A 288,358-nucleotide genomic window follows, 5' to 3' on the forward strand; every position below is an offset into this window, starting at 1 on the left:
GTGTCACCCTAAGCGCTGTCATGAATGTGGATTGCGCAGGGAAATTGAAATAAATTATTTGGAATTGGGGTGATTTCTGGAATAAAGCAGGTTTTGGTGGCGTTATGCTCCCTGAATTGTATATGGGCATAGTAGAGAGTTTACCTCTACAGACAAGGCACATTTGTGCAGAGTGTCACCCTGAGTGCTGCAGTAAATGTAAATTGCGCCGTGAGGTTAGGAATAAATGGTTTAGAATTGAGGTGATTCATAGGATAATGCTGATCAGGCTGAATGTTAATGTATGGTAATGTTCTTGTTGTTAAGGGGTTTTATGGAACGCTCCAAGTTCTTGAGTGGGAGACCTGTCATTTGTCGTTGTCCTTGTCAGGTGCATTTTGTGTTTGTGTTTAAATTCAAATACCTACAGGGACCTTGCAAGTAGTGAGGATTGACATGGCTCATCAGCTCGGTGAAATGTTTGTCTGCCTCTCACAAAAAAGAATGACGAAAATCATGCAAACGGGGCCATAATATTGTTCCGCTAATGGGTATTTTGAAAGTGGTTTAAACAAAAACATGTAACCATCCTGCCTTGAGCAGTCGCAATTACAGCAGGGGATATAAGAAAATGCAATTTAAAATAAATAACAGAAACAAAAACAGATTCAATGGTTGACATAAATTCCAATCCGCAGCCGAAAGGGCAACAATATTGGTACAAAACACCAGCGTCCAGCACAGATAGGACGGTGTAAGAACAGTTTTTCCATGGGAGAAGATGTGACATTACGCCCGAGGTGCTGACTTTGGAACAGGGTTCGAGTCTCGGCGTCAGCTCGTCATACTGTGATTCTGGCAAAACAAAGTAATCATCCCAGTGCCTAATATATATATATATATTCCTGACACCTTCGGGTAAAGTCCACGCGAGATAAAAACGCATAAATAAAAAATATGAACCGAAGCACGCATGCGCAAAGTGAGTGACACAATGCACAGCCAGACGGGGGAGCACGAATACACAGGCAGAACCTGCATGAGTCGGCACCCCTCTGACGTATGGGGTGTACAAAACGATGGGGGTGGAAATAAAGTTAGAACGCCTGTATTCAACAGAAATCTATGAAAGGGGCGGGCCTCAGAAGTCGAGTGCGTCTTCACTTCCGGGTCGCTGCTTGTGCTCTCCTCGTCAGAAACGAGGGAGTAAGAGCCGTACTTCCTCAAAAATAGAAGAGTTCGGGAAAGAGCGGTTCTATTTTTATTAACAAAAGGTGCTAAGTGGTTAAGGGGAGACAAAGCTAACAAAGTGTTTATACCTCGGTATAGTCGGCGTCGGAGGGCTGACTCCGGCAGGTTACAGCGTTGAAAAGACATCTGATGTGTAACATGTGCGTGTATTTTCTTTCATAAAATTATTCTTGCTGCGGCTAACTTTGCTTTAATTAAAAACCGGTCTCCAGCTTTTTCGCGAATAGTATTGCTAGACTTGACTATGTGCATTAAAATATGTTTAGTTGTACATTCAAATGTATCCTCTGTACTTATACTCTGTTTCCTTTCTTTGATAAAACCAAGCTACCCAGAGGATTGCTAAAATGAGTTTTGTTGAGTATGGAGATTGTATGAAAGATGGCGACACAGCTATTGTCTTCTTGGGACACGACTACATGTTTCCAGTAAAACTTCAACACGGTGGCCAAACTCAAACGAAATATGGAGTTATTAGGCATTCCACTGACCTTATTGGAAAACGATTTGGCTCAAAGGTGACTTGCAGCAAAGGAGGATGGGTCTATATACTTCATCCAACACCAGAGCTGTGGACAATGAATCTTCCGCACAGAACTCAAATTCTGTATTCCACTGACATATCGATAATCACAATGATGCTGGAACTGAAGCCGGGGTCTGTGGTCTGTGAATCAGGTAATGCTTTAAAAATAAATGTTCGATGCTTTCAAATAACTTTTGATAATGGAGTGTTTATGTATGTTCTTGATAATGACAATATAGGTCTCTTGTCAATAGATTGCCGTGTAAACGGTCAATTTCAGAGTTAAAAAGGTTAATAGAAGAAAAACTGTGAACACACCAAAATCAAAGTGTGGATTTTCACAATGGAGAATTTATGCTAATGGGTCAGTGTGCTGTGCTTGTGTTAGAAGTGATTGGAATGAATCCCTTAATCCCATGCCTGTTTGACGCTATCACCCCCGTGATGAGTCTCTTGTGGTAACTGGTAACATTCTTATGCGCACGTGATGGGTTTTATCTGGTGTAGAACGTGATGATGCGGTGTTCCATCGGAATTCCAACTGGTGTCTGGTCTAATGGAATGTGTTGTGTTAAAAGGCCACCTCAGGTTGACCATGGCAGGTGGCTGGTTTGTCTCTCCTGTAATTTGTACTTATTGAACTTTGCTCTCTCTCTTACAATGTCTACTGTTCATTTATTTATTTATTTATAAAGTCATTGAAGAGGAGTCATCTTTATAACACTGGTGATGAGTAGAACTTTGGGATTGTGCGAGGGAAAAGACATCTCAACATTGGGCCTATTGTTTGTTGTGCTGACATGTAAGCTGCTGCATTTTTAAAAATAAAAAAGTAGTCAGTCCATGTGTTGTGAGGTGCGGCGAACCGCTAACTGGACATTGTGTGGAAGTAGGAAAGAAAGGAAACTTATGGGCTTGTGCCGCTGGTGCATACTTTTGGCTGTTAGCCTGGGGTTTAATGGTGCAGGCGTCTTGTAGTGATGAACCATTTCAAGCAACCCGCGTCAAGAAAGCTCGAATGCTGAGCTTAGGCCATTAGGAGAGAGGAGTTGCGTGCATGCGATATAACCAGGAATCCGTTTTTAGGTTTCGCCTATTATCATTCGCTTGCGAATGTAATAGGCGAAAATTCAAGTGCTTGATCGACTGGTGAAACCACTGCGGTTTTCTCCCAGTGCATGTGAGTCACGTGACCACAAAAGCGGGTCACGTGACCACACAAGCACGCGCATCTCCCTAATCCGCCTGCCCACACTTATCCTCCCCTCGCTCGCATTCCTGCCCCCCCACCAGGCTCTCCCGCCCCCATCCGGCTTCCCTCCCACACTTCTCCTCCCCTCGCTCGCATTCCCAGGCTCTCCCGCCCCCATCCGGCTTCCCTCCCACACTTCTCCCCCTTACTTGCTACATTTACCTTAATGCTATCTCTTGTCATGTACATATCACAGCCTTTGCTTGACACCCATCCCTTGGCGCTCCTGCTACACCTTCAATACAGCATTAGCAGTGTTCTGACAACGTGAGCTTTCCATCCCTGTTGTTTGCTGAACTGTGCTCTTTACGCCGATTCCCGCTTTGAACAGCTGTTTGACAGCAATGCCGTTCTCGTGCGTTCTGTCTGGCGGAGTTCTTTTTTTTTTTTTGCAGAGTTCAAAGCAATTCTTAATAGCATTTCACCCCCACATTACGCCAACCCACGCCCAAGCCTGCTTCAATCCCCGAGCACGTCCCCTCTGTTTAAAAAGGAAGGAAATGCTTAACATAGCTTGGGAGGCGTTCACTGTCTCAGAAAGAGAAGGCGTGTGATAAATGGTGTTTCGCCCATAACTACAGAACATGTGACATTGTGAAAGAATCTCTAGCACGCCGAAGGATGGCATGGAACGAGGTGAACCCTGCGATCACCTGGGGGGTTTACATGCAGGACGCGGACATCCGTCTGGCTCAAGGCAGTTTCACTTCTCTGCTCAGGATGCAGCAATGCGACAAGCAAGCAAGCCCGATAAGAATGTGTTTGAGATCAGGGAAACAGGAGAAAGGGTACGAACCGTAGCTGCAAATAATTAGCTGAAACCTTCTGAAATGTGTCGAAAGTAGCAGAAAGCGCTGAGCCCGGAGTGCATGGACCTTCATGTGACTTAAGAACTCCGCACAGTATCTCCGCCACACACAGCTAGGTCATAAGGTTCGATACTAGACAGAAAATGAACAGAGATAAGTGAAAAGGGGTGGACACAATAAAGCCTACAAATACAGTTCAAGTTAACAAAATAGGTTTTGTAGTCAATCGCCCTTCCGTTAATAGAACTTTCTGGGTCGTGGCTTTAAGGCACGCCAGTTACTGTGTTAAGTATTTACAGGAGGATAGCACAGACTCGACCAGTGTTCGCTGACAGAAGAGGGATACATAAATTGGGAAGGTATGACGAGTTGCTTATTTTCAAAACCCCAACTCGTAAGCACTAGGTTGCGGTGGACAATTTCTCTGGGCATGCCACACTCAATAGCTGGACTTGCCTTTAAAAGGTTAAGCAAAGGTGACTGGAAGTATGTTGTGTGGAGTGGAAAGAGGGACCTAGCTGTAAAAGAGGTTGTCACTGCTGTAAAAGTTTAGAGAATAACCCTATTTCTGACATTATGATTCCCACGGAAAATGCAAACCTGGGATTAGCTTCATGTGATATGATAATAATAATAATAATAATAATAATAATAATAATAAACTTCATTCGGTTTTTTAGCAGTTGCAAAACCATAAAAGATGACATAGTTATACAAACATTCATTAAAAAATTACAATTAAGTATACAGTTAAAAAGTCAAATTGCCAGCAATTTACATAGGGTATGAGTTAGTACTTTGCTTTTACAGATTGTTTCTGTGTCTCATAATACACTTTAAAAAATTTAGTACATGGTACACAGTGCATTCAGAGTCCAAAGATTGGAGTGCCAACATAGCTGGACGACATTGTCTATAACCCCATTTTTTTAATAAAGGGATAAGCCATGTCTTTCGGTGAGTATGATAAAACTTGCAGAAAAGTATTGTATGGATGGTGGACTGTTGTGAGTGATCGTCACAGGGGCACAGGTCCATCTGAGTTCTCCAGTTATTTTTTTCTGGAAATGTCACTAATCTGAAAAATAGGTTAATTCTGAACCTTGTTAGGAGCATCTTTTCATACGTGGTGATTTCTAGAGTCAGATAAGGCTGAATTTTCGGAGACTGCTGTATAATGATTGCGTGCATGACAGATTTTTTTGTAATCAACGAAGATAGTCTCAGGGAATCCAAGTGGTTCAATGCAATTTGCTTTAGTTCTTTTTTGGATATTTCCTTTAGTTTTTCTGGATTGTGGTAATATTGTTCAAGACCCAGATCACAAAAGAAATGTCTTATATAGGAGAGCCAGGCTATTTTATTGACATGGTCCAACTCCATGGTATCCTGTAGGATGCTTTTTGTCAAGGTGTTTTCTTCGGACAGCCAGACTCTCCTCCAAAGCATAAGAGGTTGGATTTTGATAAGATCTTCAATATATGAGATTCCCAGTTCTACATGTGAGGCATAGGTGGAAGTACCTCGTGGGGTTGATAGAAGGAATCTCATGAAGATATTTTCCTCTTTTTGTATGGAGCCAGTATTTGTATGCCCCCAGATCCCTGCGCCATATAATGCGATGGATTGGCACTTTGCGGCATAAATCTGTAGCAGTTCCACTGGAGATCTTTTTCCGAGTTTATTTGAAAATTTCATCAGTGCCAATATTGCTCGTTTAAAAAGATGTCTCCTTGCCTCTACCGCCGCTTTCCAGTTTAGGGCATCATCTATCATGATGCCTAAGTAGGGGTATTGTGAGTTTTTTTCAATTTTTTGATCTTTCAGAAAGATGGACTTGACAGGTTTTCTTGTTCCGCCGACTACCATCACAAAAGTTTTTTTTAACATTTATATGCAAGTCCAAGGCGGCCATAAAATCTGCATATTTAGATAGTGATTTCTGCAGTTCATTCAGGGTTCGAGCTAAAATGACTGCGTCGTCCGCGTAGAGCAGTGCGGGGATCAGGCGTTCTTTTACTCTTGGGAGGTCTCTCCCCCCTCTCAACATAGACTCTTCAAGGCCGTTGGTATAGAGTGAGAAGAGAAAGGGGGCCAAGACACAGCCTTGCCTCACTCCCCGCTCTACCCTAAATGGTGCTGTTAGTTCTCCTCTTGTCCCATACCTCACTCTCGCCGTGGCTTCACTGTAAAGCTCCCTTAGGAAGTCCAAAAGAGGGGGATCTACCCCCATTACACTCAGCAGCGACCAGAGCTTGGCGTGTGAGACACAGTCAAATGCAGAGGACAAATCCACATATGTCATAAAAATGGTACCTGTTTTGGCGTGGGTGTACTTAGATGTCAATAAACTAAGATTTAATGCTTGTTCGATGGTACCAAAGCCCTCCCTGAAGCCGAACTGTAGGTCCGATAGGATGTTTTTGTCTGCTACCCACTGTTGCAGCTTTCCAAGGAGGACTCTGCCAACCACTTTGCCCAGGGAGTCAAGAAGCGAGATTGGACGGTAGCACTTGACATCTTGTCGATCCCCCTTCTTGAAAATTGGGACCATTATAGATGATGACCATGAATCTAACAGCCCGAGTTCCATTGTTGCTGTACAGACTCTCGTGATTATTGGAGCCCAAAGGTCGGGGAGAAATTTGAAAAGGTCGACTGGGACCCCATCAGGACCGGGGGCTTTCCCAGACTTACTTGAGGATAGTGCCGTTTCAAAGTCCTGTAGATCAACTTCCAGGGAAATAGGAAAGGCGACTGGATTGTTATTAGACTGGTGTGATTCGCTATTGGGTGTCAGTTGGAAAATTTTCGAAAAATGGTTCACCCATGTTGCCTCGTCAATAGCCACATCTATTTTTGGACCGCTGGAATCAGTTAACAAAGGGGATTTAACTATTTTCCAGAAAGCCTGGCTGTCTTTCAAGAGAGCGCTCTCGTGCAAGGCCTTCCACAAGGATAGTTTTAGTTCTTTTTTCCTTGTTTTCCTAGCAGTGTTGTATTCCCGTCGAAGATCTTGGATCTTTGTTTTGTCTCTGTTTGATTCACCAAGAGCCTTCCTCAAGTTAGTCTGAGCTTTAGTACAGTCTCGGTTAAACCAACCTGTGTGGTTTTTCTTATTTTGGTTAGAAGTTCTGGTTAACAGGTTTTTGACCTGTTCTATTATAACATTAAAGTTTTCCAGGATTTGGTTCGGTTCCGCATGAGGGTCAAGGCAGATCAATATGTTTTTATATGCAGAAGTGACTAACCTTTTTGTAAGGATATTGGGATCTACTTTTTCCCATTTGATTGTAAAACCGTTACTTTTACCCAGTTCGATCCTGTTCTGTGTTAGCGTGTTAGCTATGTTTGCCATCAGAGATTTTGGTTGATGTGTTTGGAGAATTAGACTTAACGCAGAGTGATCACTGAGATGATTTTCCAGGATTTTGATAGTACTGATTTGAGCTTTCAAGCCTTCTGTAACTATTACGTAGTCTACAGTAGTCTCATGGCCCCTTCCTCTGTACGTAGGTTCTAATTTATTGGTTGACTGTTGGACGGGGTTTATAATTTGCAAGTCCAGATCAGAGTATTTTATTCATAGCTGGCCCCACTCCTGAGTGGATAAAGTGGGTTAGAGGATTGTCATGCTCGTCCACCATTCCACAAGTATCGATGTTGGGGCAAGGATGTAGGTTGAAATCACCACCCCATATTACATAGGCATTAGCCGTTTTCTGTTTGGTATGAGAGTGTTCAGTTATTTTGTCTTGAATTAGAGAAAGAACACTCACAAAGTTGTCAGCATCCAGATTATTGTACATATTTATTATTGTGATAAAGAGTTTTTTTCCTATAGTGAGAGTGAGGATCTGGAAGTTCAAAAAGAGATCTACCTTGAAAATCTTTGTGTCGGCAATTGTGTTGGCCATGTAGATTACTAAACCCCCTTTAGGTCTTCCTGAGGTACTGGGGAGGGCGGGAGATATGAATGTCCTGTACCCCACAAGATGAAGGGGTGTCGTGGCCCAGGTCTCTTGTAGGCAAATGATTTGATTGTCCTTCAAGAATGCGGCTGCCGAGCCGTCCTCAATCTTGTTTCGGAGACCGGCCACGTTCCAAAAGATCACGGAGAGCTGAGTAGATGCATATTCTAATACATCATTGGTCGTTTGTGATGGAGGTGGAGTAGAAAAGGAAGGTGCCAGGGTTATTAATGAGGGCTCCGGGGATTTAATTATTGGTCAATCGACCATTTCCAGGCCGCTAAACCTGTTCATGGTCGGGATGCCTAGCCAATGTTGCCCATTATTGGTGTCTCCATAGTTAGGTCCGTAAGGTTGGTGGGATGGTCTCTCCCACTGCTCCCAGTTTCTGAATCTGTTTTGTGGGCCCATAACCTGCCATGGTGCTTCTCTCTGATGGTGATTCTGATTAGGTGGGCACCAGGAATTGGTAGGGTCGCTATATCGCATTGATAAGTTTGGGCCGGCAATATCTAACTCCCATGGCTGCGGGATTGGTTTCCTCCAGATGTTATCGGTGTTACGTGTATAGTTGTTATTATTGTACCTCTTTGGGTAGAAATAGGACAAGGGTCTTGTTACAATCCCCCCTGAGGAGTTGTTATATTCCCAGGAGCAGATATATTCAGCTATACTGGGGTCCTCAAACGTAATTACTATGCAGTCTCCCCGGATGGATTTTTTCTTATAGCCTACCCACGGGGTCCGGGCTACTGATGCTATTTTGCTTTTCCAGGGTGGCGGGACGGGCGATTTGTATTCAGCCAATACTGGACTTTGTTCTTTAATGAACAGTTGGGTTCCGACCCCTCGCCTGTGAGTTCGGGGACCCCCGTCATAACTACCACATAGGGAGAAGCCTCAGGTGGCAAATGTAAGGTAGGTGTTTGTTCAATTGTCCCTCTCGGGGCACCTTTTGTTTGTGGTGGATTTGTGTTTGTTGTGAGAGGAGTTTTAGAGGCAGGTGTTTTTACGGTTGGGGTATTTACTGTTGGTGTTGGTTGGGAACTGGCTTGTGGGGGAATGACCAGGGACGTGGGAGTTGACTTTTGTGCAACGGGAGGGTTTGTTGGGAGTGTTATTGTAGTTTGTTTTTTGGGCTGCGGGGGAGGTAGAGTTGCAGATTTCTTGGGTACAGGGAGAGTAGTTGATGGGTTTGAAGGTGGTTTGGTATGGGGTTGTGAGGATATAGATTTGAGAGAGCCAGTAATTTTTGTTAGCTGACTCTCTATGTTACTGAGTCTGGATTCTAACGGACGGATGTAGGAATTTAAGAGGGAGGCTATCTCTTTAATTAGTCTTGCTGATTCTCTTTGTCTTCCTGTGTGTTGTGGGCTTGGAGGGTCTGGGATTAAAGATTCTCGAAGGTCATGTGGTAAGTGATGCATTGTTACCACGTTATTAGTTGGGGGAGCAGTATGGTTGGGTAGCGCTGGAGGATTTGTGTTGCTTACCAAAATTGGGTGCCCGATTGCTATGGAATTTGCAATGTGATCTGGCTTTTTCTTTGGATTCCGTTTCTTTATGGCTCCCTCCCGTCTCCCTCTCATTTGCCTTGTTTCTTCGGGTGTAGGATCAGGAAAGATATCAGGGGTTTTTTCAAGGTCACTTTCTGTGAAGGTTACAGATAATTGGGATGCTGAAAGGTCGACATTATTTGGCAGGCTAAGTCTATTTGTAGTCACCGCCGTTTGAGTTGGGGCTGGGTGTACTTCAGGAGTTTTTGCAGTTGCAAGTAGTCCCATTGAGGATCGGCGTGCAATTGCAAGGTCAGTAGAAACTCTACCCTCGATTAAACTTATACTCTGATCAATAAATGTATTTGCTTTGGCCAAGAAGTCATCCATTGGACCTAGTAATTTTTCTCCTATTCCGTTCTTTTTAGATTTTTTCTGCTTGGTGGATCTCGTGTTCATTTTGCAATGAATGTTCACCTTGGAAGGATACTATATTACCTGTCCGGTTGTGAAAAAAGATCAAGGAGATGATGGATACCTGTGTTGGGTTGACCAGGGTGTAGTTCTTAGGGGGGTGGGCCGGACCGGACTCTCCCGTTCTCGAACGGCCTCAAACGGCCCGCTCTTTGCCCGGTCTTCGCCCCGGCCTTTGTCCCGCGCGCGTCCCGCGATGCGCGGTCCAGGTAGCGCTTTTATAGAGCGAGAAGTTGTAGGGGCGGGGCACTGTGAGGGGGCGCGGCTCTCACGGGAAGAGGACCAGCTGGAGATGGTGTATGCTGGTCCTCGCAGTCCCGGGGCCGGCGCCTCTCCCTCCTCTGCGGCCTCGCGGTGGTCAGCGTCTTCCAGCGGCACTAGAGCAGTATCCAGAAGCTACTCCTGTAGCAGGGACAACAGGTACTGGGCGTGAGGCAGAAAAGTTATCTCCACGAGTGGTCATGTGATATGACCAGACAAAAAAGTCATACTAAATAATGTGGAACTATTTCACAACCTTTTAAAGTCCTTCATTACTTTTTTTTTTTAAAAAACGATTTGGTAAAAATGCTCCAAAAACCGACTTTTAAAGTTAACTACAGCCAAAAAAATTCATGCAAGTTGCAAAACGGAAAATAAAAACGAGTGAACTACAGAAGTACACCAAACTGAAAATGGAGTATATATCACCTGGGTTATATCGTTCCACAGAACCGAAAGTCTGATCTTCAGAGATGTCAAGAATGTTTTGCTTATGGCTCGCCCCTTTCTGTAATGGCACAGACAAGCCAATAAACAATGGACCAGACTGACGCCCAGAACAATTACCAATGGCTGAGAGGAACTCAAACGTTCCTTCCATCGCTTTCTGGGCTATCTTCATAGCAGGCAAGGCCCTTCCATCCAGATAAGTCCATCAGCTTATAATCATTAACCATGAGGGGGAAAAATAACACCAGCATTAAAATACAAATATCCCCGAACTGGGGAAAAATTAAGGTTTTTACACAATGTTCTATATATTTAATAGTTGCCAAACAGATAATGGTTACTTCAAAGGTTGCGCTCCACAAATACAATCCAAATGCAGTACTAGCCTCAAGGGCCTGAAAGATTCCGTGCGCAATCGGTTAGCTTAGTGTCAAAATCTGAAGGGCATTTATTAGGACGGTAAAAGCATGGGAGTAAAATCTGGAAATACAGCTAACTGGTGGGCAGAGAACGGTGGCTTGGGCAGAAATACAGCCATATTAAATGTGCTCCTGGGGACATTTCCTAGTGCTGAAGACCGAAACGTGTAATTGTTTACGTATAAATGGTTAGGAAAATATAAAGTTCATATAATTTAATCACACAGATACATTATGGGATGCGAACAGTCTGTATAGAGTAAAGTATCTATGACAAAAGTCTACCTACATCTCTTTGCGAAACTTTCTCCAGCTTCAAATAGAGATTGAAGGGCAAATGTTTGTAGAAAAATAGGATTGGCTTACAAAGATATATAACTTGATGCATATATAAATAAAGCAACATTAAGTGACTACTGGTAATAAAACCACTTCGAAGCTGATATTTCAGAAACGTCAGCAAATAGCACACATATTCTTAAAAACCTAACTTTCAGAATTTTGGTGCTTCATGGTGTCTAGGATACAAACTTCGGTTTTCAGCCACAAAGTTAAACTGATGTTTATGCAACAAAAAGACAAGGAAAGAAAAGGTGATTTGTTACATCAAAAAAAGAGCATAAAACGAATCTTGTGTTTGCAGAATGCTGCACTTTACTCTAAAATAAAACCGAAGAGCAAGCACATACATGCTTGGCTGAACACCAACCAAAACACCCATTAAAAAACACGTCAAACAGAAATTATTGCTTAAAAGAAACGTGCCAGCAGTCAAACTGAACTCTGAAAACATCAACATGATTTTTCTTTGAAGCTGATACATTTCAATATAAAAAGGATACAATAAAGATATTTAATACAGCTATTTATATTCTAAAAATGTCAATCCGAGTATTTCAGATATAATACAGCCTTCACCCACCGATCCTTTAATAAAAGCCATAATGCTCTATTGCGTCAAAATTAGCACTCTGGCGATGCCAGGAACCACAGTAAAGTACTCTAAGGAGAACATCTAGGTCTTCACCATCTAAACACTGCAACCAATCGACGATTAGCCACTACTGTGGCATATTATCCAACTACAAATACTCGATGCACCATGTTTAGCTCTTGTACATCAAACATACAATAAGTCAATACCCATTATATGAAACAAGCACTGGGTTGCCAATAGGTTTCGCATTTGGAAAGTTGGAGCTATTGGTTTTGTAAATGACATTTTATATTTATATATCGTTATTGGCCAGTGCTTGTTTTTTCTATGGCAAATGTGTACGTTCAAGGAGAGAGCGAAAACAAGCTGTACTCTCGGTGGAAATGAACATAATTCAATGCAGGGTGCAGCCATTTTGAATGGTTGGGAGACCTTAGGTATTTTGTATTGAAAATTGAAATCAATTTGTTCTCAGTGACAGACGTGCTATGGAGTTCCTGTCTATTGTTTGGAAGCTGTGATTTTCCTCATTAGTCCTCTACGGCGGGCACGCTTTGTTTTCTTTGGATTGTGCGTGTGTTTCCTCGGTGATAGGCATGAACATTTTGCACATCTGCCCGTTAAACTGTATTTTGGCGATATGCACGCCTGATGCCTGTTTGATGCTTTAAGCTGTATGTTTTTGCTCAGTGAGAGGCACACTCTGTTTTGAGGCAAGTTTTTCTTTAGTTGACGCTGTATTTTGGCGATAGGCATGCCTGATGCCAGTTTGATGCTCTAAGCATTAAGTCTTCGCTCAGTGACAGGTACGCTTTGTTTTAAAGCAATTTTGTGTCCATTTGATATGTGCTTGTGCAAATTGAGCGGTAAGCACGATTCTCATTACATCTCATTTGGTAGGACTAATATTTGCTACAATAACATGCCAAATGTGCCTACGCCACCTTTCTTTTGTCTTTACCTGGGGAGCCTACGATTAAGTGGAGCAAGTGGAAAAAAAATTTTGAACCTTGCACTAGGGTTTGCAGAGCTTCTTTAAGTTTTGATTGCAAGACTGCGTTGCTATTACACTGCCTGGGTCCTGAAGGATAGGAAGACTTTGATCACCTACCCTCTGTCTCTGATTGTGATGCAGCAGAGCTAAATGACTACAAGTTGTGCATCAGAAAGTTCGACAATCACTATTTACCCAAAGGTACTACTATACTTGATCATTATCATTTTGGTAGGCGGGTACAGAAAGAAGGCGAGTCTGTAGAGAACTACGTCACAGCTTTACGGAAGCTAACACCACCATGTAAATATTTGGGTACATTGTCTGAGAGGATAAGGGCCTAATTCATGCTGGAGTGTAGCATCGAAAAGGTAAGGGATGAACTTTGACTGAAAGGCAATACAACTTTGGAAGACGTTTTAGTGATAGCTAAAAAAAATTGAGCACTCTATGAAGTGTTTAGAAGTCATAAAAAAGGACACAAAAGTTGATGTTCATGCAGTAAAAAAAAATACAGATGTGGTAAGAAGTAAACAGGGATGGTTGGTAGGCCAGACAGGCAGGAAAAAGAATGATGGCCAAGGAAAGAGTAAGGATGTAAGCAATTGTTACAGGTGTTGGAGTACTAATCACTTGGCCTTATAGAGAGTGAACAGCACTTAAAGCACTGTGTAGTGGCTCTGGCAAGAGAGGTCATTCTCAAAGCGAGTATAAGAATAAAAGTGTCAAGAGTAATGTTAAAGTAAAAGAGGTGGAGGACCGTGACAATTCGGATTTTGAGTGTGGGCAGATAGTTTTGCAAGTGGGTTGTGGAGTGCAAAAAAGTCCCATTGATGACATACTGGTGGATGGTAAACAAACAAATGTTTTGTTTGACTCTGGGACAACGATAACACTTACAGCGGATTTTAGCGCTGTTCCTTGCAGAGCACTTCACGGCCGCCATCGCCAGCGCGAGGCCACGCCCACCCGTTAGGCCACGCCCACTCTCCCAGCCTATTAAAAGCGCTGATCGCAAGCGTGTCTAGTGAAATTGATGACCTCTGAGGCGGAAGCCGGAGGTGGTGTAACTCGTGATTTTAAAACTGCTCATTTTATGTTTATTTTACATTTGTGTAAACTTTGTGCCCACTGAGAAACCCACTCTGCTTTGGTAATCTCCTGCAAGCACTTACAGCGGATTTTAGCGCTGTTCCTTGCAGAGCACTTCACGGCCGCCATCGCCAGCGCGAGGCCACGCCCACCCGTTAGGCCACGCCCACCCTTCCTCTCCTCAAATGTGCTTCCCACGCAAGCGCAGCGGACGAGTGCAGCGGGAGCGCCGTCTGCGCGCCGAAGGCGCGCCTAAGGCAAGCCCGTCTGCGCCCGTCCGCGGTCGTACGCGGTCCAGGGCCACAACCCCTGCTCCTCCAGATGGTCACATACGGTGGAGCAAGCAGGATCTACTGAACGCTTGCCACAAAATCGACGATTCCTGCAAGCATAGTCTATGCGTGGAAAACGATATGGGTTGCGAACACTGTCACTTCTCATTCGACCATGGTAAGAATACAACCAACACGAACTATACCATACAATGCGGACTGCTTAACGCTCGCTCACTGAGAAAACACAGGCTAGACCTATATGATCTAATCACTGAGAACCAATGGGATCTTGTCTTTCTAACAGAGACATGGCTAGATAATGAGTCTACACCCTACGCCCTTGAGGCAACTCCAGGAGGGTATACAATACATAGACTGGATAGACCCACAGGCAGAGGAGGCGGAATCGCAATTATAGCCCGTGAAAACCTACGATGCCAGCTAGATAGCTCTCCCATCCTGGACAGTGAAGCAGGGAGCTTCACTATCAAAGTGAATAATAACTACACGCTAAAGGGGATACTAATTTACAGACCCCCAGGCCCCATAGCCAGGTTCGAGGAGAGTTTGGTTGAAGGAATCATGGAAACCGTACTGTGCACTGACAAGTTTCTGGTACTCGGGGATCTCAATCTTCATCTTGATAACCCCTCAGACCACGTCAGTAAGAATTTTGGCCAGGCACTGAAAGCCCTCCAACTTACCCAAATTGTTAGAGGCCCTACCCACCAACAGGGTCATCTGCTGGACCCCATATTTGTCAACTGGGGGGAAGCGGAAGCTATGACCCCAATTCCCATCCCATGGTCGGACCACTATTTGGTCCCTTTTTCCATACGAATCCCTGGAAGTAGACCCCCACAGTCACCAGCTATGTACCACCTCAAACGGAAATGGGCTACATTCTCTCAGTCCAAATTCTGTGCTGAATTAATGAAAGGAGGAAGCCCAGGAGGGAAGGATGCTGACACAGCCAATGCTAACCTCTGCTCACGCATTAATCAGGCACTAGACTGCACAGCCCCTTTGCTAAAAACCAAATCTGGGGGACGCATAAACAAAACTGCCCCGTGGTTCAACGCTGAACTAAGAGTTCAGAAAACTGCACTAAAAAGAACCGAAAGAGAATGGCGCAAGACTCTCTCTGAAGAAACCAGAAAGAATTATCTAACCGAGAGACGAACCTACCATGGACTAATCAGAAAGACAAAAACAGCATACTTTACGAATAGGATCAGTGAGGCTGGTAACTCGACGAAAGAGCTGTTTTCACTCTATAAAACTCTTTCAAGCGGAAACCCAGCTATTGCCCCCGATGACTGCTCGCCAGAATTGTGTGACAAAATTGCAGATTTTTTCTCAGATAAAATAACAAAAACCTACTCAGCATTCCCTACGCAGTCCAAAACCGGGGCAGACTTCGTTGAAAGCCCTAGGGAGTGGGGGGATAAACCTAGACTTACCAACTTTACTACCCCTCCCACGGAAGATCTTCTAAAAATCTGCAGGTCGGTGCAGTCGGGCTCTCCGAGAGACCCTACCACACCCAAACGCCTGACGGATAGTCTAAGGGTACTAGAACCATACATTAGACATGTACTCGATGTATCTTTTACCACCAAGACAGTACCTAGGGATTGGAAAAAGGCGGTTGTTCTGCCCCTCAGGAAGAAACCTACCATCAGTTTTGAGAAACTTGACAATCTCCGCCCAATTTCACTCCTGCCCTACCTAGCCAAGGTGGCTGAAAAAACGGTCAATAAACAACTAATGGACTTCGTGGAAAAGGCTGCCTTATTGCACGACACCCAGTTCGGATTCCGCCCCCGCCACTCTACAGAGTCCGCACTGCTTACTGCAGTTGAGACCCTACGTCAGGGGGTAGATGAGGGACACACCATGGCCCTCATCCTACTGGACCTGAGTGCAGCGTTCGACACTGTGGCGCACGACAACTTGCTACAGTGTCTGAACAACGGAGGTATATCCGAAGCTGCACTCCAATGGTTACAATCCTTCCTGACAGGGAGAAGCTTCCAGGTTCGTCAGGGCGACCACTACTCGAGAGACATAGGTTTGGGCCAGGGAGTCCCTCAGGGTTCGTCCCTGAGCCCAACCTTGTTTAATCTCTATGTCTCGCCAGTGGCTTCAATTGCCGTGAGTCACGGATTGAGCATCGTGTCATACGCCGATGACACGCAGCTGGTTATCTCCCTATCGCGTGCACCCGGTCTTGCGATGGACAGTTTCAGGAACTGCATGCAAGAACTTGCAGCCTGGATGTCCACTAACTGCCTTAAGTTAAACGGCAACAAGACCGAGGTGCTCGTTGTGGGGGGGAACCCATCTGTTTGGTCATCAGCGTGGTGGCCTCCATGTCTGGATGAAGCTCCCATACCTCGCCAGGGAGTAAAAAACCTAGGCGTATGGCTCGACGCTGACCTATCTTTTGGACCCCAAATAGACCGAGTTGCAGGCGTCTGTTTTGGTGTCCTAAAAACCATAAGGAAGGTTCTTGACCTCCTTCCTATGTCAGCACGGAAAACACTGGTACACGCCCTTGTGACATCACGCCTAGACTACGGCAACCTACTTTACCTGGGTACCACCTGCAAAGCCATGAATCGCCTTCAGGTAATACAGAACGCGGCAGCCCGTCTCATCCTAAAAATCCCTAAACGATCAGAAACCAAAGCCGCTCTCAAAACCCTCCACTGGTTGCCAGTAAGAAGCAGAGTGGAATTCAAAGCCCTCTGTACATGCCACCGCATCCTGGCTAAGAAATCTCCTATTCCACTCCAGAACTTAGTGACAAGGTATACACCTGCACGCGAGCTGCGCTCCTCATATGAGGGCCTACTTCAGGTTCCTAGGGTAAAAAGAGCCCGTATGGGCGGACGCTCTTTCCGCTATCTGGCAGCGAAAAGCTGGAATTCCCTCCCTCTCCATCTCCGTCTGGATCCATCCGAATCCAGCTTCCGCAAGAACCTAAAAACACACCTGTTCTCCAGATAACGGATCACTGGTCTCCACCTCGCTCAGAGTTCTTCAGTTGCAGCGCGGGGACACGCTTTGGCGTAACCATGCGCTTTATAAGCTACCCTTATTATTATATAACATTGTTTTCCAATGAGTTCTTTAATCAGAATCTGGCGGGAGCATGAAGTTGATGAAACCTGACAGACCTTTGGCTTATGGTGGGGAACCTATACAATTGAGAGGGTATTACATGGAAATGATGGAATATAAGAGAAGATGAGCTGCTGGAAAGGTTTATGTGTCATTAAGAGGCAACCGCTTTTTGAGCTACTTTCACCAGAGAGATCTTGGGGTCATGCTTGAACAGTAACTGCTCCATAATTGTGAAGGATGTGGTGCAATCTGTAACACAAGATATGAATAGGAAGTTTATTGATGCTGGTAAAGACTGACATTGTGTACCCACTCATTGTTGAATGTAGATTCACCCGATTTAACGGGAGTAATGCGTGAATTCCCAACAGGTCTGAAATTGGTGTTACTAAATATATATCCTAGGTTTTTGCCTTTAAATAGTGAATCATCAATTACATCTCCTTTAAACGATTTGATTGTTCATCTCCAGCAGAATGCAAAGTGATTTGTTGCTGGTGATTTTAATTCTTCATTTGAACCCTCTCAATTTCTTAGTATGATAACAGAAAAGGAGCATGAGCAATGGGATATTCTTAGCCTCGAGGGCAAATCTTATCACTGTCTCTCAAATGTTACTCTACATATTGCATCTGTGGTGGTGTGGCGCAGCTTAAGAGCATGTACTGGGAGAATCTGCTTCAAAAAGGCAGCAGATATGTTCAAGAGAGGAGTCACTACTAGTGTGATCGATTTTGTTTTCCTGAAGGCTAGTCTCTGGCCCTTGCTTCATGACATGGTGGTTTTGCCGCGTATAGATAGCACCCACAACCCCCTGATTGTAATACTTGTGAGAAATGATCTTACAAGATCATTATCTTATCACAGCACTGTGGTTCCTGAACCTGTAGTGGCCAGCAACCACAGAAGAGTCTCCTGGCCTAAGGTTATGACTAATGAGAAAATCCTTGCCTGGATATATCAGTGGTTTATATATATTTTTAGCCAATTATGAGAATTTGCCTGAGGGTCTATACCAATCTTAGATATACATATCAGTTTTTTTTTAACAAATTACAGAGCATTTTATATGGAAAAGACATCAAGTGGTAACATACAAGCCCCTCCCAAAGACCCAAAACGGTACTCTCCCAACGGAACAGGCCAAGAAAGCCCTGAGAATTGCTATTAGGGGATGAAAAATGTATCTGATCTGGCTCACTTAAAACCATTACTATTCTGGATCCGTATCCGGACTACTCCAGTATTAGCTGAATATAAAGACTCCTTGAGTGACGTAAGGAATATGGATTGAGCCTTGGAGATACCGTGGGTCAAGGTTTGTGTGTGACTGGTGCAAAAAATTGGGTTTGATCAGAACGTGGGACTTGTCTGAATTACTTTGTAGGGCGGACAAGCCGGTTTAAAATTGACCTACTGGTCTCTAGCTTGGTATGAAATAATTTCCTGGGGCACTTTAGCCATCTTACCATGCAGTTCTTGGCATTTAAACCTACTCCTGCTTTTGAAAGCTGAATGGACAATATAACACCAACATTGGCCAAGAGCTTGTTTATTAGAAAAGGCTGTTTTCCCCTTCAAATGTTCAGCAAAAATTGGAATAAATATTCCTCGTCTGATTCATGTCCAGCTTGTGGCATGAATTCTGAGACTCTTGACCATATTATGTTTGTATGTCCTGAATACTGTGGTGAGTGTGTAGTATTTGTTTTACAGTCTAGACTTTTAAGAATGCACTTTTGTATGTATTCCTTTTCATTGTTTGAATGCAAGTGTTCTCTTTCAAGGCAGTTGTTTCCCTGACCTGCTTTGAAGAGTCTGCTCTCATCCTACTCTGTACTTGATTAAAGTATTCAAGACTTATCTGCCGTGTCCGCAGCTTTCGTTTACCACATTTTGGCGAAAATCTCTATTGGACCCTGGGCGTGTGATCTTGCTCCAGTTGACGCGCTGTTGGTGAGGCTGCAATGGTGACGCGATTTACTCGTAGCTGCTTTGGATGAGAGCGGACAGCTGTAACACAGACGGAAGGTGTGCCTCTCCATTTCCCGTGCACAAAGCTCTGTGAGGGCAAGTTGCTTTTGGAGGAGGCAAAGAGGTTCCTGCGATGACGTGTTGTCCACAGCGGTTGCCGTGAGTGACGTGAAAGTCATCGTCATTATCGATCCAGTCAAGCCAGTGTTTAAGTAGTCTCCAGGCAACAGTGACTCCGTTTCTCTAGCGGCTGTTACCTAGCAACGAAATTGGTGCGTAAACAGCGCTGCGCTGATGCACTTCATAGTTGCTTGTTTCATCAGTTTCCTGGCAACGCGAAACGTCAACACGCACTATCTACTTGAAGTGTCAACACTCAGTACGTTTACGTGCCAACGCTGTTGGCCATTTTATGCTGCCTGATGAATATCGCATAGTATAGCAACGAGTTCACGGAAGCTGTCTCTGTCTGTTGCAAGACACGCTAAAGGTTTTCAGTGATTTCCTCGGTGATATACACACCCGTCGTATGTCTTACTGTGACATTCTTCTCCCTGGACATACTTATTGTAACTTTAAGGTACTGTCAGCATTTTAATGTAATTTTTGGTTTGCAATGTGGCTATCCATGTTTATACCCATTACTGTTTGAAGGTCTTCTTAGCATTGTTAACTACTTCTAGTTTGCTTCACAGTTTTTAGGTCTCGTGGCGTTAACCGCGCAAAAGCCCGGTCTCGCCAGAGACCTATTGTCACTGGCTTCGCTTTCCACGAGACAAGACCTGGCCGCGCGCATCTGCCAGAATCTGATTGGAGCGGGTGGCGCGCACAACCACGCGCTCCGATTCCGGCAGGCCAGTCGCACACACACCCACACAGAGACGCGCACACACACACAGAGACAGACATACATGCACGCACACACACACACTTCCGCACATACAAGCACGTATACACACGAGCGCACACATACAGAGACACACACCACCACCCCCGCTTCACACACATAAGAGCACGCACACACACACGAGCGTACACAGACAACCCCCTCACCCGCCGCTCCCCCCCACTACAACTAAGCCCCACTCACATCATCGGCGCAACTCCGGACTTCAGCCGCCACCGCGGGGCTCTCCCTCGGGCATGGGAGCCCCGCGTCACCACTGCTCTTCTCCTGGCCAGCCACTCCGTGGGCGCGAGCTTCCAGCAGGAAACGGAAGTCCCGCCCCACGGTAGTTTTCGTCACACGCACCACAGCACTAGCGGTAAGCTGGCTTCGGGGGCTTCAGTTTTTTTTTTCTGGTGTATTTTCTTTGCTCTTGTCTTTCTCATTTAATACCCATAATTTCAGGCACAGGACATTAAATATGAGTTGGGAAAAGGGCAGGAGGGGTGGCGGTGCAGCATTATGTTGCCTTAAAGAAAGTAATACGGAGGTCCACGTCAAGTAAAATATTTTTATATGTATATTTTTTTATTCAGCCATGCATTTTCTGTCATTTCGCTGAACGCGTCACCACTGTTTTCGATAAAACTGTTATCAGTTCTTTGAATTTATTGCAACCTGCTGAGAAAGTCGGGTCAGTGAGAAGATGCCGCATCCCGTCAGTGAATTCAAATGGGGAGACGCTTGAGAGCCAAGTGGTAGTCTTTCGGCTTGTTTTCAAGGTTGAAAGTTAATGTTCTGCAACCTGTCTACCTGCTCATCACTTATTTATTGTTGAATCTTTTCATACGCGGATCATTCAGGCTGAAACCATGAATTGAAATCTGCTCTCTCCGGAATTTTTTAAACCATGTGAAGAGACTCGCTGCTCATTCCCTCACCTTTGCTATCTTGTAGAGATACTTGGTTCGCTTGAAAGCGGAATATCTCACCGTCTCCCCGGGGGGCGAGGGCAGGAGGTCCCGGCGGATTAGCTGCACTCCCCATCCCCGCTGCACAGCACTCTAGCTCCTCTGCTCCCCCGCCCCCCCTCCACTCCAGCCCATTCACGGCAGCAGGGAGTGAACGGATCAAAGATAGCCCCTCACCTCCCATCAGTGGCAGCGTCCCCCTCTGCTCGTCCTCCGCCGCCCCACCTCTCTCCCCATCACCTGCAACCGGTGCCAGGCTGTCCCCATGGCCGGCGATCACCTCAGACCACCTTTGGCATTGCAAAGTTCCTGCAGGGCGAGAAGATGAGGTACCTGGAGGAGGACTTTGCCAGTATCCTGATGCTGAAGGAGGAGTGAATCAAGGACCTGGAGAGCCAGCTGGCCCACAAGGATGAGGAAATACAGGAGCTCAAGCAGAAGTTGCACTAGTACCAGTCTGTGCTGCCCATGCCCACCAACAGCCCGCACATAGGGCCCAGGACCACCCGGGCGCAGGGCATCTCGGCTGATCCGCATAGCTACAGGTCCTACCACAACCTCACCAGGCAGGCGTTGCGGAAGTTCGCCAAGTCTGACAGGTAGGACTAGCTGGGCTTGCGGCATGCGTGGAGCCGCTGCACTGGCACTGTGGGCTGCATGCGTCGTGCAGCGTGTGTGACCTCTGGGGCTAGTGTCAGGTCAGAGAAGGGGCAAGAGTCTCCTTCTGTTCATCGACCATGTGCTTCCCATCCCCAGGCCTGAGGTGCCCGGGTCTTGGCAGATTGTGTACAGACCAGGCACCAATTCCCATACCCAGGCCTGAATCTCTGTCCTTAACGTAACCCAGGTCTATCCGTGAAAAACAAGGAAAGTAAACTTTTTGGGAGATCACAAAGTAGATCATTTCTGATTGGGGTGAGCGTAAGGAAGGTGGAGTGATGGCTATCTCAATTTCTGCGGGCTTTTAGCAAGTGACTGTGAGTAGTGTGGGCATGATTCTGTGGTGTTGCTCACACGCGTATTACTTGTGCACTAACAAGCAAGACTAGCACTCTATATTACTGGCAACTTTGCTTCGAATAAGCAACAGCTAACCATTCACAAACAATGTTTATATACTAATTGCAAATAAAAAAAAGTTATGCAAAGCTTTGTCATTTACAATGCCAGTAACTCAAACTTTAATGCTGCGAGACCTATTGCATTGTAAATGCTTGTTACTACTGGTTACGCTATGGCTTCTGCACAAATTTCTGTCGTTCTGCCACTGAATTTCTTAGAACAAACTGGTCCTCCAAGCATTCCGTGGGAGAATTGGATTCTCATGTTTGAGAATTACTTGGATGTTCTGGACGGTCAAGAGCTCTCTGCCAAAAGAAACAAAGCTCTTTTACTCAGCACACTAGGCAAAGAAGGCCAAAGTGTTTTTAGGTATTTACCTCAATCATTACTAGCCAACGGTCAAGTCATGCCTGATGAATATAAAGAGTCGATTTGCAGGTTGGAAGCCAGGTATGCAAAAGAGGTTAATCTCGCAATGAACACGTATAAATTCTACACACAACATCAAAAAGTAGGCGAGTCAATAGATGAATTTATTTCAAGACTTAGGGAACTGTCCATTAAATATAAATTTGGTGTTATGACCGATGAATTAATAAGAGAACAGCTTATTGTTCAATGTAATAATAAGAAAATTCAGGCGAGACTTTGGGCAGTGAAAAATCCCTCCCTCAATACAGCCATTGATTTAGCAAAAGTTGTTGGACAATCTGAAGGGTGCATGTAAGAGCTTGAAAAGAGAAGCCTCAGCCATGATATTTCTGAAGTTTCTGTTCACGATCTTCAAGACAACGACCGCAGTGCTGATGACTTAAGTGCCATAGTTGCAATCAAAAACAAAGGGAAACTTTGTAAGAATCTCTTCACTTCTAAGACTTCTGGCGTCAAAACTTGCAATAGGTGTGGGAGTGATGCACACACCTCAGACTCAAAATATTGTTTTGCTGCCAAGCTAGACTGTTTGAAATGTGGACGAGTGGGTCACTGTGCCAGGGATTGTAGAAGCAAGTTTCGCTCTACAGCAGCTTATGTGCAGGGAGTTGAAAAGGTGGATGACTCTGATGGGGACAACATTTTGGTGGTTGGTCTGGGGATGTCTCTATTTACGATGACAGAAGGAAGCATATGCCTAAGGCTATGTTTTCTATTGATGGATGTGAAGTGTGTTTAATGGTGGATACTGGATCAAAATTTACCATAATTCCAAAATGTCTGTTCAAAGAACTGTGGACTAACAAACAACTTTTCCTGGAAGATATTTGCCCAGGTGGTTTTCAAGGCGAATCAATCGATATTTTGGGGTACTTTGATGCACACATAATTTTTTCAAAGCAATACCAAAGGGGATGATGGACGGAGGGCTTGAGCAAATCAAACACTCACCCCAGTCAACTGATCTGGGTTTAATCCATCATCATTCTTTAGCTCACTCCACCACCCCAGTTCAGACCAGGCCATATGCAAATCAGTCTGATCCTGTGCCTCAAGGGAACAGTCCAGCCCGAACTGCTAAGCCATGTCTTCCCTGGACCGGAAACAAGCATCCTGTGAGAAAATGCCATCTTTCTTGCATGGTATGCCCCCACTTTTTGCTGAATTGCTGATGTACTTTGACTGAGTGTGACATGGGTTCCTGCCAATCAGGTACCCAGGGCTTGTGTTCCTTCCCCATGGCTTGGCAGTTCGGGCTGGATTTGTTCCCATGAGGCACAGGGTCAGACTGATTTGCATATCGCCATGTCTGAACTTGGGGGGCGGAGTGAGCTAAAGAATGATGATGGTTTAAACCCAGATCAGTTGACTGGGGAGGTGAGTCCTTGCATTGTTCAACACTCCATCCATCATCCACTTAGGTTATAATTTTTTCAGGCAGGAAAATTCAAGGTAAAGTTTATGCAGCGGAACATGCTACAGCCATCCTTGGGTGGATGCACCAATATGATTTGCGGATTATTGTTAATCCAAGGGCACCCATGCAAGTTATGGTTATTGATGATGAGAGTTTGGAGTGTATTCTTGAGGGAGCAGACGCAGTTTTTAAGGACGAGCGTGGTCAGTTCAAAGGAAATGGACATCACATTTTGGTAAGAAAAAGATGCAGTACCTTTACAGCATAGGGTCAGACGTGTTCCCATTGTTGGGAAGGAGGAGGTGAAGAATCTCATCAAGGAAATGCTTGATGCGGGAGTGATTGAACCAGTGGAAGCTTCTTCTTGGATTTCTCCCGTAGTGATTACCAAGAAGGCTGATGGCAGATTGAGATTCCGTGTGGATTTGAAATCGTTGCATCAGTGTGTTGTAGCCGACACATTTCCCCTTCCTAACATCACTGAATTAGTGTCTACCCTTAAGGACGCTGAAGTATTTTCCAAACTTGATCTCAAAAGTGCTTATTATCAGATTAATCTGCACAAGGACTCGAAACCCTTCACAGCATTCATTACCCCCAGAAGGTACATTTCAATTTACTCGATTGCCTTTTGGGTTAAATTCAGCAGCTAGTGTTTTCCAACGCATGGTTACTTATATTTTTGAAGGACTAGAAGACACAATTTACTTCCAAGATGATTGATATTTAAATATACAGTAAATCTGTAGAGGAACACAATGCCATTCTCAAAATTGTCCTAGAAAGATTGTCCAGGGTGGGTCTCACACTTCGCAAGGAGACATTGAAATTCCTTGTAGAACAGATTTGAATATCTTGGTTACACTATCAGTGCTTCTGGTGTCAAACCAAAGAAAAGTCTTTGTAGTGCTATAGACTTAGCCCCGCCTCCCTTGGACAAGTTTCAACCAAGATCATTTATCAGGACATTGACCAATGCTGAATAGAATTACTCTGTCATCAAGAGGGAGGCGCTTGCAGCATCATGGGATGTGGAATACTTTCGTACCTATCTATGGGGTACAAAGTTTTTACTTAGAACTGACCACAAACGTTTGATCAAGATTTTTTCTCCCGGTGGTACTGGCAAAGGGTCTGCAAGGCTCGCGAAGTTGGCATCTAAACTCCAAGAATTTTAGTAGCAGGGATAGTACATTCAAGGGTGGAGGAATGTCCAAGCTGACTGCCTGTTCAGGATGTCTGTTGATTGGAAGTTGGTTGAAGACCCTGCAATTACAGAAGGCGAGGCTGACATTACGATAACCTGGGTTGATGATTCAGTTTCTGTGGGTGAAGGTGTGTTTGATGCAGTTGATTGGAAACGTGAAATGGTGAATGACCACACCCTACGTGAGGTGGTCAATTTATTCAAGTTTGGTCCTAAGAGAGACAGTTGTGTCCTGGTTTCTGTTTGTCCTTACATCAAAATTCTGGATGAGTTGTCTTTCTGTGGTGATTGGGTGTTGATGAGCAGTGAGAAGTTTGTTCCTCCCTTTGGCATTAGGAAAAGTTATTAGCTTTATCTCATGAAGGACACCTTGGTCAAACTTTAACTCAACGTCCTTTGAAAAATCATTTTTGGAGGCCTGGTCTGGATGGACAGGTTGTGGATTGGGTGGAAAGCTGCTCTGTTGCAAGGAAGGTCAAAAAAGGTAGAAAGTAGGCAGTAAAACAGATAATGCTCATATTGAGAATCTTGCTTTGGCTTGGCACAGTATTTGTTTTAATTTTATTGGTCCCATGGGAGAGCTACATGAAAAGGACAGGTTTGGCATTATGGTTGTGGATGTTTTTCGAACTGGTTGGTTGTTAAATTTGTGAATTATATTACCATTGAGAGTACCATCAAGTTTCTTGGTGAATTATTTAGAGATGAGGGCCTTTCCTCCGTCCTCATTACAGATAATGGTACTCAATTAGTGTCGAGAAATAAATGCAAGGGTTTTTGAAAAATTGTGGAATCGCTCATCACCTGACTTCTTTATATAACCTTCAAGGGAATGGTTTGTGTGAGCGAGCTAACAAAGTTGTGAAAGGGATCATCCAGATGGCTTCTGCGATTGGTTCTGTTGTGCGCAAGATGGTGGATGAATTGCTTTGGGCCTATCGGACTACTCCTCTTGTTGATGGAGAGAAATCTCCATTTGAGTTGATGAGTGGCAGGCCTCCTGGCTCTAAACTAGTTCCCACATGGATGAAGCAGTTAGTTACTTTACGTGGCGATTCGATTGATCCTAAAATTAATTTGGATATTCCTTGTCGTTTCAATGTGGGTGATTTAGTAATACTCAAGAGTGGTAGAATTGGAAGAGGTCTCTCTAAGTTCAAAGGGCTCTGCACTGTCCAGCTTTTGTTTACCAGAGTGTGCAAGAAAATGATTGCGCTTGATCTCTTTGTCCTTGGAGGCAGTACATTTTAGAGAAGCAAAATGAATATTGATGACTGCCACATCTGGCCCGTTGTTTTATCTGTGAGTCAGTTTTTGTTCAGTGTTGGATGAAGTGGGAGAAGTTCCTGAAACCATTGTTAATGTAAATATTTTAGTTTATGGGATTATGGGATGTCCTATGGAAACCATCTTGAGTATTTGTGCATTATGTATATAATTGTGTTTATGCAGCTAATATTTATCGGCTAATTCTCTTTAACAGCACTTTTAAGAATATTGCACTCTGTAATATAGCATACATTTTATATATCTTGAAACCTGCGATTAATTTTAATTAGTAATTTAGGCACTGCAGAGATGAGATCATCAATTCCAGGGTTTATTTTGATATTCTGACAAACAACTGTAATGAAACTGCATTGCATGAGGCATGCTGGGATTAAGTTTTATGATTTTATTTTAATCTATTATATTTTATTTATGCATCAAGGATCCTTAATAAAGCAAAATCTGTTATATGTAGCATATGGATGTTTTGTACCATTGATGGTTATGAAACTGAATAAAGAATCTTTGATGGTGATGAATGGGTAACTATCAGAGGGATTTGTGCAGAGTTTGGTAGAAGAATTTCTATCTGTTTTTAGATCTAAATTAGGGTGCCTTAAGGGTATACTCAAACAATTAAACTGAGTGAAGGCACTCAACCTAAATGTGGTAAGATGCACGGTATACCATTTTCAATGAGGATTGAGATGGAGTTGGAAATGTTGATGAAAGATGGTCATTGGAGAGGTGGAGGAACGGAATGGTTTGCCCCAGCGGTTGTTGCGAAAAAGAGCAGCGGAGAGCTTAGACTCTTTGTTGACCTGCGTGCAAAGGGGAGTGGTGATAGATATGTATCCCATTCCAAATATTGCAGAGATTTTGGCATTGTTGAAGGGGGCTGAGGTGTTTTTTCGATTTCACCTAAAACTAGCGTATCACCAATTAGAAGTAGCGGAAAGTTCAAGGGACGTCACTGCATTTATACCACCTTTTTGTATAAACCGGTATAAAAGAATGCAGTTCAATTTAGTATCGGCAGCCTCTGTTTTCCAGAGAGCCATGGAGAAAGTGCTGAAGGATTTGGATGGCATCAAAATATATTAGGATGACATACTTATTTATGGTCCGGATGTTGATGTGCATGATGAGAGAGTGAAGAAACTCTAAAAAGGGACTTTTAGCCCCCTATTAATTTCCATTTGTTGGCATCCGTATCACTCTTCTTTGCTGTTTTCTACTTTGGCAGTGCATGCAATGCCGTCACTTTCTGGTCTTTGTGTGGAGCATGAAACTAATACAGATTGATTAGGCTTAATAAGTGTCTGTCTTCTGCTCATGCAATGATTGAGGTACTATTTATGCTTTATTCTCTTGCATTTTTATGCTGCACAAAGTCAACCGGGCTTATTGTATCGCTTTATATGAGCACCGTTTACATTACACAAGTTCTCTTTCGTTTTTTTTTGTTTGCACGGGGAAATTAAATGATTTGCTTTAAATCACAGGATGCTGTGCCATCATCAGTAACTTGTTGGAGTGGAGAAGTGTGGCTCAGGGGTTAGAGGCGGCAGACCCGGAAGCTGAGATCGGCCCTGGACCAGGGTTCAATTCCCCGCCTCGACGGGGCTTGGGCTCAATAATTCCACGGACTCGATAATTCTCGCTCCGGTGCCTACTTGACTCACGGGTTCACACTCTGCGACTCTGGGCAATAGCTTGCTTAATCTCCACAACGCCCCCTCGCGGCGGGATGCCTGGCTTTCACCTTGTGGATACCCTGCCGGGGTTATCTCACAGGGGAATACCAGGACGGGTTCCCTAAGCAAGCGCTTAGATGCCTGCGATGTGGGTGATTTGCGCTATATAAATACATGTACATTTACATTTTGTGAGTCCATCAGCGTCGGCAAAAGTGCTCTGTTGCACCACACAGAGAAAACATTATTTCCTTCCTTTCCAATTTGATTAAGTGCTATAGTTGGAACTCATGAATGTATCACAGCTGCTGCTTATCAGCCCTTAGATTCCCAGTCTCCGGTGGCATGCATCTCCAGCTGAACTTTGTTCTTGCATTACATATTCAGAGGACTTTTTTTTAAATTTTCTTTATTGACATTTATGAACAAACAGTGTCAATACAGTACAATTAGCCAGTTCAGTACAGATCTGCAATTCAAAGTGTTAGCCATAGCAACATTTCAGTACACAGTTGTCATGACAAATGTCCCCCCGCTCCCCACCCCCAAAACATTCGACAGGATCGAAACTTTGCATTCTCTCGCACACAGGCTACACTAATATCACTACTGAGGGCTAGAATACTACACATAAGGGACTCCGGGAAGGTCAGTAATGCAGATATTCATCTAATCACCAGTCTAGATGCAGCTATCTTGACTAACTATGGCAGAGCTTGTATTGGGTGCATATATACACAGATCCCACTAGGAACTCTGCGGTCTTCCCAGCCCCACATCTCCAGCTGCCCCCTGAATCCTGGCACTCCAAGCAATGAACGGCTCCCATATATTTTGTGGTCTAGAGGCCGGTGGCATTAGCTCCCAAAAGGTACTAAGTTGTGTGTGTCCATAGATAATGTCCCTGACCCAGTCATTAAAGGAGGGCACTCGTCGTCTACCCCAATGTACTGCAACCTGACGTTTCGCTAACAAGAGCAGGAGTGCATGCAATTTGAGCAGTTTGGGTGGGGTGTCCTTTACATATCCTAAAATACCCAGAATTGGATATGGCTCCAGCGACATCCCCAACATGCTGTTCACCGACCCAAAAACCCTCTCCCAAAAGTCCACAATCTTGGGGCAGTGCCACGCCACGTGTAGGAAGGTAGCTGAGGCAAAACCATATCTCCAACAGCTGCTGTCAGCACGAAGACCCATCCTATGCAGGCTCACTGGCGTTCTGTAGTATCTATGCAGATAGTTGAAGTGAATTAGCTGTAGCTTATAATTCGGGGAAAGCTCCGAGAGCTGCCCACAGCAGTATTCCCACTGAGCATCCGTCAGCGGCTGATCAAGCTCATCATTCCAGTGCGTGAGGGAGGGTGCAATTAGTATCGGAGCAGTGTCTTGCATACTAGTGTAAAGGCGCGTGACAAGTTTACGTGAGGACGGGAATTTTAGCACATTTTCTAGTGCGCGTAGTGTCGGTGGCGCTTTCAGGAAGTCCTCCCTGAGCGAGCGGCACGCCGTTCGTATTCTATGGTATAAGAATAGTTCGGTGAATGGCACCGCTTGTCCCTCAGGTGCCAAAGGGGGAGATCTGAACTCATTTCCAGGGTATAGGTTCTCAAACGTCAGGAGATACATTTTCTGGGCAAGAGACTTACTCATATTATCCCGTATGCAGGGCATCAAGGATTCTGAAGTAGAGGGACAGAGGGGGCGAACAACAACGAGGCTCTCGCTCGCTTACGCAACTCATCCTATGACCAGCACAGGGTCCCAGCAGAGTCTGTCACCTCGAGGTTGCACATAATAAGTGGACTTTTAAATGTACTTTCTACAGTACCAATAGGCAAAGATTTTTCTTTAGCCCACACAAGTTATGCTGCTAAATAGGTTAAAGCAGCTGAGGTAATCTACAAATAGGTTAAATCGCATTCTTCAAGGAACTCAAATAATGTAGGGATTCAGTGATGCCTAATGCAGGCTGTACCACCAACACTCCACACTCTTGCACCCTCCTACAATATTACTGGCCATACACAAGGGAATGTGTTGCTTTGCTACTGCTGGCATCAAGCTCAGAAGAACACACCAGATGCCCAAACACTACTTGATCATGCAGCCAACGGGATGGGCTTGGCTGACTGCCGAAGTTGGCAGTCGTTTTAAGTGGAGAGCTCCCGAGCCCGGACCTGGAAATCCTTACACACTGCTGATATTGGGATGCCATTGGTCTGGAAGAATGTGCACAGGAGACCGCTGATGCCGAGAGAGGGGACAGCTGGCAGTCATGGATGGTGGCCATGTTAGAAAAGCCAAGCAGAGGCCTGAGCTGTAGCCCCGATCGCTGTATGGTAGACCTGACGCTGCTGGAGGCGACTTGCAGTGCTTGGTGATCTGGCAGAGGGTGTTCCTGCTTGGACCTGTGCTGGGCTAAGCCTGCCGATCCATGTCAGATCCGTGCTTGACCTGCTCTGGCCTCAGAGTGACAGCCGACAGTGGTAGCAACACTGAGGAGACCAGGCCGGCTGCCGGTACATCGTGACACCAGCGGAGCGGACTGTCTGTGACGCTCGGCCCCTGCGGTCCACGGAGACGAGGAGCGGATCTCTGGGCAAATGGCCATGAGTAGGAGCGGTGGAGATCCAGAGGTGAGGCAGGCACGGTCCTGATGGGAAATGCTAGCGTTGCTGTGAAGCCCGCGAGGGTGCGCGCTGAGAGACTGTGAGGCTCGCCCTGCCACGCGTTGGGGACAACTGGGCTGGAGTGCCCCCCCCCCCCCCCCCCCCCCCCCACACCCACCTAAGTGGCGCCTGATTTTGGCCCAGCAAATCAATATTCCAGGGGAGCTAATATAGACCTGGCTTCCCTGCCGCCCATCTGACAAGCAGTGGGACGGCCCGCACAACCATCAAGCCTCATCCTACTGGTCCGTGCTGCCTAGTGGGCCCTTACTACTGAGCCCAGTCTCTGGCATGGCGGAGAACCTAACTCAGTATGCCGGGATGGTCGGAACCGGCATACTGAGTTAGGTTCTCCGCCAAGTGGGCGCGAGTTGCTGACACATGTTGGATGAACGTGTCCACTTGATGCCGCAATCCTGATGGGGCCAATCCTATACTTTATATAGATTGACTACTACACCTACGGACAACAGGACACCAGTGTTGCTTTCAGACTGGTAACATTTAGGATAATATACCCCATTACCAGCCACTTAGTGTAGATTACAACATTTCTCTAGGTCCTGAAGAATTGCCAGCAGATCCCCTAGGGGACAAATTTTTAGGCAAGAAACATGTTGACCATATGATATATTGAGCAACTGCCTATAACATTGCCATAGACTGTCACCAACACCCCGTTTTTAATCAAGGTGGAGAGACAGGAATATTAAATTGGTTGCCCTGATTCTCCCTTTCCTTGTTTTGCTCACGTCTTAAACACCAACCCACTACACTTCTACACTCTAGGGCCCCTTATACGCACTCACCTTTAATGCAAGGATTAAAAGATCTCCGCCAAAGAACCCCCACTGAGGGTGCCCGTCAGGTATTGCAGTGCCGACCTGACGAGGAGCATGCCCAATGATGAAGCATGACACCCGGCTGGGTGTGTGCGGGCCCTAAATCCAATAGGAGGAATTCCCCATCCTCCTTCCTGGTAGTCAGTTGATTGCACTCTTCCCCTTAGTCACTCTTAGTCTCTCAAACTGCATACTCCTTTCTTGACTTCACTACATGTTAGTCACCCTTAGACATTGTTGCATCCCCTCTAATTATATACATTGGTTTGAACTGCTATACACCCCTCCCACAGCGAGGGCATGAACAGGGGTGCAATTATTAGACGCTTACCTTTTTCTCCGAGGCACTAGACCAGGCTGCCTGCTTTCCCCAATGTTATTTGTGATTGCACTAGAAACCCTACCACAGAGGCTTGGGCAAGATGCTCATGACTGGGAAATCTCTATTGGGCCTACAGTTCACGCTCTGTCTTTCCATGTAGACTATATAATATTATACTCCAAAGATTTGCAGGAGAACGTACATACAGTAGTCAAGACATTTACACTCTTCGAGTCTGTTTCAGGGTTGACCGTAAATGCCGATAAGCCCTTGCCTTTTTCTTTGCTGACAAACCCTTTGCCCCGACTCTCCCCTATGGGGATAAACTAACCCAGGTAGTGCCCACTACATTCAGATACCTGGGGATTCAAATATACAGAGACAAACAAGATCTACTGGAAGGGAATTTCCAGAAGCAAAAACCTCCCTCCGCTATCGGGTTCCCTATTAGACCTCGCTACTGCTTTCATTTACTGCCCCCTTCGCCATCTGCAAAATGATGATGCTTTCACGCATTATCTACTTTTTCATAAATTTACCAGTAGTGATACCAGCTCGATATTTTCAAATCCTAAATACTCTCCTGATAGACTAATTCTGGGATCGTGGTAGAAGGCGCATCAGTCTTGCTATGTTGCAGCTGCCGTCAGACGGTGGAGGGATGGGAGAACCGAACTTTAAATCTTACTGCTTTGCAGGCCAGGAGCAGTGGCTCTCCTATTGGCTGGCCGGCCGCAGTCGAGAGGTCGATTGCACTCAACATGATCAAACAGGGCAAATTACACAAATTACTCGGCACCTGCTTGCAATCCATCCACCCCATCACCTCTGCACCCCACCCCAGCCCCATTACTGTTGCGAGTTGCTCTCACATACTGGAAAACAGCCAAGAGACACACTGCCCGAACTGTCCCCTATGCCCCGAATATACCTCTGCTGGGCCTTCCTTGGTACACTGACACAGCGCCGACTACATGTGTGGAAACAGGAAGGAGTGACTAAAGTGGGGGCACTGTTTGGGGATGCGGCACTGTTGATCCATGCAGAATTTATAAATGAGCTGGGTCTACCGGACTCATTGTTCCTAACACATGCAAATATCATATGATATGTCAGATAAGACTGGTCCCCGGATGGGATAGAACCACCCACATATGAATTTATACAGTCACTAGATATCAAGTGCCATGGCAGGCATTTGATGTGGTGGCTATACCGAGGACTTCGTGCACATCTAGCAACTTTTCTGGCCTGAAGGCCCTGTGGCAGCTGGGTATAGGTCGAGGGTTCCGAAATGAGGAATGGACCTTCTTCCGTGAAATTCCATAGAAAATTTCCTGCTACTCTTGATTCAAATTAATGCAGTACCCATTTGGCAGGAGAACGATTTGTGGCAGAGGTAGCCCAAACAAACTCAAAGCCGGTAGGGGAACGGCAGTTAATCTACAGCCTTCACCTCTGCCACGAAGCTGTGAGGGGAACGGCCAGCAGCAGGACTTCACTTCCCAGCGGCCCCTAGACACCGGGCGCAGGGTGACGCAGAGATGGTGTCGGCGGGGCAATAAAGCTGCGCCGGTACTCCGCAACGCGGGACGCATTTAAAAACATTGGACTCTGGTGTCAAGTAACGCTGCTACACCTACCTTTCTTTCCAGGCCGTGACGGGAACGGCAGCTAATCCACAGCCCTCACCTCTGCCACGAAACACTGAACATTTCAGATTCCTCTATGTCTGCGGAGCAAGAACCCAGACCAGTAAATCTAAATCGAGAACTAGAGGGCAGAAAGCTAAAATGAAAACTAAACGCCCAAATAACTCTCCTGTGGGAGCGAGGAAGACCCGGGGTGCCCTAAAATAAAAAAAACCTTTGACAAGCGCAACAAGGAGAACTAAGGATGTTGTCGCCTCTGCAGGTGCTAGCAGCGAGGCCGACTCTTCATTTTGCATCAGAATAAGGCAGGGTCATCATCCGAAAGCAGAATAGAGGGAGATTTCTGGGGCAAGCTGGAAACCATGATGACTACCCTAATAGATCCCATTGTCCATAAAATAAGCTCTGCTGAAAATAGGCTGTCAAATTTAGAGAAGCTGATGGTACTTGCCCCCCTAGTGAAACAACGGCAATCTCTAATAAGCTTAAAACTCCAGTAATCCTGGAAGGGGGAAGAGTTGGGTAAGATAGAGACGGAGGAGCCTCCTGTGTCAGGCAATCTCCCAAAAGTAGGGTGCCTGATAAGAACGGTTCCACTGGTCTAAAGACCATTAGTATAGACCCTGCAGTTCCTAGACAGCCTTCATCTACAACAACAGGGCCCCCTACCTTGCAGAGAGATAAGAGACAAGAAGATAAGACTCCGCAGGTGACAACTCTCCCTACCATCGACCTCTCAGTGGAATCGACCCCGTACGTAGTGATCCTGGAGAGTGTTCCTGCTCTCCCACCTGAGAAGAGCGAAGAATATGATCAGCTCCTCAATAAAATAAACCACTGGTTTACATATAGCACTACTGTAGGCCCGTGCATACTTAATAACATACTTATGGCACGTAGGGTCAACTGGATTGGGGGCTTACGTAAACAAGGGACTGGTGACTGTATTCTGACTGGTGACTGTATTCTCATAAATATTGATAATCCCCACACAGCTGGCCGGATACTTTCTAGGGACTACAGTCTGACCCCCTTAGTGGGCTCTGCCATTAAAATACTACCCTTGGGCTACTTTTATAGGCCGTTTAATAGTAGGGACAGTACAGTGGCTGGCATGGGGGAACCACTAGTTGGGGGTGGCCATTTAAGGCCATATCCCAGCCTCCACCCTACTCTCCCCGGTTCATCCACTGTTACCTATAGATAGGCCGTTTGGCACTGACCATAGATTGGCGCTAAACAACAGATTTGACACCTTGTCTAGCATGGAAGAATGTGATTGACTGCAGGGTTCTGATTTAGCAGGGCCTGAGTAGGTCGTACTAACCCAGGATCAAGAGGAAGAAGTGGTAAGATCTCCAAGGCTGTCTCCTAATAACTTCCTATCCTGGAACATAGTGGGGTTGGCAGCGAAACTACAGGATCCTAGATGGGTAGTTTATGTTAAACAATTTCTGGTAATAAGCCTACAGGAATCGTGGTTGTTAGATTGCAACCTTTTTCTGGAAGGCTATAAGGCTTTCTTTGCCCCAGCTAGACCATCTCAGAGTGGGAGACCTAAGGGCGGATTAGTTACATACATTTCTGTGGCTATTAACTGCCAATTGCAGGTAATGCCCATTTTACATCCAGGTATCCTGGCGATAACGGCCCGTAAGGGAGGTACGAGCTGGGGAATTGTTAACTTTGATAATGCATTTTTGTCTTTGTCGGAGCCCAGTAACTTATTTGCCCTGGGAGATACTATAAAACAATCCCTGAGTGATAGCCTACACCGTCTCCTGGTAACCGGTGACTTTAATATACACCCTTGTGGTGAGCCTCTTACGACTTGTATGTCTGAATTAGGTTGCCGGTGTATGTATGGTTTCCACTTTGATCATTCTGTTCAAGGAGAGCTGTTAAACACTATGACTAATGAATTAATAATAATAATAATGGTAATAATAATTCCTTTATTTAGATATATAAAAACATATCTTTAAAAGATTCTACCAACACATTAAGTACAATTTTGCAGATTAAAAGAATAAAAAAAATAAAAAAAATTGGCCTTCTTATCAGTGCTTACTGCAGCGTGTCAATTTAAAAATTAGCACTCCCAGACAATGCAGATAAATTTAAAATACATATCATTCTACACAGTTATCAGCAAGGCATTAGTCGTTTCTAATTTTTCTAAAATACTGTAAACTTGCAGAACGAATGTGGCCAATTTTATATTTAAAACAGTGTTCTCTAAACAGAGCAGCAATAATGGCGTGCCTCAAGTCCGAACTCTCAGCCTGTTCCATTTTGACCTGAGTAGGCGTCTGCGTTGGAGAATAAAGAAAGGGCGTGTACAAAGCAAGTGCAAAAAAGTTTCATTTGCTGCCCCACACCCTCTGCACATTAGATCGTCCCTTTTTTCGATGCCATACTGGGAGATTTTGAAGGAAACGCCAGTCTCCCAGTCTAAGGGCGATCAGGCATCGCTTTAGATGATAAGAAAATGTTGTCGAAAGGTAATTGGCTGGGGATAATTGTTTATAAGAGTTGGCTACTGCCCAGGCATGACTGCGTTTCGCAAGAAGAGCTTTGTCCATGATCGGGGATTTCAATCTTCTACCTTTTTTAATTGTGCTTTTGAAAACAGTCTGGCTTGGATTAAGAGCCCAGAGATCCGCAGCAGACATTTGTTGAATGTGGTCATTTAGGAGGCGGCCGAATGATCCCCCCGGATTGCTCACACTGATTTCGTTCAAGACTAGGAATTCCAGGGTACCTGCTTCTGCCTGTCTTAATTTGTGGATCAGGTTAAGATATGAGCCAACGCTGGAAGCTTCATAGTTAATTAAGCCCAACTCTAGTCTGACCTGTGCTGGCGAGGAAGAACTCGGCAGGTGAAGCAATTTCTCGTAGAGTTTAGTTGTTTAAGGTATTGTTCATTTTGCCCTTAAATATCTCTATGCCATACGAAAGTGTTGGCCCGATCTTTGGCTGCAATCACAGTGTTCTGTTTGGTGAAACTGCCCCTGGAGTCCAAACGGACCCCTAAGTATTTGTAAGATTGGCCGATTGAGAGGCTTTCTTTATCTATTGTCCAGCCTCCACCGCTGTAGCGTTTTTTGCCAAACGGAACAACCATAGTTTTTTTCATGTTGATTTCTAGTTGATTGTTGGCCGTGTATTGCATTTAGGCATCAAGGAGTCTTTGTAGCCCCACTCTGGTGAGACTGAACAGTGCCAGGTCGTCGGCATATAGGAGATTGCATAATGCCGTACCACCTACTTATGGTGAATGGCTGATTACCTTCTCTAGAGAACTTGATAGGTCAGCAATGAATAGGTTGAAGAGGAGGGGGGCCAGCACGCATCCCTGTTTGACACCACGAAAGGTCGAGATTTTCCGGGAGAGATGCGAGCCAGACCCTAACTTCACTCGAACCCATGTGTAGGAATTCAGCAGGATGATTGGATAAAGGATATTGTCTGGAATTCCCCACTGCCTCAGTTTTTGCCACAGTGCCGCCCTGGGCACCCTGTCAAATGCTGCTTTGAAGTCGACAAAGCAGCAAAAAATCAACCTGGAGTTTGAAAGAGCTTTGTCAATGATGGTGGAGATTATCAATAAGTTTGTCATTGTACCTGATTTGGCAATGAACCCTGTTTGATTCAGGGGAATCAGATTATTGTCCTTTGCCCATTGTCTAAGATCCTCCAAAATGAGGCCTGCAAAGTGCTTTGCCTCTATATCCAGCAGGGCGATTAATCTGTAATTGTCCGGGTTGCCTCGTGCTCCAGCTTTATAAATGGGATGGATAATAGCACCTCTCCAAGAATCCGGAATTGATTGAGAGCTCAGGGTGTAATTAAAGAAGTTTGATAGCACCATAGACCAGAAGGGGACGTCGGACTTAAATAGCCTTTGTGGCAGGCCATTCGGGCCCGGTGCTCCGTCTTGTCTCCCTTTCGTCAGTGCTTTAGCTACTCTTTCTTCAGACAATTCATCGGGTGAGATAAGCCCCTGCATTAAATCGGGTGGGGGATTCAGTGCTACGCCCGTGCCAGTGTCTAAAACCCATGTTAATCCGGGGCGGTCAGGGTGATCTTGTACCTGGAAATGCTCTGTTAGGTATGAGATCCAGTCTGCTTCCTGAATATTCGCTGATCCAAAGGATGTTATGTTTCGATCGGTGCAGTTGACAAGTGACCAAAATTTCTTTGAGTTCTTTTGCTTACTTTCCCATACCAGTTTGACCCAGAATTGAGATTCCTGGGCCTTTTTCTCTTGGGTAACTGCCCTCCTAAGTGCCTTTTGGGCATGACGGTATGCAACGAGGAAGCTGCTGTTCTCTGGAAATTTTGATAGCAACCTCAGTGCGTTGTTTCTCGTTCTTTTTAGTGTTTTTATAATGGGGAGGGCTGTTGCTCCTACTGGTGGGGTGTGATTTGGGCCCTGCCTTGTCACTGAGTAAGTTCTGATCAGATGTGCGCATAACTGCGACCATATTGCTGTTGGGGAAACCGCTTGGTCTGGAACACACATGATAAAATGACTAATGAATTATATCTAGTGGCCACAATCTCTTTAACTGACCCGCGCACTAACTTTTCCATGTCCACATTTAAGGGTCACGGTAAGGGGTCTTTTATAGACTTTATCTTAATTTCGTCCTCCTTACAGTCTCTTGTGAAAATTTTTTAAATCTCAGTGAGTGAATTTAGTGACCATAATCCCCTAACGCTCTATCTGTCGGGTCTACTAGCAGAAAAGGGTGGGGAGGCACTGAATCAGGGCCTACTGCGGCCAACTGACGGTAGACGTAGGTTAAAATGGTCACTAATAACTCCAGAAATAATTTACGACCAGATCAAAACAGCATGTATCGAGTAACTGTCACTCTGCCTAGAGGAGCGGTCCTCGCCAACAGAGATCTTAGATGCTTATAAGTCCATCTCACACAAGGTGTCTGTGATTTTATCTGCCCCAGCAAGAGGACATGTTAGGACTGGTCCCAGATGGTTCGATTCCCACTGTTCTAAAGCTGCGAAGAGGTTGAGGGAAGCTTTGACAAATAAACCCAGAATTCAATCTGACATTATAAACTGTCGTAGGGAATATAAAGCGGCCCTCACTATTCGAAAGGGAACACTAAAAGATGAAGCATGGAGGGAATTGCTGGAATACAGCACCCTTTTTTTTTTATAATAATAGCTTGAAGTTTTGTAGCATTGTGAATAGACCCCTGTTTACTCAGGAGGGGGGACATGAATCCCACATAACTGAGGAGGAGTGGGTACTACACGTTGAAACCATGTTTGATTGTCGGTCAAGGCATATTGATAGGGAGCCTTATGACACTCAAGAGGCAGTAATACAATTTGAGAGGGGTGAAATCCTGCAAGGTATAACCGGTCTAACGGCTAGAAAAGCACCCGGTCCGGACGGGATCCCTCCAGATCTCTTAAGTCAGATCCCTCCTTTTGGGCGCCGATACTGGAATCTGTATTTAATGTGGCAGCACAGTATGGTTGGTTGTCTTCATTCGTGGACAACATCTAGAATAGTTCCTGTTTTAAAAAAAGGTGACAGAAATAGCACTCTGTTTTATAGACCCATTTCAATATTAGACTCAGTGGTAAAGGTGGTAGGCAGGGTCCTTCTCTAGAGATTATCATCTTGGGCTGAGGACAATATGATTTTGTCGGAAGTCCAGTATGGTTTGTACGGGGACGGTCTACTGTAGCTCAATGTCTTAATTTATTTTTGATTTTGAGCAAGTATACTGTTGCACGTTCTGGGACAATTCACCTAGCCTTCATGGATTTGTCATCGGCGTTTGACTGTGTCAATAGGAATACGCTCTGGCAGTCCATGGGGGCAATGGGAGTGGAGAACAGCATTGTTAATTTTTTGGAGGACATGCACAAGTCAACTAAAGCCAATGTTAGGTTTTCACAGGATTTGCGTGTAACAAGGGATTTTAACATTAAAAAGGGAGTCCGGCAAGGCTGCATATTTACCCCTTTCTTATTTAACTTTTATATTAATGAACTGGATAATGTATTAAGGGCAACAGGTGTTGATTACCCCAGCGTAGGACGGCATAGGATTCCGGTCCTGCTATATGCGGACAATGCCGTTCTCATATCAAGGACTGAAAAGGGGCTACAAGCGCTATTATCTACTTTTGCTGGTTTCATGTCAGATAGGGAACTGTCAATTAACAACTCTAAATGATATGTCATGCAATTGGGGCAGTTGGGTAAGATAAACTACCAATTTAGAGTGGGAGATTCAAAGATCCCCTGTACCAACGTGTTTTCTTATCTAGGGGTCCTCTTTGATGACAAGCTCAATTGGGGCCCTTTACTAAAGAAAACAAAAGGGACCTGTTTACGGCGAATTCAGCAATCTTCAACTTTGCATCCAAATTAGGGAAGAAGCCTACTGGAGCCATGCTACAAGTGTACCTGGCGAAAAGCCTGGCCATAGCTTCGTATGGCAGCGAAATATGGGGATACAATGCGGGTCACACCCTCCAAGTATCGGCAAACGACTTTCTGAAACGTTTATTATGTGTTCCACGGGGTACATCCAACTTAGTTGTTATTGAGGAGCTGGTGGTCCCTTATTTAAATTCTGTGCTCTCTTTGCGGCCCCTGACCTGTTGGTTAAAATGTTGGCTGAATATAGATCTCCCTCTCACCCACCTGATTATAAGAGACTGCAGGGCCCTTGGTAACTCGGCTCGCATTCCGTGGCTGAGCTATGTGAAGAGTAGCTTTGAAAGGCTAGGTCGGGGGGTCTTATTTACTAACCCCGATTGCATTGTGAAGAAAGATGTGGAGGCAATTATGGTAGCCTTGTTGTTAGAAAGGAGCATTGAAAGGGAAGCCAAGGAGGTTGAGAAATCTAGTGTGCGTACATATATTATGCTTAAAACAACCTCTAGGGTAGAGCGATACCTTATGGGGGTCCCTGTCCACACATGAAAAATTCTGGTTAACTAGGTTTCGGCTGAACCTCTTTCACCTTTTGCTTACCAGACCCAAATGTTTTACTAAAGGCAAGGTGGCCGCTCCCTGCGGCTGCGACGAACAGTCTCCGCAGGATATGCTGCATTTTATGTTCCTATGTAATTTTTATGTTTTATGATTACCCTCGTAAACAATATCTGGTCCCAATTTTAAAAAGAACGGATTTTTGACAGGCTCGTCCCGCATTGGTGTACCTGCAATTACTGAAAGATGATTGCTTATTTTTTATATTGTGTTTTTAAAAGCTTCTGTTAATTGTAGGAATTATATGGATCAATAATGAATGTTTTCCTCAGGTTTTTTAATTATTTATTAAGTTTTACTGCTGTTGTACTGTCGCTTAAATCATGTTTATGTTGTGTAACTTTTATGGTTTGAACAAAAAAACGAATAAAGTTTTATTGAACTTGAACTAATTCAGTACTCTATTTTTCACTGTGCATACTTTACACCACATAGAATCCATACCATATTCCCTAATGTTTCCTCATCATGCCCCAGATGCCCTGAATAGAATGCTGACCTGATAATATGCTTTGGGCTTGTCTCACAATGTCTTTATATTGGGCACAGATTGGCGCCACACTGGAGGAGGTAACGGGGGCACAAACTGGCTTTCGGCTGAGAGCTGTCTTCTGGGTCTCTACCCTCGCCCCAAAGGCTATAGGGTGGAGGCTCGGTTTGCGCACCTGGCACTCCTCCTGGCAAAATGCATACTAACAAGGTGGTGGGAATAGGCAACTCCTCCAAAGTTATTGCTGTGGAGGGAGAAGATGGAGAAGTGGTATTTAGAAGGGAGCGATGCTCTTCGCCGGGAAGAATATCATGGGTTGCGGAAGCGACCGGTAGCAATGGAATTGGACATGCTGCTGGGGAATCTTTTCAGGCCTTAGAATACTTAGAAACCTGAATACTGTTACTTGCTACTGGTAGGCATGTGATACCCTAGATGTGAGACATTTTTGGCCCATCACTTGTCCCCGATTGGCAACCACGGTTGCATGTCACCCACGCTGCACAAATGTAGGGACCGACTGTGAAGCCCTTTTGTCCTGGACTGTTCTGTTAACTGCTGAACCAAAGGGTATGTTCGCTGATCGACCTACTTTCTACCTAATGCGCTGCAAGAAGACATGCTTTAATAGGTGAATATCAAGTTACAGAAGAGGGTGTAGAGGGACTTTTATATTTGAAAATTGTTTATCGCCACATACTTTTGGGGATCACAGTGTTCAAAAAGTGCCTTAGCTCACGCCTATAATGTATGCATAACTGAGAAGGTGTTGTTAGAACTGGTTAATACTAAGTACGACAAGATTAATGCAAAGTAAATCATTTTAAATGCTTTCTTTTGAAACCCAATAAAGCTTGTGATAAAAATGTTAAAAAATTATGCGGCCAACAGAACACCAAGGGTCAGAGGGATGACGGGGTCTTTCTTTTCAGCCACCCAAAGCACCTACATTTCTTCAGGATTATCCTCCTTCTTTTTTCGCTCCTTGCTACAAATTAATCAGAGTACACTAAACCCACTAACACAATACTCTTATACATCTAACAAAGCAACAAGTGATGATGTGTAGGTGTGCATAATAAATTAAGCAGTCTATACCTGATTCACCATCATCACTCTCATGTAACAAACAGCACGAACATGCAGTAGATGTCAGTGCTTCACTCTTCAGATCAATTTTAAGTTTAACTGGACATGTATGACCAACCATCACCTCTGTTGTGCAGCTAACATTGTCTTTATTGATAAAGATCATTCAGAGGAAGATATATCGCTCTTCACATCAATAATACGTTCAACACTACATACTTGACAAACCAACACTGCTCTTACTGAAACAGAACCGTGCCAAAGACCTTACTTACAACAACTCCAACAGAAATTGCATAGACCCACACACATCACTTTATCATTAATGCAACGAGGCACAAGGACCATCCAAATTGCAAGATGCAGCACCCCAAATCTGCTAAATGTTCTGAACTCGCCAGAATACACTTGACACAATACCCTTGTTGTTGTTACTGTACTCCAATGACCGCAAATAAGGATCACATAATCATAGGCTTTCTTTGTTGCGGATTACTGGGTGATAGCTTGGTTAAGTAGCCCCCTGAGTGTTCTACACTAAAATATTTTCAAACATTTGTCCCATAACATGAAACTGCTGCAATTATGTTTGCTTACAAATAAGGGGGGCAACGTTTTAAACATTTACTGTTTGGGTCAAGTTATTCTTTGTAGCTTTGTTTTGTCAGAAATGCCTAACTTGTCCTTCAACATTGTCACATTTTTTAGCATGTTCACCGCAATGTTAGAGCGGCAGATACAATGGTTGTATTTGTTGGCCTTCTACAATCAGGAGTGGGGTAGGTATCCACAGTTCGCTCTACCGTAGGCTCGTTTTTGCATTGTGCATGTAAAGCAACAATTTTGGAGCATGGTCTGCGAGCCCGGAAACACCAACTGGTTGTTTCAGATGTGTTGGAATACCAGCGTTTTCCACATTAACACATTTAATTTCTGATAATGCTGTGTAAGTTCAGACATGTGAAACTGCTGTTTTGTTATTCTTCCTACCATACTGGTGACAGAATAAAATCACATCTCCAAAGCCAGACCTCTTCACTTTCGCAGTGCATGCAATAAAAACATATGGCTTCTGAAGCAACTTCCTACCTACCACTGCATCACTACATGGCCTGGAGGTGTCTCATGAAGTTAAGCTCCTGGAGCTGCATGAGGTAGACCTTTGACTGATGGCGCACACAGGATCAAGATATGCCCTGCCTGGTGTCTAAGAAAGACACATGGTTCCCTCCCTTGCGACAGAACCTTACATCATTATGGAAGCACTCCCAGCAGCCCTCCCAAGCACACACCCCTCATTTGAACAGAGCACCATGTCTACAAACTACTGCGGTGAGGGCAGGGTGCGCAGTACAGCCCAAGTTTTTCCTTTGGGTGCCCTCCTGCCTGCTTACTGGGGCACTGACCTGACTGCTGGGCTCTGGCCAATATATATTCGCTGGCATTATTATGGAGCGGTGGGAACTGTCGGGGACATAGCTCATACTGACAGGAAAGTGTACCACCTACTAATTGTGGGGCTGACTGGCCCCTGACAACTGCTGACAGATCTTCCTCCGCTCTGTACATCAGCTGGATTTAGCAGGATGGGCTAGCATGACCTTAAACAGTACAAGTTTGATTTGGTGCCAGGCAGTCAGCGAAGACGCCTGCTGGACTGGTAATGGTGCTGGAAGTTGGGTGGGGGCTTTTTTGTCCATGTGGGTGAAGGTGAAGAAGATCTCTATGAAATACTTCCAAATATATGCTCCAGTCTGTGGGCAATTAAGGAGAAACTTGACCATCTGGCGGCATGGCTTGTCCAAATGGAGTTCAAAGATCCTGACAGGCTCAATGAGGTGGAGCAGAAAGTTTCTATCCGGGATAATGATATGGCAGGCCTTAAAAAATGATTCCCTGACTGATGTCAAAATTTCTGCCAAAAATGAAGACCTAGTCATGCTCACAACGTAATAACATGCGCCTAAGTGGCGTAACTGAAACCACCAATACAGGGCGAATGAAGACGTTTGCTGAGACACGTTTTTCAGGCTGTACTTCTCTGCTATCATTGTTGTTGAGAGACCCCACAGCTATAGCCAACGGTTGCACATCGCTTAAATTCCAGAGATGGTGATGCAGTGGTGAATCTAGCTAGAGAAAAAAAATGTGGTTGAAATACCAAGGCATCGTTCTATCAAATACTTTAGCAAGGCAGGAGGTAAGGCGCACACTCATTGAGGTAAAAAAGCTGCCGAGGACCGCAGAGGTCAGCTATGCAATGACTTACTTCACCAATCTCAAGATTCAAGCTGATGGCCGAGTTGTGCACTTCAATTTCACCCAGGAAGCCATAACATTTGTCAAAACCAAACTGGGGAAGCGCTATTGCAATTTGGCAAGGAATGAGAGTAATCTTAGAGAATAGACTGCGGAGCAGACATTCAACATAGAATTATTGGACACTTAGATGAATTCTGCTGCGGGGTGAGATTTGCTGCGGGGAGGCTGATGAGGGCAGTATATGACCTATCGCTGCTCTTTGAGGTGGTGAACCACCCTATATGTGAACACTTTATGGTCTACTGTCCTGCACCAGTTACCAATAGTGCTTGTTTTTTATTTTAGTCATGCTGCTGCAGGAATTGCTGGCCTTAGATTTGGATAAATGGTGGTTGTTTCGTACAGTGTGTGTTATGTTTCAGGTCTGTGGTTTTGAATGGCAAGTGTCTGTCTATCCCTCATTGTGTAAGATAAAGAGTTTACTGTATGGGAAGTTCGCAGGGTTAATCCACTGGGGATCTCAGTGTGTATAGGGGGTGGGGTTCAGATGAGGAGGCTATTTACCTTGGGTAATGCTCTTATTCAAACACATATCGCAGTATTTCATTACACATTTCCTGGTTACTTCCCCACATCACTGCGTCTGTTCCCATTCGGCTACATTGTAACAATGGGACGACCACTAGCCTGTTATTATTTACGTATTAACCTTGAATATCAATTTAAGCAATGCCAAGAAAAAGCGCTTAGTATATGCATATCCAGAACGCCATAACATTGAAATAGCCCCCCTCCTGCAAGAACCACATGCCGAACCAACAGGTACTCTAATTTTGCAAATAGATAGATAAACTCAAACTTCTGTGCATTTTACACCTCCTATGCATGAGTAGCACTCTTAGTTTGTAAAACACTCTTTTTTAATCCTATCGCTGGTGGTTCGTTGTGACATCAACAGGTTTGTGGGTTATATTGCCCTTAGTCAACTGTGAGCCCATCCGTACCATTTCAAAACAATCAAGGAACTTTTGGCACCGCTCCTAATTGAACTCTAATAAGAATCCTTAGACCAAGGTGTCCTCCCCAACCTACTATTAGGGTGGCACCCATTAAACCCATTGTAAAACCTGAGAAGGAACGTTGCGAGTGTTCTTATTACAGGCCACTCTCTTTATTGAACATGGGCAACAAAATCATAGTGTGTGAGATCGCGAATGGGCTGAACCTGCTGATGCGAAAACGCGACCTGGCTTTTCAATAAATAATCTGGTCTCTAGTCGTTTCTGCTTTTGTACAGCTCTGGCTCCATAGGCCTGGCGCCGGGAGACCCTTTGTGGGTATCTGTGCGCCTTACAAATGCAAAAAATAAATAAATAAATAAACGCGTCCTGCTTGACCAGGTGCGATTTATACCAGGCAGAGCAACTTCAGAAAACCTATGCACTCTGCCTGTCCTGAAATTCAAGGAATATCTTTTTTTCTGAATGCCTTTGACTCCCTTGAGTGGCCTTTTCTGTCAACCGTGATCTGCAGAATTGGCTTGTAGCATTGTTATATTACACCCCTAGTGCCAGGGTTCATGTAAATGGATATACATATTACCTCTTTTAAATATTTTGGCACACTAGACAGGCTACCCCCTTCACCCCTTTATTCCCTTTAACAATTTATCCTCTTCCATGTTTCAGCAAGAAAGGCGCTTACAAAAAGGTTTAGCCTTCCCCTCAAAACGTTTTTAATATCACTGTACGCTAACTATATTCTTCTCTTTTTCAAAAACCCAAGCATGAATCTTACTCCTATTATGCAGGATGTAATTCACTTCTGGAACTATTCCAGCATACCGATTAGTTACAACAAATCTTAAATGTACCCTCTTACTGATGGAACTGACAGACCCAATCTGGACTTCCCTCTGGCTTGGTGGGAGCACTCAGTGAGACATTAGGGTGTACTGATTAATAGGGACTGTGAACCGTTCACAAAAATAATTATAGGCCTTTTATGGGAGAAGTTTACCACTCAAGCTGTTGGTGTATGTCTCCCTCCTTCCCTGTGGGTACACTAGCTCTGGCTAAAATGATTATACCACCTAAACTTCTGTATTGGTTTACTAATATTCCCATACTGCTGGGGAAATACATGTTCACTAGGATTTCTAAGTTGGCAGGGGATGCCCAGACGTGGGTCCCTTGCTCACTCTACCACTGTATTCAAGATAGCCTGGCTGATGAGGATTATGAATTCAAAACCGGTCCCAGGATGCTTGTTTCCGGTCCAGGGAAGACATGGCTTGGCAGCTCGGGCTGGACTGTTCCCATGTGGCACATGGTCAGACTGATTTGCATATGGCCATGTCTGAACTGGGGGGATGGAGTAAGCTAAAGAATGGTGATGGATTAAACCCAGATCAGTTGACTGGGGGTGAGTGTTTGATTTGCTCAAACACTCCGTCCATCATCCCCTTTGGTAAGGATTTGAACAGCATCGGCAACACTTGCCTGATGGGATAAAAGCCTGAGACTTAGATGGGATAAACTCACTCAGCTTTATGAAGCTGGTGGCTTTACTATGCCTGAGGGGCCTGACAACACTGCACCGCATTTGCCCATTAAGACGGAGCAGGTGTAGAATGGTTTGCTACTTACTGTTATGGCATTGAAGGTACCTAGACCTTATAGAGAACCTTTTAATACATGCCCTGGGAAATTTGGTCTGGAGCTAATAGAGCGGGGAGGACAATGCTATTTTCCCCAGATATGGTTATTGCAGACACTCCTGCACTGCCTGACTCACCCACTGATTTGTATGTTAAGACTACTTGCTAAACTAAGCTTCACATACATGGACAGTTGGAACAACTGACAAGCGATTCCTGATGATTGAACAGTTTTGTGCCTGTGGCTTGACCAATGCATTGGATGTATTTACTTACCTTCGGTTGAATCAGACTGCAATGTCCTGCTGGGACTCGTTTCCTCCAAAGCCGAAGGACTTCCTGCGGCTTACCTAAATGTATCATGCCACTGCCACTTTTGGCTGGATAGCTAAAATATGCGACATGTTCACAGAGCAACTTTTACCTCTAGTTAGTGCTGCAAGGCTCCCTTGAAGGAGGACCTGAGGGAGGAAATCTCCTTAGCTACCCGACGTACTGCTGTAAACAAACTAACTCACTGAGGAGTAAACCGTCAGGAGAGGAGTGGGTTGTGCGTGAATTTGATAATATCATCAGTGATGGTGGTGTTATAACCTGGATAGTGGTAGATGATGCTGAAAATCATCTGTACATGTGTTAGTGTAAATTGTTATGATGAGGCCCACAAATGTGGTGAATGTTTGATGACATTGCAATTAATCAATCAATCAATCAATCTACTTGTAAAGCGCGCTACGTACCTGTGAGGGTCCCAAGGCGCTGAGGGGAGGGGGGGGGGTGCTGCTACTGCTTGAAGAGCCAGGTCTTGAGGAGCCTTCTGAAGGTGAGAATGTCTTAGATCTGCCGTATGTAGGTAGGGAGAGTGTTTAGGGTCTCGGCGGCGAGGTAGGAGAAGGATCTGCCGCCGGAGGTCGTTCGTTGGATGCGGGGGACAGCTGCGAGGCTGGCGGAGCGGAGCTGCCGGGTGGGGGTGTGGAAGCTGAGTCTGCTGTTCAGGTAGGCTGGTCGGCGTTGTGGAGTGCTTTGTGTGCGTGGGTGAGGAGCTTGAAGGTGATCCTCTTGTCGACAGGGAGGCCAGTGTAGGTCTCTCAGGTGGGGGGTGATGTGGCTGCGGCGGGGGACGTTGACGATCAGTCGGGCGGAGGCGACATAGGTGTTTGGCTGGGATTCCTGCGTAGAGTGCGTTGCCATAGTCCAGTCTGCTGCTGACGAGGGCCTGTGTCACCGTTCTTGTTTTGGTGGGGATCCACTTGTAGATCCTGCGGAGCATGCGGAGGGTGTTGTAGCAGGAGGAGGAGACGGCGTTGAACTGCTTCGACATGGAGAGGGAGTAGTCGAGGATGAATCCTAGGTTGCGTGCATGGTCGGTGGGTGTTGGTCCTGCTCCCAGTGTGGTCGGCCACCAGGAGTTGTCCCAGGCTGAGGGGGTTGTCCGAGGATGAGGACCTTCGTCTTGTCCAAGTTTAGCTTCAGACGTCTGCTCCTCATCCAGTCGGCGACAGCCTTCATTTCCTCGTGGAGGTTGGTTTTGGCGGTGTGTTTTTCCTTGGTGAGGGAGAGGATGAGCTGGGTGTCGTCAGCGTAGGAGATGATGTTGAGGTCGTGATGGCGGGCCACTTGTGCGAGAGGGGGCACGTAGACGTTGAACAGCGTCAGGCTGAGGGATGAGCCCTGGGGGACGCCGCAGATGATGTTGGTGGGTTCGGATCGGAAGGGTGGGAGGCGGACGCTCTGGGTTCTGCCGGAGAGGAAGGACGTGGTCCACTCAAGAGCCTTCTCTTAGATTCCGGGTTCTGGGAGACGTGTCTTTACAGTGCGATGGCAGACCTTGTCGAAGGCGGCTGACAGGTCCAGGAGGATGAGAGCTGAAGTTTCGCCGTTGTCTAGTTGTCGCCTGATGTCATCTGTGGGGGGGGGGGATGAGGGCTGTCTCTGTGCTGTGGTTTCGTCTGAATCTGGACTGGGACGGGTCCAAGATGTTGTTGTCTTCCAGGTGGCGGGCCAGTTGCATGTTGACGATTTTCTCGATGACCTTTGCCAGGAACGTGAGCAGGGAGATGGGCCGGAAGTTCTTGAGGTCCTTTGGGTCCGCTTTGGGCTTCTTGGAGAGGGCGTTGTTTTCGGCGTGCTTCCAGCTTTCTGGGAATGTCGCTGTTTCGAAGGAGATGTTGATGACTTTCCGTAGTTTGGGTACGATGGCTGTGTCTGCTTTGTTGACTACGTGGTGTGGGCATGGGTCAGACGGAGATCCAGAGTGGATAGAGTTCATGACCTTGCGTGTTTTGTTGACGTTGGACCAGGAGGTCAGGCGGTTAGCACTGGTGGTGTTCACAGGGTGGGTGGAGTCTGTCGTAGTCGGGGCGGTCGTGGTGTTGAAGCTGTTGTGGATGTCCACGATCTTGCGGTGGAAGAGGATGGCTAGTGAGTCGCACAGTTCTTGTGAGGGCGGGATGTCATTGGCGCTGGGGTTGGAGAGTTCCTTTACGATGCTGAAGAGCTCTTTGCTGTTGTGTGCGTTGTTATCCAAGCGGTCTTTGAAGGAGGATCTCTTAGCTAGTCTGATGGGGAGGTGGTGTCTGCGGGTGGCGTCTTTGTGGGCTGCGTGGTTGTCCGGTGTGCCTTCGGGAGCCATGTCTTCTCCAGTTTCCGGCATGCGTGTTTGGAGGCCTGGAGCTTGTTGGTGTACCAGGTGAATCTCTTGTTGGCGTGGCTATTGGAGGGTTTCTTGAGTGGGACGAGGGTGTTGGCGCAGTCGTCGATCCACTGTCTGAGGTTGCGGGCTGCGGCGTCTGCGTTGGTGGGGTCGGTGGGTGGGTTTTTGGCGAGGGAGGTGATCAGCTGGTCTTCGGTGACTTTGCGCCAGCAGCTGCGAGGCAGCTGTTGGGTGCGGTGGTGCATGGTTGGTTTCTTGAAGGTGAAATGAATGCAGCGGTGGTCGGTCCAGTGGAGTTCGGTGGTGTGGTCGAATGCGACGTGGGAGCCTGTGGAGAAGATGGGGTCAAGCGTGTGGCCTGCGGCATGGGTGGGTGCGGTGACGAGTTGTCTGAGGCCGAGGTTGTCGATCAGGGTGGCGGAGTTGGCGTTGTTGTTGTTCTCGAGGTGGAATTTCAGGTCCCCGAGGAGGATGTAGTCTGTGGAGGCGAGTGCGTGGGTGCTGGCGAGGTCGGCAATTGAGTCGCTGAACTGTGGTCTGGGTCCAGGGGGTCTGTAGATGAGGGTTTCTCTGAGGGTGGTGTTGGGGTCGGTGTGGATCTGGAAGTGCAGGTGTTCGGCGGTAATGAGGGTTGTCTGTGTTGGTCGAGACTCTGAGGGTGGACTTAATTCTGCCATTTCACAGTGTGTCCGGTCTGTCCGGATGTAGATTGTCCATTATGGTTTTGGGCACTGAAAAGAACTAGGTATCAGGGAAAGCTAGAAGGTCAATGATTCTCTTGAGCAGGGTTCTCCAATTTCGGTCCTGGAGGGTCGGATCCATTTCAGATTTTTAAGATGACTACATTTATCTAAATGTGGATATGATACAAATCTGGCATGGATCCGGCCCTCCAGGACTGACATTGGAGAACCCTCTTTCTTGAGTAAAGCTTAAAGTGTGGCCTTTATTGTGACTGCAGCTCTACATTTAATTAGAGTCCAATTTAACTGTGTAGTTATGGGAGTTTAGGCAGATCTTTAGTGTGGTTGTTGACCCTGAGGTTGCTTGGAAGATTGATACCAGTCTTAATTGTGTTTTCTGGAACTTTGTAATGCCTCAATCTATAGCTGCCCTTCACAGAGAGTTATACTGTTGTGTGAGTCAATTAATCAGTTAATATTCTTTTTATTCGATCACTTAAAAGTTGTTCATAAAAGGTTGACAAATACACTTAAACTAACAAGCATATATAATTCGTTTTCGCCTAAATATACAAGAACGAATACACACAAAGTTGCAATAATTGAGCATTAAAGTCAATAAAGCCAAAAAATAAAACATGAAGTGAGAGAATGCATTTAGTTTAAACCATACATCCAGAGCCAAAATGCAGAAGACATGTCAAAAAAAATATAATGAACTAAAAATCGGACGGCAGATAAAAAAAAAAAGACTAAACCCAGATATACTTCAGGACAATCTATTAATTGCAAATAAATCAAAGCTGGTCTACAGCTGGTAAATTTGAGCCTCCTTGTCATTGGCTCTAAATATCTTCTTGCAATAGGCTGAGAAGATTTACAAAAGAAAAAAAAGTGATTCATTCAAGTTGGAGAGAGATAATATCTTGTTGATGTGAAAAGTGGTGTCAGGGCAGAGTGATTTGATGGTGGTCGGGAATCATTCTACATGAGGTATGTATAGGACGGAAAGGTATCTTGCCCTGAAGCACTGCTTACGACTGCAGGGTGTCGCTCCTTGTGATGTCTTCAGTGGAGTTGCATATGGATGCATCTCAGTTTTTTTGTGTGGGTCCGTTTCAGATAAATACATGTGGTTGTTAATTGTGTTTTCCCGGCCGATGTAAATAGGTAATTTTGGATAGCCAAGAGTTAGCATCGTATTAATGATGTTGCCGTGAGTTGTAGTGCTTGCATTAGAGAGAGAAATGTGAGTTTTGGGGAGTTCGTAGCCAACTTTTTCCTGTTGACCAGGACCTTAATTGCATTTGAGGGTTGTGGGGAGGAGGTAATGAGAGGGACTGCAGCGGTAGGATAGCATGGAGTATCTTCTTGGTGTGAGGCATGTGAACTTTCTGTGTTATTCTGCAATTGATGGCGTTAGTGTCCTTGTGGCATTGTAGCTGAAAAAGTCGATTTTACTGTTATAATGATTTTTTTTTAACATTCTGTTTATTTCACTGCACCGTATTCCTATGTTGTAATAGAACACAGAGGACAGTTGCATTATATAGAGGGGATTGTGAGTTGTACTCTTCTCAACAGGGAATACATTAACGAGAATCCTAAAGTCATGTGAAAAGTAAATGGAGAGTGATAAAACTGCAATATAGTAAGATCAGTAGAAATAGAGCATCTAAAATGAATCCCCACGAACAACATAATGTAAAACAAGAATATAAACTGGTACACTCAACATACAGACTCGCAGACACTATGAACATTCTGGCAGTATGTGAAAATTCAGAAACCATCAAAAATAAATATCATAATGATGGAACCTAAATGAAAAAAAATAAAAAAAACTATGAAGGTAACAATGAAGAAAAAGGTAAATGTAAGGGCTAGGGTTGATGCTATATTTTCTTGACTATGACATCTGTTATAATGGGTTGATCTTTGTCAACCTAATGTACAATTAAAAAAAGTTATGAAGTCGTCTTTTTGTATTATTGCATGGTTATATTTCTTCATTGCAGCATTGTTCTATTTCACATAGTTCCAATACTCCCAGGGTGGGTACTCTGTCCCTTCGATTTTTTAAGTACAGAATACCCAGACTTTTAAAGCATTCTGTACTCTAGAGTTTTTTAGCATCCTTAGTTGTTAATTACTTTGTTTGCCCTTGCCTTGCGACTAGCAGTTGTACTTTAGTTGTACTTTAGGAATTTGCCTTTTTGAAATGGGTTACCCCCCTCCTTTAAATACCCTGGATTGGTGTATGCTTCATGTTTTAGAACATACTATTTTGAGAGTTATCAAGACATTATTCAGCACATCATGGATAATTTTTTTAATTCCCTCTGTATTTCAAGAAGGAGCGATTGTCAGACGAGTGTTCAATGATGCATCCTCTTATTTTTATCTCTGCAGGAGTAGGCATCATGCCGCCTCTGTACTCGAAGTAGTAATGGAATGAAGGATCTCTTAGGGCTTCATAGTGCTCCTGCTACTCTTTTGTAGGTGTCCAGGCCCTGTACTTTGAATACCTCTGTCTCCTTTCCTAGAACATAATTAGGGCTCCTGTTTTTATGGTATTTATGTTTTTGAAATTTTAGAATGTATTTATCTGTATTTATTTTGTGTTGATTTTATCTGTATTTATCCATATTTATTTTGGGTTTTGTGAAAAAATTAAGCTGGAATAAGTATATTTCTACTTTTATTTAACCAAAGAAAGGTGCGCTTATGCCTGAACCACTGACATGTTTCAGTGATATAAACACACTCAGTTGATTAAAATATGCACTTATAAAACAGCATTCGAATTTTAGTATCAAGGTTGTGCATAACTACTGCTGTTTAAGGCTCTAAAATTTTAGTATCAAGGTTGTGCATAACTACTGCTGTTTAAGGCTCTAAAATTCCTTTATTTTTTTAACCCCCTTTTTAACCCCCTTACCTGTCAATCTGCACAGTTATTGGCCTGCCAATCATGACTGACGGCATTTAGAATCACTCAAATAACCAAAATTCCGTTTTTTATCCACATTTAAAATTAAATACAGACAGGAAAATAAAGGATTTTCTGTCTGTATTTATCTGTGAAAATCAGTAAACAGGGAGCCTAATCATCATTTACCAGGCATCTCTTCAAATTACTTATCTAAGATGGCCCCCCGCCCACTGTTTAAAAGGTTCGCACACTCTAGTAGTTTATGTGGCACTTTCGAATGTAGCACTTGTAGCTCCTAGAGATAATAGGCACAATGTTGCCACAGTGTCCCTGGCAGGACCATCTCACAGAGTATGGCTGGCTCTACTGGTTCTACTTCTATCTGAGGATAGTGATCGCTGAACCTCTTGTGCCTATTTAGTGCACAAACGGCAATACATTGATTTCTCTGGAGTTGTAAACCTCAAGCAGGCTTATATTTAACTTCATTTTGGATTGTACAATCACTTTGGCTGGTTGGGATTGTACCTGACGTAAGATTAAAATAATAAGATGGATAGGGTTCCTGCCAAGAATTAGGACGTCTCTTCATTGTCTCAAACTGGAATTTCATTAACTTTGTACAAATTAAAGGTCGTGCTGGATCATAATTTGTTGGCATTTCTCATGGTTTATTGATCATTGGATGATAATCAAGTTAAACTAGGGAATGATTATTCTTTTTCTTTCAGATTTCTTTCTATTTTCCACTGCCATATCAATATTCTTACTTTTAATGTTGTTCCTATATAGTATCGTATTTGCCCAATGGGTTCTTGACCTACATTTATTTAGAAAAAAAGTTGTTGTAGAACCAATCATCCCAATTCTGAGTGGTAGATGAGAGGTGTTTTTTCCTCGTGGTCTTTCTCTTTCAATCCATCGAATAGCTGACACTAGACCAAGTGGGCATAAACCCTCTGCATTTAAAGCTTCAGAGGGTTTTTTTATTTTATTTTTTACTTTGGGCTGTGGTGTGGTTGGCCAGGGAGGGTTTCACATAACACCTCCCTACTCTCTGCACCTGAAGATGAAAGAGGGCAGGGCAGACATTTTTGTATGAAATGAGACCAAGGCAAAGTATCCTGGTCTATGTGCCACCGAATTGACCTTGTTTAAAAGAACGACCACCATGATAGTGATTTTTTTGGGATTTTGGATGCTCTTAGGTATGAGTAAATATGAGGCTTTAAGCTGGATGCATATTTGCAAGCATCAGTTAATCACCAGCTAAGGTTTCTAGTCAGTTTCTAGTGATCATTTTTCCCCTTCAACTCTTCCCCAGGCGCTCTGTCTATATTTACAGGGTTCTGAGTGACATGGTAGACAACTCAAACTTAGCTCTTGTTGTCTACTTTGTCACTCAGTGAAAGTGAAAGACATCCCCGTTATTCGCTGTAACTTATCTATAATTTTATATATTATTATAATGGTGTTCACACCACATTGATTAATTGATAAACATATCATTTTTATGGCTTCCTTTCTGAGACTCCTCTTATTACGCTGTGCATAACTGAAGCTTGAAGTACTGTCCATACTTTCTGTGAACATTAATATCCCAGTACTGATTTCAGAGCTGATGCCAATTTTAGTCTGGAAGTGTTACTGAACCTGTTACCTGGCGCACGGGGTGTTGAAACTTTTACCTCTCCATTTGATTTGTGCTTGGTTAGTTACCAGACACTTTTCCATGCATTGTATTTGACTGCTCATTCCCCTACTCGAGAATTTTCAATTTCATTTTTTTCTTGCCCAATGCTATTACATTACAACGATAGCCCTATTTGCAGAGCTGGCCTTCGCTAGGATTGGGCCCTGGCAGAAATACACTTGGTGCCCTTCCTGATGTGTCCATTGGCTTTGTATTGTTCATAGTAGGCGCGTCCACTGTTAACTCACTGTGAATACAGTTGTATCACGCTCATCTGCGGCCTACAAAAATCTTGCAAATCCATATCTTCTTGAACAGGCTTTTGAAGGAATAACATGGATCATTATTGTGCACTTGCTGCAAAAAAAGTGCAATACACACACAAATAGATGGGTCCTAGGACATCAGATTAAAATGTTTCCTATTTTATTTAATTATCTTTTTTTGTTGAATGCCTGGGCTTTTTGATGCAATAGTAAACCGCAAATCCTGGCAAAGAGCACTAGTCTGACAAGCATTGCCGCCTTTGCTCGGATAGTTCCCTAGGCACAAGGAAAGTTGCCTCCTTGCTGCTGCTGTTGAATAAAATGAAGCAGGAGAAAGCCCCTTTTGTAAGCACATTTCGGCTCCAAACTGATAGTATTACTGCAGTCACTGGCCTCTGAAACATGCCTGCACATCCTCCAACTCACCTAAATAAATCACAGCTCAGGTCGTTCATACTGGTACCAATGTATTTGTTTGAGGGGTGGTGTTAGTGGCCAAGGGGTGAGAGGGAATGACCGGGAAAAGGGTTGATAGGGTGTTAATAAAAATAAAAAAAAGTGCCAAGGCCACATTAACAAGTGACTAACAGCACTACAAATTGAATCAATGAAGCCGAAGGACGCAGCTGTTTGAATGATTTTAATAGAAACAGCTCTGTGCACCTTTCTGACAGTTGGCACCTTGGGCCTGTGCCCAGCTCGCCCATGGCAAAAGCTATCCCAGCCTCATTGCCCCATCCTGCTGAATTCCGTCCGCGTGTCCGGCTCAAAAGTAACAGCACGTTAATTACAGATCTGTCTTGCTGTTTGTGTTTGTTTTGGCTGAAACAGTCTGATACCCAGTTGTGGCGGCACCAAACAGCCAGTCCTGCCCTATCCACTGGGCAAGGGTGTATTCTTAAACCATTGCACCCATGTTACCCAGTGACGAACTTTGTTATATTAATTGTCTGATAAAAAATACAAGTACAGCCTTTGGAACCCATTCTTTCGCATACTCAGAACTCATGGGCTTCCGCCTGCAATAAAACACAAGATAGATTTAATATTAATGTTTTCTGATTAACTACGTTTGCTTAATACATTTCCAGGTACAGGGATTTGCATAATAGTTCGGTGCGTTTTGTTGTGTGCCACGGTCAGACTTCATTCCATCAGGGCAGAAGGATTAATTCGAGATTAGCCTCTGCGTGCCCTCCTCAGAGAAGCTTGCACGATAATGATGGCTCTTAGCAGAAGCTAGTGGAGGTGGAGGCTATTAATGGCTGCTCAGAATATGCTGCACATGTTTTATCCGCACTTCAAAATTTCTCCTAGTCCTTTTTATGGAATTCCACCTGTCAAGACTCAAAGTTGTGTCTTTGATGTTAAAGTTGACTGTTTTGCTGATTTATTTCTGTTTTCATCATGCCTGGTTATGTAGGCAACACATACCGGTTTGTCAGTAATGAAGACAAGACGTGTACAGACAAATGATGAGAAATAAAATAAAATTATGGGAACATCCAAATGTAGATGCTGGTATCACCTTGCCTTGCTAACTAGCCACATTGTTCCGGTCGTACATAACAAATAAATGCCCTCGATCCTTGCTGTTTTACAGCTCAGGTTGCATTATTTTAATTGCTATTGTAAGATTTTTCGTTTTCACTCCTTGGTTACTGAAGTGTTTGTTGCACAACTATTCTAGTTGTGGTATACACTTAGTGTCACATAGCAACATCCTGTAGAGAGGTTTGTGGAACCTACTAGTTGCAGGTTTGAATCTCAGTCGTGCCAGTTCAGCTTTTTATCATGCTCGGGTTGATTAAATTGGTACTTTCAAGTTTTTTAATTATAGCATCTGATAGAGACTACTAGCCGCTGAGTCCTTAATTTATAATTATCCCCAGGCGTGAGACTGGATCCGGAAAACTTTTTGATACAGCATCCCTGCGCGCCGGGGGGACCGCACCACGTGACTCCGCTCTGACTTCAGCCGTGTCCGTGACGTCAGCGAGGATACATAAGTCCCACCCCGACGCCTACGTCAGTTATTTCTCTTTTCCGCGTGCAACTCGGATCCGGATTGTGTCCTGGCCTGTTTTCGGACCTTCTATCCTTTTACACACTTTGCCGTTAAGTGGAACGGTGTGCAAATGCCCTCTGGCTTCAAAACTTGTACCCCATGTGCGCATCCCATGTCTGCGACGGACCCTCACCCAATTTGCATGTGGTGCCAGGGTGAGCACCATGACTCGGAGAGCTGTGACGTCTGTCAGCAGCCGTATGAAGTTGCTGTTGGTGCGCTTGTCCAGGTCAGTGTCATCCCAGTGTCCGTCCCCTACCTCAGAAGCAAGGAACCGCCAGTTTTGTCTGCGACATAGTCTTTCGCCGCGGCTCTTTGGGCGTGGCTCACCGGCTGGTAGGTCCTTCAGTTTGTCTCCGAGGCCCTGTCCTCTTTCCGCTGTGGGCGCCTGCTCCCCCCGGGACAGGCGCCCTTGCCTGTCGCCTCCCTACCCGCCGTTTCCCGGCACGGAGGCGACTAGGGCCCAAATAACAATCTACGCTGCGGCGCTGCAGGGTTCTTTGGCCCTTCCTCCACCTCCTGAGACGTACGCGGCACCCTTGCCTCGCTCAGGGCCTTCTGCGGCGGCTCCAGCACCAGACTTTCCGGCTCCGAAGTCACCGGCGGCTCCGGCACCGGACTTTCAGGCTCCAGGTCGTAGGAGGGTGGTGCAGTCGAGGTGCGGTACTTCGGGGCTCCCCTCTTCGGCGCCTGGCGTCCCTGCCTCGCTGGCTCCATGTGGCATCGCAGGAGACGATCATGACTCCGGGCTTGTCCACGAGTCCTGCTCGATCCTTTGAGCAGACAGCTGCCTCACCAGAGGTCGAGCCGGTGCCGCTTTGGTGTCAGGAACCTTCCTCCCCGGCTCCGGTGGAGTCACGGGTGGAGGCAGGGAGCTGGGGTGCTTTCCCAAGCCCCCCTCAGTCCTCGGCACGGGCAGCTGCCCCGTCTGAGGCTGAGCTGGCGCCTTTTCGGCGCCACTCCATTGCCCTTCTGCCGTCGACCCCGCCCCCCAGACCACGTGGTGGCAGGAGTCGGCCGCCGGCGCCAAAAGTGCCTACTCCAGCGCCGATTGAAGTCGATTAGGCGCCGGTGGCGGACTCCATGGAGCCGTGCCGGTGCCTGAATTCGTCCCCTGAGGTCCCTTCTTCTCCGGAGGTCGGCCATCTGTTGGTGTGTTCCTCCCCAGAGACAGGGTGCCGGGTTGTTGCTTTTTCACCGGCATCTTCCAGGGACAGTTCCTCGCCATCCCCAAGGCCTAAATTCTCGAACCCTTCTTTTCGTGGCTCGCGGATGGTTTTTCCACCGGCCTCTCCGCCTTCCACTGGGGCCTCTAAAGTTCCTTGTTCCTCCGTGGATCTCCCATTATTCCAGGGCTGGCCGCTTCCCCCTGGACATGGGGACGGGCGGTTCAGTTTGCAGCCGTTGGCCCACGGAGGAATTACTTTCTCCTCTGCGGCGCCCTACGGAGGCTAGTGTTGCCTTTGTTCGGGCTATTTCCACAGCCGCTGGTATTCTGCGGATGGGTGAACCTGTCAACTGGTTTCCTACAGACAACCTTTTGGAAGTTTTCCATCAGGGCTCTGGTGGACGGGAGTTGTTCCTTCCCTTTGAAGCGTCAATCCACAATTCTCTTACGGGGGCGCCCTACCACGGGTGATCCGGTGCTTTAGGCATCATCACCGCCCAGCTCCGCAAGACCCTGTCTGTCTTTCTTTCCCCCCTTCTACTGAAGGCTCTCTTCTGCAGAATGCCTTTCCGTGTTTGCCTGTGGTTGTGTTTCCTCTGTTTCAGGAGGCCCGGTGGTTGGATTCATGGGGGCGTAATGTCTTCGCCTCGTCCAGCGCTGCTTTGCGGGCGCTAAACACTTTGTGTGTGTTGACCAGGGCTACTTCCAGTCTGTGGGACTCTGTGGAGTCCCTTCTTTCTCATGTCTCTCATGAGGGTGCCCATGCTGATCTGCGGAGCCATGTGTTGGATTGCAGGGAGTTGGCCGCATCTATTCTTAGTGCAGCCTTGGATGTTACTGATGCTCTCGGCCGTGCTATGGCCACTTCTGTGGCTTTCCGTCGCCATGCCTGGCTACGTGATGCTGTTTTTCCTGAAAATATCAGGGAACATTTAGTTGATCTACCCTTTGACGTGGTCCTTCTGTTTAACACTCATGCGTGCTCTGCCATTTAGCGTCTTCTTGCGGGGCTCCGTCCTCCTCCTCAGTAGGTGGTTTTGTTGATCCTCCGGATCTTAGTGGGAGGTGTTATCCCACTGGTCCTGTAATCTGGTGCTGGGGTGAACAGTACACTTTCTGTGAGAGATACTGTGCCCTCGGGGTCCTAGGTTGACTGCTGGTTCAGCCCTTCTTTTTTGGCATGGAGTGTTCCTTTTGGCTGCTTACTAAGCCTTCTGTGGTTTCTGCTGCAGGTTTTCTAATTTGTTCTCTGATGCAGGATTTTCTTCCCTAAGAGGGGTTCCCATACGTCTTGGGCCGTGTCCTACCCTACGTGGGGTGTTGTAGCTATTGGATAGCCCTGTCTTACATGGGGAGGGTGTGGACTTCCCCGTGCGGGTTCCTTGCCCTTCCTGATGTTGTTATGTTCGTTTTCTTGGGCAGCTGCGGCGTTGTGCTGCGGTGTCTTTTTTTTTTTTGCCTTTTGTCTGCCGTTTGGCCTGGTCCTCTGTCCAGGGTCCAGAAGGGGTATCTTCCTGAGTTGACAACTTGGTTCGTCCTACTTGTATCTACTCTTGTTTTCCGTCTGGTTGATTGTTGGCACCCAGCGGTGCCCACCTGGACGTTGTGGTCTGGAAGTTTGGTTTAATGGCGCTTGTCTGTTCCATGGCTGGGGGCCTTGGAGTGAGGCCTGGCATCCCTGCTTCTGTTTTTTCATGAGCCTTATGAGCCTATGTTTTTCTCCTCCACCTGCCTTTTTTCTGAGACGCTGTTCTGTCTGGTCTGGTCTATTGACGTCCAGCTGTGATGCGTTCGGCCGCCCTCTTCACTGGGGGTGTTCCTGGTGGAGGGCTCTTGCCCTCGTTTCTGCTCTTCTCCTTGGAGTCTCTCGGTTACTCTTCTTCCTTGGTACTCCCCTGCGTTGCCTGTACCGGGGGTTTCGGTGGAGGTCCCCGGTATATTGGCTGCTGACCTCCTTCCTGTTGCCTGTACCTGAGGCTTCCGATGGAGGTCCCTGGTACATTGGCGGCTGGTGGCCTCTTGTATTGCCTGTACCTGGGGCTTCCGATGGAGTTCCCTGGTACATTGGCTGCTGGTCTCCACTTGTATTGCCTGTACCTGGGGCCTCCGATGGAGGTCCCTGGTACATTGGCTGCTGGTCGCCTTTTGTACTGCCTGAACCAGGGGCTTCCGGTGGAGATCTCTGGTACATTGGCTGATGGTCTCCTTTCGTATTGCCCTTCCTTCTCCTGCTTTGTGAAGGTGGGGCTGCGGATTGCCGCTGTGACACATCCCCTGTGGGGCGGTGTTCTCCGCGACATTGGGGTTTTGGTCTGCTTGGGAACGGGACAGGTCTCTTTTCCCTGTTCCTGCAGCTCACCCCCTGTTGGAGAGGACTGGATTGTTCTCTGTCCCAGCGACTTGTCCCCTGTCGGGGTCCTGGGTTGGTCTGAGCTGGGGAGGTCCTCTCGTAGACCCTCCTTCCCCTTGGTTATGGCTAGGGTATCTATTCTACGTTAAGGAATCTGCGGCTAGTAGTCTCTATCAGATGTACAAGTTTACTTACCTTCGGTAATGATGTATCTGGTAGAGACAACTCTAGCTGCAGATTCCTTCACGACCTGCCCTTCCTCCCCGTTCTGCGAGGGCCCTCTTGGTCTTCTGCTCTTGCCTGCCTCCGGGTGGTTGTCTTTTGCGAGTGCCTTTTCTTACTCCCGCCTTCGGGAATGTTCGTCTTCTTGTTATTGCTCCTTTCTTTACTTTTATAGGCACCTCTGCGTCCCGGTATCCTGGTCTCCAGTGAGAGGTTCGCTCGTGCTTCTTTTTCCCTTTGTTACTTGTACTTCTGTCTTTGGCAGTTCTTTGGGTTGCCGTGCCTTGGCTGGTCTCGGCCTTGGCTTTCGGGAGACTTTCTTCCTGCCAGTATTGTCTGAGGTTGAATGGTCATTGCTCTCCATTCTGACCTTGGCTGCAGACTTCTTTGTCTGCTGTGTATTATTTATGTGCTTCTGCCCCGGGGAGGCTGTTGTATTTGTTTGCAGGATTGCTTTCCAGTAGCAGTGCCCTGTTCTTTCATTCCAGATCTTGGTGCCTCAGTACCTGGCTCTATTTTGGATGATGCTGTTCCTCACCATTGTTTCTTCCCTTCTGTTTAGCAGGGTTCTTCGCACACTGTTTCAGTATTCTCACAGATTTTGTTTGTGATGGCGCCGCGTTGTGGCGCGGAAAAGTTCTCCGAATAAAACTGACGTAGGCGTGCCGGGGTGGGACTTGTGTATCCTCGCTGACGTTACGGACGCGGACGAGGTCAGGGCGGAGTCACATGGTGCCGACCCCCCGGCGCACAGGGATGCTGTGGCAAAAAGTTTTCCGGATCCAGTCTCACGCCTGGGGATAATTCTACGTTAAGGAATCTGCGGCTAGAATAGTCTCTACCAGATACATCGATACCGAAGGTAAGTAACTCGTACATTAATTATTAGGTGATAAGAGACTCAAAAGGTGTATCAACCAGAGAAATTCCAGTATTCAGTTGGCAGCAATGGGGCCTGTCCTAGGTTTGAAATATATGCTTCCTGAAGTCTGCTTTCTGTGCCATTGGAAGTTCTCTGTGTGCATATATTGCACTATAAGTTTCCATTGTTGTAATGGTTTTATATGTATATACCTATAATTTGTGTAGAATGAACCTAGCGCAAGAGAGCACTGAACAGGAAACATGCCCCGCAGAAAATACATCATAGACGAAAGGTCAGGGATAGACTATATGGTCATAATAGTGCCCCTTGAAAAGTTCAGTTTTCAGCTTTTTTATGGGTAAGAGCTGGTACTTATTTTGTGGGTGTAAGGCTGTTCTAGATTCTAGAAGCAGGATCATAGAAGACTTGCCTTTTGTTTTTAACTTCTTACAAAATTTTGTCTCCAGTCTGGCATCACCCAGGCTTCTTATCTGGCGTTTTCCCCCAGCACGTTTACGTGATGCAGCTCGTTTAAAAGATGACCTGGGTTGGAAGGGAGATCCAGAGAAGGTTTTTTTAAGGTGGGGGTGATGAGGTTGAATTTCTTTGTGGCCTTAATGAGCCTTGCTGATACCTGTGGGGCATCTTTCTGCAGTGCTAGGATGGTATTGAGGGCTCCGCTGAGCAGCCCGTCCAAATGGGATAGGACTAAAACTTGTATGGTTGTTCTGATGTTATATTCATGGAGAAACTGCTTCACTTTTGTCCTGAGAGAGATTTGAAACTAAGCTGTCTTGGTCTTCTTTGCAGTGTGTTGCTTGAATAAGAGGTCTTCGCCGAGTGTAAATCCTAGAGATTTTTCATTGTCTATCTGCAGGGATGTGAAGCCTAGTGGTTTTGAAATGAATAACCTGACTTGAATCTTGGGTTGTGGTTTACTATTTGCAAACAGGAAGAATTTAATCTTTGTCGAGTTTAGCTTCAGAAAGTTAGTGGACATCCAAGATTGGAAGAGTTTGAAGCAGAATTTGAGATTCTGTACGCCATTATGTGAGGACATTTTTATGTTGAATTGGATATCATCCTCCTATGATAGATCTTGATGCTTCTAACTGGAACAATGGATCTGAGAGATTCCATGTAGGGATTAAAGATGGTAGGAGAAAGGATGGACCACAAGGTACTCCACTGGAGTCTGTGATTTTGCAGAACCCATTTGTAATAGCTGGTGCCCGACGGTAAAGTATTATGTGAACCATTTCAAGACAGTGCCTGAAAATCCCATGCATGTTTTCAGGTTGTTGATCAGAGCTGAATGTTCAGCTGTGCATGAAAGCTGCAGCAGGGTCAAGCAGGACCAGGAAGCAGAGGTTATTCCTGTTGGAGGATGGGGTTGTTGCCTACTTGAAGTGTGGCTCTGTTAGTGCTGCAGGGTATCTGAAACCTGAGTGGGTTTTATTGCAGATCCTTCTTTTCTTACCCCATGACAAATTACAGCCATGCCCTATTTTTGAAACCTGCAATTACACTTTCTTTTGAATAAGGGAGGTGATTGAGAAATATTGTTCTAAATGTTTGAATGGGTTGTGCTTTCAGCCAAACATTTTTGCTGATGTATATGACGGTTTAATGCAGCCATGCAAAAGTGTATTTTGCCTAAACGTAAAGTAGTCTGATGTCCAGAGGCATTCTGAGATCTACTACCAGAGCTGACTCAACCAGCGGTCACAGATAACATTTGTATGCATAACTGATTTTTGATTCCTTTTAGAAAAACAAGTACAGTGCATATTCCAACTACATTTCAGTGCTTTTTGACAATATTCCACAGTGAATACATGATAGTTGGTGATTTAGATGCCCTTAGAATCTTAATTTAAGTTCTGTATTTTGCGCAGCTGAATTTTTAAAGAAAGAAAGTTGAGTGCCTTTCTTCTTTGCATTTTACCACTGCGAATGAATTGATATACATGTTTGGAAAATGTATTTTTAGATCCCTGCTGCCAGTGCACAATGTGGATTCATATTTTCCATAACTAGTCAACAAATTTGACAAGCAGGTGATCATTAAGAACTCAGTTGAAATGATGATTGCCTATTGGGATCAATTATATTTTGGTTTTGAATACTAAAACACCTTTCTGTAAGCCTAATACATTAACTTAGCTGATTTGGCATGGGGTATGTTTAATTCTTTGCCCCGCTGGAGTCAGGCATCAGAGTTTTTGAAACATTTCTTAAGAGTTTTGCCTTCGTCCTGCTGCAGTCACAAAGACAGGGCAAGGTAAAGTCTCATTCCCAGCAGTTTCTTGGTGTTGCCGGTACCACTAACCTGTTGATAGACTCAAGGCTCAATCCAAGGGAGCGTAGAGAATTCCCCACTCTCCTGTGAACAGTCCAAGTATAAGTACCAGTAAGCTCACACCTTTACACTGTTCCGGGGAGATGTTGGGATTAGAAGTCAGAAAAATGGAGAGTCTTCTTATCCCCCAGCAGGCTTCCCTCAAAATGGACCAGAACCCAGGAGGGGTTAACCTATAGGGAGACACAAGAAGGACAATAGATAAGAATCCTTCTCCCTCCTCCCTCAGTAACATAGATTCCCTAGAGATAGTCAGTGCAGGCTCTGCAGAAACCCACTTTACTCTTACCAGCTGGACATCTCGTGATGTCTCATAAGAAGTCCCAGCGAAGGCCAAGTTGTAGGCAAATACGTCTTTGCCTGATAGTAGTTTACAACCCCTTTTAGTAATGAGGTAAACAAATTTTTATGAAGGGAAACAAATAATTGGCCAACAATAGACAGTAACAGAAATGCGGGACTAGGACTGGATCTCACAAACAAATGTAAGGGTATACATATACCCAGCGTATTTTCCACAGGATATGACCTTGTGATCGTATTTAAAATAAATGTTTATATTGGCACTTAGCAAGAATATCAGGATGTACAGCGGGGACCAATAGACGCTGTATCAGATAAATCACGAAATCAGTTTCACGACACAAGGAGGGGTGTATGTGCCACAGGAAAGAAAATACATGTAGGGAAACTCCTCACCTTTGGCGGTGGAAAATATCACCGGGAAACAGATGCCAGCCTCCACAGCTGCCACTGCGGGAGAAACGCGGGTTGCCGAAATATGAGGGAATTGTCGAGGTAGCTTGCAGCAGTAATTCAGCGTCTTATTTTGAGGCAACCGCAGCAGGGATGAGGAAGCAGCCGGCTGCGACTTAACAGCGTAAATAACACAACAGCTGTCGGCGGCGAGGCTCAAAGGGAATAGGAGGTGGGGCAGGGGGGACGGACTCGGTAATGGGGGAGAGGGAAGAGAAATGATGCGGGGACCAAGAGCGGGGCAAATGGGTAGTACAGGAATAGAGCTAACTAGATGGTTAGCAGGACGCTAACTACAAGGAAGGGGCGTGGTGCAGGACCGGATCCGAAGCCAAGCAACAACGTCTCTGTTGCTTGCGCTTTTAAAGTAAGGGAGTGTTTACAAACTCCGCCTCAGTTAGCGCGGTGAGGGACCATCAATAAAGAGTAATGCACTACAGAGCCAGCACTGACACCTCTCCCGGCTTCAGAAAGATCGTGCAGGACGCTGCACACCCCCCCAGCATAACGTATGACGCCGCCACCCTCCTAGCCCTTAACCCAGGACGTTCACCTCTATGCTGCGTAGCTGCCCCAGGACTCGCCCATGGACCCTTCGCCTGCCACTCCTGAAAATTTACCAGCATCAAGACCCATACCACATCCACTAACACCAAACACAGCTCCGACTCTAACCACCTGAAGTGCATCCTGCTGAACACCCGCTCTGTCCACAGACACGCCACCGAACTCTGGGATCTACTCGACACTACATCACCGGACGTCGCCTTCCTAACTGAAACATGGATGAATGCATCATCAACACACGATATCGCCATAGCCATCCCGGACAACTACAAGATCATCCGAAAAGACCGCACCAACCAAACAGGGGGAGGCATCGCCATCGTCGATAAGAACACCATCAAAATCACGACCAGCTCCGGCGATAATCTTACAACCGCCGAACACCTCCACTTCCAGGTCCACACCGATCCTAGAACCACACTCAGAGGCACCCTCATCTACAGGCCTCCAGGAACCCGTAAACAATTCATCGAAGACATCACTGACTTTATCAGTCCACATGCCCTCGCCTCGGAGAACTACATTCTATTAGGAGACCTCAACTTCCACCTGGACAAGAAAAACGACAACAACACCACCACCCTTCTTGACAAACTGGCCAACAACTTGTTGACACCCCCACCCATGTAGCCGGACATACGTTCGACCCAATCTCCACCTCTAGCAAACACATCTCCTTCGATCGCACCACAGCTCTCCACTGGACGGACCACAGTTGTGTTTACTTCAGCTACAAAACCACCTCGACCCACAACCCTCCACAACCTATCCCCCGAAGAAAATGGAACGAAATCACCACCGACCAACTCCTCACATCGCTCAACCAAAACCCACCCGCCCTCTCGTTGGACCCAAACCAAGCTGCCATCAAATTCAAACAATGGATCACTCACAGCGCTGACGAATTAGCACCCTTGAAAAACCATCACACCAAACAAGACAACAAAAAGGCCCCCTGGTTCAACGATGACCTTAAGAAATCCAAAAAGCTATGCCGCACTCTCGAGAAAACATGGAGAAAAAAACCCAACCACCGACAACATGACCACCTTCAAGACAGCCACCCGCAAACACCACCAGCTGATCAGAGCCACCAAGAAATCAGCACTCAAGAATCGACTCGACAACAACGCCCATAACAGCAAGGAACTATTCAACATCGTCAAAAAATTCACCAACCCCACCGCAGCCTCAAACGACATCACTCCCTCCCAAGACCTCTGCAACTCGTTATCCTCCTTCTTCTACAACAAAATTGCCGACATACACAACAGCTTCGAAAACAGCTCCAACAAACGATCCTCTCCACCCCCCTCAGAACCTAAACCGCCCTCTAACAACCTCAGCGCCTGGAACCCAATCACCACTGAAGACACCATCCGCCTCATGAATTCCATCCACTCTGGCTCACCAACCGACCCATGTCCCCACCACATCTTCAACAAAGCAGACTCCCATCATCGCACCCCATCTCCGCGATGTCATCAACTGCTCCTTCATCTCTGCCACCTTCCCAGAAAGCTGGAAACATGCCGAAGTCAGCGCCCTCCTGAAGAAACCCACAGCAGACCCCTCTGAACGTAAAAACTACCGCCCCATATCCCTCCTCCCATTCCCGGCCCAAGTCATTGAGAAAGCCGTCAATAGCCATCTCGCCGCCTTCCTTGAATGCAATAACTCCCTCGACCCCTCACAGTCCGGCTTTCGAGCCAAACACAGCACTGAAACCGCCCTCATAGCAGCAACAGACAACATCCGAACACTACTGGACAACGGAGAAACAGTGGCCCTCATTCTACCCGACCTCTCTGCCGCCTTCGACACTGTTTGTCAGAGCACACTCATACAACGCCTCAGCAACATCGGCATACAAGGAAAAGCCTTGGACTGGATCATCTCGTTCCTAGCTGGGAGAACTCAGAGAGTCCGACTTCCCCCCTTCAAATCAGAGGCCACCGAAGTCATCTGCGGTGTACCACAAGGATCCTCACTCAGTCCCACCCTCTTCAACGTTTACATGAGTCCACTCGCTTCCATCGCACGTCAACACAACCTAAACATCATCTCCTACGCTGACGACACCCAGTTGATCCTTTCCCTCACCAAAAACCCCAACACCGCCAAAACCAATCTTCACGAAGGCATGAAAGAAGTAGCCGTATGGATGAAAGGCAGCCGCCTTGAACTTAACTCAGACAAAACGGAAGTGCTCATCCTAGGATCAACCCCCTCTACCTGGGACGACTCATGGTGGCCTTCGGATCTGGGCCCAGCACCCATACCCACGGACCACGCACGTAACCTTGGCTTCATACTAGACTCATCACTCACGATGACCAATCAAGTCAACGCCGTCTCATCCTCCTGCTGCAACGTACTTCGTATACTCAAAAAAATCTTCCGCTGGATCCCCGCCGAGACAAGAAAGACTGTCACCCACGCACTGGTTACGAGTCGACTAGACTACGGAAACACCCTCTACGCCGGAATTCCAGCCAAATTACAGAAAAAACTCCAACGCATCCAAAACGCATCAGCGAGACTCATCTTGGACATCCCTCGCCAAGATCACATCACCGGCCACCTGAAAAACCTCCACTGGCTCCCCGTCAACAAGAGAATTACGTTCCGTCTCCTCACCCACGCACACAAGGCCCTCTACAAACTAGGACCCGAATGCCTCAACACTCGACTATCCTTCTACACACCCACCCGCCAACTAAGATCATCCAATCAAGGCCTCGCCGCAGTTCCGCGCATCCAAAGATCCACCATGGGAGGTAGATCCTTCTCCTACTTGGCGGCCAAGACATGGAACTCACTCCCCACGCACCTCCGCCTTACACAGAACCACATCTCCTTCAGAAAAGAACTTAAAACCTGGTTATTCGATAAATAATGTTCCCCCTCCCCAAGCGCCTTGAGACCCTCTGGGTGAGTAGTGCGCTATATAAATTCCTGAACTTGAACTTAACACTTGGGCCCTGGCTGTCTGTTACACCTTATGTACTGAGCATTGAGATAAGGGATTAGGGAAGGGTATGTGTGGAGTCAAGGCATGAGTATGTGAACTTGATATTCCTGAACTGTTTAAATCCACATATCGTACCTGTGGTCAGAGTTTCTTGTCTTGAGGTACTTACAGCACTATTCTGTTCATCATCAATTAGCTTCATATTGCACATTGATATATATCGACCTCTGAATCCAGATTCCAGGCCCTATTTAATGAATCTCTTGCTTTCGCTGCCCTGTGATAGATAGCTTTTCAATCCATGGTGAGATCATTCTTTGGTATGTGGTTCCCATAGACAAAATGGCATCCAGCATTACTGATTATCTAAGTAGTTTAGAATTTTGACAAAATGTAAATAATTAAAACATATCAAAACCAGTGGTTTTTGACCTGTGGTCCAAGGACCCTTATGGCCCCCAAAGCCTCTTTGGGGATACACAACAGTTTTTACAAAATTGAATAATATAAAAATGAATACATTAAAATGAATAAAGTATATACAAAGAAAGAAGCAAAGTTGAAAATTTGAGGATGTTTCAATAATAAATTGTGAATTAAACTAAATAGTCTAATATTTGGGTATTTCTTTGGTGTATACAATGTTTTTGTATTTTTATGTATTGACTTGAGGTTTAAATCATAGAAATTGTTTAAGCTGGGGTCCACAGCTACCAATAATGACTCAATCGGGGTCTCTGGATTCCAGTAATTAGCCATTGGGGGTCCACAGCAGTTAAAAGGTTTAGAATCGCTGGACTACATTGTAGGTTTGCAACATACATACAACCTACTGGTTTCCAACGTTACTGTAATGCCTGTGAATTGTTGACCATTCTGCTTAGGTGTTTAGCATATGGGTCTATTATTACTTGAGGTTTGGCAGACAAGAGGCCCAGTAGGTATTTGGATACCGGCTCTTGATGAATCTGTGCCTGCACCTAGGCCTTTGTTCTCTGTTCTAGAAACAGTTTTCACACCCCTTCAAATGCTAATTCTTTGTTGGGAGAAATGGGAGAGCAAATGCACATTAGCCTTCAGAAACTTTAAGTAGGGAAGAGGTAACTTTCTAGAAGTTACTTTTCCTTCATATTTAGTCAAAATCTGAATTTGCCACAGAATTCTAATTTTAATATCAATTAAAATGTGTGTAATTATTTTTCTAGGTGTTCCGTAACAGAAATTAGCGTTATTAAATGCAATAATATAACCCAGTGCTTTCCTATGTAACAGCCAGGCTTGCTACACTGAAAATAGCTTTGGAGGATTTTAGATACCATGCACCCTGCCTTAGGGGTAACAAGGCCAAACATTTGGGTGCTGTATAAATATTTAAAATGAAGGGTTTGACCTGTCAAAAGAGTTTAGTTTGATAGGTTGAATGGTATTTTTATTACACTGATCAAGCCAGGCAAGAAATGATAGGCTTGCATTCGTGTTTAAACTGTCACCCAGTGGCGTAACACAGGCCACGTCCCAGGGGGTTCCCTCAGCACAGTACCTTGGCCTGAGGGCTTCTGGTTGAGTCTGGACCTTGCAGGGTGGCCCCCTCAAGTTTCGTTACACCACTGCTGTCACCGTAGCGGTTTCCACAATAACTGCTGCAGTCCATTAGAGACATCTAACTTACAGGCCCCTGGCACCCTTTGTACCATATAGTAAGAACAGAAATGTTAAATATGCCAAACTGTTCTATATGGATTTCATTATGTTGAAGGGAAGAGCACAGGCACTTTACCACTGGTTAGCAGTGATAACGTGCACAGAGTTCTACGGCCAGCAAACATACTCGAAGGCCGAAATCTGGGGGTACAACAAGCAAATGACAGTCAGTTCATACAGAGTTTATATGTGATTCTCTGACCCCTTTTGTGTATAAATAGGTGATGTTACGGAGGATGAACCATTGTTTAACTATCTTCCCCTTCCCTTGTGTTGGGATTAATTATCATAGCCTGAACGATATTAAGACATAATTTAATGTATATGCACCGTTTAACAAAGTGGCATGAGTACAGTCTATCCCTTTTTACATATTGGAAACCTTGCTATCCCAAAAGTGCAGTCCCTGAGGGTATGCCTGGGCTCGTCCAAATCCATACCTTCTCAAATAGACTTGTCAGTGCTTGAAATTACTAAAAATAAATAAGAAATCAGGGATCACCTGGCTACAGTGTCTCGGGGATTAGTAGAAACCAGACGTGACTGTTTCAATGATTTTCTCTCATAATTCCCCTTTGAGTTACTACTTAGACTTCAGGCTATTCAAAATCAAGCAACACATATTGTCTCCGAGACCTAACGGAGATTTCTTATGTCACTAGTTCTTTGGTCAGTTACACTGGCTTCGTTTGAAATTATATGATCTGTTTTAGAGATTTCTGTCACACACAAGGTGGTGAATGATAACTCTCCAGACTGTTTAAACAAGGACATCAAATTCTGTCAGCTGCTTTGAAAGCTTCGTTGGGAAGATAAGACCCTTTTGGTGTGCCGAAGATTCGAGTGTGTTTGAGCAAGTTGTAAAAACTCTTTCTTCCACTCAATCAAGTATTGGAATAATGTAGCTGAGTCTGTTAGGAAGAAGGGCGAATATGTGGGGTTTCATATATGAACCAAAAGAACTTTTTAGGTCTCGGCCTGTTTTCATTCCGCAGGAATGGAATAGAACGAGTCTATAGCAGTGAAACCAAGAGTTTCACCATGAGCCCAAAAAAGAGGTTTTTCACGAGTGCATGTGCTCTCGTGCATGAGCTTGCCCGAGCCTTCTGCCTGCCTCCTGCCTTGAAGGCAATCTGCTTCTCCGCCCCCTGCTGTTCCCTCCCACTCGCTCGCACATCAAAGGCTGCTCACTCAAACACCATATGCCTGCTCCCCACCCCCGCCCCCACCAGACTTCATTGGAATGTGCTACGTGCATTCTCCCCTCCCTTTCAGCCCTTTTAGCCTCTTTCCCAGCTCCCAGACATTTCTCCTTCCTTCGTGCCCAGCCCCCCTCCCAGCGCTGCCTTGTTTTTCTCAGGCTCTTATCAATTCTCTTCTCTCATTTCTTTTTTTTTTGCTCACTAGGCTTTAGGCCAAATACGAGAGGTCAGTGCGGCAGAAGTGCGATTCCAGGCAAGTTGGCGATAGCTTTAAAGTGGGTCATTTTAAACTAAATCTATCCCTCCCTCTCGGGAACCTGGCACCCCTCTCCCAGCTGTTGGGATTGAAAAATCCAATGCATCACCACGTTTTGGGATTCTTATCAGTCAGAGGCACGAACGAAACATATGCATACCATCCCCATGGTAACCAGGTTTCCGGACAAACTGGGACAGTGGGTCTGTTCATTAAAAGAGTGAAGGGGAAAAAAAGATTGCAACCGTGAAGCTTTTTGGCTTGAGCTTCTGTAGCAGCTTCGGTTTTGGTCCACCATAATAAAATTATATGGGCCATAAATTGCAGCTTTTCCTCGAGCAACTTGTATTCTACCTAGCGTCACTCCCCAACTCCTCCTCTTTCCTGGATTCCCCCCCCCCCCGTTTAGCCCACCACTGCACCATTTATTTCGCAGCCTGAGGTCACAGCTGGATTCGCACAGTCGTACACAATTGGAACACCAGAAGGACGCAATCTCGCATCCTGCCAGGGCAGACGGCGTCGGAAGACCCAGTGCCGCCAATTAAGCCCTCTTTCACCCCCAAGTCCAAATTTCCGTTCTAAGAGCGATGCGCAAGGACCACAGGCTGGAGGTTCTGCTTCGCCACAGCCATCTGCCTTATGGCTATGAAAAAAACATTTATGGTTTTCCGAGCTAGGGAAGCAAGGGGGAGGGGCCCCCAGGGACCGCAGTAGTCACAACCGATTTAATTTATTACTATGCACTTGAAAAAAAATAAATTATGACGAGTTGAGCCATCGTCTGACATTTTGTCCCTCTGGTGTGTCTGTGAGGGACCTGCTTTAATTAAAGCAGACGATCTTTCCTGACTGTGCTACTGTACAAAACTGCTCAACTTAAATACCCTCGGCGCATAGGTGGAAGAGACATTCTACTGGGTCCGTGCGCCCTCCACTGCAGTTTTAACTAATGCGCAGACCAGCTAATAATAGCTAATAGCGTGGAACTTTCATGTAAGGCTTACGCACAGATTGTCAGCGCAATTTTAATAATGAAAAGCTGGCACAAATGTGATATGCATGTTGGATAAACAGAGATGCCAATGCCTGGACAGGGTCCCAGCTTAGTAAGGTGGGGGGCACACAGTGGGAATTTCACTCCAGCTCGCCTCACTAGTTTTCACACACACTGGCAGAGTTCAGCAAAACAAGCTCTTTGAAGCCATTTCTCTAAGGAGGACTTGTGGTATCTCCCACTCTAATTGCCCCCCGGCGGCTCCGCTTGTAATAAGCTGCTCGCGGTGACATCACTTGGAATGTCACCGCGACCAGCGTTCTAAGGCGAGCGCCGGGAGCTGTGTGTGAAAAGCTGCAAAGCGGAGGCTGTGGCTGTCGTCGCAGTGTAAGATCTGATCTTTAATAAACCTGCTTGGTTTACCACTGTGAAGTCTTTTGAACTCATTTTGGCCGTCACTACACTGGCGACGAGGGAAACTCTCCAGCGACCTCAACACGCCCAAGGAATAAAGAAATAAACAGCTGACGGGTAGAAGCAAGGTGCTTGTCAGTGCGGAAGAAGCGGACAGCATCGGGATAATTTCTTCGCGTAGGGAAAGACAATAGGAAGTGGAGCAGAGAGCAACTGCTGCTCGGATGTTGCCGCATCAGTCTTAATTGAAGACAGAAGTAAGGCACTCTGTTAGTGATCTAAGGCGCGGAGTGAGAAGAAGGGGGGTTGCGCGCATCTGAACAGCTGAAGGCTAAGCGCAGTTGCCTCACGATTTGTGTATGGGGTTTGTCAGCCGAGCCAGGTGAAACGTGGCGCTAGGGAGAGGCTGACTAAGACTTAATGTTCGCTCCCAGCGGTTACCCTGTGTGTGGAGGCAGCGTGTGGGACATTGTGCGAATCATCCACCTTTTCTTGTGACTTTGCCTTTGCTCATTGCTGTGTAAACGTAGAATGAGTATAAACAGACAGCTGTTTTCCAGTAAAGCTGTGAGGCGCGTTTGACTAAGGCAGCCCTTCTTTCTCCTCGGAGAGTAACTGCACAATAAACATTGCCAGTGACCCACGGTCGAAGTAACCGGATCCACACGCATTTCCTGTCACACGTGGAGAGTGCCAGTATTTGAAGAACTAATTGAGCAGTATTCGTCTAAAAGTGTGTGCTAACGATTGACTTTGGCAGGGGTGTGTTAAGAAGGAGGTGTTTTTCCTCTGTCTCCACGGAAGCGCTTCTAGACGAACTGGGCGGACTGAAAGGAGAATTGAACGCGCTGTTGAGCACACAATTTGCGAAGCATGACTGTGTGAAGGGGGGAGGCCTCACGCTGTGGTGTCAGCTTCCTCCTGCATTCAGCTTAAAGGATAGTGCAGTCTGCTGCATGAAGTGTGGGCCGCGCAGGAAAAAACTAGAAACTGTCTGAAGGGCTTTCCTTTGCTGGCTGCTTAATCGACTGCGCAATTTATTGGTTTTGAACATTCACCTGGACACTCTCCAACTGTCATTTTCGAACCTATGTTAGAGGTAGAAGTTACACAAGAGAGTAGTTTATGCATGCTTACTCCATTGGGTGCAGGAAAATTGTGCTCTCCCCTAATTTTACGTTGTGTTTAGTAGAACCCGTGCATCCTCAGCTGGGGTGTAGATCTGAAATATCGCTCTGTGATACAGAACCATGCAGAGTGTGACCCCTCCACCTTTTTTCTTGACCAACCCAGGTGATCCCACTATCCAATGGAAAAAATGGAAGAAGGTGTTCTTGAATTACGCTACTGTATGTGGGCCCAACCTTGGTTTAGAAAGGAAGGTAGCATTGTTAGCCTATTATCTAGGGGCAGAAGGAGAGGAGGTTTTAGATCACCTCCCAGACTTAGGGACACAGGAAGCAAGGGGTCTCAGTGAATTTGAAGTAAGCCTCAAGAAATTAGATTTGCATTACCTCCCCAAGACCAGCACAATTATGGAGAGGTACCACTTTGGGAAGAGAGCACAGAAGGAGGGAGAATCTATAGAAGATTTTGTTTCTGATTTGAGGAAACTAGCAGCTACCTGCAAGTTTGGTGGGGCAAGTGAAGAAAGAATTAGGGATCAATTTGTTTTGGCTTGCAGGATGGAGCGTGTGCGAGAAGAGTTATGGCTTAAGGATGACCCGCCGTTGAGGGAGGTTCTTATCATAGCCAAACAGGTGGAGCACATGTTACAGTGTGTCAGAGAGAAAAAGCAAGACACTGGGGAAAAGAGGTGCGATGACAAGACCAATGTCAGTGAAGTGGTGACTGAATGTGAGGCAGTATCTGTGGTCAAAGGGCAGAAGGTAGCGAGCAGAGAGCAGAAGGAGAACAAAATGGGGTTGTCATTCAAGGGCACCTGCTATAGGTGTGGCAAGCAGGGACATCTAGCCAACGACAAAGAGTGCCCTGCCCTCAGATTTACATGTAACAAGTGTGGCAAGAAAGGTCACTTCAAGCAATACTGCAAGAGTGGGCAAGGAGTCAGCAGGCAGAGTAGAGGCAGGACAAATGTAGTGTGCGACGAATTTGTGGTGCAGGTCAAAGAGTTGCAGGTTCCAAGCCTCAATGACACCACGTGCGAAGAAATAGTGGTGCAGGTTGATGAAGGTCAGGTCAACAGCCCTAAAGACACCATAAAAGTAGGGGGGATTGCCCTGGAGGCATTGTTCGATTCCTGTTCTAGGATAACCATTATCAATGCTAAGGAATTCTCTCGGGTGTCCATGGGAAAGATAATTTTGAGAAGAATGGATTTGAGGCCTGGGGGGTATGCTTGTCGCCCCATCTCCATGAAAGGCTATTTCCTAAGTAAGATTGAATACAGTAACAGGACAACTGTGTCCAAGATTTATGTGCCCACTGTAGGGGACAACATCTTGGGGTGGCAAGCACAGAAGGAGTTAGGGGTTTATCTCAATCCCAACAGTAATCCCCAGATCCTGATACAGGAAATACAAGAGCACCAGACGGACATAGTGACAGAGTTCAAAGGAGTGTTCAGAGAGTAACTAGGATGCCTAAAAAACTACTGCCACAAGATAAAATTGAAAGAGAACGCAAGACCAGTTGTGGCTAAAGTCAGAAAGCTCCCCATTGCCATCCAAGAAGAGGTGAAATGTGAACTGGAGAAATTGTGCAAGGCTGGAGTCATCGAGCCTGTGGAAGCGACGGAATGGTTGGCGCCCATTGTGGCCGCAAAGAAGAAGGATGGGTCGGTCCGGCTCTGCATCGACCTGAGGGCATTGAACAAGGCGGTCGTGGTCGACCGATACCCTCTACCGAACATCACCCAAATGATGAGCATGCTAGAGGGGGCAAAGGTGTTTTCCACTCTCGATCTCGCCTCGGCCTACTTCCAGTTTAAACTACACGAAGAGTCACAGGAACTCACAGCTTTCGTGACGCCGATGGGTGCGTACAAATTCAAAAAGATGCCTTTCGGGCTAGTCTCAGCGGCCGCTGTATTTCAGAGACTCATGGGCAGCATCTTGAAAGGCATCCCAGGCGTCTTGTGTTACCAAGATGACGTGCTCATTTTCGCAAAGGACCATGAAGAGCATGATGAGAGACTGAGACGCGTGCTAGGAAAGTTCCAGTCACAAGGTCTTACAGTGAAAAAAGACAAGTGCGTGTTCGGCTGTGCAGAGTTGGATTTCTTGGGGCACAAAGTAACGTCGGAAGGAATATGCCCCAAGGCCGAACTACAAAACACCATCATGAATTTGGCACCTCCCACAAGCAAAGATGAAATCAAGTCATTCATGGGAATGGTGGAGTTCTATGGGAAATTCATAAGGAACCTGGCAGGAAGGACTTACGCCATCAGACTGCTGTTGAAGAAAGAGGCTGAATTCAACTGGAGTCAGGAGTGCCAGAGGGAGTTTGAAGACGTAAGGAGGGCACTTGCAGAAGCACCCAGTTTGAAGTCATACATACCCAACCGGGCGACCGTAGTCACCACCGATGCTAGTGCCAAGGGGCTGGGAGCAGTTCTCACCCAAGTAGGAAAGGACGGAGAAGAAACCATAGCGTTTGCCTCAAGGTCACTCCAGAAGTCCGAGAACAACTACTCGGTAATAGAAAAAGAAGCCCTAGCAGTATCCTGGGCGTTGGGGAAATTCAGAGACTTCCTGTGGGGAACTCAGTTCACTCTCTGTACTGACCACAAGCCGTTGGTGTTCAGCAGGAAAGGGCTGGATGCCATCTCCAGCAGGATAAGACGATGGGTAGTCAGCCTCCAAGAATACACCTTCGGTGTCCAGTACGTCCCGGGGACGAGGAATGTTGCGGCAGACTGTCTGTCGAGACTCGTCACCGAAAATGAGGCGAGAGAGAAGCAAAGAGATGTGGATGATGAAGAGGATGAACTTCAGATGGAGAATGTCTGCACCATCCAAAGAGCGTTGGGTGAAGAAACGTGGAAGAAGGCCATGGAGGAAGACAAGACCCTGGAGGAGGTGTGCGAAAGAATAAAAGACAGGTGGAAGAACGAAGATAAAGGAGATGAAAACCTGCGACCATACTGGGCTGTCAAAGATGAGCTGTCCATGGTAGATGGGTGCCTGTTCAGAGGGACGAGACTTGTACCGCCTACGTCGGTGAGAGACGACCTGGTTGAGATAGCCCACGAAGGGCATCTGGGTATCACTAAAACTAAACAAAGACTCAGGGAGTACTATTGGTGGCCCAACATGGACCTTGTCACGGAAAGGAAAATTAGAGACTGTATTCCGTGTAGCAGCAGTGACAAAGTCTTGAAGCAATTGACGCCCCCAATGGTATGCAGGCCTCCACCGTCAGGACCCTGGGAAGAGCTGGCGCTAGACATCGTGGGCCCATTGTCTGGAGAACTGCGGACGCCTTACGTCCTGGTGCTCATGGATTTGTATTCTAGGTGGCCTGAAATGAAACTGGTGAATGAAGTCCCGACCAAGACAGTCATCGGGTTCCTGGAAGAGGTCTTTATCAGGGAAGGGCTACCCAGCAACATTCTCACGGATAATGGGGTACAACTGTGTTCGAAAGAGATGGAAGCGTTCCTAGCGGAGAGAGGAATCAAACACAAGCGTTGCGCTTTGTATCACCCTGAAACCAATGGCATGGACGAGCGATTTAACAAAACCCTCAAGGAAAGCATCCAGCTGGCCAAAGCCAGTGGCATAAGCTGGAAAGAAGAGGCGTGGAGACGGCTAGAAGCATACAGGTTCACACCGCACCAGACGACGGGAGTCACCCCATTCGAACTGCTCCGTGCAAGAATACCCAACACCAAGCTATCCCCAGGGTGGAAGGGGTGGCACAAAGAATGGTCAGACCCCTCCAAAGGAGCAGAATGCTCAGAGAGACAAGAGCAAGCCATGGAAAAAAGGAAAGAAAGATACGACCGGCTCAAGGCCACACGGGAGGCCAGATTCTCAGTAGGGGATAGCATCAAGATCAGAACCCCCACTGGAAGGGCAAATTGGTCAGAGTACAGTAATCCCACCAAAATCACCAAACTATTCAAGAATGCCGTCAAGACTCAAGAGGGGAAGATCTGGAACCTAGGGAGAGTAGTGAGGTTCCACCCACCAGGGCATGACTCTAGTAGTGAAAGGGGGAGAGGGGTTGATGCCAGACAGAACGAAGGTCCTGACACTAAGAAGCTGTTGTCCTTCACCCACCCAGGTGATAGGTCTAGCAGGAGAGTGACCAGACCCCCCAGATACTTGGATCAATATATTATGATGTAACCCCTGCTATTCTGTTATTCTTGTATTATCCTCCCAGCAGGACTTTGACCAGACCCTCCAGAGGGTTTTATCAGTTTGTACTGTGTTATGGGTGCCACACTGTTGTTCATGCGTTGTTCCATTGTTTTCCTTCCGCAGGGGAGGGGGATGTGTGGTATCTCCCACTCTAATTGCCCCCCCCGGCGGCTCCGCTTGTAATGAGCTGCTCGCGGTGACATCACTTGGAATGTCACCGCGACCAGCGTTCTAAGGCGAGCGCCGGGAGCTGTGTGTGAAAAGCTGCAAAGCGGAGGCTGTGGCTGAGGTCGCAGTGTACGATCTGATCTTTAATAAACCTGCTTGGTTTACCACAGTGAAGTCTTTTGAACTCATTTTGGCCGTCACTACAGGACTGAAACCGCCAATTCATGTAACTGGCTGGCCCAAAACATGGAAAGGGCATTAGAGGCGTGCTCAACATACTATCATTAGCCAGCATCAGTATGGCAGGATACAAAATGCAGATTTTCTTTAGGAATATTATTTAACACATTTACTCGTGTGCCACAAATCAAGTTCGGGGACTTTCTGTAGACCTGTCTGTGCTCATGCTAATCAGCCTTTTGTTTATACATGATTGTCCATTAGCGCACTGCTTACTGGCTAAGCGAAAGGCCTGCTTGGGGGGGGGGTTACTCTTTGTCAGTGGAAACTGTAGCAGCGGACAGAGTGTAAGGTTTCTTGAAACATGTTTGTATACTTTTTGTTTGTGGCTCTTTATTTTAAATAAATGGAAAGTTATACGCGAAAATATGACTTGATGACTAGGTGAGAGATTCAAGCCGCTGAACTGCAGTTAAAACTACATGCATCCTGACGTTGCCAATTCACAACATTTTTTGAGAGAGAAAAGGAAATAATATACTTTTATCACTGGTCCGTTTATCTCTTCACACCACCGACATTATCACACTGTTCAAAAATTGCATACTAAGGGGCAGATTTTCAAAAAATACACGCAGCACAGTCTCTACATTATGTAGTGTTGCCCCCTAAAAACAAGCATTGGCAAAGTCATCAGGACTCTGTTGCAATATTTTTATTTTTATTTTCTTGTGTATTGCAAGCATACACCCAAACAATTCAAGAGTAAAAACCTGCTGTGGCAGATATAAGCTTTCAATATAAATGTTTAAAAGGAAAAGCATTAACCATTCTTTATAATTTTTAAAAATTAGCACAGATGCTTTCTAGCAAGCAAGTGTATTTAGAATAGGTATGCACATCCTTTTTACTTTTAATGCACATCGCAGGAAAATAGGATTTATATTGAAGCAAGGAAAACGGACTACAGAGTTTAAATTACTGTATCCTGAAGGCGTTATTTAAAAACACAAGGTGGCCGAAAACAATTAGAATGATAAAGATTGGAAAGAAAGTGGCATTGGCAAAATAACGTTTTTGCCTACCAGCAGCCTTCCCACTGCAGTGCACTTATTTTTTGGTTGGTGTGCACATGCAATCAGCTAAAATGTTTTCAATGTCAGTGCAAGAGTCAGTGGCTAAGTGGGCTGATCCATTGCCTCATTTTGCATGCTGTGGTGACTGAAGTGTAAGGTAAAGTAAGATCCTAAATAGTGAATAGGTTAGGTGTGGAAAATGTAAAAAATAGAATTCAATTGATTGTGCAGGTCTATGCTTTTCGAAGAAAATAGCCACCAAAATTAAAAACTGCAACGTCAGTAGCTTCATTTGCTTCTTAAAAAAAGGAAAAAAGGTTACATATAATTAAAAAGTCCACTTTATTCAGGTATTACGTTTTCTGATGGGTTTGCTTCTTCAGAAATACTATCCTCTCTGTTAGTAGATGAGATCCAAATCCTCAAGTGTGTTTAATATGCTAAGTGTGTTTAAGGCTGCAGTACCACCTCCTGTCTACAGGGGCAGAGCGAGCAAAAAAATAAACACACTTGGTGAAACAGGTCCCCACAAGGCAATTTTTAAAAAAGTTGTAACAATTGGCACAGATGTTTCTGAAGCCATTTCCAATCCTTTAGAACATTGTACCTTGTGGGGACTTGGGTTCAGGTCCCCACAGTGCAATCAAGTCCCCACAGTGTGAGTGTGTTATCGTACTCGAGTCCCCACAAGGATAGTAACACAAACCCCCCCACACACACAACCCCACACACACACAACCCCACACACACACACAACCCCACACACACACAACCCCACACACACACAACCCCACACACACACAACCCCCCCACACACAACCCCCCACACACAACCCCCCACACACACAACCCCCCCCCACACACAACCCCCCACACACACAACCCCCCACACACACAACCCCCCACACACACAACCCCCCACACACACAACCCCCCACACACACAACCCCCCACACACACAACCCCACGCACACAACCCCACGCACACAACCCAACACACACACAACCCAACACACACACAACTACTCACACACACAACCACAACCACAGGCACACAACCACAAGCACACACACAACCACACTCAACCACACACACAACCCCAAAACCACAACACACAACCCCAAACACAACACCCACAACCACACCACCCACAACCACACCCACAACCGCAACCACACACACAACCACACACACAACCACACACACAAGCACACACAACCATCTATCTGTCTGTCTGTCTGTCTGTCTTATCTTATCTATCTTTCTATCGCCCTCACTCTATCTGTCTATCTATCTCACTCACTATATCTATCGCCATCACTCTATCTGTCTATCTATCTATCCATCTATCGCACTTACTGTATCTATCGCCATCACTCTATCTATCTATCTGTCTATAGATCGCCCTCACTCTTATCTATCGCCCTCACTCTATCTGTCTATCTATCGCCCTCACTCTATCTGTCTATCTATCGCCCTCACTCTATCTATCTATCTATCGCCCTCCCTCTATCTATCTATCGCCCTCACTCTATCTGTCGCATCACCACAGCTTCACTCACCACCACCACAACATCACTATGCTCTACCACAGCATCACTGAACGCCACAGCATCACTTGTCGCCACCACAACATCACTCAGCGTCACCACAGCATAAATCTGTGCAACCATTCAGCAACAACTGGTTCAAATATGTTCTCTCAATGTTTCAAGCTTTATTATAAATGTCACAAAAAGATGTTTATATTTCACTTCTGTTCTTGGATTTTCGTCACAATAAAATACAATGAACCTAATCTTCACAAAAGTCATTTACAAAAGTTTAAGCTATTGCCATTATAAATTACAATAAGTTTCATTTAAGTATTAATTATTTTAAAAAAATTAAAAGCCATTGTTATTTGTAATATCAATACATCTAAGTCACGTAAATACAACACATATTGCAGTACAAATGCTATAGGTGTCATATTTGTGAAAGGTAAAACTATTGGCATTGTCAATGACAAAGCTATTAATTTCGCTATTTTCAAAACCAACACATTAATAAAAAAATTGTCATTTACAATACCAAAAGCTCAAGCTGTCCTAATGCGAGACCTATTGCATTGCAAATGCTTGTATATTTATATATTGTTATTGACAATGCCAATAACGATATATAAATATAAAGTGTCATTTACAAAACCAATAGCTCCAACTTTCCTACTGCGAGACCTATTGGCAACGCCAGTGCTTGTTTATTTTTGGGCCCGCTTACTCTCTGACACTTTAGGTGCTTAGGTTCCTTTTTGGAGTTTAGAGCAATATATGTATATATACATTTTCAAATTCAGAGTTATTGCCCAATTTGGACTAATAGCATTGCCACAGATGGGTGAAACTCTTGCTTACATATGGCACAGTCTTGGAGAAAATATCCCAATACATTCTTCCCAGTTTCAAGGCTGCTTTTATCTAACCATTCCCCACATTGACCCCATTCTGAAACTTGAGTCATACATCTGCACACTCCACCAGGAAGGACCTATGTAAATGCTGTTACTAAGAGATTTAAGGGGGAGTTAACATCTGAAGGAGCAGTGGACTGTTTGGGAGGGCTCACGTTAGTGGTTTAATTATACACTGCTTTATTTGAGTGCTCTCTTGGCTCCAGCATGTAGTTATGTTTTCACTCCATGCCCTGCACCTAATGTTTCCAACCAACCATATCATACTGTAAATCCTGTCTCAGCCATTCCTGTCTCATGTGCCTTGGTGTGATGGCATTGTATTAATGTTATGATAAAGAGCCAGGAAACAATGGTGAGCACCAGTAAAATATGTAGACACAGTTATCTGAGGACTGCTTGAAAACTGGCAATGTATTAGCTGGAATGTGAGTAAAAATGTGATGACTGCAGCAAATGCTGAAAAAATGTTACATTGTGCTTCGGGTTCATTGAAAGGTTAGGTTCTTCAAAGTTTCTAAAACTTGAAAAATCTGTATTTATTAACATAACTGGAGGAAGCTTCCAGCAAGTGTTTCTTTGCATAAGTAGTCATAAGTCATACGCACTACATCTCGTACCTTTTTGTTGGCCAGTTAAGAATGTACCTTATGATTGTGTAATTTGTCCCAATGTTGATTTCTTCTTATTAGTTTGACATTGCCAATGAATCTCTTGTGGATAAAGTGTTTATTTTCTCAAGGTCTGTGTTCATCTTCTAACCTGTGTGTTTCTGTTCTTAGGCACAGGAAGTGGATCTCTCTCTCATGCTATTATACGGACCATTGCGCCCACGGGGCATCTGTACACCATCGAGTTCCACGAGCAGAGGGCAGAAAAGGCAAATGAAGAGTTCAAGGAACACAGAGTTGACCACCTGGTGACGGTCAAGAACCAGGACGTGTGCCAGAGCGGGTTTGGTGTCACAGATGTCGCAGATGCAGTGTTCCTTGACATTCCTTCTCCATGGGAAGCTATTGGTCATGCAAAGGATGCCTTGAAAATCAAAGGTAATTGTGTCAAGTAGATCACATGGTCTGCATGACGCAGTAAGAGCAGGTTGTGATCGTCCACATATTGAGCCGTTTTAATGCTCCAGTGCAGCGTATACTTATTTGCACTTAAAGACAGACAACTGACTGTAATGCAAATCAGTGTATACAGATATTTGTTAGTAAAAAACTGCTTTCCACCCACGGTGGTTACCATCTATGAATATGGAGCAGGGTTTTGAAGTGTGTTTTTGAACTGCAGAAAATGTATTCTTTCAATCCGCTGAATATGTAACTGCATGGGAACGTGTGGGCGAAAATTAGATCATTGACGAAAGCTTAGGGCTATGTACTTTTATTTTCATTCAGTGTTATTTTTCATTCCTTTAACCCCTTCTTACATCTAGCTTATTCGGGAACAATATAGTAAATGTTCTTATATTCAACCAGAAATATTCTCATGCTTTCTGTTTTCTGCTTTATCTGTATTCGATCTTATTTCTCGAGATAAAAACAAAAAAACAACTACGGGAATATTAACTGCCTTCGTGTTTCTTCTAATGGATTCAAGTTGTTTTGCACTTGTGGTCGATCTCTTTAGGGAAATTAGCAATTGGTACTATCCTAGTGATTTCTTGTTAACTCTGTTCAACTCTAGGGTCTTCAGATAGTTGTGTTGATTAGTGAGGAGGAGAAGGAAGCTCTGTTTGTGTCTGCTGATAAATATATCAGTTAGTGAAAGGGAACAAAAATGTGCCCCTGTCTCTTCAGTCCCCTAGGATGGAGTGCCAAGAACACACGAAGTCAGAGCATAAACATTCACCCGTATATAAATTGTAATTGTAAATTGATACTTGTATAGCGCACTACTCACCCGCAAGGGTCTCAAGGCGCTTGTACGAATACCGCTCTAGAACCCATCCTGGCTTTCCCTGTGAGGCGTCCACTCCTGGGCACCCCCAAGGTGGAGGCCAGGCATCCTTAGCGTTGTGGAGATTAAGCAAGCTATTGCCCAGAGTTGCAGAGTGTGACTCCATGATTGGAATAGGCACCGAGGCGAGAATTATCAGGTCCGTGGAATTTTTGAGCCCAAGACCCGCCGAGGCGGGGAATTGAACCCTGGTCCGGGGCTAGACCTCTGCATCAGGGTCTGCCGCTAGACGCTACTGACAGCAGAGCCATCCCTTACTTGGTTGGCTTTAGCCTCGCACAGTGCACACAGCATAGCACCCTCAGTTGTACCAGACAGCAGAACTACACCGCACTGGCAAGTCAGAAGAGCGATTTCTCACTTGCCAGAAACAACAGAACGATGCCTCACGTTTGGCAGAGCAGTCCCTTACCCAGCTGACTGGTCTCTTCCTCAAAGCAGACAGCAGAGCTTTCCTTAGCTTTTTACAGATAGCAGCGCTATCACTGGATTGTCATAGACAGTAGAGTTACCCTAATCTTTCACAGACTGTAGAGACATCCCCACTGATTAGACAGCAGATTTGTTTCTTGTTCTCCTCATCATCCTGGACAGCTACATACTTGACTGATTGTCCTTTTACTGCTCGTTCTACATCCATCCATTGCGTTCTCGGAGATGATCCCGTACACCACAGCATAGATACAGGGCTTAATGGGGGGTTGTAAGACCCGAACCCTCTAAAGAGCACCCGACCTTGATTATCCAGTACATAAGTGTGACTCATTCTGGTTAGCTAGTAGTGTTGTAAGGTCTGTCCCTGCCCTTCGAACTGCCATTGTAGGCATAATCCTTGCGTTACAGGCACACCACCTACACTTAGTTGGGCCAGTGGAAGGTTAAAATGCCCTTTCCCCCCAACCAAAAGAGACATGCCCCTGCATAAAGCTCCAAGAGGGAAAGTAATTCTTTGTCACGATGCTATCTAAATACTCCAAGCATGTTAGGAAATTCACATGCTCTGTGTAAGGCAGAGCAGGGATAACAATATGGGTACACAGGTACAGGGAGTAAATGGGGGTGTGAGGCGAGGTGGATTGTAAGGATATTGCTGCATTGAGCAGATCACAACTACAGAGAGACTTACCTACATTGGTAAACCTCGACAGCAAATAAAACCTCTTACTCTAGAATTGCACAGATCACAAACCCTGAAACAACATAAAATCTCACATCAGTGCCATGAGCCCAATACAACCCACACACCGACTAAAACAAACCAAGAACACCTATGAAAGTACTGCACAAGATCCCCCATGAAACACAAGATGAATTTAGATCCCCAAATGATCAACTGACGCTGCTGACATAACTTGGGAGGAGGGTCAAACGGCTGCCACCCCCACAGTGACAAACCTAAAAGTCTCACACTTTCACTAGTTTGGTCGCCAGGTCACAATGAACTCCCACATCTTCAGAATACGACTGCAGGGAAACTCCAAAATGAAAAAGATACAACACTATGTTCGTCATGACCCTCTGTGGGCAAAACCATTGCCTCAATCAAACCCATGCTAGTGCAAGTAAAAGCTCCATATGGCCAGGCAATTAGCAGACGTGTGCTATATTAAAAACCGCTAAATAGAATGTAACACAACAACAATATTTACTTTCAGTTCTTCCATCAAGGTCCTTGGCCTTAAAATTCCTTTTTTTCCGAAAGGTTGGTAACAAAACTAATATCAATGCACAGTTTGCCGAGTCTGGAGACTCGACACTTAAAGAAAATAACGCAGGCATAAGGCTTTCTCCTCAGTTGACCAAAGTCCAAGACTGTAGAGCCGAACTGTGCCTTTCACAAACATACTTTAGTGATAAACAATATTGTAGTGCTCAAAGTAGCTCTAGATGTCTGTTTAAGAAAGGCATACTAATTCAAAAAGCTCTGCTTGATGCCATTTTGCATGAAAGTAAGTGTTATAATGAGCCTTACCTAAACGGTTTGTAGTCCTGGGAGGGATGGCCCTTTAAGATTTCTGTGGTGCTATACGTACCGTAATTCACTATACTTAATTAAGAGAAAGTACTATTTTAAAGCTGTTTATAGCGTACAACAATGCTAAGAATATTGTTCTAAATTAGTAACTGTCATTGCACCTTAGAAGCTTAGAAGTGACCTTATGATGTCTGGTGGCAAGGGCGTGAAGCAGATTATCGATCAGGCATTATAGAATGCCTAATTTGAGTCAGTGGTTTCCGGTGCTCAGCACCGGCACTTATGACAGTCTGCCACATGGTGGGCTGTTTGCCTGATTTAGAGTGAGCACAATAACAGTTGTTTACTAAATCAATATTTGTTAGAAATGACTAATACCTGCCGCCCTTGCTAATCATATAGCGTTGGGAGCCGTGAATAATCTGAACTGTCACGCTTGTAGGAAGGAGTGTGATGGTTAGTAACTGATTTGGTACTCATTGGTAGCGCTAGCAGGGGCAATTGGCCTTGTAGGCTGCAGTGGCCTCTGGGTAAGGCTCTGGCACTTAATATTTTACAGATTAAGCACAAGCTTTCTATTTCCAAAGTGATTATGATTTACCTTAATCATGCTGATTGAAAATTACCTTGCTCCTGTGTCCGTAAATGCAAGAATAATGACAGTCTCTTCTTTTTCAGGAAGATCGACTTAATTTGTAACGCTTCATTTGCACCGATCAAAAATACTGTATTTGCTAGCACTTCATTGGCTAAAGTAAATTTTTCTCATTTTAGTGAATCAGTGAAATTCTCACAAAACATTAAACAATGAAGTATTTATGCATATTTGATGTACACAATATGTATGTACCGCAGCTTTGCAGTCGGATTTGTGGAAAGGATAAATGCCTCTACATATGTTTGTTTGCCTCTTGTGCATTTTGTGCCAGAAGGGTGTCTGGACTAAATGGACAAAAGCTGCAGATGAAGAAACCTCATCCATTATATAGCCCGGCTTTAATTTCCTTCATTAAGGAGCTCATTCTGACTTACACACAGCTTAGACCCAGTCTGTTCGCATTTGTTAGACATTCTTTCACTCTCCGTCTCAATACTGTGCCTCATTAATCTGCAGATAAGATTTTGAAGTGAGGGTATTTACTTAAAAGTTGATGGTAAAGTGGTTTTAACGAGTGAAACGGTAATTCAGGTTGCTGTAGCTACATGATAAGATATCTGCTAAAGGAGTTGTAACAGACGCACACGTGTGTTTCACATCATAGACTGAACTGTTTAAAGTGCTTAATTTTGCCTATGGTTGCAATGTTGCAGGTGGAACCCAACAGCACTCTTTTTTTGGTGACCAGCTCCTATTTTTCTTCAACAGACTTTGATACAGAACAAGAAAAAGAAAGAGAAAAACACAAAAGGGGGAAGAGGGGAGGACAAATAATAACAAAGGGAGAAAGCAGAGATGAAAAATAACTTGCAAGGGGGAGATAATGGGGCACTGATTGTATGGTGGTGGATTAAAGAGGCATGAGGTGAACTCTAATCTAGACAGTTTTGGGATTCGACACCCTGACCTTCAGTGGCACTGGCTACTTGCTTGTGAGCAAATCTTTGGGCTCCAACACTTACTTTTTTACAATTTTACGCACTGCCTGGCACGAAAAATCTCACCAGTTTGTCACCCAAAACTTGTGGATAATATACTTCCCTGCAGCGTCTGTTTTATTTCACCAGGCTCATCTGGCTAGTGCTGTATTTGCATACTAGTCCAATAATCCCTTTTGCGTTCAGCAACGGAATATGCAGAGTTCTCCCTAGCCAAAATAAGAATGTATGATGCATTTAGCTATTTTTTTCGAGTTAGTCTATTTTTATACCACTCCAGAGGTTTCCTCTAAAATGGGATAAATTGTAATGGACCCTGTTCTTTAAGCTTAATTTTTTAAAAAAAAATTCTCACTAGATATTTGAAAATAAGTATTACATCAAATACCAATAGACCGTGCATTTCCATTTTAAATACCACTTTTCTGTGCAAAACCGAATGAGGCAATAGAACCTGCTACTGTGCAGAACCATTTCTGATCTTCCTGCAACCTACCAGACCACCCTTCTTGGTGGAAAGATGGAGGAAGGTAGGCCGTTGTGGAATCTCTTGTTGGAGAACAGGGCTAGCACAGAAAGTTACTTGCAGTGATGACAAATGAAATAACTAAAGGAAGGTGGGGAGTGAGTAAATATGGGCAAAATATGAGTTACTAAGGAGAGTGCAGTAGGTGGCGAGAGACATTGAGAGAAGGATGAGGTCAGAAAGCAAATCTGTTAGGGAGATGGAGAGAACCCTTCATGCCGAGTTAAAATAGAAAGAACTAATGGGACATTTAAAGAGTTCAATGATTGAAAGAATGATCTAGATGAAAATGGAAATAAATTGTGAACGCCGTTTCGTGAAAGACAGAGGGATGCAAGATTTAATGGGGGGTGGGGTTGCCATTATGAAAAAGGAGCTTCATGATTGAATGGGAGAAAGTGAGACGAAACACTGGGGATGGGATAGGGAAAACAAATGGAGGCAGAGACGAAAAAAGGAGAAGAAAGTATACAAAAAACTTATTAATGCAGCCGTGAAGGTTCATGACAAGAATTCACGCGAATAGCAACAAATGTTATTGTGGGGGTGTTTTTTATTGTTCTTCTATTATTTAGTGTGTTCAGATTTACGTTGTTTATGCCTGCGCATCTTTAGGTCTCAACTTGGCAGTGCATCTGCTGTCTGTTCAAGGCATTGTGTGTGTGCACTCTATGGGCTTTCAGCATGCCCATCTTTTTTCATTCTCTCCTTAGTGTGCCTTTTAAAATTCCTTGCTTTTCTGTGTGAATCATTGACATTTGTCCCTCCTTTTGGTGTCTTGTTCCCTCCCATGAAAACTGGCCCTGTTACATGTATCATTTCTTTTCTGGTCATTTGCTAGTTTCAGCGCACTCTTCTTTTTGTTTGTCGTAGCTCGTGTTTTCGGATTGTTGTGTTTTATGGATGTTTGAACCAAACATGCCTATTCAACTTTCTTTTAACAATCTGCATTCTAGTAACATTTGTTTATTGAGTGTGCGTGTACAGGGTGCCAGGTTTCATTTTTACTGCGGTTTCTTCTTAACACCGGAGGGTTCATGGTGTACAACGCAAGCTGCAGAATGCATTTTACATCTCGCTCAAGTGAGGATCGTTTCTGGGTATAGTTCATGAGTCAGGAGTGCTGCTGAGAACCGCAGAAGAGCCATGCCACCCCGCCTCCCATTCTCTGACGGTATTGGGGCAGCAATGTAACCGCTGCTCGACTAATACGTATATGAACCAAGCTTGTTAAAAAATATATATATACGCTGTCAGCACTGCAACCAAACCTCTGGCCGCAGAGCTATTTCCTGTTGCAAGGGTAGGGCATTTGGTGTAAGCTCTCAACGGGAACAGCCGGTTGACCTTCCACCCCCCTACCCCCTGCAAGGACCACCTTCCCTTAATTGATTGTGTAAACTGAAAGTACTTTATGTTTAGGTGTGAATGTCTTAGACAATGCTCTCTTAAAATTTGTGTTAAATCTTGTTTTCGTTATTGGGGCAATAATCAAAGTTAAGGATCTTATCCTTTTCTATTTCTTTAAGTATATTGGCTGGCATTCATGTGCAGCCACATTTGCTTCTTTCCATGGAAAACTGTTCGGAACTCCTTAACAAATGAGTGTTATTGCCTCATTAATCAAACCGGTGTCCCAACCAGTCTTATCTGAAAGGAATGCAACCATTGCCCTGCTGTGTTCAGAGAAAGAAGGCAAAGAAACACTTATATAAAGGCAAGAGATTTCAAGCTATACCAGAGCAGGAACTCAGGAGCAGTTCAGCTGGTTTATGTGAAAATGATTGCGTGGCAATACTGAACAGAATTTGGGTATTTAGACAGTCACCAGTTCATCTGCCCTCCTTGGGATGTGTTGTTTTTTCTTTAATGCTGATTTTGCTCCTGTATGCCCCCAAACCTTTGTATTATCAACAGCTTTCGAAGTTTCTGAAGACAGGGTAATATATTCATAATTATATTTTTTGTTGCATTTTTTTCTCTTGGCAATTTAAGGTATTACTTCGGCATACCATGATCATTCTTTGGTTACAATATTGCAAGGAGTATGACATATATTTTCATACAACATGTTATTTATTACAAAGGATACCTCATTTTTATAAATTGGCATGGAGAGGGGGTAGTGGCGCATGCTTCGTTTTTTGTAACATTCATAAAGGAAACAGTTTTAGGATGGCCACCCACAGAATGTTGTAGTGCTGTTGACTTGCATCAAAGCGGTACAAAAGGGGGTGGTGATGGACGGAGCATCTGAACCAATCAAACACTCACACCCAGTCAACAGATCTGGGTTTTATCCATCCCTGTTCTTTAGCCCACCCCTGTTCTTTAGCCCACTCTGCCTCCACAGTTCAGACATGGAGATATGCAAATCAGTCTGACCCTGTGCCTCATGGGAACAGTCCAGCCCGAACTGCCAAGCCATGCCTTCCCTGGACCGGAAACAAGCTTCCTAGGACCGGTTTCTGGCATTGCAGCCGTCTTCAGCCAGGCTTGCTTGCATCCAGTGGCAAAGTGAGCAAGGGACTCACGTCTGAGCATACCCTGCCAACTTATGCCGAACAAAGCGGTAAAAAGGGGGTGGTGAAAAGGGGGTGGTGATGGACGGAGCACCTGAACCAATCAAACACTCACACCCAGTCAACAGATCTAGGTTTGATCCATGCTCTCCACAACACTGGAGTCAAGCTATCCTGGCTGAAGACGGCTGATTGCCAGAAACCGGTCCTAGGATGCTTTATTCCGGTCCAGGAAAGACATGGCTTGGCAGTTCGGGCTGGGCTGTTCCCATGAGGCACAGGGTCAAGGCTGATTTGCATATGGCCATGTCTGAACTGGGGTGGTGTGGAGTGCAAAAAAAGATGGATTTAGGCCCAGATCTCTGTACTGGGATGAATGTATGTCATTGTTCTGCATTCTGTCCATCAACTGTTGTTTTTGCATTTGTCACCCCGAGTGGGATGGGTATGCTCAGACGTGAGTCCCATGCTCTCCACACCACTGGAGTCAAGCTATCCTGGCTGAAGACGGCCGATAGCCAGAAACCGGTCCTAGGATGCTTGATTCTGGTCCAGGAAAGACATGGCTTGGCAGTTCGGGCTGGGCTGTTCCCATGAGGCACAGGGTCAAGGCTGATTTGCATATGGCCATGTCTGAACTGGGGTGGTGTGGAGTGCAAAAAAACGATGGATTTAGGCCCAGATCTCTTTACTGGGATGAATGTATGACATTGTTCTGCATTCTGTCCATCAACTGTTGTTTTTGCATTTGTCACCCCGAGTGGGATGGGTATGCTCAGACGTGAATCCCATGCTCTCCACACCACTGGAGTCAAGCTATCCTGGCTGAAGACGGCCGATAGCCAGAAACCAGTCCTAAGATGCTTGATTCTGGTCCAGGAAAGACATGGCTTGGCAGTTCGGGCTGGACTGTTCCCATAAGGCACAGGGTCAAGGCTGATTTGCATATAGCTATGTCTGAACTGGGGTAGTGTGGAGTGCAAGAAAACGATTGATTTAGGCCCAGATCTCTCTACTGGGATGAATGTATGACATTGTTCTGCATTCTGTCCATCAACTGTTGTTTTTTACTTGCATCAAGGCACTTGTTCCTCTTCCCTTCTACCCGCCCTCCCATCCCTGTTTCTCTTCCCCATCCCTGTTTCTTCTCCCCCCTCATCTGATTCTCCCTCCTTTTTATTGTGTTTAAAACCTCTGGCTTAAGAAACTAGAGCACTTTTGTGAGCTACTGACAGAAAGACAGGTAAAAAGAGAAAGGAAGGAAACTAGCCGGAGAGAAAAATTCAAGTTTAATAAGATAACAAGGAAGAAAAAGAAGATAAAGATAAAAAAGCTATGAAGGAAAGAAAAAGCACGTTTGAAATGGAAAACTGGATAAGCAGAATAAATATTTTGGAAGACAGATGAAAGCAGAGAAAAAGATGGAGAGAAGAAAGAAAGGGAAATAATAGGGAAAGAGATGTAGGTATGGGCTTGAGGACAAAAGATAGAATGGAAAGAGGGAGGAGTGAGACATGAATGAAAAACAAAAATTGTAGGCTTTGAGAAATGAATTTGCTGAGTGTGTGGCAGAAGACGCAGTCCAACTTCCTCTTGAGCGCCTTGGGTCTCACGGAATCTCTGGGGCACAGAGTCTGGTTACCAGTATGGGTCCATTCCCAGCAAAGCATGTCCGCCTGGGACCCATTACTAGGCGCATACCGACTCTGGTACAGACATCTACTCTGGGCCTCAGATCCATGCTGGCCCCTGCTACACTAGTGTTGATGACCAGACCACTGGTGCTGGAAGAGGACTTGGTGCTGACACCAGTGTTGGAACCCAAAACAAGACTGACTTGGGCCTAACCAATGCCATGCTACAAGATTAGAAAAGCCTGACTGGTCATCATGCAACCGGCTCTAACCCAGTAGTTCTGCCATGCCACACCTATCACCAGAGGCTCTATTATCCTTTAGTTTCGGACCAATTCTATACCCGAGCAAAGCAGAGGGCACCCCAAGATGTTTATAATGATTATAGACATTGGTATAGGTTGCCCCCCCCACGCACTAAACTGATGATACTTTTACATTGCTGTGACAGAGCTTGACTTAACCATTGGTCCACCAATGGCATTGTGTGTCTCGTTTGCAATGGTAGTCTGAAGGGCAGCTGAAGCATAATAAGTAAAACTGTCCTCCATTGAGACCAAAACGAATGTCCTAACATAGTCTTACAGCCTGCGCGGCTACTTCGGAGTCCTTGTTTCCTTTTAATGATGTCCTCACTGATGCTTTGAAGGCTACTTGATTAAAGCCTTGTTCTTGCATGCCCGTCAATGGGCAAGTGGCCAGATGGGACAGACCTGTGACTGGTGACCCGAAGTTTCTTGCCAAGCACCCCTCTGGAGAGAACCTTAATGTGTATGAATTGACCAGTAAGGTGAATCCGAATTGATTTCCCACCAATCCTCCTAACAAACGCATGCTTTCCTGTGCCTGTCTAGTATTGAAATCTGTTAACCCCTTCCACACTCATGACGAGCTGGGCTCGTCATGGCGTAGCCTCCTCGCACGCTGATGCCGAGCCCAGCTCGTCATGTAAAGTGCATTTCATAAAATCTCAGCGTGCGAGCAGAATAACGCTAGCGCGCATGAGGTTAATGCTGTTTGTTTACTGGGTTGCTACACACAATCCCTCTAGGAGTGGCCAGGGAGATCTTGCAGGTAGTCCCAGAAGATGTATTTGGCTCAGACAATTAATTTTCAGACAGGATGCAGCCAACAGAGATGTGGAATGCCCATAGCCAGACTCCTAGGGCATATTGTTTTGGGGTCCAGGGCAACAAGTTTTCATGTTTATTTTGTCCTTGGGACAAGTAGGCCCAACCCCCTTACAGCACAAACCCTTTGTCTTCCAGTTTACTGTACCACATTACGGACCTGGGAAAGGCATTGCCTGCAGTTAAGGTACTATTTGTGTCCATGTGTTAGTGCTGTTCAAACTTGTATTTATGGCTCATTAGTGCAAAAGCCTTTATTATTTGGGTGAGCGCCCCAAGTAATTGTTTTAAGCTCAGACTACACTACTGACAGTGGTTCCAGTATAAAAATGTGTACACACGTTTTCAATGTTTAGCAATATGAGGATATGTATAATGCTCCCAGATGCTCTCTGATTAGATGCAAATATTTGTGGAAGCTTGAAAGCAAGAGTGACGATTCTTTGCTTTCCAAATAAAATGTCCATTAAAAAAATGGCAAAAACATTTCGCTAAACTACTTTCAAATTTTAGGTACCATCTCTTTGAAAAATCATTTAGTAAAATGTGTTGATGTTTGATAGTATTTCCTAAAAATATTCATAATAGAAAATCAATATAACCAGTTTTAATAAGATTATGGGAAACATAAAAATAAACAAGAACTGGTAAAGCCAGTAGGTATAAAATTGTTGGTCAGCCTTTTGGTTTTGCCAGTGTGCGACTTGTTTTGGCATGGTTTTTGTAAAACCTTAGTGCCACAGTAGTTCCTGGCACTGAACAAAACGACTATTTGTCGATATGCTCCTTGTGAAAGAACAGAATGCTGTCACTCACAGTGAAGCTATCCGATAGACAGTCAGAATTTCAATAAGTACAACCGGTTATAGTTAACGCCAGACCTAATAATTGGCCCAATTATTAAATAAAGTGCACCCATTTCCTTGCATTAAGTGCAGATATACAGCTTTCATGAATTCACAAATTTTACAGAAATAAGCTGAGGAATAGTACTCTTAGAAAATATTTATGAACTGCATTTTAGCATGAGCAAATATGCAGGTGTAAATTTGCTCATGCAAAAATCTGAGTTATTGCAAGTTCACTTTTCCTCTAACCTCTTTTTTCGAAACCCTGGAAGAAGTTTTGTGTCTGCCATTGCCAGGAGTAAATTTCCAACCTTTCTCAGTATGGGAAATGATTAGAGAAGATTTGGTGAAAACCCTTTAAACATGCAAGCTTGTAGGCTTGCACGGTCACAAAAGGGCATTCCAACCCTCAAACTGTTGCTTACCATTACCTTCAGCCCCAGTCTATAGTTCTGCAGAAATGTGGCTACATAAGGGAACTGCTAGTATTCAAACCCTACTATGGAAGGAGCCCTGTCATAATCAGAGAGGCCATTTCAGCGCTCTTATATAATGAGATTGCAGCCATAATTTGTCGCCACATTACATGGCACAAAAGGGACAAGCGGATTTTGTTACAGGACCAGTAGATTTATGAAGCAACCTGCCCTATGGACAAGTCGATTTTTTATATTTTTATTAAATTCCACACTCCTGAGCCAAATATGTAATCACATGAATGGGTTTCACAGAATTTTCTGGCAAGTCCTCTCATGTATATACCCTTTGATAAGAATTTTTCTGTGAGAAGAAAGCCTCTGCGTAAGAGCACTTTGAGGACAGCAGAGCAATGGCACATTCCTTGGGACTTCTGACCCCTGCACGAATGTTCCCTCATAAATGCAGAAGTTCCAGGGCTATTCCAGAAGGCTATCGTGTAGATGCAGTAATCTTTCCCAACCAGCGCAGCAGGCATCTGAGTCCTTAGGAGCTGTGGACATGCATCAGGCAGGCAGTGTAAAGACCTGCAGGAGCATCGGTCCTCCAGTTCCCCTTCTACAATGGCCACTAAACCACTTTAATTTGCAACAACAGTTTAAGCCAACAGAGCATATTGGGACCTAACCCAAATGTATTCTGAATAACATGCATGTATTTCTACCCCAGATTATCAAAGGCCTTTTCAAGGTCCAAAGCAAGGCAAGCTAAGTGCAGCAGGACGATGCTGCAATGCCCATGTTTTGATATAATCACCTAGTGTTTAGGAAGGCACTTCTTACCTGTATAAATGCTCTGTTGTCAGTATGGGTCCATTCTGGAAGCCCTAGCAGCAACCTTGATGCTAAGGTCTGCTTAATAGTTTGTAGTATTTTTACTTAGTTTGGTAATGGTCTTTATGGAGATGCTGTAATGGGCAGGAGGGGTAATATCCCAGTTTAAGCTGCCTTACTGTATAACTCATCTAGTTTTGGTACCAGTAGGGTAGTATAAGAGTTAGAAAACTCAATGGGCAAACCTTCTAGACCTGGTGTTTTGCTGAGAGCTATTTCTTCAATTGTTTCACAGATTGTGTTTTGAAACCTGTTCTTCCATAGCTATTGTATGGGTAGGGGCAATACTTGGAAGTCTCAAGCCATCCAAGGAGCGATAGTCGTGATGGAGGCTAAAGTATGCCCCTGTCTGGTAATACAAGGGAGCAGCCTTCCTGTTTACTCAGAGTGGGCCTTGGCCACCTATGCATTATCATCAAAACACCTCATCATTTCTTTTATGGAGAAGCTGATTGTACTGGTTTCGAGATGTTAGAGAGTCCTCCTGATTACACAATTTGTGCTCTCGAGTTTTAGAAGCCCCTACAGCGGTCTGTATGCATCACCCGCTAATGATACCTTGAAATGCCTCTCATTCTGTCAATAAGGATTCATCCTTTCCCTCTTTTATCGCACAGTATGTCCGAATACCTTCCTAGACGGCACTCCTAATTGCTTGGTCCTCTAGCATGGTTGCAAGTTCCATTTTGGGACAGGAGGCTGATGCATGCTAACAAGCAGAGCATTATAATGGGGACAGTTTTGCACAGGCATTCAGGGTGGTCACAATCGTCTGCACAGTGCTGCGGAAGAGCATGCGATCCAGTCTTACATGTAGATCATGTGGTGGAAAATAAAAGGAGTATTCTTTGCAGCTGCATTCCCCGCATGCCAGACATCAGATAGAGATGAAAGTAAGATCCAGTGTGCTAATGGGTTGTAATTTTGGGTCATGGAGGGCTAAGCAGGAGGGGTGTGACCAGTCTAAATGAACATTTAAGGCACACGTAAAGCAGACACCCAGTAACCACGCCAAGTGTGCCCCTTTCACCAACATAGTAGTTAATTTGGGGAGGAAGCGTGGCTGCTTAGATTTCGGGACATTAGTGTTGCCCTATAGTACTATGGTGCCATAAATTAAGCCTTCTACCTAGACATATCGCCCTTCCTTATATGCCTCAGTTGATCTTCCTGAAAGGGACCTCCGGTCTCACACAATTAGCACTCCCTTGACATAGGCAGAAAAAAATGTTGTAACGGCATAGTTCCCTCCTTCACTTCTGTTATTTAGGCCCTTCTATTTCTATTAAGTGGGATTCCTTAATGAATGTGCTATGAGCAACCTTAAGTTTCAGAGAAGTGTAAATATATTGCGTTTTTACTCATGTTCCTCATGCCCCAGACGTTCAAGGTCTTGAGAATCGTTTTATTCAATGGGGCTATTGGGATTGAATTTTAGGTGCTTATTGGGGGGGACCCACATGGTATATAGCTGTAAGGGTAAACCGTACTGCCGAACTGCCAAACTGCCATGTAGTAGGAATCCTGTGCCGTGGTGGGCATCAGAGCCTTATTTTGTAAATATTCCAACTCCCTTCCCCGGGACTGAATGTGAGCACCCAGGCTTATGTGAAAAACTAGCAAGTATTACACATTCCTTAGTCGTTGTTAACATCTAGGGTCCGTAGTGTGGCACCCATTCAAGGTACCAAACAACACTTTGTAGCCTACCTTTTACCAATACATATACATATGTGAGTCTGTGCAGCCCATACTAATTTCTCACTGCAACATAAAGGAATCTGAGCATTGAAGGACATCGAGTTGGGGTGAGCAGTATAGCAAACTGTACAACATGCAAGGTGTTGAAGACTACAATTTCATAGCAGAGGCCCATTGCTTTAAGCAAACCAACTTCCATCATGAACGATCAAAAAGTGAACAGGTGCCATACTTAAAAAAATAAAAAATAAATCGCAGCACATCATGTCAATTATCATTCTACCTAACAAAAGGTGACGAGAGGAGAGGAATGCTTGCAATACGTCTAACAACTGGCAGTTGTTAGGAGTAGCATTCCAGGCCATCGTTCGTCTGCCCCCATCCCTCCACCCCCCATTTCTTCTCAGATTAGAGCCTGCCATTTACAAATAAGTCTTGGTCTTACTCCAATAGGAATAGTCCAGCATGAACTGGCAAACTAGGTCCTCTTTGTATTCGGGTAACCAAAGACTGGTTTTGGCCAGATTGAACTTCTTCATTCAGGTGTAGTTTGGTTGCTATGAAATAGTGAGCAAGGGACCCAGGTCTGGGCATACTCTTTACCATTTATGGTGTTACATCAAGCACACAAAACGTAATGGGAGGAATGCTAGCCATTGGTCTTAACACTGGAAATCACCTGTGGTAGCATTCCAACCCATCGTTGTTTTAACCATTGGCTAGCGACCCAACACCCTCTGTTGTAATACCCCAAAATATGCCCTACTGAACCCATTCCTCTTCCTCAAGCAAAGCCTAACTCGGACTCAAACCTAGACTTTTCCTTTCTCTGGAGTGTAAAATAGTATAAATACATGTATCTTTTCAAAGTACTTTAGATTTAAATCTAATTCTGTAATCATTCTTATTTCAAATAACAAATATCTAGAAATGTCCACTTCCAAGTCCGTTAACCAGGCCTCATTTACTTTATCAAAATTATTCTCACATTCCACTACACAATGTAGGAATAGGTGCAACATTCTGACAGTAGGTAAGAGAATATTTCTTATGATTGTTTTTTTAAATTTATTTTTTAAATTCTTTATTACTTTTCTTCAGTAAAATCCAGATTGGTTAGACAAAAACAGAAATCCACATGTTCGAGGCATATGGGCTGCAGATGGTACATTATGAATAGATCGCCATCTGGTGTTGGGCTCGGATGATTGCACTTTGTTTTTCTCTTGGAGAGTCTTTTGTATCTTGGTGACTCCTCCCTTAGTTGGTAGTGCGCATGGGCATCGGCTCCATCCTTAGATTGTTTTTTTCCGCCATCGGGTTCGGATGAAGATCGAGACGCTCCAGATCAACTTCAGAAGAAAGTGATTTTTCGGCGCGTATTCCCTTTCCAATTCGACGGTATTGTTATCGAACGCGTTCTTTTCCATTCCGACGCGTTATAAATTCAAAATAGAAGAGAAAAACTTGGATCTACGTCGAAGAACAGGAGACCTTTCTCGACGCAGTCAAGCCCGGAGTCCATGGAAAGGACTCCATTCAAAAAATGTCCATCGTGTGGTGCTAAGTTCCCACACAAGGACCTACACGAGGTGTGCAACCTCTGTCTATCGCCTGAACACGAATCCAGGGACTGCGAAGCCTGCGCAGCATTCTCCTCCAAGCTAACGATTAGAAATCGTCGAGCTCGAAGACACGAGGCTTCCAGAATGCAGGCGGAGGCAATCCCGGAGCTGTTCGGAGACGAACAAATCGAGGAAGAAGAGGACCAGTCGGGGTCGGAAGGGGACCAGTCGGAGGTTGAAGAACTCTTCGAGCAACAAACCGTGAGTGACGACGTCCCCTTACCGAAAAACCGACCCCGTGCGGTAACGACCCCGCCCTCGGGCCCGGTCGAACCGCTGAAAAAAGTTTCCGACGCCCCGCCCTCGGGCCCGGCAACGAAACCGAAACTGAAACCGAAGCACTCGGAATCCCACCATGTCGGATCCGAGAAAAGGGCGACATCGACTTCGGCACCGAGGCTACACACAAAGGAGAGCTCGGTATCGAAACATTCCATGTCGAAAAAGAAATATGATTTATCGCCCAAAAGACACTCGATACCCAAAAAGTCGGAATCGAGCAGACATTCGGTGTCGAAAACAGCAAGATCTGAAGATCAAAAACAAAAACAGCTCTCGGAACCAGGACCCTCGGTACCGATTCAAGAGCAACAAACAGATCCCAAACAAAAGATCTTGTTTATTGACCCACAAACTGGGAAAGTGGTCACGAAGAAGAGAAAGAGTGAACAGTCAGAAGATAAACCTCTTCCTTCAAAAAAGAGAACAATGGGGACGAACATAACTCCTCCTGCTTCTCCTCGTCCTAGAGACACACCCTCTTCTCCTATTCCTCACAATAGGCCACATATTCCTACACCCTCCACACCAAGACCAGCTACACCTCAGTCAGATGTAGACAGTGATATAGGGGAGGGAGAACCTCAAGGGGATGACGAATCTATCCCAGATGAGGAAGATCCATGGGAAAATTACGATGTAGGGTCAGATGAGGACAACGACCCAGAGCTATATCCCTCAAAGCCTTCACCACCTGATGATAACACAGGTTTTGTGCAGCTCATTAATAGGGCAGCAAAATATCACAAACTAGATATGCACACAGAACCTCAGATAGAGGATTTCTTGTTAGAGACTCTACCTAGTGCACAGAGAACATCAGGTACTCTTCCTATGCTGAAGGGTCTTCTCACTCACACAGAGGAAATATTCGAAAACCCAGTGAGAGCCAGGGTGTTAAACCCAAGAATCGATAAAAAATACAAAGCGGCTCCAAAGGACCCAATATTTATTAGAGGGCATGTACCTCTAGATTCGCTGGTGGTCTCAAACGCTCGTAAAAGAGCAAACTCATTATCTACAGGAGAGGCTCCTCCACCAGATAAAGAGTCGAAGTTAATAGATGCATCAGGCAAAAGAGTAGCATCACAGGCAGCGAATAGCTGGCGTATAGCCAATACACAAGCACTACTCGCACGTTATGACAGGGCACATTACGATGAGTTAGAAAAACTTCTCACACATCTTCCAAAAGAACATCAGAAGAAGGCAGACCAATTAATACAGGAAGGTAAAATTATAACCAATACTTCCATTAAGTGTGCGTTAGACGCAGCAGACACTGCAGCAAGGTCTATTAACACTAGTGTCATGCTAAGAAGGCACGCATGGCTTAGAATCTCAGGATTCAAACAAGAAGTACAAACAGCCCTACTGAACAAACCATTTGATCAGAAGACATTGTTTGGTTCAAGTACAGACGAGACATTAGAAAAGATGAAGAAAGATACGGAAACGGCTAAGTCAATGGGAGCATTGCAACAGCCAACGCACAGAGGTTCCTTTCGTAGATCCACCTATAGAGGGGGCTCAAAAAACACAGGAACAAATCAGCAATCCACATCTTTCACACCTACATCACCCAGAGGTAATTCAAGAGGTAGTTACAGAGGTAACAACAATAAGGGTAGAGGCCGCGGAAATGATAACAACCGCAACGCCTCAACACCAAAACAGTGACTTCATAGAACTCCCCCCAGACCACATAACACCGGTCGGGGGACGTCTATCACAGTTCCTACCTGTCTGGGAAAACATCACGTCAGACAAGTGGGTGAGACAAATTATCCAACATGGTTATTGCCTAGAACTCACAGCTACCCCACCAAACATCCCTCCCAAACAGCGTCCAATGAGTCAGGATCATCTGACATTGTTAAGAGAAGAAGTGCTAGCACTTCTACAAAAGCATGCAATAGAGAAGGTCCCAAAGGATCAACAAGGAACAGGAGTATACTCTCTATACTTCCTGATCCCCAAAAAGGACGGGTCCCTACGACCAATATTAGACCTCAGACCTCTCAATGCTTACATAAATTCGGAACACTTCCACATGGTCACGCTCCAACAAGTACTCCCTTTACTGAAGAAAGGGGACTTTCTTTCTACACTGGATCTAAAAGACGCTTACTTTCATATCCCAATTCACAAAGCCCACAGAAAATACCTAAGGTTTGTGTTAGAAGGACAACACTACCAGTTCAAGGTCCTTCCGTTCGGTGTCACAACAGCACCGAGAGTTTTCACAAAATGCCTAGCTGTGGTGGCAGCACACCTAAGAAGACAACAAATACATGTCTTCCCATACTTGGACGATTGGCTAATAAAGGCCAAATCAAAGGAAGAATGTCTTCACAACACACAGAAGACAATTCAATTGCTGCACCACCTAGGGTTTACGGTGAACTACAAAAAATCACACCTGCAACCAAACCAGATCCAGCAATACCTGGGGGCTACAGTAGACACAGAAAAGGCAATAGCATACCCCAACCCAATCAGAGTACAGACAATGGTAGGGTTAATACAAAGATTTCAACCACAACACTCACTACCAGCACGAGTGTTTATGCAACTATTAGGCATGATGTCCTCTTGCATACTGCTAATACCACATGCCAGACTACAAATGCGCCCACTACAAGAGTGTCTAGCGACACAGTGGAATCAGGCTCAAGGTCAGATTACAGATCTGGTGTTGGTAAACGACCGGACGTATCGCTCTCTGAAGTGGTGGAACACAGAAAACATTTCCAAGGGACGGTCGTTCCTAGAGCCAATTCCACAAGTAATAATAACAGCGGACGCATCGCTCTCCGGATGGGGAGCGCATATGGACAAATACACAGTACAGGGGAAGTGGAGTGCGCAGCAAAAGAAACTGCACATCAACTACCTAGAACTATTAGCAATATTTCTAGCACTAAAAGCTTTCCAAATGCAAATAACAAACAAGGCAGTCCTGATCAGAACAGACAACATGACTGCAATGTATTATATTCAAAAACAGGGGGGGACACACTCTCTCCAACTGTCCAAACTAGCACAGGACATATGGAGATGGGCCATTCCTCAAAAGATCTACCTGTTAGCGGAACACCTACCAGGAATTCAAAATCAAATAGCAGACATCCTAAGCAGACAGTCAGAACAAGTTCACGAATGGGAGCTGCACGACCAAATACTACAGCCATTCTTCCAAAAATGGGGGCAACCAGAGATAGATCTGTTTGCAAATCATCAGAACGCAAAATGCAAACAATTCGCATCCAGGTACCCACACCAAAGGTCCCAGGGCAATGCACTGTGGATAAATTGGTCCAACAAATTTGCTTACGCGTTCCCTCCTCTACCACTAATTCCATTACTGGTGAGGAAACTGCAGCAACACTCAATGACAATGATACTAGTGGCACCCACGTGGGCAAGACAGCCGTGGTTCACCACGCTGCTACAACTCTCACAAGTACCACATCAAAAGCTAAGGTTATTACCCATGCATCTTACACAGAACCATGGAGAAATAATGCACCCAGATCCCAAACAACTGAACCTAGCGATCTGGCTCCTGAGGTCATAGAGTTTGGGTATTTAGATTTACCATCAGAATGCATGGAAATCATTAAACAGGCAAGACGTCCTACCACCAGAGCATGCTACGCAGCAAAATGGAAGAGATTTGCTATACACTGTAACAGTAAGCACATCAACCCTCTGGACGCATCCACTAAACAAATCATTTGCTATTTATTACACTTACAGCAATGTAACCTAGCATATACCTCTATCAGGGTTCATCTAGCAGCCATAGCGGCGTACCTACAAAACAGGCAACACCTGTCACTGTTTAAAGTACCAGCAATTAAAGCTTTCATGGAAGGACTCAAAAGAGTCATTCCACCAAGAAGACCACCTTCCCCAGTCTGGAATCTCAACATAGTGCTTACCAGACTAATGGGGCCACCCTTTGAACCTATGCATAGGTGTGAAATACAATTCCTCACATGGAAGGTGGCCTTCCTCATAGCTATCACGTCACTTAGAAGAGTAAGTGAACTGCAGGCTTTTACGATTCAAGAACCATTTATGCAGCTACACCAAAATAAAGTGGTTCTTAGAACAAACCCAAAATTCTTACCAAAGGTTATTTCAGCATTCCACATCAATCAGTCAGTGGAATTACCGGTTTTCTTTCCAAAACCACAAACAGTAGCGGAAAGAGCCCTACATACACTGGATGTTAGGAGGGCCATATTGTACTATATAGAAAGAACACAAACTTTCAGAAAGACAAAACAGCTATTTGTTGCGTTTTCTCCCACACATAAAGGCAATCCCATCTCCAAAGCGGACATTGCCAGATGGATTGTAAAATGCATTCAAATATGCTACTTAAAGGTAAAGAGAACATTAACTGTTCCTCCTAGAGCTCACTCTACACGTAAACTAGGAGCATCTATGGCATTTCTGGGAAACATTCCACTAGATGACATATGCAAAGCGGCTACCTGGGTTACACCGCACACCTTCACAAAACACTATTGTGTAGATGTGCACACAACACAACAAGCTAGAGTGGGACAAGCAGTATTAAAAACATTGTTTCAGACAGTTGCAACAGACACGGGCGACCACCGCTAGGGAGAGAACTGCTGTATAGTCTATTCATAATGTACCATCTGCAGCCCATATGCCTCGAACGGAATATGCTACTTACCAGTATGCATCTGTTCTTGGCATAGAGGGCTGCAGAGTGGTACATGCCCTCCCAGCCTCCCCGGAAACCTGTGTCTGTTCCAACATTATCTTATTTAGATACACTTACATGGGCACTCTTATCTGTATTCTACTATACTACTCCATCTAACCCTACTATGGCAAAACAATCTAAGGATGGAGCCGATGCCCATGCGCACTACCAACTAAGGGAGGAGTCACCAAGATACAAAAGACTCTCCAAGAGAAAAACAAAGTGCAATCATCCGAGCCCAACACCAGATGGCGATCTATTCATAATGTACCACTCTGCAGCCCTCTATGCCAAGAACAGATGCATACTGGTAAGTAGCATATTCCTAACTCTAGGTACCCACCCCCGCCCACACACGAGAGAACACAATTGGTACGAATGTCAGAATTTAACATTGATTTAAGCAATAAAAGACAAGAAAAGAAGAGAAAGCAAAAGGGTGAAAATTAAAACAAAGCAAAATTTACATAGCAGAATAATAAGCAAACTAATATTTTATCTTCATTCATTCAAAAAAGACCAATTCAACAAAGGGGCCCAGATGGCCAGTCCTTTCGTTCTCCCTTTACAACCTGCTCTGGCATATATAGCTTTTTCAAATCTGAAAATTGACGAGCCTTCCCAACCATTGTTGTCCCATCGGAGGGATAGGGTAAAGCCAGTGAGTGGCTATACACAGCCTAAAAACTGTACAGACAACAAATAAAAAGATGTAATTTGGGTTCCGAGGGTGAGCATCTTCTATCCCCAATACAATCAATTTAGGTGTAAGATCAATTTCTGTGCCAAGAATACTTGTTAAAAAACCATTAACGCTGTTTTTCAAAGTGTCAAGTGTTGGACATGTCGCAAACATGTGAACGAGATCTGCTGCTGGTTGTTGGCAGCGAGGGCAAGTAGACCCGGCTACTCTGCCCCATTTAGCAATCTTAGAAGGTGTTATATACAGATTAAACCACGTTTTGTAATATTGAAGTTGTATATTTGGTGCCATAAATGATGCCTGCGCTATAAGTAATGAGTCCTCCGCATCCCCAGTATTGATCTCTAATGCATTTTGCCATCGGTCAACATGTTTAGTTAGATCATTGAATACTAAGTCATACAAGAGTTTGTAAAGCCCCCCAGCGAACTAGAGTCTTTAATTAGTAACTTCATGACCGGTACTTTGAAAAAGCCGGAGGTTCCTCCAAGTTTTTTAGCTAAGAAATCTTACTTGGAGATATTAAAAAAAATTGTTGATTATCCAGCCCATATTTGTCCCTGATGATATCAAACAGAAGCATATCACACCCACTTATAATATCTCCAATTGTTTGAATTCCAATATCGTACCATTGCTTCATATATCCATCATTAAAGACATAGGGCAAGAGATTATTCCTATATATAGGGGTGTATGCATTAAATCGGCCCAGTCCTAGCCTCTTCCGGACCACGGTCCAGACCTTAAATGCACAGATTAAGGTCTTAAATCTGACCCGCTTATAATAATTGAAGTTGATATGTCATAGCAGACACCCCTTCGCTTTAGTGCCCAAAATCATTTCAAAAATAGAAACAGAGGACGTATCTCTTATAGACTCATTCTTTTCATTAATCAGTATCTCCATATTCTGCAACATCGTAGCCCAATGATATAATTGAAATTTAGGTCCTGCACACCCACCCCTTTCAATGGGTAGCGTTAACAGTCTTAAGGGGGTGGCAATTAGCCCAAATGAATCTAGAAAAAAATTGGTTCATTGATCTAAGCAAAGAGTTACTAATATACAAAGGAATGGCCCTAAAAAAATATAATATCTTTGGGAAAAAAATCATTTTAATAATATTACATCTGCCCACAAGTGTGAGTTTCAAATTCTCTAGGCGAGCAAACTCCGTTTTAAATTTACCGATTAATGGGTTTGAGTTATTTTTCATAATTTTAGATACATCTGACTCAATTTCAATCCCCAAATACACCACCTTTTGGACCACGCATGTATTGTTTACCTGAGAAACATTCCCACTCAAAATCTGTGTTTTATTTTGATTTAATCGATAGCCGGCAAGTTTCCTATAGACCTCAGCTACTTTTTCGATTTCTTTTACAGCTATTTTGGGATTATAAGTGACTATGGCTAAGTCATCGGCATAAGCCAATATTTTCGTGTTGCCCCCAATGCACTGCACACCCTCAATCAAATGGTTGGCTTCTATCTTCTTAATCAAAGGGTCTATATAGACCGCGAACAGTAAGCGTGAGCAGGGGCAACCCTGGCGGGTCCCTCTACTAATAACTATAGGTTCCGTCATCTCCCCCATAATAGATATACGAGCTGTGGGGCTATGATACATTGATTTTAATGTTGAGATACATTTTTCCCCTATTCCTCTATCCTTAAGCGTTGCCCATACAAACGGCCAGGAGACCCTATCGAACGCCTTCTATGCATCTAGCAGGATAAGTCTGATAGGGTCTCCTGTGATGCCGGCTGCATCTAATAAGGTGATAACGTGCTGATTAAGGTCTATAGTACTTCGTCCTGGCACAAACACATGCTGAGTAGGTGACATTAATTGCTTGATTATAGCTGCCTAACGAGCTGCCAGTATTTTTGCATATATTTTAATGTCGCTGTTTATCAAAGTAATAGGCCAGTTGTACCCCATTTCTTCCGGTGGCTTTCCTTTTTTAGAGAATATGACTATATTGGCGGCTTCCCATGATTTCAGGACCCCCCAACCCATTCTGGGCATTCAAAAATACTTGTTTCATAATTTCTAACAGTGATGGTGCAAAAGTCTAATAAAATTCCCCCGGTATTGAATCCGGGCCAGCTGCCTTACCCCCAGACAGTGAGCTAAAGGCGTCCTGAATTTATTCTATTGATATGGGAGATTCTAGAGCTGTTTGCTCCTCTTGAGTAAGTTTCTTCCTTAAAAAGCTATCCAAGTGTATTTATTTTTATTTATTTGAAAAGTTTTATAGAGCGCGAACAAGACACAGATAGGCATCAGAGCGCTGTACAGAGCAGTCTTCAGCCATTATACAAAACAGACAAATGGAGGTAAGTAATAGTACATATTGTGGGAGAACATTCAAGAGTAACGAGTAGGGTGTATCAGAGGCACCATGTATTACTCAGAGGAAAACATTATACAAAAGAAGGAACCAAGATATGCGATCGAGTAATATTAAGAAAAGGGGATCAAGAAAAATCAACAAATGATGCAGTTAAAGGAGCTATCAAAGGACTGGGACAAAACAAATGCAAAGAAGGTAAAGACATATAGAACATCAGTGAGAGTATGTCAAGAATTTGGTTATTAACAAAAACACCCGAATATGATCAGTGCGATTAAAGTTCGTACATTAGTAGTTTTTTTGACCAGTTTTTTAAAGGAAGTAGTAGAAGGATTTGATCTGATCTCGATGGTAAGGAGTTCCAGATTCTAGGAGCAAGGCCGGTGAACTCACGGTTGTACGATCTTTTCTTTTTAAATCTTGGCGGCTTCAAGAGAAGGATGGACGTACTTCTGAGGGTCCTGCTAGAGCCCGATAGCTCAAGTTTATTTGCTGGGTAGTATGGGGTATTGTGGTGTATGGCTTTATGAGTCAGACAAGCAATCTTGAGTCTGATTCTAGCTTCAATAGATAACCAGTTTAGCTGCAACAGTTCGGGTTATCAATCACAGTCCTCACAGTTATCAAAGCCCTCTTGATAGAGTTTCTGATAATACCCATGAAAAGCAGCCCGAATTTCGCTGGGTCCGACCACCAACCCTTTCCCTGGGATTTTTATAGCTACGATATTTCCCTGGGTGGTGCGTTGTCAAGTACGCATAGCCAATACCTGGCCCACTTTTTTTTTGTCAATAATATGTTTATTGAAATAATCAGTAGCAGACAATGTGCCAGACAGCAGAAAGACAAAGACCATAGCCACAGTAGACTTTCCAACCCAAGGGAGTATGCATACATAGTCAAGACATAACTGTTGGGGCAAGCAGCAATTATGAATGACATCAAACCTCTGGGGGGGCGGGGACCCGCCGAAAGGTAGCAGATAGCATTAACTGTCAAACTTGAGATCAGCTGCGAAGGCCACCCCGTAGGAGCTCCATCTTACGTCATTCGTCCATTCACCTGATGCGAGCTGTGTAGAGCTCTCCCCTGTGGCTGCTGTAGAGGCATGGAGAAACTGGACATGTCTAGATGGCCCCTATGGGCTAGCTATGCATGTTGAAAAAGTACCCGACGAACACCCTCCCCCCTTCCTTTCCAGACTTCCCCCAACCCCCCTCCCCCCTCCCCCCATGGTGGCGGTGATAATTACGAGAATAGGAGACACACAGCGGGAAATAGAGCACGACCGGATGTGGGGGTGACCGTGGATGATGTGGTGTGTCTCACAGTTGGAACAGATGCAAAGCCCTAAGGGTGGGGGGGGCATACCGCTGATGGAAGGCCCCTTGAGAGAAAAGTAACCAGCCATTTGAAGGTGAAATTTTTCAAATCGTCCCTAAAGATGTCTGCCATGCGTTCAAGACTTAGGAGCTGCCAAAGGCGGGCATGCAAGAGGGATGTAGCCGGGCCCTCCTTTTTCTTCCAAGCGGCGGTTAGGGCGATCTGGGCTGCTCCAAGGCACAACCACATAATCGCTTTGTCCGCTCGAGTCTGATAGAGTAGGGATGGATCACGAAGCCCCAGAAGAACCCCTATCATGTCCGTGGGGATGGGATAGCCCAACATCTCCTTCATGTGTGCTAAGATTTCTTCCCAGTAGGGTCGGATAGCAGGACAGTCCCACCAAATATGACAGAAATCCCCCAGCTGCCCACAACCCCTCCAGCATCTATCAGAAGTGGCGGGGAATATCTGGCGGAGTTTGGAAGGGTGTAGGTACCAGTCCATCATTGTCTTCAGGTGGGCTACCCTGAGGGCTATGGAACAATTGAATTGGTGGTACCTGCCCATAGTTGGGCCCATTCCTCCTCAGAAATGGGGCGTTGCAGGAGATCCTCCCATATAGACATGTATCGGGGTAGTGGGGCGACGGAGGTATCGAGCAACAGTGTGTAAATAAAGGAAATTACCCCTTTCATAGATGAGGACCTTGCGAGGAAAGCCTCAAACTTGGTCAGGGGACGTGTAGCGGCTTCCCTAACTAGGGGGTGAAGAGCCCAATGCATCAGTTGAGTGTAGTGATAGGCCTCGGTTTCTGGTAAATGGAATTCGTCCCGGCAGTCCTGGAAAGAGAGGGGCTCGCCATCCCGGAACAGGTTTATCAGAGCGAGACAACCGTCCTGTTTCCAGGAGTCAAAGGGGCCTTCATGGAGGGCCGGGGGGAAGAGGGAAGTGTGGTGTATCAGGGTATAAGGGAACGGGAAAGTAGTCCTCCTATCGTCGCCCGTAAGTGTGGCCGATACCTTAAGTGTGGTGTGTGTGGGCGTGCTTAGATATGTGTTCAAAGGTCTGTCTCTGCGTGGACGCCAGGCCAGGTCCCAGACGGTCCGACCCGTCACGCTGCGATCCATATGAAGCCAGTGTTTCTCGGATTCCTTCTGGGACCATTCGACCAGAACCCGTAATTGGGCCGCTCTGTAGTAAAGCTGAATGTCCGGCAGTCCCACTTCCCCTTGAGTGCAGGGACGGCGAAGAAGTGAAAAGGAAAAGCATGCTCTTCCACCCTGCCAGATAAAGCGTAGGAGCATGGTCTTGATTTTCTGGAAGAAATCAGAGTCTAAGCCTATAAGGAGCGCCTGAAAGAGGTACAGGAGTTTTGGCAGCAGGGTCATTTTGATTGCGTGGATACGGCCCAGCCAGGAGATGAAGAGTGGCTTCCATTTCGCTAGATCAGCTTGAATTTGCGCAAGCAAGGGGGGGGGGGAAATTGGCTCGATGGAGTCCTTGAAGCGTTGGGGTTAAAGACACCCCTAAATATTGTAGGGACTTAGAGGCCCAGGCAAGCGATGTGGAAGATCGAAGCGGAGTCGCCCTTTCTGCGGGGAGGGAGAGGTTAAGAATAAAAGACTTCCCAGAATTGATCTTGAAGCCTGACAGAGATTCGAATCGTGTGAGTACCGCATGTAGTCTAGGGAGAGAGCTCTAGGGTTCCGTAAGGGACAAAAGGACGTCATCGGCGAAGAGGGAGATTTTGTGGGGGACCCCTGTGAACGGGATACCCTGGATGGACTCATTTTGTCGTATCACCAGCGCTAGGGGTTCAATGCTGAGGGCAAAAAGTAAGGGGGAGAGGCGGCAACCCTGCCTCGTCCCTCGAGAGTGCAGGAAGGAGTCTGATCGTGCTCCATTGACCATCACTCTGGAGATGGGGGCACGGTAGTTCGCCTGGACCATGGCTATGAATTTTGCCGAAAAGCCGAAGGCAGACAGCGTCCAGAAAAGAAAAGACCAGTTGACCCTGTCAAAGGCCTTCTCCGCGTCAAGGCCCACCAAGATGGCTGGGATGCGAAATTCATTGGCCTTTTCTATGAGGTGGACTATACAGCGAGTGTTGTCGTGGGTCTGCCTCCCCCTGATGAAACCGGACTGGTCCGTATGAATGAAGAGAGGCATGAGGTCATTCAGGGGTTTGGCGAGAATAGACGAGTACAGCTTGGCATCCAAATTAATTAGCGCAATCGGTCTATATGAGGCGCAGGGCTGGGGGTCCTTCCCCGGCTTAGGTATGACTGAGATCACTGCCTCTGCCATGGTACCTGTTGTCCTACTTTCCTCCGCCATGGCGTTGAAGAGGGAAACCATATAGGGAGTGAGCTCAGGGGCAAATGTCTTATAAGAGATCACTGTATAGCCATCAGGACCGGGGACCTTATTAGGCTTCAACGCGGAGATCGCCGTAGTCACCTTTTCCGGGGTAAAGGGGGCTGTAAGGAACTCGATCCATGCAGCCGAGACCTGAGGGAGTGGAAGAGAGTCGAGGAATGTCTGCTGGGCGTCGTCATCTAGGGAGTCACCCGCATATAGGTTTTGATAAAAAGTACGGAACAGAGTCGCTTTCTCCTCGTCTCTGTGAATAATTTGACCCGCCGGATTCATTATGCCCCCTATGTATTCTTTTTCTCTTTTGGCCCGTGGCTGGCGGGCCAAATGTCTGCCAATTTTGTTGCCCTGGGAATAGGAGAGCTGCCGTAATTTCAGGAGGGTGAGCTCCGTCCTATTGGAGTAGATGGCCGGAGTTTGCCTCTGAGTGCAGTAAGTTGCCGCTGTTTCTGTCGCGTGGGGTCTTTTTTATGGGCTAGTTCTACGGCCACAAGTTCTGTCTCCAGAGCCTCCCGTTCCTGGGCACGTTGTCTATTGAGCGCCAAATTGAGGGCGATGCATTCGCCCCGAAGTACCGCCTTTAGAGTGTCCCAGTTGGTGAACTCTGAGGTGTCCTCTGAGGGATTATTCTCAAAGAACCCAGCATTAGCGGCACGGAGTTTGGTGCAGGACTCCCTGTCGTGGACTAGAGAGGGCGGGAAGTACCATCTAGGGCCGGTCGGCACAGGTCCATGCCATTGAAGACACACCGAATACAGGCTGTGGTCAGAAACCGAGAGCGGGAAAATCTTGGCCTCTTGTAGAGTACCCTGCAGAGACTGGCTTATGAAATCATAATCTAGGCGGGAGTATGTCCCGTGTCTGTGGGTAGAGCGCTCACCATGTATCGAGAAGCCCCAGTTCCAGGAAGTGTTGTCGTGTCTCCTCCGTAAACGTCCCCGCATCTGACCTCTATGTGTGCGTACTATCTAGCTCCTTCTCCCAAATGAGATTGAAGTCACCCATGAGGAGAAGAGGTCCTTCAGCAAAATCTGTTATTTTCCCTATGAGTGTGAAGAGAAAGGGCGTCTGACCCGTGTTTAGGGCATAGAGCGCTACAAAAGTGCAAATCCTCCCTCTAAGGACCCCCTTCACCATGACCCAACGTCCCTCCCTGTCTCCCTGAACCCCCAAAGGCTGGAATTGAATCGATGCTCGGAAGAGCAGGGCCAACCCCCGGTGTTTAGTGGTAGCGGGGGACCGGTAAATACGTGGAAATTGTTTATGCCGAAGGCGCAGTCCATCTGTCCTAGCAAGGTGGGTTTCTTGTAAGGCTATCACATCCAGGTGGTGGTCTACAATGTACTTCCAAACCTTGAGCCTCTTCTGCGGTGAGTTGTGGTCCTTGACATTCCAGGTGGCTACAGTGATAGGTGCCATAACGTTAAAGAAGAAGCAGCATTCCTAACAAGGCAAATGGGTACCCCACTAATCCAGATCTGATCACCCTGATTAAGTGGTCGTCCTTACCCGCGTGTACTCCCGTGTAGACTGAAAAAAAAACTCAAAGACCGCCCCCATCCCACCTCCCAACCCCAAAAAACAACAACAGAAAAAGAATGAAACAACAATACGTGACTATTGTCCTAAAGGAGCAAAGTTCCAGTTCGTCCATCAGGCGGGCCCTAATACTGAGTCCAACACTCGCCGAGGACATTGAGAGAGTTGCGGCGAACTCACCTGGATCGCTCTCTCCGGCGCCATCTTTTAGGTCCAGTAGTGCCAGATCTAATGCATACCCCTCAGGAGTCCTCGGTCGCCTCCGTCACCCGTGCTACTGATGCTACCGCTGCACCCCGCTACAGGCGGCTCGTGGAAACGTCAGGTTTCGTCGTACACGCGGGTTTCCCAACTCGTTGCCAGCCCGCTAGTTGCCTACATTCCCTGTCGGGGGTTCTGTCTCGCTCGAAGGAGTGGTGGGGTCGGCCAGTCCTAGAAGGTCCAGGGCCGATGTGAGAGAGCGGGTCTGGACCAATTTCCAGTTGAACCGGAAAATCAGTCTGAAGGGGTGACCCCAGGAATAGGGAATCCCCTGTTCTTTCAGGTAGGTGGCCACGGGCTTGAATTCCCTATGTTTGATCAATGTGGAGGCCGCCAGGTCTTGGAAGAGCAGTGGGTGGTGTTTCCGGAATTGGAGCGGGGTGTGATCACACGCCTTCCGCAGGATTCGCTCTTTCAGTTGAAAATCGTGTATACACACCAGGATATCCGGCGGGGGGGCTTTTGGACCCCTCGGGAAGCCCACCCGGTGTATTCTGTCCATTTTAATGTCCGTGAGGTCGTGTTCCCCTAATACTTGTCTGAAGAGGGCTCCCACATATTCCCGCAGGTCAGATCCCTCACCTTTCCTTGGCACCGCCCTGATCCGAATATTAGTTCTGCGGGATCTGTTTTCCAAGTCTTCAGCATGAGCCTAGAGGTCCAGGTCCAGGTTCTGTTCAGTTAGCCGGAGTACATTCTGCTGGAGCCGGTGGATGTCTCCCGCAGCGTCCACATCGTGTTCCTCGAGGGTAGCCACTCTCTCCCCAATTTCACAATTTCATCAACATCACGCCTTACTTCTCGGAGGTCCGAAGCCAGCTGTGAGCGAAGCTCAGAGATATCGCCTTTGATGGCGGTAATTAATTCCATCATGAAAGCCTTAGTGGCCGGAGCGTCGTCATCTCCAGATCGCGGCGACCTCTCCGTGGTTTTCGAGGTGGTGGGGCCCCCGGGAGTCGTTGCAGTGTCCTTCGGGGGTTTGTCCTTCCTAACCCTGCCCGCCGCCATTTTGCCCCTGTCTCAAGGGGTGTCTTTTGACAGTGTGATTCTACGGGAGCTGTCGTGACACCCCCCCCCCCCCCCGGCGTCGCAAGGTTAGGTGCTTTTGGAGGGGGGGGAGAGTATCCCAGAGCCCCCCGCAATGGTCGCAAGAGCACCGCGTAGAGGCGGGGGAAGCCGCGTCGCCTGTTCGCCCGGGAGGACCCTCCCAGCTTTCAGTGTGGCCCTCGGTGCGCTGGGGATGGCTGAATACACCCCACATTTGTTCAGGGTGGAACTCCAGAGGTCCCCAATCCCGCCACTGGTCCAGGCCACACCGTCCGCCGGGCCGCGGACCGAGCTATCCCTCTCCACCCAAGTCCTCCACCGCTCTCCTCACCTTTGCGTTGTTGTGGCCTATCAGACCGTTGGCTGTCTGGCAGGGAGCCCTCCTGGAGGCACCGCTGGGTGTGGGTAGGCCCCCAGGCCTCTATATGCAGCTCGTAGCCCGCGCTTCGGTTCACGGGCCGATATCAGGCTCCCGGGAGACCTGTTCTGGTTGGCTTCTCTCTGCTGCTGGCTGTGTGGAGTGCACCCCCTTGTGTGCTGCTGGAGTGCACCGCTACCTGCCCTCCCAGGATCTCTGCACTACCAGGCCCCGACTAGGCCGCAACTCCTCGCTGTGGGGGAGGGGCAGGCCGCGAGGCCGAATCCACGATGGGAGCCACTCAATGCACTCTCACCGGCCAATTTGCAGCTCCGGGTGGTTGTTCGGGCTTTCTGCGGGCTGCAGTATTGGTGGGCAGGCCGTCCTCTCTGGCCCCCCGCGGCCGCAGCAATGGCGGGCCGGACCGCCTCTTCGTCCACCTGCTTCGCGGCTCTTCGCCGCAGCCGGGTCCGGCCCTCCCTCTCTCCGCCCGGCTGTGCTTGGGGTATCACCTGGCAGTTCTCGGCGCTGGAGGCCCCTAGTGCTGCCGTCTCTGCTCGCCGCTCGCTGCCTTCCCCACTCACGCGGCCAGGCCGTGCCAGGGCTCCCTAGTTCCCGGCCCACAGGGCGACGCGCCGCTACAGTTCCGCTTCAAGGAAAGAGCACCGCTGGAGACTGGGCTGTCCAGGGCACCCGGGAACGCCGTTAGAAGGCGTAGATGGGCACTAATCAGGCTCGTTTCAAAGCTATACAAGTGGCGGCGCCGGAGAGACGGAGATCCGCGTCCTACTCCGCCGCCATCTTGGCCACGCCCCTCCTGGCCCACTTTTTCACCGCATTCAATGAGCGCCAAGCAGTATACTTCCCTGCCACTTTAGTTGCTGAAGCTTCTGTAATAACAGATTTAGAGACAGCTACTCAATTTTAGCCTGTTCAATGTCTTGATTGCTAGAGATAGCTTGAATCAGTCGGGTTTCCGCTATATTTAATTTCTGGTATTGCTCTTGTAGAAGTTGTTTCTCTTTAGATTATGCAGCCCACCCAAACCTAGTTGTTTCCCCTCTGATCCCGGCTTTCAGTATATCCCATATAATCTCAACCGAGGCTTGTTCATATGATGCCGGTATTCGTTGTCATATATTAATGCTCTATTAAATGTCCAGCGAGGGATAGAAGATCTTTTAATCTGTACCAAAATCTCCAGCACTAATGGGTTATGATCAGACATTACCCGTGGGTATTTCTGAATGCTAGCATTGGTTAATAGTTGTTGAGATATGACGAAATAATCGAGTCTATCATGAGTCTGATGTGGGGCAGAGTAGAAAGTGTATCCCACATCATGAAAATTCAATTACGACCAGACATCAGAGAGACCGTGGGTTTTACACAGGTTGGAGACTGCCTTAAATACCTTGGGTTTGCGTCCTGTATAAAAACTGCCACCTATTACTCCAGTGTGATTACTTAAGTTTATTTTGACATCCCCACAGATGATGACTGGGAGGGGCAACCTACCAATCCCACATTCAGCCATTCAAATAAAGTTGGATCGTCTAATACAGATCCATATATAGAGCATTAAGTTAAATCTTGGCCCCCATACCACATTGAGTAATAACCCATCTACCGTTCTGGTCAGATTTGGAGCATGAGAACCTTAAGCCAAGATTCTTCTATGCCATAATAGTCACCACTTTAGTGCGAGACCCTTGAGTAGTAGCTGAGACTAAATGATATCCTTCGAGCTCGCTAACCTTAGCCCTGCCAGCCTCGATATGGGTCTCTTGGAGACAAATTATATCAGCCTTCAAATATTGCATTTCAATATTGATCCTACGTTCTTTCGTGGGATTATTCAGACCGCAGATATTAATGGATGCTATCCTTAACTTATTCAACCCCATTTTTGACAGGAGAACAAAATATCCATGACAATAATGTATCCATTCTGCCTTTCTTACAATCTTCCATTATCATCAATACAAAAATTAACAATTCTGTCATCTTGCATACCACCCAAAAATTAAGTAAGAAACACCCCCCGCTTGTGTGTCCCAACCCAACTATCCCAATTCAAAAGAGGTCCAGTGACCCTCGTGATGCCTCCTGCATGAAGGTGCAGCCCCCCCGCCGCCCGTCCAGTTGGTCCTAAGACAGCAAAGAAAAGACAAAAGTGCCCCCCACACCCTCCATATATCCCCTCACCAGTGCTGGATCCCATAGATCCCGTTATTTGATCCTGTTCAATCACAGAGATAAACATATTTCAAAAAAAGGAAAAAACAAAGAGAAGTGAGAGGAGATTATTATCTACTAAGGAAATACTCCCTTACTCCCCTACCCCTCATGTCCCACTGGGACTGTAGCCCCGGAAATATCATTCAAGTCATCTTGAGCTTGAATTTCTGAAATGAACATTCGTGTGGTGCCTTTGTAAATGATTTTAAGCCGTGCGGGACTGAGAAGGAACGCCTCTGCTCCGATCTTCTGAAAAGGAGAAATTAACTGGCGGAGTTTCCATCTTCTCTCTACAGTACTGTGACAGAAGTCTGGCCTGACGAAAAAGGAAAATCCTTCTGCCGAACGTCGAGATTCAGGCCTAGCTTTGTCAGATGCAGCCTGGCGCAGTAAGAAATTGCCGAAGAGGATTAAAATAGCTCTGGGTTTGAAGTCGGTGTTGCTGGGATCATGTTTCTTTTTAAGCATTAGAGGGAAGTGGTGGAACCGCTGAATTTCCTTCTCCCAATCCCACTGCCTGAGTTATGGGAGGCCCTCTCTCATCAGACTCATGACAAAGCCTCTGATATCATTCCCCTCAGCAAATTCCGGGATACCAAGAAGTCTTAAGTTATTGCGACGCTGACGATACTCGAAATTCTCGAGTTTCCACATGACATCGGTCATTTGTGCTTTATTTGAGAGGGTTAGCGAGTTGACGTCTCAGCACTTGTTTCTAAAGCCACCACCCGTTCCTCTAGAGCAGTTGTTCTCTCTGTGATCTCTATGCAAGATTTATTAATTTTACAGATTGCACCCTGGAGTTTATTAGTTGCAAGGTGAGCGCGCTTATGTTCTACTCTAGCCTCCCCTTGTATTTGTTTGAGGGTGGCGTAGATCAGAGCCATCGATGGGGGAGTCTCACGGTATACAACGTTTACAACTAAGTTTTTACCACGCACTACCACTACAACGCAGGCATTACCACGCATACCATTACAACGCATTGCGCTGGGGGGCGCTCTAGGATAGGGAATAAGTATAATTTTATATCCAACACCTTCCCTAGTGTCCACGGGGACTGGAGTTGGAATATAAAATTATACTTACCACTATCCAGCACCTCTAAGCGCTATGCGTTGTAACGGTATGCGTTGTAAATACCGCGTTGTAATGGTATGCGTGGTAAAAGTATGCGTTGTAACGTCATACATCCAGTCTCACTGGCATAATCTGGCTTTCCGATGGTTTTAGTATTTCCAGTCTCACAGTCAAGCTTGTTTGAACAGCCTTTTTCACCCACTAACTCCGTAGTTGAATAGTCCCACCGAAGCTGGCTATGATCAGATCCCGATTCCCCAAACCCCTCAATTGTACTGCTAATTTTAGACTTTTTTCTTTGTTAGTTAGGCAGGGTAGTCATTTTTGGATGCTGGGGTTAGAGAGAGGGCTATCAGATGCGGAGTTCTCCAGCTCAGAAATATCACTCGTATTAGACAATTCTGAGTCCTCGTTAAGGGAGAATAATTTTTCTCCATATTCTGGTGTCCATAAGCCTTCTTCAGCTGTAGCAGCTATAGCAATTGGTGGTGGGTGGGAGGGTGTAGCTGATTTATCTGCTGCAGGTACTCCCCCTACCGAAGCTGCATACCAATCTATATTTACATCCTTAACAGCGACAGCATCACTCCCCCCTAAATTTGCTGGAGTTTCAGAATCTCCCCACTCTACCTGCTCTGGGGTAGGACCAGTCCAATCCTCCCCCTTAGTGGGATTGACCTTATCATCTTTGTCCATAGTCACAGTACCCACACTCGTATTTGTTCCAGAAATTGCATCAGTTCCAGGTTGCTGTTTCCTCCCCGATCCCGGGGTTGTCGCCTTTCCAGCTTTCATCAGCTTAGTAGCTGGTTTCCCCAGCCCAGCCCCGCAAATATCCCAGGAACAGTTTGTGGCTTAGTGACCATCGCTTGCGCCGACTTGCTCCTGTGTCTTGGTTTTGGCAGTTTCCGCTACATAGAGTCTGACCGCTTGAGTGGTGTCCCTGGGTTTCCCTCCATGCAAGGTTTTCCTTGCAGCTGCCCGCTCCGCTGCCGTCTCACCTTCAGTGCTGACAGCTGTGGGTTTCTCCAGCTTGTCCCGCCTAGGCTGCCTGGGAGGCATTGTGCTCCTCTCCCCAGCCAATCCTGCCTGGACCAGTACCACCGCTGCTGCCGCTGCCGTAAGCACACCAGAAGCTGCTCTGCCCAGTTCGCCGGTAAGTGACGCAATGGGACGTGGGGGGATTCTTCTTCTCCCCCGTATCCCCTGAAAGTAGCGATTACGCACCTCTACCGTGAGGACCCAGTAGCTGCTATCCATCAAAGAGAAATGGGGGTTTATTGTGGAAGGTTCAGTGGAGGACTTTACGCCATACTAGGAGCACAGAACGAGCGGCAACCGCAGCCTTCACACAGCCGCCATCTTGCCTCCTCGATGATTATGGTTTTTAAAGCAATTTTCGCATAACCTTTGCACTGTCCTCTTCATTATGGATTACAGCCTCTAGTATTATGACCGTTTTCTGCTTTTCATCTTGTATTTGTATATAAGGAATTCAAAAGATTCCATTGACCATCCACTCCATTCGTTCTTATTGTTTATAATCACATCTGTTCATGACTTCACATGCAACAGCTTACTATTAAACCAATGGTTATACTAAAGCAAAAAATGTTTATACAAATAAAATAGTTCCCTTCAACCTCTGCAAAGATGTATTTGGAGCAATATGGCATGTTGAACTTTAAGAAGGACATTTTGGCTCTTTAAAAGTTGTTTGTACATGGCAATAAAATTAAAGAAAAAGGACCAATAAAACGTTTTCAAGAGACACCACCCAGGAACACATTCTTTACCATCCCTAAACCAATTATGGAAGGTCTTTAAAACAAAAGCTTTGTGCTCATTCAAGAAAGCCATAAATCCACAATATCCGAGATGTAACCCAGTCCTAATGAACAGACCGTCCGTCTTGTCCCTCTCCCTGAAACAAAAACAAAAAAACGCAACCTCCCTAAATCCTGAATGCTTTGGAGGAAGCGTTGTTCATTTTGCAAAGAGTCTAATATTCTGGGCAACAAATGCAACACCTGGTATTTATTTACCCCATACATTCTAATCTGTATGGTTTGTGTAGGAATCATTGAGCTAGCGAAGTAGCCTTTTTTTTGTGTTTTTTGATGTATTGAAAGGAGCTGAGTAAAGAGGGGCATGATGCTCTGGGAAGGTGATGTGGCGTGCCGTCCGGGGCGGCAGACTGTTGGATGGGGGAGCAGCAGTCGGGTTTGGCATGTTCTCACAGTGCTAGCTGGGGGAGTGTAAAAATAGCAAATCATTGCTGGTGATCTAGCAATGGAGTTCGATTGATTTTTGCAATGCTGGTGGGCTTTTTTCGTGTGTTAGTGGTATGTGACTGATGGCTTGGGAACTGTGGAGCTGTGTTGAATTTGTGGCATGCTGCCGACGTGCCAAGCCATTGCAAAAAAAACCATGAATTCGCATCTGCGGAACTGAAAGCCACCACGCAAATTTAAACATGATACAGACCACATGGCACCCTGTGCGCCGCTGCTCGCTCCCGCAAAGTGGATGCCGCAACACACACAAGTGTCAGAAAAGTGCAGACCTATTCAACAAGCATTTGCAATGCAATAGGTCTCGCCTTTGTGAGAGTTTGAGCTATTGGCATTGTAAATGAAAGTGCCTTTCATTTATGTGTTTTGGAAATTTGTAAGCGGTGCGTAAACACACACTTTGCACTTATAGTCTTTGCTTACGAGAAGCAAGGTTGGCAGTACAAGATTTGCAGTTACTGCCAGCCTTGCTTCTCGTAAGCAACGACTATAAGTACAAAGTGCGTGTTTACGCACCGCTTGCAGGTTTTCAAAAAATAAATAAAAGGCATACAATGCCAATAGCTCAAACTTTCGCAAAGGTGAGACCTATTGCATAGCAACTGCTTGTTTTCTACTTTTCTCATCACCGGCTAAGCTTATGGGGCAGACTTTAATGTGATAAATAGCATTTGTGCATGCAGCACGTCAAAAGCTTTTTAGAATGACTATGTTTATATGAGTCGGCAAATTGAATTCACAACAATTTTCTTTGCCAAGGGTTCTTGTGCTAGTAATATATGGCAGCCCTGTGTAAAGTGCTGGGACAGCTCTCAGAGCCGGTAAGGGCTGAATATTTCCATAAAAATAAAAATGCAATTGCAATTTAGTAACAGTTCGGTGCATTTATTCCACTTGCAGTACTTTTAGTAAATGCATAACGTACTGAAATATAAACAAGGGGCGGGCGCCGCCTACTTTGAAGTATTTAAATCTATGCTATACTCTGCTTCAGTGGAACGTGCTGAGATGGACAGAATTCCCTAACGCACTCTCCTGCCATGAATGACTCGGCTGCACTGGCACGTGACTGAGTTTCTCGTAGCTCCTGTGACACTCCCTGGATTTAAATGAACCTGACTGAGCTAGCGACGTCACAGTTTCACTGGCCTGCGATGTAACTGATTAATTTTAAAGAAACCTGGCAGCCTTTCAGATGCAGCAGCCTGACTTCTACCAGTTTTCCTGCATGAGTCTTCTCCTAGCTTTTCCAACCCTGTTTTATTACATTCCTTGCCTTGTGATAAGGGTGCATTTGCTTTTCCATACGTATGCATGGTTTCAAGTCGTGAATAAAAAGTGAACGAGCTGAGGACAAGTGACAACAACTGGAGGCCTGTGATTTTCTGTGAAACTCCTCAGACCTTCTGGTTTATAAAAAGTGAGCTTGACATGTGAATGGCTTTTCCAGAACCCTCGAGAGAACAAGTTTCTTGGGTGAAAAGCTCTTTTTTTTCTTACTGCCTCGGATTTGTATCACAGTTTGAACAAATATAAAACCAGAACTACAAGTCCCAGAAGTCCTGACTGCATGAGTCCTTCAGATGTGCCAGATCAGCATGCGACGGACACCCTAATCTCCATCTAGGCTTAGAGAAAAAACGTGCCAGTTATGTGACTGACTGTATACCCCGCCATACCTGAAGGCAATGGCGGGACTGACTGATCCAACTGACCCCATCCCGAGCCTTCTGGCTTTTCAATGGGACAGACTTGTGACTGACTTCTTCAAGGCCCTGCCAGCCATTCAAAGTCGAGCCTTTACATCAAGCCTGCAAGTCTTTCAGAGAAACTGGCCCAGCGTGACTGACTGGGTCCCAGCCCTGCCTGCCTCTCTGAAGTACTGACCTGCTGCATAATCGTCTTTTTCCTGTGGGCAGTTGGCGCCCTTCCACGGAAGGTCCTGGAGCCGGACTGGCAGCACCTGTCTGCGCACGAGGTCTTAGAAGGAAGGGCCTAAAATACTCGCAGCCGAAAATGCACGTGGCCCAGAGCCGCCCTATGCTGCGTTTGTATTGATTTTTTAACTTAAACTGAAGTTTCGAGAAAAATAAAATTGCACTAATGTGGACACGATTATTTAGCGAGGAAGGCCACATTTATTTATCGAGGAAAAAATAAGTGTCAGCAATATTTGGGAAAATAAAGAAAGCTTGTACTGCATGAGAAACAGTTTTTGGGAGTATTTAAATGTGCGAATGTTTATTTTAAAATCACACGAAATCTAGTAGCTTGAAAAAGAAAAAGCAGGCGCTGCCCGGGTGAGGAGCGAAGAAGCCCCTCCCGCCCGGCATCGACGAGTCTTCCGTTTCCAGGCAACGGCCCCACCGGCACCAATCCCAGCGCGGCTCCTCGTCTGACGTCAGAGGAGCTGCGCTCTGGATTTCTGAGGCTCCCGAAGTTCCCGGGCTGCGGCGGTGTTTACGGGGAGGCAACTTACAATTTCCCTACAATGCCGCTGTGGGAGGCGGCGGTGATTTTAAACAGCGCTCCTTCTTGCACAGAGCTCCACAGTGCCTCCCCATGCGTAAGGGGAGAGGAGCCCGGTGAGTGGGGTTGAGGGTGGGGGTGTACGCGTGTGTGTCTGTTTGAGTGTGTCTGTGCGTGCGTGTGTCTGCTTAAGGGGGGGTGCGTGTGTGTATGCAGCGTGTGTCTGTTTAAGGGGGGGTGCGTGTGTGTATGCAGTGTGTGTATGTGCGCATGCGTGAGAGTGGCTTTGTTTGCGAATGGGAATATAAGGCACGGCGACGTGCGTGCTCCCGAGGTCAAATCTCCGGCAGGAGAAGCTTGTGACAGTCTGCTGTCCACATTCCCCCAAAAGTGATTACATAAGTTGTCTCGTCCTAGACCGCAAAAGCTTCGCTTTTGCTTTCGTCTAGGCGAGACCTAAAAAGGTCATCTCCTAGAGCAGCGCATGCGCGCTGCACTAGGCCCAACCTGAAAATGTGGCGCCTGATTGAGTGGGTTGGTTCATTCATGGGTTGGAATTACAAGTTTCGCTGTATTTAATGCACCTGAAGCATGAAATATCTCAACTGCTGTTAAATTTTGGCAGGTCAAACCCGCTGAATTTTAACAGGGGAATTGTTATGGTATTCATCATTCCATGCAGATTTTGGTGTGTTAAACATCAAAATCCGCATATAATTCTCCACCAGCTTGTAATAGGTGTTATTTATCGCCCGCGATAAATAACGTAAACTGTGCTATTGGTATTTATCATGTGCTATAAGTAACATCTAAACTCTTAATCAGGGCTTAAGTCTCAAATTCACTGCCTAGGGGCTTAATTCATTTCATGTTAGAACACATTTATGCTGGCTACATTTTTCTGAATCAAATTGGAATAGTCACAGAAGGCTACCATATCTTGTTCCAGAACCTAAAACTACTAGAAATTAGACCATTCGACCCAATTCTGAGTCCAGACCCAAATAAAGTACTCTGAATTATTTAATAAAGTTGTGACCAGAGACAAATTTATGGAAAATGAAATACTCCAAATACTCCAAATGTTCAAATTTTACCTAATTAAAGGCTTTTTCTTATGTGTTGAAACTTTTCTTGTTGCATCCTCATTTTTAAATTTCTTTTGTCTCATAACATGCAGGCATCATCGCATCCATGCCACTCCTATACAAAACCTGTTTGATAGGGGCGTACCACATTAATTATAACTGGTGGTGGGTGATCGGAAAAGACCTTTGACGGATTCATAACACAGCGATTGATCAATTAAATAAGTCTATAATTGTCACATTGAGATGCATCTGTATTCATTTTAGGAATCGATGTAATTAAAGCTTGATTGCTAGAGTCCATACCAGAGATGTCACTAAACACATCATACAAAATAGGAATGAGATCTCTTGCTTATGACCCTTAAAAACTCAGTTGAGAACTCGTTCAACCCAGGAATCTCTCCATTTTCATCTACCCACGGGCTCGCCATTTCTTAAATAACCTTTCCATGGTTTACAACAGTTTCCTCACCAGCAGATAACGAAGAAGGTATCTCCTTGACCAATGCACAGGGACAATTGTTGCTTGATACATCTTTATTGCACCTGGAAATGTATTTTGTCAGTGTTGCAGGTTCACCTCTTCCCATTGTTATCTAATACTGATAAGATGTTTCTGCATTGCATTTTCCACAGCCTATTGTCCAAAATATTTCCTGATTTGTCTACCTTCTCAAAATACTTGTCATGTGCAAAAGCCAACAAGGGCCTACAGAAATGTGCATACACTAGCAATCATCATCCTTACAGTAATAAAATCACACATAACCAAATTACAGTTGGGAAACCATACACAACCCATCTCAAAATGACCCAACAATGAGTGCAAGGGTGCCATTTTTCTACACCTAGGGGTTGTCAAGGTTAGATGTGAGGGGGCAACGCCAAAACCCTTGCCTACTGCAGTAACCTGTGAGATTATTTGTTACAAAATACCTGTCTACGGTGTTTAATATAACACAGTGTAATAACATCCATCTTTAACCCTTTGGATGAGTCGGACGGCTCCTGGGCGTCCGACGCAACGGGTGGCGTGTGCGTCGGTAGGCCGGGAACCGTCCGAATTGCGCGCGCGTGAAATTTTCCAGCACTGTGGGAAAATTTAGTTCACATCCAAAGGGTTAAAGAACTTGTTTGTTTTAACAAATGCTTTCCACAACAGATAAGCTAGGTCTTATTAATAATGTTTAAAAATAAATAGTTTTGGACATAACACAACTTTTCCCAGTAAACCATTCTTGTGTTATCACAGGCTTCACACCATAACCAACTCAGGTCTACTTTATTGAACGTAAGCGTTCCACAAGGTACCCATCAGGGTCTTAAAAATGCAAATGTATACAAAATTATGTTTGACCAGGCAGCATGCTGTCTCTCCTGTGAAGGACTAACACGGATAACCATATTGAAGAACTTCTATCCCGCGTGCTTACCTATGTGCATAATCTGTGAGATTTCATGTAATAAAATACCTCCCTGCCAGCTTTATTACAGAGTAGTATCAATGCACCCTTAAATGCCTACTGACTTTAACATAGACTTTTTCTAGAAGTATGTCCGACCTACTGCCTTTATTTTAACTTTTATGGTAATGGCTCAGGCCTTTAGCCTTGATTATTGGCTAGACACCATAACCAACACAGTCCTATTGTACTCAAGATGAGCTTTCCCACAGGCACACAGTGCAGTAGAAGCAGACCTACTGCTCAATCGTGCTGTGCACAAGATACCCAATATGTGGGCAGAGCATAAAGCCCTCTAAGTAGAAGTTCTGAAAGCACTTTTTCTGTTGAACACATAACATTTGTCGGCAGCTACAGTCAATCAGTACTTGGGGATGCGGTGGAGGATGGGGAATACTTAAAAGCATTAAGGAGCTGAAGGTTACAAGTAAATGCACCAGGCTATTCCCCAATTGAACGGTTATGTATAATCAAAACTGGTCACATTTGAACAGGACGCAGGAATCTATGCAACTTTAATTACAAGTTGTTAAGAGAATGCATTTTGAAAACACAGCCAGTTCCTTCCGGTTCTACTCTACTATGCAGGTTTCGTGCAGCAGAAGCCCTTTCCAAGGGTACCTTTATCTGTCTCTCTCCAGTGAGCCTGCAGCAGCTCACTCACGATGAACAGGGCTGCATCTCAAAGTGCTCAGCAAGAAAGCCTGCAGTTTGAGCAATACGTCTGTTATTTCTTATTTAGTAGAGCTGGGAGTACAGTTCCCAGCTCGTTAACTTTAATCTACATCTACTGCATATTCCTCCCCCTTTACAGCATTTTGCTTTTCTCTCTGCTGCAGTGCAGTCCACCTCCTAACCCTGGATGGGCACGTCTCCTTGCAGCTTCTGCTGAGCAATGGTTTCACATGCTAATAGTTTCTCTTCTGCTAGCATGCAACCTTGGTTATTTTCAGCCGACGCCGGCAGCTCTCTTCGGGTTAACCCCCCAGTGACTGTAGGCATAGCAATAGCCTGTTCATAAATTCTCTGTTGATAAAATCCACCACAGACTGCAAAGCAAATAATCTGTAATTTGGAGAATGTGCACAGTATCCACAGAGACTGGTGCCTCCCAGCAACCGAGCATCGAATACAGGCGCATTGCATTTGCAAGGCCTTGAATGAAGTCGTACATGGTGAATATCTAACGTCAGACTCCACACATTAGAAATATCAGTCTATCTGTGAACGCCTTAATGATAAAACCGTGTTTACATATTTTAAGAATTACTCACGATTTGTACACTGTATTGTTCCATTGATTTTCTGTACATTGCTCACCTTTATTTATTTATTTTATTTTAAAATCTTTATTTCGGCAAAATAGCCATAAAAGACACATGAATTTACATACATAAAACAAAAGAATTTGAATTTCAATTAACAATTCATGGAGAACATGCATAAGCATTTTCCTTAAAAAAAAAGTCACCAATCAAAAATAGTTCATTTAACATGATTCAGTTTAGCAACAGAAATGCACTACAGAGTATACCTCTTTGGAGAATCTGACACAATTTCTCAAAACATTTGACCCAATTTTTTTCGAATAAAGAAAACTGAAGTTAAAAATCTGCTAATGCTGAACACAATGAACTGGTCAGTATTCGTTTTAACAATCCTGTATGCAGTATGACAACTTCTAGTTCCTAGGAGAGCACACATAGGTTTTAACCATTTTTTCCGTGCTTTTGTGTAAGCATTGCATACAAAAAGCATGTGAATTTCATTCTCCAAACAGGAGGCAGAGCACATAGGACATATTCTATTATTGTCAGTTGTACATTCCGCATTTTTCTTTGACCATCGTTCAAGGTTAGACATTAACATAAGAGTCCCGTATCTGAATTTCAGGTAGAGGGTCTTGGCCACAGGAGGCTCAATTTCGTCCAGAAATGTTTCAAAACAAGGTTCAACTTTAAACAATAGGAATTCTTTAGTTAAAGTGCCAGTTCTACTCTTGTGTACATCCTTGTTATACATATAGGACCAAAAAGCTCTCTTCACCATGGTTTTTGCAGATGGTGGCAGGTTCTCAGGGTGTTCCCATAAAGAATGCAACCCCAGCAATCTAAACCATTTTTGTATATGCCCAAACCATGGGATGGAATTAAAAGTGTCGAGGTTTAGTACCTCTTGAAGACAGTTCCTATAGTCCAACAATTCTGGGGTGGACCAAACTCTAATCCAGAACATCAAGGGTCTTAGAATTGTAAAATGATCAGTTCGTTTAAAATTTAGGTCAAATTGGAGGGGGCTTAGGGGGGTGCTAGTAGGAACCCTTACAATAGATCTCATAAATTTATTATCCAATCCTTGAAAGCACTCTCTGGCCCAGGGACCCCATATTTCAGCCCCGTATAGAGTGGCAGATTGGATTTTAAATTTGAAGAGTTCAAGAGCAGGTGTTGCACTCTTACTTATACTAGCATTCAATTTACTCATTATAGGTTTGACATTTTGAGCATATACCACCCTACTCTTCTCAAGTTGGGCCTTCCATGTTAACTTTGAGTCAATTACCACCCCCAAGTAAGAAAAGTTATCAACGACCCCAAGAGTTTGTCCATTTAGAGTCAAAATCCCTCTATCTGGTCTGCTAGGGTTTAATGCCATACATTTAGTTTTGTTAGTGTTTATTTCCAGGCCTTTTTTTTCACAGTAACCACTAAATGAGTTTAAGAGTATCTGGAGGCCCCTCTTAGTCTGGGAGATGAGGATGGTATCATCTGCGAAGAGCAACGCAGGTACTCTCTCTCCATTTAGCTGAGGTGAATCGTTGTTACAGGCATTTAAATGTTCAGGAATATCATTAACAAATATGGAAAATAGAGTGGGGGCCAGGACACAACCCTGACGAACGCCGCGCTCGATTGGAATATCGCGGGACAGTTCGCCATTTGGTCCCCATCTAATGTTGGCATGGTTTCTAGCATGTAACTCAATTATCTGGCTTAACAGGCACCCTGGCATCCCGGCTTTGTTTAAGGAGCTCCAGAGCAGATTTCTAGGAACAAGATCAAATGCAGCTCTAAGGTCAACAAACGCTACATACAAATGACCCTTCCTAATATGTACGTACTTCCAGTAAATACAACAGAATCTGAAGACCTGGTCTAGTGTACTGGTCTTAGACCTAAAGCCTGCCTGAAATTTTGTAAATATTTTTGACTCCTCCAGCCAGTCGTTCATTCTAAATAATAAATGCTTGGCATAGAGTTTCTGCAGGGTGTCCATTAAGCTAATGGGCCTATAATTAGAGGGATCAGATTTGCTACCCTTTTTAAAAATTAGTACAACTTCTGCTGCACGCCAGCTTTCAGGAAACGAACAATCAATAGACAAAACATTAAATAAACAATTGATATAAGGAGCCCAGACTTCGATTGCATGTTTGTAAAGGTCGCCAGGTATTTTATCCGGACCGGGGGCTTTACTGCTTTTTAGTTCGTTAATTGCCTTAGTTGTTTCTTCCAAGGTGAAATCAAGGCATTCAGGAGGTGGGGGTAACCAAGTGTCCTCAACAGCAGCACTGTCATATTGTTTGTACAGGGATGTGAAGTGGTTTACCCATGTTAGTTCATCCAAAAAAGTGTCCTTAACTGCTCTTCCTGCATGCCCCCCATTAGCAACCAACCTCCAAAAGCCAACATTGTCGTTTATTTTGGCAGCAGCCAGCATATCTGCCCAGAGAAGCTCTTCCCAGGCTTTTTTGGAATCCTTTAGGACGTGCTTGTATTCTTCCCTTGCGAGTTTGACATCCAATTTAGAGCCCTCTTTGATTGCAGTTAAAAGACTCCTTTTGGCCATCTTACACGAGCGATTAAACCAAAGCTTCCCATGGCAACCCATCCTTCTATTTTGCTGGTTCTTCTTTGGCATTTTAGACATGTGAATCTTGAGCTTGTCAAAGAAGGTTTTGTGCAATTCAACAAAATGTGCATAGTTCTCAGATAGGAGAGGAAAGCCAGCTATGGGGCCAAAGGTTGAATCAAAGAGAGAATAAACAGCTGCAAGGGTTGTGCCATCTGATAGCAGATGCGGCCATTTTAGAGCACGTCTATTATTATTAATGTGAACAGTTTCGCATGGTGCATCTGCAACTTCATTGGGCATAGAGTCACTAAACATATGTGCTTCAATATGGAGTTCCAGGGGAAAATGATCACTCTCAACCCTGTTAGATACTCTAAAGTCCATCATAAAGTGCCAAATGCTTAATGATACAAGAATAAAATCGAGCCTACTTTCAGACTTTACAAAGGTTGGTTGTTTGGATAGGTCAGCAGGAAGGCGGCCATTGCAAGCTCGTAAACCGTGTTCAACTGTTAGCCTTAGAAGTTGGACTGCTAACGTAGTGCACTTGACGTGTATGGCAGTCTCGAGCTGGGGGATGTTATAGGCATGGTCTTCATCCTCCAGGGCTTCAGTAATGCCAAGAATCGGTTCAAAATTACAATTCAAGTCACCCCCCAAAATTACTGGGACATCACCAACTACTGTTTTAAGGAAAGAATCCAAAATTTCCAGCGTGGGTGAAACTCTAAAGTGACCTATAGGTCTATTGTAAATATTAATAATATAATATTGATGCCCCATGGCAGTAGTGATCTTTAAGGCTAGAATATCCGGAGTTCCTGTATCTATGCTTTCAGCCTTTATAGTTAGTGTAATTTTAATCCAAATGATTAGACCCCCAGCTGGTCTTCCCCTCTCTGATTGAGTTGCCACTTTATCAAAAGTTTTAAAACCCATCCTATGTGGGGTTTCCATGGCCCATGTTTCCTGCAAGAGGCAGATTTCACCAGAGTCAATATAATCCGCCCAATCAGGGTCCTTCAAGTTTTTTCCAACTCCAGCAATATTCCAAGATAAAAATTTCAGTTCAGGAATTAGTGGTTTATCAGAAGGGTCACAATTAACAGTAGGCACTACTAGGGATGGTGTAGGAGCAATAGTAATTAAATGTGTATTATTTATTTTGTTCTCAATATCGGATACCACTGCCCCTATTTTACAAGTAGGAATTTCACCATGATGTTCTGTCGGCATGCTGGTACATACTGAATTGCCTTCAGAACTGATTTGGTTATGTGGAATAATTATTCCTGATCTATGGAGATCCTGCCCCACTCCCAATGTACAGTACAGATCATAAAGCATAGGAATACAGTTAGGCATAGCTTTCAGTCAGTCCACTGCGTCCAAACAGCTAAACCTATTGAATGTTGGGACCCCAGACCACGCATTAAGTTCAGCTTGTCTGGCTGTATTTGGTGCGTAGCCATGAAACAGATTAGGAGTGTTCCAACCAGGGCCATGCTTTGGAATTCTAGGAGGAGGGTAAAAAAAAGAGAGGGGTCTAGCTGTAATAGGGAGTGTGTCTCCATACGATTTCCATGCACAGATTTGTTCCGCACTATGCGGTTCCTCAAACGAGACAACTATACAGTCGCCCGGAACTGACTTAGTCATTTGTCCAACCCATGGCACCCTGCGTACCATCAGAATTTTGCTTCTCATGTGATTTGGAATCGGTTTGTTTGAATTTAACCAATAAATCACCTTGTTTTTTAATGAAGCAAAATTCTCTTCATTGTGATTTTGTAATTCGGGGACACCAGTGAGGACTATAACAAATGGGCTAGCATCTGGTGGCAAATCGATATATCCTCCCCTGAAGTTATTTTTGGGATAAGCTGTCTGGTGGTTATATGAGTCAGTTCTATGTGCTTGGGACCTATCGTGCATGGGTTTGTTAAAGCCCTGGTGGGGTCTGGTTGTCTCCACTGGCTTCTGGGAGACAGAAGATTTAGTGGCCAGAGGATTAGTTGTGGAGGCATTAGCTGGCTGTGGTTTTTTACTTTGAGCAGTCCCAGAAGGCTGAGATGCAGTTGAGTTTGCCGGTGGCCCATTCAAGACTGTGGAAGTAGGTGCTGTTTGGGTGGTAACTTTCAAGTTAGAATTTTTATTTTTGGCTACCCCTTCTTTTTGTTTTAGGACGCTAAATGGGTTAGTATTTGGGGTAACAGCCACTGGCAAAGTTTGAGCATGTATGGGCCCATCATTGCCATTAAGGCTTATGCTTCCTAATGTAATAACCCTCTTCTCTACTTCGAGTAATTGATTTTCAATACCAGCTAACCTTACTTCTAATGGCCTCAACAATGCTTTAAGCGTTTCCCACACTATTTTCAAAAATTCTTCCCTGTCCCCTTGTGTGGAATACCTAGATGTAGAGATATACTCACCCTCTTCTATTAGTGTATCCATGCTTTGTACCGGGTTGGACAGCCCTGTATTGTCCGTGCTACATTGGTTAATAGGGGGAGTAGGCTCAGTCCCTGTAGTTATGCTAATGGTTGGCTGTTCGAGACCCCCCGAAAAAGTTTGGTTTGATACTACCTTGGCCTTCTTTCTAGCATAGACGGAAAGGTTTTTGCGTTTGCGTTTGGGTGGTGGTTTAACATTGTCACAAGTAACATTTGGGCCAATTCCCCCCAGTACTTTGACCCCCTGATTGGACTCAATAGAGGGTTCAGGGGGTAAGGTGTTTTCTGGAACTATGCTATCAGATGAATCTTTGCTGCATACTTCTATGATATCAGCGGAAGCTGCCCCCTCATTAATAGAGTGTATTTCAGCCAAGGCGATTATGGGGACAGGGCCAGTAGCGCGCTCTGGCGTTTTAGAGGTTGCAATATGACCCAAGGAAGATTTCTTTTTCAGTGCCAGTTCTATTGACAATTTCCTAGCAGACTCCAGCTCTAAAGAGACTCTGTGCTGGAGCTTAGTAATCTCGTTATCAATAGACAGGCTAGTCCGTGTGATAAAGTCATCAAGTGTCCCAGTAACCTTTTTGCCGTTTTTTGTGGTTTTGCTTCGTGTGGCTCGAACAGACATACTGAAGGTTAGGAGTGTAGCCCTTAAGAAATTACAATATAGACAGGTTTTACTACGTTTTGGATGAACCACAACCAAGGGGGATGGCCCGGTCCGGTCTTAATCGGTCTGTAACGGCCTGAAACGGCCCTGTCTTTGCCCCGTCTTCGCCCACGCTGCGTCCCGCGCTGCGGGAGTTTAGTGAACTTAAATAGGGGCGCGGAGGGCGGTGGGCGGGCCAGCAGGGAGAGCGGACCGGAACGGTCTTGCAGGGACTTCTGGGTATTGAAGTCCCCGCACGCTCGCAGCCCCGCTAGTTACACACGCCCAAACCGCCTGACTGCCTTCGTGAAGCCGGGCTCCTCTCCACGTTCTTTTAAGTCCCGCCACACACAGCGAAGCGGCACCCGCGGAGCGGGTGCGGCAAGATGTTGCTTCAGACGCTGCTGTGACTCGCCTCTGTAATCCGCCGTCAGTGCGAGCAACTAGATGAAGGTAATGGTGACCACCTTTATTTATATTGCGTTTTTTATTTCCAGTAAAAACAATGACTTTTTTTTACACCAACATTTTATGAGAAACTGAGATAAGGATAGCACATGTAGGAAAATAATGTCCCTTGCTCTGAATTTAAAGTGGCCGTAATTCTCAATGTTTTGTTTCTATTAAGTGACAGTAGAAACATTTCTGCAGTTCACACTGATGTGCAATATGGTAATAAAGTAAAATGACGTTGTAGAAATTGCATTTGATTACTATAAACATTTATATTCGCCATAATAACCGTAACATAGTGATGTAAGTCTTATTTATTGGACTTTATAATGTAGCAACAATTTCACACCCGTATCTGTGCAAATCACAGAAGTAACCCACTGATGATTCTACCTCGTTTGCAACCTATGCTACTCAATGTTAGCATATGGATAAAGATGGATAGACAAGTCTGACACCAAATGTCTTATACATCTGAGTTTACCAATGTTTTTAAGAATTTGTAATGTTTCCAAAACTAAAATCTAAATAAAGGGCAATTTGTAATTAAAAAAAACCTATAGTTTCACTCGCAGAATCTTTGAGTAAGCATGCATCTTAATCATAATCAAGAGCACAACATAAACCATTATTGCGTACCAGTTTACTTTAGAATTAAAGGCATATTTGTATGAGCATAAACACTTATCTTCCACAACAAAGGATAATGAAACATTTCCTAAATAACGTAACAGAAAGTTTCAATTCTATTAAGGACTCGGAGGCGAGGATTATGCCTTCTTTCTCCACTTTATTGCATAGCAGCGAAGACAACAACAAGACTACACTTCCCATGAACCAAAGGGAAAGTGTAGTAGAAACAAGAAAAGTACATGGCAACAGCCAATCACGTGTCCCAAAACCAGTGTCCAATCAGGGCCAAGGGAGCCCAACCTAGTCCATCTTCAGTGTTCTTTCTTCCTCTTTCTGAGTGCGTAGCCATCTTCCCCTTTGCTCTTCGGGAATCTTGCTTATGCAAATCCGAGCCTGAGGGTAAGAGGAACATATTTACCAAAGGAATTGAAGAGAGAAAACCAGTAACAACTTATAACACTGCAGAATGGTGCAAACAAAAATACATAGATCCAAGACAAGATAAACTCAATTACTTACTGCCATACGGGGAGGGGTCTCCTCCAGGAGTCCAGGGCGGGATAATCCTTGCCTCCGAGTCCTTAATAGAATTAAAACTTTCCGTTACGTTAGCTAGGACATTTTTCATTCTATGTCAGGACTGGAGGCTAGGATTATGCTTGTTCAAAGCTTGCACAACCAACTGAGCCACATCCAAAATCGTTTTAAAATAAAACCGTTTAAATGTGGAGTCTGAAGACCAATCCGCTGCGTTGAGGATATCCTCTAAACGCGCTCCTAGGCTGAAGGCCTTCGAAGCCATAGCACCTTCTGCAGAGTGAGCTCCAATCTGGCTGAGGCTGATGTCTGCCTCCTGCATCACCCAGCGAACCCACCTAGCTATGATGGGTGAAGAGACTGCCTTAAATTGCTTCCGCAGTGAAATAAGAAGCTGCCTATCCCCTGGAGGCCGATATTCTACAATCATTTCCTCATAAGCCTTGAGGCAACTGACCACACAAACCTTCGGGGAATCCGGAAATTGCGGATAAGAGTTAGACCTGGAATGTCACTTAGTGCGTCTGAGAAGGGTGAAAGTCGCACCATCTGGGGTAAAAATCTTGCTCGAAATATCCAAAGCACAGACATCTGACACCGGCCTACAAGAAATGAGACCAAGGAGCATGGCCAATTTCGCCGATAATTCCTTCCTAGAAAGGTATCTATTCGGTTGCCATGACAAGAAGAGATTAAGAACTTGATTGACGCCCCAGAGAGCGGACTAGCGCGGCTCTGGCGGCTAGGAAAGGCAGCTGCCACGCAACAGCCGCTAAAATCAAGGGATGTTCACCTACAGGAGATCCGTCCACCGGGACATGACCCAAAGAAATGGCTGACCTAAAAGTGTTGATAAATCGATAAGCCAAGCCCTCCGAGGCCAGCTGGGCTTGTAAGTTCACAACGTGAACCATTTCCGCGACCAAGGGATCAAAACCCCATCGCAAACACCAACGGGTCCATCTGCTCCATGCGGACCGGTATCTTTTGACAGTACTGTCTGCCCATGCCTTAAAAATAAAGCTCTCAGCCTCTCGCGAAAGGCCCGGGGCTTCCCATCTACCCCTAGAAAATGCCACGCCATGAGTCTCAGAGAGTTCGTGAATACTAGAGGGTGCGGAGACCTGTCCGGACCCAAGAGAAGGGTCGGAAACTGGGGGAGTAGGACTGGAAATTCCAAAGAAAGTTCCAGAAGAACCGGAAACCATACTTGAGACCTCCAGAGGGGAGTGACCATGGTCAGAACTGCCAACTGTCGATGGACCTGGGCCGACGTTCTGGTGATCATTGCAAAATGCGGTAATGCGTAACCCCTCTCTGTGCTCCACTCCTGGAGGAACACGTCCGTTGCTGCCGCCAAAGGATTTGGACGCCAGCTAAAAAACCAGGGAATCTGCTAATCCAGTCTAGACGCAAAGAGGTCCACCGAGAACGGGCCCCAAAGTGCGTTGAGTCTCATGAAAACTGATTGATCCAGACGCCAGAGACTGGAGTCCCGGAAATGGCGAGAATGAAAGTCAGTTTCCTGATTATCCCGGCCCGGAAGATACTCCGCTGTTTCGGAGACGTGATGATCGAGGCAATACTGCCAAAAGCTCGTAGCCAGGTCCGATAGGGCCTTTGATCTGGTGCCCCCAGATGATTTACATAGCAGACCGCTGAGATGTTGTCCATTTTCAGGATCACACACAACTGCACTGAATCTTTTGTCCAGCAACGTACTGCGAAGGACCCCGTGAGAAGCTCCAAACAGTTTATGTGTAACTTCTGTTCTTCGGGAGACCACAACCCTCCTTTAGAATGTTCCCCGCATCTGGCGCCCCAGCTGAGCCTGTTGGCATCCGATTCTATGATCCTGTCTGGAGCGGAACCGAAGATCGCTCTTCCGTTCTAGGCCTCCATATGGTCCAACCACCACTGAATCTCGGACCTTGCCTCGAGGGACAAAGGGACCTTGTGTGAATACGGATACCCCTTCTGAAGGAAAAACCCATTTAGGCGTTCCAGGGCTCTGTAATGGAGGGGGCCCGGAAAAATGGCTTGGATGGAGGCGGACAAAAGGCCCACCACCCGAGCAAGCTGCCGGAGGGAAATTTTCAGCTTGTCGAGCACCCGCCGCAACTCGTGTCGGAACTTGGTCACCTTCCTGACCGGAAGGCTGAGCGTGGACGAGGTGGAGTCTATCATGAATCCCAAGAATGTTATGTTCTGGTAGGTTGCAACAGCGATTTTGTCTCGTTGATAACAAATCTAAGATCTTGGAGAAGTGACACAGACCAGGGACCCATAGCGACACTGGCGCGACGTTTGAAAACTCCCTGAAGACTTTCAACGTCTCGCCGTGCGCACAAAGGCTTCCGCACCCTCTAGTGGCGGGAGGACCGGGCCCGCACCAGCACATAGCCACGTAGGTACGGCTGCGACCATACCGGTGGCTTGCTCCCGTAGCTCAGCCCCCGCTGAGGGAGACAGACAACGAGACGCGCGAAACACGCGTCAATGAAAGCAAAAAAATATGGCAGGTGCGACGCCGCTCCAAAGCAGAAAAAGAACAGTAGCACTACTGTACAAAGCACCTCAACAGGTAGCGATGTCGATAGCTGACAGAAGAACCATAACCAACTGTAAAACAGAGGAAACAGGACAAACTCTAAATCAGAGCAATAGCAAAATAAAGCAGACTAGCATCAATAGCGCATAATTGAGAAACATGTCACATTTAGAAAAACCCATTTAAGAAAACAAATTAAATAAACAGCACTAGACAGTTAAGAAAACTGAAGAGTACTTATCTTGCTGCGTAGCAGCGAAGAAAGAGGGGGAGAGAACACTGTAGATGGACTATGTTGGGCTCCCTTGGCCTTGATTGGACACTGGTTTTGGGACTCGTGATTGGCTGTTGCCATGTACTTTTCTTGTTTCTACTACACTTTCCCTTTGGTTCATGGGAAGTGTAGTCTTGATGTTGTCTTTGCTGCTATGCAGTAAAGTGGAGAAAGAAGGCCTTATCCTCACCTCCAGTCCTGACATAGAATTGTATAGAGAGAGTAGAATCTGGTCATGCATGACTTGAATGAACTAAATTGCATACCAGGCAATTAATTCTCTTGCGTGCAATAGGGATGCAAGATTTAAGACTAGATTTACTTCAAGGCATGTTCTCTACCATCAAAGAAGTTTTATGTTCTCTTGAAGTCAGCCAGTTGTTGAATCTTCTGGATTCAGTATACTCTCCTAAAGAATAAACGGGCCTTTACATTGCACAAATCTTAACCATTCATTAAACCCCTCAGAACCATTTGTCTTGGTGGATAAGTTAGTCTGTTCCCATAAAACATGTTCAATAAAACTATTTTGAGAAACAACTGAATGCTAACATTTCTGCCGTTGAGGGTAAAAATAAAGACAGCCTATTAGCAGAATACCAGTCTAGTAACATCTGGAGCACTTCTAATATTTGTACCCCCTAACATGCCGGCTGTGAACATCAAACCTTGCGCCCACAAACATCTCTGTAAGATTCTTTGTTGCAAGTATACATTTGAATTCGAAGGCCAGCCGGGTAACAGTTGACAGCAGCACTTTCCAAGCTTCATTAATATGAATTTGAATATCACCTTCCTGTCCCTTCTTTTTTTTTTAATTCAGTTAAAAAACAACATACGTATCAGTAGATCTTATCTTGGAGCTCTTTGGAGACTTTAATAATTACAAAATGCTTGACATATATAATTTAAAGTAGTTACCCAGTTTTCTACTATACTATGAAGGGGCATAAAGTTGCCGTTTTCACTTTCTTGAAGACTATTTGAACTTCTGTCAAATACATCCATCTACTTATGCTGAAAAATTAGCAATATGTGTTGTTTCCCAGCGGCGGATTTCCCTTTGCAAAGTGAACATTTTCTGCCCTGTCTGCAACAGTTTTTTATTTTTCTGCCACCTTTTGTTCATTTCAACAGGCAAGAGGAAAAGTGCCTCCCGGGCATTTATTTTTCATATTAAGAGCCTAAAAACAGTTAATTCTCTTTGCCTAGTGTCTTGCTCGGAGATTCTAAGTTGCTGCCTGTCTTAATCGCCATTCAGCATCCGTTCAGAAGTACTATAATTCACAAATTCCTGCAGGACTCAATCTTGTGATTTCTATTATAATTATTTGAGCTTCAAGAAGAAATACTTTAGGTCTTACAATAAATGTATCATTTTTAAACTGAATGAAGCAAAGAAAAGGGAAAATTAGATAGCTGCAGATTATTCTGAAAATGATTGCATAAATGTTTAATTGGTGATCTTCCCCTTTTCAGGATACATTATGTTGACCATAAACCAATCTCTCGTGTTGTACCGACCCAGATTGTACTTTGTCCTGCTGACAATAACTTTGTCTCCTTGCTGGAAAGCTCCAAATTGATGTTTGGCATTGTGAAGGTCTGCAATAAGTGCTGATATTCGTTCATTGGATTGCGTAGAGTGCAGGTGCATAGAGTTAAGTGTTACAGAGTGAAGTACATTGGTGTAGAGTGCAGAGTGGCGTAGAGTAAAGTGGCGTATAGTGGAGTGGTGTAGAGTAGAACGGCAAAGAGTGCATTGACATAGAATAGAGTGGTACAGGATAGAGAAGAGAGGAATAGCATGAAGTGCCTTAGAGTGCAGTGGTGTAAAGTGGAATGGTGCAGTGGTGTAAAGTGGAGTAGTGCAGAGTAGAGTGCAGGGGTGTGGAGTGGTGCAGAGTAGAGTGGAGTGGCATAGAGTGGAGTATTCATGGTTTTGTAGCACACCCATTACAGACAACACATTTGCAATTGAAATTACCATTACATATGCACAGACATGCAGTTGTATTAGTAAAACTACAGTGCACAGACAAAAGTGTGTGGAAATTGCATCACCTAGCAAAATGATTTGTTTTAATCATAGTAAAGTATTTGTTTCCAACACACTTCAGCAATAGTAAAAAAATGTGCATCATTTGTGTTCCTAATTGTGATATATTCTGAAATACTTACACAGTTCATTTAAATGATGTTGTGTGGTAGAGGAAAACTCTCACCTACCCCAGTATCCAGCAAGATTTTCACATAATGCCTCTCACTTTGAAGTCAGAAAAAAAAGTTTAAAAATCGCTCCTCGTAAGACAGCGCCTGACATTTGACCTTGTTCTTTGAATGCACAGCAAATGTGATGAGATAAGATCAAGATTTACAGTCCTGTACGCAAAAAGGAAGCACTCTTAAGGATACTGTGAATAAGGTTTGCGCAAGGATACTGTGAATAAGGTTTGTGCAGGGTACGAACTCAAGCTGGACAGCCTAAAACAAATGAAACCAGCATATGGAAAGGAAAGCAAGAAAATGTGTGTTAAAAACCACAAAGTCAATGCCAAGCAACTGGCAGAATGCATTCCTAGGTCAGCTTTCTGAATGTCCCCAAGATGTCTAAAGCTGTGACCTAAAAAAGGGTCCCACTAAGCGAATGGCTTGAGTGCCAAGAAGTGACAATAAAGTAGTTCAGTCTACAGTAATGAAATATGCAGCAGAAGATTGGGGGGGGGGGGGGGGGGGTAAATGTACGCAAGTGAGTATATCCTGGCTCTGGGACCAACCGAGAGTCACGGTTGATGATAGTGTAAGCCTCTTGTCTAGTATTAAGCACAGTTGTGGTTGATAGTTTATCTATAGTGGAAAAAATAACCGTTTTATTCTTATCAGCACTCACCATCCATTCGGAGAAAATGTCTCACGTGGCTAGCATAGCTCATTCTGCATGGATCGTGTGCCTTTGGAAGCAGTTTGAACGCCAGCGATGCTCGGCTGCTTTGACTTAGGCTTCATTAGCTGTCAGAAACGAGTAAAACCACACGAACAGTCTTGGACGTGAAAACGAGCTTTTGGTTTCAAAGGAAGTACTCTAGTTAGCAAACAATTAATCCTGTGGAAATTAATTTCATAGGCATCAGAACAAACCATTTTGGTCATGTTTCCTTGAGATAATCCACATTAGGTAGTAGTGATTTGTGTTCAATGTTGCACAGTTTCTGATTTCAGTTCTATTTGTACTGGCCACTTGTGTGACCAGTGACCATTTGAAAAAGATCAAACAATTACAGTGGCATATGAGATCTTACATTGGGAATAATATAGGATCATTAACTAAAATGATCAAAACTCTAGTAATGATAAGGCTGAAAGACCATACCAGCTATGAAAATACCTCGCTCCTTATTGACGTGGAGTTGAGCTATACTCACACTAACTGCAAATGCCTTGCATTTACGAAACGCATACCATTTGAACATCTTATGCATAGCGAGGCATATCTTGCCTTCACAACCGACAACCCTTTTTCTCTGAACCATACTGCGGCTTTGTAAACATTCGGCCAAAAGGCTTGCGAAGCATGGGCTGGGCAATTTATCCTGCAGACAAAATAAATATGAAGGCTTGTCCTTTACCGCAAACAATATGTACTGATACTTTGACAATATGAATTCCACATCCCTTCCCATTTTGACAATTCACTGTGTGAAATCTGATTTAAATAATTTATCCATATATGACTGTTTTTGTCTACAGGCTGCTCCATGAGTTAATTAAATCCTCACCATAAAGGATATGGGATATCTGAAACGCATAGACCTTGTGTAAGATATCTATTTGTGTGATGCAGCTTGTTGAAGTAATGAATTACTGAATATTAAACACCATACATTGAAAAGAATCTTACACCAACTGCATTTTTGAAATACATATGTTGGAAATGAAAACAGTACAGCACAGCAAGCACGTACAGTTAAGTTTGTTTAAATAATTTATTTATTTGAGCCAGTCCGATAGTACAGTACAAAAAACACACTGCACCATTTACCAATTTCAAACATTGTAGCCATCTCGCCAAAAACGTATTGGAATAGGAATATTTCCACTCTCAGGGGCCAGTGATTACATAACCGTATATTAGACATTGACCACTAGTTAATCCTTCATCCCAGAAATGTGCCTCACTCCCCATCATTTCCAATACGCCCCTACTCCTCAGATACGTGCTCAGACATCTCCTCAACCTCCTCAAACCTTGTCAGGGTGCCACCAGATTTGCAAATCCTCCTATGCATGCTCGTCCCTACTACACTGCCGAAGTTGGATTTCTTCTGCTACCGCCCATTCTTTAATATCTTTGACCCTTCCCTGTTTGTTAGGACCGATTGGAATATCCACCCGCCTTTGTGCTAGCGTAGGACCAGTTGCATACATTTCCATTCCATTTTCCTACCCTTTGCTTCCTGACAGTCCCGAATGGGCATGTGGCCAGGTCCAGTTTCACCATTACACCCTCCATACTCTGCAGTCGCTGAACCACTGATTCCTAATTAGCATGTACTGGAGCACAGTACTAGACTAAGTGAAGAAAGGTTGCAGATCTGCTCTGACACCTGTGGCATCTGTCTGTTTTGGTGGGGTCTATTCGATGCAGTAACACCGGGGTGCTATATGTGCGATGTATGTAATTGAATTGTACTCATTTTGAACCGTGCATTACATGTTCCCTGCTTAACTAATGCACAGACACTTTTCCACACTGCGTCCTCTATCAGTGCACCCAGCTGTTCTTCCCAGGCTTTCCTAACCCGAAACGTAATCTTAGGTTTATCTGTAATCATGGCTTTATATAAGTGTGACACTAAGTGCCTACCTCTGCCAAAATCCAACAGCACCCTAAACACTGACATCTGTTCATCTGGGAATATAGGCCAGATGTCACACACTATGTCCACAATACTTGCATACTATAGAAACTGGCACGCCCCACACCAAAAGACTCCTGCGCCGCCTCAAACTCAATAAACATTTCACTCGGGTAGATGTCTCCCAGCGTCAAACACCCCTCTCTTTCCAGGCAGTAACATCTACTGCGGAGGTCAACAGGCCGAAATCCAGGAGGTCCCAGAATCAAACTCTCTTGCGACGTGAGAACTTCTCAGCACCACCTTTACTGCTCGTTCCCACAATATGGCTGTATGTTTGATTAGATATGGCACCTCATCCTCACCTCTCCCACCCTGTGGAGCAATTGTGGCAACGTATCTACCTGTGTGTCCTTCACCAGTAAATCTTTTTCCCAATTGTGCCCGTCTAACAAACAGTGTGCTGCATGCTGGAACTGAGATGCTAGGTAGTATATTTCCATATTTGGCAGTACTAATCCTCCATCCTCTAAAGGCAGCTGAAGAGTCTCCCGGGTCACTCTGCTCCTGCCTCTCGCCCAAACTAAAGTTGTTAATAAGGTGTAGAGACATTTAAAAACTGTACTTAGCAGCGTGTTTAAAGAGTGCTGTAGAGCATAGAGGCAGCATGGCAAGAACACCATCATCGCTACTGCCACTCGTCCCATAAGGTACAGGGAGAGCGTGTTCCAGAAGTGGGCTGATTTAGTTAGGTCCTCTGTCACTCCATTAATATGATATTGTTGCTGCTTCTGAGCCATGTGGGCAACCTAAGTTCCTAAGTATCGGAACTGATCCGTTTCCCGGCGCAAGTGCACATCCGGTAGTGTGGTGGGGTCCTGAGAAGCCAGGCAACTCAGAGGGAATAATAAGGACTTATTCATCTTAATGCACAGTCCTGATATTTCTCCAAAAGCGTCAAAGTGCCCCAGAAGCAACAACACGATTCCCTTGGAGCATTCATGTAAAAAAGCCTGTCCTTGGCATAGAGCGAGGTGAAATGCTCCATCGCCTCCATTCAGATCCTCCACCTCCCCATGTCTCTCCAGAGCCTGAGGGTCAAAGGCTCCAGTGCTATCGCACAAAACAGAGGCGACAGTGGGCACCCCTGTTGTGTGCCCATCTATACCTACAAGCCAGAATATAGCCTACCCAACCTGACCCTGGCCATGGGTTCCGTGTAGAGCAAGCTCACCCAATCCTAAATCGAGGTCCGAATCCAATCTCCTCCAAGACAGCCAAGCGGTATTGCCAAATCACGGTGGCCAACGCCTTCGCAATATTAATGGAGACCAGTGCTATTTCCAGCTCACTATTCTCCACTTTCTGCATGACATGCATTAACCGCCTGATATTCATGGTAGCGTTTCGTCCCGATATGAATCCACATTGGTCCGAATGGACCAACCGTGCAACCTCTGGACCCAATTGCAATGCTAGAACTTTACACAGGATTGTCATGTCTAGATTTATCATTGTGAATGGATGGTAGGAGAACGGATCAGATGCCACAGCCCGAAATTCATTGATCATTGGAACAGTACATTTGCGCAACGAAATTGGGAGTACTTTCTCGTCTAGTGCTTCTCCATATACCTCAAAGAAGGGGGTGGGGACAACTGTATTGTAAGCCTGCTCAAAGTCCGCTGTGAAGCCATAATATCTTAGTATCTTCCCCATTGGGAGTGATTTTTGTAGCAGCCTGAATCTCCTCTAATGTATGTGCTGTGTCCAGTTCCTGCTCTACCACCCCCTCCTCCAGCTACTGGAGCTGAAGCTCTTCCAAATATTCAGTGTGTCGTGCATGGTCCGAGTCACCTGCGATGGCATACACCTACTCAAAGTACCTACAATATATCACTCGGAGTGAATGCCTCACCCTCACAGAGATCCGTAAGGTGTAGGTCCGGGGGGGGGGGCTTGCGGCAGAGGATTCAGGCCAAGAGTCGTCTTATTTATCACCCTCCCAATTAAGTAGTTGTCAATACGATTTCAAAGTGTAGTGTTCTAACCTGTCCCTAGGTTCAATTACCTGTCTCAATAATTCTGTTTCCTGACCTTGGCGCCCCCCACCCCTACCCCCCAACGCTCCTGTAAAAGGCTGCCAATGTAAAGGAGTTCAGTCTGTAGAGTGTGACAAAAGATCCAGACATTTACCTCTCAGCAGCCCTTTGAGTGCCTCCCTTTCTGTCTCAGGGTTGTAAGCAGTCGTCTAGTTTGTCAATATAGTCAGTCTGCCTCTGCTATGGTTTCCCTACCCACATGATCCTGCAGTATCTCAGAGAGGAATCTCAGTGAATAGGGGGATGCCATTGGAATTGACATGCAACTGTTGCATGTTCCGGTAACATATTGTGTCAGATGTGTCACTGCTGCGCAAAGCTGCATAAAGTTGATGAGCAAGTACATACAAGTAGGTTGATAGTCAAATACTTCGATGTGCACAGATTATCCCAGTGTAGTGTGCTGCACCCTGGTTGTTAATGTATTACATGTTTTGTGACGCAGTATCTGGCTTCAGAGAGCTCGGTGGAAGCTCTAACATCCCCTCTTTGATAAGCTATCTTTTATAGGCAGATACGTTCAGCTTTACAGAGTGCATAGTTAAACAATGCTTTGCTGTAAGAGGGCCCTGCTCACAAAGTCACGTTGGAGTATGTCAAATATTTCTCTCTTTTAGTACTCTGGTATGCCTTTGTGGGTTGGCCCCAACACATTTAAAATAGCAATACCCCAGGAATACTCATATACAATTAGTATAAATCGAAGGGATGTGCCCTCTTTGCACTTTCACTATTAGGGAGTTGGATGTTTCGGCAGTTTAACATGTAAGAGTACATAAAAGAGTGCTCCTCGAGTGCTACTTCCATTACTCGAACATGCCCTTTGTGAATTATCCACAGAGTGTTTGGGTGTTCTGTCAATATCTGAGACTGGTAAGAAGACATGTCTGCTGTGTCTAGTGCCGGTTCTGTTTACAAATCACAAAAATAGGCTTTTAGCATTGTAGAGCACAATTCCTGTAAACCCTCTGGTCTCTGTTAACTTCTGTGGGATTGCGCAAGTTTACGCGGGTTCTACTTGGTTTATTTCGATAAGAATTGAGTCAGATGTAGCGATGTTTCTTCCTCTTTTCATATCCTTATCCGAGAAATGGAATGCTTCTGTATATGGGATTGATTGGTCACCGTCCTTCCCTTCTCTCCCCCACCGACAGATAGCCGGAGATTTAGTGATGATATCATTTGCTTCCCATTGTTGCTGTCTGGGAGGAGGGATGGGATGGGGAACCTGATTTCACTTTCGTGTATTCCTTTAAATTATGTCTCTGTCTTTCCTAAATGGCAATAAAAGTTATTTTAAACAAAAAAAAATTGAGTCCGGTTTTGTTGTCATGCATATTTTTAATTTGAAGTAATTGAAGATATTTTTCACTCAAAAATGTAATCTGAACGATTTTTTTAAGTTAAAAAAAGTTAAGTTTAAAAAACTCCACTTTTAGTTAAAGTGCAGTGGAAGGCTGTTGTCTTTCTTTTCCTACTGTCTGGATTTTGGTTTTTGTTTGGGAAGGTTACCTGGAGTTCCTTGAGCCTATTATTATAGAAAGGTCACTTTTGATCATGGTAAGAGAGCGTTTTGTGTTTGCTTTGCTTACTCATTCATGATCACAGAATTTTGCAAATCTATTTTTGTTTTGATCTCTTTACCACTCAGGATGATTGTGCTTGATCTTGGGGGTTTTGTAGCGGATTGATTGACTTAATAATTCAGCACCACCCTTTATTACCACTGCTTTGCTTTTTAAGTCTTGACTACGAGACAGTGCTAGCTGTCTGGTTACAGAAAGAGATATTGTCAGTTTACAGTAGATTTAGAGCCCGCTAATTGCCTACAATTGGTTGACTTTATTGTCATTCTCATTTGCTTGCTTTTTTATTTGCTCACTTGGGTGGGCCTCCTTCCTCTGCTTGTGTTTGTCTATCCCCCTGTAGCATAATCTCATTACTTATGTCCTTCCACTGCACTACTTTTTTTGTTTAAACTCTGTTAGAAGAGTGCATGTGTGTTCCAGTTGTTTCTATTGTGTACTTCTCTTACCCCGCTCTGACTTCCACACTCCGTATAGTTCGCTCTCTCACCTGTATGCTTCTCCACTGCCCCTCCCTGTTGTGCTTACTTCGTGTACTTCTACCCCATGTTGCTATCCCACTTGAGTTCTTCTTCCTGGAGTGCTGCTTCCCCACTGCGTGCTGCTTTCCCTCCATCTGCATGATCCCCCTCCTGATCCCCGTTGCAGTCCCCACCCACCGCCTTTTTTAGTTTCTTTTGCAGAGAACCAGCCAGTGATTTGCTGCTGGCATGTCCACCTTTAAAGTGTTTTTGCGCTACTTATGTTTATTTTCGTTTTATTAACTAGTCCATCTTCAATCAATAATTTAAAAAATGACACCCTTATCATGCATGCATGTGTAATAGAGCATCATCATTTTTTTTTTTTCGTCATGCTCCACAGCTTTTTGCCGACACTACAGCATGCATAAAAGACATTGGCAAAGCCAATAGATCCTAAAGACTCAAACTACTGGTTTTCATAGTGCTTGTTAAATTTGGTTGGTAGATGTTTTTTTTTGTCAGGATGGATTGACAACATATTTGGCTGCTTTGTGAAAACTATGATAATCTACCAAGGAAATGTGAGTCACCAGGAGCATCGTCTCGACTGCTGACAGGGACCCAATTGAATGCCCGCTGAATATATCGCTAACGGTTGCAATGTCACCGTCCAAAGAACAACGCTTATACTAGCGGCTCTTACTTTTCTTCGCCTAATCCCAGCCTCGATATCCAGAGGTCCTTGCGTTGACCTTCTATTGTAAAAACAGGCATGAATACAATGTCCTGATGATGGTCCTGTTTATCCTTGCACAGGGATCGAAACGCCGTCGACATCATATACACTATATGTCCTTGACTGTATTAATATAAAACTGTCACAATAGTGTATTCATGTTTCATCGGTCTGCATGATCAGATTGTACGCAGACCTTGCTTTTGCCTTGCCTGATACTCCCTTGTATGTCATACTTGTCTGTATGTGGTAGTTGGACACAGGCTGTGTCCCACTTGGATCTATACGGATAACTGACTACCTTCAATATGTTATATTAAATCCTGTCCGGCTGGACAAAGAATATAGATACCTTTGTGATCTATATTTATTTTTTCCTTTTATCCTGTGTTGTCTAGGACCATTCTACACAAAATACTATAATACCCAAGGTCCAAGACCAATTGCTAAAATTGGGTTCCCTTGTACTTGGAAACAAAAGGAAATTTGTGCAGCACAAATTCAGCTCGTGGAGTCACTTACAATAAATATGTAAGCAGTGGCTGGTCCACCCAATGTCAACTGATAATTTCACTGTGTGCATTGCTTTTAGTCTTTTGTGTGTATAAGCCAAGTTAACCAATCATACGTAACTGCGTGCGCTCACTCTCTAAATACATGTTACATCCACACTTTTTTTTTTAACTGTGCTGGCCTGTAAGCTACATAGTCTCGACTTGAGCTAGTGTTGGTTGGTGAAATGTTTAGCAATTCTGTACTTCTTGTACTATGCTTCCCACATTGTCAGCATGTGAAATAGCCGCTCTATTTTGCCGATACCCCAACTATGAACACACTCAAGTGGTAGAAGGGGGGCAAGGAGCCCATTTACACAGTTTCCCATTAATTTCCCCATTAACTCTCAGCAATAGTGTCTGTGGATGATCGAGAGTGTAGGAAACAGACATAGAAACATTCCCACCAGACCAGTTGGGAGGTTTCCAGTGCATCAATTCTCATAAAAGGCATGCGCCTGTAGTTGCAAACCCTCTACATTCTGCCCCCCAATTCTATACTTGTCTGGCACCTGAGTATTCCCCCTGTCCATTATGTTTCTATAGCAACCGTGATAGAGGTGTGAGAAATCCTGTATACTGTGTCTTTGTAGGAAGCATGGTAAAGCATGAGAACTAAATCACCTAAGGTTTCCATAAAATTGAGCGCTAGCGTGCTCTTATTTTTAGGTGAAGCTCACTTAAAAATTGAGAAATAAAGTGCATCATGCTTTTGGAAAGCCCCATGTGAGTTGAATGACATGGGGCTAAGCCTATGTTGGGCAAGAATTATAATAATAATCAGATATGGGACTTCTACCATCACTCAACAATGCCATCAACTCTTAGACACCATACCTTGATGGCAAATGAAACAACTGTGTTTAATCATAGATCTATCTCCTCGTTTATTTTCATTTTATCCACAACATGTCATAACTGATAAAGCAAAAGATCACCCTCAATAGCATTTTCATCGCCACAGCCCTATGTAAAACTAACAAGTTAAAAGGTTGTGCTGCCGAAAGTCTTTCATGGGTATCATTTGGGATGGAAGCGCTTAGAAATTAAACAAGCATTGAAAAGGCCAATCAATCAATAAATAGTTTATTTCAAAATTAAGTCATAAAACATGGGGGTTCTTGGTTATGCTGCTGTAGAGTAGTGTTTTTGTAACGTGTAATGATTTTAATTAATCAATATAACTAGGATTATTCATAAAACTCATATAAAACATCAACCAAATGACAACAATTAACTTAGGAGTACACACTCCTTCGAATATATAGAAGAACCAGCAATACGTGTATGCAAAACCAGTGTATCTTCTTTTTTGAACATGCAGTAGAGAAACTAATAGCTCTGACATTTTGTTAGGGTACATTTTTGGTCGTAGTTGGGAGACTTAGTGTGATTTGCCCAAGATGTCCTTGAAAAAAACACCATTAGGAATCAGCCTCTTGGGCTACACCACTGTTGAAGCTGGGTTTAGGTCCCCAGTGTTGAACAGACTGCATTAGCAGAGTTAAGCTATGCTGTTGGAGCTGGCCCTCTCCAGGGTCACCCCCAATATTGTGCCTTCCCCCTCCTATGTTTTGCTGAATTTGTTTTTGTTGGCCTTAGTACATTGTGCACTTTACCACTGCTAACCAGAAGTGCTTGTGCTCACTCCCCTAAACATGGGTTGATTGGCATTTACCCAAGTGGCATATTTAATTTACTTCTGAGTCCCCTGTAAAGTGGAAAGAATTAAATGCTACCAGTGGGCATGCAGCACTTATCATGCCACCCACTTAAGTAGCACTCTAAAACATGCCCCAGGCCTGCCATTGCAGCTTGAATGAAGTGTTACACTGCCACATCGACTTGGCATTTACATTTCCTTGCCAAGCCTCAAACTCCCCTTTTATAACATAAACGTCTCCTCTAAGGTAGGTCCTAGGTAGCCCATGTGGCATGGTGCTGTGTAATTAAATGCTTGGGTTTTTGTACTTGCAAGTATTGCCTGTCCTGGTAGAGAGAAACTCCTAAATGTGCTTTTCCACTACTGTGGGGCCTACCCCTCCTGTAGGATAACATTGGTGAATACTTTTAATTTTTAATGAGCTGTCATTCCTAATTAGAAGCAGGTAAATACGTAATGTTGACATCTAAGAAATTGTAACGAGTAACCATCTTTAGTGGTAAGGTCAGATTTCTCATTACAGTTTTAAAAATGCCACTTTTAGAAAGTTGCCATTTTCTTGCCCTTTTGTGACTGTAGCCTGTCTTGGGTCACGTGACTGGGTGTATCTGGCAGTTAGACTTTGCTAATTCCTCCCAGTCACACTTCAAGGGATTAGGTGTGCCTGAATGAGCCATCTGCTGGCAGAATGGAGGGGCAGAGCTGACCACAGCCCCACTTACAACTGATTAGCTTGCGCTTCACACAAAGGGCCTAACAAACCTGCATTGTCACTTCAGCCACCTTGGAGCCAGGGCAGGGGAGGCAGGAAATTCCATGCACTTCATAGCCACTGTCTAGAAGCTTCTTCCAGAACCAGGGTATAAAAGAATGACCTCAGACACCAACTCTTTAGTACACTTCTGGACCTGGGGATACTCTGCCAGGAAGAAGGATTGCTGTGCTGCTACAAGGACTGCCACTCTACTAGACTGCTGCTCTAAAGAAACTGCTGCCCTGATGTGCTAACTTGCTGCCCTCTTGTGTGGGCAAGAAGAACTGAACCTGCAATTCCGTCTTGAGCCCAGGAGCCCAGGAGCCCAGCAGCTACTGGACCCAGCTACAGCGAGTTCCTGACCCCCAGGTGGTGTTCTCAGGTCCTGGATATTGTAAGCAGGGACACACAGACAGGGTTGCTTGTTCAATCTTCTTCTTTATTTAGTAGTAGCAAGTAGTACAGCAACATGAGCACAGGACCTCCTCCGCCTTCCCCTCCAGCAACTGACTCCCACCTGCATTCTACAAACGACCTTCCACGCACTCCACACTCGCACGCCATACACGCTCTACACTCGCATGCCATACACGCGCCACACACACACACGCGCCACACACACGAGACACACACGCACGATACATGCACGAATACCACACACCCTCCTCCTCAAAAGGCTAAGGAACCACCATTAGGATCACCCTAACTTGAAATCCAAAAACCTAGCAGGCATCTTCCTTACTCTATCGCCACGGCGGAGACATTCACCACTAATATCAACATTAGAGCGAGATGGTACGACACCCTCAACATCTATAACATCTCTAGCACTAGAAGGACCAACGTCACCAACGTCAACAACATCCCTAGGCTCACACGTACCTGCATTGCCAGTCAGCCTCAAATCCTTAACCAAACCAAAATCATCGCCTAACAAGTAACCACTACAAGACCCACCATCGGAATGAACACCAACCACACCCCTCCTCTCATTACAAAAACTCAATTGACGAAAATTCCACCTTTTGCCATCTTCCAATTCAACAGCACTACCAAAAACCTTAATTACCTTTAAAGGTTTGGACCATACACTTTCACCTTTCAATACCTTCCTAGGGTTCTTCACCCTAACCATCTGACCTATCTTAACTAGAGGCCAGTTACATCTGTTCCCATGATACTGCTGATTGCGGTCTTGATACCTTTTAACTTCAGATCTGACTTCTTCATCAACATTCTTGGTGTTACATTGCATCTTATTATTTCTCTTTCTTAACCACCAGGGAACCAACCCCGTAAATGGCTTTCTGCCTCTTAAAATTTCGAAGGGTGTCTTCCCAGTAGCTGAGTGGGGAGTTACACGATAGGCAGTCAACCTCTCTTGCAAAGCCTTCCTCCAGGGTAACCCTGCACTCAATGCTAATTCAATCACTTCCTTGACCACCCTGTTGAAGCGCTCAACCTGGCCATTTCCCTCTGGGTGGTACAGTGACGACTTAATGTGCTTAATGCCCATTACCAATAAAAACGCTTCCATTTTTTGTGAAACAAATTGGGGACCATTATCCGAAACCAACATTTCAGGTACACCCTCTCTCGAAAATACATCCTCTAAAAACTCAATGACAACATCCGTAGTCATTCCATTCACCATTCTTACCTCGGGCCATTTCGAATAATAATCCACTAATACAATGGCATAGCAATCTGTAGAAGACAAAGCTGAAAATGGTCCCATAAAGTCTATAGCTACTTTCTGCCACGGGTATTCAGGTAGCTCCACCATGGTCAATGGTACACTCAACGGCTTAGCCACTTTATCGCTGCTGTTACATATTTTGCAATCCCTTACTAATTTGTCCACCATGGAGTCCACACCTGGCCACCAAAACCACTCCTTAACTCTTCTCTTTGAACTGGACATACCACCATGTCCAAAATGGCTTCTCTCAGCAATGTCCTTCCTTAAACCAACTGGAGGCACAATCCTGTCACCTCTTAAGATGATATCATTGACAATACATAACTCATCCTTAATCTTAGAAAAAGCAATAGATTCACCACGTAAATATGACTCTCTAGGCCATCCTTCAACTATGAATCGTTTAATTTCTTTCAGGACCACATCCTTCTCCATCTCACTCACCCAAGATGCTTCAGAAATACTGCTAACAACATTCTCAGCGTCTATAAGAAATACATCCTTAGCGGTAAATGCCACTTCACAATCAGTGTTGGTCTTTGCATCAGACAAATCTGCATTGGGTAATCTAGATAGACCATCAGCAACAACATTGTCTTTACCAGGGATGTATTCAATATCAAAACTAAACATTTGCAGCTTTGAAGCCAAACGAGCTAATCTTGGCGTTAAGTTCTTCCCGCCCTCAGGCCTCAAAATGTTCACTAATGGTTTGTGGTCAGTACAAATTTTAAACTTCCTTCCCCATATATACATTCGAAATCTTTCAGCTGCCCATGAAGCGGCTAACAGTTCCTTTTCTATAACGGAGTAGTTCCGTTCCGCTTTGGTCAAGGTACGTGAAGCATACGCTACTACCCACTTTTCAGACTTGACCCGTTGGGAGAACACAGCGCCAATGCCATACCCAGACGCATCCACAGATAGAACACATTCCGCCATTGGTAAAAAAGGTTTCAAACAAGGCGTAGTAACTATTTCCTTCTTCACTTTCTCAAAACAAGTTCTCTGTTGATCGCCCCATGAAAATGTAACACCTCTCTTTAGTAAGGATCTTAGCGGTTCAACTTTTGAAGCATAGTTCTCAATAAATCGTGAATAAAATTCTGTCAGTCCTAGAAATGACATTAATTGTTCTTTGCTTGTAGGTTCTGGAACAGCTAAAATAGCATCCACGTGGCTAATTTTGGGTCGAATACCATCCTTAGATATGACATGACCTAAGTATTCCACCTCAGATTTCCCAAATACACATTTCTCATTTTTAATAGTTAGTCCACTTTTCCTTAATGCTTCTAAAACTGCAAACAAGCCTTTATCATGACACTCTTTGTTCTTCCCAAATATTAAAATGTCATCCTGAAACACTTTAGCATTTTCGATCCCCTGTAAGACCCTGCACATTTCCCTTTGGAACACTGCAGATGCACTAGCGAGCCCAAAAGGCATACGCTTATACCTAAACATCCCTTCTGTGGTGATAAAAGCAGTGCAGTGTTTAGAATCGTCCTCTAACACAATTTGATGGTATGCACTAGTTAGGTCTATCTTGGAAAACCAAGAAGAACCACCCACAGATGATGTCAATTCTTGCAAATTTGGAAGAGGGAATGTGTCAACCCAAATAGCCTCGTTTAAACATCTTAGGTCTACACACAGGCGCAAATCGCCATTGGATTTAAGCGAAATAACCACTGGCGAAACCCAATCGGAACTTTCAACTGGTTCCACAATACCATCACTACACAGTTTTTTAAGTATCTCACCCAATTTTTCTCTATAACTAATTGGAACATTTCTAAGTTTTTGCCGAATAGGGCATGCGCCTTCCCTTAATATTATTCTGTGCTTGAATCCAACCATTTTGCCAATTCCACTTGAGAATACATCAGGAAATTTTTCTGGAAGATCTGAGTAAGCATCTTTTTCAACACACTCATCCTGAATAGAATAAACTGGGCATTCCAGTCTAGGATCAATTTTCATGCCTAAATCATAAATGTGTGGCCACCCCAAGATAGTCGCACCCTTATTGGCCACATAAATTTTTCCCTGGCAAGAGTTGCACCCAAAACTTATTTTGGCTATTATAAACCCTTCTAACGGTATTCTGTGTCCGGTGTAACTCCCAGGATGTATATCAGGACCTAATAATGGCCTGCTGGGCCACAGAGATTTGAATGAATCCATACCCATAATAGTATACCAGGCACAAGAATCTACCATGACCTTTACTTCTAACCCATCGATATTAACAAGGCAAGATGGTAACTTTTTAACCCTACTTGCCCCTTTAGCCACTTCGTCGTGAATACTGCATATGTCACCCACTACATGGAAAACATCATCTTGATTCTCATCTTGGACACAATTAATGTCATCCTGCTCGTCATCTTGCAAATAATTAACTTTAGCTTTGAAATTCCGACATACTCTGGTAAAATGTCCTTTCTTTTTACAGTTGGTACAAATTTTATCCAGGGCAGGGCACCATTTATAATTTGCTAAATGAGTAGAAGACCCACATCTAAAACACGCAAATTTTTTCGGGTCATTATTTCTTTCGAAACTCTTTTCATTTCCTTTCTTACTGGGATAAGATGAATAATTTGTTATCTTATTATCACTCTTGAATTTGGACTTGTCACCCTTATTTACAACATTAATGGAATTAGAATCAGAATCATTCTTTTCATTCCTGACCTCACGAATGCATTGGTCGGAAATTTCTACACTCCTAGCTACTTCAATAGCATTTTTTAAGGAAGTGCTTCCAGATGACCATAGTTTCTCTTGGATTTTCTTCGATTTGGTCTTCATAAGGATCTGATCACGCAAAACTTGGTCATACGTCATGCTTTCAAATTCACATGTGACAGCCAAACCTCTTAGAGCTGATACATATTGGTCAATAGATTCATCACTTTTTTGAGCCCTTGAATAAAACTTAAACCTTTCCATCACTACGTTAATTTTCCTCCCAAATCTTTCTTGCATTTGTTTAACAGCACATTGGTAAACCCCCATGTCACCAGCATTCTCAATTTTAGGAAGATTTTTAAACTCCCTTAATCCTACAGCACCTAATCTATGTTTAAGCAATGACACCTTTCTTTCTTGTGAAGACTCTTCTTCAGCTAAAACTTCCACATAGGCTTCAAACATATCTAACCATAAGTCCCATGCAATAGGAGGTTCACCAGATTCTGCTAAAAAAAATGGCGGTGGATGAATTGAAGACATTTCAATAAAAGTACAAGTTACACCATACAGAAGAAAAGAAAAAAAAATATTTAAAAGGATTCCTTTGTAAATACTTGCGCAAAAAGTTCACCAGAGTTCAAAATGATATGTTAATACCTAACTTCCTTATAATCATGTTGCTCAAACAGTTGCAAATGCTTGCGCAAATAGTTCACCAGAGTTCAAAATAGTATGGTAATACTTAACTTCTTATGGTTATGTTGCTCAACAGTTCACCAAGGTTAAATAATATTAAAAATGGTAATTCACGGTTAAAACGGCAACCGGCGTTGGAATCAGCATTCGGCAATTAGTATTTGTTGAATTCTTTTCAAGGCGCGTTATTCCCTTAACACATTGTGCACTTGACGCGTTGCTCCGTTAGCGCGTTGCTAGGATACAAAGAACAACAAAAATGGCCGCTGTGCGTGAAGAGAATATCCCTGAACGTGAGCGTGGTGACGATAAGATGAAGTCACGTGGTGACGCTCAGCGTAGTGACGACACTCTGGAGTTCCACGCTTGAGAAATAACAGCTTGCGCGTGCCGATGCTGGTTAGGAGGGCAACTTGTAAGATGCACTATGTAAAATAGTGTATTTGGAGGTAAAAAAAAAAATTTTAAACGTACCAATTTGTCGAGGAGATCGCCGCTCGTTGGGTAGTTACCGTTTTGAAGTTAGTTGAGCAAAATTGAATGAAATATGTAAAAATTTAAAAATCCAAAAAAAATTCGTGCTCAATGTTGCTGTCGCTGTAGATCCCATCCTCGTCGCCATGTATTGTAAGCAGGGACACGCAGACAGGGTTGCTTGTTCAATCTTCTTCTTTATTTAGTAGTAGCAAGTAGTACAGCAACATGAGCACAGGACCTCCTCCGCCTTCCCCTCCAGCAACTGACTCCCACCTGCATTCTACAAACGACCTTCCACGCACTCCACACTCGCACGCCATACACGCTCTACACTCGCATGCCATACACGCGCCACACACACACACGCGCCACACACACGAGACACACACGCACGATACATGCACGAATACCACACAGGACCATTGGTGTGGGTCACAAGCTCTTGAAATCAAGCTTTTGGGCTCTTTGCAACCGCAAACGGGCATGTTCTTGCTGGAACCTCACCGCTTGCACTGAAATCCAGCGTGACCCGTCATGACCCCATCTCTTCGCACAGCAGCATCGACAGCCCGCGGAGGGCTGCCAACGCAAAGTTTGAGCCCCGCCATTTGCGATGTCTGGCCTGCTGTTTTCCGATTGCCGCCCACTACGTTCTTCTCGCGACCCTCTCCAGTGTAAATGGGACTACTGCACAAAACTTGAGAAGGTAAAACTTCAGGTAAAACTTCAGCTGGACTAATCCAGGACTCTATACGACCTATCCCCCGATGCGTTTAGCCTAAATTTTGACTTTGACCTGGTCCAGCACAACCAGATAGGTGTGTTTAGCGCTTTCTGCTGTTAGGTGCTATTTTTTATTTTATTCTTCAAAAATTCATAACTCCGGTTCTATCATTTGGATTTTTGTCATTTTGCTGTCAAATAATTTATTACAATTTACTGTATCTTTCTAAATTGGTTTGTGATTTTTATGGCATTGTGTTTTCACGTTATTGCTGATTGTGTGCTCATAAGTATTTGACACATTGCCTCTAAGTTAAGCCCAAGTGCTTTTTGTGCCAAGCTACCCAGGGTCAAACACAGGTTAATTTAGTGACCTTTTGAGGATTATTCTCCAAGAGATTGTGGCTGTTGCTTGACAAGGGTTAACATCCTAGTCAACCAACAACCATATTTCTCACATATACCCTGAAGGAAGAATGTTGAAAAAAAGTAGTCAGAAGATCACGTTTGTGTTTAAAGTGGCAAACATAAAAGCCATACATGGCAAAATATTGCATAGAAGATACTTTTGTCAAATGGCCAGTATATTTGTTGCATTATTAATTTTTTTTTAAATCCTTTGTGCTCACAATCAAGCAACATGCCCACAGAAGGAAGCACCCCTTCTGCAAGCTGTTTGTCTCAGGTCATACCAGCCGCCACCGGCTCCACACAAGGGAAGACCATGGATCACATGTTGCAGGAAATCTCAGGTGTCAGTCACCGATTGGAAGGCGTGGATGCCAATATATCATCTCTGGCAGCAGAGGCCAGGTCGATTAGGGCAGAGATTGTGGGATTGCACTCTAGAGCCGAAGGACTGGATTTTCGACTAACAGCGGTGGAGGGCCGTCTTGACTCAATGCAAAGCACAGATCAAGAACTTCTATTCCTCCGCAGCAAACTAGTTGATTTAGAAGATCGCAGCAGAAGGGATAATGTTCGCTTCTTCGGATTTCTGGAGAAGATTGAAGGTCAAAATGCTAGAGCTTTTTTACGTGATACCCTTCCGAAGCTGGTTGGCAGCATCTTTGACCCACCACAAGAAATTCATGAGCTCACTGCATTGGTTTTTCATGTAAAGGTCCTGCAACACACCCAACACCCCTCATTGCTTGTTTCCTGAGGCACGAACAAGCAAGGCAGTTATTGGCTGCAGCACGTTCACAGGGATCATTCTCATATGACGATCATCTCATTCATATGGTAGCCGATTTCTCCAGGGAGACCAATGAACGGCTAAAAGCATTTTTCTCTATGAGGCCTTAACTATTACAAATGGACATCAAATATGGCTTATTTGAACCTGCCCATTTCTGCATTACCAAGAATGGTGACTCAAGGAATTTTTATGACCCTGCAGATTTGCAGCAATTTTGAGATCATATGAAACCTCAGAAGGATCAACCTCCATCAGGTCCTCATTTCTCTCAGCAGACATCAGACAACAGGCGATGAAATGTTAGCAATCCACGACACCGAGGCAGAGACCTGGAGAGATCTAATCGTACTCAAGAGTACAAGTCTTCAGCCATACAAACTGTTTGTCTGCACGCAAGAACAACATAGGGACAAATCCCGTTCCCCTCTTAAATCCACCTCAGACGCGGATTGAAAACAATACAAGCTAACATACAGTTCATAATTACAAGTTATTGTTACTGTTCTATTTAAATATAGCACCGTAATAAAAATCTGGTCTATTAACACCATAAAGAGGGTGGAGAATGAATTCCAAGATGCGAAGAGAGAAGGAGCTCAAATATGCGCAGAGGAGTGCTGTCCTCATTATATTATAATATATTATATCATATTATACTGAAGTATGTTTTATTATACCATATTATGTTATACTATTCAACATTATAACTTATAATGCATTATTTTCAACGTATCATATTTGTTACCTTCAATGCACCTGCTCTATTTAAAACTTATTCAGGTATATATACAGTACAGTATAGTATACAAGAAAACAAGGTTAGGGAGTGAAGAGGTTGTGCCTTTCAAGGGCACTGGAGTGGATGCGTCCTCCTCAGTGCGATTACTTTAGAAACAAAAGGATCCACCTCAAAGAGGTCGAAAGGGAAGTATGTCCAGAGGCTTGGTAGGGCATACACTGTGTTTGTTAAAATACCCCTCACACACCAAAAGGGTCCTTTGTGTCATGCTTCATCATGGTTTCAAACCACGGAGCCGCGGGATGGCGAGAGAGGAGGTGAGGACTTCATGACCCTGAAATACAGTGTCAATTACCTCCCCACCCGAAAAGAAGGCTCATGGAGCACTGACTCCTAAAGTTTCTAGCTTATTTTCAGAAATACTGACAGAGCTTACATGATAACAATACCAACTGGGTACTGTTTTTTAACATCAATTTCTGTATATATATATATACACCTATTTTTTCACGAATTGATAGCAACATAGTGAGCACTAAAGGGATCACCTTCAGCCCTGATGAAGAAGCCTTGATGCTTCGAAACATGTTGACATACCTAGGAGAATTAGCACATTAACACCGTGATATCTCCGAACCACCTTTTTAGGTCGAGCCTGCCGAACGCAGCGCTGCGGCCAGCTAGAAATATTGTCACTGAGTTGCCTCTCATGCGAGACAGGAGATGTGCACGTGCAGGCTGCAGGCCTGACTGGAAATGTGGATGCGGGCGTGAACACGCGCTAGCGTCCACTGTGAACTTCGCTGTTAATTAAGTTTTAGTTTCATTGTTACAGCTTGCACGTGTACGCTGGTGCTTGTGAACGCACGCACACACACACACACACACACATAGCAGCCACCCCCAGCCAGTGCACGCCTACTCAATCACAAAAAAACAAACACATGCACCGGCCCCCACGGTACAAGTAAGCCCCACTCATTGGGCTCTTTTCTTGCTGCTACAGGATTCGCCTGGTCTCATCTCCTCAGCATGACCTGGCACACGCTGGGCTTCCCTCGCGCATGGGTGCCCCGCACTTGCAACGGCCGCCACTTCTGACCCACCTTACTTCTGCAGCCACCGCGGGGCACTCCCTCAGGCATGGGAGCCCGCATCACCACTGCTCCTCTCGGCTAGCCACTCAGTGGGCGCAGGCTTCCCGCAGAAGGCGGAAGTCCCGCCCCACGACAAGCATGACACTTCCGTTTTTCGCGGCGAATCGGCCGGCGGCGGTGATACCTTCACTTCGGGCATAATATGGACGCCCCCGCCCGGACTCCCAGCAGCGGCCGCAATGAGGCGAGGAGACGCTGGTCACAAGATGCCGCGCTGCCGTTTTTTTTTTTTTTACTCGCTGTGCAATGCCAGCTGGAAGAGAGCGTCAAAGAGTTTTAACTGCGCCCCCTACACCCGTGCCACCTGGCAGTCAACCGGCCCTCAGCCCCCCCAAAACACCCATGCCACCCGAGAAACACGATTAAAAAGACAAGTCCCACCTCTCAAACCATTGTCAGCTAGGACAGACAAAAAGTCGCCGATGCCACCCACACTCTGCCGAGGATCACACAGTGCGCGCCGCTCATCTATCTCCCAGCCTTACCTGCCGCCTGCACTCTCAAGGTGCCGTTCCAGAGCACCAGGGCCAGGCTGATGAGGGGCACTCCCCTGGTCCTGGGGCCCGGGTCCTTCATGGCAGACGCAGGGGGGTGGCCAGCAGCGGTGGCGGCTGGGGCAGAGGACGCAGAAGGTGCGTGCAGGGGTGCGTGGAGAGAGCAGTGCTGAGCTCACGGCTGTCCGGGCTCGAATACTTCCTTGGAGCGGCGGCCGGGGGTGACCCACTCACCAACTCTGGATTTTTTTTTATTGGGAGGAGAGTGGGGGGAGGGGGAGGGCAGAGAGGGGGGCAGGCGGTGGTGAGGGCAGAGGGTGGCGCCTGCTGCAGGTTAGCAAGGGATGCTGGTGGTGTAAGGTATGTTATGACGTGTAGAAGGTGTGTTATGAGGGCCTGGGGGGGCGTAAGGTGTCGATTAATTTATCAGGTTTTTTGGGGGGCACTGAATAAGAGAGGTGAAAGCGCAGAGTGACTGTGGGGGTGGCCGGTCAGTGGGTGGAGGGGTCACAAGGGTGTGCGCAGGGTGCTGGTGCACAGGGCGGTGGGCGCAAAGTGAGCTGGTGTGGGTGTCTGTGGGAAGCCCCGCTGCACTCTGACCAGACTCCACTCCTGGCACAGTGAGCTGCTGTCTCTGCTCACTCTCCAGCCCTGAGACTGCGGCCTTCCCCTGGAGCAGCACTAGTGTGGACAGAGCCACGCCCCCGCCACGGACATGCACCAGGTGCCCTGTCACGGCCCCAGTCCCAGAGTGGGACGGGTCCTGCACTGGCTCAGCCCTGTGTGTGCATGACTGCGCAATCTGCCCACATCTGGAAACTCCTAACAAGCTCCATATGCTTTTGTTTGCTTAGTTTGCTGGAAACCCTTATGCTGTGCTTTCAATATAAGTCTAGACATTCGGTATTTACAAGCGTTAGCTCGCATACGCATCTAGACATTACGTCACTTAGAAAGCAGCTCCAACCCTTCTCAATCGGAGACGCTGGTCGGCATTGAAATTTTATATTTGGTATTGATGTGATTAAAACAAAAAAAGGTGGGGAGAACTCTTAAAGCCCTGGGGTTCGTGTAGCTCGTCATTGAGCCCAAACGTGTCCTTTTAGCAGCATTACAGTTGTGCCAGCTTTATGAAAATCGATGAGGGATGTTTTATGAGGGCAAACATGTAAAATAGACAAATGAGCTTTTCTCCTACATTGGGACAGCTGCTCTCTATGCTTTTAGTTTTGTTAGTAAATGTTACAAAGATTTATAAACTGCACTCCTTTTTGAGTACTTTTCTTACTGTTTTATTAAGTCAAACGCCAAAGACATTCTCAAGTTGAATGTATGATTTTAGTTCTTGGTGAATTGGTGGACAAGGTAAGCAACATCTATCTTGTTAAAAGGAGGGTTGATAGGGTAAACCTCTGCAAATCCTCCTCATGTTCTTGTGGCTGGCCTAATAGTGGGTTGCTTTGCACAGCACGGATCCAAATAAATCCAGGCTCTGTGCTTGGCACTGAACTTTGAGGTTACCCTCATGTAAGGATGTGCTTGGATACAGCCATCCAGCTAACTTCCATAAAGTGGTATTGTCTGCTGCTGTGCATGAGCAGAAGCCAAGCACAGCTAGCATTCACTTTAAGCGCCCCTTTAATTGTTTATGTATGGCGCCACTTTTATTTTCATTTCACATTGGCACAGCAATTTATTGCCCATCTGAACGCGCAGAGCAGCCTGTTCTTCCCTCCTCGCCTAATCACCCCCTCCCGCTGTTCACTGTTAAGAGATCTCGGTGTCCTGTCTGACCCTCATCTACCCACCCCTCCTCCACTCAACCATTTCCCTTGCTGCTGTGACCTGAGCGCCGCTCGCTTGTCACAGCAGACCATCTCTAAGACTTGAAATCTTTTAGAACCAGCATCTGCAATGCAAAAGGACTACCATTATTGATAGTTTGAGCTATTGGTGTAGCAGTACTATTTGCAACGCCAGTAGCTCAAACATTCAGTAATGCGAAACCTATAGCATTGCAAATGCTTTTTTAAAATTGAAAATTAGTAATGTCCGCTCTATATAACATACATTTGCAATGTAATAGGTCTCTCATTTACGCGAGTTAGAGCTATTGGCATTGTAAATGACAATGCCTTTTATTTGTTTTGGTTTTTAAAAACACAAATATAAGGCATTGTCATTGACAATGCCAATAGCTTAAACCTGTTTAACAGTACCAGCCTATGACCGAATAAAGTTTCTTTAGTCCATAAGGCCAGGTTCTTTTTAAGCCACATATCTCATCCACCCCTGACCCTTTCTCTCACTACATATACACCACACATAGCACTACAATAACAGTGCTCCAGCGTAGTCGCTAGTCTTAGCACGCCCCGTCCCGCAGCGGGGCGGGAGACCCCTATGATGAAGCATGACACCAAGGGCCCTTTTGGTGTGTGAGGGGTATTTGAACAAAAACAGTGTATGTATACACTACTCTCCGATTCAGCCCATGATTCTATTTGTTACATTTGTAAATGTCACACAACTAATTTGGAATTATTGCCACAAAATGTATTTTCTCTACAAAATATGTTTTTTCATCTTGTATTCTCAGACATCATTAATGTATTACTATAGGACTTCATTTCATGCCATATCACGTTTTATCTAATTGTTTACCTACGCCAGATATACTATCTTCTGTGGGATATATAATTATTCTGTATATCTCTTATTCTTACCTTACTCTTATTTCAACCTTCTGATGGGGCTCCTCCTTGCTGCGTTGCTCCAGTGAACCCAGACCTGCAGTTAACAGTTTAGGATTTTTTAGCGCTATTGCATAGCAATTTACATATTTTATTCCAAAGATTTCTCCCACAGTCCAACCACCTCTTCTTCTACTTGTTCCTTTTCTAATAAACCAACATACTGTACTGTCTCTAGCATACTATTAATTCAGATTTCTTACTTTAACACTTATGTCCGTGTTCACTTTTGTGGTGAGCCTGGTTCCCTCTCTCCGCTCTCATACCTTTTCTCACCCTCCTCCTCTCCTATTTCGCTCTTCCCCTGCGGCTTCGTAAAAGGCTTTACGCATCATTCCATTTGTCTCTGAGGACTTATAAACACACTTCCAAAAGTTGAATTCACTCTCTCTCTCTCCCCTCCTTGGCCTTTCCAGCATGACAAGTACTCACCCTCTATGTGCATTAACATGGAATGTCCATGGCCTCACACATTATATCAAAAGAAGAAAAAAAATCTCCTCTACAATCAAAGCATGTAGATGTAGCAATACTTCAAGAAACACACGTAGATGCACTGGAATCTGATAAGCTATACAGAGACTGGGTGTGAAAGGTTATTCATAGTAGTGTGCAAAAGGGTGAATCTCCAGATACAGGCCCAATTCGCAAATGCGCAGTACCAATTCTTATACGCAAATCCCTTCCAGTTACGGTGTCCAAAATATGGATGGGATCAGACGGATGTTATGTGTTCGCCAAACTACCTTTAGGGGATGCTCATATTTGTGTGTGATCAGTCTACGCCGGACAGGTACAAAAACATCATTCCTTCGTCAATTGAATCGTCCACTAACCGAAAAAGGCGATTCGCAGTACCTTATTGGTGACGATTGGAATCTAGTAAGAGATCCAATTTTTATAAAACAGGTCCCTTAGACAAAAGTAATGCTGCAGATAGAGCACTAATTGATGATGTATTAAGGGATCATGGGCTAGTAGATCACTGACGCCTCTGCCATTAGACTGATGCAGAATATACATTCTACTATCCCACTCTTGGCACACTTTCTCGCTTAGATTATTTCTTGGTATCTCAAAAAATGGTTCAACTGGTTGGGGACTCCCGTATTTTGGAGGCAGCATTATCTGACCATTCCCCGGTCCTTTTATCCTTGGAACTAGGACTCTCTAGATCAGGACGCAAACCTTAGCACATGAACATTCAGCGAAATGAGACCCCCTATGGGTAAATCCCAATTAAGAGCACACTTTCCAGATTACCTATCTACCAATCAGGGTTCTGTGACCTCAGGCAGGATTATTTGGGCTGCGGCTAAAGCTACCATTAGAGGCCAATTAATGCGAGATGCAGCTCTTGCCGATAAACAGAATGTTGTCGGACAAAAGGAATTAGAACAGGACATGCAATCTTATATGCGCTTATATGCAGTAACACCAACTCTACAGAACCGTAAATCGTTAGAACAAGCGCACATGGCATTGAATAACCTTTTTACATCCAAGGCAGAATTTGCTCTGCAGAGAATGAAAGGGAGACATTATGAACAAGGGGAAAAGGCAGGGAGATTATTGGCTGCACAGCTATGTCAAAGAGAAGCAGCTATGGCCATACCAGCCATTCAATCAGCGGAAGGTAATATGCTCATGTGTCCCCAAAATATTGTGAATGAGTTTGCCTCTTTTTATAAATCTCTTTATACTCCAGGGACACAGGGGAATTCGGATAAGATGTCTACCTTCCTCACAAAGGTGGACCTTCCCCATCTCTCCGATGAGGGCAGACCTCTCCTCGAGGGTGAGAATAATAAAGATGAGATTTCGCGTGCAAAAACAAACCTGCCTTATCATAAAGTTCCTGGGAAGACAGATTCCCAGCTGAATTTTATCGTTGGGTAGGCCACAATGTTATCGATACATTACATGCCGCATTCCGTGAACCGGATCTTAAATCTTCTCTAAGGCCCCTTTCTAAAGAAGCAGTAATTGCTGTTCTGCCCAAACCCAGAAAAGATCCTGATTTGTTGCAGCTACTGTTCTGTTTAAATATTGAACTGTGATATTAAAATTCTGGCCAGTATTTTAGTGTCCCATCTCCGTAAAGTCCTACCTTCTCTGATACACCAATCTCACATGGGATTTGTTCCAGGACATTCCTCTAGGAACCATCTTCGCACTCTTGCCCATACGCTGTGGTTTGCTAAATGCCTTCCACATATGCATTAGCATTATCACTGGATGCAGAAAAGGCGTTTGATCGCATCGAATGGGAATACCCTTTTAAAGCAATGAAACAATTCGGATTAGGGGACCAGTTCATAGCCAGTTACGATTATTATATGATAATCCCTCTGCTCAAGTAAATTGTGGCGGTTTCCCATCAGATCCATTCCCGATTCGAAGAGAAACTCGCCAAGGGTGCCCTTTATCCCCACTCCTCTTCCACGTAGATATGGAGCCCCTAGCAGCTACAATACGCCAATCAGATGAAGTTACAGACATTCACCTTCCATCAGGTGAATCTAAACTTTACTTATATGCAGATGACATTCTACTTACTCTTACAAATCTCTCCCATTCTTTACCGTCTTTACTCCAAATAATAAATTAATTGTCTTCCTTCTCAGGTTACAAATTGAACTGGGATAAAAGTGAGGCACTGCCCATTTCCGATGGAACCACAAAAGCAGCCATACATTGATTTCCTTTCCATTGGCAGCCTTCGCGCCTTAAATACTTGGGAGTTCTAGTGAACAAAGGTATAGAAGGAATGGTTACAGATAGCCCAAATCCTCTGATCACCCAAATGCAGAGTGACGTTGAAAAATGGAAAATATTGGGTTTTTTCATGTGTGTAGGGTCCACTCCAACCTATTAAAATGGTCACCCTCCCAGGTTTTATATACATTCTGGGTATGCTTCCTCTCCAGATTACTTTGCCTTTGCTGCCACTAATAGATTCTAAGATAACATCTCTTATATGGAGTTCGGCTAAGCCATGCTTATGGCAAAATTAAAAGCGCACCACTCCTACGGAGCAATGAGCCTCCCATCGGTAGAACACTATACGCTTGCGTTACAGTTGTCTCAAGTATCATATATGCTGCTCGAGGTTTCTGATGATCCACAATGGGTTCATATAGAGAGGAATCTTTTGTTAACAGATTCTGGCTTCTCAGCTTTGTATGGGGCATTAACTAGTCGTCATGATCACAAAAATCCGATTCTATCAGCAATGCATAAATCCTGGCAACTGGTATACAGTTTATTAGATTCAAATCCTCAAATCCATGATAAGGCTCCACTTTGGAATAATACAGGCATACGCATTAACAGGCAAATCATTTTTTGGCCTTTATGGTAGGCAGCATGTATCCTCACTTTAGACCAACTTCTTCATAACTGAGACTTTAAAACATTCGCTTAAAAGAAACTTCTGGGCCGGTCACCTTGGTTACTTCAAGAATCACCAATAGTATCATATCTAAATACATCGGGAAAACATGAAGGAGTAACGTCTGGCCTTTAAAGAGTTCTAACATTACACCTCTATTCACAGCCCCTGTCTCAGAATCTTCACACCAAATGGCAGACTAGATTGTCAACACTTTACCCAGTTGGAGAGTGGGAGACGATAGTGGAAGATTTAGATAAAGGTACCCGTGAAGCAAGGCTTAAATTCTGCTTACCGGTATTCAAAATTCTCCACGATTGGCAATGGTCACCAGCAAAATTAAATAAGGCTGGATTACTCTCACATACTCTGCTGGAGATGCTCTAACTCCGGTTGTGACATAACCCAAAAATATTTGGCTCCAGCAAAAATATGTATATTATGACACTGGAAATCACCGTTCCCTCCTCACCCCCCCAACCCCCCCATCCCCTCACAGGAAGAATGGTTGGTAGCTATGATACAAACGGCATCACACGAGCGAGTAATTTATATTCTCCATAATCAGATTGACCTATTCCTTCAGATTTGGTCGCCCTTTCTAAAAACAAAAGTTGATGTTGATACTAACAATCCCATTACAATCATTACAGTCCCTACAGAGACTATGCAATAAAGTAGCATCCCCTGGTCTAAATCAGGAGTAACAACCTCTTATTTTGATATCACTTTCCCCTTGTGTTCATCCCATTAATATTTGTCTATCTTTCTAAATACTTTATTTTCCCTAACTAAACTTTTCTTTTTTCCTCCGTACTTCTCTTAACCTTCATTTACATCCATCTCTCCCCCCCACCTCCCCTGGCTCTACTACATTCTTCTATATGTTATTCCTTTTCATTCTATTCTGTTCTACTTTTATATATGCTAATTCACCTTAATCTATCATACCACTCTCTTCTCTTGTTTTTACTCTCTAGCTATTCCCTTCCGTTTATTCACCCCTTCCCTCTCCCCCTTCTTTTCCCTTCTTTCCTGTGGTATTTAACTATTTATGCATTTATATTTAATGTATGACTATATATGCTTTTCATATTGATATGCTTCTCTTCATCAACAAATGACACGTTTTATGCAGTTCTTATTTCTTATTAATTCACTCATCTATTTTCTGTGAATCTACAGATGTTATCATTATTCTTCTTTTAATTAATTTTCTGCATAAAGTTAATAAACATTTCAAAACAAAAAAAAAGAATCTAGGACATGACATCTACTAGGCAGCTCAAACATTCAGCAGCCAGACCTAAAAACAAGACCGGTAGATATGAGACATTTGAACATTGAAGGCGACACTAGTCAACTGCTAACACAGCTTAAAATAGATGGCTCTGTTTTGGTGCATTGTTGTTGCATTCTTCGACAAAATAAATTACATAAATAAGCAAATTCCACTATAGATGGTGTCATCCGAAGCTGCACTAGAAAGATGGTGGAGTTTTTGAAGGATATGATAGAATAAAGGAAAGTTATTCTACTCAGAGAAGTGGTGGTTGAGTTATATTGATTCAAACAGTTTACACATATAAATAATGGACTATGGCATAGATCATTTGTTGTTAGGTTTTATGCACCATTTGTCATCATATTCTCTTCACTTTACCCTTTTTGATTATGCCTTTTATAGCTCCTCTATTTTTTTATTGATTACATTTAGTATTGTTAAAGACCACGTTTTGTAACTGTTCTTGATTAAGTATCTGGCATATTATAACAATTGCCTTAACTTGTATATGACTAGGACATTATATATATGTGTTCTACAAAAGTGAAAATAGCATCTGATAGAGACTTCTAGCTGTAGATTCCTTAACTTCAAATATTCCCCAGGCGTCTGACAGAATTCAGACTTTTTTTTGACCCTCCCCTTGCAGCAGGTTGCGTTGTTCGACTCCCCATGAGCGGCTTCACAACAGGCACCACCCCAGTGTGCTGACCTCCGTTTCTTCTTTTCTGTGCCATCAGTGCAGATCTTGTCGAGCTCCCCTCAGTCATTAGGTTTCGCCTGCACTGTGTGTGTGTGTGTGTTGAGCTTGCAACATCTTTTTTTTTTAAACATATTTTATTAGCTTTTAAATATCAGCAGTACATTATTAATTACTTTCTTGTTCACAAATAAGAAAGGTTAGCATATCAGACTTGCCTCCATTGTCTAGACGGATATTGTTCACCCTATGTAATATAGTACTTGTTATGTTTCAGATGTCTGTGTGGTTCCTGTCTGTGGGATATACTGTTCCATGTATGGTAGTCTAACGTTTCCTCCACAACTTCCCACCCGTCCCTCACCCCGCGCTGCTGTCGACTAGTAGGTCCACTTGTCTCCAGTCGTCGATGTGGTCTGGGTCCCTTTCCGTCTTTACCAATTGAGGCAGGACTCACCTATTGAGCTTGCAAAATCTCTTGTAAATAAAAAAAATAAATGGCTTTGAGCCTGCCCATTACTTATTTTTACTTACCATTGGCTGGCTGATGTCTCTCTCTTTTCTTTGCTTCTCATTGGGCAGCGCCTCCTTCTTCCTCTTTCCTTTCAGTTCTTCTGGTCTTCCACTTCAGTTTTTCCGATCTTCCATGGAGCTTGGACAAAGTACAGTTTCCTGCCTGCAGCCAGTGTCCTTCCACTGGCTGCCCACTTGCAGAGGTACTTTTTTGTTAATTTTAAACTAGCACTCCATTAGAGTGCATGTTTTTAAGCACCTCTTCATCCCTTCCCGTCCCTCCCATCTGCCTACTGATATTGTTACATGCCCTCTCCGCTCACCCTCTCCATCCTTGCAAGTCCTCTCCCTCCAACTTCATACTTGCATGACCCTCCCTCCCACACCTCTCCTGCTTGGTTCTTGCTTGCCCACCACTGGTCCGTGTTCTTATTCACCCACCTGCGCTGACCGCCTTTCTTCACTTTGCTTCAGCGGCCCACTCTCTACTCTCATCTAGTGCTTCCCTGACAGAGCTTTGACTTGAAGCCCAGGCAGCTCCAGGAACCATACATTCATATTTATATGTTTTTTAAGTTTGACTATTTTCTTTGCTTTGGCAGCCCAGTCAAGAGTGCACATATTTTAATCCTCCCTCCATTCCTTCCTGCCGCTCCCATCCATCTCCTGATTTTGTTACATGGCTGGGCCTTGCAGTGTCCAACAGTGCAAGGCTGGGCAGATGGTAGCGAGATCAGTTTTAGGTGTACGAGTCAAATAGGTTTCTGAAACTCCAGGCAAGTCCTTAAGTGAGAAATCCAATTTGTTTACAGAATGGGAAACACAACCTGAACATCCTCCTATTCTGATCAGTAAGCAAACAGATTTCTGCCCGAGGTAGCTGTTCATTAAACAGCGTTTCCGGAGGTAGAATTCTAACGATTTTGGGGAACTTGGTGTTCTCTTCTCTTTGAAAGTTTGCTGTTGAATGCGAATGCCCTCATCACTGTGTTTGACAAAATGTACAGAGCTATTGGCGAAGCTGCCAATTGGCCCCATGGGCGGTCCCTCCAGTCAGTCTCATCCTGGTTAAATTAGGAGCAGCACCTCAGCAGCCTTGAAGTCCCTGTTTGTTCAGTGACAATGGCAATAAGCATTGACATAGCCAATAGGTCTTGCCTTTGGGACCTTATAAGTGTTTAGCCAGAGCTATTGGCAATGTTTTAAGGTATTTTGTAGAGCAATGTAGCTGCTGTATTCAATACTGTAAAGTTTGTGAGCTTTACATGAGCACTAGTTACATTACACAAGGACACTTTAATGAGCCTGTGCACGTCAAAAGGATTCTGGGAAAGGTTGCATGCGGTGGCCAGTGTTTATTATGTATAGGCATTACTAACATGTTAAACAGCAAATGAACATAATATACCAGTGCCAGCCTGGCAGTTCCTTCCACAACAACACCGCCCCTGCCACCCCCCCGCCCACCCCTTTACAAACCTTACCTGGTGCATGCAATGCAAAGAATTCGGAGCATTAGGTGCGCTGCAGTCACAGGGCTGTGCTTCAAAGCGCCACAAAGCTGCAGGCCCCACCTGCAGCGCTGTTTACAGTATGCCTGTCCCTGCATTGGAAATGGCGCAGATCATTTCTTTTTTGTTTTTGTTGCAGATTTATATAGCGCAAACTCAACCCAAAGGTTTTGGAGCGCTTTACTTGAGCACTAGTTACTTTACACAAGGACACTTTAATGAGCCTGTGTACGTCAAAAGGATTCTGGGAAAGGTTGCGTGCGGTGGCCACATACCTGCTGTCAGCTGCTGGGGCAGAGATAGCCAAGCTTTCATAGCATAAGCATGTAAATGTGGGCCACTGCAAGAGACGAACATGTGGCTGGACAAGGCGTAAAGCGGTTTATGTTATGAGCATTGCTTCAGGGCGCTGTAGCAGTTTCAGTCTGAGGGCCCCGCTTTGTGCGGTTCTAGGGTTGTTAGAGGCACAGTCATGCTGCCTGATGTAGCCCCCTTTGGCTGGGAAAGTTTGATTTATTTACTGTTTTCTAGTGGTTCATTTGTAAAATAAAGGCATCATCCTGGCACCGAGCGTCCTTGTGTACTGCATGCATAGGCTGAGTGTACCTTTTATTGCTCACCGGCACAGTGATGGTTTGTGACGTCACCAAACAATTATGTAGCTTTAATGCAGTGATGTATATATGATGGCCTGGTATGTTTAAGCCAACGTATTCTGAAATGTTCAAAGATGGTGGGGTTGCAGCATGGACTGCTTCAATCAGAGAAGCATTTAATGTCGGACTAACCCTCCCATTAGTTCCCCACCAGCAGAAGGCCACCTGACCCCGAGGCACAGCCCCCTCGAGGGCCACCGACGTGACCCCTGTCCCCTGAACAGGAAAGGAGATGAGGCACGTTGGGGGTGAACACACAGCCTCTGTACCAGTCCCGCTGAGGGAACCCATCGGGAGCGCACCTGGTCGCAGCATCGGTCTCCTTGGCAACCAGAGACAGTTCCATCCTTAAGGCCTCACCATGGCATGCGCACCGCTGATCCGAAGCAGCTTGGACCTGATCCCCTCCGGCGCCCGTGCGGCGTCGCTTGTTCTGTTCAAGTCTCTTTATTTTCCAATGTGCCGAGAACTCGGGGTCCAAACACCCAGGGCTGAAGAGAAACTAGAGGCAACAAGCACAACATCAAACGTACGCTACGAAGGCTTGTTTAATGCTAAGGTACCCGATGCCGTGAGAGAAGAATCAGTTCGCCCAAGATCACACAATTTGAACAAGTAGGTTGGCAGATTAGACTTCAGATCAGGTGCCTGGACCCAGTCACTGGGTGCAGGAGCTGGAATGTTCCGTTTGTTAAACGTGCTGTTATTTAGCATGATGTACTTGTCAGTTTGATACTAGTACAGCGCCTACCCCTACTCTGTCCGGGCCTGAAGGCGCACTTGAGTCAGAAGCTTGGAGGGAAAATTGACTGATCCAATGAAAAGGACTAAATAGTAAACAAGCTTAGCCGCTGAAGTGAAAGTGACCGCGCTGTGTTTAATTAGTAACCTGATCCACGACTAGGGAGGAATGCAGCTGCTAGCCTGTGCGCCTCTGCTCGCTCCAGCGAGCAAAACGCTGTGGGAGTGAACCCATGGAGAAGAGGTGGGACTAGCATCCGCATTTGGCCATTTGCGCGCTTTCATTATTGAAAGACACACGAAAAGGCCAATCCAATATGTGGGAGGATTCCAACCCACACAGAGAAGTTTGGAGTGCTCACAAGAGTCTCCCATAGTGCAGCGCATGTGCGCTGTGCCAGGCTCGACCTAAAAAACGAAGAGCCACTGAAATAACTGCTAAGAGTAGAACTGCCCCCCCCCCCCTTTTTGCATGACTCTTTATTCGTTTTTCAATGAAATAAACATGCATCATTCTATAGATACCAATCATCATTTATAAGGTACAAGTGCATTTTTGCAGTCTGGGTGTACAGTAATGGCTGCAAGAATTGCGAAGAGGAGGGGGGAATACTAAAAGAAGACATCATTAAAAAATAAATAGAATTGTAATTACCTGCCGCCTTACTCCTCTCTCCCAATCCTCGATTGGTCCGAGTGCCCTGGTTCGGCGCTCAGGCAGGGACTGTGGGAGCATTTGTTAGTTCTCCACCTGAGTGTACAACACAGCCAGGTAGAGAAATGCTAAGTGCAAGTCTTAGGTAGTAGTCACCTTCGCTGCCCAGTGCCCTTCCACAAAATGCATCTATGCTGGGTGCTGCAAACAGTTTGTTGCCTGGTGTGGTGTCTAAAAAACTAACCCCTTACTGGCTAAGATTTGGCCGTTCTATTGCTTGTTCTTTCTTTAGCCCATCTAGGCTTTGCAGTGGGCAATGTAAAAGGTTATTTCTCTGCACTTCTGGCTACTCTGCGTCACTCCACTCCACATCACTCCTCTCTGCACCATTCCATGGCACTCTACTCTGCTCTAAGCCACTCCCTTCTATACCACTTTACTTTACGTCACTAACTTTTAGCCATTATGAACCATATCCACGCTGCTGTACAACATGGCTGAAATACATAGGTAAAGCCAATATCTCTCACATGGACAAGGCCTATTAGCTTTGCCAGTGCTTGTTTCTCATTTATCACAGGGCTCTGTGCCAGCATCTATTTAAAGAACTGGTGTATGCATCTTAGATTCAATTCTGTTGGAAATAGGCAGCAAATAGAAACTTTTTACAGATCGTTCAAGTATAATTGACCCTGCTGGTGGGTTGCTATGCTAAGAATTAATTTTTGCAAGCCTATATGTTTTACAATTTCTGAGGTAAAATGTATTACAATGATTTCCCTGGTACAGATTATTGCTCTTCCTGCAGTTGGAAGATGGACTTCAAAAAGAAAAGACCACACTGTTAATTGTGCTGGAAACAGTAACATATGAACAATCATTGATTTTGAAAAACCTAATCAAACTATCGCCTTTGTGTTTTTCAAAAGTCTTCCTTGTAGATGAGGCAGTTGGTGATAATCATTGTCATAATCTAAAGTGTTTGATGCAGGCTCCAGTTGTGAGGTAGTGATCTTCATTCACAAACTCATTTTGGGGAATACATGATTACTTTGAATAGCTTTATTAGGTGGGTTATGTCATCCAGTGTTCCAAATGAGACCGAGGGGAGCTGTTTGAATGTGAACTGCCAGTCTCACATGATTTGTTCTTTCTCCGTTGGATTCTGCAATTGGTGGGTGGATACATATGGAAGATGTGCACAAAAGAAGGCCGTGTCTGATATGGTTGGGAAACTGGAGAAGTTGTGGTTTCTTTAGGAAATTTGAGTACTTTGTAATTTGTTTACAGAGGTATAGGCGCATGTCTGGAGAATGGTTGTATATATAACATATAAAATAACTAAAATTGACCTAAACAAAACAGTTATATTGATTAAATAAAAATTTAATTGCTGTTACAAATGATAACTGGAGCAAGGTAATTCGAAAGACAACCTAGCACTTCACAGCTTTCCCAATTTAGCACCGCATTTGCTTCTGATATAGTTTTAGCTTCTTACTTTGACCACCTCTAAAAGAAGCTAACAAATTATAAAGAGCTTTTTCAGTGGATTACAACTTTATCGTGAATTAAAAAAGATACCTTATTAGTCTACCTACAAGAAATTGAACATCACTGGTAACTGGAGTGAGGTTTGCAACTAGGTCAGTATTAAAATGTCAAATGTTTTTGGGCTAGGGTACAAACCTAGATTACATCTTCATTTATTCCAAACCCCTTTGTGCTGTTTCCAGGCATGGCATACCTTACATGCCATACCTTACTTGTGTGAAGTTATGTGTTTGGGAGTAAAGAATCCATTCCGCAAGGTGAACTGTGGAAGAGGAACGTTTGACCAAAGAGCAGGCGATAGGGTGCATTTTGTACTAGGAGTGGCTTTCCTACAGGTGAAGATAGTTATGTACTGATATACCTTGCTAGGTACCCACCGGTAAACTGGTTGAGCCTATGTGTAGGTCGTACCAGACGTGTTTGGTTCTGTTGAAAGACTGTTAAGAGGGAAATTCAAAATTAAGTTAAAAAGACAAAACCAAACCCATCAGTAATCCATAAAGTGCAGTTATGTTGTATGGTGTATCTTAGTAACATGTAGGAAGAGTATGGTTGTAGTGATGGGCGGCGACTTCCCAGCCATCTCTTTCTTCAACCAGGTTCTACATTAACCTCTGAATTCAAGGGAAACAAAGTATTTAAGTGCTGACTTTAGAATCGCAGGTATTGTGGAGAGGCAGGTTGGTGACTGGCAGGAGTTCATTTGTATTACTGGTGTTGCCATTGGAAACATGTTGGAACTCGAAGAATCTGAAGGCTCTTCTGTACAGGACTTGCTTGCTGGCTGGAGGTGAGGTGTTGCCATGGGAGTTCTTTGTCTAAAGCTTGGACATGGCAGTTTACGCTTGTAATAATAGCCTTAGGTAGAAAACAATGTAAACAATCGGAGGAACAACATAGTTGGAGGGAGCCACTGCCTTTAGAAATAATATGTCAGGTTCTACAGCGTCTCTTTCATTCAAAAGATTTTTATATTTGCTTGTCGTGGAATCATTCCAATGGAACCGTTAAGACCTAGGAACAAAAGTGAAATAGAAATAGTAATAATTATGTAAACATGTAATTACATCGCTAAAGCTTTGTTCATGCTGTAAGAATTTATTATCAAGTATATGTCATTTTGGAATTTGTTCTTTCAGTAGGATTCATACATTTTCACACTATTTTATTGAAGCTGGGTCACCCATAAAGCTCTTCCAAACTCTGTTTTTTCCTTGGCTTTCTCATGGGTACTGCAGTTAAAAACAATCAGTTGTGTAACCATGGTATACTATTGCTTCATGGTATAATATTGCTTTATGTCGAGGAGTGCCTGACTTTTTCTGGCCTTATAGTCAAACCCATATTTTTTTACGCTATCGGTTGGTTACCAGATATTGTGCTAAAGTGCTTCTCTTGAGAGTTTGAATCCCTGCTTAGTGCACTTAAATCTCTTCAACAGGCGCCCAACAGCCACTTACCACTACGCCTCTCACTGCCACTCTCAGGTATGTTAATTCTACACAATACAAAACACCTACATGAATAAATGTATCCTTAAGTGGGAGAAGTATAAGTTCATCTAATGATGATACCAAGGATGATAATGATTCACAGCTACCTTCCTCTTCCAAGTCACCTAATGATTGCATGGAATATTTTGCCTAAAACCTTAAGTTTTATGCCAGGAGTCGGTGTACCTTTCGATCTGCTGCTTCTTTTGTGGTTGAAAGAGTGTGGTCTTTGTTTGTTTTGATCCTATATGGGAAGTGGTCCCATGTTTGTGATGATCACTGAGGTGCAGTTATCGTGTTATAGGACGCTGCGGTTAGCAGTGTGATGGATGAAGAAGTGTGGCATTTTATGGTTTTAAGTAAACTAGCATCTTTGATCAGCTCTCCGGGTTTCTTTTTGACATTTATGTTCATAGTCCTCTTCGCTGGTCACTGTACCGAGTTGTCCATTCAGAGATGTTGTGTTTAAAGTTTATAGTCCTGAGCAGTCATATGTTAAAGGGGGAAGTAGCGGAGCGATCTGCTGGGCTGGACTTTATTACTATCATCCTAAATCTGATTGTCATTGTGGGATGTCAAAAAGTGGCCAGAGAATGTTGCTAGTTGGAACCAGCAGTTTTGGACTATGTTGGAGTCCTCCATTGGCCAGCGGTATATGGCAGATATCTTCAGTTATTCTCTGCCTGTTCATTTTGTGATGGGTTGTTTATTGTTATAGACTGCTTTACTACTGATTGATATGACGATTAGCAGTTTTGTCTTATGTGAGCGTAAGAGTGTCTGGCACTAAAAGGGAATAATAAAGCCGCCTGTATGTACTACAACTGACTGTCTGGCTGTTGAGTGTTATGGTGGTTAGTTTAGTGTGGATTATGCAATGTAATATGGTTCTATTATATATCACTCACTACCCCTGACCTTATTGTTAGTTATTGGGATTAGTCTTTACTCCGGTTTCTATGTGGTAGATTACTTTAGTAGGAAGTAGGTGGGATCTTTAGTGGGAGAGAGGGATTGATAGTGGTAATAATAAATGAGCTACAGGAGAGTAGGTATTGTTAGGGTGCAGGGTATGACTACTAAAGGAGAAGTTGTGATATTTGGAATAAGGTGTAGGCAATTAGCAGATACAATAGTACAGGTTCAGTCAAACATGCATGTGACAGAGTAGGATGTACTTGGCGAGCGAGGCATGCAGAGGATGGAGATGAAGGAGCACTTTATTAGAAAGAAAAAAGAGAATCAAGAGTTGGAAGTTTTAAGTCAGTCATTTTTCATGCAGGGTTTTAGGAATATTGTAGAGTCTTTTGTGACAGCGTGCAAACCTGTAGGGTGGAATAGCATTATTTGCATGTGTTGCAATGTCACTGTAAGCATACTGTGCACATACACCACCATGATCTGTGGGTGGATAGTATTAAAATAACTAGGGTTTCATTTCCCCGTAAAATCCAATGAAAAGAAAATGCCAAATAGTACTGCACTTTAAATGTTTATGCTGGAGATGTGCCTCCTCTTTCCTTCTCGTGATCAGGGTGGGATGAGTGGAGACCCGAGTCTGTTTTGTGGATTTGTTTAAAGTAATGCTTCTCTGGGCTGCTAGCACTAGGACTGTATCTAATCTGGAGCACCCACGACATAAGAACAATGAATTGTGAGATCTTGCCTCTGTCTGTCATTCAGCTTTCTTGTGGCAGTAATCAAGGCACTCGAAGGAAAGACCCTGATTAGAAACTTTCTCACCTGAGCAGCAGAAACTGTAGTCCTACTCTTCACACTTCCCTTTTGCTAAACTGGAAGTACTCAGGAAGAGCAAGTAATTAGCAGCCCCTCCTTAAGAAAGGCCTAATTGAATTTCCAAGGGGAGCTCTCTCTCTATTCCTTCTCACTCCAGCGTCTAATCACCAACCATACGCCACTGGAAAGCATGCACTACACTTCCACTGCCTGGGAAGGTGAATACGATCTGGCTTGACAGCGCAGCTTGCACCAAACAATTATTTGAGAATCACAAGAGAGGGGTTTTGGCTCCTTCCTCCTGTTGGAAGCCTGGAGTACATATTTTAATTGGGTAGCACTTGTGTGCTTCCACAAAACAATGCTTGCCCTCCACACAGCTGTGACCATTTTGTTTATTTATCCAGCTGCCTAAGCTGAAATTTCAGGGGCACACACATGACATTGGAATGCTATTAAAGTGTCTTAGATAACTAAATAATTTATGTTTTTTTTCTCTGGCAGCAGCACAGATTGGAGAAAGGCAGTCAATAACCAACATGGATGTTTTGGGTCTGGCTTGGTAGTGCTACTGGCACATAACCTTTTTACCTAAACAATATTATTCTACAGTTTTTTGCTACTACACAAATACATATGTATTCCCATGCTATTTACTTGTAATGCTTCACATTACCATATAACATTCCTCCTTTAAAGCCAGACCTATTGGCATTGCCAATTCTTGTTGTATCTGTTTCTACAGTAACATGTGGCCAAGTTCTGCAGAAAGCCCAGTGCCTCCAGCTAGCCAGACCGCCGGGCCTTCAGATCTCCCAACGATGGCAAGAGTAGGGCTAAAGGGCACGACTCACATTGAGAAATGCCTCCAAATACATCTGCTCTTTTATAGAACATGTTCTACATTAGTGATCCAGGCAAATCATCACATGTTGCGCAAATTAGCTTGATTCCAGGGCCAAAATATCACGATAGATGAGGATACCAGATTTACATCTGGTGAAGTACTCAGTCAGGAGTACTCGCCAGTTCACCATGTAGTGGACATTCCCATTCCAACACTCGTGCTACAGTGGGTATTTGAACCTTTGAAAAAAACATCCGCAATTGTGCTGGATACTGCAGCATGTTAACTTTCATTTGAAACATTTGAAAAAAATAATGAAGTATCAACTTTGCCAGTCTACCATTTGACTGGAGCACTTGGTGATAATCATTCAATCATAATCTGAACTATGTTTTGAGATACATTTAGATCGGGCATATAGGTTCAAGTTGTTAATCACTGATCTGCATCCACAAACTACTTGATTACCCTATTATGGGATCCCCTTTGGCCCTACACAATTATGAATGCCAAGAGTAGACGTGTGGAAGTGCATTTATTCTACAGGTTCTGAATACAATTGGGTAGAAGATAGTTCTTAAATGACGTGAGGCTTATTGAAAAAGACCTTGACCAGTCAACTTTGTCACTAGGAGCAGGATATATACCTCTTACCTTAAAGAGATAGACTAGGTGTATTAGATCATCCAGCGTTTCGAATGAGACTGAGGAGAGCTGTTTGAATGTGAACTGACAGTCTTGCATGATATGATCTTTCTCCAATGGATTCTGGCTGCAGTTGGTGGGTGAATACCTAGGGAAGATGTGGCACAAAAGAACGCAGGATCTAATGTGGTTGCCTTGCTTGCTGGAGAAGTTGTGGTTTCCTTAGGAAACTGGAGAACTTTGCAATTTGTTTGAAGAGGTAGAGGCGCATGCCTGCAGAGTGGATGAAAATATAAAGCATAACATTGAAGTTCAATAAAGTTTCTTTACAATTGTTTCCTAAAATCTTAATATGTTTACAACTACAATCCATGTAAATAAACAGTTGCCATGGTTAAATAAAAACACCATTCCTTTTACAAATGATAACTGGAATTAGGTCATTTGAAGGATAATTTAACGCTATACAGCTTTCCCAATATTGACTTTACATTTTTTCAAATATAGTTTTCGTTCTTGCTTTGCCAACCCCCGAAAGAGTCTAACAAGTATAAATAGCTTTTCCAGTAAATTATAACAGTGTTGTGGCATTCAGAAGACACATTATTGGGCTACCACCAAAAAAGAGAACATTACTGGTAATTGGGACGAGGTTTGCAACGAAGTCCTTATTAAGTTGTTTAATGGGGTTGGGCTAGGGTACAAGCCTCATCACTCGCTTATTTATTCCAAATCCTTTGATGCTGTTTGCAGGCATACCATATTTTACTTGTATGAAGGTAGAAGAGGGACGTCAATCCAAAGAGCAGGAGATAGGGTGAATCTTTATTAATAGTGGCTTGTCTACTGGTGAGGATAGTTATGAATCAGTACTTCTGGCTAGATACAGAGGAGTAAGCTAGTTAAGTGTAGGCCGTACCAGACATCTATGGTTTGGTTGTCCATTTAAGAGAGAAATCCCAAAGTGAGTTTATAAGTGTACGCCAAATCTATCCCTAATCCATAAAAGTGCTATTATGTTCTATTGTGTATCTTGGTAAAGTGAAGGAAGAGTGCAGATGTAGTGCGGAGGAGACTAGCCAGCCATCTCTTTCTCTAACCATGTTCTACAACACTAACCACAGAATTCAAGGGAAACGAAGTATTTACGCGCTGAATTTAGAATCTCGAATGTTGTGAGGAGGCAAGCAGGTGAGTGATGTGTGGCGTGAGTTCCTTTGTGTTACTGGTGTTGTCACTGGAAACATGTTGAGAATCTGAAGACTCTTTTGTATTGGAAGTGCTTGTTTGCTGGCTGGAGGTGAGGTGTTGCCATGGAAGTTAGATGTCTAAGGGATTGAAATGGCAGTTTACTCTTTTAAGAATAGCCTTGAGTTAAAAACAATGTAAACTGTCACTGGAAGAACAATTGGTTGGAGGGAGCAGTTGCATCTAAAACAGAATGGTTGAATAAATGTGTATATTTGCTTCTAGAGGTCACATTCCAGTGGAACTGTTAAGACTTATGGACAGAAGTGAAATACACAGGCTATGGAGCGGTGACGATCTCGCCGATTACAGGGCGGAACTGGTCGAACTACTAAAACACCCCAAGGCGCTCAGTATTCCCTGGGTCCAAAACATCCAGTCAGTTTGCACAGATTTGGGGCTCCCCGAGTTGTGGACCGAACCAGCTATCACAGCACCAAGAATCCCTAAGAGAGCACTTGCGAAGCTGTTCCACGAGCACAAAAGGGTTAGGGTTATAGCTACCCAGACAGAGGGGTCCCTTTCCTCCTTATTCCTGCAAACCAAGGATCTTTATACATTTGAGAAAGCTCTTGATCCTGTATACCCCATATTCACCAGAAAGTTATTTCTCCAGTGGAGGTACGGCACTCTGCCTTTGCGGTCCTTTACTAGTACCTGGGCGCAAATCCCTTCGATTAAGTTCTGTCCTCTTTGCGTTGACAAAGAGGAAAACGACTTGCACGTGATTTTTTTCTGCCCAGCATACAAGACAGCTAGAAAGTACTGGCTGCTGCCATTGATCAAGAATTTGGGTGGCAGGGAATATGCACCGATGTACAGGATTTTAAAAAGTGATGTTTCCGGCCCAACTGTTTTTGCACTTTCCAAATTCTTAACGAATGTCTGGCACACGCGCAGTCGTCTTATAAAAAATGCTGGGTAAATTGGAGAATCTCTTATTTTTAACAATCATCTGTAAAGTCTGGTTCTTATTTGAATAGTATGTATTGATGTTTTATAACTGTGACAGATTCATGTGATTTTATGTATGTGTATCTTTTATGACCAAATGGTCGAAATAAAGATTAAAAAAAAAAAAAAAAAAAAAAGAAATACACAAGTCATAATTATGGTCCCTTTGTCTGCTCATGCTGCAAGCATTTATTATCAGGTGTATGTCATGTGGAAAATTGTTCTTCCAGGAGGATTCATACATTGCCACAATACACCATTGCAGCTGGGTCACAGCTAAAGCTGTTCCAAACTGTGTTTCCATGGCTTCCTCTTGGACCTAAAAACTGTCAATTTTGTCACCATAGTATAATATTATTTAACGTTGAGGAGTGCCTGACTCCTTCTGCCTTTAAGCTCAAACCCAGATTCTTTAACCCTATCTCTCCATGACCCGATTTTGTACTAAATGACTTAAAGAACATCTTGGAGCGTTTAAATCACTGCTCAGCACTTAAATCCCCTTGGTAGACACCGAACAGCCACTGAGCACTACGGCTCTCACTACCACCCTCAGATATGTTAATTTTACACTGCACAAACACCTACATGAGTAAATGTTGCCTTAAGTGAAAGAGAGGTAATCCAATGAGGATACCAAGCAATGAATGTAGTTCACATTTTCTACAGCTACCTTTCTCTCCCAAGTCACCAAATGACTGCACTGAATATTTTGCCCAAAAGGTTAAGTTTGATGCCAGGACCCAGCGCATCTCTTAATCTGTTTCTCTACATCTTAAATAGGCAGTTATTTGTTTTCTCTTGGTCTTGCTCTGCACAAGGTTTTTCTATACCCTTACATTTTTCATCAGCCTTTGCCATTAAAGCAATGCTTGGAGGACAACAGGCACGGTGGGAGTCTGCATTCTGTAGTTGTGCTCTCCAGTACCCTGCCAGAGGTGTTGACAGTGGATCAGCTCCTGTCTGTTCTCTTTACAAGTAGTTCAATGTGTTCTCGAGCAGCCTATCCAATGGATTATTCTCTTTGTTGAGGTGGAATTATGCAAATAGGCCAGTGTGGGTTTTTAAAGACAACCCCAACTCCACGTGGTACTTGGCTGTAACAAGCAGGAAGAAGTGAGGTCCTGGGCTCGATGCCAAAAGGCTTTACGTCTCTGGAGACTGCTGGAGCAGCATGAGATCTTTCTAGTAGCCAGCCACCTGGTAGGGCTCTTGAATGCCAGAGCTGGCAAATTGAACAGATGTCCCCTGACAGTTTAAGAGATGAGTGGCATCGGCATCCCGAGGTGGTGCAGGGTGTATTCTATCATGGAGCAGAGTTCTGGCTAGGTCTTTTTACCATTTTCAAGAACGTGCAGTGTCAATCATTTTGCACATTGGAGTTTTTTTAGGAGTATTCATTAGGAGATGCATTTCGGATGGAATGCAACAAGCAACTCCTGTACATCTCCACTGCCACTATCTCTCCTGCTCTGTGTTCTGAATATCATGAACAAGTGGGCTCACATCATCCTAATTGCCTCAGATTGGGCCAGGAGATTGTGGTACCCAAAAATTCTGATCATGAGCAACTGTCATCCAATCTGGGTACCACTGTGGGAGGACTTCTGTTTGAGCATCAGGTCCTTTATCTGAACCTATGCAACATACAACTTCCTGCTGCAGCAATTATCTACGTTTGAGTTTGCCATCTTAGGTGGTAAATGCCACCCTTTCTGCCAGATGCCCTTCCACGAAATCCATCGATGCTGGGCACTGGAACAAGTTTGTTTCTTCGGTTGATACTGGAAACACTGACCTCTTACAGGCTGAGCTTTTGGGTATGATGTTGCTTGTTCTTTCTTTAGCCCAGCAAGCCCTCTCAGTGGTACTCTCAAATATTATTTGTCAGCACTTTTCACCTTTCTGTGTTTGCTGTACCAGCTATCCTTATTTAAATCACCTGTTGCGAGGCAGTTTATTAAATTTGACACACGTTTCCTCCCAAAAACATTTGTAATGCCCCAGTGGGACTTTAACTTGGTCTTACCATTTCTCATGTGGACACCATACAAGCCTATGCATAGTTGATCACGGTGTCTGTTTACCCTGAAACCTGTCCTCATCAGCTTGTCGTATGAGTGAACTGCAGGTACTTTCAATACAACTGTGCAGCATTCGTATCTTTCCAGGTAAATTAGTGTTGAAGACTTGGGGGACTTTTTTAGGTGTCGCTCTCGAGACCTATTGTTGTTGAGATGCCTCTCAAGGGAGACAGACCAGGGCACGCGCAGATTCTGCTTTGTGGACGCGCACGTGAGACGCGCCTGCTACAAAGCGTGCGCGGGCGGCGCCATGTGGCAGAAGCTTCACTCTACTTTTACCTCTGGTGCCCGACAGCGCCACTGACCATCTCCGCACCCACCACCGTCCCGTCCCACACCAGCACGCCCAATTTAATTTTCTTTATTACTTCATTTATGCGTTTTTTGAAGGTGTCAGAGCGCTTCACAAAAGGAACAGGACTAATGTAAGAGAACATTAGAAAAACTACAAGAGAAAGCTAACGGTGCATTACAGGAGGGAAAACTGACATGTGTGTTGTAGGTTACAAAAGCGTACAAACTACAAGTAGAGGTGTAATACTGCAATAAATGGAGGACACTCCAATACAAGAACAAACGTTACATAGGCAATGGTGGCACTCTCCACCACTCCAGCGCTGAGGATGAGCCCCCCACCGCCGCATCCCAACAGCAGAGCCTCTTGAATTCCTCTGTATGACACGGCAGCCTCTGTTGACGGCCCATCAACGCTCCTCCCCTGCCACTACAGTACACACCGGCATCCCCCACAACACCCCGACCACAGTAGCAGTACCTCTGTGGCTCCGACCTCCGAGTCCTCTGCAAACAGCGGCACGCCATGTGTCCCTGCCCCGGCGGCCTCCACCCTGGGCCGCATGAGCTGCGCATCACACACCGACCTCAGCACGGTGAAGCCTGCAGGCGCCGCCACTGGGCACGAGCCGCAGACCACAGCAATGCGCACGCCCACAATGCGTGCGCGTCTCTTCCACCCCTCACCATTCAAGCAGCAAGCTGCCCATTGTATTCTTGTGGTTTTTTTTCAATTTCTTTCTTTATGCGTTTTAATATAGCTCGGACTTTACCCGAAGGTGCCAGAGCGCTTTACAAAAGGAACAGAACTGATATAAGAGAACAATACAAGTGAACAAATTTCAAAAGTTACATTACATGAGGCAAAAGTGACAATCGTGAGTGAACAAAGTACAAGTGGTAGCAAACGGTGCATTACAGGAGGAAAAACTGACATGTGTGCAGGTTACAAAAGCATACAAAGTATAAGTTGAGGTATAATGCTGCAATACATGGAGGACGCTCAAACACACGAACAAACGTTACATAGGTAATGGTGGCACTTGTGCAAGTATCGAAAGCAAACAAAAAGTACCAGGTAGCAAACTATGTGAATGCGCTTCCCACGAGCAGATTCTGGTCTGTGAACGTGCTTCACATGAACAGCTTTTGCCCGTTCATTGAATTAGAGTTCTCCTCTCTGGAAGACCTACTGTGTTAATTATAGGTCCTTTCCGTGAGAGGTGCTATTAGTTAGCAGCGTGGGGCGCCTGTCGGCATGCTGTGATCATGACTTTCTTTGTTTGCTTAAAGGCCCTGCACGATTAATTTGTAAAAGCCTCCACAATTCGCTTGTCACAATACATCCTGGACGGAAGAACGACCGACATATTTGAGTGACCGTATATTAGGTAATTGTATTAATTGAATGTGGACACGTACCACACACACAATATTTCTCACTTGCACACACACAAAGTCTCTCTCACACACACAATATTTCCGATGCAAACACTTGCAATCTCTTCCACACAGTCTTTCGCACACACACATACAACCAGTCTCTCTCTCTCTATTGTGCACACACATACCATCTCACATAAAGGCACACACACAAAGTCTCTCTCGCACACACGTACACAATCTCTCTCACACGCGCACATAATCTGTCTGTTACACACACAACCCCTCTCACAATCTGCCCCCCTCTCTCATACACACACACAGTACAAAGGTGACAATCAGATTCACCCCTGAGAAGCCTGCCTGCAGGAGACCGGCGTCAGGGGGGTTGCTCGTGAAGACACAACCAGGATAAGACATCACACACACACTCTCTCAGCTGTTATTAAGAGGAGCAGTCACTGGTGAAGGGACACTATCGGCACCTGCCGCGAGTCACCAGAGAGGGTTTAATTCAGGTTTATTCACACATTCAAGGAAAGGTGAGAGGAGGGGGTGCATACTGCAGACACGAGAAAAATGTGCACAGGTGTGTCTGCACGCCTATGATTACATATTGAACATACGTGTGTGTGTATATAATATCCAATGCATAACTATGTTAAACTGCCTCTCTACAACCACATATAAATGTTAATATATACATATCTAAATAAGCATAGATTATGCAGCCCCATATCACGGAAATAAACGCCCTCTTCATTGCCGTTCCTGCCCGGTTCTCACTGCCCTCAAGAACAGGTTCATGCTTTAGTTGTTTTAGAATGTCTATACTTCTCAAGAGCAGAGCCAAGAGTCCACACCAGGATCAGTTGTGCTATACCACATGTCCGTAATAAATAAATAAAGATGTATGTGTGTTCGTGAATATACTACATGTATATATTAATTGTAAATACATGTGGGTATATGTGTATACACATATATATCTCCAAAACCACACACTCACCTTCAAAGAAAGTAAGCAGGACACAGCTCCGAGTGCCAACAAAGGATTTATTCAAGCAGACCACAGCTTTGTCCTCGCAGTCCGTGAAACGCTATGGCAGACGCGTTTCTAGCCGGAAATGGCCGTCATCAGTGCCGGCTTCACAGGTTGGCTGGTAAGTCCTGGACACAGAGACTGCCCCCTAAGTAGCAGTCTCTCGGCTCCTCCTCCTAAGTGCAGGTACTTTGATGGATGTTTGTGATTCGCAAGAGTGATGCATGGTGGGAACTGGAGTCCATCGTGGTGCCGCATACAGTGATGGGGTAAACCAAAACACCCGAGTGGTGTCCCAAATTCATGGCGCAGGACTGAGTGCCTCCATACCAACTCCCAGGTTTGTTATTCAGCTTGAACCTCCATTGGCACTCTTATCAGGCAGTAAGATACCGCCTACTCTCTCCCCTCGCCGAAATGACCGCCTGGTGGCAATGACTTTTAGCTTGGGGGGGGCGCCGCGTTGTGCACTCCTCGTGCTATACCACAGTTTTTTGCCTTTTGAACGCGGAGCACCAGATCGAGAGGGTGTGTCCTTGTACCGGTATCGGCAACCCGGTACTATACATCCAAAACCACACGCTCACCTTCAAAGAAAGTAAGCAGGAAACAGCTCCGAATGCTAACAAAGGATTTATTCAAGCAGACCACAGCTTTGTCCTCGCAGTCCGTGAAACGCTATGGCAGACTCGTTTCTAGCCGGAAATGGCCGTCATCAGTGCCGGCTTCACAGGCTGGCTGGTAAGTCCTGGACACAGAGACTGCCCCCTAAGTAGCAGTCTCTCTGCTCCTCCTCTTAAGTGCAGGTACTTTGATGGATGTTTGTGATTCGCAAGAGTGATGCATGGTGGGAACTGGAGGCCATCGTGGTGCCGCATACAGTGATGGGGTAAACCAAAACACCCGAGTGGTGTCCCAAATTCATGGCGCAGGACTGAGTGCCTGCATACCAACTCCCAGGTTTGTTATTCAGCTTGAACCTCTGTTGGCACTCTTATCAGGCAGTAAGATACCGCCTACTTTCTCCCCTCGCCGAAATGACCGCCTGGTGGCAATGACTTTTAGCTTGGGGGGGCGCCGCGTTGTGCACTCCTCGTATATATATAAAGCATAGATATATATGTGACTATATGAATATATGTGTGATTATAATGTACTTATGTACAATATGCAAAATATATATCTGATATATTCAGGTACATATCTAATCCATATTCACACACAAACACATGCATGTGAATGCATGAGTTGTTTTTACTATATGCAAACTAAAGTATATACATGTATATGTGCACTTAGTCCGTGTGTGCGAGAGCATTGCACATTTGTTCACATTTTTTTAAATCCTTAAAAGCCTGTACCTAATTTTAAGACACCGCTGTCACTATAATATTGTTTTTAAGTCAGCTGGTATTCAGAATATATATGTGTATGTGTTTGCGTGTGTGTAAGCACAAACAGAATAAAATATGTAATAAAAGTAGTAATTTTCTCCGTGCGCACACACAGCTCGTCACAGCTGCACCCCTCAATGCAGGCAGGATCGGGGTTTTTGGGTCCCCGAATGTCCGCCGAGAAATCCAGGTTTCTAGTTTTTAGAAGCAGTCAGGTTACTGAAACAGTAATTGGGTTTCAATTACTACTGCAAGTCATGCCATTACGTGGCTGCATCAATTCTAAAAAAGAGAAACATAACCTTGTTTTGATTCACCTCTCCACCATTATTCCAGGCGGCCTCTAGAGCAGCGATATGCCTACTATATTAACAGGACCAACGAATGCTTGACACAACATTGCAAAGTTGGATTTCAACATGTTAAGCAGAACCCATCCCAAAGAAAGACCTTCCTTCAGCCAAGCACAATTTTATCATGATCAAATGCTTTTCTAAAGAAAAACACAACTAAACAATTGCTAAGAGTGTGAAATATTCTGTCGCCCTCACTCTATCTATCTATCTGTCGCCCTCACTCTATCTATCTATCTGTCGCCCTCACTCTATCTATCTGTCGCCCTCACTCTATCTATCTATCTATCTATCTATCTATCTATCTATCTATCTGTCGCCCTCACTCTATCTATCGCCCTCACTCTATCGCACTCACTCTATCTATTGTACTCTATCTATCTATCGCACTCACTCTATCTATCGCCCGCACTCTATCTATCGCCCTCACTCTATCTATCGCCCTCACTCTATCTATCGCCCTCACTCTATCTATCGCCCTCACTCTATCTATCGCCCTCACTCTATCTATCGCCCTCACTCTATCTATCGCCCTCACTCTATCTATCGCCCTCACTCTATCTATCGCACTCACTCTATCTATCGCACTCACTCTATCTATCGCACTCACTCTATCGCACTCACTCTATCTATCGCACTCACTCTATCTATCGCACTCACTCTATCTATCGCACTCACTCTATCTATCGCCCTCACTCTATCTATCGCCCTCACTCTATCGCCCTCACTCTATCTATCGCCCTCACTCTATCGCCCTCACTCTATCTATCGCCCTCACTCTATCGCACTCACTCTATCTATTGTACTCTATCTATCTATCGCACTCACTCTATCTATCGCCCGCACTCTATCTATCGCCCTCACTCTATCTATCGCCCTCACTCTATCTATCGCCCTCACTCTATCTATCGCCCTCACTCTATCTATCGCCCTCACTCTATCTATCGCCCTCACTCTATCTATCGCCCTCACTCTATCGCACTCACTCTATCTATCGCACTCACTCTATCTATCGCACTCACTCTATCTATCGCACTCACTCTATCTATCGCACTCACTCTATCTATCGCACTCACTCTATCTATCGCACTCACTCTATCGCCCTCACTCTATCTATCGCCCTCACTCTATCGCCCTCACTTTATCTATCGCCCTCACTCTATCGCCCTCACTCTATCGCCCTCACTCTTATCTATCTATCTATCTATCTATCTATCTATTGCCCTCACTCACTCTATCTATCGCCATCACTCACTCTATCGCCATCACTCACTCACTCTATCTGTCTATCTACCTATCGCCCTCACTCTAATCTATCTATCGCCCCTACTCTAATCTATCTATCGCCCTCACTCTGTAATCTATCTATCGCCCTCACTCTGTAATCTATCTATCGCCCTCGCTCTATCTATGGCCCTCACTCTATCTATGGCCCTCACTCTATCTATGGCCCTCACTCTATCTATGGCCCTCACTCTATCTATCCCCTTCACTCTATCTATCCCCTTCACTCTATCTATCGCCCTCACTCTATCGCCCTCACGCTATCTATCTATCTATCGCCCTCCATCTATCACACTTACTCTATCTATCGCATCGCCTCAGCACCACCACAGCATCACTCAGGGGCACCACAGCATCACTAATCGCCACAGCATCACTCGTCGCCACCACAACATCACTCCGCGCCACCACAGCATCAATCTGTGCAACCATTCAACAACAACTGGTTCAAATATGTTCTCTCAATGTTTCAAGCTTTATTACAAATTTCACAAAAAGATGTTAATATTTCAGTTCTGTTCTTGGATTTTCGTCACAATAAAATACACAGAACATAATCTTCACAAAAGTTATTTACAAAAGTTTAAGCTATTGCCATTATAAATTACAATAACTTTTATTTAAGTATTAGTTATTTAATAAAATTAAAAGCCATTGTAATTTGTAATATCAATACATCTAAGTCACTTAAATACAACATATATTGTAGTACAAATGCTATAGGTGTCAAATTTTAAAACTATTAGCATTGTAAATGAAAAAGCTATTAATTTCGCTATTTTCAAAACCAACACATAAATAAAAAATGTGTCATTTACAATACCAATAGCTCAAACTTTCTAATGCGAGACCTATTGCATTGCAAATGCTTGTTGTTGAAGGTTGTGATTCAATTCCACATTAAGTAAACGATCACTGTACCAGCATTCTTTGCTCCCTCTCTCCCTTTGAAAAAGGTGGACGGGCTCTATTGGTTGGACCCCAAAAACGTTATGAATTTATATTGATCATACCTAGAACCCTCAATTGGACAAACAACATTTTGTGGGATTTTCTTGAATGAAGAAAGGTAAGGCTATGCAAAAGAGAATCTTGTTGATGTGAATAGTGCTCTTCATTAAGATATGTTATGAACTGGCCAAAAAGCAGCTCCTTGTGGGTTTGAGAGCCCTTTCTGCTAGAACCAAGGCTGCTACAACAGCATTTATGTGAAAAGTGCCTGGACTTGACATCTGCCAGAGCATGATGCAGGCATCAAAGTCTATGTCCATGAGGCATCACTGCCTTCACAGCCACCTCCAGTGATAAAAACAATTCACTTGCGTAGGTCTGATTTGCGTAGGTTTGATTTGAATCCACTCAACAGAGCCTCCACCTTTAGAAGGTGTCTGTTCTAGAGTGTAGAGGAATCTGCAATTAGTAGTATCCATCAGAATAATAAGTTATACTTTTTCTGGTGAATACTATATCTAACTGCGGATTGCTCTGTGGCGTCCGACCTCCTCATTCGGTGGAATTCTTTTTAGGCTAGGGTACAAACCTACCTGACTCCCTAATTATTCCAAACCCTTTGGTGCATTTCCGAGTTATGCCTTAACTCAGTTGTGTGGAGTTATGGGTGCATATGTGAAGATTCCATTTCACACAATGAACAGTGGAATAGGATGTTGGTCCAAAGAGCAGGAGATAGGGTGCATTAATACGAAAAATTGCATGTCTACTGTTGAAGATAGTTATGAACAGGTATGCCTGGCTAAATACCAAAGAGTAAACTAGTTTAGCCAATGCATAGTTCGTACCAGAAGGTTGGAGACCCCTGCTGTATTGCCTTTACCCAGAATATATTCCAAAGGACTGCAAAATCTGTGCATATTTTCACCCAAGTCCCGTAATGATAGTGAGGGAAGACTTTTGAAGTGGCTGTAAAACTCCAAGCCATCTGAAACCCCCCTTCTTGAAGGGATAAATCAGGCTCATTATGTACACCTTTAAAGAAGAACAAGCATTGACAAATCCATTAGGTCTCACCTTTGAGACCTATGGGCGTTAGTCAGTGCCTTTTGTCCAAGATGTACAGCATCGGAAAGAAGATGTGCAGCATGGCCAAAAGTCAACAAAACAAGCAAAATAATAATGATCAGCGATGCTACTGCGTCTTTAAAGAGCCTGAGCAAAAACTTAGTATCAAAACCTTTGGAAAAATCTGTAAGACCGTGTTTCCTGGCATCCTCATCAAAGACTGACTCATTAGCAACACATTTAGATACCACTCAGTCAACAAAGTCCCACTTAATGCAGTTGACGACTGAACCAAACTACCCTCCCCCACTCGGTTAACAAAGTCATCATTGTTACAACTGTCTATGCCATTGGTCTCCAACCTTTTCTGTAGTGAGAGCTACTCCTGATATCTAAAAAACATCGTGAGCAACTGAAGGTTACACAACTTGAGCATTATCAGAAACCCCTACGCCCAGCTTCATTGACTTCAAGCCTAATGCCCATAGAGCTAGATGCTATGGTTTGAACAAAATACTTTGAGGAGGAAGACTATGGCAGGGCTGCCATGTGTGACAGTGAGAGTGTGGTCTTCAGGGATATATGAATATGTGTGCCTTTGAATGAGATACATGTGTTGGGGTGACTGAGAGCCTGTGTCAGATGTACTAGAGGCATAGGACACACCTTTCACCATGTGTGGCACTGTTACATGTATAACACATTCATACAACAGTTTTTAAATGGGAGAAATTTAAAGTGCAGAAAAAAGGTATGTAAAATGTTCATAATATGGGACATTTTTCTTCCCTCAAAATTGTTTCTACTTAAAATAGTGGCTGTGTTTTTCAGTTATAAATATGGCACTGTGTCTACCAGCCACTGGGAGCAAGATGCCTGCTGTGTAAAGGCAACCATTTGAAATGGGAGAAAATTAAACTTACGAGTTAACTTTGTTTATATGGATTCCATAAAACTCATCATTTACATGTTCTCACATTTCCAAGTGTCATATTTACAAACACCAGGCCTCTTGCTCCTGTTGACCTGTAGACACTGTGCTATAAATATAACAAAAAAGCCATTTGTTTAAATCGGAGGAATTTAAAGTGAAGAAACATGCTTTACAAAACATTAAAACATAAATGGCTTGACAGTCGAGAAAAGCCTTATGACCTTAATGTTTCGTAAAAATATTTTTCTTCACTTTAAATTCCTCCCATTTAAAAAAAAATACGTTTTCAGTTATAAGTATTGCACAGTGTCTACTGGTCACTGGGAGCAAGAGGACTGCTGTCTGTAAATGCAACACCTTAGAAATGAGAGAACATTTAAATAAAGAGTTAACGCAATCATTAGGGTAACTTCATTTTCTTTTCTACTCCTTTCACAGCATTCAGAAGCATCATTTTATTCTCAGCTTCAATATCGAGATGACAAGGACTTTTATTTAGAGTTGAATACCTCAGAGCTTGAGTTATTCACCTCTGTGCCCCAGCCTGTGCATAAATCCGACTGAGCACTGCTCATTATCAGGCCCAGCTATCTGCAGTCTGATGATAGTAATGTACAATTAACACAGCATTCCCTCAACTTAAAAAAAAAATGTGACCCTTTGCTTATTTAAAAATTAACTGAAGGCTGCAAGCTACTCTGAAGGTGTCTGGGAGCTTGTGATCCACTGATTGGAGACACCTGACTGTCTACACCATTCCCATCGATGAGAAACTCAAGAGAAAACCGCACTCATTAGGCATCTTGCCAAACCTTACATCACCCAGTAAAATACCTACACTGCCATCATCAGGACTTCTGAAAACTGAGGCTGGAGAGGAGTAGGAGTGATATCCGGATGATCCCTGTGGCGCAACTTGCAGTCCTGAACAAGTAAAGATAAAATATCAGGACACATAGGAAGAGCTAAGCCTTTCACCACGTTATGGAACAAGCTTAATCTTTTTATCCAAACTACCCAATAACTGTGACTAGACTGGCCTGAAAAACGTCCCTATTATGATCGTATTTACCATCCATATGCAGTGTAATACGAACAATCCCATGAACTAACCATGATTCAGGTGCTTGCAGATCCAGTCAAGAACCTCAGGCTTATGATGAAGGCTCATTATGCTCATTTTCCATTCAAATTACGTCAACAACCATAATGTACTCCGCATACCCAGCCTATGAACATCCAGGGAGCACCAAAACAGCATGAATGTGATCCTGTAGCTTCTGCTCCAGCTGTAACCTACCAAACTAGTACCTCTCAAACCTGCTTGTCTGCTCCAGCATTTCTCTGCTATATTATAATACAGGTCCACACATTGAATGACAACCAGTATTCAAAATTTGAAAAAGTGGGACTCCCAGTCCCCTCAAGGGCAAGTGGTAATGAAGTATACAATTATGTGTTGCCAACAGCTGAACCACCAACACCTCCATCGATAGACTTGCCACCAGGTTTCAACCATTGTTGCGAGGCTATCAAAAAGAGTCAACCTCCCAATGACATCCAAAGAAATTGATTGCTTTTTATACGACTTTAGAAAGCCATCTAGAAGAGTATCACAGCAAGTCCTGTTGTAGATCATCATTGTCAAGGACAGATTTGAGCAATGGTAGCCTTAGTTATACTGAGACTGGACAAGAAATATAGGGTGCCATAAGCACACCAGTGGGTCTTATGGATCATCTAAAAGCAAACTCGGTAGTCCTGCAGCTGTAGCACAATGGAGGTCGATAAACCATGGCACACAGAGCATGGCTCCCCCAGACGGAGATGGCTGTAGGATGGATGCCTTCAGATGGAGTGTGTCAAAGTGGCAGCAAGGTCTATTAGAGCTGCTAACACAATGGCCTTTATAGGTCTCTACAACGGACCTATGCAGTTTTACATCATCCTGTGCCTGGAATTCTTGCTAGATGGTATAAAGCCAGAGGTAGTGTCAATTAACTGCACTCATTGATTCAGCATTGGATAATGCAAGCTTAGAATGTCATCGGTTGGCTGGAGCAGCAGTTTGTAGGAGGCAGGGTTGCCTACAGGCAACTTTATTTTGACCGGCAATACAGAAAAGGATCCTTGTCATGCCCTTTAAAGGGGACTCGTTGTTTGGCAAACACATTGATAATGCACGTTAGAGTATCCAAGCTTACATTTATTCTGCCAGATCTATAGGAGCTTTGCAACAGCATCGAGCTCAGCAACTTCATGGAGACCGAGGCAGATCTTTACCCTATCAAGGATCTTACCAGCGTTATAGATATTTCACCTATCCGACTCGACGGCAATTTAGACAATACTAAATCCAACCTCGGCAGACAGCTTACAGAGCACTGTCAACGCAAACGTATTCAAGAGCACCCTCCAAAAGCAATAGGGGATGCCAAGCAAGGCATCGGGTACAAGCAAAGGTCACTTGTAAACTACTGGTACTGGCTACTACATTCCCCTGGTGACAGATCAGACATGGTGGACACAAAAGATCTGCCTTTTACAAACAGTAGTTTAAGATGACCACGGACAGGTGGGTTTTAGATCTAATTTAATTCTTATATGCATTGGAATTCATCCCATGACCTCCAAAACACCACCAATCGGGACCATGCACAGGCATCTACATTGCTGGAAGGCAAAGATTTTCAAAATCCTATTCAAAGGAGCAATCAAGCCAGTTCCAATACAATACGACATCAAATTGGGAGTTTACTTCAGGTTCTTGCTCATAAAGAACAAGACATTGAAAGACTGGAGACCCATTCTGTAACAGACAGCTGAAAGCTTTCCTGAGAAAGCAGTTGTTTAATATGCTAACCTTTCAAGAACTGTTACAACTTGTAATGAAGAAAGAATATTGGGCTTCCCAAGACGTGCATATTTTCACACACCCATACATCCTAAACATGGAAAGTATCCAGATACAACCTATACTGCATACACAGAATAGGCATTTTCATCAGGAAAACGTTTTTTTGAAATGTTATATTTGTGTAATAATATTCTGCTTCCAGCATCATGAGCATGAGTGTCTTGGTCTGGAAACATTGCTTCAATGTGGAACTTGAAGGGAATCCATCTATGGGCCGAGGGCCGCCTAGCTTTACCCATGCCCATAGACACTGCCAGCATTGCCAGGCTGTGTGCATTCTATTTTTGTAACCGGCCCTGCAAATTCCCCGTAGAATTGAAACGGCGCATGCAAGGTGGAGTTAATTAATGATTGCGTCAGTCTTGTACTGCTGATCACACAGGTGACATGTTTCACAAGCTAGGAATGAACCCGAACAGAAACGAACATAACTAGAACGTCAGTTTACTGTTCTTTTTGTCATGAAGAGGCGAGAAAACCCCCACAGAATATTCAGTTCACTTTCGACACGTGAGCCACGAATAATGTTTGACTGTCACTTGGATCCTAGGCTCCACACACATTGCCTGGAAGGCGTGAATAGTTTTGTTTCTATTGGAGAAATCCATCCATTCATTTGTGTGTGTGCTCGGTTGAAAGAGCTCGAGATTAGAAACCACGGACTCGAGTTGCCTTATACGGTGAACTCAGTCACGACATGTGCCATTCATCAGCCTGTTTGGCAAGGGCAGGCACATGGAGTTGCAAGACTTTCCTTGCTTAATTTGGACAAGTGTGGACGTGAACAAATATTGATGTTCTGTGTTGGAGAAAATGACTTTTAAAATGTGATACCCCGTGGCAGTGCTGTAGTAGATTCCTCTAGTGGTTATCAGTCAGTCATGCCATTACATTGTTGTTGACAAAACATGAATCCAGCTCCGTTTTAAAGGTCTATAAATAATTTTGTTCTACTGGAAAATATTTACTTTCAGCCAAAATAGAATCGTATGCTAAAAAACATAGATAACAAGTATGTAGAGGCATTTTAGCATGCAGTATGTTTCCCTTTTCCTATGTTTAAATAAGCAATGGCAAATTCAATAGATTTTACTTTTGTATAGTTCATTAATACAGGCAGACACAATATCACCTCATTCTGTTTCATCACAGGCACTGTTGACAGCCAAATGCATTCTAGACATTACAGTCGTGTTTGCTTCCATTGAAAAAATTTGAATTCACATCTGATAGCAGTGATTTGTACAGTAAAAAGCCTTGCAGCCCTGCCAAGTTCCAGGGTGTTAAACTCATATCAGCGTGGTGGTCCACATCACAGCACTGAAATGTTAAGTCACACATTTAAAGCGCCTCTTCGGCTGTCAAGCCGGTGCTGTTCCACTAGCACCAATGACTGAAAATGTTTGGCAGCGCCACCTGCCGCTTCTTGCTCGGTGTTGTGCCACAAGGCCACATGATGTATACTATTGGTACTTTCAGACCGCCGAAATGGTGTTGCTGTCAAAGTATGTGTTTGAGTGACAGACTGCTCCTCCTGTCTTTTTAACCCCTTCCACGTGGGGCTAATTCCCCCGCGGTGCGAGGGGGGCCGTACGCGGCACCTCGGTGCTCGTGACAAGCTCAGCTCGTCATGCTGCACAGTGGAGCTGTGCTCATGACGAGCTGAGCTCGGCACGACTCCGTCCACTCCCGTACAACGCCTGCACAGGAGGGGAATTAGCCCCTCGTGGGCGTTCCTCAGCAGTTATGACTAGCTCAGCTCGTCATGAGCACAGCTCCACTGTGCCTCGTCATGAGCGTCGAAGGGGTTAACGTATGTGTCCCAAGATTCGTCCGCTTGCTGAATTGACAAATGAGAATACTCTGTGGACAGCAGAGCGGGCTCTGATTTGCTTCTAGATACCCCTCCCAGTTACTGGAGATGGCCTGTACTTGGTTCTTGTTGAGGGAAGTGTGCTACAAGTCTTATTGTGTTTCCACCATGCACAGTCTGATTGGCTGCAACATTGCGTCTTCCTTCAGAGCTCTCACCGCGCTGCTCCTTTGCGTGAGCCCCATCCGCGCATCTGATTCTTATGAGTACGTGACTTGTGGGTCAGTCATCAAGCTGCTGAACCAACAGCACAGAGTGTGGCTGCACTCCCATGGCGTCCAGTACGGGTGTATTTTCTGATATTTATATATTTTTCCCTCGTCTTCATTGCTTGATTTGCTTGAGAAAGGGTCACTGATATTCATTGAATGTGACTCATAATTACATTGAAATTATGAAAATGTCACACATAAGCAATCTGAAACCTTGACAGCTATGCCTATGCCTGTAAACTATGTCCATGGTGGCTTGGAGCAAGGTGTCCATCTCACACACCACACAAACATAGATGATGCATACATGCACATAGGAAGACAAAGCAAAATCCCTGAATATGTTCATGTGCACATAAACATGCCTGCAGTCACTCATTCACACATACCAGTAGACAAAGTAGTATGTACCCATGCAAACCAAGGACGAAATTAACTGTGCAAACCAGCACACAGAAGGTAACACACGCAGACAAATATACAGCTGCACATATATTCCTACACAAATTAAGTCGGCACACTAGCTGACAAACATAGAGGGCTGGTCTGCCAGAAAGAAGGAAACAAGTGTGGATGTAGTGATGCAGGTTTTATGACCACTTAATATTTATACTCTTTGTTGACGAAATCTAATTTGAAATGGAGGAAAGATGGGTGCCAATCATGGCTCTCCTTGAAGAAACAACTTAGCTCGCTTTTTTTGACAAATGTATTTTATTGTTTTATCTTAAACTGAGCATAACAAATATATCAATACTCTTATGCAGAGTAATTTATCAAACATCATGGTTAACACAGGCTGTTTCAGGAGTATACTCCTGTGCTGTGGAAGGGTCTTGAATATGGGCAGTTCCCACTAAGATGGCAGGGCCAGGGCCAGGGCCCAAGGCAAAATAGGAAAACTATTCTCATATGTTATGGTATCTGTATTTGTAAAGTGCACTATCCTGGCGCTAACTAAAAGTTCTATTCCCGCCGCCCCCGGAATGGCACCTTGATCCTAGTGATGAGGAGGTAAGGAAGCCCATAGGCAGGAAGGTAAACTTTCAGGACCTGTATTGTATAGGCTGTCTGGAGGTCGACTCAAGGGCATCATATTGATGTGTAGGGGGGATGGGGTGGCTCTTTGTAAAACCCATGGGACAGTTGGGGGGACGCTCAAGTCGTGTGCATGTCATTAAGTAAGTGAATAAAATAGTTTGCTCCTTTATGGTGGCCTACCATCTTCTTTAGAGTGTTCAGTAAAATCATAGAGTACTGCAACCCAGTATTTTGCTACGGGTTATTTACTTAAGCCACTCTTTACCGCCCGTCATGAGGCCACACTCTCTGCTTGCAACCATCGCATATTCTCTCTCTTCCAGTGTGTGACCGCAGGATAAGTAAGGTATATCCATCTCATTGCGATCAGTAATTTGACTAGTATTAGGTCAACGTCTATGATTCTGGTGGTTGCTTTTTTGTTTTGAGGTCTGGGGAAGAGCCCCAATAGGCAACTAATTGCTGTGGAAAAATCATATTTCTCTGTAGCCCTCTCAGTCAGCTAACACCTCTCCCCATAACGGACCTAGGACAGGATACATCGATAACATGTGGATCATATCCACCAGGGAGGCCTGCCATCTCTGGCCAAGCTTTCTCTAGCCCTCGTAGATGCAGTCTATTATTGGTAGATATGTTTATGGAGTTTATTAAATTGGTGGATTTTAAAGCTAGCATTAATGGTTTCTTTTCAGTAATATTCCAGGACATGTAGCTATCCGGACTTGCTGAATGTCTGCTCCCACAGGTTTCTCAGCTGCCATAGGACTCTGAATGGGTCTGGTTTGCATGATTGATAAAGCCATGTAATTAATCGCCAGCCATGGCCAATGTGCATTGCGTGTAGAATTGTCTTAGTGTCCGGTTCTGAATCCCTAGTGTATCATTGTGTGGATGGTGCTCTTTTAACGGTCTCATAGACAAAGAGATTACCCTTGTGTAAGCTGGTCTGATTACACATGTCTTCAAAGTTAAGGAAGGCTTCTTCAGAAAACAAATACCCAACTGTGCTGATTCCTGCTGCCTCCACACAGTTAACTTCCTTGTTCTGAATGCCTTGCCATCTTTTGGGATTCCATAAAACTGCAATACCAGAGTAAGACTTTGGTCCATCCATGTGTGAAGAAGCCACATTTGAGGCAATTGTGGGTGGTGCTAAGAAGCAGCGACCAAGGACTTAGTTTAGGGGTGCCTGGGAACAAAGCTCACCCTTGGTTCCCTCCTGTATCTTTATCTAAAAGGGATTCATCTTCACTTGGTGGTGCCCATCCAACTAACATGCTTCCTATTGAAGCTGTTCCACAAGGTAATATTTGAAAAGGCCGGTGCCCCATGCCATCTCCACATGTCTGGAACTTAAGTGTGGAGAGCACAGCTCTGCATCGGCTCTTCCCCCAACAAGATCTGTCAATAAGGAATCATGTTCACTGAAAATTTGGAGGTGAATGAGCTTTGAGAGATTGGCAAAATAATAAAGTAGCCAGGGGAGCATCACCATTTTGACAGGGCGAACCGGCCAGCTACGGACAAGGATAGGGAAATCCAAAAGAAGACCTGCAAACAGAGGGATCTAATAGTCCTTCCCTTGTTCCCTTCCAGAAGGGTCCACCCGTTCATGATAAAAGTGTAGGCACAGATATTTAAAGGTCTCGATGCCAATGCCATAGAACACGCATCCAAGTTTATTTCCCGTTCCTGGAGGCTCCTCGAAGAGTAGAACACTAGAAACTTGACATAATTAATCTTAAGTCCCGAAAAGACCCCAAGTTCAGAAAGGGTGGGCGCCAGGACGTCGAGGATGTGATAGATATTTCTGACACTACTGCTTGCTTAATTAATACTTCATTCTACAGGGAGGTTCACTCGCTGCTCTCATTGCCACCTGACGGTTACAGTACAGTTCTGTCTGCGTGCCTATTCGGCCTCCCGCAAACAAGCCCGTTTGTGTGTCAAAAGCTCCTCTTCATATGCTTTTCTGGTCATGCTTTTATGTAATTGTTCCCACTTCCACATGGCAGGGCCTTGTTATCCAGAAAGCCCTAATCAGTACCCTGGTATAACATATTTCTTTCTTTTGATTGTTGTTATGCCTTAAGCTAAACCGTTAAGATTAGGTTTAGACAAGTATAGCCTTAGACATATGTCTTTATTGAACCTTGAAACCCTGAAATTAATTACCTTCATAAACTTACTGTCGTACATTATTACACTCTTTAAACCGATACCTTGTACTTTAATAATAGTATGTCAGCCGGTGAGCTTTCTCAGGGCTGTAGCTCCCACAGAAGTCCCTGGAATGCAGCGGTGTACTTTCCTAAATTCCATTTGGGGTGTTGCTTTTAAATGCTGGTCAGTGTGCCACGTCCTTAATGCAGTCGTAGAAAAAGGGCAAATTAATGTCACTGATGAGCAATCAGACCATATCGAAGGGCCCGTGCCTCGACACAGGACAAGGGATTCCTATGAACTTCCTTGATTCCTATAAACTGCCTCCTGTAGTGCCTCTGTGATAGTGAAACGCACGACAATAGAGTTCACTAGTGCATTCTTGGAGCAAGGAAACATGACCAGCCTGCGTCATCAATGCAATAGCCAGGTGTTATTGGCAACTGTGAGATCCCGCCATCCTCTGTATAAAAGAACTGGTTGCTTTTTTGCCATCTACAAGCGACATCCCTGTTCCTCTGGAATCCATGCGTGCCACCTAGCATGATTAGAGAAGGGAGGAGGTGCATTTTGGGACAAATGAACCACATGTATGGCCTCCAAAAAGTGGGACGTCCCAGAGGAAAGGACCAACCCACCGCCTCCAGACAAAGCAGCTGATTGGCAGGCAGGCTGGAGCATCACATCCCTATTTGTTAGGTAAGGCCTCTCTTGCAGGAAGTCAGAACCTAGGTACCTGGTCACAGATTCTTTCTTGACATTTTTAGTGTCTAAGGTATGTGGTGGGCGACGGAGTCCTACTTGTTGGCCACCCAGAAGGGAAGGAAGTGAAAATGTTTTTGTTTTGGGGGTGTTAGGCACGTAAAGTGCATGTTACCTGGGCGTGGACCAACCTCACCAAGTAATAAAGATGGCCGATCAGGTAATTCTGCTTAACTTAACGTTTCCTGCAAACTTTGTGTCTGTCATCTCTAGGATTGTATGCAGCTTTGAAAGGTAATACAATATGCTATTTTAGCATCCTATTTTTGTCCTTTAAAATGTATCAGAACGACTGTGCCCATCATTGAAAGTTCTTCTCTCTGCATGCACTAAGATGGAGTCCTGATTTACACACTAAGCCCTTTTGTTCATGTTTTACAGGTGGGCGGATCTGCTCCTTCTCCCCCTGCATCGAACAGGTCCAGAGAACCTGCCTGGCTATGGAAAAACACGGCTTCACAGAGATAAACACACTGGAAATACTGCCGCGGGTTTATGATGTTAGGACAATTAGTCTGCCGACTGCAGACCTGGGCAAAGAAAGTGACGATCAGCCCAGCTCGGGGGACAGCACCAGCACACCGAGTCAAGGTTCTGTGTGCAGCAATCCCCCGCAGGGCGTCGCTAAGTTTAAAAGTGGAGTGCCCCTCAAGGAAGTGGTGGGGCACACAGGCTACTTAACTTTTGCTACTAAAAGTTTATTTTAGAAGGACTTTTTTAGTCAGTACCACGGCTCAGAATGCGGCTGAAAAGTCCATATATAGTCAGATTGACTTGGAGTATGTATTTGTTTAAACAACACTCTCGAGAATAGACGAAGCAGTGTTTGAGTCCTCGAGCAAAGCTACAGTTTGTCACAGATCCAAAATACAGTGTGTACTTGTGCAGTCGCATTTGCCTTTACAAGTATGAATAATAAAGACCCTTTTTAATAATTTTTTGTAGATGTACTTTTTGTTTTACCACCCTGTTGCTGTTTTTTCTGCAGGGGCTAGTCTGCTTGCATGGGTCTCTGGTGCTTGAAGATTCCAGTTCTTTTTTTATTCCCTTATTTAGAGTTTACATGTGTGAGCTCATTTGGTAACCACATATGGCTGGCTGTGGAAACTGTACCTGGAATATTTTAATACTGCAGCTGCATGAAGACTACTACCCTGCCTGCTGAGTTCAGTTTTTCCAAGTCTTTTCGATCACTTCACATCCCCCAGCATTAAAGGAATACATGCATAACTTGCTTGCAGCCTTCTACGTTTTGTGTATGGTGCGACCTTAGTGGTAATTTCGCAGGGAAGGTCTTCCGAGTTTCAAAATAGGTTACTTATTCAAAGATGTTTCTCCTGTGTAACCATCGGCCCAGTGGCTAGGACACTTGTTCCTTTTGCCAATTGGCTAGCATTAAGAAGTAGTATTATATGAGGAGGACTTGGGCGAGACAGTACAGTCATTTGTGGCGCCAGGCAAAAAAGAATCAATTTGAAGAAAAAGTACTGGCTCAAACAGCAGCTGCTAATAAAATCTTACCACTTGTACCCTACAGGAGTGGGGTGCTGCTTAATCCTTTTATTATTTAGTATTACTATTGATTGTACTGAGCCCTAGTCACGTTCTGAGGGTGAGTCATGTCCAAGAAACCGCCCATCATAACTGCTCTTCAAATTTACTAAAAGTATTAACCCTTTTCTACTGCAAAGTCGACATAAATCCTGGGCCCTCACCTGATGCATTCTACATAATACCTGGCAGTACTAAAGGAGGACTGCTCATTATGATGGGAGGGAACCTGATACTTGCAACCAGGTACAGCAGGGCTCGCTGCCATGAAGATTACTGTAAATAATATGTGCACTATCACCACAGTCCTCTTCCACCTCAGAATCTTTAAATAAGGAAAGTGTACCAAGCAGTGCCAAGTCTTTGACTTACATCCCTCATCAATCGCCGACAAATCCTGTGCCACTTAAGACCCTCGTGATGGTCCTGCTCCCAAAATACGACTTTGGGAATAAAGCCACAGTCCAATGGACCATCAAGAACCATGAACGTGTAAGACTGTCATTGTAAGTTCGTATTTTAAAATCACGAAACTATCAACTCACAGGAAGGCACTGTTGCTAAAATGCACTGAACAACCAAAAGGCTCAAACCTACTTCTAGGAGTGACCATCTCTAAACTACCTGCATCGGCTCGGATGAGAGATCTCAACAAATGCCAAACCACAGTGATCAGGAAACCAGAGAAGTAAAAGAATCTCAAAGGAAATAAACCACTGGGAGTCACCGGGACAGTATACCAAAAATGTGTTAGATATTAATAGTAAAACATTAAAACTTTATTAGGATACACCTTTTAATACTCGTGAGCCAGGTAATTGATACAACTCAAACCCGAATTCTACACAGGAATATATTCTCTTATTTAGCGACTCTGGAAAAGATGGTGACAAGGTGTTGATCTTCACAACTGTGAGAAATATAAAGACCCCAGAGAACCGTGAGGGCGCTCTTTGTCCTTTTCATGGGCATCCACCAGAGTAGGGTTTCACTCGAAAGTCAAAACAAGAATCAATGAAGCACAGTGAAAACAGAACTGTAATGCTAGCCACAAAAAAATGAACATTTAATCATTACTAGTCACATAACATTCCAAGCAACAGTCCCAAAAGGAAGGAAGGAAGTAGTAAGTGAAGCAACAGTAATGTGCCTGCAAACGGCCCATTTCAAAAAGTGCATTAACTAAAAGGAAGGACTGCGATTTCAAATGTGAACAATAAACGGCACTTTAGCAAACCTCACTCCAGCAACCTGGTTTTAGTAGGATCAAGTCACACTTGCACAGAGTCTTGTAGACAAGATAATATTGGTACACAGGTGTGATTGGTAATAGGTCACATAGTCAACAACTCACACCAGCGCACACACAAGTTCAGAAATTCACAAAGATACAAACGTACATATAGTCAAACTGGAGAGAACATCAGCAACTTTTGCTAGCCATGTACATGTTTTCCATGTCTACATAGAACAAGCATTGGAAATGCAATAGGTCTCGCAGCATTAGAGTTAGTGCTTTTAGAATTGTTTATGGGTTTTTTTGTAAATCTTTAGCATTTTTGTTTCCTGTAGCCAATGCTAAAGAATTAAAAAAAAAGCCATAAACATTTCTAAAAGCTCTAACTCAAATGCTCCGAGACCTATTGCACTGTGTGAGGTTGAGGGTGAGTGAGGGTGAGTGAGGGTGAGGGTGGGTGAGGGTGAGTGAGGGTGAGTGAGGGTGAGAGTGAGGGTGAGTGAGGGTGAGTGAGGGTGAGGGTGAGTGAGGGTGAGGGTGAGGGTGAGTGAGGGTGAGGGTGAGTGAGGGTGAGTGAGGGTGAGTGAGGGTGAGTGAGGGTGAGTGAGAGTGAGGGTGAGTGAGGGTGGGTGAGGGTGGGTGAGGGTGGGTGTGGGTGAGGGTGAGTGAGGGTGAGTGAGGGTGAGGGGTTGATGTTGAGGGGTTGAGGGTGAGAGGGTGAGTGAGGGGTTGATGGTGAGTGAGGGTGAGGGTGAGTTAGGGTGAGGGGTTGAGGGTGAGTGAGGGTGAGGGGTTGAGGGTGAGTGAGGATGAGTGAGAGTGAGGGGGTGAGGGTGAGTGAGGGTGAGTGAGGGTGAGTGAGGGTGAGGGGTTGAGGGTGAGGGTGAGGGTGAGTGAGGGTGAGGGGTTGAGGGTGAGTGAGGATGAGTGAGAGTGAGGGTGAGTGAGGGTGAGGGTGAGTGAGGGTGAGGGTGAGTGAGGGTGAGTGAGGGTGAGGGTGAGGGGTTGAGGGTGAGTGAGGGTGGGTGAGGGTGAGTGAGGGTGAGGGGTTGAGGGTGAGTGAGGATGAGTGAGAGTGAGTGAGAGTGAGGATGAGTGAGGGTGAGTGAGGGTGAGTGAGGGTGAGTGAGGGTGAGTGAGAGTGAGGGTGAGGGGTTGAGGGTGAGTGAGGGTGGGTGAGGGTGAGTGAGGGTGAGTGAGGGTGAGGGGTTGAGGGTGAGTGAGGGTGAGGGTGAGGGGTTGAGGGTGAGGGGTGAGGGTGAGTGAGGGTGAGTGAGTGAGGGGTTGAGGGTGAGTGAGTGAGGGGTTGAGGGTGAGTGAGGGTGGGTGAGGGTGGGTGAGTGAGGGTGAGTGGGGGTGAGTGGGGGTGAGTGGGGGTGAGTGAGGGTGAGTGAGGGTGGGTGAGGGTGAGTGAGGGTGGGTGAGGGTGGGTGAGTGAGTGTGAGTGGGGGTGAGTGTGGGTGAGTGAGGGTGAGTGAGGGTGGGTGAGGGTGAGTGAGGGTGAGTGAGGTGAGGGAGTGAGGGTGAGTGAGGGTGAGTGAGTGAGGGGTTGAGGGTGAGTGAGGGTGAGTGAGTGAGGGGTTGAGGGTGAGTGAGGTGAGGGGTTGAGGGTGAGTGAGGGTGAGTGAGGGTGAGGGTGAGTGAGGGTGAGGGTGAGTGAGTGTGAGTGAGGGTGGGTGGGGGTGAGTGTGGGTGAGGGTGAGGGGTTGAGTGTGAGTGAGGTTGAGTGAGGGTGAGTGAGGGTGAGGGTGAGGGGTTGAGGGTGAGGGGTTGATGGTGAGGGGTTGAGGGTGAGGGGTTGAGGGTGAGGGGTTGAGGGTGAGTGAGGGTGGGTGAGGGTGAGTGAGGGTGAGGGGTTGAGGGTGAGTGAGGATGAGTGAGAGTGAGGGTGAGTGAGGATGAGTGAGAGTGAGGGTGAGTGAGGGGTTGAGGGTGAGTGAGGGTGAGTGAGGGTGAGTGAGGGTGGGTGAGGGTGGGTGAGGGTGGGTGAGGGTGAGTGAGGTGAGGGGTTGAGGGTGAGTGAGGTGAGGGGTTGAGGGTGAGTGAGGGTGAGTGAGTGAGGGGTTGAGGGTGAGTGAGGGTGAGTGAGGGGTTGAGGGTGAGTGAGGTGAGGGGTTGAGGGTGAGTGAGGGTGAGTGAGGGTGAGGGTGAGTGAGGGTGAGTGAGGGTGAGGGTGAGTGAGTGTGAGTGAGGGTGGGTGGGGGTGACTGTGGGTGAGTGTGGGTGAGGGTGAGGGGTTGAGGGTGAGTGAGGTTGAGTGAGGGTGAGTGAGGGTGAGTGAGGGTGAGGGGTTGAGGGTGAGGGGTTGAGGGTGAGGGGTTGAGGGTGAGGGGTTGAGGGTGAGTGAGGGTGGGTGAGGGTGAGGGGTTGAGGGTGAGTGAGGGTGGGTGAGGGAGAGTGAGAGTGAGGGTGAGTGAGGGTGGGTGAGGGTGAGGGTGAGTGAGGGTGAGGGGTTGATGTTGAGGGGTTGAGGGTGAGAGGGTGAGTGAGGGGTTGAGGGTGAGTGAGGGTGAGGGGTTGAGGGTGAGTGAGGGGTTGAGGGTGAGTGAGGATGAGTGAGAGTGAGGGTGAGTGAGGGGTTGAGGGTGAGTGAGGGTGAGTGAGGGTGGGTGAGGGTGAGGGGTTGAGGGTGAGTGAGGATGAGTGAGGGGTTGAGGGTGAGTGAGGGGTTGAGGGTGAGTGAGGGTGAGTGAGAGTGAGAGTGAGGGGTTGAGGGTGAGTGAGGGTGGGTGAGGGTGAGTGAGGGTGAGGGGTTGAGGGTGAGTGAGGGTGAGTGAGGTTGAGGGTGAGTGAGGGTGAGTGAGTGAGGGGTTGAGGGTGAGTGAGTGAGGGGTTGAGGGTGAGTGAGGGTGAGTGAGGGTGGGTGAGTGAGGGTGAGTGAGGGTGAGTGGGGGTGAGTGGGGGTGAGTGAGGGTGGGTGAGTGAGGGTGAGTGAGGGTGAGTGAGGGTGGGTGAGGTGAGTGTGAGTGGGGGTGAGTGTGGGTGAGTGGGGGTGAGTGAGGGTGAGTGAGGGTGGGTGAGGGTGAGTGAGGGTGGGTGAGGGTGGGTGAGGGTGAGTGAGGGTGGGTGACTGAGGGTGACTGAGGGTGAGTGAGGTGAGGGGTTGAGGGTGAGTGAGGGTGAGTGAGTGAGGGGTTGAGGGTGAGTGAGGTGAGGGGTTGAGGGTGAGTGAGGGTGAGGGTGAGTGAGGGTGAGTGAGGGTGAGGGTGAGTGTGAGTGTGAGTGAGGGTGGGTGAGGGTGACTGTGGGTGAGTGTGGGTGAGGGTGAGGGGTTGAGGGTGAGTGAGGTTGAGTGAGGTTGAGTGAGGTTGAGTGAGGGTGAGTGAGGGTGAGTGAGGGTGAGTGAGGGTGAGTGAGGGTGAGGGTGAGGGGTTGAGGGTGAGGGGTTGAGGGTGAGGGGTTGGGGTTGAGGGGTTGGGGTTGAGGGTGAGGGGTTGAGGGTGAGGGACTGACTGCTGGCATCTGGCGAGAAAACTCTATGCAGCGGCAAAACAGCCTGAGCAGACCCAGCGGTGGCCATATCCAACGAAGGAGCGCACTGGCGGCGACGTCCTGCTTCAGGCTGGCTCTCCCAGGATGGTAGCCTGGTGCAGTGCAGTCCTATTGTGTTGCACCTCCGCCTCTGTCTAATCCCCGTTCTGCTATCTTGGAGCGAATGGCAGCATGTGAGGCCACCGGGCTAGATGACCGAAGGTCATGGCTCACCTGAGTTGCATGAGGGAGCTTACAGGCCGGAGAGAAATCGTGGCGCCTTTGGACTGGACTCAGCAGCCTTGACACTTGGGGAGGGGCAGAGGCAGCGAGTACACACTTTGGGGAGGATCCCCTTACTAACAGAGCACAGCAGAGGACGTGGTGCGGGCCGCTGCTCGGGCCCCCGTATACCAGAGCTGAACAGTGAGCACACACGGACGCTAGGAAGTGAGGCCAGAGATAATACGCTGCTCTTTGTCTATCTAAAAAAAAACAAGCGAAAGGATCGGAGACACGGCGGGTAAAATAAACAAAAAAAGAAGCCGGAGGGAAGAGAGGGGAGGGGGGAGGAGAAATGCGACACGGTGGGAAGGGGAGGGGGCGGAGCGGGTCAAATCAACAAACAAGCCGGAGGGAAGAGAGGGGAGGGGGGAGGAGAAATGCGACACGGCGGGAAGGGGAGGGGGCGGAACGGGGGAGGGGGCGGAGAGGGGAGTTTGGAGCAGCGTGTAAGGGTTCTGATGTAGAAGCGGTGCTCACGGCTCAGGGTGCCTCATTGTGCGATAACAATGAGAACAGGAAGTTGAAAAGCACAAGACATAGGCGTGGAGACTGCGGCTCGGTTTCTCATACAGGAAAGTCAACAAGGGAGGAGAGGAGGAGGGGGGAGGAGAGTAGGGGAGGCACGGCCTAGCGGCCGTGCAATCAAGTAGTGAGGGGGCGGAGCTGGGGGAGGCTGTGGAAGAGAGTAGGCAAGGCGACACGGCGGGAGGGGGCGGAGCGGGTAAACAAAGACGGACATGCACGCGCCCGTGACTTTTAAGGTCAATGCGCATGCGCATTGACCTTAAAAGTCACGGGCACTGCAAGGAATCGCCACGATTCCTTGCAGTGTAGATAAAGAGTGGATAACTCGCAATACTCTCGCCTTGCTCGATGCGCATGCGCATCGACAGGCGAGACCTAAAAAGACGTGGAAGGGATCGGGGATCATTCTACAGCAACAAAGCAACCAGACACCAATAAGCTCAAGGAGTGACGCAGATCTTCAGTAATGGATTGACCCTGTGAATGATAGGAGAACAGTAAACAAGGTTAAACTATCGATCATCTCTCCCAATTAGGAACTATGGAGGGTGCCCAAACTTGTAAATTAGTAAACTAATAAGTGTCATGGCCTTATATTGGAATGCAAGAAGAAAGGTAAACTAATCTCAATCATCTAGGTTTCTGTGCCAAAAGTCTGACGCCATTTGTGTAACATCACAGACCAACACTTCCTCCAAACACATAGGAAAGAAGCCAGGTGCAGCTGAAAAGAAATGCCATAGAACTCCACAATTACACAACAGTGGGAAGAACAAGGTTTGACTTATCCTATGTAGCAAATCCCTTTCCAGGTCTTATGTTTCGTAAGGTTACAACTTCCACCTTGTGACCAACTATTGCAATACAGTTTCCCCATTTAGCTCATGTAGCAAGACTGATTTAATTCTAGAAAACACTGGCAAATCCAGTAGGTTTAGCCACGTTGACCTATCGGCTTAGCCAATGCTGTGCAGCATCCGCACAAAAAATAGCAGCTGCGTCATTCTGTCGGCACACGTGATGACATGTGCATGACTATAGAATGATGCTGGCGCCATTTTTTTAATGTACCCATCTAAGATGTTGGACACCTCTAAATTGGTAAATAATGGCTCAAAGGGACGTTTTTTGTATAGTGGAACCACCCAGCCGGAAACAGCAGCTGTTGGTTCTCTAAAAAATGTCAATTAAAAATATATTTAACGGACTACAGTAGTTGAGGGAGTAACAGAAGAGCAGGTTGGGGGCAAAGAGAGAAGAGAAGCAACAGATGAGTGGGCGGGTGAGCAAGAACTGCCAAGCCGTCCAAGAAAAGTAAAGTGAAATTAAAACATTTATTTCAAGGGCCATAAGAATCGGTGAGCAGTGACAAGGTGGGTAGTGGGGTCTGGTATTTTCAGGGATTAGGCAGCACAGATAGAGAGAGAGCGAACATTGGCAATACCAATAGGTCTTGCTTTAAAGGAATTACAAGTAAATAGCATGGGAATAGATCTGTATTACGTGGAAGCAAAAAACTAGAGTAATATTGATGTAAGTTAAAAGGTCAGGTGTCAGTGTCACTGTCAAGCCAGACCTAAAAAAATCCATGCACATTAAAGACTGCCCTCAGCCTGTCTGTGCTGCTGCCAGAGAAAAACAACATAAATTATCTAGTTATGAAAGAAACTTTATTAGCATTCCAATGCCAAATGTATTTTCCTGAAAGTTCAAGCATGGGCAGCTAGATACATAAACACAAATTTCACAGCAGGGTGGAGGAAAAGCACTTTTATTGTGGAAGCACTCAACTTCTGCCCAATCAAAACAAGCATTCTGCCTGCCAGCATGTGGGCGGAGCCAAAGCCCCTCTCCAGTAATGCTCACATAATTGTCTTAAGACAGCTACGGTGTCAAGCCAGACCATAAAAAGTAGTTCCCTAAAAATGAGAGCTGGAAGCTTACCAGCCAATCAAAAAGCTGGATGCTATTCCAGGAGAAGGACAAACACAAGAAAAGGAAAGCAAGCCATCAAATGAGAAGCAAGTAAATGAGTGGTTGTAAAGCCACCCAGTGGTAAGTAATAAGCGGGGTATACGCCCATAGTAAGTTTTTAGGATGGTCCAAAAGAGACTTTCACCTACAGACAACTAGAAGTTGTCTGTAGCCGAGACCTAAACAGATACCAAAGAACCCTAAGCACAGAAACAAAACCAATAACTCAACAGCGAAAAATGATAAATGCATATATATCAGTCATAAATCAAGGAGCGGAGATGTTGATGAGTTATCTGTGGAGGAGGGTTTCAGGCACTAAAACGGAGATGTGCCTGCTCAAATACTTATGAATGAAGACAACAGCCTCAGGACCAAAATGAAAGCCGCCACAATGCCAGCAGCCCACTCAGGATAGAGCAGGTTAATAAAGTCTTAAAATGGAGGGAAAAAAAGCTCAGAATTACATTTTAATGAATGTAGTATTTTTTAAGTGCAATTGAAATCAGTGAATTATGCTTACTTTAATTGTAATCAGACCTATTTTATTTAAATCCCGCTTACCGAAAAAGTCTACCTAGTATACACTTACTTATGAGTCCTATCAAGCAAAGCCATGGCTTTGACTTCTGCCAAAGGACCTATTGCATTTGATATGCGTGCCAAATTACTAATTCCTGAGCATGACCTTAAAGAGAGAAAATGGCTTCTATCGACCCAGTTGGAACGTGAATCCTAACTAAGCAAGAGCATGCCGCATCAAGTCTTCCCTCAGACATGGTCGCTTCCTCTTCACGCTGCCTCCCTGACCTGACTCCAGACTGGTATCGTTATTAGTAGCCCACCGCCTGCATTGTAGACGCAACAATTATATTATAATCAGCATCGTACGCCAGAGCGCGTCAGATCGCCTTTAAACCTGCTCTGTTACATATTACTAATTAGCATATCACTGCGAGTCGCCCATAGCGCGCTGCAACGCTCTTGTATTGTACGCTGCCTTTATTGTCACTGTGTGCCTGACTGTATCATTATATCAGCGTTTCACCATCTTTGTGTCCCAACCCTGCATCGCCTTTGGCTGACTGCCATTTTTGTTTGCTTGTTGTTGTTTTTACCTTCCCTCCACGGCTCTCCACCCCGCCTCCCGCCTTCCAGCTGCTCCTCCCTCGCCCCTCCCCTCCACTATCCGCATATGACAGATGCATGTTCACGCGCAGCGGACGCGCCCCTTGCGCGCCAAAGGTAAGCCCGTCTACGCCCGTCCGCGCCCGGACCGCGCCCAGCACCAGACCCCCTGGTCCCCGCAAAACGCACTCATCCCGCATAATGTATAACGACGCCACCCTCCTAGCCCTGAACCCCGGACGCACATCACAATGCCACGAAGCTGCCCCAGGACATACCTACTGTGCCTTCGCCTGCCACTCCTGCAAGTTCACCTGCATCAAGACCCCCACCAAATCCACCAACTCCAAACACAGCTCAGACCCTAACCACCTGAAGTGCATCCTGCTGAACACCCGCTCGATCCACAGACACGCCACTGAACTCTGGGACCAACTCGACACTGCTTCACCGGACATCGCCTTCCTTGCAGAAACCTGGATGAGCGCCTCTTCAGCACCCGACATCGCCATAGCCATCCCCGACGCCTACAAGATCATCTGAAAAGACTGCACCAACCAAACAGGAGGAGGCATCGCCATCGTCCATAAGAACACCATCAAAATCACGACCAGCCTCGACGATATCCTTGCAACCGCCGAACACCTCCACTTTCAGATCCACACCGACCCCAGGACCACACTTAGAGGCACCCTCATCTACAGACCACCAGGATCCCGCACAAAATTCAACGAAGACATCACTGACTTCATCAGCCCACATGCCCTCGCCTCCGAGAACTACATGCTACTGGGAGACCTCAACTTCCACCTGGAAAAGAAAACAGCAACACCACCACCCTTCTGGACAACCTGGCCAATCTTGGTCTCAAACAACTTGTTGACACCCCCACCCATACAGCTGGACATACACTCGACCCAATCTAAACCTCCAGCAAGCACATCTCCTTCAATCACACCACAGCTCTCCATTGGACGGACCACCGCTGTGTTCACTTCAGCTACAAAACTACCTCGACCCACAACCCCCCACAACCTATTCCACAAAGAAACTGGAACAAAATCACCACCGACCAACTCCTCACATCGCTCAAACAAAACCCTCCCGCCCTCTCATCGGACCGAAACCAAGCGGCCACCAAACTCAAACAATGGATCACTCACAGCGCTGACGAACTAGCACCCTTGAAAAACCGCACCCTTGAAAAACCACCAAACCAAACAGGGTAGCAAAAAGGTCCCCTGGTTCGACGAAGACCTTAAGAAATCCAAGAAACTATGCCGTACTTTCGAGAAAACATGGAGAAAAAAAACCCAACCACTGACAACCTAACCACCTTCAAGACAGCCACCCGCAAACACCACCAACTGATCCGATCCACCAAGAAGTCAGCATTCAAGGATCGACTCGACAACAACGGCCAAAACAGCAAGGAACTATTCAACATTGTCAAAGAATTTACCAACCCCATCACAGCCTCAAACAACATTACTCCCTCCCAGGAACTCTGCGACTCGTTATCCTCTTTCTTCTACAACAAAATCGCCGACATACATAACAGCTTTGAAAACATCTCCAGAGAACAGTGCACTCCACCTACCTCCGAATCTAAACCGCCCTCTAACATCCTTAACGCCTGGAACCCAATCACCACTGAAGACACCATCCGCCTAATGAACTCCATCCATTCAGGCTCGCCAACCGACCCCTGTCCCCACCACATCTTCAACAAAGCAGACTCCATCATTGCACCCCATCTCCGCGATGTCCTCAACTGTTCCTTCAACTCCTCTACCTTCCCGGAAAGCTGGAAACATGCCGAACTCAGCGCCCTTTTGAAAAAACCCACAGCAGACCCCTCTGAACTTAAGAACTAGCGCCCCATCTCCCTCCTCCCATTCCCTGCCAAAGTCATTGAGAAAGCCGTCAATAGACAGCTCGCCACCTTCCTTGAATCCAACAACTCCCTCGACTCCTCACAGTCCGGCTTTCGGGCCAAACACAGCACCGAAACCGCCCTTATTGCAGCGACAGACGACAGCCAAACACTACTGGACAACGGAGAAACAGTTGCCCTCATCCTACTCGACCTCTCCGCCGCCTTCGACACAGTATGTCATAGCACCCTCATACAACGCCTCAGCAACATCGGCATACAAGGAAAAGCCTTTGACTGGATGATCTTGTTCCTCGCCGAGAGAACTCAGAGTCCGACTCCCCCCATACAAATCAGAGGCCACCGAAGTCATCTGCGGAGTACCACAAGGATCATCGCTCAGTCCCACCCTCTTCAACGTTTACATGAGTCCCCTCGCATCCATCGCGCGACAACACAACCTCAACATCATCTCTTACGCTGACGACACCCAGCTGATCCTTTCCCTTACCAAAGACCCTAACACCGCCAAAACCAATCTTCATGAAGGCATGAAAGAAGTAGCCGAATGGATGAAAAACAGCCGCCTAAAACTTAACTCAGACAAAATGGAAGTCCTCATCCTAGGATCATCCCCCTCTGCCTGGGACGACTCATGGTGGCCGCACGCAACCTAGGCTTCATCCTAGACTCCTCCCTCTCGATGACCAGACAAGTCAACGCCGTCTCATCCTCCTGCTTTAACGTACTTCGTATGCTCAAAAAAATCTTTTGTTGGATCCCCACCGAAACAAGAAAGACTGTCACCCACGCTCTGGTCACTAGCCGACTGGACTATGGAAACACCCTCTACGCCGGAACCACATCCAAATTACAGAAAAAACTCCAACGCATCCAAAACGCATCAGCCAGACTCATATTGGACATCCCGCGCCAAGCTCACATTACCGGTCACCTGAAAGACCTCCACTGGCTTACCGTCAACAAGAGAATAACGTTCCGTCTCCTCACCCACGCACACAAGGCCCTCTACAAACTAGGACCCGAATGCCTCAACACACGACTGTCCTTCTACACACCGACCCGCCAACTAAGATCCTCCAATCAAGCCCTCGCCGCAGTTCCGCGCATCCACAGATCCACCATGGGAGGAAGATCTTTCTCCTACTTGGCGGCCAAAACCTGGAATTCTCTCCCCACTCACCTCCGCCTCACCCAGAACCACATTTCCTTCAGGAAGGAACTTAAAACCTGGCTATTCGATAAATAATGCACCCCCTCCCCCAAGCGCCTTGAGACCCTCTGGGTGAGTAGTGCGCTATACAAATTCCTGAACTTGAACTTGAACTAAGGGTCTGAAACCCTGTGGTGAATGCGCCTATTTTGTAAGACGTAATATTGTTTGCCCGAGCCTGCAAGGGTATATTGGGTTACCCACCCCTCTTCACTATATTTTGACAACAGAACACCAACACAGGAAAACAATGGCCTGGTACTTTTCCTGAAATGGAATCTTCTCGTTCAGGACGGAGCTTAAAAGGTAAATATTTCAAAACCACTGAAAAGTAACAACCTATTTGACGAGGATGATCACGTCAATGTGGAGAGGCCTGTCAATAAACAAAAAAAAGCTAATTCTAGGTTTGACGTTCACGTACAAACTAGTGCATAAAAAATGTGTTAATTCAGAACATTGAATGCCAATATCACGCATACATGAATGTTCCTATGCGGCATGCTCTCTTTTGTCTGTGTGCATGCACTCCTTCGCCATTTGCTTTTTTACCCCCTGTTGCACAGTTTAGATAAGGATGTGATACTCTCGTACCTGGTGGATTCTGTCTCGTATGTTTTTTAAAATCCCTTTTGTCTTATCTTTCATTCCCTTTTTCCTTCAATACAGCCAGTCTACAACTTTAAGCCATGCATGTTTTGTCATCAATCTTTACAGCATATAATTCGTATAACCTATGTGTGTGTTGCCAACAAATAATAATCTGCTGCAGCCTGGGTTCAGTGTGCTGCTAATATTTACGGGGTTTGTCTGAAGGCCCTTGACAAGCGTATAGAGTAATAGTGCTCCTTGCCCACGCTATATGTTAGATTTTTTCAATACTAAGAGCAGCCAAGGGCGTGAAGTCTCTCTGACACAGGCCATCATAGACACATCATGGCGACAGGACCCCCACCACCCGACACTTAGCATGCATCCCGCAAATAACACACTAGACACCAGTGTTAGATTGGGAAGAAACTGCTGCAGGTTTATTTTATTACATACAACGTTATGTAATCATAGTGGGTTATTTTACGGGCAATCCAAGGGCAGGCCGCATTCTCGCCACCTGCCCGCCTGATGAGCCAGGCAGCACCGTGGAGAACCACCATGTGCTGCCCCTTATGCTAAACATTATACTCGTGCCCCTTGCGGGGCGTACTAGGCAAACCCCCGGTTGCACAGGCCCACAACCGCCCGAAGGACAAATGGGGCGCCGACACGTGTTCCCGTAACCTCCCCTGAGGCCCCAGGTCTTAGGCTCTGGCACCCCTGTGTGCCCGCTGAGGTCCAGTGCTGAACTTCTCTGCTTCCGGATTGCCCTGTAACTCCGCCACAGCCCGGCCGGCGGCAACCGACGCCGGCCGGGCCCCCCACTACTTAGCCTCCTTCCTACCTGCAACCTTTGTACATTTGTCTTGTAACTAACCTTTCTCAGTTAGCAGTGTCACACTAAGGTATCTAGCATAATTTAATTTTACTATTGTGGCTTAACTTGCTTACTCGCAGCCATCAAACCTTAGCGTCCACAATTGGCACAGCCTTTAGACCAGACTCATTCAAAACTCTAGTGGATGAATAGTGCATAGAGCGCGTCCCTACTAAAAGGGAGAAAGCTGTTGGATGTTCTGTTTTACAGGGAATGCACTTTAAGGATTCTGCAAAAAACATGTAGGGAAAGCTACAGGGCACGCTGTCCCAGCTACCCCAAGGATAAATGTCAGATCAGCAACATCAGTAATGTGCCTCAGCCCTGACCTTTCCATCCCTCTGATAATATGGAGTTACGGTATAAAAACAAGGAAAATACCATGACCATCAGAAAGAAAATTTCATATTTCTGCAGCACATTGGAGAATGTCGGATGTCGGACTGCTGCCGGTCTGTATAGTAGGCAACATTGCCATCTCACTCCATAGTCTATAGGAAAAATAGGCTCCCACTTGCCTCTGTTCACCTGGCGATTCTAGCCTTCCGCCATACCACTGCGTAGAGACCCAAGTAGTGCCCAACACAAATGCTCAATAGTGAACACAGCTTCCAATAACTGGGGAGCCTGTACGCCCCAGGTTGAATTTACCTGAGAAATATCCCTGGAAGCCTGCTAGATCCCCTGTGGGACCCGGCAGCGGAAGCCCCGCACTAGGCACGTTAGCTGCCGTTTACCGGGGCCTCTCCAAATATCAATGATGCGAAGGACATGTTAAACAACGCAGTGCGTGATTCCCAGAGTACTGGGATGCCGCTTTTCTCATAAGACTTTTGTATCCTAGCTGCCTTGCAAAATGCCATGGTTCCAAGGGCACCACCGCTGTGCAAGCCTATGCAGTCCAGCTGACAAGTACAGTCATGGGGGGGATCTCAAAGCCCAGGAAAGGGTGGAGCTGAGTACAGGCCACACTGTCTTCTAATCATAAAGGGGGCACAGGCCGCCAATACCGCCCCCACACGACAGAGGTCAGATTAGTTGTACAGCCCGAGCACTGCTCGCCCCCAAAACCTGGAAGAAGGAGTTGGGAGTGGCACAAGCTTGCTTCCTTCAGGCGCCTGATGCCGAGGTGAAGCGTCGCAACACTAAAACAAGATCACATGCTAAGTATGATAAGGACCAAAGCACCTAGGAGTGTGCGGAAAAGACACTACTGCACCCGTCCCCTTCTACTTCAACTCCGGAACACCTCCTCCTCCCGGGCCGACAAGCTGACCTGAAGGTTCTTCTCCTTGAAAGACTCCTCCCAAAACTACAGGCCCTCTCACATCTGAAGAGGACCTAAATGATAGAAAATCTCCTTTACTAAGGCAGGGTCCTCCCATTGTTACCCAAAGGAAAGAGTCTGCCATGCACAGAGAATACTCTCTCTCTCTACTAACGTGCACGCGTCACTTAACTCTAAGTCACAGTGGACAAGAGCTTGAGTGCCTACAGCGCCTGCTGCATAAGTAAAGTGAAGGCGTGGCCTACAAACTGACCAACAAGATCTCCCCACAAAGAGACACTTCCACGGATACTACATGCCCTTTCCCCTAATTGACGTCAGACCTTCATTTCTAGTAATTCTGCTTGCCTCTAGTGTGGAAGTGTCTTCCCAGTGATATCTTGTTGTAAGATAGTCTGACAACTTGTCAAGTGATCTTCTACCAGTGTAATAACTAGTAGTGACATGCACTTATTGCTAACCTCTTGTAACCGCCATGTGCTACTAAGCAACGATAAGTTACCAGACAAGCACCAGAGACACTACGCCTGCGTAACCAATCGTTCCTGGGTAGGCCTGTCTACCAGCAGGTAGGGTTGGGACCACCATGTGACCCCGGAACCCCTCTGAGAGGAGGCCCACCATCCCGTCCAACAACACGTGTTAACCAGCCAAAGGCTGTTCTCACTGGGCTCCTCCATAATATATGTTCGATAGCTATCAAATGTTAATGCTCATAGGTGGAGACACAGGAGAAAGCCAAAGCGCTGCTTATAGGCTGGGGAAGTGAGGAGAGAAAGGTGGCCAACACCATGGATGCACAAGTGGAGCCTGCCAGGGCATGCGCTTGGGAAAATTAACAACTTGTATGCCAAAGCCTACTCTTAAACAGGTAAACAGGGGCATGCCACAACACACAGTGCGCTAAGCTATATCCCGCCACTACTGTGATACTCCCCGGTGCAGCCTGGCCCAGTTTGCTAAGGTAGCGCCACTACTGCGATACACCCTGGTGCAGCCTGGCCCAGTTAGCTAAGGTAGCTATTCTGTATTTACTCAGTTCTGTTGAGTATTAGCTGACTGTGCTGTCATGGCGAAGGATTGACTGTATGGAAGTCCGACCAGGCTGTACTAGAATTAGGCTAATGAAGCAAATACTAGGTCTTGCCCTTTGCTAATAGGATCCAAAATAACCCCATGTGTATTTCAATCTCCTGGGGCCTTAACCAAGAGGTGCAGCTAAAATCATGTTATAAGAACAAGCCCGGGACTCGCACTATTGTTGACTTAACCTATGAGAAGAAAAGGACACATGACAATAGTCAATTTGCTCTTCCATAATGCTGCTGTTGTCTGTTTATCCAATGCTCGGAATCTGGAAGGCAGCCAAACTGCTGTGCCAACAGTTTAGGGGGACCTGCTGCCACTCAGTAGAATATAGGTCTACAGCCTGCAGTGGTAAACTCATTTCACATACACGTGGAGGAACAGTTGCAACCTCAGCTTGAGCCTGGACTGCCAATAAAATCCCTGAAGAAGTAGGTCCCAGAAGATTCACAATATAAAATTGCCTAAGAAGCGATTTAACAGCTGTTAAGAGAACTCAGAAATAATTCTCTTGGAGGGGCTGGAAATCAGCCACGTTTAAAAATGGTCACCAGCGCATATTGCATAAAAAGAGCGCTGGGCCTATAATGCCTATCAGCGACCTCAAACACACTTTGACATCAGGAATTAATGGTGTACAGGTAACAGATGAGGATACCAAACAGGATTATATTACCCATATCTAAATTGCACTATGCTACAGATGCGAAATACTTGCCGAAAGAATATGGTGCCATCGACAAACCTATATGTGGTACAAAATTGGAAGACTATATCAATGGTATGCAAGTGAGCTGTGCTAGTGAACTTCATAACTCGAGGGCTCTTAATAAGAGGATCAAACTAATACTCTGTAAAGCTGGAGGGTATACAAAATATTCAGGGTACAGGATAGGTCATTGAGACTTAAAGTATTAGATTAATAGCAATGGAACCACTTGCACCCTCCATCGCAGACAGTGTAACTGTTTTGCTCAAACTCCTGATGAAGCTGAAGAATATTCAATATTATCTTGGATATTTTGATCGTGGGCATGTCATTTGTTACCTAAATGGCTGATATTATAGTGTAATGGTTGGACAACTTACAGCAAGATACCAGTGGGGCAGGATGTTGCACATTAACGTCAAATTCCCACTATGCCGTGCTCCCAAACAGGAACAAATTGGCGTTCAGGAGTCAAAGAAATTTGATAAAATTCATGACAGCGCATCCTACAAAATGAATACTGGTGACGTTTTAAAGCTTGTGCACTCGCACCAGTTCCTGGAAACTTGAAAGGGAGGCACAACCGTTATGGGATGAGACTTTGAAGAAGTAACAGGTATAAGGATTTGCACAGTCACAGCTGACCCTCCCAATCAGAACATCAGTAGCGCTCTGTCATCCCTCATTCAACCTCGTATTGTGCCTTTCTTTATAAACAGCTTGTCCTTTTACACAGGTACATGGGAACAATAACCAGGAAAAGTTATTTCAGCAAACCGGTATTACCCAACATAAGTATAATGTTGTTGGGAAAAGGATTAGGAAAGCATTCGTTCGCAACTGGAACTTGGTGCATAGTAGTTTAGTTCCTCATCTGTAATTTAATAACTTTATTACGCTTACCCCATAATAGATGAGATGTGGGGAGAAGGATTGTTCTGCTACAGTTATGACTGCTGCTGCTAAAGGGCAAGCCTGACGAGTCCCATGTATGAAAGCTGAAGGAAAGGGCTCAGGGTGTGTAGCAGCGTGTTACAGATGACTCTCTTAATGTAAACTAGTGTTCCAGTGGCATAGAGCGCATTAGCAAATGTAAAGCTTCTGCTACAGCTTACGTTATCTAAACAGGAGAAGAGGAAGATATATTTACCATAATTGCGTATATTATCATCGTAATGCCATCATATAAATGCATTTAGCCATGAGCGTGTGATGCGTTCCCATTAATAAAGCGAGGCTAAAGTTCAAAACCCCTTTCGCAACGTACTTGGTGGTGGGCGTACTAAAATCGACCTACCCAGGAGTTGCTACAACGGAAATTTATTATGAGGTGTACTAGAAGCGCTTGCTGGCGCGTATAAGGCCAGGGGCCTAGAATGAACGTTTACCAAAGACACGTGCACATCCGAATCGTCCCCCCCACCCCGTGTCGGGACGTATGTCTTAGATAAGACAAACCTCTAGCCCTGCGAGAAGGCCTAAGAAAACAGGGGGGAGGGGGTTGACCATGGGTGCGAGGGCCGAAAGCCGCTCCGTGAACCGCAGGGGAGCAACTGGAAAATTGGCTAAAGGGCGGATTCGCAGAAAAGCGGCACGAAAAGCAGCAACCCAGTAAGCAAAGGCAGGCAATAATCTCTAGAGCAAACGCGTCTGACCCCGCTCCCGGTGAAGTCTGTGTTTCGCGGCCAAAAGGCGGGTCCGTGCACACCAGTACAGACTGTACAGTCCATGAGAGCGGCCCCCCATTAAACGGCCCGCATACATCATACGATTAGCGACAAGAGGCAGCGCAGCAAGGCTGCCTCGTTGCAGGAATGGCGACCACATTTGGAAGGCCGCGTTCGTACGCCAACACGCACGTGCGCCGGACCAATGGAGCCTGTTGCCCAAGAAAATGGCCGCACCCAGACGCCATAGACCACGTGCGCCATAATTGCAAAACATGCTGCCCAAGCAGATGGCCACACACGGCCGCCAATACCCACATGCGCCGGAAAATTACCCACACCTGCCCACGTAATACCTCATAGCGAGCGGGGCAGAATAAGGTGTCCCTCATAACAGATCTCCCTGCTCGGGCTTGCCTAGTGCGAGGAACGGTAGCACAGTGCCTTCTTGTGGCCCAAACCTCGACGTAGAACCACTCCAAAGTGCCCTGCCCCTCGTGACGAAGGCTGGGACATACCAACTGTGAGAAGCTGTAAAATATATTTGTTTAAGCATATTATATAGCCTAAACCTTACCGGCAGCCATCATAGCGCTTCAAAAAGGAACCGAACTGATACATGAGGAACATTACACGTGAACAGATCACAAAAGCCTGCATTTAGGTTGCATGAGGTAAAAGTGGCAATTGTGAGCGAGCAAAATACCGGATGTAGCAAAGACGCACCATAAGAAAAAGGACCAGTGTTACAGAGACAACAAAACCCCAGGCAAAATCCAGGCCTAGCTTTCTTCCCCAGTGTATGTACTTCGCTGACAGGACGGTACAATATACGAAGCAGGCCGCAATATGCGGGCAGCGTGGGGATCAGAGTTCAGATACATGTAGCGAACAACAGGCATCGGACACCACGGCCCGGACCCCCACCAATAGGGGTACCCGAACCATTAGGATCGGCCTGCCACAACTGAAGACACCACCACCGCTGGAGCGCCAACCTTCCCGAAATGGCCACGGGCGGGGGGAACGGTAACTCCATCACAACCACAGTAGCGCCTCCGGGCCAACATCGTGACCCAGTCCCGTGGTCGAGGTTAGTGTGTACGCAAATGCATACAACATGCATGCAGTGACACCATCACCGCTCCGGCCCCCCCATCTACGAAGCCGTTGCACTTGATATGAACATCGAGCCAGACCAACGCATGGACAACCAACGTAACTTTGCCCAGAGCAGAAGGCCTAATGCAGAGCACTGCTGATACAGCAAACCAATACAGGTTAATGATCGGTATTAAGTATTGGTAAATAATACTATCTGCAAAGGTATACATCTTTGTGAGGCCAAGTCTAAATATTGCAGTCCGTGACTTGTTTCACGGTGTTCACATGTAAACGGAGTGCTTTATGTGCCTGCACAATACCTCCTATTTTACCTGCCCCATTAGGTTAGTTACCCTCACCCACACGGCCACTGGACTGATAGCATATGCGAAACTAGTTCAGGACACCGGGCAGACTACCGAAGACTATAGGATACAGGGAAAGTTGCTACTCTTACCCGATAAAGAACACGGTGACTTCGTCAAACGCCTAGGCATAGAGGCAAAACCTAAAATTGTTAACACACAAACAAGCAAAACCAGTACAATGCAGTTAACGACTTAAAGAACATTATGAATGTTAATAAACTGGCGTTCAGCGTGCCCCGTGACTCTCGCGCCCGCTCAGCAGCAAGCTCTCCTGACCGCTGCCCTCTGCCCTTGAAGCGTGGGCCTCAAAAACCTCCTTGCCTACCCCGGCGGCGCGGGCTGACCTGAAATCATTGCTAACCCACACACAAGGACCTCTCAGGTACCCCGCACCAATGCTCAGGCAACAAAATTTGGGCAAAACACACGTATTCCCACAAGCCCTCGTACTACCGAGGCTGTATCACGGAGAACCTCCCGGGGCCCTTGGCAGCGGCATGCACCCCCGACCCGCGCAGGGGCAAATGCACCACCACTGCCCCATTTGCATGAAAGCGCCGAGACACCCGCTAACATCCCGACTCACCGCAAGTGAAACACGCCGGCGGAAAGCCCAGCACCCGACGCTAGACCAGGCCTCCGGACGACCTCCAGAGAACACACCAAAAGGCACCAGGATGAGGGGAAAAAGTGTGTTCCTGCCACGAGGTCACCACGACGCGTCCGGTGCGGCAAAGAGGCAGAGAAAATGGCAAGGAGGCTTAAGTACCCCTCGCTCTGCCTTCTGCACCGAACATGCCACTCAGCTCCTCCTAGCTCCCCTCGGGACTCCGCCTGCCTGGGGAGGAGAGGGGCTAGAGAGGGGCGGGGGGAAGCCCTCTGTGTGTAAGGGGCCGCCCTCCTGATGGCCACTGCGTGGCCTCGGGCAGCCGCATTCCAGCTAACTTTCTTGCTGACTCCTGCAAGTGGTACATATAATCCCAGGAGACGCAAAGGAACTAGGTCATAAAGCCATCTTTCGCAAGGTGGCCAATAGTTTGTTTTTGCTGGATTGCCTTGCTAAGGTCCAAATAAGCAGTATATAGTGTAAACAAGCAGAGCCCCCTTTGTGGGCAAAACACATCTGTTTCTCCCCAGCAAAGCAAGCTCTCCGCATTAAGAAACAAGACCTTACACTTAGCCACAAAATATGAAAGATCCATGCCCTGGGTGAATAACTATTGTGTTTCCAAAGACTGCCCCTTCTTTGTCTCTGGGTGCCCCGCAAGCTAAATCTGCTGTGGTAAAAGGACTTACCTCAAGGGAAAAGCAGCCTCGCACACTAGACAAGGAGGCAAAATGTCTTTAAACCAACAGGATGAAGATCTATTTCTTAAACACCTTCTCAATGCTGATGAAACTCCGCTTTTGTTGAGATTTGACCAACAGTCAACTTATTCCATCAATAGGCTCAAAGTCTGTCTGTTGTGAATTGAGAATTGGATGACATGGTATTCTTTAAAACTGAACGGGGGCAAGACCGAAGTGCTGTGTTTTGGTGGGAACATCAAGGATTGAATGCTGGATTTTTTGCTAGAGAAACTGGGAGATACCCTCTCCACCATTGTAAAGAACTTGGTGGTTATTTTTGATCCAAGCCCTAACTTGCTTCCCCAAGCACAAGGTTATGGGCTGTAGGCTATGGCATCCTGAAATTGCTTAGGAAAATTCCCCCTTTTCTCCCAGAAGAGAAGTTTCGCCTAGTGGTTGATACTTGTGTCCTTTCCCACATTGACTGTTGTAAGGCTTGCCTAATAACACCCTGGGGAAGTCGCAGAGCCTTCAAAATATGACAGAATGGACCGTGTCTGGACTTTAAAATTGTAAGTATGTATCTTCTGCCAGAGACACTAGGGTGGTTGCCCGTGAACAAAAGAATTATCCTTAGAGAATACTATAAAACTAGACCTTCGTTTTTTACAGAATTGATAACTCGGTACTGCCCTTTGAGGTCTCTGTGTTCAGTCACCTCTCTCCTGGTGAAAATTGCTTCCAGTAACAAGTTGAGGTGGTGAGACAGCTTATACAACCAACAATCTGGAATGAACTGCCACTGAATATTGGAACCAGCCACAGTTTGGGGGCTTTTAAGAAGGCTGTGTGCTTCTTACCAGGCCCAGGACGAATCAAGTCCTCCTACAAGGAATCCAGTGTGTCTGTTGGTGCTCTCGTTTTGTTTTGCTGATGGTCCTTTTCTCTCTTTTACTTCCTTTTTGTTGCGTTCTCCTTGGCACCATTATACTTCAGTGCGTGTGCTCATTAAATAAAAAAAATGATTTTATTTGTAATTTTCTTTATAAGGTTTCGAATGCAAGGAACATTGAACAGTTGCATATTGTCAACAGATCACATCACAAAGTCTTAATGAATGGCATTATTACACAGTTATTCAGTCATCACATAAAAATAGCGGAACAGCATGGCCTCAGAGTGGGGAACCTGGTCGGGTTGATACCTAGCTAGAGAATAAATGGCCTTGTTCCTGACATTTTGTGATGTTTCCCTTGGCCATTTTGGAGGATACAAAAAAGTTATGGATGAAATGCTTGAATTAATCTCAGCCACTAGTGATTACTTGGGCCATATCCCAGTCCATCCTTATTCCGCATACCATGCCACTTAGGTGTGGACCCAGTTCCAATGTGAAAAGTTCAGCCCGAACTGCCAAGTCAGTCCTCCCTGAACTGGAACACAAGTAACCCAGTACCAGTTTCACCCTAGTTAGGGCTTAACAGCCAGGTATAGGTTGGGGGTCTAGTGAAATTGTGCAAGGGTCCCACGTCTGGGCATACCTATCCCACTTAGGACGACACACTAAAGTATACAAAGATGTGATGGATGGACTGCTTGAACTAATCTCAGCCGCTAGTAATTATTCGAACCATATCCCAGTTCATAGTTATTTTGCACACCATGTCGCATCAGTTTGGCCATTTTAGATGCATGGTATTGACCTTGCTGTTTTCAGTACGATACTGGTTTTTGGGCAGTGGCTCCTGTGGTGATAGAGACTCCTGCTAGGTTGTTACCCAGAGGTTTATTTGCTCATAGTGCACCCTGTTCCATTTCCTCCTTTGTGCTGGTAGGATGTTCGAAGACCCTTGCCTTTGAATATCTTTCTTTTGCTCCTGCCAACAGCATTAACTTCCATTTTCTTGTGCATTCTTGTTGCGGCCTTGGGTCTTTTGGCAAGGGCTACTCTGCAACCTCCCTGTTGTTGGATTCGCTGGTTCCTTTTACCTCACCACCACCTGTTGCACTGGGGCCTAGTATTTGAATAGACTAATCACAGGACGAGTTTTTGTCGGCGCTCCTTTCTATATCTCATCCTGGGCGGCAGTGTGCCCACAGTTCTTGGTCCACTTCCTTCAGGGGGTCTTGCTTTGTGCTGGGCAGTGTTCTTTGTCGGACTGGTTGCACCTTTGTTATGCAAATGCTTTGTTTTTCTTTTTCAGTTCGAACGAGACCTCTTTTTCGTTTCTGTGTGGGGTTTGGTGGTTCCCTTTGTGCATGCGGAATGTGATCTTCTGGGGCTGTCTACTTTTGGAACTATGTTTTTTATCGTTGATGGTTTTGGTTGACCTCTTGGCCATTGTTGACCTTTCTTAGTCAGTTCAGTTGCCAAGTGCTGTGACAGTTGCTCCATTCGGGCAGAGCTTGTGTTTTAGCAACCGATGGTGTTCTGTTGTCTTGGTGGCCAGCACTCTTGGCAGTTTGATTCTCCTGCGGGTTGTTTCACACACAAGCCAAAACATTTGTTTTCAGGAATTAGCTTGAACTTCTCTGCAAACCTGGTAATTAAAGATTCTAATCATACATTAGTTGAGTGGTATATTGTGTAACAACTTGTAGAACACGTTGATAACTCGACATTGCATGAAGTGCTTGCACAGTGTAAGAAAATATTGGGCTTTAAAAGGATCATCAACGCATCGCTTCTTAAATTCTCAGTCTGTGATTAATTGCCTTTCCATTTCAATGTTACCTCCTACTAAAGGTAATTGTGCTGCACAGTGATTCTGCCCTCTTTGTAATATATATATATATATATATGTGTGTATGTGTGTGTGTGTATATACATATACATATATATATATATATATACACACACACATCCCAACAAAAAGGTACTCGCACTCCAGGAGCTATTTCTTCAGGCTATTTTTATTTCATTAGATTTCAGCCATTGCCATCACCAACATATAACACACGCGTTTTAACCTGAACATTCTTGATCACGGTTAGTTCCAGTCCTTCTACAATGTCTATTTATACATACCTAACCACTGAACCCATAATGAGGCATTGTGGGATATGTAGTCCACTATATGTAAAAATGTATTAAACACGCTGAGATAACAGAGCATATGTTGATAACTCCGACGCAATGCATTTGAATTGGGATTGATATACATTAGACAGCAGTATTGCAACTAAAGGGATGTAATAACAGCATGTATGTGAAAATGTATTTGTACGGTAATAATCTCAACATTCTTCCAAGAACAACAACACACTTGTAAATATGGTATTTGCACGGTAATTATTCAAGTATCTTACTTTTATAAATCAGCATCATTTTACTTTTTATAAAATGTAAATAATCTTGTAAGTATTTACAATTGAGTGTGATAATATGTACAGACACACATTTGTTTTAATCAGCAGTATATTTTGCTTCCCTTGTAATGTAAATAATCCCCAAAAGCAGTTACAATCGAATGAGATCATGTGAACAATTATATTTAATAATGTTCCTTATAGGCAATTTGCATGTTCCAAAATGACGCCCGCATTGGTATTCCCGATGTTATCCCTTGTTCAAGAATAGCCCTGTGTCGAGGTCAATGACTAGGAAATGTCGGGCCTTTTTGCGGGGTGTTGCCCTATATCACAGTGGTAGCCCTTTCACTCTCTATCAGTGAGCAAGGACTTCACGTCCGAAACGCGTCTGAGGGCTTGTACCACGACTGCAATAAACTACATTATGGAAATTTTAAAAAGACTGACTTCTGTGGAAAAAGGTAGGGCTATGACCTTTTTCAAGATTTGCCCGGCGCTAACCGCCTTTGTACCGTTCAAATTACCAAGTAATGAGGCAGGCGCCGGAGACCAGAAGGCAGGAAACAGAAGTTTTATTCCGACGGAGCAGAACACATCAGATCAGACAACAAGGTATCGTCTCGAGGTGCTCTAACAGCCTCTCTGAGGCCTGGCCTCTTATACACTGGTTTATGGAATGTGACCCTTTTTTATTACAATCAAGACATTGTGAAGTAAGGAAAAAGACATCCCCGTAATCCTCGTGTCAATCCCACCCCCATATACCTCCACAATAGAGGTCCTCAGCCTGCTGATAAGAGGAGGGGGTCACGCAGCTGAGTGTTCCGCCGAGTCTTAGGATGTGTGCGCCTGATCATATCCCCGGGGGTGGGGAGGCCCTGATCAATAGTGGGCCTTTTGAAGAGGAGTGACTTCATACAATAAGGGGCAGTAAATGGTATCTCCCGGCTTAGGCGATGGCCTCGGACCTGTGTGGACAGCCGGACTCGGGGGAAGGGGTCATCAAAGGAGTGGTATTCATGCCGCGGAGACAATCAAGCGTAGAGGGATGGTTTATCAACAGAGGGGTATTCATAGAAGGAGAGGAGGTGCTGGTCAGGCGCGAGTGTGACTCCCAAGGACAGGGTCATGCAGGAGGAGAAGGGTTACGCTTGTGTGAGGGAGGGAGGGGGAGCCAGGGTGCGCGGAGGATGCTTGCAGGGTCAGAGGAGCGCGCTGGCGGTCGATCGTGGACAGGGAGACCATGATACCTAAGATGGCGGTCGTGCACGTTGTACGTGGGTGACAAGCTGGCGCAGATGATGTTTAGCTCGCAAACTAAAATTCCACAGTCCTCCCTTTTAACATGTCTCGCCAACTTGTCAGTTCGGATTTATCCCCATAAGGCCACGTATTTCTACTTCGTAGAGGGGACTCATGTGCTCAGTTCGGAAGTCCAAAGTCTTTGGGCACATACAGTTAGAAACGAAGCTGCACAAGGAGGGCAGACATTGAATACCTAAACAACACCCACATAATATCACAACAGGTATCAGCACGAAGGAAAACAACTTCCAACCCCAGTTCTTCAAAGTGTCCCAAAACCAGCTCCCAAGCGCCCATCCTTCTTGTTCTTGGTGAACCTCCGAGGAAAGTCTGTGGAGGTGCTCAATTGCTTTGTAGACTGAAGGCGAGGTATCTGGCACGTAGGTGCAGCAGCTGGATCCGATGATGCGGCAAGCTCCTCCTCGATCGGCTAGGACCACATCTAGAACAAGGCGGTTTTGAAGGGCCACAAGGCGGACCGCTTGAAGCTCAGCCGTATTGTTAGCAAGGATGCCAGCCGTGATGTTGATCGTCGTTTCTACTGCCTGGGTCAGGTGTCGGATAGCGCAGCTGTTTGCCATCGGGCCCCACAGGGGAACGAGTCCCTTTGCGGCATCCAGGAATTGTGCTCCAGTGGAATCAGCTTGTTCAATGTCATTTGCGCGCCTCTGCCGGTGATGGTTAGCAGGGGCGACATACGTGGGAGGGAGAACGAAGGCGATGTAGCAGGCGCCCTTCCAGCCTTTCGGGAGCCAGGTGTAAGCTTTTGTGCCACAAACAAAGTACATATTTGGAGAAGCAACAAAGGAAGGGGGATCAACTGAGTCCAATGTTCTGGTGATTCGGCAGGAACTGTGACCCACCAGCTGTGTTCCCTGGCCTTCGAGACACACAAGACCTGTGACATTGATAACAGACAGAGCCACAGTCAGAGTGGCGGTAGTTTGTTTTCGCAGGTGAGAGAAGGTAGATCTAGCTGGATTGTGGAGTACTTGTACTTCGACACGTTCTTTGGCTGGAATGTCTTTAAGGAAGGTGGCGCCTGTGAGCGCAGGACACAGGGGAGCAGAGGTCTTTTCGGTTTTGTTCAGCCAGAACCCAGAGTAGAAGTGCGACACTGTCTGGCTGGAAGTGGCGTTGTCCTTGTGGCTCTCTTGCATGAGGATCAACCAGGCGAGGCAGGAGCCGTGAACTGAAAAAGGAGAAGGGATGAAAGGGATGGAGTGTCCAGTGGCATGCGGGAGCAACCCGCAGATCCAGCAGTTCGTAGCATTTGCAGCAAGGTTGTGTTGGTGCAACAGTTGCACGAAGGAATTGTTCCAGAATTCCCTGCGCCTTTCTCGGAGCTGAGGCGACAGGGAGATTAGGTGATGCTCTTTCATGGGGGTCGGTTGTGCAGTGGGCAGCAATGCCTCATAAGCCGGTGTGCTTTCCTCCAGAATCCAGAAGGAGGTCATGAGGAGGAGGCAGAAGAGGAAGACAATAAAGAGGGCGATTGTCTTTGATTTGTGCAAATTGTCAGTCTTTGGGTTTCTATATTGGGTATTTCCTGTTACTTCCATCATCTTCTTATCTGGCGTTTCCATCATCTTCTTATCTGGCGCTTCCATCATCTTCAAGGGGGCTCGGTAGCGGGCAGAACCACAGACTTCGTCTAGCTTCCCTCCCGGTAACCCTTGGTTGTGTTTAGGTCACCGTTCTGAGATTCAACTTAGTCCGTGGCCTACTTAGCCGAAGCTCCCTCCTTTCGACGCAGGAAACACCCTTCTCTGGATGGCACAGTGGGATCAGAGAATTTTGCAAGTTCGAGTGCCTCAGTATCGGGATAACAGTTCAATGTCGGTCGGTCTTTGCTCAGGAGCTCTTCTTGGGTGTTGACGTTTTCTGTCGTGGCCATGTTCGCAGAGACCTTCCGGCAGTGATGTGCGTGCAGCCAGTGCCTCTTCCCCTCCACTCGAAGCGCCGTCCGTGTGGTAATCAGCACTTGCCAGGGGCCCGTCCACCGGGGTTCCAGACTCTTGGTCCGTTGGAAGTTCCGTATTAGAACGAAATCTCCCGGTTGGATGTCGTGGCCGGGGCCCCTGGAAGCATCGGAGATGGCCTGCTGCACCTGTTGATGAATGACAGACAACGTTTTAGTTAACTTGCACAAATAATCAGACAGTAGAACGTCCGGGACGTCATGGATGGAGGTTGGTTTGGGAGCAGTCCAGAGGTTCATCGGTCGCCCGAATACAACCTCGTAGGGGGTCAAATGGTGTTTGGTGGGAGTAGAGCGCATCGATAGCAAGGCCAAAGGGAGAGCGTCTGGCCATTTAAGTCCGGTGGTTGCCACTATTTTTGACAGTTTCAACTTCAGTGTGGCATTATGGCGTTCCACCAGGCCGGCGGATTGGGGGTGGAAGACTGCGTGAAATCTCTGTTTCACCCCCAATCCCTTTAGGATTAGTTGGATAACCTCCGCTATGAAGTGGGGACCATTGTCGCTCCATAAAATTCAACAAAGGCCATAGCGAGGAAAGAATTCTTTCAGTAGTACTTTGGCAGTAGTCATGGCAGTGTTGTCACGGGTTGGATAGGCCTCTACCCATTTGCTGAAGGCACATACGATGACTAGTACATACTTCAAGCTTTGGAATCTTTCTAGTTGGATGTAGTCCATCTGAAGGACCTCAAAGGGGTGATTGGGGGTCCCAAACCCTCCCCGGGGTACCACAGTTCCTTTCCCGGGGTTGTGTTGCAGACAGATAAGGCACTGCTGGACTAGGCATCTGGCTGAGTCGGGGATTTTGTCGTTGTGACAGACTTTGGAAATGAGTTCGATCATGTGTGCAGATCCTATGTGTGCGGGGGAATGAGCCATTGTCAGTATGGGGATCAGGTATGAGTCAGGCAGCAACCATTTGTTTGCATCTTTTGTCCGCCAGCAGCCCTCATCATCCTTCAAACCCACCCTTGCCCACTCGGTCAGTTCGTGAGGGGTGCTGGCCGACTGGATGTCTCTAATCATTTCCCTTGCGTCAGTCCATTTCTCTGCTTGTGAACTTGTCACATACATGCGCGTCACCGTCCTATTCTCAGCTGTGGTTCGTGCAGTGATGTCGGCTAGTGCAGTCCCTTGTTATTTTGATTGTTATTGTTATTTTTGATTTGTAGCGCGCTCAATCACCTACAGGCCTCTAAGCGCTCGGGAATCGATGGTAAACAACTTTGACAGTACAGAGGGCATCCACTAGCCTACGTGGCTCACAGGGCTCTCCTGAACAACAGCGTTTTCAGCCCCTTTCTGAAACGTAGGAGGTTTCCTTCCTTTCGTAGTGGCTCAGGTAGTGTGTTCCATAAATGAGGAACCAGCACCGAAAAGGCTCTACCGCCCTTGGTGGCAAGTTTGTACCGAGGGCAGACTAATAGCTGAGAGTCTGAGGACCTAAGAGCTCTCTTTGGGCTATACATTGCCAGGCGATCTTTGATGTAAGCAGGTGCCATGCCATAGATGGCTTTATGGGCGATGCACAGATTTTTAAATTCCACTCGCTCCTTAATAGGGAGCCGTTGGAGGCTTTGTAGCAGGGGGGATGCTTTAGTGTGTCTTGGCTGTCTGAAGATAAGACGAGCTGCATCATTCATCACCACCTGTAGCCTATTTATCAAGGTTTTTGGTAGGCCAAGGTAGAGGGCATTTCCATAATCTATGCGTGAAATCACAGTAGCTGCGACGATGGAACGTAGCATAGATTGGGAAATGATAGGCACTAATTTCCGTAGCTGTCGGATGATATTAGTACAGCTGCCCACCACTGAAGAGATTTGGCTGACCATAGAGAGGTCACAATCCAGTTTGATCCCCAGGCTCTTCATGTTCAAACTGGGTTTTGGGGCTGGACCTAACTCTGCGGGCCAGTAGAGGTCACACCATGGTGAGGTGGTAGATGAAATAACCAAGACCTCAGTCTTGTCTGGATTGATTTTTAGGAGGTTTCCTGTCATCCACTGGACCGTGTGTCTCAAAAAATTCTGAGTGTGGAGTTGGGCGGTGTTTGTATTGTCAACACTCAGCAGCAGCTGTGTGTCGTCTGCGTAGTTATATACTGTGCAGGCCATACTCGCCAGGGATTTTGTCCGACTAAATCTGTCACCTTCTTGTGTGCCTGGCATTTGATCACTGCTAGTCGTTTGGGGAGGAGAACCGCTTCAATCAGGGCAGAAACCAGACCTCCGTGAAGGATAGGGGTGCCGTGGGACGTCAGGAATCCCCTCTCCCTCCACAGGAGTCCAAAATGGTGAACCACCCCGAAGGCATACTGGCTGTCCGTATATACGTTCGCGGTGGTCCCTGTGGCTATGATGCATGCTCGTGTGAGGGCTATCAGCTCTGCTGCCTGGGCAGATCGTTGTGTGATGCAGGCTGTCTCAACTACTGTTCGGGCTGTCGTTACTGCATAGGCAGCTGAAGTGGTGCCATCTGGGAGTTTTATGCATGAGCCGTCTACCCATAGCTCTCCATCGGGGTCAGTGAAAGCAGTGTCTCGGAGGTCGACTCTACTCCTAGTTTGTTCGTCCGTGAGGGTCACACAGTCGTGTATGGGAGGAACGTCGGGGTCATTTTCAGGCAGGGGCAACAATGTGGCAGGATTCAAAGTTGTGCATCTCTTTAGTGTGATGTGGGGTGCGAGTAGCGTCAATTCGTACCCAGTCAGTCGTGCGCTAGTCAAATGTTGAGTCTTGGTTTGGTTCAGAAGGGTGTCGACAGCATGGGGCACTAACACGGTGAGGGAGTTTGAAAGTACGATTCCCTCACTCTGACGGATAGAGACAGCAGCGGCAGCTACTGCTCGAAGGCAGGCAGGTAAAGCTCTGGCTACGGGATCAAGAGTGGCGGAGAAGTAGGCACAAGGGCGCTGCTTAGGACCAATGGACTGAGTCAGGACAGACAATGCACACCCCTCCCTTTCGTGAGTGAAGAGGGAGAAGGGTTTGGAGTAATCCGGGGTTCCTAGGACGGGTGCTGAACAGAGTGCATCCCGTAATTCCTTAAAGGATGCTTGACACTCAGGAGTCCAAGGGAGCGGGAAGGAGGCATCTTTGGTCAATAGGGCAAGTAGGGGTTTCACAATGAGGCTGAAATTAGGTAACCACTGTCTGCAAAAAGAGGTTAGGCCAACCAAAGAGCGGACTTGCTTTTGTGTTTTTGGGACGGGGGTGTCTAGGATGGTTTGGATTCGGTCGGGTGTGAGTTTCCTCCCTTCTTTGGACAGGAGATGGCCTAGGTATGTCACTTGTGGCTGGCAGAACTGTAATTTCTTTTTGGAAACTTTATGGCCATTTTCTGCAAGAAAGTGTAGGAGTTGGACAGTGGCTGTGATTGCAAGTGGGGTGGTGTCGGCCGCCAGAAGGATATCATCGACATATTGAATCAACACCACTCCATCCGGTAGCTGGACGGCGTCCAGCTGTCTCATGAGGGCCTGGCTGTAAATACTGGGACTTTCAGTGTACCCCTGGGGGGCTCTACAACATCGGTACGAGCTGGATTTTAAGGTGAAGCCGAAGAGATAACGGCTGTCTGGATGGATGGGGATAGAGAAAAACGCATTCTTGAGGTCGGTAACAGTGAAGGTGGTGGCAGTGGACGGGATGAGGGTCAGAATGGTGGTGATATCTGAGACTACGGGGTATTGGGGTACAACCACTTTGTTAATCTCTCGCAGGTCGATGATGAAGCGGTACGCTTTCTCATCTCCTTCACCTTGCTTCTTAACAATAGGTAGGATTGGGCTGTTGCAGACGTTGCTAACCACTTCTTCAACCACTCTTGCATCCACCAGAGATTGAATGATCGCTACCAGTGCCTTCTCGCCTTCGGGCGATATCCGATACTGCAGGAGTTTCGGGAGCATAGCGTCCTGTCTTACAGTTATATGAATAGGGTCAATCATCATTCGTCCCACATCAGAGTCATTCTTGGCCCATAGGTATGGAGGCAGGGTATCGAGCAAGGATAGGTCAGCATCAGTTATGGAGCACATGTGTCTTGTAGGGCAGGATTTGGGTATGTCTGGGTTGTCGTACAGGATGACTCGGATTCCATCTGGGGAACACCTAATGGTAGCTCGAAAATGTTTCAGTAAGTCAATGCCCATAATGGCGTCAGGGGAGTTGGAGGAGAGCAGAAACGTTGTGTCAGTGGTGTTGCTTTCTAGGTCAAAGGTGATAGGCACGGACAGGGGGTTAGTGGAGGGCGTCCCATCGAAACCTATCGATGTAATGTGTGAGCCAGACAAGGGTGCCCTTGGAATCAGTCGTTTCGATAACACACTACGTGTCGCCCCAGTGTCTACCAAAAATGGAGACTCTGTACCCAGGACCTTAGCAGTGACGTAAGGACCTTGCTGGTCAACACAGAGCTCGACTGGATCCCTCCCTTACCCCTGGCAGTCCTATGCAAAATCAGGGGCATTCTCACCGTCGGATAGTTGATACTGGTTCTGTTGGGGGCGGTCAAATGTGTTCGATCTCCCTGATCTGTCATTGTAGGTGTCGTTTGTGTGTCCTCGTCCCTGCCCCCTATTTCTCGGTCCACCCGCTACATCCTTGGGGTCCCTATTTCTGTTCATCTCTAGCAGAACCGGACACTGCGATTTCCAATGGCCGAATCCTTTGCAGAAGGCGCATTGGTCATTGCTAATGTCTCTACGTCCAGTGTGGGGTGTTGGGGTGTGATCTTTAGGAGGTGGATTTCTGGGGATGGTCGATTGGTAGTTCCCCCTCTGGGGTTCCCGCCCTACCGCTATACCTTGTATCTGGGCTATCATCACCCTTTCTTTCAAATCTTTCTTCTTTTTCTCGGACGCCCTATCATTCTCATTCTTCTGGTGCTCGTAATACTGAGCCATCTGAAGGATAGCTGCGGGTTTGGAGGCCCCCCAACTACTCTCGCTCGTCTGCAGTTTTTGGGAGACCTCCTGTGACAGGCCCTTCACATAGTTTTGTACAAACAGGTGTTGTCCGGTTGCGGTGGTCATGTCTTGGCCACTGTAGTCGGAGAACACTGTCTCGAATCGGGAGAAGTACTCTGATACATCTTCCTGGGGTTTTTGACGACAGGCCGTGACTATCGACCAATCTACCTTTTTCTCTGGGATCAGTGTATTTAACTTCTGAACTAATTTGTCTGGGAGTTCTAGTATGTCTTTTACTGGTTTCCTTCCAGGCTCTCGCTGTCTATCTAGTTCACTGAGTTGCTCCCAGGTGTGCCCGAACAGATCTGTGTGGTCAGCCTTCCGGATTTGCTTCCACACATCAGCAGGCAGGCATAACCCGAAAAACAAGTCAATATCCGCTAAAGTCATTATTGTTGAACCCAGGGCTGTGTTCATCTCGGTATAGAACGCTATCGGGTTCTTTCTTAAATCTGGCAGAGTTTGTCTAAAAGTGAGGATATCTTGTCGGTCCCATGATTGGTAGACCCAATTGTACACAACCCTCCCTTTTGCATCTGCATGATTAATATCATCGTTTGTTCCCAGACCACGTGGCGGAATCCAGTAAGGAGCCGCTTCTCTGATGGGCATCATAGTGTTGGCTACTTCTACTGAGGTTGCTTCAGGGACTGTAACCTTGTCTTCTAGTTTTTGTTCCGTGAGGTGGCGGAGGACCTCGAGCATCTGCCTGAAGAGCTCCGTCGCCTCACATTCAGTCCCATCTCCAACATCAACCTTCCTATTTAGCGTTGTCAGGTTAGCGGGCCCTTGCTTTGATACCTATCCTCATATGCGTTCAGGGTGTGGTAGCTGAATCGCAAAATGAAATGCCGTCTGTGGCTGTCGGCATGCGAGTTATACATATTCATTGTGTATTCTTCGCTCTCCCTTCGTTCTACTAGTGTCTTTGCTATTTTGTCAATCCCATCCCGCTCATCCTTGCTCAACCTATTTGGTCTACCTGGTGGGTGCTTGCTAGCTTCGGGGTCATTTACTGGTGCTGCTAATGTGGCTGGTGCGGAGGCCGCGAGGGCTGGTGCACTAGCGCTAAGGTTGCTCTCGCTCGCACTCAGGGCTTGCAGGTGCTGTTGGCAGGGGCCATATGGAGGGGGCATGTAGATGATTGGGGGACCTAGCAGTAATTCATCGTTCGCCCGCTGTTTGGAGGGCAAGTCAGGGTAAAGCGCAGAGGGGGTCCTAACGGGACATTGACCTGTCGACCCTGATTCTTGGTTTTGTGCAGCTTTTTTTCTTCCTTTTATTTCTTCTTCTAGTTGCTTAGCGGCTAGGTGGGCTGCCTTTCGTAATTCTTTCCCTATTTTTGCTTCTTCTCTTTTTCTTCGTTGTTCCGTTTCTTTGCGCCACATGCCGATACTATCGAGCATAGTGGGCGTAGTCTTATTTTTCTGGAGCGCTATTTCTAATGTTTTTATTTTATGATCATCAAAGGAACCTATCAGTGGCCACTGACTTTCAGGGTTCTTCTTCGTATATTTATGCCATAGCTTAGTATAAGCTATAGGGACTAGTCCATGCTTAGTGAACATGTCCTTATTAGGGGTGCCCTCCAGTGGAGCTGGATGGTTCATCTCTAATAAGCGGTCCGGGCTGAACAGGCTACCAATCAGTGGGGAGAAGATAGGCATGACGGGTTACAACGGGGACAAAGGTCTGCACTACCTATCTTATCACGGCGGGCAAAGACTAGACAGAATATTTCTATTCTCCGTTGTTTGCCGGCGGTGAATACCTCAAAACGAACCAATACCGAACAATCAGTGTTCGGTCAATCAAACAATCAGTGGGGAGAATAAGTGGGTACGACGTGTTAAAGGTTTGCGTTACCCACTCTTTCTCTACCTGCAAAGAGAGACCTTGTTCTTCCCTGTTTGCAGACAGAGAATCTCCAGACAACAATCCACGAACGGCAGTTCGGGAAAACAGTGGGGGAGGAAGATAGGCACGACGGATTACAATGGGGACAAAAGTCTGCGTTACCTATCCTTCACTGTTTGCAAAGAGAGAGCCTGTTGTTTCTCCGTTTGCAGACGGTGAATCTCCAGAAGACTCAACAAAAGCGTAATGCTAGTATTATCCAAATCAAACAATTATTTCTTAATTTGTCGTGTTTACACGACCTTACCCGGACCGCATGGACGGTTTCCTGTCTTCCGAATCCAGCGCCCGATCGTCCTCTATTCTTCGTGATGTTCGTGGCACTCCTGATGGTTCCCAGTCGGGACCGTAGATCACTCGAGAGAGGTCTGTTCGGAACTAGTGAAGGTCGGATGATCGGCTGTCAGATGAGGGTCTATCGGACACGAGCACTCCCGATCGTTGCAGTCGTTCACTCTGTCGTCGGGACCTCTCCCACTGGATCCACGTGTCGCTGATGGGCCCCACGCTTTGGGACGCCAATTGTGGAAAAAGGTAGGGCTATGACCTTTTTCAAGATTTGCCCGGCGCTAACCGCCTTTGTACCGTTCAAATTACCAAGTAATGAGGCAGGCGCCGGAGACCAGAAGGCAGGAAACAGAAGTTTTATTCCGACGGAGCAGAACACATCAGATCAGACAACAAGGTATCGTCTCGAGGTGCTCTAACAGCCTCTCTGAGGCCTGGCCTCTTATACACTGGTTTATGGCATGTGACCCTTTTTTATTACAATCAAGACATTGTGAAGTAAGGAAAAAGACATCCCCGTAATCCTCGTGTCAATCCCACCCCCATATACCTCCACAATAGAGGTCCTCAACCTGCTGATAAGAGGAGGGGGTCACGCAGCTGAGTGTTCCGCCGAGTCTTAGGATGTGTGCGCCTGATCATATCCCCGGGGGTGGGGAGGCCCTGATCAATAGTGGGCCTTTTGAAGTGGAGTGACTTCATACAATAAGGGGCAGTAAATGGTATCTCCCGGCTTAGGCGATGGCCTCGGACCTGTGTGGACAGCCGGACTCGGGGGAAGGGGTCATCAAAGGAGTGGTATTCATGCCGCGGAGACAATCAAGCGTAGAGGGATGGTTTATCAACAGAGGGGTATTCATAGAAGGAGAGGAGGTGCTGGTCAGGCGCGAGTGTGACTCCCAAGGACAGGGTCATGCAGGAGGAGGAGGGTTACGCTTGTGTGAGGGAGGGAGGGGGAGCCAGGGTGCGCGGAGGATGCTTGCAGGGTCAGAGGAGCGCGCTGGCGGTCGATCGTGGACAGGGAGACCATGATACCTAAGATGGCGGTCGTGCACGGTGTACGTGGGTGACAAGCTGGCGCAGATGATGTTTAGCTCGCAAACTAAAATTCCACACTTCGGCTACATTTTTTGCAGTTTGCGTACCTGTCAGTGCTACGAGGCACGTCCAAGGCAAGTTTGGAGTTTCATATATATATATATATATATATAGTCATACATATATACATACCCCAACAAAAAGGTACTCTCACTCCAGGAGTTATTTCTTCAGGCTATTTTTATTTCATTAGATTTCAGCCATTGCCATCACCAACATATAACACACGCGTTTTAACCTGAACATTCTTGATCACGGTTAGTTCCAGTCCTTCTACAATGTCTATTTATACATACCTACCCACTGAACCCATAATGAGGCATTGTGGGATATGTAGTCCACTATATATAAAAATTTATTAAACACGCTGTTAAAAGTTCTTACAATGTTACTTATGTTCTCATGATTAATATATATATATATATATTTATGTATTTACTCCGCCTTGCTATTTGGCAGGCCCTTTGGTTTTTTTTTAATCAAAGAGCTCTTCACATATACAAAGAAGCATTTGGACGTTCTGTTCTGTCAGACGGTGCTCGCGCTGTAGACCCCCGGGCAGCAGTGATGGCACATTTCCCGCCATTAGACTGCATGCAGCATCTACATCTTCCTAATAGGCAAGTGAATTCCTTGTCCCTCTGTAACTCCCACCCAAATCCACTCCTTATATGAATCTGCAGCTCTGCCACTGCTTTCTGCTCCTTCCTCCAGTCTCCCACCGAAGGCTTCTAGTCTGAAGCCAAGTCCGAGGCAAGTGGAACTAACAACATCTCTGAATGTGTGCAGCAGGATTTCACAGAGTGGCTTTGGCACAACCTTCCTGAACAGAACGAACTGCACGTAACAACAAGCCAACGTTTGACTTTCCGTTGTTTTCATTCCTGTCGTACCCCTTTCACCCTAGACAATATTTAAAAACACATCCCCCATCATAAAATCGCAGCAGGTGAATTGACCGAATCCAGGGAATGTGTTCCCGTACAACTCTTGTCATCTTATGTTGTTGGAAATCACAATATGTGTTCCTTACAACGAAATTCGGTAAAGATTGATTTAAAATGGAAATCAAATCACAGATAAGAAAATCCCTACATTCTTCAATATTTTTCACCCCGGAGGCCTTTTCCTATCAATCAGGGGTCAGACACCGTGCAATGAAAGTTTCCTTTTTGTTGAAAGTAAATAAACAGAACCGTTTGACTTTTTCGATTTTCACTTCCATATTACAGCTTTTACTGATCTGTTTAGTTTTTACAGTAGTCTTTTGCTGCTTACTTTTGATTTTTCATTTTCGAAAAAACAGTTTTACAGAAACTACTTTATTAATGGGGTAGTCGTACACTGGTCAGAAGTCTGCCCGTCCTCGCCAGTGCATCATGGTAAATGCAGTTCAACGCAGTCCGCAATTTACCATTTATCTGGTTTTCGCTTGTGTGTTGAAGTACAGCCAGTGCTGTTAGCCATTGACACCAGTGTTTTGTTCTTCTAATATCTTTCGGAAAGGCAAAGACGCCTTTGGGTGGAACATGATATGCTTCTTATCATCTATGAATGAGTGCCAACCAGCTCCCTTGTTCAAACTCAGTGGCGGCTCCTCTGCTAAGGAAGAGGAGCGTCAGCCCACTGCTTTGCAGCAGTGAAGTAAAGGAAATATAAAATAAGAACTTGCATTATCTTTTTTTTCCTACTGCTGCAGATTTTGGAGCTGGGCTTCTCCAATGACAGAGGAACAGGGGAGTAGTGGTTTGCACGCTCCTTAGTGCACATGACTGTTTGGCCGACCAAACATTCATGCGCACTTCGCATCTTCTCCATGCAGGCTGCATGCCAATCCACGGCGCTCAGACCAATCACAACGTTGAATTGTAGCGTTGTGATTGGCTATCGGGAGGCTGGGAGCCGGGTGCTTCTTGCTGCTTCCTGCAACCTGCTGCGGGACCGGAGTCGGGAAGAAGAGGTTGGAGGAGAGACGGCCGGCACTTTTTTCATCCCCCCACTCGGGTCCGTTAGCAGACGCTACTGTTCGGACTCCTGGCACCCAATCCTCCTCTTCCCCCCAGGGGCATGAGTTTGCATGTATATTGCTAAGGGGTGGAGACGGCCACTCGTCACAGGTCTGTCCCATTTCTCCCCAGTGCATCATGGTAAATGCAATTCAAAGCAGTCCATATTACTTTATCTTCGACTTACTTTTAGCTACCAGGGCTTCAAAGACCTGAAAAAAGTGTAAAAGTTAATCACTCCATACTGGAGCTTCCGCCACACTTGGAAAGCGGTATTCTCAGAATGAAATAGATAGATGAACCTTCACTCCCTCTGTTACCCCTGTTCATGGTTTTAGTAGCTTGTTGAAGGTTAAGGCTTTAACCTGTTGGAGGTGATGGGGTTCAAAACTCAGTGCAACATTTGAAAAAATGTCAAGTATAAGGAATGTATTTTTCAGAAAACTGAATGCCTCCAAAAGAATTAACATTGCATTACTCAGTAGGTTTCTTGGTAAAAGATTGTCAATGAATCTAAAAAAAATCATAAAGAACTAGCCACTAGGATTAGAAATAAGAAGTATGTGCCAGAGTGCATCTAAAATGAAGGGTTAGAGAAAAAGCATGGAGAAACATAGTAGCTCATTTAGAGCTCTTTGAGCAGTCAGCCCACTGGTGTGATGGAGGTTCCCACCATTCTGGCGGAAGAAGACACATTGTATTAGGAGATCCCTGTCATCATTTGAATGATGACCTATCTGCACGTAATGGTGGCCATTTGGCATTTCCTTTGTTTGTTTCTACAAAACCAAAAATATCAGTGACCTTGAGGTGCATGGAGTTCTCGCTCTGCACACGGGGACTGTTGACTGGCCTCCAAAGGATGCCATCATTTGCATGCTGGCCCACTACATAGCAGTCCTGGGCAGGAAACATTCGATACAAGTACCACCCTAAATAATACAGACCTTCCAACGTTTAGTCACAGTAACCATGGGGCCGAGGGGCTACCAGGTAAGAGATGTCTGCCAGCGGAGCCAACATAGACTGCTCCATGAAAACAATGGATCCCTAACTCTAAAAGAGATGCGGAAACTGCAAGTTTGGCAGAGTAGAATCCCTACTAATTTATGACAGGGCTCATACTCCACCAATTTCTTATTCCCAGGTGGGTTTACAGTAGGCCTGGGCGGTAAATTCCGTTCCGCTCGCGGAATTTACGGAATTTGGGTAATTTCGCATTCCACAGAGAATGTGAAATTGCCCAAAATTCAGCGTTCTACGATTTCGCAAAATGTTTTGCTTGTTCGCGTTCTCAAATGCGTGTTCGCAAGATATTTCCACCGAGCACGCAAACAGCGATTGCGAACAGTAAAAAAGCATCGCAAACAAGAGATGTTTACCGTTTCGCGGACATTTGCTTAACGCGATTACGCAAATTCCGTCCACCCCTAGTTTACAGCACTCCTAGGGAGACGCAGTAGTTGGAAGAGTAGAGATTGGTTGCCCTGGACAAAGGTCAGATTGTATTCAGAAATGTGTCTGCATTAAAGTTTCTCTGACCACAAGTGAGTGCTGGGGGACTTCTGTGTGACAGGATTTCTCCCAAGCAACATCTACTTTTTGACTTGGACTCGATAAAGGATTTTGTCATGCTCGATCCCATGTTTCTATTCTGTATTAAAATTTATTTTCCTTTTGAACTCTCTGTGAAGGCTTTCTCTAAATGAATTTCTCCAAACTTTATTTTCTTGGGCTGCTTCTGCCCTTCCAGAGTTCTGGAATACGCTGGTACATGTTCACCACTACTAGTCACCTAATGATTCAAGTCAGATCTGTCCTGCAATATATTGATCTTCAGTAAACCACAGTTCTTCAATGTATGCCCCCAGTTGACTCCTGTCAAAGGCATGGTGCTAACTGGTTCTGAGTTTTCAAAAGCTGGAAGTCGTGTCGTTCATGATGAACATCCACCCTTGCTGGTGCATACTTTTCTCAGTTTCGATTTGGAGTAACTGAGATCCAAGTTGGGGCTGTAAACTTCTCTTGGAAAAGCAGTCGAGCAAACTAGGCTCAGATGTGTGGCAGAGCTGTTATAGTTTGATATATTTCCATCAGCCAGTTGTAGAGATACGCTTGTCTTGATGTGGGGCCTCTAAACCTCTAAACCTTAATATTGCCTTCCAGGATAGCTGTTGTACAGTGACATTATGACACCAAATTGATGTCATGTGGAGAACACAGCCTCAAAGGTAACGGTGGGAGAGGTGTCAAATCAGTATATAAGAACAGTTATGTCACTTGCTTTGGAAAATAAGAGATGGCAAAGAAAAATTGACTCTGGCTGAAGTTATAACAATTCAAAACAAACAGTGACAACCGGAAGGGTAGGACACTCCAATCTAAGATTTTGCCTGAATTGTTTACTCAATTCTTTTAGAGCTTCAAAAGCTGGAATATGAGGGGGTGGCCAGAGTGAATGACCAAATGAGGATATTAAATAATGCTTTGCCTCTGTTTCCACATTGCCTAAAACAGAAGATATTAGAAATGTTGCAAAAGTTGCACACATTATGTCAAATGAACAAGTGAAGAACAGATTCATTCATTATAATATTGACATATGCCTCAGAGAGTGCACCCTTAGATACTTTTATGGGTTGTTTTAGGGATCAGAGTAAAAAAAGTGTTAAGAAAATGGGTTCTCAGATTATTTGCATCAACAACTAAAAGCACAACATTTGGACTCCACTTGCTCAATGCAAAAGTGCAGAAAAGAAAGGAATGAGTCAAACTTCCAATAGTAGGTCCTCAGCAAACCACATGTAAAGAGTAGGTAGGCTGTATTTGCTCATCCCGGACTATGCGATGTCTGCAATGCATATAAAGGTGATCGTGATCAATTAAGGTGAGCAAGAAAATATATGCATCATAGAGGATGCAGAGAATGATGCCTTCGCTATTAGCTATCATATTTAGACAAACAGAAATAACGGTCAGGCAAAAGAGAACTCTAAATATCTTACTTTGCACCCTAAGACTGTACACTATCACATTGGTGGCAGTGGGTATAATCTGTTGTACATCCTTAGTGTAACGCAGTGAGGCAGTTATGAGAAATATCAAGATGGACAAGTTATTGCTTCAATATATGGAGTTCAAAACAATATCTGAAGACCCTGTTAACTACAGGTGTTATAATAGCAGCTCATAAGAGGAGTCACCACAGAACATCAGAAATACTTGGTATCAGAGCACAGAACAAAATGATAAGCAGTGTATGAACAAATTCAACAGAAAAGTTCTTAGAGGTTAGTGTTTCCTTGTGGTTTAGTGCTTAGTTAGTTCTTTGTACAATAGAGCAGCTATGTACAAAGATGTCCTCTGTATAGTGGAACAACCTTATAGAAAGAAGAAAAAACGTGTTTCATCCAATGACCTTTATCAACACTTGTATAGAATTGTATATTGTTTGCACATGGAAGTAGTTGGGAATTAGTAGATTGTTGTTACAAACAAATGGAGGAGTACCACCCGATGAGAGAAGAGAAGAGAAGGCTTTTTTCCTGACAAAGAAACACTGTTCCTTTGTAAGTAAACCCCTCACTCACCACCTAGTGGTGACTTGCTTCATCATCGGGGCCCACCCAAGTGGCCTAGCGTCACTTGGGTGTGCTTCAACACCTGGTTTACAGTGGAGCAGGTAGTGAAGTGTGGGGTGCAAAAAAACAGTGTGAATGTTAAAATTGTCCTGGTTAACACTTCAGTATTAGCTTTAATAAAAAGGTAACTGGACAAAGTTTAAAACGTATGGTGAGATACTGGCAGGGGAGTTACGGCCTGTGTATCTCTACTATGTGTTGGTCGACATGTTTCTACCTTATGGGGTAATCCCCGGAATTCCTCAGGACCAAAAACAAGGAAGTGGGAGGTGTGGGTCCCCTAAAAGACTCACCCTGTCCTAATTCCTTGGTCTTCCAGAAGATAAAACTGTATCTCTGGGAATTCACTCCTAGGGTTTAGGAGATGAACAAAAAACTTTTGTAAAGCTCGTGGTGGACTTCATCGAGCTAGGGGTAGGCACTTCACGTTTGCCAACGTATTAGTTAGTCGTGAAGGATAAAGGCAAGTAGCCTACGTCTACCGTCCGCCGCTCGGTTAGTAGATTGTACCTGCGGAAAGTAGTTAGGGAAAGAAGTTATGCCAATATGATTGTAAGTACCGAGTATGGTTAGCCTGTGAATGCCTCGCCCAGATCTTTCAACTGACGTGCCATGTCCAACGATATGCTCTCTTTATTCCCCTCAAGGCCCTACCAATGTTTCCCGGGTCCTTTATGGCTAAAGACCTCTCAACCTGGAACGATAAATTTATAGAAACAATAGGCTACATATTACAAGACCACAACCTGTTAACTTTTGATCAGCTTCGCCAAGACTACGAAACCCCCATGCCAATTCCTTTCCTACCGACAGTTGATGGCAACGTGCCGACTCCTGTGGCACACAGTAGGTGAAACCCCACCGCCCCCACTCGTGCCATTATATACACCCTGTACACCATGGGCACCAGGTGCAGTTTGATTACATAGCTATATAAAACCACCAGGGAAATTGCAGGGGTCTGTTTGGCACCTCTCCGGCAAATGTGGAAGGATGAAATTGTACGCCCCTTGCATAATTCTGAATGGAGCGAGGCTCTGGAGTCCCCACATAGTGCCTCTTGAATGTGAGATTTAAAAACATACAATTCATGATACTCCAAAGAGCTTATCTAACACAATCCAGACTGAACTGCATATTCTCTGCAGCACACCTTGCTTGCCCTAAACATCAGTCCAATGTAGCTGACCTCCAACACATGCCATGGTCATCCCCCCACCATAGCTCACTACTGGCATGCCATACACAATGCCCTTACTACTATTACTGAGCTCACTTCCTTTAACACATGGGAAGCGACTGCCCTGGGAATTTATAAGCAAGGGAAAAATTACAAAGTGCGAGCGTGATTTGCAAACCTAGTCTTCTTGCCAGCGAAACAGACCCTCACATTACACCGGGGAGCCGACCAACCCCCAGCTGTCTCGTTATGGGACAAGGTGCCCCTCCGCTGGGGGGAAGCCGAGATGTCGCCCTAAATTACAAGGAAGCCAGTCATCTTCGTAAAAGATCTACAGCAGCAGCCTGGGACACCATACACGAGACCCCCCCCCCCCCCCCCCCCCCCGAAAACCCAATGCTTGATGATTGGCTCTCATTTTGCCTTAGACCTGCCCGACTGACCTAGATCGAAGACCTCCTGCACAGCACTGCTTTAGTTTGGCCACACAAGTGGCATGTCAAGTGGGCCAAGGTGGTGTCACGGATGACACCTCTCCATGGGGCCTCCCACCTGCACACGGATTCCCTAAGGCACACCTCCCAGCTCTTGCAGCTGTTCAGTTGTCCCCCTCCTTAACACTTTTCTCCTTCTCTTTCTTTTCTCCTTCTATCTTTTAGAGGTTCACATACTTCATAACTATTAATGTGGGCCATGGTCAAAACAATCTCAGCCTCGTCATACGGATAACACCAACACACACAATGACCCTATGCCACATCTGCCTTAATGGTTTGCTAACTGCTCTCTCAAATGCTAGCCTTGTGGTAAAATGCAGAACATAGCCTGAGCTCCAACAAGATGTATCTAACATATACCCATTGTTTCTTGTATAGCTGTAACTAATGTTCAGATGTAACAAAAACCTATTAATTTTTTAATGGTTCTAATTACGTAAAAATATACTGGTTTCCAGATAATGAATCAATTTGGTTGCTCAGTACTGTAGGGCAGTGTCTAAACGAAATAGAACAAGTTGTTGCCCAACAGTACTTTTCAGTGAAATCGGCCTTTACCAATACTGCATTTGGGTACTTCCCAATCACGACCGGCCCTTTGTTACCTTGGCTAAGAAAACCGTAAAAGACACATCTTGACTTGTTTTTATTTCTACGTTCAGCAGGGATAGCGGGTGGTAAGAGGAGCACTTTTGGGGGTCTGTGTCCGGTTTTAATAAAGTGATAATCAGGGCCTCCTGCATGATTGGCGGCATGATACCGCCCGCTCCCATCTCCTGAAACAAGGTGGCCAGATGAGGCATCAAAAGGTCGCTAAAGGCTTTGTAAAATGCCACCGTGAGCCCACCTTGTCCAGGGGCATTACCCTCCCTCATCAAATTCAGCGCTAACCATATTTCTGCAGGTTCTATAGGGTGCATCAAAAACTCCCGGTGCCAATTTTGTAACCAGGGTAGCTCAATGTATTCCAGATATTGCAATATAGCCGCATCGCTAGGGGAGACTTTGAAGCTATATAACTCTTGATAGTAATTCCGAAAATGATTTGCAATATCTGTCGGATTTGTCCAAATCGAGCCCTCAGCATCTGACAAAGTGGACCCGCTACTGGACTCCAACCTATGCCTAACCATCGCCACAAGAACAGAGCCTGGCCGGTGCGCCTCTCCATAAAATCTAGCTGTGGCGTATTTGCCAATATGCTTGACTTCGCTGTCTGTTTCCGAGTTAAATTTGGCTATAGTGGATTGTAGGAGATCCAGCAGTTGGGGAGTGGACCCCCGTGCCAGGTCCTCCGCCAAGGTAGCTATCTGGGATTCTAATAATTCTAGCCTGTCTCATAGAGAGAAGGACTCCCATCGTGTTTACTGATAATTATGGCCCTGATGTACGCCTTGAATGATTCCCAAATCGTGGCAAAATATTCTACTGTGCCAATATTGATTGCAAAATATTCCGATATTGCATCATTTAATTCCGATTTAAAACGGTTTCTAGCAGCGAATAAGGTGGGAACTGCCATAAGAAGGGAGGGAGACCTCGAAGGGGGAGCAAAAGAGATAATAATATAGGTGAATGATCAGACAACGTCCGAGCTAGCACTGTGCATTCCTGTACCCTGGGAATTATCGCTTGTGAAATGAACCAGTAGTCTATGCGTGTGTGTATGTCATAGTGTGCCGAATAATGTGTAAACCCCCCCCCCCCCAAGCAGTTGAGCTAGCTCTGCACACGTCAACCACCTGCAGTTGTAAAGAGATATTAACATCATCTCTGGCAGCCGCCGAAGGGGTCCTCATCGCTCCCCTAAATCGGTCAAGCATTGGGTCTAAAACCCAATTGAAGTCCCCACCCCACAAAACTGGTAGAGGAGAGTGGGCCTTGATCATCTAGAAAAGGGATTGGAAGAACTGTGAATCATCATAATTCGGGCCATAGGGGTTTACTATGAGTAGGTCCGCAGTAGGGTCAGTCTTGCAGCATTTTATGTGAAGCTTCGCCTTAGGGTTAGCCCAAGTCAGTACACCCCTAGCATGTGAGGTAAATACAGCAGCATGGGAAACACCCAGCAGACGGCCATCTGTCAACAGACTACAGTTCAGGTCTAGGTACGTCCTCTCCTCTTTAAATAGGCCCGTATTTTGCGTACCTTTCTGTTGTCGTTGAGACCTCTGACATTACATGTCAGGAGACTCAGTTGTTTCCTATGATCCATACTGTTTTGTGAGCAGCGTATAGAGTGAGCTAGTGTCTGCATAGTACCCACCCTTCGACGGCCTAACAACCACCCCCTTCAAATAATGAAAACGACATGTGACCTGCAAAAGAAAATAAACATAGAGAAAAACATTAAGTCCCCACAGTACCACCCCACACCCACGCCTTGCATACCCCAACTTTGCATGAACGAATAAGGACCCACCCTGTCTCAAAAAATCCACATAATCATCATACAACAAAAATCCACATACTACAAACCCCAGTACCGCAGCAACAACAGCGGGCAACACTTTGGGGCGGATGTTAACCAGCCATCTCAAACTACTACCGCCTCAACCAAACCACCATAACCATATATACACTCTCAGGTGCACCATAGACCATCTACAGGACCTTAAAGGAGCAGAGGCTTTTAGTTTCTGCATTCAGTTACATTTCTCCTTCGGAGGAGCACTACTTTATCGCCCCCTGTGTCCGCATAAAGAATTCCTAGAGAATATCGGAGAATTGATCAGTGCGCTTGCTCTCAGGTTCTCTAATTTTACATTACTAGGTGGTTAATTTACACATTGACTCTCACAATGATCCAGGAGCTATTTGTTTTAAGGAGATAATGGACGTGTTTGGCCTAGAACAACGTTCTACATCCGCCACTCATAGGGCAGGTCATACGTTGGACTGTATATGTTCTAACCTGGAAACCCTTGAAGTCAAATCTCCCACTTACCTAACATGGACAGACCATAAACTAATCCCTTTTGATATCCTGACTTAGTAGGGATTATAACAAGGCCCTACAACAAGACAGGGCTAGGTCGAAAGAATTAATAGGACACCCAAATCGCCTTCCCAAAGCCCTCATGGACAGACCCAACATGCTAGGGGACCCCACAGTTGATAGCCAGCTCTTTGGACAGTGGATGCAGGCCCAGAAAGATCAGCGGATACCTCCGGTCTCACACCACGGGTCCACAAAAAAGAAACCATCTGCCCCATGGTACTCCCAATCCCTAAAAGAACTTTAAGGACACGCTAGATCATTAGAACGCACGTGGCGGTGAAACTATGATAAAAACGAGCGTAAACATTTCAAAACCGCTCTTAGAGAATATCAAACCTTGATCAAAACCTCCAAGAAAGCATATTATACGGAGGTTATTAAAAATACCAATAATAATCAAAAAGATATTTTTAAAATAGTTAATCTCTTTACAAATCCTAAAAGTCTACAACAAGAAATACCCCCCTCTCAGAGCCTCTGCAATAAAATAGCTGACTTTTTTGAAGAGAAGGTGCAGAAAGTACTTAAAGACTTTCCTTCGCCCACCCTCACCTCCACGGACAAGGATATTCCCGAAGAGACGGGTAGAGCAAGTATGTTGACCTTCAAGCCTACCACACTGGAAGAATCGCGTGCGGCGATCATGTCCATTAAATCAGGATCTCCCTTTGATCCTTGCCCCCTACCCTATTACACACTCTTATAGACATTGTAAATCCCAACATAAATAACATAATTAACTCTCCCCTCTCCACAGCAAAGAACACAGTAGGGTGGTAACTTGCTGCAGTCAAACCACTCCAAAAGAAACAATTGGCAGATCCAACTATTCTCTCTAACCTACGTCCTATCTCACTCCTTCCTAGTCTGTGTAAACTAACTGAAAAATGTGTAAATAGGCAACTAACAACTTTCTTAGAAGAAACCAATGCACTTCACACCAATCAATCAGGTTTCAGAGCACAACATTCCACAGAATCTACACTACTGTACACAACGGAAACCTCGAGAGAAGCCCTGGACCAGAGACAGAGAGCAGTCTTAGTGTTATTAGATCTGTCGGCTGCTTTCGACACAGTTTAACATGTCATTCTCCTAGACTGTCTCGCATCATATGGCATATCTGGGACTTTACTAGACTGGATTAAAAACTTCCTGCAAGATCGCCGTCAAGTGATCACATTAGGTAAATTGAAATCTCAGGAGAAGACAATCTTTTCAGGGGTCCCCCAGGGCTCAAGTCTTAGCCCGACCCTCTTCAATGCCTATATGTCACCGCCAATTAAATTAATATTGTCCTTCAATATAAACACCATCTCTTATGCGGATGATACACAGCTAATCCTGGTCCTAGACAACAACACCACCCAGATAGAAGAAAACCTCTCCAACTGTCTCACAGCAATTTTCAGTTGGATGAACCATAACCACTTGAGATGCAACTCGGAAAAAACTGAAATATTACCATTGGGTCCACAAAATATTTTCTCGCCCAGGCGCTTGTGGCCAGAAGATACTACTCCCTCTCCAAACACAGTAAACGTGGTTAGAAACCTTGGAATAAAATTTGACACTACCCTATTGTTTAAACAACAATACCTGACAGTTGCTGGGACCTTTTTCCACATCATAAAAAGCCTCAAGAAATTCTTTGATTTAATTCCCATCTCGGCAAGGCAAACTGATGCCGTTGCCCTTATCACCTCCAGGTTAGACTACTGCAATAGTCTATATGCAGGTACTAATAGAGCAGTACTGCAAAGCTCCAGATGGTTCAGCATGCAGCCGCATGGCTGGTACTGAAATGGCCCAGGAGATCATCTGCAACAGCGGCACTTGATATCCTACACTGGCTACCGATCCACAAACGCATGTTGTTCAAAGTCCTTATCATTACTTTTAGGGCCTCATTCTCGGGGCCCCCTATACCTCCAATAGGGTTTCAAGCGTTATGTCCCCTCCCGTAGCTTGAGATCAACAAACGCCAATCTTCTAAAAATACCTGCTTTCAGATTGGCATCAAAGGGAGGAAAATCAATGATGGTTTTAGGCTCAAAGGCCTGGAACAAGCTTCCCTCAAAATTACGCCAAATGACATCATAGTCCCTGTTTAGGAAGGCACTAAATTTGGATCTACAGCGCTCCCCACACTCTATGCAAAACGCTGATCTGATCCCTCTCCATACCTTCTTGCAGTAACCACCTCCCTTCCAGCAGGGGCCCATTCCTAAGCACCAAGATGCTCTTTGGAGTGATAGCCGCGCTATATAAAAACACCATTACATTACATTAAAGCTTTACTTATAAAGTAAATAACTCTGAGGAGACCCAAATCAAATTTCTCTTCTGGATTTCCTACTTAAACACGGGCACTGCAATTTTAGAATAACCACCCTTAGGCATAAGGTCGCCTCTATAGATCCGGGGTAACAGTGCAGCTCATATCGATCAATGGTGTGCCAACTATAAAAGCAGAATCAAGATGGCGACCGTCCAATAGCCTCCACTTAGTCATTCTCATCAAGATTGTTCGGCGGGGCCTCGCCTCCAGCTCCATCGTCATTTTCCTTCCTGCGCTTACCAGCTGTCTCCCAGGATTTGAGAGCTTTTTGCAGCGATTGCGGATCTAAAACAATTTGAGGTTTTCCATCAAATAGAACTTTCAACCGCGCAGGATACAACATAGCCTACTCAATTTTCTGATTACGCAGCTTGTGCTTCAAAGGGACAAATTGCCTCCTGGCTTCCTGTACTTTGATGGTAAAGTCAGGGAAGAGGGACAGGGAGGATCCCTCATATTGCAAGGTGCCCAGTTCTCTCGCCCTGTACAATGCAGGCATATCTGTCCCGATAATTGAGCAGTTTAGCTATGATTATGTTAAACTCCGGGCCCCACTTTGCATTCGCCCAACAAAGTGTGTCCAATGCTGCCAGTTCCACTAATGGTGTGCTCGGAGATCTAGGGGCACAGAGGGGAGGGGGAGGATTGCAGACAGTTCTCCACTGTGTGAGAGACCCCTGGAGTATCTGTAGCCCTAGGCCATGGGTATTTTGGCACCAATATCGCTACGCTTTGTAGGCGGTGGCCCCAGGCCGCAACGTCAGTGTTATCCCCCAGTAGTTGAGAGCGAGGCCCCAGCACCAGTCTCCGTGCGGTCGTCGCTGTTCTCTCAGGCGGTGCAGTTTTATGAAGCCTCAGAGCCCCGCAGGCAGTGGCACGGATCAATTTAGCCCAGGATCCACGTGGATGCAGCGGGGCAGTGCGAGTGAGCACGCCACACTTCGTATGCCCAATAGGCCCGTAGCTCGCGGATCCCGGTGGGGCCCGGCTCACCTCACGTTCCGCTGCACCTCGGGCTGCTTCCAAAGTCCACTCCAGTGCCACTGCACTCAGCGAAGGGTTGCAGCCCGAGCCGATATCCACTTCACGCCCCCAGCGATCCTGGAAGCAGCCGGCTCACTCTGAACTCCGCAGCTCGCGTGTCGGCCCCGCCTCAAGGCCACGCTTCTATATGAGTGAGGCAAGACAGATCACCAGCCTCTGTGAAGTTAGGCTGTGTCACAGCGCATCAAAATGGTCAGCAGATAACCGGCATCACCATAGCAGGCTTTCCGCTCACCTGGGTGCTGTAGGAAGCTGCAAGTTGTTGCCAGATTGTGTTGTGGCTGGCGGAGCTCGGTCACAGCGCGGACATCTTGCAGCCTGGCATGGAATTCAAGGTTGAAGTAAAGACCTAGTTTTTCTCTAACTAAGGAACGTCTGGAATGAACTTACAGGACACTCATGACAGCAGCAGATAGCTGGTACTTGCAGTGGGCAAATCTCTCCCTGCTGTTCCTGAATGGCAAAGGCGATTGGTATCAGTAACCAAAGCCTTGGAGGGGGAATGGAGAGAGACATTGGAATTTTGATGCACATATGAGATGGAATGGGGCTGTCCCTCACCTTCTTCCCTCGTTATTTGAATAGGATGTGGAAAAAATGTGACACTGCCCAGGTGCTGGAAACAGTTTAAGGCCGAAAACCCTGAAAAACATCAAGCACTTAAAAGCCCCTCACCTTGTCAGTTCACTTAAAATGCAAATCATATCCATTAAATGCAATACAGTGCTATTAACTCTACTCCTAAGAGAGCTAGAAGCCCAATATATTATCATCAGGTATCTTGGACTGAGCCAATGGAACACCTACCCAGGCCAGCAGTAACCAGGCCATCTCCTAGGAAGCCCTGGGCTTACCCTGTAATCAAATGAAATGAAAGAAGGTATTGCGCATAACTGTCACCCTACGGGTATCCTGGCGCTTAGATTGAAGAAAGCCATTGTAGCAATGGAATCGGCTATCAGTGATATGGTCTAGTATTCGCTCCTAGGGAACAGCCAGGTTTTCAGACTCTTCCTAAAACAGGTCAGCAAATTGATCTGTCTGAGGTTCTGGGGCAGCTCATTCCATAGGCGCGCAGCCGCCACACCAAAGGCTCCGCTCCCCAGCCTAGATCTCTTAAATCTAGTGGCTGTTGTCAGGTTAGCACTAGAGGATCGAAGTTGCCTCCCGGGGTTATACCAGGTGAACCTCTCCTGTAGAGGAACAGGTCCCAGACGGTGAACCGCTTTGTAAACAATACAGAGATTTGAAACAGATTCTCTCCTTAATAGGCAGCCAATGAAGATCACTCAAAGCCAAAGCTGTAGAGGACCTACGCTGTCTATTAAACACCAACTTTGCAGCCATAGACTGGACTCTCTGCAGCCCCTGCAAGATATATTGCTGTGCTCCTAAATATAGAGAGTTACAATAATCCAGTCTGCTTAGAATTATACTCCTCACTACCAGGGAGCGATTGTCATTTGTAAGTAGTGGAAGAATCCATTTGGAGATTACCATCCACCCAGACACCCAGGTTACGCACCGTTTTGGCAGGAGACAAAGGTTCATCCTCAGGAGTAAACCTGAACTCTGTCGGCAGAGGTCGCGATACTCTAGTAGCCGGACAGAACACCACCTCTGTTTTTCCCCCATTAAACTGTAGAGTATTTTTCCTGAGCCAACCAGCGGTCTGGTGCATACATTCCTGGAATGTATCCATGGACACTGCTTGTTTCCCTTCCAGAGAGAACACCAGTTGAGTGTCATCTGCATAGTTGACCAGGTCAATTCCAAAGGATTTGTGTAAGATACTCATTCAGGTTGTCTGTATGCAGTGCTTGTCCAGCAGGTCTTCACTTCTTGCCCCAGGATGGACCGATAAGAAATGTATCCTTGTGGCCTGTGATGAACTCACGCTATGTGTTGCTCCTTTTTCATTCCTAGATAGACCATATAGATAACGTATCCCAGTGACTGGTGAAACATTACATATCCTCGGCCTGCCCCTTTCGCAGTCCTGGGTGGACCCATACGGTGTATATTCTTACGGTCTATAACCACTCCCTGCTCTTACCAATGTTGCAGGGTAACTTTAAAAAGAAAGAAAAAGACAGACTACTAGTAACGTAAAAACAGCACTTTATTGTCAAGGCCAGGAGAGTGACCATTCCCACACAGGTAAGCAGCCAGTCTTAATTTTCTGTGTCACAGGTAGCTACTTTAATACATAGACAATGCTTGTTACAGAAGATTAAACATTAGGTTACTCAAAAGTTACTCATTGGGTAACAGAAACATTTAACCATCTGTGTTCCTAAACTTTAATCTAAGCCCCAACACATCCTTTATTTCAGTAATACAAGGCTTAATAAACTAACTATTCTTCGACACATTCTACTATTGTCTGCTGTTGTGCTCTGTCTTCATGTTTCATTTCTTCCATAACATTCCCCCCTCTGGTTTATACTTCAACTACTGGTTCTAAAGCTTGGTCTACACTGGGCACTAAGTGATATGTGTTGATCTGAGCATCTACTACTCAAGTTGGTGTCCTAACTAGAAACGTCTCTCCCCGCTTTGTACCATTCCTTCTACAACATGCTAAAATGAATTGGATAGCACGATACAGAACTAATAGGGCCACAGTAGCTGGCAACAAGGCTCCCAACAGTCCCGACATCCAGGATGGCAAAAAAGAAAAAAACACCTGTTTAACCAATTATCTGTGGCTCCTCCTTCATCTGCCTTTTTCTTCTGTAGATTATAAAAAGTTTGTGCTGCCTCTGACAAAGTTCCATTATTGATACTGATGCGTGTTTCTTGACTCCAAGATTCACAGTCACATAAGCACTCAAAACGACATTTCATACACTTTTCAAATAAATGTGTTCACATATTTTTTATGCTTTGTTGTCTTAAAAAATATGTGAACACATTTATTTGAAAAGTGTATGAACTGTCGTTTTGAGTGCTTATGTGACTGTGAATCTTGGAGTCAAGAAACACGCATCAGTATCCGTATCTACCCCCAATGCTCAGTGGGAGATTCACATAAGGCACCAACCACATTGTTGAACAATATTACAAATTTGCAACAGTATTATTGAAATGTATTGAGTGCGGAGCCACATCCCATTTGGTTCATATTAAATTTCCATTATCCACATCGTTGGCTGGGACACAAGTACATCAAGCAGTTCTATTTTGGCACATACACCTCCTTCCATGGCTGTCATAAGGTCAAGTACATAACGGTGCTGCATTATAATCATTCTCATAGCACACATCTCTTCCTTATAGCATTAAATCCATCTTTTATAGTGTTGATGCACTTGAGGAGTTCCCATCACATTATGTGCAGCCATCAAGCTTTTGCCTTAGCCTGAACAAATGGCTAAATGCTGCCAAAGAACAGCTGTGCATCATTAAACAATCAATACTCTTGAGGAATACCATTGCAAGTAGCAGTGCCATAATACTCTCAGTTCTCATCGATTATGATGTAACAAAGATGCTGGATGTCTCGTGGGGTTTTCATGTAGAGTTGATAGATTGACTCCAGGAATTACCAAAACATGGACGTGCAAGGTGACCAATGAGCAGAGGCTTTCCAAGTTGGGTGGTAACTGGCCGAACAGTAGTTCTCCACACTGCCAACAATAGTCCAAGAGGCTAGAGGGTCCCCCCTGCATGTCGGCATTATCTATTGTGGCACTACAGCTAATATTGTTTCCCACATTAAAGGGGCCATTTCCTCTGAAACATAAAGAAACATAAGTTAGTCTGATGACTGTCTGAGGACTCGCAGTACTTTCTATCGAAGTGTAACAAGCAACTTTCTCATCCCATTTACGTGGTCACTATTTTATTGCACCCTGACTAAAATCAGTACCATTCCATAAAGACATGACCCTACAGGAAAATATGAATTTAGAATGCCATTGATAATGGGCAAAAACTGATCCAGTAACTCTAAATCCTGGCCCACAAACACAATCTGGGGGTAAATGATTTACGAAATAACTATCACGCTCTGTGGGCAGGCGTTTTACCAAAAATATAAAACCATTTGTATCCATTCTGCAGTAGTAGAACAACCTGTTTGCTTCATTCCTGCTATCTCACCCTTAACGCCCTGCCTATCTATAAGAATATATAACATTTCTGCTAAAGAGTCATATTTTGTGGTATTGAACAAAAAACGTGCTACTTTAACATGTATTAGTTGAATTTGGGCCTTTATCCTTTTTTTATTTTTTTATTTTTATAGCCTCAAACATCAGTACTTTACAAAAGAACTACAAAGATAGATCATTGAAAATCATTAGCATTAGCAATGGCAGGACACATAAGAGCATAAAAAATTAAGAAAAGATGCCAACCATATTATCAATATATCCAATTAATACATTGGATTCCTAATCCCATTGAAGACTGGACCATATCCCTTTAAATTTTAGCCAGGACTGAGGGCCTCTAACTTTAGCTAATGCCATCTCCATTTCATAAATCTCCCGTAGCAAAATCCAGAATTCATTAATGCTTGGACTCGTACTTTGAATACAAGAGTGGGCAATACATAGTTGAGCACAGGCTGAAATAATAGAATCAAAGGGTTTCGTAAGACAACCCAACTCAGAGAATCTTCCCAATACCCACTCTTTCCCGGAAACGGGGCTGGCATAACCACCCCAGATCTCAAGGGCAAGAGTTATATTGGACCAAAATTCCTTCAACATTGGACATGTAAGAAACATATGATTTAGATCGGCAGCATATTCTTGATTTATTGGCAGTTACATTGTTACCCCCGTTAGAAATTCGCTCTGGAGTATAGTAAAGCATAAATATGGTTCTGTATTGTTGAAGCTTCAAATTAACAGATATTACAGCCGAGTCTATAGTTTCTAAGGATTCCTGCATCTCTTTTCTAGTTATATTACAATTAAAAGTCAGACTGAGTTTAGCTGCAATTTGTAAATCATCATCACTGACCACTGCTATACATTTCTGATAAGTTTTACCTACAATTTCCTGTCCATTAGTACCCAAAAATATAGACAGAATCTCAGAGGAACTGTTCATCTCTAATAGTCCCCGGCCGCAAATGAAATAATCCCTGATCTGCAAGTATTTGAAAAAATGAGTTTGTGACAAATCAAATTCTTCTTTCAAAGACAAAAAAGTTTGAAATCCCTGCCCATCATACAAATGACCAAACCGCATCATGCCCTTACCTTGCCATTCCTTCTCAGCATGATCATGAAATATTCTAGGCAGCAAGGGATTCTCCCACAATGCGACATACTCATGTAAATCGGGTAATACATATGTTTTACATATTTCACACCATATGCTAGTAACATCCCTGATTACCTTAAATCGTCCCTGATTATAATAGTTGGGGTCAGATGTTGTATGCAAGAAAAACCCAGTGCTTTGCCCATCAGCCAGCTGATATGCAAGCCAGCTGTCGTCATTTTCAGGTGCTCTAAGTAGACTCTGTATTGGCCCAGTACATGCTGCCAAAAATACAGTTCAATATCTGGGCGTTTGAAACCACCTTGCATGTACTGTAGTTTTATATATCGAATAGCTCTCCTTGCACACCAATATCCCCAGATAGACCAGCGCTATCAAGATGTTTAAAAAACAATCGATGGTATACTTAATGGTATTGTGCGAAAAAAATACAAAAACATCGGGAGGACGTTCATTTTGATAATTTTACATCTCCCATATATGCTGAGGGGTCGCCAATGCCAACTTCACAATTTTGTCACTACTTTTGTCAACAGTGGTTCATAGTTAAATGCAATAATATCATTAATTTGACTACTAAGACAGACTCCCAAGTAAATTGCTGTATTTGTGATCCCTAAAGCTGCTGGAGGCCTTTCAGGTTGAAAATTCAGTACTGTCTGTGTCTTATTAAGATCTAATTTATAGGCGGAAAAAAAACGAATCGCTGTGCTTCATGGGGCCTTTATCCTACACAAGTAGAGATGCCAAAGACACAGAGTTGTACTTGGAGGTACCTCTTTAATTGAATGTAGCCTATCTGATACTGTGTTATGAGGAATTAGAGAGCAAACAAAACATGATTCATTAGTACTTTCTGAACTTATGTCTGACTTAGGCTGATGCCAAATATTATCTGATTTTCTGGCATGAACATTATGGGACACATTAGCATAAATAAATAGTTATCTTTGTTGATGTCCGATGTTCTAGTTAGATGATTCATTGTTGTAAAAGAGCAACAATTGAGAAGATAGTACTAAGAGAAAAAAAAGGGAAAGGAAAATAAAAATACATACCTTCTGTAAGTCAAAAAGATTGCCCAGAGGGGGCTGGGGGGGGTATTATTTGGACGACAATCTCCTACCCCCTCTTTTTCTATTTACATTGTTGATGATGCTTGATGTGATGCTGGATTAAGGTGAATATCAGTGAGATAGATCCTAGGTTTCCTGCTATCTACTTTGAGGGCAGTGGGGGTCACCATGGATACTGTAAAGGATCCGTCAAAGCTGAGCTGTCTTAATTTCCGGACAAAATTGCAAACTAAAACAGTGTTGCCTATCTGCAGAACTGGGAGGTCGACCTCTGCTTGGGTGCGCTTCTCCTTCTTCTTTGGTTACCTATTTAGAAATGAATTAAACATGAATTTCATCATTTGAGATTTCTGCTGTGCTTTCTCCCTGTACATTTCTTCTGGTGGCAGTTATTTGTACATTCATGGGTCTCCCTGTCACTATCTGAAGGGGTGCCAAGTGATGATCAGAACTAGACGTATTCCTAAGGGAAAAGAGGGCCAGTGGTAGGCAATACAACCACTTCTTATGCAGTGGGGTGCATAGCTTGCTAATCTTATTCTTCAGCTGTCATTTTGGTGTACAGGAATGCCATTGCTTTAGGGATGATTAACAGAGAATAGTAAACGTTTTTACCCTAACATTGTCGTAAGATGTGTGAATATTGTATTAACAAAGGATATGCCATTGTCATATCTTACTCCTCCAGGAATTCCTCAATGTGGAATCGCCTCATGAATCAGTTTTGTTGTATTTGAATAGACAAATGATCTCTTGAAATGTGAGCTGGCAAATGCAACCGATCCAGAGCTATCATAATTAAAGCCTGAGGCATCACTGGTTTCCCTGTAGATATCTGTCTAAATATTAGGTCATCCCCTGACTGGTAGCATCCTCTTGCCTCCCATAACTGTTTTCAATGGGGTGGAGCAGCTTCCTGCATCTCTTGAAGAGGTAAACTCGCTGTCTCAGCATAATGAGGCATGACATTATCTGTGGTAGGGTTAGATTCAGATTCAGACAGTGAGGCAGTCTGAGCCACGAAAACAGGGACATGTTTTAAAACTGCCCAATTCGCTAGTGCATTACACAAAATCCTGTCCATTTGTTTGTGCTGCACATTTCACAACTGCCACTGCTTGTGGTAACGCAAGTGCCTCTATTAAAGCCTATAGGAAATTCTTATCAATAGCAGGACTCCTGTCTGACTTAAGGACACCTCCCCTGCTCTATCTCATAATGTTGGAATGTGCAGTGAATCTGAATAGATTGTGATGAAATTTCCTGCTCCTTGCAAAAGTGCCACTATCAAGGCTATAAATAATGCCGCTTCTGCAGATTAATGTGCTGGTAGTATTAACTGTCAAATAGTCAAAAATGCTTTTATTTGATTTATAAAATCATAAAAGGGTGGGTCTTACCACCATACAAGCAGCATGTACGTCAAAAGCTCAGCATGAAAACAAAATTAAAATCACCTAAAAAAATCATAAAGTTAAAACCTAATCTTGACAGGTTTAGACAAATACACAATCACAGTATACTATTATAAAAATGTGGCTGAGGGAAGACGAGGCTGTCTCGTTGGAGCTGCTAAACAACTAATAATTGGTCTAGGAAAAAAGCGAGAACTTTGGGGAACGGATGAGTTTGGTGAAAAATGCACATTTTAACTTAGAAAGGAGAACACAACCTAGAGAGGTGAAAGCGAGGGAGTAACCATTAGGAGGGGGAGTGGGAGACCTGGGGGCAGCCGTGATGAGGCCGGTTGGCCGAAGTCATTGTTAATTATTTCCTTGTTTTCTAGCTCTTTTGCAGCATGAGCCAGGAATTTTATGGTTTTGCAGGCTAATTGTATCCGGGACCCGCTGAGGCATTCTATCACAGCCGCCCTACAAGTTCTCACCTGGGCTTCTCTTAAAAGTGGTAGCAAAAGCGTCTTCCTTGTTTTCTGCAATGCAGGGCATATGCATATTAGATGCAATAAAGACTCCGTGGGGTTGCCACAGAGACGACAGGCAGAAGTTAACCAGGACCGTTGCCAATTGGGGGTGAGGTCTTTACTCAAGAAGCATCCCAGCCTCAGAAGGCTTAATTTCCTCTTATAGTAGTCCCTAAAGCAGTCTTGCAAATATGGCTGAGGTTTCAGATGTTTGTAAGTTGACAACACGATCCAGGCATGGCTTTTTCCGGCCACTGCGGCTTTGTCCATTAGCAGCGATGCTTGTTTGATGGCTTTGTTGGTGTATTGTTTAAAAGCGTTGTATGATATGGGTGAAAGCCAGGTTTCTTCCAGCTTTAACGAAACCAGCGCTTGCCTGAGAGATTTGTATATTGAATTGGTAGTATTAACTGCTCCACTATGTGGCTTGTATCTGAAGAATCATGATGTTATGCGCTAACTGCTGCACCTGTGTGACTTACTCCTGCACCCTGCTCAATAGTAGAAGAACTATCAACAAAATAGACAATGTTACCTGATATAGGAACCTCTGTTACTTGACTAGATTCATTAGGAATATAAGTTGCACAGTCATGTGCATCATCATCAGAGTTTAATATAGGATGAGCAAAGAATGTAGGATTTACCGTATGACAGTACACAACCTTCGAAGATGGTAGTGACAGTATCACCTCATAACCTGACACTCTCTGAATAGTCATAGTAGTCTTGGGCTTCTGATTGATAGCAAACACTGCATGCTCTGCATAGAGCGTCAAAGGTACTCCCATGACAATGGGGTGCTCTTCTGTACTAAAAAGGCTGCAGTGGTGAGAGCTTGTGCTCAAAGACAATGTCCAGTAATCACTGAATCCATCAGTACCCTAAAATATGGAATAGTTTGCATCCTAAATGACATTTCTGTGTAAGGACAGCTGTCATCACTTGACCATTGCAATGACAAAAGTGATAAAACTCTTTAGTATATTCAGACGTTCCCAAAACTGGAGCATTTGTTATCTTATTCTTCAACTTCTGAAAAGTCTCCCTCATCTCTGGGGTCCATGTTATCTTGCCATTTCTGTCTTTTGCTTGTTTGATAAAAGCCAGCAAAGGCGCTATTAGGGTACTGTAATCACAAACCCATTGTCTCACAAACTTACAGAGCCCAAGAAACTTCTGCATTCCTTTAACAGTTTCTGGCTCAGTCATTTGACGAATAGATGCTGCTTTTTCAGGGGTGTCTCGTCGACCAGAAGCTGACACTGACAGTAATTGCCGTAAATAATGGACTTTCTCCTGGTAATACTGGACTTTGTCTCTCTCTATCTGATATCCTCTCTGTGCAAGAGTAACCAGAAGAGATATGGTATCTTTTCTACACTGCTGCTCTGTAGGACTATAAACCAGTATGTCGTCGACTTACTGTAACAATGTACTGTCACACTGAAAGTTTGCCTGATCATTTTACACCACACTGTTGTAAATGCTAGGGGACTTCCAATACTCTTGGGGTATCCGAGAATACAAATACTGAGTCCCGCAATAGGAGAACGCTGTCAAATAATGGCTGTCTGGGTAAAAAGGGATGCTAAAAAAGGCATTCCTCAGATCAATAACAAAGAAATATTTAGCACCCTGAGGAATATTTGTTAAATTGATGGGTCAGGAACAATCGGAAATTCTGATACCACTACATCGTTCAGGTGGCGCAGGTCTTGAACCATATGCCAAGTATTACCCTTAGACTTCTTAGCCAGGTAAATCCGGGTGTTCTAAGGAGATACTCTAGGGTATATCACTCCTTGGCTTCTTTAGAAAGAGGGTACTGCTTCACTCTGGACAAGATTGTACCTTCCGTTAATGTAATTCTGAATGGTGTAGCTGTACGATTAGGGCCTGCCTCATGGAGACCCTCTGTCCACAGGGTGTTGGTACTTGGGAAAGATCTGCTTCCAAAACTTCTACTTGGTGTGGGCGTCCTTACTTCCAATACTGCCCTCCACGGTGTGTCAGCTTGAGAGACTACAACTATTTTCTCAGACTCATCATTAAACAGTTGATCAACCAATAGCCCCCTAAACATTTTACCTTGATCAATGAATATAACACATGCCCATAAAAAATGGTTATGATCACTGGCTCCCAGAATCCCATAGGTTGATGTTACATCTAAGGCCTCTATTTGCAATCAATAACTCGGTGTCAGGAAGCCAAGAATATTGCCCTTGTTGCCAGAAAGGGAATTATTTGGGTAACTGGACCTCCCTTCCCAGTAACTCTGGTGTCTCTGATGTGATTGTATACACTGCTGTGGTAAATGCTTCCATATCAGCAGGTCATGCTCTGATTTGTTCACCCGTATACACATCTATTGTTATTGCTATAATCCGGGAAGGTGAAACTCCAGGGGTAGAGCAAATCATGGTATCATCAGACTCAAAATGAATGGTCATATTTAACTTGGTCATACGATCTCTCCCCAACAGATTATCTGTGGCAGCTGCAGAAAACAGAAAACAGCCATCAATGTGCTGCCCTTTTATTTTCATCTCTACTGGTTTAGTAAATGGAACCCTCTTTACTTCCAAAGAGAATTCTTGTGTGCCCATTGATCTATTAGAGATTGGAAAGTCTCCTTCTCTAATACAAGATCAGATTGTATCTATTGATAGCCACTGTCACAGTGGGTTCCTCATCTGGCCTGTGCGTCACTACCAATACTGGACACATGGAAATATTCTGCGGGCACCTTCATTTCTTGTATCCTCCCTCATAATTTGTCTGGAGAGGATTTCTTCCTTTCATAATTACACCTCCTTGTCCACTTTGAGGTGGAGCCACCATTGACGGTGCTTCATAACCTTGCCGGGGCTGCATTTGTTGCACTTGGGGCATTACTGATTGCTGCACATTTTGTGATGTTGTCTGAGGTACATATATTATGTGTGGGTTTGACTGTGGCTGCACTACTGTGTTACCTGACTGATTGTAAACTGATTTTCAAACGTTTGATTTTACTGTCACTCAAACCCTACCACTCCCTTATCCTCATCACTATCACTTCCCTTCTCCTCCCCGGGGCACTGTATGACCGTTAATGTGGTTGATTGTTCTTAATATGTATTCACTACATTTGATCCCTGAGTGAATTAAACTCTGTGGATATAACAATTATTTCTTGATTCATTCATTAAAGGTTCAAATTGTTTTGTGTTCACACTGGGACCCTCTCCTCCTAGTAACTATACAACCCAGGTCCCAGTGACTAAAGTTGGGTAACCCACTTGTCTATAATCTGCCCGTTACATGTGGCCTCGCATTTTTTTTTATTTACATTCCTTTGTGCACAATTTTTTGGGGGAATCTGCCTCTGATTTGTGTATCAACCACAGTTGATAGACAGAATGCAGAACAATGTCATACATTCACCCCAGTACAGAGATCTGGTACTAAATCCATCGTTTTTTTGCACTCCACACCACCCCAGTTCAGGCAAGGCCATATGCAAACCATCCTTGACCCTGTGCCTCCTGGGAACAGTCCAGCCCGAACTGCCAAGCCATGTCTTTCCTGGACCGGAATCAAGCATCCTAGGACTGGTTTCTGGCTATCAGCCGTCTTCAGCCAGGATAGCTTGACTCCAGTGGTGTGGAGAGCATAGGACTCACGTCTGAGAATACCCATCCCACTCGGGGTGACAGATGCAAATACAACAGTTGATGGACAGAATGCAGAACAATGTCATACATTCACCCCAGTACAGAGATCTGGGCCTAAATCCATCGTTTTTTTGCACTCCACACCACCCCAGTTCAGACATGGCCATATGGAAATCAGCCTTGACCCTGTGTCTCATGGGAACAGTCCAGCCCGAACTGCCAAGCCATGTCTTTCCTGGACCGGAATCAAGCATCCTAGGACCGGTTTCTGGATATCAGCCGTCTTCAGCCAGGATAGCTTGACTCCAGTGGTGTGAAGAGCATGGGACTCACGTCTGAGCATACCCATCCCACTCGGGGTGACAAATGCAAAAACAACAGTTGATGGACAGAATGCAGAACAATGTCATACATTCACCCCAGTACAGAGATCTGTACCTAAATCCATCGTTTTTTTGCACTCCACACCACCCCAGTTCAGACATGGCCATATGCAAATCAGCCTTGACCCTGTTCCTCATGGGAACAGTCCAGCCCGAACTGCCAAGCCATGTCTTTCCTGGACGGGAATCAAGCATCCTAGGACCGGTTTCTGGCAATCAGCGGTCTTCAGCCAGGATAGCTTGACTCCAGTGGTGTGGAGAGCATGGATAAACCCAGATCTGTTGACTGGGTGTGAGTGTTTGATTGGTTCAGATGCTCCGTCCATCACCACCCCCTTTTGTACATGGATCAAACCCAAATCTGTTGACTGGGTGTGAGTGTTTGATTGGTTCAGATGCTCCGTCCATCACCACTCCCTTTTCACCACCCCCTTTTGTTCCGCTTTGTTCGCCATAAGTTGGCAGGGTATGCTCAGACGCGAGTCCCTTGCTCACTTTGCCACTGGATTCAAGCAAGCCTGGCTGAAGAAGGCTGCAATGCCAGAAACCGGTCCTAGGAAGCTTGTTTCCGGTCCAGGGAAGGCATGGCTTGGCAGTTCGGGCTGGACTGTTCCATTGAGGCACAGGGTCTGACTGATTTGCATATGGCCATGTCTGAACTGGGGTGGCAGAGTGGGCTAAAGAACGGCGATGGATCAAACCCAGATCTGTTGACTGGGTGTGAGTGTTTGATTGGTTCAGATGCTCCGTCCATCACCACCCCCTTTTGTACCGCTTTGATGTAAGTCAACAGCACTATAACATTCTGTGTGTGGCCATCCTAAAACTGTTTCCTTTATGAATGTTACAAAAAACGAAGCATGCACCACTACCCCCTCTCCATGCTAATTTATAAAAATGAGGTATCCTTTGTAATAAATAACATGTTTTATGAAAATATATGTCATACTCCTTGCAATATTGTAACCAAAGAATAATCATGGTACACCAAAGTAATACCATAAATTAATTGCCAAGAGAAAAAAATGCAACAAAAAATATAATTATGAATATATTCCCCATTCTTCAGAAACTTCGAAAGCTGTTGATAATACAAGGGTTTGGGGGCATACAGGAGCAAAATCAGCATTAAAGAAAGAACAGCGCATCCCAAGGATATGGCCATGTCTGAACTGGGGTGGTGTGGAGTGCACAAAAACGATGGATTTAGGCCCAGATCTCTGTGCTGGGGTGAATGTATGACATTGTTCTGCATTCTGTCCATCAACTGTTGTCTTTGCATTTGTCAACCCGAGTAGGATGGGTATGCTCAGACGTGAGTCTCATGCTCTCCACACCACTGGAGTCAAGCTATCCTGGCTGAAGATGGCTGATAGCCAGAAACCGGGCTAGGATGCTTGATTCCGGTTAAGAAAAAACATGGCTTGGCAGTTCGGGCTGGACTGTTCCCATGAGGCACAGGGTCAAGGCTGATTTGCATATGGCCATGTCTGAACTGGGGTGGTGTGGAGTGCAAAAAAAAACGATGGATTTAGGCCCAGATCTCTGTACTGGGGTGAATGTATGACATTGTTCTGCATTCTGTCCATCAACTGTTGTTTTTGCATTTGTCACCCCGAGTGGGATGGGTATGCTCAGACGTGAGTCCCATGCTCTCCACACCACTTGAGTCAAGCTATCCTGGCTGAAGACGGTTGATAGCCAGAAAACGGTCCTAGGATGCTTGATTCCAGTCCAGGAAAGACATGGCTTGGCAGTTCGGACTGGACTGTCCCATGAGGCACAGGGTCAAGGCTGATTTGCATATGGCCATATCTGAACTGCGGTGGTGTGGAGTGCAAAAAAAGATGGATTTAGGCCCAGATCTCTGTACTGGGGTGAATGTATGACATTGTTCTGCATTCTGTCCATCAATCGTTTTTGCATTTGTCAACCCGAGTGGGATTGGTATGCTCAGACGTGAGTCCCATGCTCTCCACACCACTGGCGTCGAGCTATCCTGGTTGAAGACGGCTGATAGCCAGAAACCGGTCCTAGATGCTTGATTCCGGTCCAGGAAAGACATGGCTTGACAGTTCTGGCTGGACTGTTCCCATGAGGCACAGGGTCAAGGCTGATTTGCATATGGCCATGTCTGAACTGGGGTGGTGTGGAGGCAAAAAAACAATGGATTTAAGCCCAGATCTCTATACTGGGGTGAATGTATGACATTGTTCTACATTCTGTCCATCAACTGTTGTTTTTGCATTTGTCACCCCGAGTGGGATGGGTATGCTCAGACGTGAGTCCCATGCTCTCCACACCACTGGAATCAAGCTATCCTGGCTGAAGACGGCTAATAGCCAGAAACCGGTCCTAGGATGCTTGATTCCGGTCCAGGAAAGACATGGCTTGGCAGTTCGGGATGGATTGTTCCCATGAGGCACAGGGTCAAGGCTGATTTGCATATGGCCCTGTCTGAACTGGGGTGGTGTGCAGTGCAAAAAAACGATTGATTTAGGCCCAGATCACTGTACTGGGGTGAATGTACGACATTGTTCTGCTTTCTGTCCATCAACTGTTGTTTTTGCATTTGTCCCCCCGAGTGGGATGGGTATGCTCAGACGTGAGTCCCATGCTCTCCACACCAGTGAGTCCCGTGCTCTCCACACCACTGGAGTCAAGCTATCCTGGCTGAGGACGGCTGATAGCCAGAAACCGGTCCTAGGATGCTTGATTCCGGTCCAGGAAAGACATGGCTTGGCAGTTCGGGCTGGACTGTTCCCATGAGGCACAGGGTCAAGGCTGATTTGCATATGGCCATGTCTGAACTGGGGTGGTGTGGGGTGCAAAAAAAGATGGATTTAGGCCCAGATCTCTGTACTGGGGTGAATGTATGACATTGTTCTGCATTCTGCCCATCAATTGTTGTTTTTGCATCTGATTTGTGTATCAGCACGGCACCCATTTCAGGGACGCCGAGATTATCAGCACGACTGCCACTGCATTTTATCGTGTTGGTAGCTGCTTTTCAAGTAGAGCACGTAGTTTTTCTCTCTTCCTACACCACCCTTTCTTCACTCTTTAGTTCCCACCATTCTCCTCCATTACCTTCCTCCCCCTCCTTCATTATGCACACCAAGCCCACCATCTCTGTGCCCTTCCACTCCACGCAGTGCAGACCGACATCGACTGATTTTATTAGTTACTGCTTGTTTTAAGTTGCTCAACTCGGAACACGCTCACATACAACTTTTGGCAACTTCATTATTGTTATCCTTAACCGCGCATTCAAATGGAACAGTTAAGCACTTTATTCAGACCCTCTTTGAGTATCCCCCCTACCCAGTGTGATTGACACATTCCAAGCAGCGGCTCGGTGCATTGCTGCTTCTTCCTGCTAAAGCCATGGTTCAACTCTCCTGATGAAGGCGGGCTGCAGTGCAGCCGTATTCCACAACACTGGACCAGAAAGCTAGCACTGAGGCAAGCAGGCATGAGGCTACAGAAATGCATTGGGAAATGCTGTTGCTCTTGTTAATGCATGCTGGTTTGCTTTCCATTCTCGTTTACTGTAGATCAGCCGTTTGAAAGAACTCAAACCATGTTTCATCTGCAGGTCCCTCTGAATATTTGCAATGAGTGCACACTAAGAAAGTATGGAAGCGACTTCTCTTTTCAAAACGTGATGTTTTTCTGTGCCCCCTGCGGTAGAAAATACACAATATCAAGTTCAGCTGCCTCATAAGAACCAAAAGTATAGACAATTTCATTCTTGAACAACATTTATCTTTAGTATGCAAATGTACTGATTCCTGATTTTAATCGTTTTAGGCAAATGCTTTTAAAAGCCTTCCTAGGTCTGTGATGATTTCAAAATCACATGTTCTCGATAAAAGTTCCTTTATATGGAGACACTGAGAGACAGCACATGTTGTGGTATGGTGAGAAAAGGACATTACAGGAGTGGTATACACCCAAATGACCCCTTTGCAGAAAGTCTCCCAGCGGGGAAGCAGAAAAGCACATATAGTAAATTAGTCTAATTGAAGCAAGGTGATAGAGCTTTGTTGTTGTAACCAGGCACTGTATCCCCTGTGCAATGTGTGACGCACATAAAAAGTATTTTATGAGAAGTGCATCCTGGTGTTAGTGCAGCAGCTCGGATGAGAACTGTCCCACAGGAGTAATGGCTATGGCCTAGAATAATTACTCCTTTTACCACCGGCGCCTAGAGACAAAATAGTTAGTAGAGCACCATAAAATAAATAAATAAATAAAGATGAATTAGCTGCTGTGCTCATCTACTAACATTTTATGATTTACGATTTTAAAATAATTAAATCCTTAAACGGTATGTTTCTAACTTATAACAAATGTAGGGATTAAAATGTAGACTTCTCATTTTAATATGAACAATATTTCAATGTAAAGATGAATGGCTCTGTTGTCTGACTGTCAGCTATTACACTGAAGGGCTCTAAATTGGATCCAGCTAGAATTAGCAAGCTCAATAAATGGCTCAAGCTGTGCAGAGTTTGCAAATTCGTTTTATGTAAACCCCGTCAAAATGTTGGTTTCCCACTGGTACTATCACCTCTCTACTTGTTGATGGGTTATTTTTGTGTGGAAGGTTCAAAATGACCCACTATTTCATTTGCTACATTTGAAACCTCGCACATGTCTGATGTAATATACCATAAAAGACACCTGGATCACACGCTCTGCAGAAAATAATACAACCAGGGAATGCTGCAGGTGCTCCATGTTTCCAGTTTTGAGTTTAAGGCATAGCAATATGCCCAGATATGTATGCATATCTGTAAATATGTAAATAGACATGTATGCACTCATGTATACACTGCACAAGTGAATATTGGTTATTTTTCTAAACCACAAAAAAACATAGGTAAAAGACATTGTCATTTTTAACGCCAGTAGCTCAAAATATCACCAAAGTGAAACCTATTGCTTTGCAAATGCTTGATCTTTCATGCTGCAAGAAACTGAGTGGGGTCCTCATTTGACTGCATTGGTTGAGCCATGAGAAACCCAATGTTTGGCCTGTCAGGATTAATTTTCCTCAGCTGATCCCAAACTACTGTCCTAACCAAGCTGAATGGAGGTCCATCGTATCTAGTCTCAGTATGAGTAACATTTCTCACTCTAGCGTTTTGAAAAATGTGTCTGTTTTATCTCCTATAAGCGAGCTAAGCATTGTAATGCCTACAGACTGCTTTTCAAAAGTTCTAATCCAGTTCCTTGCTCCCTCTGTAAGGAGCAGTAACAATTTCTTAAAATTTTCCTTGTCCATTTATGGCCAAGGAACGTAATGGGGTGACCCAGGTCCCTTGTGTATTAGGGGCTTCTGATATACAGGACTGGCAGAATGCAGGGGATTGTGCTGTCTGGCACATTTTTGCCACTTGCGCAAACATTTCCACATTTAGGGATAATCCCAGTCTGTATCTTCCTCACCATAAAGAATGCAATTGTAACACTTGCCATATCGCGTGGCTCAAAGGACCCTTCTTGTGGTCATTGACCCTGACCCTGTGGAGCTAACTCTGCAGTTCATTCTGCCAAATTTTCCACACATGGTATAACACTGTACCAACTATTCTCTCCTTCAGCAGCTATCTCACTAGGGGTGAGATCTGTGCCGCACAAAACTGTTTGAATACTCATCTGCTGCATTGATCTATCAGGCAGTGTCAATCCTCCCATAGCCTCAGAAGATCCCATCCTGGGGTCTGGCTGGCCTTGTATTCCCTGAAACCGCAACTCCTCAAGCTGTGTTGCTTGGGGTTTCCGAGCTTTAGAGAACATATCCTGCTCTCCTTCTCTAGTGTAAATGCGATTAGGCAATCTTCAAGCACCCGTTGTATAATCAAAATTGATAAGGGCTCTTTCTTGAGTACTAATATAAGTGGAATGCCTGGCCTTTGGGGATCAAAGCATTTCACCCATAATGTCTGAACACCTATGTATGGAAGGATCATCATAATATCCGTCTCTTCTCACTTCTCTCACATGTCTCCTACCCTTGCTTTGTGACAACTAATATGTTCCTTTTCTCCTTCTGCCAAGGTGATAGATTATTTTCAGTCCTATTGCTTTCCTGTGATACTGGCCATTGTGCCTTACTCTCAGCCCTGTCCACATAGTCACTCTATCGAGACATTAATTGCCTAACTACCCTTCCTATTGTGTTTCTTTTCTGTAACCAATTTAGTCTTGTTGATGAAACATTTGACTGATCATCAATGTCTCCTGGACTCTGCTCTTCACCTCTATCCTCCTGGGGAGATGCTGAATCTAAATGCAATGTGAACTGCTCTTCTAGTTGACCTGTAAACTGAGAGTTACCCACCCTTACTTGCTTTCTAGGAGTGCTTGTATGTCTTGGCTTTGATATTTGTGGGGTGACATTAGGGAGTGGTTTTGGAGATTGTGAAGGGCTCTCAACTTCAGGGTTCTCAAATTCTACTGCGGCTTCTTGTAGCTGGGTCAGTGGATTTATATCTGGTACCTTGGTAGAAGTACTCATAGGTTGATATGGAAGTGGGGAAGCGGATGGTGTGTCTCCATTCACTTGCTTAACAGATACAAATAATAGCAATCACTTGAATAAATTAAGGTAGTAAACACCCTCCTTAAAGCCTTTAAAACCCTCCATGCTGAAACAAAAGTTTCTGTTCACTAAGGAAGCTCTGAGGAATGCACCCCTCACTTTACAATTCATTTTGATCTCACTATGTTTTTTTAAACGACTGCGAAGAATTCCTATCCAGAGAAAGCATGATGTTCTGAAGCTGTGTGACACAGTATTACTGTTGTACACAGCACACATTTCACAAAATTCTTGAGAACTTTGAGAGCTTCTGTAGTCAGAAGGATATTTGCATGAATTCCTTGCATTAATGCACAAAAACAAAATTATTGCTAATTTCAGATAAAGGGAATCTGCAAGGATATCTGTAGGAAAGTAGGATCTGCTTTCATGGTCACATCCACTTTTTGCTGGTGTCCTTATTTTCTCTGACTAGTCTGACTGGGATCCTGCTAATCAGGACCCCTGCTAATCAGGACCCCAGCCTCTGGCTACTGATGTACCATTGCAAGCCCCTAGTATTTGGTACTAAGGTACCCAGGGCATTTGGTACTAAGGTACCCAACATGGTGGCCGCCCGTTACCAGCCCGGGCTAAACAACAAGGACGAGGAGCGGAGCCGGCGGCGTCCTGCCGGGGGGCGAGTTTGACAGGCGTTGATCACCCGAGCGGTACGTAGGGCTCCTACCACGTCCCCCGCTGCCACCCGCCGAGACTCTGCGGTCATTCCAGGGGCTCACCAGCAAAGGGCCGGTGATTGATGGCGGCGCCCTCTGCTGACGACGGCGCCGCCTCGAGACCATCCGCACATACCTGCTCCAGGGGCCATTCATCCGTTCTCCGCCACAGACAGGCCTGGGCCCGAGGGCAGAGATGTGCCCCCCCCCCCCCCCCCCCCCTTGCTGACCACGCTGTTTCGCGCCAACGGTGCCTGACTCCCAGATGGCGCCTTTGGGGACACGCTTCCTACAACCGGCGGACACAGGCTCCAGGGACACGAACGCATACCAGGGCGGATGAACCCACACGCAACTCTCCGGGAGCCAGCGCGACCGCATCCATAACGCCAACACGGTCTTCCCCCCCACACGTTCAAAGCCACCACCCACGTTGTGCTTAACTGGGCTCTGGTCTCCCGAACTGATCCACCACCTTCTGCTGCCTGTGGCTGTGCCCGGTACGCTGTGAGGATAGTGCCTCTGGTGAACTCTGATGGTCGCAGGCTCTCCAAGATGGCGATGCGCCTGCAGCTGGCCTCCATCTCACTCCTGGGCTCCCACCTCCTCTCCTGGACTTCTCGACTTGCGTGCTATCCTGAATGACACTTTGCTGCTGCTTTCGGACAGTTTTCGTTGGACTTTAGCCCTTCCCTCCATACCTTGCATCCCACCCACCCTTCCTCTATGCTGTGAATGCTGCTGTTTTCGGACAGTTTTCGTTGGACTCTAGCCCTTCCCTCCATACCTTGCATCCCACCCACCCTCCTCTATGCTGTGACTGCATCTTTGACCGATTGCAATAATGCTAAGCTTTGGTAGTCGCTGAAGTCCTTACACCATATACCACCCCTATGCGTCTCTTAGAGTTTAACCAGTCATATCCCTTCCTATGTGTATGTAGTTGACTCTTATCACTAGTGTTTGTAGTGGACCTTTGTACTCTCTACCACCCCTATGTGACCCTTAGAGTGTTTCCAGTCATATCCCTCCGGTGTAGATAGAAGATAACTCTAATGACTAGTATCCTATGTGATTTTTAGATTGTATCCATGTGTATCTCCTCCCTGTGTTTAGAGTTATAGCTTTAACGACTAGTCGCCTGTGTGACTGTTGGAGTATAGCCAGGTGTATCCCTTCCCTCGTGTGAAGAGATAACCCTATTCACTAGAACAAAAAGAAATGTGTTCCTGAAATGTGTAACGTAACTGATTCTATGTAAAGTGCTTTGATAACATGTAACGGAACTGGTGCAATGTAAAGCGCTCTGATAACCTAATCGGTTCAAGTTCGCGCTATATAAAACTCTAAAAATAAATAAATAAATAAATAAATAGGTACACCAGGGTCCCCCATGGGCTGAAGCATGTATAATGCTACCCATGGGACACCACACAAAGTGTGACTACAGACCTACCATTGCAGTCTGTGTACACTGGTGGTAGCACCACTTAAAACAGGTATAGGTTTCCTTATATCTGAGGTCACTGTCCTTAAAACTTAAAAGTCAACCCTAAGGCAGGCCTTTCAATCCTGAAGTCAAGGTGCTCGGTTATAAGTGTTAGGGTGCCCCTACATGAGCAGGACATCCCTACAATACATGGAGTCCATTCACCCCGGTTGTAAGTACATCAGCCACTATGATACATAGAGTGGCCATGCGTCATTACGCGATGGCTAACTCTAAACTGGCTGTAACGAACCCTGTTGTGTTTGGTATCAAATATGTTGGAATCATACCCAACACCGTAAACACATGTATTCCATGCACCGTAGGGCCCCTTCAGGAAGCCCTCAGTGCCCCCGGTATCAGTCTTCCAGACCCAGACAGCAATCTATGGCTGCTTCTGACCAGAGACACGATTCTGCCCTCTTGCTGCTGGGCCATTCTCGAGCAGGGGGAGGCAGGACAAAAGGTTTCCTTTCACAGGGAGGCGTGACCACCTCCCAGACAGGACTTAGTGTATTGGCGCAGGTTGGGGGGCGCTTGCCAGTGCCACTAGACTGCTTTGAAAGGCACCTTTGGTGCCCTCCCTGCATACTCCAGTTCAAACCGGCTCAGGGAGCCATTGGCTCTTGCCCTGGCACGAAATTAGGCAAAGGACATGGGAGAATCCTCCCCATTGTCCAGCCTCTCCTGTGGGAGGGACCCGAGTCGTACCAACCCTTTCCTTAGGGTACTTAAGGGCTTAGCTGTGAGTGGTTCCTTAGATTCATCATGGGACATGATTCAGATCCAAAAGCACTTCATCTTCAACCATCTGAGCACTTTGGACTTCGTTTGACTTCGTTTTGGGAACCGATACTGCAACTGGGAAGACTCCTGCTACTCCTGGTCTCGTCGTCCTGCCAGTCATCTGCGTCATCTGTGCTTGTGCTCCATACAGGTTCTTCTACAGGCCAGTTGACATCCAAGACACCTGAAGGAATCTTCCTTGAAGTGAAGAAGTCGCCTCCCTGCATTTGAAGGCACTGCAATGAAGCTGACCGGTCTGCTGCTCCCGAGCTCCTACGGACTCTGAAAGGTTCAGCAACACACATGGTGGTTCTGCAACTCCCAAGAGGCCTACACTGTCTTCATAGCAAGTTTGTATCCAGTATCCCTCATAAAAAACCGCTGGAGGAGTACCCCTGTGCATCGTGTCAATTTGCCGTTTCCAAGGCTTGTTGACTCTTCACCAGAGATGTTTGGGCTCCAAGAAGCACCAGCCTCTTGCAATCAAGAGCTTTGTCAGCACCGCATCCTCTGCACCGTGGGCCTTCATTATTCGGTGAGCTGTTTGAGGTCTTCTTGCGACTCCTGTGCCTTTGGCCCATTGGTCCTCTTGAGGGTCCACTTTTGCTCCAGTGGGCTCCCCTGCTTGCTCTGACTTACCTGTTCATGGTGAGTCACTAGGACCTTGCTGGTCCTGACACTGCACCTTTTTCACAAACTATATTTGTTGCAGTTGCCAAGGCATGTTGGTGCTCCCGACGGACACTGACCATCGGGAGCTCTTGACATCCGACGTAGGACAGCTCGTGAATGGCTCCTGGTCTTCCACAGCATCGCCTGGTCCGCACAGCTGCAGTTTCAAGGCCACCATCAACTCTCCTGCATGTCCAACATCAGTGGGCATTCGTCTTCATTGCCTCCTGGTCACGCCTTAGTTGCATAGACATGTCCCCTCTGCTTGCAGGTACCTCTCACCTTGAATCCACCTTTGGGTTCCACCGGACTCTTTCACCTTTTTCCCCAACAGCATCTTCACTGAAGTTCCCCATTGTGGTCTACAGTGGTTTCCGACGTCACTTCGCACCTATGCACCCGGATTTCATGGTTTAGGTATCCTGGTTCCCGGGGTGTCCACGGGTGGAGTGACTCCTAAACCTTACATCTTCCACTGGGTTTCTGCAGGGTCTTCTGGGAAGGGTCCTTCTTCTTAAAAACTGCAACAGCGACTTACCCATTGACTTATATTGAGCACGCAGTTGTATTCCCACTCTGCACAAGACCTCGGAGGAGGTTCCCGGGTACTTACCTTGGGTGGTTCCTTGCACCAGCAGCTTTTCTACAACTTCTGAGTCCAGTCTCGACTTATGTTGTGGTTCGCATTCCACTTTTATAGTATATTGTTTGGTCTCCCCCTGGAGACCACTGTGTATTTGTGCTACTTACGTGTTCTATTCCTAAAGTATTGTGTGTGTTGTGATTATATCTCTGGGTTGGAGATATTGCAATGAGTTAGTGAGTGTTTATAATAAGTACATATTTTTTATAACTACAATGTGTGTTTCTTTTTCACTTAACCTACACTATATGATTAGTTCTGGTAAAACAAGCTGCTTTACTCTCCTTCTGGAAGGAGCCTGAAGGCTGCTCTCCACAGCTAGCACGTAGAGAGCTTTCTAAGGATGTCTAAGACCACTAAAATCACCATAAGTGTTGTCTGGATTAGTGCAGGGTGCTACACTAAGCCAGCCTCCTACAAGAGCGGACCAGGTGCTTGAAACCATTAAGAGCTATGACTACTAGGGTATTCATTTTAACAAAAAACTGAATTGCATGACCATATTGAGAAGGTAACCAATACCATGTAGAGCCACGTGGATACCATCCTGTGAGTTAAATATAAAATTGGTTGCCACGCCCTAAGTGTCACCTTACAAATTTACAGACAAAAAAACAGTAGTAGCAGCAGTACGCAAGAAATTGCAAAAAATAGAAATTCATTCCTGAGATCCCCTTTCTACTTGGGCCCCGGCACACCACTTCTTCCTCTATACCTAGAATTGTTTTCGGTGCCTACCTCTGATACTATTGCACTAGCACCAGTGCTGTACCGGCTATGTTTAAATCGTAACTGCCATGGGCCGTCATATCTGAAAGTGGTTATGAAAGCATCGAGCCCAGGCAACTTTAAGCATAACCTCTGGCTAATCTATGTTCAGCGATGCATGAATGAATTTGGAATTTATTATCTTTGGTCCAACCCAGCCCTTATAGATCACACCACAGTTGGCTTGGTAAGACACACCTTTATGAGTTGGAAATTGAAGTCCCACATTAGACAGGCTCATTCCTCACCCTTGATTGCTAATTACATGCAAATAAAATAGACATTGGGTATATCTAAAGGAAATTGCCCCTAACGCACGCTGCACTTTGTATTTAAAATTTCGCTTGGGCACTTTACCTACCGTAGCATATATGGCTAAGTTTGCTGCTAACCGACTAAGGACCGAGCACTGATCGTAACACACTTTTTGCGGATTCACACAAAACCTAAGCACTTATGCTCCAAATTGCTTGCACCACTGTTTAGGCAGTTCTCGATTGTATCTTGCAATAAGGCACTCAAAGTTTGCTACAGAATGATAATCCGTTAGTTATGGCTGTGGCCAGTTCTATTCTGGCTGCCTGGACAGTTACGAGAGAACACTTGATAGCCCAGGCCCATGCTAACGATTAATTAAGTTGGTATTTTTCTATATAATCGTCAATGTTGTTGGTTTTTATTTGGTATAACGAAGCATTGTTGGCGTAAGTACAGGACAATTGTCCTACAGACCATAGGAGTATGCAATTAGGGTAGTGTGATATGTCAGCTAATCAATGGTAACTCTGTTTCTATGTAGTTTAAAGCCTTTTACAGAGTGGAATATGTAGTGTGAAACTAGCCTCTGGAAACTGGGATTTTAAAGGAATACGAGTGCTGCTATTTGTTTTTAAGGACCTTTTAATGGTTGGATATTGAATATCTAGCTTGATTTATTATGGCATATTTATGCTAACAATAAAGATTTCATTTTCATTCAATTTGAACTGCAATAAAAAAATATATTGGTGCATGATACCAGAGTGGGTGGCCAGTAAGAGCTGTGGCTGCTCCCCCTCCCCCCACATTTTGCAAAATATGTGGAACATGAAAAGAATGTTATGGGCTGTGACGAGCCGAGAATGCTATTATGTTGTGAAATAGCCATCAGTATGCAGCCACCAACTAACTTCACTTAGTAACCCTCACATCTAGATCAACAGCATTTTCATGATTTTTTACTAGCAGAACTGTCTTTAACCAAATGTGAACCATCAGTGTAAAGGCACGAAGGAATCCTGTTATCACTCCTGCAAAATGCTGAGTCATCCAGTCCGTTTAAAGCCCGAATTTTACGCTCTATTACATTGATTTTCTTTGCACCATTGACTGCAGTGTAATTTCAGGCTACCCACGTGTCTCGTTTTACAGCAGAAATCACCAGAGATGTTCCCATGTTTGAGCAGGCACTAATCCTCACCGGTTTAACAAAAACAGATCATGACAGCACAGATAAACCTCTGAACAGATGAACAGACTCCAATTCGACTTTGAGAGTGTTATATAAACATGCGGGCTTTACATTCTCGGTTTCCCTCTGACAATTATGATGCAACTCGCAACCAGGATTTTCCCAGCATTAGATGTTTTATAAATTCGCATTCCCGTGAATTCCCTCAGACTGGAAACCCTTGGTGTCCAAAATAAAGAGGCAGAACTAAAATTACATATTTAAATCAACAGGGGCCTCATTGTTTGGCGCGGAGTGACACAGTTTGACAACTTCAACCCAAAAAAGTAAAATACCGACCATCCCACAAACAGTGTAGAATCCTTAAAACTGCTCCCAGATATTTTGACGTAATGTCGTTCTCTCCCCCTTCCCGGGCGTGGCCCATTTCGGCTGCCTTGGTTCTGCTGCTGTTGGGAGTTTCCAAGAGCCTCTCTCTAGTAGCAACCTTTATCCCGCGTGCGTACTTGTTTTCACGTAGCTTAGCAACGAGAGCTTATGAAAAATGCGGATGGAGCACTGATCATGCGGATTTTCCAGTTTTAATGAAGGAACGTCTTGTTTTTATTGAAGAAGCGGCAACGAGTTGTATGCACATATTTCTTGTTTGTAAAACTAATAACAACAACCAGAAAGGGTTTTAACTCTTAGATCCTCTTTCAGAGCTTGGTGGAACCGTGAACAAGGCCCTTAGTGACGGAAACGTACTGTCAATAAACCTCATAACCTAGCAACCGCTGGGGTAAAACTACAAATTTCATTACAAGAACGGAGGCTACATTATGCAATGACTTTTAATTGCAGATCCAAGCCAGTCGCATCACAATATAAAGGTTCCAATAAGAACACTGAGAAGAAGTAATAGGCAGAACATAGCAACCATCAGCCTCTTTTAAATGCGGCTCCAAGCAGATAAGTAGCTCGCTTCCTTCTCTCTTATTTTATCATTACTGTTATTAACTTTGATATGGTTGTTAATTTTGGGGAGGTTTAATCTATTGGTGGGTTAATCCTCACCTTACATTGTCATTGTACCCTCATATTGCGATTAGCCCTATTTCATATTACCTTCTGTGGCCTTACCCCACTTCCTACCCTCCCTCCTCCCCGGATCTGCAATTTACGGAGATCCCAACCCTCCCTCCTCTCTCTCTCTCAATATCTGTTGCGATATTTCTGTTGCGATATTTTGTACCTTGTTAAATAACTTCCGAGTTGCCACCTCATTTCCCAACCCAAAACCGAAGGGAAGTTACACCCTTTTAGCACTTTATTAAAACCCCTCGGAAGCCTCTCCGTGTCTTTAATGAAATCTAGATTCTCTAGGCATGTTAATAGGAGAATCGCAATTTTGACATCATACAACAGCCCTCGGGGGCGTAGCTTCTTCAGTATGACTGGGGGGGGGGGGGAGGGGGGGAGCGTCTTATTTTCAGACAGGGGGGCTTAAGGGCCATTGGAAAGGGAAATGAGTGTGGATTGTGAGGAGTACTTAAAAACACAGTTTGTAAAATACCCATGTTTTGAGACCTTCAAAACAGAAAAGTGTTTCTGTCTCAGTGAGTATTTAAAAATACCAGGTGAAATTCGTCAGACACCTTACCATACCAGACTGAAAGCTCCTGCACCCAACTGTTTACAAACCAGTCCATGTATTAGGGGGGTGGAACACCCCATCCCCCCGAAACTACGCCTGTGATAGTCCTTCCTCTTTTGTGATGAGAGGCTCAAGGCAGTGAAATCACCATCAAGAAATTAAAGGCTTCATGCGCTGCACTATTGTACTATTGTAACGTTTATTTCATGGCAGGATAATTCAAATCTTTCTTCAAGCAGCTTTAAACAAAGTTAACAATGTTCCTCTGTTTAATTTCTTTGAAATGTGTGTTTCAATGTCAAAGCTCTGGATGTGTCTTCTTTTCAATATTCACCTCTCTGTGCTTCCTTTCAGGCTTATAGGCGCACCAAAACCAATTTAATGTCAAGTCATTAACCCTTTTCCCTTCTCAATAAGTTATGTGTGGGAAAATGTTTAAAAACGTACATTTCATGAACTGCAGATCTGAGATCGCATTCTTTTTCCCAACCGCTTATTTCTTTCCAGAAACCCCCAAAAACCAGTCTCAGCTCCCATTTCAGCCAGCTGGGTGAAATGGACTATGTCTTTAGTCAGTATTAATACCAATTCCTTTGACGCCCATTCAGCCAGAAGGGCTATGGCCTCTAGGGCTTTTTGGGTGGGTGCAAGTTTACACGACAATCTCAAATCTGCAGATTGGTCAAACATTAATACATTCAGAACTTTGTATTGTAAACCAATTACCCATGTATCTGATTCTGTTATTGCAATGTTTTGAACAAGCATGATATGAGCCTCCTGTCTTGTAATAAAGGTAATATTTTCCTAGCCTTGGTGTCAGAAAGGCTAGATTTTATTAAAGATACAGAGGTGAGTATTATCCCACCAGTGTTTCATTTTACTCTGGAACCTGAAGAAAACGAAATTGAGAATCCAGAAAAATAGGAAAGGTAACACGATTAAGTGATGCTAGAAGGCAGAATATCACAGTTTGGCTCCTATATTATTATATATTTTATTTCAGTATCTATCAGAAGATGCCTTAAAATACCCCACTCCTTTTCGTAGTTTTGATGATAATTGTGGCAAGAGTAACCATGTGGCTTCTCTTCTTTGCTTTCCCTCCCATATTGTTGAACGGAGACAGTCAAGACACATTCCTTATTCCCTTGCAACAAAACAGCTAAACACAATACACTATAACTGAGACGCATGCCGTACAAACTGGGAATACACAAATACTGAGACAGATACTACATTCACAGAGATAAAATGTCACTCACACAACTGTGAAGCAAAAAGACGCGCACTTCTCAAATGGACACTCACTAACGCTGTTACATTAACAAAGATGACACACCAATCATAGTAACTTTAGACAGAAAGACATATACCCCTCGAGCTGTTACCACTATGAACACATCAAAACTGGGACGGGGTAGTCCCACACCGCCATGCATCACAAACTCCATGCCTCACACACTGGGAATCCACCAGCACTGGGGCAAGGACTACATTCATAGAGAAGAAACAGCAATCAAACGAGCATTGGCAAAGCCAATAGGTTTTGCCCATGTGAGATCTATTATTGGCTTTGCTAATGTTTTTTAGACATCTTGCACATCAGCGTGGATTGCTGTGCAACATGGTTTAAAGTAAAGAATAACAAAGTGATAAAGTCACACTGGCAATACTAAGAATTTCCCCAAATTTTGACATGGGTAATGTCATTTTGACATAACTATGCCTATTTCTAATTCAACAATTTGAAGTTTTTAGATGGTGGAGTTTCTCTTGATAAAACAGACATTTCCAGCGATTACTTGTTTTAGGCAGACAACACAGAAACAACTGAAGTGAACCAGATTTGGCACTAGGAACTACTTAGTGAAACTCAGTTATATAGTAAGAATACTGTCTGTCCCAGACTTTAGCCTGGCCAAAGCGCATTCATATCTTCCAGCACTATATGTAATACAGTATGACATTTTCCAGGTTTGAGCCCCAGACAACAACGACTTCCACAGCCCCACTCGCCACGTTTCGACAAGGAAACACACTTTTTTTTGCCCCTCCGTTTGCTCGGCCCTCGCTTGACCGATTACCCTGAACTTTCCATGCACAACTAGATTCACCACAACAGTTTTGGGGGGAAATTTGTCAAACGCCGCCAAAGTTATAAGGAAGTCAAAAAGCGCTTTTCCTATAGAAACATGGTCCTACAAATATATATATATATATATATATATATATAAACATATACACACATATATATGTATATATATACACTCATACACACGCACACACACATATATATATAGATATATATATATTTCCCCAACATCTCCTTGCATATATATCGAGCGAAACTCTTCGGCTTCGTAGTTCCTTTCACAGGTTACAATGAAGAGCACGGACCACAGCAGATGCAATTCCTTCAGTTTATTTCATTTACAGGTACAAACTAGATGAGGCAGCCATGACTCATTTCGTCCCTAGCTTGGGACTTGATCACATGACTTGATATATATATATATAAACAATAAGCAAAATCAATTTAAATTGATTTTAAAAAACCTACCTGTGCGTTTGTCCTAAGGAAGAACAAATTGCCAGATGAGCAACCATCAGAAGCAGACAGAAGATTACTTCATGAGAAAAACTAACAATATGGAGAAAAGCCCCTTGGATATTTTCTCTCCCCTTTTTCCATTTCCCCTGCCTTGCTTTGTCACTTTAGGACACCTCCATGAGTTTTCAAGTGAGTACTGGGAGTTGGGAGAAATCACCAGCTGCTTCTGTGGATTGTTAAGTACTTTTGACAGTAATAGTAATAGAAATAGGAGTTTGCAAGTCCCTGCCGCTGGGATCCGTAATTGAATGGAGAGTGAGCTCCTTCTCTTTGCGGTCACTTTTTACATGACTTTTGGTTTATCATCAATCATCTTCAATTGTTTATGTCTTTTCTAATGCCTCTGCCGTTTCCCTCAGTCTGGTGATGTTCTCTTGAGTATGGGAGATGCACTAATAATATCATTGGGTCTAAACAGGGGAGGCATGGTGAGCAAAGGACCAATGGATTTAACCCAGATCACTTGACTGGGGATGAAAGTTTGATTTGTTCTGCATTCTGTCCATCTTTGTGCTTCCTTGCCTTCAGTGCGCTGGGTGTCCGGGGCTCACTATGTCACTGGATTCAAGCTAGCCTGGCTGATTAGGGGCAATACCCCAAAACCGGTTGCAGGATTCTTGTTTATGGTCCAGGGACATCCTGACTTGGCAGTTCGGGCTGGGCTTTTCCCATGAGGTACAGGGTCAAGGCCGTATTTTCATATGGCTGGGTCTGATTTCATTTGTGTGTCCTTTGCTAAAAATATAATTGACATGTGTCCAATATTACCCCCCCCCCATGCCCCCTTTTGTAAAGAATCCATTTTGCTGAGACACCCCCTGTGCCATTGAGACTGAGACAAGGTTCAATTCTCAGATCGTCTACTAAACATCATTGTCTCACTTGACCCTACTAGCCTCTCACCTCAGCTTAAACCCGGTAATCTGGAATCCATCCCATTGATATCAGGACTGCTCCTACCCTCCAGTGATCCGGAAAAAAAAAACAAAGACACATCTCTTCAAAGCAGGCTGCAGTCTTTTTGAGAGCAACTAACAATCCCTTGTATTTACTCGCCTCTTGTAAACGCTCACGAACCGTTCCCCTGTGCTCGCATTACTGTTCAGCACTCCGTTGGTCTCTAGCTGTGTTTGTGCTGTACAAATAACAGTGCATAAATAAATAACCGCATTCCATAATAAAAGTGAGGACACGTTGTGCTGCTCCGACAAAGCATCCATACTCACCGGTAATAAAGGGCGATGCAGCCCGTGGGCCAAAGAAACATGTAAATAAACAAAAGCCTCCAAGTTAAACTTGTGTACATTGAAACCTATTTAATGTAGAAGACAGCTAGAACCGTGACCTGCAAAACGTATTTGAGCAAATATTTAGAATCAGAGCTTTTAAGCATCTTACCTTGCAGGTGCAGCAGTAAACAGTTATTTATCTGAAGCGATGTATGTGATTTGCAGTGTTGGCTGTACCAAATACTACTATTTGCATCTGCTGTATTTGAAATTGAATTTGCCCATGAGCAAAGGCTGTCTGCTGAGGTCCCTCCCCTCCATGACTACATAACTCTATGGACAAGGTGGGCGTGTAGGTTTTATCAAATCAGAAAGCATCCACCAGTTCACATCCTTTGTTAAAACTATAATTTCTTATTCGTGGCCCGTGGGCGTTTGAAGATAGAAATACGGGCGGGTGTTGGAACCTGAAAGTATATATTTATCAGGAAGGATTTCTTTTAACGCCCCATGACTGTGTCAGGATCGGTCATACCCCCATCAGTCCCCTTTCCCCAAACGGTGCCAAGACCGGCGAGGTGTTGGCAGCTCTTGTTTTAATAAGGTCTGAGCAGCCTGGGGATTGCTCACCTTGCCTCCTTCCAAGATCGTCTATTTATAGCGTGTTCCTCTGTAAAATAAAGGAGCCTGTAAAAGAATGCGGGACAGCACATGCTGCATTGGTTTCCTTCATTAGAAAACTGAATATTCTTGTGGATTTATGGACTCGTCTTTATAGCTAAGAGGATTATCCTGCCTGTGTATGGGAACACGGCTGCTTCCCTTCCCCCCCAAAGCTTTATGAAATCCTCTTGCATTCTAGACAAACATATACTTTTCGAATGTCTGCACGCACGACAGGGAGTAAGTATTTCAAAGCCCCTGCGTGTCTGGATAAAATAAGACTGGCCCTTTAAAATACCCATCACGTGCTGTGAAACTGAGGACTGTCCCTTGGAGAATATGAATGAACATAGTTTGGCTAAAGAGAGGAAACTCATCAGGGAAGTGTGGCTCATTGTTTTCCATTTCCCCTGTAGAGTAACTGTCTAAAAGGCACAAAACTGTGAAGGAACTACCCGATATCTCTAGGAATCTGGCTGAATTCCAAGTCCTACATAGGGAGGGGGCTTCCTTCGGAGTTATTTCATAAAGTAAAAGTAATAATTTGTTAGAGAAAAGGGACAATTTTCTAATGGACCTACAGGCTCTCCTTTCTAACCATTAATGGCTGTAGAAACAGAACAGGGAAACCGGATGCATAAGCAGTAAAAACAAGAACTGGCAAAGCCAGTAGGTCTGGTAGGTCTATTTTTACCGACAGAGCTGATGGGGACCTGCAAATGGAAATAAAACAACTGGCTAAAAGTAAAAACAGCTTTTTGGTTTCAAAAAGCACATATTGACATGGTATGCCCTGGCATTGAATGGGACATACAGTGGTGTTGTGTAGGTGGTCCTTGTGAAGAGGAAAAATTCCGTCACTCCCTGTGAAGTGTGAATTTAGCCAATAGCTGAAGAGGGCTGAACCATTGCCCCTTGGTATAAACTGCAGGGAGCGGAAGAACATTTGAGTGATACAACAATTGACTAATGGAGGAAGAAGGTTGGCTGAAAGCACCAATAAGTATGTTATACATATAATTTTGCTAAAATCAAAAGGTCTTAGTTAACACCTGAGTAAAGTTTTCACCTCATTCGTATCAGTTTAACACTTAAATGCAGAAATCAGCAACTCAAAGGTGACCTGCCAGCGGCAGAAAAGGGCCTGCCACTGGACAGCAGCACTTCTGGTTGTGCTTTTAGTAACTTCAGATCTGTTCTAGCCAGAAGAAAATTGTTTATGTTAAACTGTGCATATAACCTAAGAATGTCTAAATATAAGACAGTATTGCAAATTGGGAAGGTGCATTAAGTTTTCCCTCCTTTATAGAGTCGCTATGACAATTAGGTTATTGTGGATGCCAGTGTTTCAAACCTAGAGAGAATTTAATTTTCTTGTGGTCGTCATCAGGATGGTGTAAGAGGAATTGAGGAGGTATGAGATTGCACAGCTGATTAAAGTCATAGCCCAACTTTTGCTTGTAAATCACAAGGTTTCAACTTAGAAATGTGGGCAATGAAGGCTCCACTTGATTGGACCTGATAATGGGGAGGATATTAATAGAGCTAACCTGTCAAAGGAGAGCAAAGGAGAGCATGTGTGCCAGAAACAACAAAGAAATAAAAGGGAACAGTCAGCTCAAATAACTGTACAGCAACTGGATGTGGCAGTTGTGAAGAGCACCAATTCAAGCACAATAGGCTGTGTGCTGCCAGCAAAGAAGAGGAAGCGGAGGCGGAGGGTGGAAAAAATAGTCATCATCCAAAGTAAAACCTGTGCCCAAACGGTGCATCCTACAGTTCTTGGATAGGGTCAGTGCTGGGACTGCACCCAAGAGCCAGATGGCAAGGAATAACTCAGGAGCTGGAGGCAGTGTAGTCTACATCCCCCCCAAAGGGGGTGAGTCGGCACACGGCTTTTTGCAATAGAAGAGGGCAGATTCATATAAGGAAATATACCTGCGACCACAAGTGGAAAAGAAGAATGGTTGGCGCCATGAGTGTGGGAGTTTTTCAGAACACACAAACCTACCCGCACTGGCACCCTGTGGGATCTGCAGCTTTGATCTAGTAGTGCATTGAAGTTTAGTGCCTGCACTTTGTTCCATCAATAAGCAGTAACCTTGTAACGCACATAGAAAAAAGGTCTGGCCCTGGAACTTTAGACTGGCTGACTATTTTATTATTAATTATGGCATAGTATTGATAAAACAATACAATTACCTGTCATTTTTCAAGGATTAGTTACTGGTTAGTTTGTTTTCAGTACTTTCTGCAATGTTGTTTTCCGCGCTTGAGCTAATGTTTTAAAGACCGAGAAATATGCGTGGGTCTTGGGTATTTGGTATGTGTGGGGTTCATTTTGAGGCTTATCTTCCTTTTAATGCCTCTGGCTCCTCTTGCCCAACACCTGGATTTGGACTCAGACATGTCCTAGTGCACATACTAGATGCCCCATACCTTGTTTTGGGGAAGGTGATCTTCTCCCATTGCCACATTCCATGGATTTTTAGAATAGTCGAATTCAGTCTCCTACTTTGGGGGAACAGCTTAAGGATAACTGATGAATACACAGGTATCTACAAGTGTACCCTAAGAAGATTACCTCTCTCTCCCTGACTAGAGTAAGTGGAAGTTGGACTGCCAGAAACTATTGGTTGAAAGCCTTGGCGTAAGAATCAACATTAACCCTACCCTATGGACCTGGCTGTTACCCAGAAGTCCTAAACATGTAGCCGCTCCCAATACATATTGGTCTGTTACTTTCTGAGGTGGTACTGGCATGAATCCCACCTTTTGCTCTAAGGAGAAGACACATCAAAGCGTATCACCTTCCAACAGGTGCCCTAATGGAGATGTGAGGGGCTCAAGCTATGTGCACAAAGAACTGACCACCGATGGCGAAGAACATACACTCCACATGATGCCCTTGGAGTCTTCTAATATCTGGGGATCATACAATGCTCTCTCAGGACAGTAACCCCAGGCGATAAGAGAACCAACTGGCCCCTGTTTACCAAATGACTTCCATATACCTAGACAGACAGACGATTTAGTCACATGATTAACCAACCAGAACACACTCAGAATAAATAGTGTCTGGCGAATATTCTTCTCCTGCCTCGCTACAAAAACCTTCCAAAATGTCACCACCTGGCCCAGCTTCAGTACGGTCGCTCCACCACGCTCCTCCTGTGCTTCAGCTGCTATACTCCCTGGTATCGTTTTCAGCGCGCTGATCACTGAACTGCTGCTACCTTAGTATTTTAGCGCCTCACTCGCATAGCGCCTCTATTAATTTCCTGCCTCTCTCAGCGCGACCTCGCTCAGGCTATTGGGTTCACTATTGGCTTGTCTGCGCATGTGATATCCAGACTACTGCTCACTTGATAGTCTGTAATTGTGTTTATTCCATCTGCCCTTGTGTTCAGATTGTGCTTATTGTTAACTCGCTGTATATTTTGTATGTGATACCCCTGCCTGCCTTTCCCTCGGACCCTCCATTTTGTTGTTGTTGATCTCCCCTGACCCGCCCCTCAGCCACACTACCGCCTCCCTGCTGCCCCTCCCACGCTCCGCCCCCTCCACTGTCCATTAATGTCAGATGGTCCCACGCGCAGCGTCCACGCGCTACGGCCGCGCCGAAGGTGCGCCAAAGGTAAGCCCGTCTACGCCCATCCGCGCCTGGACCGCGCCCAGCGCCATACCCCCTGGCCCTCGCATCACCCAACCCTCCCGCATCACTTACGACGCCTCCACCCTCCTAGCCCTTAACTCCGGCCACTCCCCCAACTGCGTCCAAGCCGCTCCTGGACTCACCCATGGACCCTTCTCTTGCAACTCCTGCAAGTTCTACGGCACCAAATCCAGCTCATCATCCACCAACACCACTCAGAGACCTGACACCAACCACCTAAAATGCATCCTGCTCAACACCCGCTCGGTCCACAGGCACGCCATCGACCTCTGGAATCTACTAGACACCATCTCCCCGGACGTCGCCTTCCTAACAGAAACATGGATGAACGCCTCCTCAGCCCCAGACATCACCATTGCCATCCCGGACGACTACAAGATCATCCGTAAGGACCGCACCGACCAAACAGGAGGAGGCATCGCTATCGTCCATAAGAACTCCATCCGCATCTCAACCAGCTCTGACGCCAACCTCGTCAACGCCGAACACCTCCACTTCCAGATCCACATTGACCCCAAAACCACACTCAGAGGCACCCTCCTCTACCGACCTCCAGGACCCCGCGCACAATTCAGTGACGACATCACTGACTTTATCACCCCACACGCCCTCCCCTCCGAGGACTACATTCTATTGGGAGACCTCAATTTCCACCTGGAAAAGAGCAACGACAGCAGCACTACCACCCTTCTGGACAATTTTGCCAACCTCTGACGCAAACAACTGGTCACTACCCCCACCCACATTGCTGGCCACACACTAGACGCTATCTTCACTTCCAGCAAACATGTCTCCTTCAGTCACACCACAGCTCTTCACTGGACGGACCACAGCTGCGTTCACTTCACATACAATAAGTCCACAATCTACAACCATCCCCAACCCACCATGCGAAGAAACTGGAGCAAAATCACCATCAACCAAATCTCCTCATCGCTTCTTCAAAACCCTCCTGTCCACTCCTCAAACCCCGACCAAGCAGCCACTAACCTCACCCAATGGATATCGAACAGCGCCGACATCCTAGCCCCACTGAAAAAACGTCAAAGCAAACAAGGCAGCAAAAACGCCTCCTGGTTCAACGATGATCTTAAGAAATCGAAGAAACTCTGTCGCTCCCTCGAGAAGGCCTGGAAAAAAGACCCAAACTCCAGCACCAGGGACGCCTTTAAAAACGCTATCCGCATACACCACCAACTAATCTAATCTGCCAAGAAAGCCGCATTCAAAGACCGACTAAACAACAATGCCCACAACAGCAAGGAACTATTCAACATCGTCAAAGAATTCACCAACCCATCAGCCAACTCCAACGACATCACCCCTTCCCAAGCCCTTTGCGACTCCTTAGCTGCCTTCTTCCACAACAAAATCGCGGACATCCACAACAGCTTCAACAACCGACCCGGAGACCAACCCACCCAACCTTCTGCAGGACCTTCACCCCCCCTGAACATCCTCAACGACTGGAACCCAATCTCCACTGAGGACACCATCCGCCTGATGAACTCCATCCACTCAGGATCCCCAACTGACCCATGCCCTCATCACATCTTCAACAAAGCAGACTCCACCATAGCACCACACCTCCGAGATGTCATCAACTGTTCCCTCAACTCCGCCACCTTCCCAGAAAGCTGGAAACACGCAGAACTCAGCGCCCTTCTGAAAAAACCCACAGCTGACCCCACCGAACTCAAAAACTACCGCCCCATCTCGCTTCTTCCATTCCCGGCCAAAGTCATAGAGAAACAACCAACTCGCCGCCTTCCTTGAAAGCAACAAATACCTTGACTCCTCACAGTCCGGCTTCCGAGCCAAACACAGCACTGAGACCGCACTCATCGCTGCAACTGATGACATTCGAACTCTACTGGACAACGGAGACACAGTCGCCCTCATCCTCCTCGATCTCTCCGCTGCCTTCGACACAGTCTGCCACAGCACCCTTCTACATCGCCTCAGTAACGTCGGAATCCAAGGAAAAGCACTGGAATGGATCACCTCGTTCCTCACCGGAAGAACCCAGAGAGTCCCCCTCCCACCATTCAAGTCAGAGGCCACTGAAGTCATTTGTGGCGTGCCACAAGGATCTTCTCTCAGCCCCACCCTCTTCAACGTTTACATGAGCCCCCTTGCGACCATCGCTCGCCAACACAACCTCAACATCATCTCCTACGCTGACGACACTCAATTGATCCTCTCACTCACCAAAGACCCTAACACCGCCAAAACCAACTTACACGAAGGAATGAAAGAAGTAGCCGAGTGGATGAAGCACAGCCGTCTGAAACTGAACTCCGACAAAACAGAAGTCCTCATCTTAGGCACCTCCCCCTCCGCCTGGGACTACTCTTGGTGGCCAGAGGCCCTTGGAAAAGCACCCATCCCGACAGACCACGCACGGAACCTGGGCGTCATCCTGGACTCCTCACTCTTGATGACCAGACAAGTCAACGCCGTTTCATCATCTTGTTTCAACATTCTTCGCATGCTCAAAAAAACATTCCGCTGGATCCCCACCGAAACTAGAAAAACGGTCACCCACGCACTGGTCACTAGCCGCCTGGACTACGGAAACACCCTCTAGGCCGGTACCACCGCAAAACTCCAGAAAAAACTCCAACGCATCCAGAACGCTTCAGCCAGGCTCATACTAGACATCCTGCGTAAAGAACACATCTCTGATCACCTGAAAAACCTCCACTGGCTCCCCGTAAATAAGAGGATTACTTTCCGCCTCCTAACCCACGCACACAAAGCACTTTACGAACTTGGA

General features: G+C 45.2%; 1 protein-coding gene across 4 annotated transcripts; it reads left to right on the top strand.

Annotated features, from left to right (window-relative positions):
- Positions 1–956: 956 nt before the first annotated feature.
- On the top strand, positions 957–200,482 carry TRMT61A (tRNA methyltransferase 61A). Of its 4 annotated transcripts, none has more exons than XM_086937862.1 (5): positions 957–1,370; positions 1,558–1,908; positions 83,393–83,659; positions 167,843–167,949; positions 199,927–200,482. In XM_086937862.1, the coding sequence occupies exons 2-5, from the start codon at positions 1,578–1,580 to the stop codon at positions 200,011–200,013; spliced, it is 792 nt and encodes a 263-aa protein (XP_086793988.1). In that variant the 5' UTR covers positions 957–1,370; positions 1,558–1,577; the 3' UTR covers positions 200,014–200,482. The 4 variants fall into 4 exon arrangements, with proteins under 4 accessions (XP_086793988.1, XP_086793989.1, XP_086793986.1 ...); XM_086937863.1 differs by lacking the exon at positions 199,927–200,482 and adding an exon at positions 188,578–188,666 and having other exon boundaries at positions 978–1,370; XM_086937860.1 differs by lacking the exon at positions 167,843–167,949 and having other exon boundaries at positions 978–1,370.
- Positions 200,483–288,358: the final 87,876 nt, after the last annotated feature.

The sequence above is a fragment of the Lissotriton vulgaris genome, chromosome 9, assembly GCF_964263255.1.
Source record: "Lissotriton vulgaris chromosome 9, aLisVul1.2, whole genome shotgun sequence".
Classification (NCBI taxonomy): Eukaryota; Metazoa; Chordata; class Amphibia; order Caudata; family Salamandridae; genus Lissotriton; species Lissotriton vulgaris.

Bases quoted from the DNA above. Each gene is read 5' to 3' on its own strand.
- TRMT61A (XM_086937860.1), top strand. From the start codon at position 1,578: ATGAGTTTTGTTGAGTATGGAGATTGTATGAAAGATGGCGACACAGCT. The intron at 1,909-83,392 runs GTAATGCTTTAA...TTCTGTTCTTAG, and splicing joins GTCTGTGGTCTGTGAATCAG to GCACAGGAAGTGGATCTCTC. The intron at 83,660-199,926 runs GTAATTGTGTCA...CATGTTTTACAG, and splicing joins GGATGCCTTGAAAATCAAAG to GTGGGCGGATCTGCTCCTTC.